We start from the raw sequence: 288358 nt of genomic DNA, 5'->3' as shown, positions 1-288358 counted from the left end.
GTGGACTGCACCCGCATGGCCTCTGTAGCCCCTAAATGTTTAGGCATTCTGTGATCACCAGGGCAGATTTTTGCAGTATATGGCCTCTACCACTGCTGACCACATGACTAGAGGGCTAAGAATGACTGCTGGGTCAGTAGTCTGAGTAATCATCAGGCAGGGTTCCTCAATTCTGACAGGTGTCACTCCTTCTATGCTAGGTGACCATGGATACCCCTCGTCCTTTATTTGCTGATATTGTATCCTGAGGATGACTCACCAGATCACTCAACCTACAACCAAGCCTACGGCTAGACACACATGGTCATAGAGTGGGCATTTGGCCAACTGAAGATGTTCTGTTGCCTTCAGCAGTTGGGAGTGCACTCCCTGGCATCGTAGGAAAGAGATGATTCATCAGCCATGGGATGGGTGGAACGCCGTTGTATTCATGGCATTCGTAAAGAATCTACTCCCATGGTGGCGAACCTTTGGCACTCCAGATGTTATGGACTACAATTCCCATCAGCCCCTGCCAGCATGGCCAATTGGCTGAAATTGTGGTCCATAACATCTGGAGTGCCAAAGGTTCGCCACCACTGATCTACTCCAACCCACAGCACCACAGCAGCACTGTCATGCCTGATCCCACACTGCACCCAGTACAAGTGCAGTCTGCAGACAGTTGCCATAAGCTCAGACAGCTGTTTTTGGAGACCCTCCTACATCAGTGTTCCTCAGCTTAGCACTCACACAGCCTTGCTGGTGCTGCCTGGCCAAGGTTGTGGGGGTGGGGGGAAGAAGCTGCAAAGCTGTGACACTGAGCCCTGCAGACATTTGCTGCTGTGCAGACATATGCAGTGATGTAGCGCCAAGGGGGAGGTGTGTGTGCAACACACCAGGCGTGTGCTGCTGCAGGGGTGTAGCGGGGGCATTCCAGAGTGTGGCATGGCGTTCCGGGGGTGTTCCAGGGCAGGGGTGTGGCAGGGGCGCAGGGTACGCATGTGCACCGGGCGCAGTTCCCCCTCACTCCAGCCCTGGGCATATGTTACCCTGAGCCAGTCAACCCGGATGAACAGAGGGGATGGCCATTGGGACCCCTGGTGGCAGAGAAAAGAAGTTTCAGAGACTCCCTCCATGGTTGGTATTCTGACTTTTATTGTTGTCTTGCATCCCTGCAAAGAGGGTTGTGTGACAATGACTTCAGAATTAAGAATTTCCATGTTCTTCTGGAGGCGGAGGGCATCTGGATGGTTCTCTTCCTGTTACTAGGAGGCAGGACTTCTCTGAACTTTTTACTTCACTTCCTCCTTGTGTGTCTAGTCAGAGTGCCTTAGGAACCAGGTTGTGAAATGACCGCACATACGTATGCATTACTGATCCTGGGCACCTACCTCATGAAGAGTGGGTGCTCCTAGCTCTGAGGGCATTGGGCCTTGATAAACAGAACTGTCCAAAATCTGGTACCCCCATCTCTTTCAACAGCATTTATCATGATGGTTGTTATTTCCCCTGGTTTATCATGGGAGTAAGTCTGAGAGTAGAGGAACAGCCATAAGCAGAAGCCAGTCTAAGAAAAGAGGAACAGCTGCAGGCAAAAGAGGTCTCACCATGTCTGCAGCTTTTCAGTTCAAGGGCTCCAGCTGTACCTGAAACCCAGCAATAATCGGCATCACCAGGGAGCTTGCCAAAGCCTCTGGAGCAAAGGCACAGACAGCATCAATGTGAAATCCAAGAAAGATGATGGAGTGCCCTGTGTAGATCACTCCCTGACAGCAGTAATGAGGCAGAGGAAGGCTGATGCATGCCACCTGGCTTGGAATGCTAGAACAGCCTAATTAACAACAGCTGGCTCTTTTATCCCAGAGAGATAAGGGTCTATTTAAGTAGTCAATTAAACATGGCTGTTGTGGGAGCAAACTTATTTCAACCACCCTGTGTATTAGATGTGTATCTCTGCTGTATTTCAGGCTCCTGGTATCCTTCCTGACCCTGACTCATGGCTTGGGCCCAATGAACCCCCTGAAATTTTGCTTCCAAGGCCAGAGGACCCTTGTGAATAGAATTGGGGGGGGGGGCAAAGAGGGGGGTCTGCAATAGGAGATGGGAATAGATTAAAAATGGTCCATTGTCTCTGCAGATGGAAAGGTATTTCCAATAGTGGTGCATTAAGATAGGGCACAAGCAAATGACATATAAATAATATTAACATTAACAACAGCAACAACAGTAATAAATGTATATGGGAAAGAAGTGAAAAAAAAAACTTCAGTACAGGTGTGCCAACTAGAGGAGCTATTCCTTGCCAACAAATTATATATTCATTCAAACCTGTTTTCAGGATCCACCTGCTATAGAACAAAGCATGATTGTTCACTTGAATCAATGTTGGCTTGCCAGTACTAAGGTAACTAATTAAGGTTTATCACTACTCTGCTGATCTAGCTGCGCATCCTGTGTAATGGATACCTCTCTAGTTTAAATTGACTGCTGCAATCAGAGGTAACAAATCAGACATTGTTTCAGTTTCCAAGTTAATTGTGGCAGCTTAAGTTAATAATTTTTCCCATATCTCTGAAACAGCGGTTGACCATTATTCAAAATATAGTGGCTAATGTGTATAAATGGACAATATATAAATAATATATGCAACTAGAAAACAACTTGAAAGCTGCAGAAATACATCTTTTTGCAAAAAAAGCACGTTAGAAAAGATGAGAATATGTTGTTGACAGGGGGATAATTTGATGTGAGAGAAATTAAGAGCAAACTTTTAAAAAATCCTGCCTTCTATATCTGTTAACTGCAGGTGACCTTAAGGTGTAACTGTGTCTAGAGTTACACTGTAGATGCCTCTTTCAAAACCTTTAATGCATAGAGGCATGAGACTAGTTATTTACTTCATTTATGCAATGCCATCTTCCATATTGGGGACCCAAAGTGGCTTACATTGTTCTCCTTACCTTCATTTTATCCTCACAACAACTCTGTAGTTTAAGCTGAGTGTGTGACCAACTGCACAGGAAAAAGAGAGTTTAACAGGTGCAGGTCCATCTGAGGAATACATTCCTGAGGAACAAGAGAAGCAACCTTATTGGACGTGCAGATCTAACACTCCGATTGGTGCAGCAACTGTTTGAAACAGGTGGATTCCAGACAAGATATGCATAACGGTTATAACGGTTATAACGATCATGATAAAGGAACCTTTTCCCCTTTTTTCCATTTGCATGTGCGCCCTTTACCCATTCAGATAGTGACTGGAGCCCATGAAAACAATCTGGGTTGCTTTCATGCCTTCACATGGAGACGCTTCTCTCTCTTTTTATTTCCCGAAACACATGCGTAGCTGTGAAAGCATACAGAAATGAACCCCCACAGCCTTGCTAGTTGTCCCACAATCCGATCGGCAGCACTTGTGCAGCTGTGCCTGTGCAACACACACAATTTCCGCACAAGGCAAATATAATGGGTGCAGAGCACAATACAGACTGTTTGGAGGGGGGACTTCGCACAGGGCCTGTCCCCCAAATGAGTTTGTCCCATTTTATTTTCCTCAACCTGGGGTTTTCGAATATCACTAAACCAGCGATTCTTTAGCAAAATTCCCGGTTGGGGACGCTCCTGAACCAATGGCCAGGCAGGGGGCACTTTATTTCCCTACTTTCCGCTGTGTCATCCACAGTCAGGGAGATCTGCCTGCCACAACAATACATTCATAATTGCCCTGCCATTGCAGGGAGGTCCCTTTTTCTTTTCTTTAAAATTTTTTTGGCATGTTGCACATGTGCAGCTATGCAGGTGCAGTCGATCGTTATTGTGGGATGATTGGCATGGCTGCGGGGGTTCATTTCCATATAGCTGCGCAGCTATGCGTGTGTTGCAGGAAATTTTTAAAAAGAGAAGCGTATCCTCGTGAAGGCACAAAAGCAACCTGGATTGTTCCCATGGGCTCCAATTGCTGCCTACATGGCACGCATGTGAATGGGGAAAAAGGGAAATGGGTTCCTTTATAACAACTGCAAACCATTATACATTGGCTGTGTGGGATCCACCTATGTCTCTCAGTTGCTAGTCTGACACTGTAACCGTCACACCATGTTGTCTGTCAGACTAGAACTCTGATCTACTGAAAATGGTACTGAAATACATGAAACTTCCAGTTAACTAGAACGTTCTGTTCACTCTGTAGGTGATATTGCAAGAAAGGCCCAGAGCTAATCTTGAAAGGGTGTGGTATGTACATGAAAAAGTATAGCTGACTCATCCTACTTCACCTTTACAACTGCATATTACTAATTATTGTATTTGAACTATGGTAATCACTGCTAGGAAACCAGGAAATTGATTTTGAGGTAGTAGAGGCCATTTGAAAACTTTTCTTTGAATATTTTTTCAAAGGAAGGAAATTATAAATCGATGCCTGGGGTTGCCAACTGCTTGGAGAAAAAAAATATCCTGTCACTTTAAAAGAGGCTTTATGGAATGTTATTTACTTCCATGCCATGAAAAGCTTCAGCTGTGCGTTTCTGCATTTTAAGCCTTTGTTAAAGGTACAGGATGTTTTTCTCCAAACTTGTTGGCAATCTTATCCTGTGCCGCATTAGGGTGTAGCAAAGTCCATCAGGCAATTATCATTTTGTGCATTGAAAACACTGAATGCCTGCATGCCCCATTTACCTTGGCTCACATGTGTCCTAGAAGATTCGCTCACCTCACCCTGTGCTCCGACATGTTCTCTTTTTTTAAATAATGTAAAACAAACTGTATTAAATCCAAACATACAGATACATAACAAAAACATATAAGCAAGAAAAGTTAAAAAGAGCAAAAATTAAACCCAGCCCACACTCTTCCAATATGATCTCTTGCATCAATCAATCTGTTTATTTGTTAAAGGAGCAGTCCTAAGTAGATCTACTCAGAAGCTCATGCTCTTTCATTTAGTTCATCTGTCTGTCTGGAAAGTGTTCCTAACATTACAATCACAGGCTACTTCTGAGGGGTCATCTCGCCCAAAGGAGGGTTACAAAAATGGGGAACAATTTAAGACAAGTCAACATCAGTTTGTCAAGTTAGAACAGCAAGGGCAGGCTGGGAAGTGCTTTGGTTGGTGCTTCTTTTTCCTGAAGTTTGACAATGGTGTATCTGTCAGAGGCACATATGGCTTGAATGGCCAGGTATAAATGTGGGTGTTTCCAAAAGTATATTTATTTAAATTGTGCTTTAATATGCTTGCCTCTTCAGTTCTTCATCAATTGGATGCACCTCCATATGATGTGTGCTACTTTTTATTTTGCTTGCACAGATGACTGAAGATCAGTTTTTGCCTGGGCATGATTGATAATGTAGAATACTTCCAAAATGGCTGTTCAAAAGAGCACAAAATGTCTGGCATTAAACAGTCAGGATGACAGGTCTGATAACTGAAATGCATTTCTCTCACACATCCTGCTTCTCAGTTTCAAGTTTAAATGATTCTATTCTAAATGCCATAGTGATGGCCTCTCTGTCCCTCCGTGTGCCCCATAATAAGCTGGCTAACTAGAAACAGAAATAATTGTTCTGTATCAATATTTTGTCAACACTGCTGGGTACTTCCCACATTGAAATAACCATGTATAACTTCAAATAATCTTTCCAATTATAGGTAGGAAGAATGTCAACAGCCCTGTCCATTCATTATAGACTCAAATGCTGAAGCAGTTGGTGGTTGTTTTCAGTGGCGCCTGGGAAACATGTTGTTGAATTAGGAATTTAAAAAAGAACAATAATGTTGCTCTGTATACAGCTTGCAAGCTGCTGCTTTCTCTCAGCCTGGCCTTTGAAATGTCAGCTTCATCCTACTGTTTTCAGAACAGGGTTGAGTTGGAGACTTTATACACCAGTCATGCTCTTGTTGGCTTCATTTTCTTCCCAACCTTTCTAGTAATGCTCAGCTCAGTAGGCTTTTCCTGGCAGTCTGTGATGAGCTTTCCTCGGGTAATTTTTGGGTGTTTACTCACTCACTGCTTGTGGCATGACTATGTGCATTTCCCCACAGTTTCCATTTAAAAGACTATCCTGCTGTGAAGCCACACTGATCTGATCTACTATTTTGTCCACTCATAGCTAACCTGTACCCTATCTCTATTTGTGCACGTGATATGTACCTCACATTTCTCCACGCCATATCACTAGATCTAATAATCATTCAAATAAATTGCTGGTCTGTTGGATTATTGGTAAACCAGCAGTGTGAAACCAAATATCATCACCATAGCTCAAATTATAATGGGTGAGCGGGGAGAAGTGGGGAGGAGTAAGAAAATCCAAAGATAGAGTATCACATGGCTCTTTACTTCGCTTTCCCTGAAAAGGCAGGGGAAAAGCTGCCCTTTACCCACTTTCAGAAACCATGGGGATTCTCTGATCTGTGCAACTGAGACTCGTCTGTCCCAAGGGAATGTACACCCACTGAGGAGCAAGTGCATAAATGACCTTTGTGCTAGTTTGTTAAAGGCAATAAAAAGGGCCAGTTTTTAAAAGTTTCAGTAGGCGTAATATTTATTTAGATTATTTATATACTTTTCCAGAGACCTGCTCAAGGTGGCTTAATTAAGGCTGCCAGGTCTCCTGTTATACTAGAAGACCTCCTGATAGTAGCACCTGATCCCCATTGTATTTCATTAGGGCAGTGGTTTGATGTAATGCTCTACGATTTCACAGGAAACTCTATGGTAAAATAATAGTTTCTGCTGAATCCTGGAATATTACAGTCATGATTTTGACCACCTGAAATATTGAGATTTCCTTTTGCACTTCTAAATACCATCCAACCCATCCTAGATATTTAGTTTGAATCCAATTTGAAAATTCCCAAGTTGTCTTTAGTTCCCAATTGCCCTCACCCCCCCCCAATCTATACAAAATTACTAGATCCCAGACAGGTGGCATGGCCAAAGGTTCCTTACAAAACCAGTTGCTTGTTAGTACCTGTCACAGTGCTAACAATACTGCCCAGGATGAAGAAATTCAGAATGATTCACAATGTTTCCCTTGCTCCCAGCTCATAATTGAGAAGGTGAACAAAGCAGATTCTGAAGACGTGGAAGCATGCAGTCACGCACCGCTTCCTTTTGACTTTGGTCCTTGGCCATGAGTCAAACTACAGTGCGTGTTTGGAATAGCTAAATTGTTTACCCTGTTAGGCGGGGCAGGGGGGGGGAGTGCATTCCAGGAAGCAGACATAGTTGACTATACAAACCTTGGAATAATGCATGTATATTCTGATGACTCTTCAGACTTATGCTCTAAGACTGCTTGATCTATGTAGTTCGTAAATGTAAAGGCAGTGTCAATTTAGAATTTTTATATTTGATTTAAAAATCTAAAAGAAAAAAAATATTTCTGCTTGCTATATTATATTTGCAAAGAAAAAGAATGCAGACTGAAAGGAGGGCTTTAAAAAAAAAACATTGGTTGTGAAAATGACCTGACTGCTTGGGTCCCAATGTTTCAATAGGTTTCAGTAGCATAGAAACAAGCAGTATCACTTTAAAGAAAGGGAACATCTGTATCAAACTGTCAAGAAACTAGTAAAGCCTTCTGTGTGGAGTTCATGCTGCTAAACGTACTTGATCCAAAGTAACTCTTATAGTATATTACTGTCATCATAGATATGGCCCTGAATTTGGGATGAAATTACAGATAGGTTAAGAGCTCGTGTATCTAATCTGGAGGAATCGGGTTTGATTCCCCGCTCTGCCGCCTGAGCTGTGGAGGCTTATCTGGGGAATTCAGATTAGCCTGTGCACTCCCAGCTGGGTGACCTTGGGCTAGTCACAGCTTCTCGGAGCTCTCTCAGGAGCCCCACCTACCTCACAGGGTGTTTGTTGTGAGGGGGGAAGGGCAAGGAGATTGTAAGCCCCTTTGAGTCTCCTGCAGGAGAGAAAGGGGGGATATAAATCCAAACTCTTCTTCTTCTTAACATTTGTAAAGTTCTTGATGACATCATGTCTTCACTGAAGAAACCAACATTGAGACCATTCTCAGTCAGCCACGACCCCTTATGCCAACAGCATCTTTTTGGGAGAAAGGAGTGGTAATTTTGCGACAGCCTTCCTGAACCTAGATGACACAGGCTTCCTGAACCTGTACCAAGTTCTGTTTTCAAAATAACTCCTGCCTATTCATGAGTTATTTTTCTCCAGATGTGTCGGGGGATTTCATCTTTTCCAGCAAATCTGATGATAAAGGCAGCTAGTGATGCTATGGCAACATCCTGCTATTACGATATCTTGCAGTCAGATATATGTGGAATTATTATGAGAACGTAGAAGTCTTAGTTTCGATATAGGTCCTGGAGCATAAGGAATATACATGCATAATTTGTACATAATATGAGCAACATTTTCAATCTTCACAAACATTACAGTTTAACTCCAGGTTAAGAGATCAGTAGGGCAGTGAGACGAAGCCATTTCTCATGGCTGTGTTCCTTTAAGCATACAGTACAAGTTAAAGGAATGAGGTCCCATCTTTCACTGTTCTTGTGACAGTGAATAAATGACTACTTTTTTTGTTTTCCTTCTCTGATGATCTGTGAAAATATCTTGTCTGTGGCAGGATATGGTATTAATAATGTAAACAACCAAAAAAAATCATCTGAAGGAGATTGTAACTGGATTTACTGGAAGCTGACAGAAAATGCAGGATTCTAAAGAAATGATCTGACTTCATTATGGGAAAGTTTGTACATAGCTGGAAAAGAAATTTACATTAATTGCAATCACGGAGAGAATTATGAATTGCAAGATCTGCAATGTTTTGCTTTTAGAGGTATAGCTGATGAACAATAATTGTGTATTTGTTACACTGCAAGCTGATCACTTGGACAGTCTCTGGCTATATTTTACACTAGTAGTCTTCAACCTTTCCCAGTGCTGGACCCCTTGACCTTGGGACTCACTGAGCTGCAAGCACGTCACAAGAAATCATGTGACCAGAAGAAGGGGAACCAAAGAGAAGACCTCACCAGTGTCAAGGCATTGGGCAGCAAACCAGCAAATAAAAAAGCTGGACATAGAAAACACAAATCAAGCATTAGGAAGTGTTCCGTAGTGCAAGCATGATTCAAATAGACTTCCTCACTCACACCGACCTCCTGGGTATGTCAGCTTGCTGCTCTCCCAATGTGGGACTGCACAGTGAACCCACAAAGTTGAAATACAGTGTTGCATTTACCTGTAACTGTAGGTAATTGAGTTGGTTCCTGTGCAGGCACACATCCCTCCCTCCAACCCTGTCATGGACTGCTATTTGAACTGCTTGCTACGGATGTCAAATTATATCAGCCATGGCAGTGATGGAAGCACTGAGGGAAATGCAGTCCACCTCCTCCCGTCATGTGACCCTGTTTGGAAGGATTTCCTGCCTTCGTTGGTGGGGAAGGGGGGGGGTGAGTGCCTTCTAGTCAGCAAGAGAATGTTCAAGAAAGATTTCTATTTGACCATGGCTGGCCTGCTGCATGCATGTGCAGAACCAGTGTGTGCCTGCACAGAAACCCACCTGATGAACTACAGTTACACATGTGTGCACTGCTGTATTTACAATCAGAAACCTAATCATAGTTTAGAACTGAAGGCATCTTGTTTCATTTCCAGGCCTCACTGACCACTTTCTGCTCTGGCACTTTATTGAGGTTTTACATTTTTATTCTTAACCCACTGCCTTGGAAGAATTGCATTCTTTTGAAAACACGATTAATGCTTCAGTTGACATGAGTTCTTGGCTGGCTGAAACTCAACTATGCACTCAGATCTGTATCTTAACTGTGTCAGCTGAGAAGCTTTCTTGATGTGCCAATTCCAGACTTTGCACAATAAAGTATTATTGGCTAATTAAAATGTATATCCCTGTCACAGTGTCATTTATGGAATTATTGATGTTGGCTTTATCTGTGCATCTCAGCTTAGAAAAAAATGTACATGAATATATATCTTAGACTTTCTGAAAATGATGTGCTGAGTATCTAAAATTCTGCATCCACAGACCTCATCCACAGATGATGAGGTCATTACTAGTGGAAACAAAAATATATTCTAGTTGCAAAATTTGGAAATTTTTGAAGAGGCCATAAAAAAATAGAATGCCCTAAGCACTGCAGGTAACATTTATGTCATTCTCATTTTAGCAGGTATCTTTCATCATTTAATTTTTGCTGTCATTAGTAATTCAATATAGACCTCTTAATGCTTTATGCTAGATGTTTAGAGGCTCTTGTTTAAAGACTCGAGACTCTTGTTTCTTTCCCTTTCCTTTTCAGAAAAGAATTAGCACTGTATGTATGGTTTGTGTGTATTCAATATAGTTAGCACACTTATAATATCTACTGTTATTTCTGAAAAAAATGTACCTTCCTTAGCTTTCTGCATCGTTCCAGAGTGATGCAATGAAAGCCATCCTATTTGTCTGAAAGCTAAAGTGTAACACAATGCCTAAACCAATATTATTGCTATTCATGGATGTATCTTGGTGGTGGGAGGAGGCTCACAACTCAGGCGTCACTTGCCTTGGTCATGTGGGGGGCAAATTTGGCCACCTGCCTCCCCCTGCCCTCCCGGTAGGTCAGGAAAAGCCAAGAATGTAGCTGTTGCTGCAGTTCCCAATGAAGAGCTTGGCTGGTGTCCCTGAGTTGGCCTCAATCTTTTGCCACCCCCTAAGGACATGGGGAGGGCTACCTTGACACCCTACTTGAAGGGGGGAGGCAAGCATGGTGCCTTCCTGTGGCGTCGGAGTAGGGGCCATGCAAAAGTTGCTGGGCCGTGTTGCCACGGCACCACTTACTTCTGGCAGCAGCTGCTTCTGGGGAGGTGCCACTGCCTGCCAATCCTTGTCCTAGCTTGGATATGGCCTCCCCCAGGTGCTGTGACTTTTGGAGCTGCCTGACTTCAAGCTGCTGAAGCGCCTGGCACATGACCAGTTGGTCTCCCTCCTGGAGAAGGTCAGGTGGTGATGGACTGGCTCCCTGTCCCCCTTGCCTGCCTGCCTGACCCAGCCTTTTGCCCTGCATGCCTCCCCTCACAGCTCCCCGTCAAGAAGGACCTCTCAACCTGATGAGCCCACTGGACTGCATCACCAACATCTCCCTCCTCAAGGTGGGCTGGGTGGGAGGCAGGCAGGGGTGATGGGAGATGGCAGACCCAGTCACTGCTCAATTGGCCACTGCTGCCTCCCACTCTTCCTCCCTTTCTCCTTCAGCAGCAGCACAAAGTGGACAAGTTCTACCATGTGGAGAACAAGGTGGCCCACAGATCCAGCAACCAGTGAGTCCTCCTATCTTCCAGCTGGAAGGGAGGGGCTGACAGGGAAGGAATCCCCTTTTCCAGCTGGCCACCCAGCCGGTAAGATTCATCCCTCCACTTCTGTTTCCCCCCAAAGTTGTGCTTCATAGTCCAGCCATACCTCAGGAGCATTAAGCATGTGACAGGTGAGTGGTGGGGAGGCTCCAGCAGAGCTCTGTGGTTGGGCAGGAGGGACCAGCTGGGTTATCCATGTGAGACTTCCCACAAAAGATTCTTGGATGGTTCTCCTTTGTGGAGCAGGCAGAGTGGAATAAGAGGCAGAAGTGACTTCTACTGACCCTCATCTGTCCAGGTCCCTGCGACTGGCGCTGATTTTGGGTCAAGACCTCACTCCTCACCCCCTGCCTGATCCCTTGAACTGGCAATGCCACCAGGGATGGAACCTGGGACCATCTGCATGCCACACTGCCACTGAGCTGCAGCCTCTCCTCTAAATCACCTCTACCATCGGTCCTAACCCTCCATTGTAGTCATTATCTAGTAAACTTTCCTTCCAATTTGGAGGTAGGGGAGTCTTTACAGCACGCAACATATGCTTTCATCGGCACCTGAGCTTCTCCTTGACAAGCACCTGGTGGAATGTTGGGTGGTGGGCATCCAGCGGGAGTGCTGGATGCTCATGGGTGTGTGCGTGCAAAACCAGTTATTGCCCTGGGCTCCAATTTCTGTAGATATGTCACTGTTGCTATTAACTGTCAAGTGAGCTGAAGTGACGTTAACATATACACTTTTATGTTGTGTAGTGCGTGAGATACATACACATATATACATGTGTGGTTGCAGAGGTGACCATGATACTAAATCAGAGGTGAATGCCAATGTCCACTTGTTATAAAAATTAACATTAAAATTGTTTATTATCTTTAGTAAAACACATGCTTATTATGCATTTTCCAATAACAAACATTTATAGTTTAGTATGATGTTGTTGTTGTTGTTGTTGTTGTTTAAATTTATTAGATTGCCCACCCCCAGAGGGCTCTGGGCAATGTACAGTATAGTATTTATTTGCTAACACTGAATCACAACATACATTGATTAGCATGGGGTCCCTATGCTTGTGGGGCCCCTAGGCAAGTGCTCAGCATGCCCATGCAGTAAGATGACACTGGATTACTGAAAATCTAAAGATGCTCCCTTCAGAGTTAGGTAAGAATTTCAGGATGAGGTCTTATGGGTAAAATTGGCAGATTTACCAAGAGCGGTAGCCCAACTTATTCTCTTTTTGTGCTAAAGTCAGTCCTGCATGTATTCATATTTAATGAACTCATTCATTTTAGCACCTTTCAAAAAGACAGCTCTGTTGGTCTAATGCAGTGGTTCTCAACCTTCCTAATGCCGCGACCCTTTAATACAGTTCCTCATTGTGGTGGTGACCCCCAACCCTAACATTTATCCATTTTACAGATGGAGAACACTGATGCAGAGAGTCTTAGGCGACCCCTGTGAATTGGGAATTGTAGTCCATCGACATCTGGAGTGCCATAGGTTCGCCATCAAAGAACTAGGATCTAGGAGAACCAGGTTTGGATCTCCACTATGCCAGGGGAGGTTTTTGATGACCTTGGGCTAGTTACACACATTCAGCTTAGCCTACCTCCCAGAGATGTAGTGAAGAGAAAATGGAGGAGAAAAGGACAATGTAAACTGGAGAGAAAGAAAGGGAATAAATTAGGTCAATAAAATAAATAAGAATGTTGCTTGTCTTAATAATTGGCTGTTTGGTTGTTGTCCTGCACTGTTGCTGTACAAACAGAAACTCCTTTTCTAGCCTAATGTTTACGTTTTTATAGCAAACGCATTTGTAGCCTGTTGTAGTAAGCGTTTTATGTTTTACTATCTGGCATTTTCTGTAAATGACACCAGCTGCTCTTGCTGGGATGATTACTGTACTGCCATTTAGATTTCTCCCTAAAGCGCATAGCACTTCACAAAATCCGGATTACAAAGCATCCAGAAAATGACTGTAAGTCATACTAAATCCGTGACACTTTACTACAGAAATGGCACAAAACAGCACTACCGAAGCTCCTAATAGAAGACTAAGGATTTGCACAAAAATAGAACGATGTTTACAATTAATCTTGTTCTGCTTCATATAGCCATGTGAATATTGACAGTGCACAGTAAAATACAGTGATCAAGTTTGCAGTATATTTTTAAACTGTGCACATTTCAAGGCTTGAAAGAAACTGGGGGCAGAACATGGATAAATTATCAACACAAATTTTATGTATTTGTTGTTTTCGCATATGGATTGCAATACATACGGGGAAGAGTTATGGCTCAATGGTGCAACATCTACACGGCACGCAGGAGGTCCTGTGTACAAAGCCTGGCAGGTCCAGTTGAAAGGATCTGGTTCTGTGAAAGAGCTTAGCTTAATATCCTGATGAGCTGCTGCCCGTCAGAGTAGATAATGCTGACCTCAATAGACAAATGGTCTGATTCACTATAAGGCAATTTCATACCTTTGTGGATACAAAGGAATTCTTTTAACGTACAATTATCAAAAGGCTGATAAGCAGGAGCTGCTTTAGACACTTTACAGAAGCCGGGACAAAGGAATGGTGACTTTGACACTTCTGACTGCCTTTTCTGTGCTCGAGCAAAGTGTGTAGACATGAGTGCTTCAACTGCTGGAGGACAATGCCCATCTCCTCACTGGGGAATAGAAAGAGCTTCTCTTTTCGTAGGAGATTTGGAGGTAGGAGAATGAGAGACTGGAGTTATTCACAGTTTCTCTACCACCATGAGAATAATCAAAAAGACACAGGCCCTTTCCGCACAAACCTTTGAAACCATTTTGAGGCAGGAAATATAACACTTCCTCCATGAAGTTCTGTGTTGTTTTTACCCCCCTTTTTTCCCCAACACGTTTTATTTGCAGCCTCAAAACGTTTTAAACAAATGGCTTTTTAAAAAGGTTCTTTAGCTGAAACATTTTCAAAGTGGCCTCGTTTGCCTGTGTGATCTCTTTCAGACGTTTCCCATGCCTCTCTGTTTTCCCTGAACTTTCTCATCGGCGCCATTTTCTGAGCTCACTCGCTATTCCTCCTCACTTGTTTGTGGAGTATTTTGAACTTTTCTGTGAGGTTTTTTTAAATTGGGGGGGGGTAATCTTTGCTGCATCAGGTGTTACAAGGACAGCACAAGGCATTTGAAGCACTAAAGCATCGATTCAGTCATGTACTAACGTACTAAAAAGGGGGGGGAGGGGGAATCACAAAATGGCAACCAGGAATCATTTCAAGGCAGTGGTGGGATTCAAATAATTTAACAACTAGTTGTTTACAGGCACCATTTTATCCACCAGTTCTGCCGAGGTGGTGCAAACCTGCTGAATCCCACCACTGTTTCAAGGGGATGAATGTAGACGTATATTATGAAAAAATATCATTGTATGTCTGCATACTGTAATGATTTTGATTGTTGTTGTGTCACAGTAAACTGACTTAGAAGTTACTGATGAAATTGCAGAGAACATCATCATTGTGCTGCCATGCTACTTGAAATGGATATGACTCCTGCGCTTTACCTATGCATGCTCTTGGGTATGCATAAATAGCCTCCCTGGGTTTCAGCAATGATGATTTCTAATCTATAAGTGGAGACTAGTGAAAATTCACAAGAAAGTGTGAATAATGGAGGTTTGTGAAACCAAAGCTGCATTTGAAAGTGTCTTAACATTTTCCTTTAGAAATCAGTCCACTCATCATTTCCACTTCCACATTTCTGCTTGTAATTCTTCTCACTGGGATGAACATTTCAGTCATTGCTCTCCTCACCCAAGGGATCCTGTCTTCCAGATTTCAAGTTGACAGCAAAACGCATATCAGGTTTTTCAGTTGCACAGCAAACATGGAGAGGCATGAACTGATCTGAGGACAAGCCTTCCATAATTCTCCAGTTTGGTACTTTTGTGCCTCTTTTAATGGAAATGGGAAAAGAGAGTGTACAGAGCTAAATTCTGCTCCTTGAGTGCTATACTTTCATGTTTTCTGCACCAAAGATTGTGCTAAGTCAGTGTTTTACACATCAAAACATTAAAGGTATAAATCTACTTAATTGGATTTATGATTGGTTTAATTTTTAAAACATCTCAACTGATTTTTCAGATGGTTTTTGAACTGTATGTTAAATCAGGTTTTCTGTATGAACATAATAGATTAATTTAAAAGATACTCCGGGCAATTTACCCTCCCCTTTCTATCTTAATTGTTTTTAAGCAGAATAACTAGCATACAGAAATGAAATAGGAACACAGTTTGTTGAAGGTTTTTCTCCAGTTGCAATTTCCTAACACTTAATATGCGGAAAGAGGACTAATCTTTCTGAGTATTCTGATGTAAGAATATATTTACTACAGTTTTTTTTAAGGTTAAGGCATATTTCTTACAAAATTGTCTATGCTCCCTTTGCCCCAGCTGTGGTTTATAGCTGGCCATCTGGTGCGCTTGTCTAGTCTGGAGTGAAAGGAGGCATATAATGATTGCCTAGTAAGCAGTTTGCAGGATAAAGTGTCAACATTTCCAAGACAGCACAGAAATGTAGAAGGGGATACACTGTGTGACTGATATGGTTTTAAGCCCCAATTCCTTCCTAGACCAAGGAGAATGACCAGGTGGCTAGAACTGGAGAGTAACAGCATTGTCCAAACTGCTAAAGCAACAACAGACATATGCAGATACAATCAGGGAAGAATATTTTTTCCACCTTGGCCTCCAGTGGGCTCAGGCTGGGGGGGGGGGGTGTTACTCCCATCAGATTTATGGTTTTATTGCTGTTTTTATAGGGTACTGATGTATGTTTTAATAATATTTCAAACTGTTGTATTTGTTATGACAAATTGTGTTGTTTGCTGCCCTGAGCCCTTTGGGGGACTGTGGCCTAAAAATCTGAAAAAATTAACAAACAAACTAGATTTAGACGACTTTAAATAACTAGGTAAGAATCAAATGCCAGGTATATTTAATATAAAAACCAAAACTTAGGCCCTTTCTGCACGGGAGCTGAGGGGTGTGTGTGTGCGTCGGCATAGTTTATGGACGATCCCACTGGAAGCGGCACCAGCAGCGCAGCATTCGCACAGGCTGCACCGCTCCCAAATGCTGCTTACCTCTCATTGCCTTCTGTTGCATTGTGGAGGCCAGGGAACACGCCCCCCCCCCCCGGCCAGAGCAACGACCCTGGAGAATGAGGCCAGGGGGGCGTGTCTCCAAGCCTGCACAACGCGACAGAAGGCAGCGTTTGGGAGGGCCGGGGGAGAAACGCCGGCTTCCACCCAGTACCGTTTGCATGGCACCAATGGAAGCCAGCGTTTGCAAAAAAAAAACCCTTGCTCCCTGAGCGAGGTTTGAAAACACCGTTTGGGCGGAAACTGAGCGCCGCTGCAGCGATTTGGCAGCGGTGGCTGTGCGAATGGTCCCCGCCAAAACGGTGTTTTACTGGCGCAATGCTGCCACTTTTGGCCCATGCGGAAAGGGCCTTAGCTTTGAATTTAGTTAAATATTCTGTAAATTAATTCATATCCCAATTGAATCAGGGCCAAAAATATCCAACTGAATAAACCAAAGGATTAAACTGAAACATAACCTTTAAAAGACCTCAAAAGCACATAGCAGGGCCCGGTATATAAGATTTTATCAATACCATGACACTTTCCATTGAAGTTCTCTGCAGTTTGCACTGATCTAATATAAATTATATGTATGATAGGGAATATTTCAAATGCTTGGGAAATATTATAGGTAAGAATATGCATGTATGTGTCAGTGCACACAAGGGCGGCTTGATACCTGAGACTAATCTGATAACTGGCAAAAATATCAAGGTTGAAAAGATCTGAACTACATCAATTTCAGAGGCAGACACTTTATTTATTTATATGCTTTAACTTTTATCAGAGGCAAAAGAATCCCAAACCATCCTGGATTCTGCTTTATGAGTCCCTTGCGGAAAAGCTAAATTTAGCATAAAATAGCTGTGGTACATTAAATCACCAAAATGGAAAATTGCATTAACAAATCCTGTTCAGACAGAATTAATGATTCCATGCTTAGATAGTTTATTACTCAGATCTTGATTTTTATTAATGCTATAAGTCATAAGTCATTAGACTATCCCTAAATGTACATTTTTGCCCATAGTCAGTAACTTTTTGTAGTTTCACTCTTCTCCCCACCCTCAGAAGGACTAGAATTGTAGTGTCCAATGGAGAATGATCTAAGGATACTTACATCTTAACATCTGGAAAGTCTCTTTTACAGATATGATTAAAATCAGTGGATTATCCGGAATAATTGTAATGAGACCACATAACATAAAAACTGACATGCTGAACCAGCTTTTAAAATTTTATTTATTTTTAAGCATAGAAACATTACAGTATATAAGCAGTCTCAGAGAACAAACTTAACTTAATTACCATTCTAAATATAAAAAAGAGACCCCACAGAGTTATACAAGAGATGTTCTATAAAAGCTTATGTTGATCAGCTGTTTTTCAGTTGTTATTGTTACCATTTTCCAAATTCCCCCCCCCAATTATAAAATTTGTCAAATTATAAACTTCTTCTATCTGCCAACCCAAATATCACAGCAATAACACCTGCACATAATAGTAGTTCTCTATAATAGGTTCTACAAATTCACCATGTACATTTTGTTTCATTATTTATTTAACACTTATGAAAAATATGAGAAGGCAGTCACCATCTATATTGGAATTCCTGATGAGCAGCCCCATCCAATAGGTTGGGCGCTCAGTTGTGGTGCCGCTGCTGCACTAGCCCACCACTCCCAAGGAGACTTCTGGGTGGCGAGGAGAGCGTACAAAGTCTCCCCACTACCAGAAAATCCCCATTGGACTTAATGGACTTACACCACCAAAAAAGTGGCACAAGTCCACAGAACTAGCTGCCGGAGCAATGGGGGCAAAGGCTAGGAGGAAGCTGACTAGTGTTGGGTCCTCCTCTGGTCACACCTCCAGAACAGCCCCACTATGGCAGCAGTGCAGGGATACTGGCATAACGTTCAGCATGGTGTCCCACTGCCAGGGAGGCTGCAGTGGCTGCGTGCAAGTGAATTTGCCCCTCCACCAGGGTAAATGCTCCAAGGAGGGCAAATCCACCAGAGCATTTTCATGCCACTCCCAACGACAATAAAATTTTGTCGATTCATTGTAGTAAGTGTTTCTGCAAAATTCCTTTTTCAGCTTCTATCAGTTCTCTTAATGTTCCTCCTGTTGAATTGATTTCTCTTCCTAATCTTAAAAACTAGCTGAAAGTATATTAGCCGTTGATTTTTTTTTAACCTTCATCCAGTATTCTTTGCCAGGATATAATTTTTCCACGATCATCTATAATATCTTGACATGTTGTAGCAAAAGTATCTTCCATCTCCTTATTGTCATAATATGCTTCAGAAGACATTCATGGAGTCATTGAGGGGCTGCTTCTCCTTGTTGTATTCCAAATTTTTAATAGCCTCTTGGGCAGTTTCCGCACGGCCATGGAGGCGCCTCCACGCTGGCAGAATTCTCGCCGGAGTGGAGGCGGAGGCCATTCGCATGCAAGCATGTGGGCGGCCTCCAGAGAGGGCGGCAGGCGGCAGGCGGCTCTGCACAGAGCCGCCTCTTCCCCCTTCCCCGTCCCACTCACCGTGTCCCCGTCGTCGGCCTGCTGGCCGTCGCAGCCCCGCTTCGACGCTGCCCTCCGGACCTCCAGGGGTCGGAGGACAACGTATGGCTGCGACGCTGTGCCAGCAACGGCTTTACCTACGGAAGACACGGTGAGTGGGACAGGGAAGGACTTTAGCGTTGTTCTCGGCAGTGCTGTTAGCGCATCGCCCGCCCGAGAAACACTTTCCCCTCAAAAACAACCCTTTAAAGGGTTGTTTTTTAGGGCGGCCTGACGCCGCCCTGGGGGAGAGGGAGCGCAGTCAGGTCAGAGCCGCCTGCCTGTGCGAACGGCGGCCTGGGGGCGGCGTTTTTACCGCCCCCAGGCCGTCGTTTTTGGCCCGTGCGGAAAGGGCCTTGATATGTGTTTATCCTTTGGATCATTGTTTCTTCTCTGAACCTGTTTTTCTATGCACAATTGATTACGCAGATTTACTTCAAGGCCTGTGGTTTCTAATTTTATGAACCTTTGATCCGGACTCAAGATCCAGTTGACAATCCAAGCTAAACCAGCTGCTTAATAATACAATTTAATGTTAGGAACTGCTAATCTTCCTCTTCTTTTCTCATCTCAAAGAACTTTAAATTTTATTCTGCCTTTTCAGATAAATTTATTTATCTTTTTTAACCATGCTTTCAATCTTTTTTCTTGTACTTAAATTGGTGGTACAGGGAGGGAAAAAAAGCACACACACACACACACACACACACACACACACACACACAAAAACCCCACACACCAGAAATTCCTCCATAGGGCTGCTGGAAAGTCTGGGGCGGAGGTGCAACTGCCTGCGAACATGCCAGAATGCTCTGCGCCCCCCAGTGCTAGCATCTGACTAGTTCTGGCTGCTGGCACCTTTGCCTCCCTCACCAGCGGGGGTGCCCCTTGTGCCAGCAAAGGGAGCAAGCATGTTAGTGTACCCTTATGTTGGTTCCACAACACGATTTGGTCTCCCCCATAGGATTTGGTCATAAGTATCCTTGGCAGTTTCCAGAAACATTTTTCTGAAATTGATCTTCAGTTTGGGTTATTTTTCTTTTTATGCTGGATCTTTGGAAAGAAAAATTGGCTATATATAGACATAACAAATGGTGATAACAAATTATTTTGTAAACCCCTGGTAAGGACACTGTCACTGTTTTTATTTCCTATGCGCATAAGGTGATCTTGTATTATAGATGCTTTAAAAATCTGTTGACATATTGTCTTGTACAAAAATAAATAGGAGTATTTAAAAGCAATTTCCAAGGTTTCACTAAAGCAAGTATTTTGGTTAGAAGATTGTATTATTTGGCAAAGCTCTTCAGTACTGGGTTGGATTATTTATTTTAGTTTCTGTTCGTTCACTGCAAGTACATGGCACTATTTTAAGTGAATGCATAGCTGCTGACCCCTACAGTAGAATCATAAAAGATATTTGGAGAAATGACAGTGTAAAAAAATCTAGAAATAATGTGAGAAAAAAATACAAAGCAGGTTGTCTTTGTTGTCTATCCTCTCTGCTTCTCCTCCTTTTTTTAAACCAGAAATAAAAGAAGGAAATTAGATATTTAGTAAAAGCCTTGTTTAAATTCCACTGAAATTAGTGATAATAAACCTATGTGCAACTAGGTTGTTTTACTTATTTTAATAATTTTGCTCAAGCTTGATATCGCTTACAGGAGAGGAAATACTGGTTGTAATAAATTCAAAGGGCAATATAGACAAGTTTAAATGTACATCTATCTTTCTATCTATCTATCTATCTATCTATCTATCTATCTATCTATCTATCTATCTATCTATCTATCTGTCTGTCTGTCTGTCTGTCTGTCTGTCTATATAACAACAGGCATAATTACTAAAGAAGATTCAATAATCCAAAAAATCACTCTTTTAAAGCCTCTTATTAATTCTATGAACAATTAATTATAATAGTAATGAAATAAATTTCAAATCAAATTTCACACTTATATTTGGGTCCTAATGCCAAAATTTTAATCATGAATGTGTGTGTGGGATGGGAGAAGGAATGTTCATTGTATTCGTAACTCTATAGACTCTATGGAATGGTAATATAAATGTTTAAACAGTGCTAGTAAAGGCAGCATTTCATGATATATTTAGCACATATTCTTCCTGGTAATTCATAAACAAATTCATCTAGTCAGGACTGCTGATTGTTCACACATTGAATGTTTTGTGGTTATCTGATCCAGTTAACCATAAATTAAACAAGAAATTCTAGGGGGCGTGTGCTGACATTCCCTATTTACTGTATTTGTCAATACTGTGAACTTTTATCAACCTGGTACAACAACTCAGCATTTCTTTCCATGAAACAAGCCCCCTGGATCTTGTTAATTAATTTTAATTGCTGATACTACTATTGAACTTAGTAAACCAGAGACTGAAGTGAATTCAGAAATGATTATCCCAGAAGAAATATGTGTCACTGGTGTCAGTGTTTGACTTTGTATATTTTGTGACCCCATACTAAATGCAGCTGTTAAGTTATTCAGAGGTACAGGAGTGATGAATGGCTCCATTGGAGCCTCCAGTTCCTATGTGAGAAGGCAGGGTTTGATTAAAACAGCAGTACATTACGTAAAAATGTTCTCTTCTCCAAATTCCTTATAGTGCTTTAAATATATATGTGTGAAAGGTCTTGCAGGCATTTATTTCATCATCCCAACCTGTGTTGACATATTTTTATGCTCTCAACATACCAAGTCAAATATTCTAAAGTTTTTGGTGCCATTTGCTGGGAAGAGAATTTGAATCTTGTTATAGTAATACGTGGCAATAATATAGTAATATGTGGCAATAAGCGTGCTGTGCTAAGCAGATGTACCCAGGGGCTTACTCCCAGGAAAGAGGATGATATTGGATATAGCTGCCTTGAACTGGGTATATATACAGTGTGGTATAATGGTTAGTAGCAGCGGGCTCTAATCTGGAGAACCAGGTTTGATTCCACCTCTCCTCCACATGAACAGCAGACTCTTATCTGGTGAACTGGATTTGTTTCTCCGCTCCTAAGCATGAAACCTGTTGGATGACCTTGTGCTAGACATAGTTCTTTCAGAACGCTCTCAGCCCCACCTACCTCACCTACCTGTTGCGGGGAAAGGAAGGGAGATGAAGTTTGTAAGCCATTTTGAGACTCCTTACAGGTATAAATCCAAACTCTTCTTCTTCTTCTAAGATAAATAAATAGAATTTTTTGTCAAATTGTCAAAGAAACCTTTGCCAACTTATTTTATGATCTAATAATTCAATATACATATATTGGCAGAAAACAATGGTTGTGAAGACATTTTTTGTTGTTGATTATACATGTACATGTCACAGAAGGCACCATCTTTGAAAAGACATCCTCTGTGGGAGAAGATGGCGCCTGATACCTACAGTTTTTGCAAATACTGGTATTTTTAAAAAATCAACCCTCTTTTTAAAAATGTAGTGCCTGATTAATTAAGAAGTTATCTTTTTAAAAGATTAATCTAAATGTAAATTGATTTGCTGTTTTGGCATGTTTCTGCAAAAAAAAAGGCAAGAATTTATTACAGAGGTTATGTTTTAGTGCTCTGGAGGCCATGAAAACCTTAATGATTTTAATTAAGAAAATATTGCCGTTCATAATAGAAAATTATACATTTTGTAACGAGTTTGGAACGAAATGGTCAACTACTCTTACTTGGTGCAATAAAGGTCAAACATTTATAAAAACGTTAATGGATAGACTCAATTTTCAGATAATATACGATAGCAGTATTGGTTGGGAAACCAGAAAGCATAATGTAATCTTATTAAAAGTCCTCCACAATTAACATGATTAGACAAATTTAGAGGTATTTAATTCTTTATTGATGACAACAGATTCCATTAAGTCATGTCAATTCTGTAGCTGGTTATCAAAATCCTGGTGGGAGGATTGAATTCAAATGCCGACAAACAGATGGATGTGTGTGTGTGTCTGTGTGTCTGTGTGTCTGTGTGTCTGTGTGAGTGAAGAATAGGACATTCAGTTAAAGGAAAATAAAGCAAACCATTTGAAAATATTGTTGAAAGGACAGTTTGATAGTTTTTTTTTTACAGTATTACAACTACCTGAGATGACTGAAGGCTTTCCAGGCATCTTGTGATGTCGAGAAGCATCTTACTGTGACATGCCTCTGAAAATGCCTACCATAGATGCAGGCGAAACATCAGGAGCAAAAACTACCAGACCATGGCCACACAGCCTGGAAAACCCACAGCAGCTATCTTGAGATGAATTTTTCTAACAGAATGATTGTTTTATAGTTGAGCCAAAGTGACTCATAATCCCTGGGAGCTTGATTGTCTTTTGTGGTGCTGAATCCTCCATATTGCCTGGTAGATATAGGGGCATGTTTACAAATTAGTTTAACGAAAACACTATTGTATATGGTTGAAATCATGTGCTGGAATTCTGGAAATATTAGTAAATGAAGACAAAATTTAAGATTACAATCAATACCAAAAGCACTGGTCTTGAGTCTCTTCTTCCTCTCTTCCTTTTGCCATTTCGTAAGGCAAAATGTGTGGAAATGTGTGCATTACAAGTTTCCACTTCACAACGTTTCATTGGGAGGTGATTAAATATCTGGGAAAGCACGGAATTCCCATATATCACACCATCCTTTTGGCTTACTGAACATTACAATAAGGGGTTGCTGGTTTGGACAGTGGCCATGCACTAACCACATTATGTGTAATTCTGGCATAATTCCAATATGTTTTCAAATCTGAGAGTAAATACTGTGTCTGATGACTTGTGAAACTAAGACTGGCTTAAATTACAAGAGTGGAAACACTGGAAGAAAGAACGAATGATCGGAACCATCCCATATTCGTCAAATTTCTATCTCAATTCATTTTGGTGGGCAACCATAATTAGGAGTACAGATATAAAATATCAAAATGAAACCAGCTTAAATGAGATGATAAAAGCCAGTATAAAACCCTACATCCCCACACCGGAGACTGAATAAACATTGGCCATGACTCTGATGCGGTATCTTCCACCACAGCTAACCAAGAGAGGCACAAGTTATCAGGGGAAGTTTTGTTGCTTAATTATCCTTTTCCTAAGTTGGACCATGGAATTTGGACGGGTTTTGTTACCAATGATACTATTTCTGCCATATTTATTTGCAGCACCATGCTGTGAACATTGCCTCAATGGAAGGCTGGCTTATAATACTACTGGGAATAACCGACAATGAATCTTGCAAGCGTTTGCAACGCTTGTGTTCTTTTCTTTCAGACAATGAGTTGGGGAAATGGCAGCGGCCTGAATCTTTACATTCCTGCTCCATCTCATCAAACTTCTACATAGGCACCTAGCGGCAGCATAGAGGAGCTCTAACTCTTTCATAAACCTGGTGCATTCAGTAGGTAATTTATAGTCATTACAGTCAATATGTGTGTTAAAAAAAAAGCGAGGAAAGAATAGGACTGGGGTTATTATTGGCCAGTGTTTGGAAAAGATGAAAAAGAACTAACAGGAAGATGTCTCATGGCTTTTTTAGAACCGCGACTCAAAGGAAATCATTACAAAGTGGAGAAGTAAAAGGCCAATGTCACCGCCTTGTACAGAAGGATCTGAAAAGTTTTTTTGTATTGTCGATCTCTGATTTCATTACTCCTAATAACTTGTTTCCTGATGGAAGGTAAAGAGCTACCTGAAACGTAGATCCATGTCCTTTTAGTTAAACCTTTATCTCTTTGTCATAGTGGGCTTTTTTCCCTTCTTCTGTACCTCCATTCATCTGCTCTACTGGAAGAGCCGCACGGTGTTAGGATATGGCTGTTCGAAGCTAATATGCATTAACTTTTTAAAAAACTGTTTTATACATAACCTATTGTATTAATATAAAACGCAAAGGCCATTTTTCCCATTTCCCAGGAATGGCCCATTACATTGTGAGCAATCTACACATGCTTTTTTAGAAAAAAGACTTTGAACTCAATACAAAAGGAAAATATAATCATGTACAACTATAAAGACCGCTTTCTTCCCCCCTTTTGTGCAGTCTAACTGAGGTGGATGAGTGGCATGGTAATGAAGAGATGGACCGTTTTTATTAACACGCTCAGTGAAAAGGGTTCTTTTCAGAACTTCAACTTTTCTTATCTTCTCAGTTTTCGTGGTATCTAAAATGGACACTTTCATTTCTTCACTTCCTTTTAAATGTGCCGAGCAGATTGGCAAAGCTAGGCCAGCTCACCCTTCTATCCAAAGGAGGCTAGAAGCATAGGTCATGTCACTTGGATGCTTCCATGTGAAAAGTTTTCATGTATTTAGACTTGTAATGCTACTAGGGTTTCATAATCTCAGCTAAAAGATATCTTACATCTCAACGCATTACTTTTGTAAGAAATGTCCATGAGAAGTTAGCAAGTCAATATTTTTTTCCCTGGAGCCAGAGTTAGAAAGTACTAATGATGTAGAATTTTTTTCTCTGACTACCGTAATAAGGACTAGTTATCCTACTTAACCTACTGCCCCCAAAATTGTTTAATACGGTAAGTTTTTCTAGACTGTTTGATGATCTCCAGCCCGCTTCTCTATTATTTTCCTAGAGCTCTTACTGATATTTCTCCATTCCACCTACCCAGTCTTTAGTGCTCCTCCCACTACATTTGCTGCTAGGTGCTTTGGAGTACTCTGAATTCACTTTAATCTTTCTCAATTAAAATAAAATATATTGGTCAAAGAAGGCAGCTGACGATTGTGAAGGCCTCTTATAGACAAAGGAGCAAAAAGAGAGTAGACATAGATGGTCTAGTCTCATAGAGTCTTTATCAAAAGATGCTTTGTTGTCAGTGGAGAATTCTACTTTCAGATCTTATTCTTAGCAATTACATTAAAGTACTTCTGTACAACCAAAATTCAGTCAATGAGCAACATAATCTTTATTAAATTATTATATGGAGGTATTACATGAACTTGCTATTTCTTTTCAGAATAGTTCTTCCAAATATGGTCCAGATTCAACTCTCTTTATCAACTCTTCACCATCCGCGTCTCAGGTTATTTTACTGGCACATCAGTATTCTCCTGGCTCCTTCTACTTGGTTCATTCTCTTCCTTGGATTTCTCCAATAAGATAGCCATATTTTATCTCTGAATTTTTAGAGGCTGTATCCTTAATCCATTACTATCAGTTAGCTTTGGTACTAAGATTAATTAACATGATCACATCAGGGTAAAGTTACCACGTCATTCTCTTAGCTCACTACATATCCTTTGTTGACAATTCTGTGGGATGTATTAAACATCCATTACTTTAGATTTGACGGTTTAGAACACAGGTGTCAAACTTATGGCCCTCCAGATGTTCAAGAACTACAATTCCCATCAGCACTTGCCAGTATAGCCAGTGCTCATGTTGGGAAGGACTGATGGGAATTGTAGTTCATGAACACCTGGAGGGCCGCGAGTTTGACATCCTTGGTTTAGAATATAGTACTTCAACTATACCCAGAAGCAAATTAGACTGTAACTGTGAACTCTACCACTGGCAAGCTTCTGCCTTTATATTCCATGCTGGTGATTTTATTTTTTTACCTTGCAGGGAAATAAGGGTCATGATACCTAAATTTATTTATTTATCTAATAAACTTATGCAGTGCTCTTCCTGCATTCAGAGGATATTATAACTAGTAATAAAATATCTGATTTTCAATCACAATAACAAATAGGATAAAAACATAGTATCAACTATCTCCAAATGCCCCATAAAACAAGACGGGTTTGCATGACCTATAAAAATCTAATAAAGTAATAGATTTCTGTACTGCTTTTGGTAGGCCATTCTGCCAAGCTGGACCACAAAGGAAAAAGTATATATCTTATATGATGGCATATAGATTAGTTCACCGGAGGCCAATGTCAGCAATGCCAAAGAGCTCCAGATCTCTGGAGAGGCAGTATATATTTTCTAAATTAATAAGCTGCCATTTGAACTCATAAAGAAAACAATGGTCTCTCGGGTATATTGGTTCCAAGTGAAGGACATCATAGGTAAGAACTACACCCTGAGTTGAAGCTGGGGAGTAAATGGGAAAAATCAGCATCAACTGGGTTTTGTATGGATTCTGTTTAATCTTGTTCTCTAATTTGATCTTATTAATTTGACCTATTTGATCACTGCATTTAAGAACACAAAAATGGCAAATTCTGGCTGATGCTAATAACAGTTGAGCACAAGAATGTGCTTTCTCCACAGTGAGATTACTCAGTATTGTTGGAACTACAGGCAGAAGATACCACTGTGTTGACCAGGTCTGGCCAATCCAGAGGCTTTGTAATCCTTGCCAATTGCTGATGTTTCTTGCTTTTGTTATCCTGGTACTATTTCAGCCACCCTGAAATGTCATTTTCATATTTAACATGGCACATTCTCATTTGCTGCCCTCTATGGGGTGAAACGGCCCCATCTGTTATCTCTATGGCCCCTTACGCACATGCAGAATAATGCACTTTCAATCCACTTTTGCAATTGTTTGTAAGTGGATTTTGCTGTTCCGCACAATAAAATCCAGCTGCAAAGTGCATTTGAAGTGGATTGAAAGTGCATTATTTTGCATGTACGGTAGGGACCTATATTCCCACTTCCACATAGTCTTTCTTTGATTCTCATGTCCTAAGTAAGCACACAGGAAGCTTAAAGCAATGTGTATCCTTGGAGGTATCTATGGATCAGTGATGCTGTCCAATCCTTTACATGTTTTCCCAGAAGTATATTGCAATAACTTCATAAAGGCTTACAGTTTATTGGCCAGGTCTTCATAAATATAGCAAATATAAACTGAAACATATTTTCAGGGGTGGGCTAGAAAGATAATATAGCCAGAAGCAAGCCTGGACAGTGGCCCCTGCAATACTGGTGACCTACACGGGCTTGGCTTTTTATGATCCTGACCCCCCATTACTGTGGCCCACAGGAATCTTCCCCTGTGAGTTAGATGGTAGCTATTTTCCAGCAATCAGCTGCTCTTGAATAAAGTACCAATGTTCTTGTAGGATTTGTTCCTTGTAAGCCACGACAAATGAAAATCTCCACAATTGTGGCACTCAGACAATTTGGTTTTCCTTTCAGCTGGGTTGAGTTCAGTGGTGGGATCCAAAACTTTTAATAACAGGTTCCGATGGTGGTGGGATTCAAACAGTGGCGCCGCCGCACACACGCACCTCCAGTCCCTATTGGGCAGGGAGGTTGCTTTAGTAACCCCTTCTCGGCACTCAGAAAAAATTAGTAACCACTTCTATGGAAGTGGTGAGAACCGGTTGGATCCCACCTCTGGTTGAGTTAGTAAATCAAAATATCCAACCCAACATTTGCAGTTGGTATGATCCTGCGAGCTCCATGGGCCTTGTTTTCTCTGCCTCCCCACTGGCCTCACACATCTGGCCTCTATGAGAAATTGGGCCTTTTAATTATTTTACTGTCTTTCCATTGATTTAATTTTTAAAAATTACGTTAAATACAAAACTTTAAAGGCAGCTTAACTAACACTGTCGTTCTCTTAATTGTATAGTGATGGCAAGAAATTTTGCTACTGTATTAGAACTGTGATGAAAGTGTAGCTGCAATTTCCTAATGTGTGTGTGATATTATATTTTATTACCAGTGTTATAACTAACTGCTATTCTTGGTAGGCTTATTATTTATTTATTTATTTTGTGGGGGGGTGGGGGGGTTGTACTCTTATTTTTTTACCTAACATTTCATAGTTTTTAAAAAGTATTGTTAGCTATCTTGAGGTTTTTATTTAACACTAGGTGGGATTTATTTTAAAAAAACCACATAAATACGTAATGTAAATATTTGTTGGGTTGATAACTGGATAACACATACAGCATATTCTTTTTAAATTTTGACTTGTCTCTTTATGGAAATATTGGGAACCAAGAAATATGTTGAATCACTTCTGCTCCTCCTCTGACAATAATCATTATCTAGCATGGTCACAAATTTCTAAGTCCTGTTGATTTAAATGGGAGCGACTTAAGTAGGTACCTGATATAAACTCGCAGAAATATTATTTTAAGATTTCTGCCTTAGCTGCATAGAATCATTCCTTCTTTTAAAGATTCCTTGTCACAGCACTTTGCAATCTCCCCCCACCCCTCCAATAATTATCCAATGAATCTCAAATTTGGTCGGCAGTAAATGAGGCAGTAGAATCCTAAGGTGGTTAACAGGATGATTCAATTTCAGACTGCAGTGAGGATACTGTTTTTAATGTTATGGCACATAAGAACTCCATGCAAATAAAACACTGGAAGCTAGCATGTCTGGCAGAAAGATTCTATCCCAACTCCCTCCTTCTGTATCAGCTGTCTATTTGCAAAGATTTTTGCACAAGAGAACATTTTAAAACATGTGTGTCCTACTTCAGTTTAAAATTATACAGTACATTCTGCTATCTTATTCTGCTGTATGAGCAGACCAGACCCCTGAGTCTGTATGAGACTCATCTTATTCTGCTGTATGAGCAGACCAGGCCCATGAGTCTGTATGAGACTGGCTCCAAGGCAGTTTCTTCATCCGGCTCTCCATACATCAACAAGGTACCACATTCGATATCCATGCAGTATCACTTTACACTGTAGAACTCAGGCTACTATGGCTCTCTCTGTGTCTCTTCCATTATGTGTAAATTTATAGATCTGATTGCTATAGATTCCTCCTTTCACCTCAGGCCATCTAAATAAACAGGGTTTGTTTGTTTTTACTCTATGGAATATTTCGCAAGGGAAAATATTTTAAAATAAAGTTCCTGCATCGATAGCATCGAGCAGAATCAAGACCAGAGAGAGAAAGGATAAAGGATTGTAGGGCAACTATAATGATTAGGTGAGATACAGGTAAATCCAGATCTGCAGGGTTTTATTGTATGTAAATATGTAGTCTTGGCTTGTCACATGATTCTCAGTGCTATCCTAAACAGAGTGAAACCTTTCTAAGTTCATAAAGTTTAGAGCTGGACTGTCAATATACTACTGCATATGCTTTGCTTCAGATGCAAAGAGTCTTAGGAGAAAGTCCCAGAAAAAGGACAACGGGGTATAAATAAAATTTCTACTCATTTCCACCTTAACACATTGTCCTGATCTTTCTATTGCAGCTGACAAGATGGTGCAGGCATGGGTGTGTGTGTGTGTGTGAGTAGAGTGTGTATGAGTAGAGCTTTAAATTCATTTATCTGAGAGATGTCCTCAAACTGAATGGCACATTTCAGAGGTCATTTCAAAAGTCACCTGACTTGGAAAAGAATTGCAGTTTCCTGTCACTAAGTATTATGGTTTGAATTTTGGGAAGATGAAATATTCTCAAGAACACTTCTCTGATCGAAGACATCTAGAGGTCCCAAATCAAAACTGCACATTTACAGTGCAGTCCTAAACAAACTTACGCATTCTAAATCCACTGTTAATGGCACTGTTATTGGGCCTTTCCCCACTCTCTTGGATCCACCCTATGCCGCGCGCTGCTCTCAGCTCGCGGCATCCCAGGGGCGCGCTCGGGCGTCCCCATGACCCCGCACTCTGTGTGGGGTCATCAAGAGGCGCCGTTAAGAAGAGTGCCTGGGATGCCGTGCGCTGAGGGGGCGCGACAGCGGCAGCGTCGGGGCGGCTGCTCTGTCGCCACCCCTGTCGTGGGGAGTGCCGGGGGACCCCGCGCTACTCTCCTCAAGTAGCGCGGGACTTAAGGTAAGTGGGGAAAGGCCCATTGAGGTAAACTGATTGTCTGGAATTACCCATAGCTGATAAAAACAACAACCTTGTTTCTTATTTTATGGAATCATAAGGTAAAATGGAAAATAAATGTTTTAAAAACTTATGTGCAGTCCTCCAGAAACACTGACACTTGATTTATGTATTGATTTTGCTAGTCTCTTCAGGGCTTTATTAATTCTTTTCATTTGGAATGCATTATCATGCATTTTATTTTATGCAAAAGAAGTTGCAGTTACTAAGATTTATTAAACTCTGACTGCTTCTGTTCTTTCCAATAAGGCTTTTGGTTTGAATCTTGTTACTATCAAACGGGATCATTTAAAAATATATATTTGTTAGTCTAATTTGTTTTTACTGTATTTAGTAAAAGAAGACCAGTTAAATTCAAGATTACATCATCTTTTAAAAATGAAAAACTAGCATTTGATCCATGGGCTGGAAGACATTTTATCCCATTTTGTAGCCAGTGGGTAGATTTTGTTTTTATCTGTTAACTGTTTTGTGGTTATTTGACACAGATTGTATAGTGTTATCCTAGGCAGAGTTATGCTCTTCTAAGTCTATTGAAGCCAATGGGCTTCAAAGGGTGTAACCCTACTTGTAGTTTGGCAACTGTTGTCCAGGGCTAATCTATAGCAGCCACCCATCACAGTACACTAGATATCCTCCATGTGGCACCCATGAGTGCCATGGGACCTACTAGTTTGTTTCCTGATGCTGCCTTCTTTGTTCCTCAAACATCTGTGGGTAGACGTGTAGCGGCAAAGGGGACATCCAGGGTGGTTTGTCCTGGGCACCATCATTACCATCAAGTGTCGGGACGGGGACGGGGATGGGGCAAGGGCATGTCGGGAGCGGAAGGGGGCGCACTGGCAGCTCATGCTCTGGGCACAGTCCCCCCCTTCGTCACTTTCCATAGGCTCAACAAGGTGGGGGACCCTCTCAGAAGACAACACTGTGTTTGATGGACCAATGATCTGGCTCAGTATAAGGCAGCTTCACGTGTCTCTAGGAGCTAGACCTGATGTTCAGACGAATCCTCTCCATAGCACAGTTGGACCTTTTACTTGAACAAGGCCTTAATGAACAAAGTCATTCCATGGAACATTGCAAAGTCATGAAAAGGCAGAAAATCTACTGACCACACCTCTATGGCTGGGTGCTTGTGGTTCTGTGAAAATCTTTTAACCAAATACTTATTGCTCACCCTCCACAGGAAGCCTTCCTGAAACATGAATTGCAGTCTGGTATGTGGTGTTACCAAAGCAGCTGCTGTAGCTGACTAAGTGATTATTGCAGGGAAAAGAAAGCTGTTTCAAGCAATGGTGGATTGCCATTCTTAGAATGACAAGAGGAAAGAGTGAAGGTACTGGAAAGGAATGGTAAGGCCCTACATTAACATCAAGCCTTGCAAAATATATTTACTTTGATAGAACTGATCTCCAAATATAAAAGGGTAATATAAAGTTTCTAAACGCCCTCACCATTCTGTACTGTGGTTCATTACTGCAGTTCTTGAATTCTAAATATATGTGAATTCTAAACATATACCTGTGAATTCTAAATATATACATTCTAAATAGAAGCAGCGTTGCCAGTAAGCCTGGAGAACAAAGTCCTATCCTTTTAATAGAGGTTTAATGGGCTGTTAATTCATCCATGCCATGAAAATCTTCAGTTACCCATTGCCATACAGTAAACTTCTTCAAAGGAACAGGACATTCTTTTCTAGGCAAGTTGGCAATCCTAAATAGGAGAGCCATGAGTGCATCAGAGCCCAGATAGACGCAGAGGTTCTGCATACACTAGGATCACAGAGCCTGTTCTCACATCTGTGGAGTCTACAGAAGAAGAAGAAGAGTTTGGATTTATACCCCACCTTTCTCTCCTGTAAGGAGACTCAAGGGGGCTTACATGCTCCTTTTCCTTCCTCTCCCCACAACAGACACCTTGTGAGGTAGGTTGGGCTGAGAGACTTCTGAAGAACTGTGACTAGTCTAAGGTCACCCAGCAGGAATGTAGGAGTGCGGAAACACATCTGGCTCACCAGAAAAGCCTCCTCCACTTAGGTGAAGGAGTGGGGAATCAGTTCTCCAGATTAGAATCCACCTGCTCTTAACCTCTACATATGATAGATCTCTCCAAATATAAAGTGGTAACTTTATAGTACCCTTTTATATTACTCATTATATTAATATAATATAATATAATATAATATAATATAATATAATATAATATAATATAATATAATAAACTTTGTATTACCTTTTGTATATTTGGAGATCAGCCTGGCTCTGAGTCCTCACCACGGTCAATTAATCGTGTGATACTCACGTGAAATATCAAGGATTCAAGGAGTCTGCCTGATCAATGAACAAGGATTCATCCCGGTTCTGGCGCTCATTCTCCCCCTTATCCCGCGCCTTTGCCGAACCTGCTTGAAAGTATTACTTTTTCAAAAAACACATATTCGATCCAGTTTGGAGGGAAGGATCAGGGGTCTAATCCTGGTTCAAATTTCTCGCCGTGGAGCGTGATGCAAATGCCTTACAACCAATCAGTGTGTACGGTGCTGTTCTCGCAAGAGCACGAGAGAACAGTAACCAACCAGAAACTTGGGCAGGGGGAGACGTGCTGACGTGCTGACATCATAACGTGAGCACTTTTTTGTGGGAGAAAAAAAAGGTCCCACCCCAACACAGCACAACAATCAATCAGGAGAGATCCGCCAAGCCGATTGCGTGGTATTGGGGATTGTTTCATTTCTTGAATCCGAGATAGGCCTAGATGTCTTCACTGGAAACATGCTGCAGTGGGAAGGTTGAAACCTCGATGAAAAGGTGCAGTTTATTTTCAAACTTGGTTTGATCTAGATTGAATTTCCCGGTGGGGATTCAGCCCTTGTGTCCAGTGTAGCACAGTCATACAAGTTCTTGATTCCTGTGCATGCAAGTGCTGGATAAGGATTAGGACTGCAGTGCACATGGACGAGGGACTTTTCCTAAAACAGTTTGTGGGAGGTATGAGGAAGAAGAGTTGGTTTTTATACCCCATTTTTCTCTACCATAAGGAGTCTCAAAGAGACTTTCCTCCCCCCACCCAACAAAAGGTAACTTTTTGAGGCAGGTAGGGCTGAAAAACTTCCGAGAGAACTGTGACTAGCCCAAGGTCACCCAGAAGACTGCATGTGGAGAAGTGAGTTCACAAATTTTGTTCACCAAATTAGAGTCTGCCACTCATGTGAACAGGGAATCAACCCCAGTTTTCCAAATTAAAGTCTGCCGTTTTAATCACTGCACCATGCTGGGTTTCATTGTGGGGCTTGTTGTGGGAATCCATCAGTGGTGGGATCCAAAAATTTTAGTAACAGGTTCCCATGGTGGTGGGATTCAAACTGTGGCATAGAGCCAATGGGGCTGGGCGGGGCATGACAGGGGCATGGCCGGGCATTCTGGGGGTGGGGCATTCCTGGGCAGGGCTGTGGCAAGGACGCAGCCACTGCGCCGGTCCTTGGGTGGGAAACGAATGCACACAGGCGCAGGCTGCCACGCACGGCGGTGCACCTCCTGCTAGACTGCTTCAAGTTCTGCGCGCTACTGCTGAAAGGAGGGGCGTAACTAAGGCAAAAATCACGTGGCAAAATCACCAATTAGTAACCTCCTCTTGGCACACACAAATAATTAGTAACCTACTCTCGGGAACCTGTGAGAACCTGCTGGATCCCATCTCTGGAATCCATGTGTATTCCTGGAAACCTGTGGGGTTCCCCAAATAGCCACCGCTGCCCAGGTCTGGGGAGAACTAGGTTTAAATCTCCTTTCACCAAAAAACTCACTAGATGACCGTAGGTCTGTTGCCATCCCTCTGCTTAATTTATTTCCAGGGTTCCAATAGCATATATGTTTATGAATCTCTATGTCGTACAGGAATATAGTTACAACTTTTCTATTTCTGTTATTATTCTTATTGCCTATTTTGGAGGAATAGGAAAATTAAACATTTAAATGAAGTAGTACAGCCGTTTTTTAATGTTATGGTGTGGATCTGATTTGCAAGGTGTTTTTCAGTGCACCTGGGCCTTTCAGAGTGAAAGATCAGGTGAATAAAGTTGACAGTGAGCTTATTGCAGCTAATCTCAGAATAGGTTACCGGACTAGGCGCAGTGCATGTCTGGTCTGGTCTGGAAATTCCAAGGTTCAAAGTTCCAGCATGCCTGTCTGACTCAACTTTACAGGGCTTGATCAGAGAGAAAAATGCGCTGTACAATATTCATTAATGGAAAAGCAGGGGGGTGGGGCTCTTACTTTGCCACAAAGGCAATGCCACTAATCAGCTTGGGTAAGTAGATTAAAGCTTGGCAGAAGGACTGCTATAGCATCATGTAATTGAAAACAAATGTCTTGCTTCAGTGCAAGAATGCTGAAAGATCAGGGAGAAAATTCTCCAGCAAACAATGGATATTTGAAGTGACTTGATTAAAAGGGGAAGTTATCTTGCCTTGCAATGGAAAGACAGAAAGAGGACACCAGAAAGTGTGCCAGAAAGTGTGAGACTTCTCTTGAGATACCCCAAAATGTGCTATTAGCATAATCTATAAGCACACCTTTAATTTGGGAAGGTTGGGAATCCCGCCATGCCCATTCTTCGAAAAAGCTTACTAGGACTGTGTCAGTTGCCACAGCAACTTCACGTGCTATCTGAACTGCCATCTACAGAAATTTGTTTGCTTGTTTTTTACAAGCGATATGAAAAAGGATCCTGAAGTCCCTCTATTTCTGGCCATTCTGAATGTTGTTTTTACAAAAAAAAGTACAAAAACTATTTTTTAAAAAATCAGATGAACATTCTTTTAACAGCTGACCCCAAACATTTTCCTGTTCCAGCCAGCTTTGATGAGCAGTCTGAAACTTTCACCAAAATATTCTCTGTTGCCACTACCATTTTTTCAAAAAATCCTGAGGAGCATCTCTCCCATCCTGCAGCACTTCACTGCAGAGACTTAGCAAGGGGGGAAAGCGCCCCACCCCGGAACTCCCTCGCCACACCCCTGAGATGCTCCCACCACACTCCGGAATGCCCTCGCCACACGCCCACAGGGGTGCACGCCCGATGCATCGTGTACCCCCCCGCCCCCTTGAAGCTATGCCTCTGCTTCACTGGTTTCCCTAACTCCCTGCAGTGATTTACATTACTTGTTCTGTCATATCAGCCCTATAAGTGTTCAGATTACAAGTGAACGAAATGCAAAAACAGATTGGCCCTGTATTCCTAAACAGTGACTTCAACAGACTTAGAAACGTGTTAACTGTGATTTGGATTACGTTGTCATGTCTGGAAACACGATGGATATCAGGTTTATTTGATGACTAAGACCCCTTCCAGACAGCACAGGGAGAGCGAGTTGCAGTCAGGATAAAGCAACCCGCTCTCCTGCTGTCCCATTCCCATGCCTCTGTGCAGGCAGCGAATAGAGCCTGTGGAAACAATGCGGGCTGCCGTTGCGCCTTCGCATGGAGGTGTGTCTTTTTTGTAAAATTTTACCTCACGTAGCTACGAGGGTGGGCAGGCATGGACCCCACAGCCATACTGACATCTCACAAAGCCATGAGACCTCCCTGTGTCCCCGCATGGCTATGCAGCTGCACGGGGAGGACTTTTAAAAACTGGAAAGCAAATGCTTCCCAGGGCAGCCATTCACTCGCGAGTGGCTGCAATCTGCATTACAACAAAAGAATTGCAGGTAGTGTGATTCTCAAATAACCCATTTTGGGGGGAAATGTGGGGCAGCCTCGCTTAAGGGGAGGGAGCCATGCAAACCCACCCCCCCCCCGAAATAGGGTTTTCCCCATCCCGATCCCGGGTTCATTAGCCCATGCGGAAGGGGCCTAAGAGAAGCCAGAATGGAGCAGGGATGACTAAAAAGGCAGCCTGTAAGAGGACATCCAAATATATTCTCCTGCCACTGGATCACATTTTAATCAGTATGGTGGTACAAAGGATTGCACATGACCCACTATGTCAGTGTCAATTACTACAAACACAACCGTACACATGCTCAGTCATTTCATAACATGAAACTAATAGGGTTGTGCCTGTTTGCATCCAATTTCATGTGAATTTTGGCTTCCTGCCCTATAGAGTTCTGGATCCTGGCCATTATATCCCGATGCTTGGGAATTAGCAGACTAATCCCATTTTCATGCTAGTGCAATCTTGTGTTTTGCCCATGTAGGTATTTATTTCATGGTGGATCACAAGCTATTTTGGATAGAAAGTATGCTTCATATTCAAGTCTATATACCGTGTTTGGGTAAAGTCCTAAGCACAGGGTTGACAACTAACCCAGAGGGGGGAAAAACTCTGTCCCTTTAATAAATGAGGCATTAGCTACTAGTTGATGTGATTTACGTCCATGCCATTGACCTCCATACCTCCACAACTGCCCATTTCCACACATTAAGCCTATATTAAAAGGGCAGGGCATTTTTCTCCAGACCAATTTGCAAACCTGCCTAAGACCAGTTCTGGAGATTTAGGACAATGGTTCTGATACATAATATTGCTCTTTGTATGGAGATATTGAATTAGATACTTTACGAACAATAGCCAAATGCAGACTCCCAATGTGGTGTAGTCTAAGAACAATGGTTGTCTAAGAACTGTGAGATCCAGGTCAAATCCCTACTTGCCATGAAACTCATAGGGTGACCTTGGGCCAGCCTAAGCAACTTCATAGGGTGTTGTGGAGTAGGAATACTCATGTATACCTCTTTGAGTTTTAGGTGGAAGAATGTGATGTGTTAGCTTGCTAGTGGTAAGTCATTTGCAGAGAAGAGTAGTCAAGTGTGTGTGTGTATGTATTATGTGCCATCAAATTTGCTTCTGACTTAGGACAAACTTAAGACTTTATGACTTTCAAAACATCCCAGTGTCAGCAACCTTGTTCAGATCTTGCAAACTACCCAGGGGCAAGTTGATGAGGGCTTAACCCTTTCCCTATCTGTTGACTGTCCTCTGTGACCGGCGCTTCAGTGAGATTTTCCCATTTTCTGTAGAAGTCTCTGAGATCAGAAATAAACACAGTGGGGGTTGGATAAAGATAGTCTGGAGGAAGAGTTGAAAATAAATTGCTGGTCAGGCGGTCATGTAAAATCACCTCCTTCTGAATTGGATCTGAACAACAGTTTCACTCAATCTGACCCAATTTCCCTGAGCATCCCATATGCTCAGTAGACCTTCTGAGAGTGTGTGATCAAAATGAACCTTTTCTGTTCATGAAAAAAAACACATGTATTACCACTAGCTGGTACACATATATTTGTTGTTACTGCAATATTCAGACCTTGGAATACCACCTGGTTATGGGCAAGATCCTATGTTCTCAATGCCTGCTTTTGAGCTTCCCAGGAGCATCTGCTTGACCACTGTAGGAGACGGGATCCTAAACTAGATGAACCCTTGATCTGATCTAGCAGCACTCCCCCGCCCTTGACAGACACAATCTAGAGACTATGGTTGCACTCCTAAGGACACTTTTCTTAGAGTAAGCCCCACTGAATGGCATAGGACTTACATCTGAATAGACCATAGGATGGCTCTCTAAGACACTAAAGAGGATGGCTTACCACTTTAAATAAGAAGTAAATGGAAACAAAAGCAACTTTTAACATTAATACTGTAGTCGAAAGCCCCACTTGGTCGAAACAAAGGAAACTGAGCGAGACAGCGGAGATAACATCTGGTGGAGATCGCCAGCAGCGGAGACGGAGGTCCGATGTTCCTAACCCGAGTCTCCCGATCTGCCGGTTCTAGCACCTTTTATTGTTATCCTATTGGGAGTGTAGGAGAGGGACCCGGGGGAGTTCAGCGAGAGTGGAGATCATCATGTGATGCATGAAGTCTCATCTGGCCTCACGTCTTGAGGAAGCGTGCGTCTGAGCCTAATCCTCACCTGGGGGCAAGACCATTGTCCCTGCGCCCGGTGATTGAGTCAGACAGTTCATGACCCGTGACTCATGGGGGGGATGAGGAGTGGGGGAGTGCGTCACGACCCGGCAAAGGCACCCAGGTCCGTTGGCGTCCCAACGTTCTACTCTGGCACTGCTGGGTGCGGCAGTGCACTACTACATCTCCTCCCTTTTTTACATTTTGAAAGCGGGGGGCAGCTGAGAAGCATTTAAAGGGGCGCTTGTCTCCTCCATACGTTTGGTCAAGTTGACCAAGCTGCTTGTGTAACATTAGAGCTTGGTTGCGGGGGGTAAAGAAATTAGGGAGCTTCTTACACCGTTACAGGCAATATTAGACCGCATTGAAGAAACAAGATCCGATAATAAGGCACAATTAAACCAATGCAGAGCTGTACAGCACTCAACCATCCTCGGCAGCCAGCTCCAGGAGCTGACCACCAATGAGGCAAAACATCATACTTCAGATTAGATACAACTTCTTGCAACTCCACGCACTTTCATGTGAATCAACTGGGAATTATCAGAAAGATTAAAACAACACATATGTACATTCTCACAACCTTGGTGGTGTAACAGCAACAAGTAATCAATGGCGGTACGATTGTCTAGGGTAAACGGCCGAGTTCCTGCTGCTCAGAGGAGCCAGGGCATCCAGGCGGTGGAGGCAGAGTTGATGGACCCCATAGGGGCACAGGCCAGCCGGTAATAGTCTTAGCATTGTAGAGGCGGAGTCGAGGAGCTCCCACTAGAGGGGATTCGCGAGGGAGGCGAACTCCGCTTGGAGGCTGACAGCGTCGCTCCGACAGGAGAGTCGAGCAGAAGCGGAGGCCCGGCGGCGGCGTCGGGCTCGGGTGGGAGCCTGGGGTAGGACAGAAGCTGACTGAGGCAGCAGAAGTTCCGGCAGGGAGTGGCGGGAATGTAGTTAAGCGTCCCTCTCCCGCGGGTCAGAACCAGCCCCTGGGGGGCAGGCAGGGCAACGAGGCTCCCGACTCAGGTACTGGCAGGCAGAAAAGATGAGAGGCGTTGGCAGCTGACAGCAAGCTTCTCCCAGATGTTGGTCTGGTGGCTTCGCCAGGGGTGGCCCATTCACTCCTTCGGCAGGAGGCAGCAAGAGCAGGCAAAGAGATGGTGGTAGCTGAGTTGGTGGTGATGATCGCAAAGGCGGCTAGAGGTTCGGGTGTCTCGGGGTGGTCTTGCGCTGGCAGCAGCTGAAGGCCTGGCTGGTGAGTGCCCAGCAGCGTCTCCCAGGTCATTGAGGTCTTTGGGGCGTTAGCGGCTGGCGTTCCTGTTAGGATCGCTGGGGCGGGATCCTCTAGAGATCACGTTCCATCTCCGGGATGGGGTTGGTTTCCTCCTGGCCATTCCATGGGTTGGCCTGTGGCCCGAATCCAGTCCACGGGGAACCTGTAGGAAGAGGAACTGAAACACACACCTTTCCAAGGTTGCGGGGGGGGGGCGAGGTCCCGCCAGGCTCAGTTCTAGAAGCGGATGGCGGAGAGATTGGGATCAGTTAGTGTTTAGATTTAAATATGGAAGGGAAGAAGAGCTTGTTGCAGCCTGTGAAGGTTACTTTAATGCAACCCTCCTGAGGCGCCTACACTCCTCTTTCTTTAGTTGTTGACAGGAGGGCAGGAGGTAGGCGACCTGGTGGGAATTGGCTAGGCGTCATCAGGGAGTGCGTCAAGGCGAGGGTCGAGCCTTGAGAGGAAGTGAAGCGGGTCCTGGGGGGATTGTGGGTATGCATGCTTAATCAGCAACACAAAGGGGGGGGGGGCTTTGGAAGCACCTTTTGGGGGGATAGGTGCATCGGGGATGAAGCAATCCGGCAATTAGAGGCAAATTCCTACATACACACAAAGGAAAAGGGGGGGGGTTTCTTTGCAAGGGAGTTGCACTTACCGTGACCTTGGTGGCTAATGCAGGAAATGGATGGTGCTAAATTTTGTGTCCGAATTATCCCGGGGGTTGCAGCCCCGCCCGAGACCGCTCATAAGAGGCGGCCCGACAGCGTGTAAACACCACCTACTAAATCTTGAGGAGGATCATGTTTGCAGCAACCTTGTGGGTATTAGGGGCATAATGGCGGCAGCCCTTTTTTTAAACTGGGGCCTGTCCACGGTGCTACGGTATCAGGAGCGGGCCCAGATTTTTTAATCCAGGGAGGAGCCAGTCAGCCAATTGGCCCTCCCGTAGCTACTAGTGAAAAACAGAAGGAAAAAAAGAGGAGGGAGAAAGGAAACCCCGATTTGCTTGCATGCGCCAATGTGAGTGTAGGCTCAGATGAATGAGAAAAGGAGTTCTCAAGGAGGTTTGAAGAAAAGTTTTGAAAGGTTTAAGCTAAGATGGAAGCGGCAGAAGCAGGTCCCATCCCGGTATCCTAGAGAACACTTGCCGCAGAGCTGTGTCCCGTTAAAGCGGATGCTGTAATGGTGAAGCTTAACTCAGAACATTAGCACACATAATCAGAAGGAGAAAAACTTTAATTGAAGCACAAGGCATAGCTTAGAAGCAATGGAAAAATCCCCTATGAGAGAGAAAACTTTAGGGGTCTCTTGAAGGGGCAAGACATACAGAACTGTCACATTAGGCATACAGAGCACATATAAAGTAGCGAGGAGGGATTGCAACTCTGATTTGAGACTGCTCTCTGAGGTGCTGGCGACTTTGCTGCCACTAGAACCTTGAGCTTGGGAGAAACTGCACGGGCTCAGGGCTATGGATGGTTTAGACCTTACAGCTGGAGAGGGGCCAAGGGGCTTCTTCTTCACAGAAGGACTTTGGCTTAAAGGCCATTGTGCGAGCATCTTCCCCTTTCCATGCCCCTCATTGTCCTGTAGATTGGCTATGGGGCATTCTGAGGAGGAAGAGCTCAAAGCGGCAGTCCTCTTCCGTCAGCATTCCTTTCTGCTGCAATTCAGTGACTGTGGACTCTGCAGAGATTTTGAAATCGTGCCAGTCTGGGGCACTGGCCCGGAGGCATGGTGACTTGGAAGTAGAAGGGCTAGCAGGCAGGAAGTATAGGCAGTAGAGGGGAGCGAGAACAGCGAGATTTAGATTAGCTGAACTAGATTAGACTCAAGTGAGAGCATAGGGGCAGAGGTGTTCCGGTGAACTTGGCGGTTTTCTGCAGGATGTTTGTCCATACTTGGATGTGGATGGCTCCCTGGTGCATGGGGTCGATGACCCCTGGGATGATGAACAACCCCTGTTCAGCGGCGGAAGCTTTTGGCAAGACCAGCCTAATGGTCTCAGTGGGGATGGGATCACTATACTGAGCTGGAGCAGCGAAGATCTCATGGGAACTCGGGGAAGGAGTTTGAGGAGGTCGCGGATCTTGGTTCGGGCTGGGGAGAGATGCCAGGCGGAGCCCCAGCGGGCGTGGGCGCCAGGCCCTGGGCTTTCCCTGGGGTCTCCGCCCTCTGGGGAGAACCCTCCTCACGTCCCAGGGTTGTAGCCCCGCCGGGCAGCCTACAATTCCTCGAATGTCCTGAAAGCACATAGTGGAAACACTTCGTCGGGGAGCTGCCTCATGGCAGCGGAGAGAAGCGGCGACTAGAGCTACAACTTGATAGGCGAAGACCCGATATCCTGGCAAGCTTTGAGCATGTCGGCCAGCCGGGGTTCCTTCCTAGGCCTGTGATGCATTTCGCGGCCTCAGCGGGCGTTCTCCTTGGCAAGCGGCAAGAGTTAGCCCTGGGCCTCCTCGTTGTCAACCTGCCTCTTGAGGGGCCTCCTGGAGCCTGTTCACAAACTCAGCATAGGGCTCTTGGGGTTTTGCGGATGGAGAAGCTCTGGGTTGGCTGGCGGCATTGGGGACTTTGATAAATGCCTTATAGAAGAGCACTCAGAAGCGACCGTAGGGTGGCCTCAGGCAGGACAATCTGATCGTTGGGATTGTAAAGCATCCCGAAACCATAAAGCTGGCGGTGTGGCGCCAGGAAGTGGCTGCTCTGTTGAAGCACTGCTGGCGGAACTCACTTTCCCCAGACTGCAAACTGTGCAGGGCTCCAGGAGCGCCGCGAAGACCAGTCATCTGGAACCATTAGGTGGTTCCTTCGCGATGGCCTCCAGCATGCCTCTCACGTAGGGGCTGAAGTGACTCCTGTCCCGCATTGCTGGGGCTTTCGGTAAAGGATATTATGAGCTCCAGAGTGATTTTCGACAACCCAGCCCGAACTATGCCATCCTCTCGGTTATCTGTGAAGTGGATGGGGCACAATCGAAGAACTCGGCATGCGTCTTCCGTCAGGTTTCTTTCTTCGTCGTGGCCTAATACGTTCCTGCGAGTTTTCTGAAACCAGCCATTAAATGGCGTAATGGAGGAGTCTGGTAACCGGAAAATGAAGCGGAGCAAGGGGAGGCGGCTGAGCAGCGGGGAGATTTGAAATGGGTGAAGGAAGCGAGGGGGGGGGGGGCAGAAGGAGGACGGAAAATTGAATTTAGTGGATAGAAATTCGAGGAGTCGAAATTGAAGGTGAAAGATCGAAAGGTGACCTACAGCAGGGAGCCGTGGGTCTGCAGGCTGATGGCGACAAAACATTGTCTCCACGTCAGTAGCTTAGCGACATGTCAGTAGCGAGGAGCTCTGTCGCGAAGAGTCGCCGATGTTTTCCCAGTCCTTAGATTCAATGTCCCCCCCTCTGGGTACCATGGACACTGAGCTTCAATCTCCTCAACCAATTGCGCAGCTCCCTTCTCTTCTGGGGGACCCTGCAGCATTTCGTTAAGCTTTCAGTTCGTCCAGCGTGCTTGTCATAAGCCCTGCTTTTGCAAGCTCCCATACTCTGGTGTTCCATTCGGTTGAGAGAGTGTCCTAGAGGCCCGGCGTGTCTCTGGATGCGCCGATCAGAGGTTGAAGCGATACCAGCGGTGGTCCCTGGATCGCGCCCGATCCAGCGGACTTGATCAGCGGCCCTTCCCAAGCGGCAATTGAGCAGGGTGGAGGTTAGGATTCCGGGTTTTCGGCACCAACGCTAATTCGACCCGGTCAGCGTAAGAAACGAGCGAAGGCGGAGATAACATCTGGTGGAGATGCGCCAGCAGCGGGAACCCGAGTCCGGTGTTCCTGCTTGATCTCCCGTCTGCGGTTCCTGGCACCTTTTATTGTTGTTATCCCATATTGGGGGGGGCGTGTAGGAGGGAGGACGGGGAGTTCGGAGGCCCGGAGAATCCGGAGATCATCGTGTGATGCATGATCTCATCTGGCTACGTCGCGAGGAGGCGTGCGGCGTCTGAGCCTAATCCTCACCTGGGGGGGCAAGACCATTGTCCCTGCGCCCGGTGATTGAGTCAGACAGTTCATGACCCGTGACTCATGGGGGGGATGAGGAGTGGGGGTGCGATGCGACCGGCAAGGCCGCAGGTCCGTTGGCGTCCCAACGTTCTACTACGGCACTGCTGGGTCGGCAGTGCACTACTACAAATACGGCAAAACAAAGTTTCATCTATTGGTCTGTCCATATATTTACTCTTCTGTTGGAACTCGTCCTTCTGTATTGCTGTCGCTTCTGCTGGATATTGTGCTAATGTAACGAAGCATTTAAAAAGCAATACATTTGCAAAGCAATACTGCATTTTTAAAGCTGTGCTTTTATGGTCTTTTGTAGCTGTAGATTGTGATCACACATAATCTTTTTCCCCTTTTCACAGGGCATAAAGTATCATATAATTAGCTGCCTTGCCAAAGGCATGTAACATGGATCCAGCATTAGTAGGCAAACACACCCTTTTGTGCCTCACAGGTGTGGGGAAACTTTGAACTCGTTCGACAGCACGAAGAGGGATCACTCTGTATGCATATACATGGGTTCAGGTATAGGATGGAAATTGCCCTTTCTCTTTTACACAATGTAGTAAACCATCAATCATTTCCATATGTATTTGAAGAGGAGTTACTGAATTATCTTCTAATGTTCTGTCTCCTTTTCAAAATGTAGGTCTTACAGTTCTAAAAAACCAGCAGCTGGAGACTCAGTCTAGGTGGCATGCTCAAGGCATGTTGCCAAGCAAGACACCTTCCTGGAATTGTGATGGGCTATTCCTGACTTCCCTTTTGTTGGCTACATGCAACAGCATTGTGGTTTATCCAACAGTGACACCATTGAAGGGATTCCTGGCTTTGAGCACAGAATGACATGGATAGCAGAAGTAGAATGAACAACTAGTTTAGAGGCAAGTTCCAGAGCAGTTGCAGCATTTCAGAGGCCCCTTCCGCACATGCAGAATAATGCCCTTTCAATCCACTTTCACAATGTTTTCCAAGTGGATTTTGCTATTTCACACAGAAAAATCCAGCTGCAAAGCACATTGAAAATGGATTGAAAGCGTATTATTCTGCTTTTACAGGCTTGGCCCCTGCCTGGTGGAACAGCCTCCCTCCATCTGTCCGGGCCCTGCGGGACCTTGGTGAGTTCCGCAGGGCCTGTAAGACTGAGCTGTTCTGCTGGGCTTTGGGGGAGGGGGCAGCTGCTGAGGGTGCCCCCTGCCCCCTGTGTTTTTGTCTTTTAATTACGTGGCCCATTCTAGTGAGGGGCCTTTTTAGGTTCCCTAGGAGGGTTTAGTTTTAGTTCTCGGATGCTGGGTTTGTATATTGTAATGTTGTCATGCTGTTTTAATGGTTTTAGTAATATTACAGAGCTTATATTATATTTGTATTAGTTCAACTTCTGCTCTGTCTGCTTATGTTCCTTCTGTACACTGCCCTGAGCCCTTCGGGGGAGGGCGGTATACTAATCCAACAATCAATCAATCAATCAATCAATCAATCAATCAATCAATCAATCAATCAATCAATCAATCAATCAATCAATCAATCAGTGGAAGGGGCCAGTGTGATGCATCAAAAACAACTGAATCTTGTGTCTTGGCTGAATGCTATGACTCCTTTCCACTAAGTCCAATCCTATGACTCCTTTCTGCCAAGTCTTCCTCCCAACATTGAAAGTCTTCCTTCAGCAGCAACAACAAAATGACTTCTCCATCAAAAGAAGTCCTTCTCCATCAGAAATTCATTCTCTGTTGGAGAATGTCTTTCTCCATTGAAGGGAGCTTCAGCAGATGAGACCCAGGAAGTGTCTAACCTAGTAGATAGGAAACACTGGAGCCAACTCTCTATTTGTATTGTGCGCAAGAACTAGACCTCATTTCATGAGATGTGTGAAGGATTGTCTAAAGGTAGCACAGACCCGTTACCCACTAGCGGCAGTGTTCTGCTTCTCTGCCAGTATCATCAGATTATATAGCACTGTATCCTACACTTTTGAAATCATATGACTGGACCTAGATTTTCCTAAATTCATTTGGAGTTGAGGTCTCATTGCATTCCAAAATCCATTGGTTTGTTGGGTGAATTTTGCCCATCTAGACTGTGTAGCCTTGAAATGGATTCAGATCATGACTCTGTGTTTTAGGATAGTGTTCAACAGAATTTATCATTGGATTCTAATTAAAATCTCTGTGTCTAAGAAGTCTTGACCAAAATTATCATCCTGGCATCCTACAATGAGCAATCTTGTTTTGGCCAGCTAGGGCATTTCAGCTCTGCTCAGTAACTTTTTTTCATGAAGAAATATGGATGTCTGTTGCCCGTAAAAAGATAATTACACAGGGCATAACTCCTGACTACAAGAACTTCTGGGTCAGAGTAGTATCTATCTAGTCTAGTTATCTGACTCTTAACACCAGCCACCTAGATGGCTTTGGAGGTTGACAAAAGGAATCTGATTCTTACAGGTATAATGCCTTTGAACAAGCAGGTTGGGCTCGTTATAGCTAATAGACTTTGGTGAACCTCTCCTCTAAATCATACCTGAGAATAGTGATGGTTGGGGAGTTTTTGGCCCCTTCCGCACACGCAAAATAATGTGTTTTCAAACCGCTTTCACAACTGTTTGCAAGTGGATTTTGCCATTCCGCACAGCTTCAAAGAGCACTGAAAGCAGTTTGAAAGTGCATTATTCTGCATGTGCGGAATGAGCCTTCGATTCAGTCTGCTTCTTAATATGGCACATGAAGCCAGGTAAATAAAAGCATGAAGGTACGGGCCAATAGGATCTAAATAACCTGTTGGGGGGGGGACTTCACACAGATCCCACCCCCACAACGAGTCTGTCCCATGTTATTTCCCCGCAACCCAGGTTTTTTGAAAATCACGAAACAAGCTATCCTTTTCAAAAATCCCAGGTTGGCAGCGGTTTATTTCCCTCCTTTCCACTCTGTCCTCCCTAGTCAAGAAGAAGCTACCTGCCATTGCCTGGCTGTTGTGGAGTGGTCCCCTTTCTGTTTTTTTTTTTTAAATTTTGCTGCTTTGCATTTGAGTAGTCCCTTTTCTTTTTAAAAATTTTGCTGCTTGCATCTGAATAGCTAAGTAGGCGCAGCCGATCATATTGTGGGGCATCAGCATGGGTGCGGGAGTTCATTTGTGCATGCCTGCATAGCCACACATGTGTGGGGAGTCATTAAAAAAAAGAGAAGCATCGAAGGTGCGACAGCAACCTGGATTGTTCCTGTGGGCTCCAATCGCTGCCTGCATGCACGCATGCGAATGCAAAAACAGGAAACAGGTTCCTTTATCATGACTGCAACCTGTTATGCATTTGCTGTGTGGAAGGGGCCGAACTGAATGGACAAGATTCTGGATAAGCCACATTTCCTGATCAACAAATGACTTTTTGAAAGGTGGTTTTATTTTTGTTTTGATTTCTTTGAGGTTGGTAGCAGGCATCTAATGCTTCAGTTTGCCCCAGTTTCTTGTATGGACCACTGTGATGCTATATTCATTTCCTTTTTATTTGTTGTAGCCATTTGTAGCCGCCCACACTCTTAGCCGACGCTTGATGCCGGAGGTTGTTCTGGTGTGTACTGCATGGTCTTGGCAAGGCCACAAAGACACAAATCAGAAGCAGCCGTGCGTTGCATGACCGGGCTCTGAAAATGACTTGCATACAAATTTTAACCTTAAACAATACTACAGCATTCCAATGCTTTAATAGCATTTGGGTCCCTTTAGGGCCAGACTATACCTGATGATGGTATTGCAACATGACACACATCATGTGAGACCCTATAAAGAAGTAGGTGCAATTTAGAGTCCAGTAAGGGTAGGCAGGAGGAAAGTGCTGAACAGGTTCTTTCTTTGCCCTCCCCCAAACTTTCTATTCTATTTTTAGCCCGTCGTGCTTTCAAAGAGCTTTTGGCAGCATGCACGTTTCTCCCTTTTCCATTTTATCCTCATAACAACCAGGTAAGACGAGTTTGGTTGAGTGAGAGAGTGAGAGCTCAGCCAGTTAGCTTTCATGGGATTGTGGAGATTTGAATGCTAGTCTCCTAGAATCCTAGTCCCAAACTCTACCCACCATGCCCAGTGACTTCTCTCCTGTCATATTTCTCCTAAACTGGTTTCCCCTGAAAGATCTAAGCACAATTGTCAATTCATCCGCCACTTCACCCAAGGCCTTATTTGTAGTAGAATGCTCTGTAGGGGGTACTAGTGCCTGTCCCTCCCCCCCTTCCCTTCAAATGAAAAAATTAAAATTAAAAGAATTGTCTTAGTACTTTGTAGGGTTAGGCCAGGGAGAGCCACACAAAGTTATGTTTCATTTTTCCCGCTGTCCCCCTGACATTAGATATCCTACTTCCTTTTTGTTGCACCCACCATTTTGTGTCAGCTTCAGAAGTTTCCTGCTGCTGCTGCCGCCTCTGCCGCCGCCGCCGCCGCCGCCGCCGCCGCCGCCGGCTGCCACTGCCATTTGGGAAATGTTCCCAGAAGTTTCCTTTGCTTGCTGCTCACCCGATGGCCATTTCAATGTAAAAAGTAGATGAATAAAGTTTGTTTTTCATGGTGATCCTGCACACATGTTGGGGTTTTTTTTAATCTTTTTTTGTCCTTTCTTTTAAATGAGAAATTGTCATAGTTTTTGACACATCATATGAGAATCACAGCCATTCAGAGGGCAGGTCTATCTCCCATTAAGCAGCAATGGGTTGATTTGGCTTCTGCAAACAATGCACAATCAATTGTGGATAGATCAGCCTTCTGGGGAGAAGGAAGAGGCCAGTGGCAGGGCCCGGTGGTGGGTGGCCCGGGCAGGCGCCGTGGCAGCAGGCCAGCCCCTGGAAGGCAGGAACCAGCCTGCCGCCGCTGCGCCCTGTGAGCCACCCACCTGAGCCACTACTTGCCAACCCCTGTCCCCCGTCCCCCGTCCTCCCTGCAGGGAGGCCGAAGGGGCATGGCTCGGCAGCGGACAGCTCGGGTGGGCAGCTTAGGCAGACGCCACTGCTGCCTCCCCCCACCTCCATCGGAGGTCGTGCCTGCCTCGCTTGCAAAGGTAAGTGGGGTGTGGGGGGGCACGGGCGGGGAGGGCGCCCGGAGCAGCTGTTGCCCTGGGCATCATTCCCCCCACACACACACACCTCTGAGAGAAGGTCTATTTGCAACGGATAGGCACTCATTGCTTTTTCATAAGAGGTGGATGTGCCCTCCAAATGCTAGATCTGCCTGCCGAATTGTATCTTCGGCAGGTATGAAGATTTCTCATTTTTTAAAAACAGACAAAAACCCCTCAAGTCATTTACTACAGAGTTCTCTTGTCCTAATGTGGAAGTGTAATAGGTCAAGACCCAAGGTTAACTTAATTTGTTTACAACTGAATTTTAAAGGGTTTGCTCCCAAGTAAGAGTGTGTTAAGTGTGTGGCACAAGATTTGAAAAGCCCGCTCTTGCTCTTTTGGCCATTTTTTCAACAGAAAGAAATGTCTCTGAAAAAGGCAAGTTTCAGTGATAATTGTTCAAGGCAGTATAAATGCTCTTTTATCAAACTACCATATTTAGTAGTGTACAGAATGATGGCTTTGGCAAAGGCTATGCTTAAAAATGATTACTTAATGCTCATAAACATTTGAAACCATTTTCACCTGCACTTAAATGATCCACCAGGATTACTTCTGCCACACTATGACTGACCATGCTTAGATCTTTGGAAAAGGGTATATCAAGGGATGCCTCCAGTCCTGGAATCACACTGCAGTTAAAAAGGCTAGAGAGATTCCTTCCTTCCTTCCTTCCTTCCTTCCTTCCTTCCTTCCTTCCTTCCTTCCTTCCTTCCTTCCTTCCTTCCTTCCTTCCTTCCTTCCTTCCTTCCTTCCTTCCTTCCTTCCTTCCTTCCTTCCTTCCTTCCTTCCTTCCTTCCTTCCTTCCTTCCTTCCTTCCTTCCTTCCTTCCTTCCTTCCTTCCTTCCTTCCTTCCTTCCTTCCAGAGGCGTAGCTGAGCCAAACTGCGCCCGGTGCACATTCTGTATTTTCCGACCCCCCATGGCCCCCCGCAGTGGCCCCCACGGTACCCCCCCTTCCCCCTTCCCACATTTACCTTAGTTCCTTTCCTTTTTCTTGAACTTTTTCAGGGTGCAAAAGGCCTGTTCACAGTAAAAACGGCCTGATGGGAACTATACTTCCCAAAAGACTTTGTGAGCCCCAAGGACTCCTGGGAACTGTAGTTCCTCAGGCCGTTTTTACTGTGCATGGCGCACCCCCCTGTCCCCTTGTAGCTCTGCCACTGCTTGCTTGCTTGCTTGCTTGCTTGCTTGCTTGCTTGCTTGCTTGCTTGCTTGCTTGCTTGCTTGCTTGCTTGCTTGCTTGCTTGCTTCCGACAGACAGACAGACAGACAGACAGACAGACAGACAGACAGACAGACAGACAGACAGACAGACAGACAGACAGACAGACAGACAGACAGACAGACCAAAAAGAAGAAGTCAACATTGGCTTCTTCCACTTTGTACTTTCCCTTATTTCTAGGTGGACTCAGAAACAGACCAAGTTTAAAATATACAGCGCAATCCTAAGAGAGGATTCACTGACTTCACCGGACTTAGAAACGTGTAATTCTGCTTAGGGCTGTGCTGCAAGTCTTCTCCCATTCCAGCTCGTTTGACCTGTCATGACTGATAAGCAATGCACTCATAGGAATGGTGGACAACCATTATGAGGCTATGAGTGGAAGGGAAAACCGAGCCCTTCTGATCTCTGTCTGGACTAGCCAGTTTCTCCAAGCAGTCAGCTCAGATAAGGAAATGCTTTGAAAGGCCATGTTCTTCCAGATGCAGTTCTGTTCAAATATTTGACCTCCTTTTTTGTGCACAAATAGATTTAAATTAGCACTGGATTGTGTGTTGAAATAGCACAGCTATAAATCTGAAACTTAAATGATCCACCAGGATTATAAATGATACACAACTTCAGACCAGAAATATTCTTACTGGGTGAAAGGGGAGGATGCCCTGCTGTCCAAAACATTAATGGTAAATATAGCCATATGTTTTCTTCGCTTTCAAATGGAGTATGGTTCCTTCCGAGAGGAGAATGCCAAGCTTCTCCTCGATTCTTCCACCCTGTTTTGTTGGGCTTGATTGAAGTGGAATGGGGGTGAGGCAAAATTGCAGCAGAACTCTCCGCTGGCTTCCACTGGACAGGGCTATTGAGAGAGAAGAATTGTCTTTGCAACTCTTGAAGTGATTCTAAAGTCCAGACTCCAAATGTACCGGTAAGTTTCAAAAATAAGAAGAATTTATTTGCACAGCTGCAAAGACAATTCATTTCTCTCAGTAGTACAGCCCAGAAGAAGCTAGCTGAGAGCTCTGTCTGCCCTCTATGCAGTGGTGGGATCCAAAAATTTTAGTAACAGGTTCCCCCGGTGATGGGATTCAAACTGTGGCGTAGCGCCAATGGGGCTGGGTGGGGCACGACGGGGGCATGGCCGGGCATTCCAGGGGGTGTGGCATTCCTGGGTGGGGCTGTGGCAAGGACGCAGCCGCTGCGCCGGTCCGTGGGCGGGAAACGAATGCACGCAGGCACAGGCTGCCACACACGGCGGTGCACCTCCTGCTAGACTGCTTCAAGTTCTGCACGCTACTGCTGAGAGGAGGGGCATAACTAAGGCAAAAATCACATGGCAAAATCACCAATTAGTAACCCCCTCTTGGCACACACAAATAATTAGTAACCTACTCTCGGGAACCTGTGAGAACCTGCTGGATCCCACCTCTGCCTCTATGTATTGCAAATCAGAGTTCATCAAGCATAATACAAAACTGTATTTTGACACATTTCAGCCCACCTTCTGAAAACACCTACAGAGTCCTTTGAAGTTCATCGCATGACTATATTATTTCCAATCTCTTTATAATTTCCAGTTGCTCTTGCTCAGGAAGAGCTAAGAAAGACTCCTTGAGATCTTTTTCCAGGGTCTGATTGTGTACTTCTCCTTTTTGCTCTATTTCATTTCCCAAGTTCTGTTGCTCCTGTTATGCATCACCTTTATCAATGTTCTTTGCAGGGTAAGATTTGGCACTGGATAGATGACTTCCATGATGGAGGTGTTTGACTCTGGAAACTAGGGTAGATATAATGTCGTTTTTAAACACATGGGTTGGAAAGATGAGGGCAAATCTGTTTGTCTCTCTTCCAACAACAATTTTTCTTGGCACTGAGGATTGTGCCATGAAAAGTCTACTAGAAGATACTAATCCTAATATTACCAGAGAGGTGGCAAAATTTAGTGCTTATGTTGTTAGAAGGCATGGACAAGTAGGGTAATAAGGATATGAAGTCTGGATCGCTAATTTTATCTTTTATTCAAATTTTATTCCAATTTTTAACTTGAACTTGAAGGGTTTGGACAAACAGTGTTTGGAAACAGGTTACCTCAATTTTATTTTGTATTTGGTCTAGAAATGTACAATGTGGATTTTATATTCTATATTTGATACCTTCTGGTCTTTGACTGAAATAAAAATATTGATTGATTGATTGATTATATTATTTAAACTGGCCTGTCACACATGCAAAGCAGCTGCGCATGCAGCATGAGCATCCCAATGCAAAATGGTTTGCTAACGCTGCAGATGCGGAAGCTTAGGGCCCAGATAGAACAGTGCTGGTACATGTGGGGTCCTCAAGGGTCGATTCTTTTTGCCTACTAATTCATGCTTAAATCAGGTTCAGGAGGAAGGATGATCATTCCAAAATTTGTTGGATTATGTTGAAGTGAGTGCAGGCAAAACATTAACTGGTAGTATGGGTCAGGTGGTAATAGGTATCATTTTGGAATGATCAGAACAGGATGAGACCTTCCTAATAGTCAGACTTGGCTGCTATTAGGCTGAGTTGGTTTGAGTTGTGAGCAATTGGAGCAGTGTTTTCCAACCGTTTCGACGTCACGGTACCCTTGACCTCACTCTTCATATCTCACGGTACCCCTGCCAGCCTCCCCCCACCTTCCCCTCCCAGGGTGAAGGGAAGCACGGGGGGTGGGGGTAGGTGGGAAGTGGCTGCTGACCTTGTGGCAGGCCCTGCCCCCTGGGCCAGCTCCATATCCTTGCTAGTGCCAGTGGGAGACACCGCAAAAGTGAGGGGGGCTGGTAGCATTGCTGCGGTACCCTCGGGACATGCTTATGGCATCCCAGGGTACCACGGAACCCTGGCTGGGAATCACTGAATTAGAGGAAGCAAAATGGGGGGAGGAGCCAGGAGGAGCAGCTTTTTGGTTTTTCATTTTGCTGACTGGCAAGATTGACCTTGAAGCATTGTGGGGTGGAGGTGTCAGAGCTTCACACCTGCTCTATTGGGATAAAGAGTTTTTTTCTTGTATGTATGGCTGTCCTCCCTCCCTTGTGGGCTTAATCCATCTGGATGAAGGGTCAAATGTTTTGTTTGGGGCTAAAACAACAGGAATAAAGGAGGTTCATTTTAAATGTGTTGGAGCAGAGTTTTGTAGATAAAAAGGACCACCCAAAAGACAAAAAAAAGTGGGTTCTAGATGAAATCAAGCCTGAACTCTCTCTAGTGGCTGAAATGGCCAGACTGAGGCTATCAAACTTTAGTCACATTATGAGAAGACACTGGAAAAGACAATAAATCTAGAAAAAGCTAAAGGCAGAATGAAAAGAGGAAGAAGACCCAACACGAGATGGACTGACTCAGTCAAACAAACCCTCGGTTTGGAAGGCTTGAACAATGCTGCCAACAGTAGGGTGTTTTGGAGATCATCATAGGGTCATCAGTTGCTGTCCGAGGGTGCGAGCCCCTTTACCAATTGTGCGAGCCCCTTTACCTTTTGTGCAAGCCCCTTTACCAATAATACACACTACTCAATTGCTGGGGTAATAAATTGGCCGTAGCCATTTTATTGAGCAAAAGCATGAGGCTAAGCATGGGTCTGGTCATATGGGTGACGTGCGACAGCTCAGCCGGGCGGATGCCCCATCCCGAGCTTTTTTCTATTGCGGGGCTCTGCCGGGCAGACACTCCTGGCCAGAGATGTTCCCCTTCGGCCCGGTTCGACAGGGGCGGTCGCCTCTTGTCACTGTTGCCGTTCCCAAGGGAAAGGTGTAGCTCCCTAGCTCCCTTCCCTTTCCCTTCCAGAGCCATACCCATGCACCAAACCGCCACTCATCAGGGCTATGACAAAATAAGCATGCATTAACAAAACAAAATTAGGGAGAGGTGGGTGGGCAAATCGTAAGCCGACGAGCACATGGCCCGGGACAAAGGCGGGCAAGCCGCTTTAAAGTCTCGTTCGCCCCTCCTTTCTTCCGGTGACGCTAGCCCTTCTCTAGCATGGCTCCTTCTCCCCTTCCTCCCCTCCCTTAATGGGGGCATCACTGGCCTCACTCCTCCCCACCCCGAGCAGCAACCGCGTCTCGTGGTGATTTCACAGGCGTCTTAAGTCAGAAGTGAATTGACAGCACTTAACGAACACACACAGACACAGACACACACACAATCAAAGTATATCCGTCACCTTCTTGGATCCTGGTGCCACAACCTGTTGAAATGCTATTATACCCCAAGGCACATACTCTCTAAATTTGGACCATGGATATGGTGAACATATCATATGTCCTAACATACTTTATTTATAACAGATACAGTTTTAGAAATGGGAAAGATATTTTCCCAACTCATCAGATAGGTTGGAGATTCAATTTGGGAAGGAGCATTCCCCTCCTTTCATTGTAAGGAAGGTAGTGCCTATAAGAGGGTGGCGTTTGAAGGCATGTGTCATAACATTCTCCACAACACTCCACAACTCCCCTCTTTCCATGGTAAAGGCCACAGAGAATAAAGGAATCCCTAGACTGTAACGGAGTGTGTGATGTTACTTTTGAGTGGAGATTTGTAGGATATGACCTTGCTTCTGGGTGGTGTACTAGAAGAAGAAGAAGAAGAAGAAGAAGAAGAAGAAGAAGAAGAAGAAGAAGAAGAAGAAGAAGAAGAAGAAGAAGAAGAAGAAGAAGAAGAAGAAGAAGAAGAAGAAGAAGAAGAAGAGTTGGATTTATATCCCCCCTTTCTCTCCTATAGGAGACTCAAAGGGGCTTACAAACTCCTTTCCCTTCCACCTTCACAACAAACACCCTGTGAGGTAGGTGGGGCTGAGAGAGTTCAGAAGAACTGTGACTAGCCCAAAGTCACCCAGCTGGCGTGTGTGGGAGTGTACAGGCTAATCTGAATTCCCCAGATAAGCCTCCACAGCTCAGATGGCAGAGCAGGGAATGAAACCTGGTTCCTCCAGATTAGCGTACACCTGTTCTTAACCACTACTCCACTGCTCTTAACTACGCCACTAGGAATCCCTACAATCTCTATGGTTTTACCACAGAGATTGGGGAAATGACTTAGACTAGAGCATCACCATCAACACTATTCCTTCTGATTCTCACCACCACCACCACACTCCTCAACTCATTAAGGGTGAGGATTGGGGCTAAAGGGGAGGGTTTGCCCACCATGGGTGGTGGTGGTAAATAGTAAGTCTGAAGGAAGTCTGTGATTTACGGCTCTGGAGCCAAATGTGGCTCAAAATAGAAACAAATAAGGCTCTTTAAAAAAGAAGTATTTAAGATAGATTGGAAGGATTGGTATATTGGAAGGACTAATGTTGTATATTTTCAGTTACACTGGCTCATATACTGAGAGGCAAATATTCTACTATTGAACTACAGCCCCACATATTAACTGAGTACATAGGTACTGAAAAGTGGTTTCCCTGTGGTCAAATTCTCAACAATAGTTAAAATGTATTTCCATGTCACATAATGTTTTGATTATTTTTCTTACATCTGTCTATTTTTGCTCTAGTTTTAATGATCTGTGGGGGTTTTTTGGAGGGGGTTTGGTTTTAAAACATAATTTTATTAAGTGTATTTTAATGTGATAGCTGCCTTGGTAGCCCTTGTGAGGGTAGAAAGGGAGAATATAAATTGTACAAAATAAAATAATTTTTTAATTTTTAATTTAATTTTATTTTAAATTATGCCGATGCACCCCACCCCCACCCCCAGGACCGTTTGCACAGACGGTTCCAGTAGGGGCGCAGGCAAAGGTACAACCTTCGCACAGGCTGCACCTTCCCCAGCCGGCTTACCTTCTCATGCTGGCTCCCGTTGCGTTGTGGAGGCCAGAGGACACCCCCTCCCCGGCCAGAGCAACGGCTGTGGAGACAGAGCCTCCACAAAGCAACGGAAGCCAGCAGGAGCAGGTAAGCCAGTTGGGGAAGGCGGGAGGGAAACGCCGCCTTCCATCCGCTGCCGGTGGAAGGTGCCACTTTTGAAAAACCTCTCTCGTGCAACGCAGCAGTGCTTGCTGTGCGAACGCCTCTCCAGGGACGGTGTTTTTGCCCCCCTTGGGCGCTGTTTACCGCCCGTGTGGAAACAGCCATAGTGACCTGTATGAACTATACTTTTACATGTCACTAGTGCGGTGTAGAAAACTGAGGTACTGAGTAGAAGGCGGTGCAGAAAACTGAGTACTAGGAAATAATTTTGTTTTGATGTCTGCCAAAATCTATGATGAGTAAGCTGGAACTTTCGCTTTCAAAATAACTTTCTTCCAGCTAAGCAGCCCAACACAGTTCAAGCCATATTAGTCTGCAGAAGCACAAAATCAATCTGAAGTCTTGTAAGAGACTTACTGAAGCATCAGTGTTTGCTGGGTCATGGTGTTTATCTTACATACTTCTGAGTTCTGCTTTGAAATGTCACAGACTGCACATCTTACATTTCATGGTCTTTTAACCCCCACTAGGCACATAAACACACATGGGTATATAGAGGGAAAATGTATCTGTCTGCTGAGATCAAGTTTCATGCATCTGACAAAAGTAGGCTTCAGTTCATGGAAGTTTATGCTCCAGTAACAGTGCTATGGAAGGAAGGCAGCATGGCATATAGCAGTGATGGTGAACCTTTTAGAGACCGCGTGCCAGGGGCGGTCCGAGGGGAAATTGCGCCCAGGACACACGTGCACCCTGCACCCCTGCCTCACCCTGGAATGCCCCAGAACACCTCGAGACACCCCCACCACACCCTAGGAATGCCCTCGCCACACCCCCACCCAGTGCGTTGCATACCCTATGTCATTGCCGAGTGCCCAAACTGGGGCAATGGCACACGTGCCCACAAAAAGGACTCTGAGTGCCACCTCTGGCACGCGTGCCATAGGTTCACCATCATGGGTATATTGCCTGATCTCATCAGATCTCAGAAGCTAAGCAGGGCCAGTACTTAGTAGGGAAACCACTGAGGAAGACTCTGCAGAGGAAGGCAGTGGCAAATCACCTCTGCTTCTTGCTTGCCTTGAAAGCCCCTTGCTTGGGTCACCATAACATATGCACACATAACAGTGCTATCCTAAGCAGTGTTACACCCTCATAAATCCATTGAATTCAACTGACTTGGACAGATATAACACTGCTTAGGATGGCACCATTCATTTGTTAGTCTTTAAGGCGCCACAGCATGCCATAAAGTTAGTCTCTAAGGTCCCTGTCTTTCAATAATTATGCTTAGAATCAACAGTGGGATTCAGCAGGTTCGCACCACTTCGGCAGGACCGGTTGTTAAAATGGTGCTTGCAAACAACCAGTTGTTAAATTATTTGAATCCCACCAAGAGTACCCATATCTCCATTGGAGATAAGAAAGAGATTTGAAACAGGACTGTCACCCAGTAAAGCTTGTTAATCTGAGGATACCCAGAAGACGTTGCAGTGGGAAATATGGGACCACAAAAGATAAGGGAAGTGTTTTGAAGGTAGGATTTATCCCAAAGTAAATGTTATGAATCTGTTTATCTTCTTCCTAACGCCAGTGGGAATTCTTGATGGACATATGTGTGTACCAATATGGAAACTCATTACCCAAATTTCTTTGGACAGACTGATTGCTAAAATGCATTTAAACTCACTTCAGTTGGTAGCACCTGAAAAGAGTGGCCTCGGTACTGAGCTTCTGCTGTGGTTTCAGTGCACTACAGTAGACTATTGCCTATTCACAGGCAACAAGTACCATCTGTTTTTCAGCAAGAAAAACACAGTTCTTACTCTGGGTAGATTTCTTTACCAATCAGCCTATCACCTTTGTTCTAAACGTGCTGGAATACTTGCCCACAGAAGCATCCCCTTCTAGAGTGAAGCTGTATAGCTTCCATTTGTGATACTCATGCCCTCTCTTGAAGCAATTTAATAGCAGAGTATGTGTGTAGAGACTGTAAATAGAAACTTGTAAATATTGGGTATAAAGTTACTTTTATGGCAAGTCCCATGGACAGTGTGTCAGCTAATGAGCTATAAATGGCTCTGCTTGTTCCTGAAATCCCATTTGCTCAGTTTCGGAATTTTTGTAAGCATGCGTTTTGGTGCCACCAACAGGAGCACTGAGAAACAAAAAGTTCCACAGAGAGAAAGTGTGTGTGTGTGTGTGTGTGTGTGTGTGTGTGTGTGTGTGTGTGTGTGTGTGTGTGAGAGAGAGAGAGAGAGAGAGAGAGAGAGAGAGAGAAGAATCACACTGGATTTATATGGAATTTCAGGTCAAAAGGATATTAAAAGAATATGAAATACTTAACTGTTAACAGTTCATGTAGACTGGTTAATAATTTTTATTTATTTATGTTTTATGTTTTATTTGCATTATTTATAGTTTTTGTCACAGACTCACTCAGACTACAGGATTACACTTTTAGCAAATCCATGTTCCTAATTATATGCAGCCTCTCCACAGTCCTGCTCAAACAAAACAAAACAAGCAATACAATCAAATCATCATGGATTATTAATATACAGTCTAAAACAAACAAATCAATAAACACTAGCCAAAGAAATTAAAAAACAGAATGCAATACTTCTAAAAAATAAATGTCAAACCAGAAAACTACTACCCCCCCACCCCCACTTAGTTAAAATGAAGTTGGGTCAGTTGCAATTTAAAATAGATGGGGGAGAGATTTTTTAAATGTTGCCTCTCATCCAATGTTTAAAAGGGAAATGTTCTTCCTTATGGTTATTTTCACCCCACAAAAGAAAAAACCCCCACAAATTTGGGTATTTTATTTCCCTTGTGAGACAAAAACAACTGGATGGAGAAGCAACACAATTTCTGTTCTGTCCTCAGAGAAGCAATTCATACATTACAAAGTCCTTGTGTCTGCTAAGGATTCTGTTACCTAGCTTGACAGTATGAATATTTTCTCAAAGTAGCAATGGGGAAATAACTCAGCTTGGCAGTGCGAGAGGCAGGCTAGGTGGGATCTTTTAGACAGCTATACCAGAATTGGCTTTTGAAACGTTCTACAGAGAATGCAAAAGAGACCAAATTGTAGTTTAAATATTTTTATACAAATTTTGTTTGCAAGCAATCATACAGTGAGACATTAAGGCACATACACACAGTTCCTAAGTATATAAACAGGGAGGAAAAGATAGGTTTTGGATGATAGAATAGGAGGGGAAGCGGGGATCATACGTTACCTAAATTCAGCTGAAGAGGACCTAGAAGAAGGCAAGAATTTCTATGCCAGCACAGAAACCCAAGCGAAGGACGATATATCGCGTCTCACACCAATGCGACCAAGAGAGGTTCAGGCTAGTATTGAGCACTGAGACTCTGGTGTGCAGTATTTTTATACCCCTTTGCGCAGGTAAAGTGGGAAATTCAAACTTAGGTTTCGTTTCTTTGCAACTGCTTGGGGCTTCCTTGCTGGACTTGTGGGGTTGAGCTAATCAGCAGCTCTATCTATTGTCTCTACTTCCCGGGACAATGGGGTCAATTGGTCCTAGATTATATCAGTGATACCTTGGATGGTTTATGCAGAGGTACTTCTTAAAGTCTCTGCCTAAAGTATTTAAATTTGGCTGAGGCTTGATTGAATCAGGAAGGGATTTGTTGTTTGGGAGATCGTATCGATAGGTTGAGGAAATGCATGGGAGAAGCAATTGTTTGAGGAAATGGTTTCTCAAAAGCACATCAGATATGTCTAGTACCGTGGTGGCGAACCTTTGGCACTCCAGATGTTATGGACTACCATTCCCATCAGCCCCTTGGCCATGCTGGCAGGGGCTAATGGGAATTGTAGTCCATAGCATCTGGAGTGCCAAAAGTTCGCCACCACTGGTCTAGTACCAGGGAGTTCTCTGGGATCCATTGTATCACAACAGCTTAGCGGGGTGTGGTAATCAAGTTATGCCCATGGTCAATGAGGCTTCCAGATTCTATTGCCTGGAGTAACTCATGCATTGATTTAGTTTTGCTAACACACCTTTTGCCTTTGGCCTGTTTTTAGATGGACCCTCTGCTACCTACACATACAAACATGGAAACTGGCATTTTATGGCACACAGTGTAAGAAATAATATGAAAATCCAATATTTCATAAGGCAGGGGATAAAGGCCATGCTAACAGTTCTGTCAACAAATGTGTTCTGTGAATTCCATACTTGGAACTTTATTCCTAGGCACACATGGGCCAAATCTGGATTGGGACCTGGCTAACTGGAATAAGGGGCCTTGTACCTTTCCCTGTGCCATTTTCATGTCCTGGCTTTTTGTCCTATGGGGCAAGGTTTTTATATCCCATCAATATATGAAAGTTGCCATCAATCAGTCCAGTCACACACACTCTGTCTAACTCATCTCATAGGGTTGTTGTGAGGATAAAATGGAGGAGAGAGAAATGATGTAAGCTGTAATGTATACAGACACTTAGGCACATTCAGGCAGTAGAGTGCTGAGAGCCTAAAGGGTTAACATGGAACTCCATGTGACTGGCTAGAGAGAACTGCAGAGCGTTTTTAGCCAGAGCATCGAGAGTTTTGAAGGAGAACTGATTTAATAGCCAGAATGAGCTGGCAGTTTTTCTGTTATAGTTCCATTCTCTGGAGTCTGAGGACCAGTTCTAAGTGAGCTGAGCTAGTCTACTTAAGTGCCAGGAAGGACAGATGTAAGTTAGGAAATCTGTGCCAAGGTCATGGAGTGAACCAAAACACAGTGACACTGATTAATCACACTGGTTACTTGTTGATTTTCTCCGAGGAGAACCACCAGATATGGGGCAGTGAAATTCCTGAAGGTGATTTGTTTGGTAAACAGAGATAGGATTGGGTTTCCTGGGGGAAAGCTGCATGTCCTTCTCTGATAAGCATTGTGTGAGATAGACACTCTAGAGGAGAGACTGTCTTAGAGTTAGTGTTTGAGGAACTAGGTTATAGGGGAGAAATTCAGATTCTGTTAGCACATTAACTAGAGAGACAAACAAAAAATTGAACACCTATCCTGGTGGGTCCTTAGTTTGTGGAGAATTTAAGTGACTGTAACAGCCACTGATTTGGAAACAACCGCTTCCATCTTAGGAGGATCTTTTGTTTGAGCTTCTGGGCATTTTGTGGAACCTCCTAGCATTTTGATTTGATCCAGCCCACATGGTAGTCATTTTGTGACAACATTCCCACCCACCCACCCATTGCTGCCATTTTGTTGTTGTCCCCACTGCCCTCAAAATTCTATAAATGTCCACAAGTTCAACAATGCTGAGGCTCTTACAGCAGAGACTGTGTGCAGGAAGCAGCAAGAGGAGGAACTGCTTCCTATGCTCTTCAGTAATGCACATGCCAGTCACCCGAGCCCAGTTGTTTTAGGAGCTAGAGCCTACTGAGTGGGTGGATTTTCACTGACTGGGCATTTGGCCTTGTAGCTAAATAAAGGCCTCTCCATGTTTATTTCTGTTTAGAAGCCAATAAAAACATATGATGATGTTTTTTAAAATGCCTGCCTCTAAGAGGCTTGTGTGTCTGCGTGTGTCACCCCTTAGTGCTAATGGCCAAGCCAGACGTGATGCTGAGAGCTCTAAGAGTACAATTCCTGGCAAGGTATTGTTTCTTTAGGCATGTGAGGTCCTTGTTCTGAGTGAGAGTGCTGCATAAAATAAAATAAGTTAAGCCCTCCACCTTGTGCCCTTTTTCCATCTTAAAACAGCACTGCAGAACTACTGCTTTCCTGGGAAAACATACAGGTTCCTACATGTTTGTCCAAACTGGACAATTGGCCGGGCTGTTTCAGCACAGGAAAATGGCACCAAAGGAAGAAGTTACACACCCCTCTCCTTGCCTTTTCATTGGAATTTTGCTCTTGGGCATTACTATTTTCTTATGGCAAACGCTGGTTGAGTTTTCAACATAAGAGACATTCGGAGGTGGTTTGGCATCGCCTGCCTCTCTGGCACTCCCCTGGTATTGAAGGCCTTTCATCCATGTACTAGCCAGAACTGGCCCTGCTTGGCTTCAGAGATGGCTGGGTGCGGGGTGTGTGTGTGTGTGTGTGTATCAGGCTAGCCTGAGGCTATCCAAGTCTAGGTGTTGCCATAGCGATGACAGTAAACAATCTTGCATTACAATACTTCTGTTGGGTCATCCTCACTGGCCATTTGGTCTGGTTAGGACTGGTCTTACTGTTCATTTGAGCTCATCATGGCTGGGTGTGGTTGGGGGGGTATCAGGCTAACCTGAGGCTATCCAAGTTTAGGCGTTACCATAACGATGACACTAAACAATCTTGAATCACAATACTTCTGTTGGGTCATCCTCACTGGCCATTCGGTCTGGTTAGGCTGGTCTTACTGTTCATTTGAGCTCATCATGGCAGGCAGGAAAGTCCTCAAATGGATATTAGCAGCAAAGACTCCAGCCACAGGCCCTCCTGCCACATCAGGGGGGAGGGGGGTGAACCACATTAGCCAAATCTGCTGTTGTGTGAAGTGTGGAGGTCAAGGGTGAGAGCACTCCCAGCTGCAAGGGATTCAGGCGGCTTGGTCTTTATTTGTCAGTTGAGTGTTGCTGAGGGTCCTTTGAAGGTTCACCACCTCAATGTCCCAAAACTGTTGGCTTTTTTGGCTTCCACGGTTGCCATTTCTGGTATTTTTACATGCATATAGGTGACACCATAAGAGAATTTCATTTTAGGTGTCCACGTCACCCTCCGGGGGTGTCCGGATTATTTTTCTTTCTTTCTGAGACAGAGCAAATGCACATCATTCCTGTGGCCTAAGTGCTGCATTTTTCTTAAGGTGCCCCTTTGAAATCTGAGCCTCCTTTTCGAAGCTGGTGCGATCTCAGATGCCTCCTCCGCTCTATGGTGGGACCTTGTTGTGTGCTGGTATCTCCCAGTGGCTTCTGGTCTTCTGTAAGTTAGTTTGTCATACCACTATGTGCATTAGATCTACCTGACTTTTCTATTTTAGTGCAAAAAATTCCACATGCTTGTGGCATCGGGCATAGTTATATTTTCTTCACAGCTTTAAAAAATTTTCTTTTGCTGTCAATTACATTTGACTTATGGCAAGCCATGGTTGAGTTTTCAACATAAGAGACATTCGGTGGTGGTTTGCCATCGCCTGCCTCTCTGGCACTCCCCTGGTGTTGAAGGCCTTTCATCCATGTACTAGCCAGGACTGGCCCTGCTTGGCTTCAGAGATGGCTGGGTGAGGGGGGGTGTTATCAGGCTAGCCTAAGGCTATCCAAGTCTAGGTGTTGCCATAGCGATGACAGTTAACAATCTTGCATCACAATACTTCTGTTGGGTCATCCTCACTGGCCATTTGGTCTGGTTAGGACTGGTCTTACTGTTCATTTGAGCTCATCATGGCAGGTAGGAAAGTCCTCAAATTGATATTAGCAGCAAGGGCTCGAGCATCAGGCCCTCCTGCCACATCATGGGGGGTGAACCACATTAGCCAAATCTGCTGTTGTGTGAAGTGTGGAGGGCAAGGGTGAGAGCTTTCACAGCTTCAGGAGATTCAGGCGGCTTGGTCTTTATCTGTCAGCTGAGTGTTGCTGAGGGTCCTTTGAATGTCCCATCCATCCATTTTCTTTTCTCTTTATAGATGTAGCACACATCTTTAAAGACAGGACATTCCAACTCGGACCACCCCTGACCCCTCCTCCGGGCTATCTAGGGTGGCGCAAAAGACTGTCAGCTGGCTTGGGAGGCTTGCACCCATTCCTCCTCGCAACTTCACAACTTCAGCACACTTGACATTGTCCATCCAAGTACTAGCTAGGACTGGTCCTGCTTGGCTCCAGAGATCAGAGGAGATTAGGCTAGCCCGGGGCTACTGAAGTCTGGGTGTTTCCATAGTAATTTTTATTTATTTATTTATTTATTAAACTTGTATACCGCCCCATCCTCTAGGGCAGTAAACAATCTTGCATCACAATGCCTCTATTGGGTCATTCTCACTGGCCATTTGGTCTGGTTAGGACTTTCCATACTGTTCATTTGAGCTCATCATGGCAGGTAGGAAAGTCCTCCAAGGAAAGGTTCATGGACTTCTCTGCCCTTCCTGCAGACAATCCCTCTGCCAATTGGGGGTGGAAACCTGAGACAGAAATCCAGTATTCCTCCTCGTATGGGATTATGCCTTGGCTTTCTTACAGAATGCAAAGCGATTAAAGAGGCCCATGTTTGCCTGCTCTGTTGTTTTCCTCTGCTTCCAGGCCAACCCTTTTTATACTGGATGGAGTTTTCCTTGGCCTTCTTGAGTGAGTCCTTATTTCTCAAAAATGTTAGCTTTTTTGGCTTCCACAGTTGTAAATTCTGGTATTTTTACATGCATATAGGTGACACCATAAGAGAATTTCATTTTAGGTGTCCACGTCACCCTTCGGGGGTGTCCAGATTATTTTTCTTTCTCCCTGAGACAGAGCAAATGCACATCATTCCTGTGGCCTAAGTGCTACATTTTTCTTAAGGTGCCCCTTTGAAATCTGAGCCTCCTTTTGGAAGCTGGTGCAATCTCAGATGCCTCCTCACCTCTACGGTAGGACCTTGTTGTGGGCTGGTATCTCCCAGTAGCTTCTGGTCTTCTGTAAATTAGTTTGTCATACCACTTTGTGCATTAGATCTACCTGACTTTTCTATTTTAGTGCAAAAAATTCCACATGCTTGTGGCATAAGGCATAATTATATTTTCTTCCCAGCTTAAAATTTTTTTCTTTTGCTGTCAATTACGTTTGACTTATGGCAAGCCATGGTTGAGTTTTCAACGTAAGAGACATTCGGTGGTGGTTTGCCATCGCCTGCCTCTCTGGCACTCCCCTGGTGTTAAAGGCCTTTCATCCATGTACTAGCCAGGACTGGCCCTGCTTGGCTTCAGAGATGGTTGGGTGCAGGGGGAGGGGGCGGGGTTAATCAGGCTACCCTAAGGCTATCCAAGTCTAGGTGTTGCCATAGCGATGACAGTTAACAATCTTGCATCACAATACTTCTGTTGGGTCATCCTCACTGGCCATTTGGTCTGTTAGGACTGGTCTTACTGTTCATTTGAGCTCATCATGGCAGGTAGGAAAGTCCTCAAATTGATATTAGCAGCAAGGGCTCCAGGCCCTCCTGCCACATCATGGGGGGTGAACCACATTAGCCAAATCTGCTGTTGTGTGAAGTGTGGAGGGCAAGGGTGAGAGCTTTCACAGCTTCAGGAGATTCAGGCGGCTTGGTCTTTATCTGTCAGCTGAGTGTTGCTGAGGGTCCTTTGAATGTCCCATCCATCCATTTTCTTTTCTCTTTATAGATGTAGCACATCTTAAAGACAGGACATTCAAGACCACCCCAGGAAGAGGGCCTGACCCCTCCTCTGGGCTATCTAGGGTGGCGCAAAAGACTGTCAGCTGGCTTGGGAGGCTTGCACCCATTCCTCCTCGCAACTTCACAACTTCAGCACACTTGACATTGCCCATCCAAGTACTAGCCAGGACTGGCCCTGCTTGGCTCCAGAGATCAGAGGAGATCAGGCTAGCCCGGGGCTACTGAAGTCTGGGCGTTTCCATAGCGATGTCAGTAAATATTTGGTCTGTAAACATTTGCCATTTTGTCTGGTTAGGACTTTCTATACTGTTCATTTGAGTTCATCATGGCAGGTAGGAAAGTCCTCCAAGGAAAGGTTCATGGATGTCTCTGCCCTTCCTGCAGAGAGTCCCTCTGCCATTGGGGGTGGAAGAGACAGAGACACAAATCCAGTATTTGTCCTCCTTTGTGATTATGCCTTGGGGTTTTTTTATAGAACACAAGGCAATTAGGGAAGCCCATGTTTGTCCGCTCAACCCCCCCCCCCCCCCGTTTTGTTTATAGCTGGTTGTTGATCCTTTCCTGGCTAATCCTTTTTATCCTCTTTTGCCTTCTTCAGCCCTGAGTCAGTCCTGATTTCTCAAAGTGTTGGTTTTTTGGGATTCCACCTCATCTTTATACATCAACATTTGTTTTGGTATTGTTTGAGAATGAATCGGTGTTGTTGGGATTCTTTAGGGGAAAGCCACACACAGTCCCATGGTTTGGACTTTAGAGTGACCCTGGCCGAGTGAACTGATGGAGAACAGCTGCCATAGAACTAGGCTTTTGTTGAATGGGCACACCAGGAAGGATGCCGGAGGGGTCACGGGGAAGGAAGGGGGAGTTTATAAATCGCAGACTTAAAGGACAGAAAGGCTTAGCTTGTGATAATATGAGGAAATGGATATTAGCAGCAATGGCTCCAGCCTCAGGCCCTCCTGCCACATCAAGGGGGGTGAACCACATTAGACAAATCTGCCATTGTATAGAGTATGAAGGTCAAGGGTGAGAGCCCTCCTGACTGCAAGGGATTCAGGCAGCTTGGTCTTTATCTGTCAGCTGAGTGTTGCTTAGGCTTCTTTGAAGGTTCACCACCTCAGTGTCCCAGCTATCCATTTTCTTTTCTCTCTACAGATGAAGCGTATCTTATGCAGAAGACTTCCAAAACCACCCCAGGAGGAGGTGCAGAAAAAAGTCTTGTGGCTAGGCAAAGTTGCACCCATTCCCCCATGCAATTTTAGAACCTTATGGCACTTGGCATTTTTACTAAGCCACGAGGCCCTCCCAGAGCTGACACCGTTTCAATATTCAGGCAGTGATGGAGAACAAACACCATCTCCTGAGCTTGTGGCCAGCACGGCTTCGGAACTTGATGAAGACATGTAGCCAAAAATCATCAAGCAAAGGTCCTGGCATGTCCTCCCCAAAATTGATATCATTACATCAGGTTCCGGCAGGGCCTCCAAAATTTAATTTCTCCAGATGGAGGAAACCTGGACCTTGCATAGTTCCAAAAAAACCAGCCCCACTGAAGGCAGCAACATCAGCGGCAGCTCATTGGAGCTGCCACTCAAGCCTCAGGTGGAAAGGCTCACCAAGGTCACCTTGGAGATACCAACATCTGGGGCTTCTGAGAGCAGGTGCCAACAGGGCCTGCGCCGACAACATTCCCAAGTAGTGGTTCCAGGACCACTTCCCCACGTGGCCAAATACACCCAGGATCTGGGCTCTCAGAAACTGCCACTGATCCAGGCCATCGCCTTGCCTGGGAAAGGCCCAAAAAGGGTGCCCAGCTGGAGCAAACTGGAAAGCCAGAAGGAAACAACAGAGTGCAGGGAGAGACCATCATGGAAGGTGGATAAGCCACGCACATTGGAGCCCCTCCCAATGCGCCATGTGCACTGGTTGTCCCCAGAGGACTTTCCATCATCAGGGCTAACAGCTTCCCTCCCAGGAAGTCAATTTCCACCTCTGTCAAGGCAGCTCCTCCAGCGCTGCCTTCCCCCTGTCACTCAAGACGCCACTGGCTTACTCTTTCCAGAAAGCAGCTTCTGGGCCAGAACCGCCGTCATCTTGGGCTGCGCCATCACTGCTCCCCACACTGTGGGGAAAACCAGCTGCCTGCATGAAAGACATCAGAAATAAAAAGCAAGAAACATCCACTGTAATGAGCCGTCCCCGGGGTACTTGCCAGGACTTCGAGGACTCGGATGCAGCACCTGCCAACACGGGAGCTCCAAGCAATAAAGATTGCTTTCAGGGTATGGTGACATCACCTCGAAGGTGCTCGCCACCCAGTCCAGGTCTGCACAGACTATAGAAACTTGGAACATCTCCAGTCCGCTAAATGCCTTACTCAAAGACAAACCAGGTGGGCCATGTTCTTTCCCCGGTTTCATTTCGTGATTGAGTACATTCCCCAGGCACAGAACAAATGGGCAGATGTCCTGTCCCGCAAGCCTAAATATCAAAGCACAAGTAACCTACCACAGAACCCGACAACCATTCTGCCACCACAGGCACTGGGTTGGATTACTATAACTTGCTCCACACATGCTCCTACCTTTGAGGCTGACTTGAAAATTAAGACTGATTGCAGACCAATGTAATTTTTTCTTTCTTTTTCTAAATCTTTTCATCTTACCGTTGTATTGTTTTGTGAAAAAAACAACAAATATTTTTTTAAATGCAGAGGTGAGGCAGAGCATATTGCACCTGTATTACGCCAGCTGCACTGGTTGCCAGTCGAGTTCTGGATCACGCTCAAAGTATTGTTAATATAAGGCCTTGAGTGGTCTGGGACCCTCATATCTTTGAAACTGCAACTGCATCTCCCCATATCGCCCTTGGAGGACACTCCAGTCTTCTGATAGCAATTGGCTGGCGGCTCCCATGATTTGTGTATTCCATCTGAAGTAGCCGGCCTCCCATATTCATATTTGTATATTCATATTTATATATTTGTATTATCGTTGCTAGTATCGTCTGCTCTCCCTCCCCACTCCCTTCTCATTCCCTCTTAGCCAGTGATGAAGGGAGGGGAAACTTGCACCTGGGGCATGAACTGCCCACATGCCCCTCCCGCCCCACCCTGCCCCCAGCATGCTCCCCATGTGACTGCATTGGCGGTGCCCAGGGTGAGCTGCCCCAGATGTCTCCACTGCAGCTACGCCTCTGCTTTTAGTAAATAAAGAACAGAAGGCAGAAAGATTGATATTTTAGCGCTTGGGATTTATTAATTGGTGACCATCTACATTTGAATCACTTAAGAATTAACATAGAACTGTTTTAGACTTGGATTTACTTGGCAGTGTTTTAACTGAGATCATATTCGATGTTGTGTTGGTTTAAGCTCTGATTGTAAACCACCCAGAGCTCAACTTCGGCAGGAGAGTGGGCAGGGCAGGGGGCAAATTTAACAAAATAATAATAATAACTTTAATTATGGTTTACTCAGGGATATGTTTTAGGAAATGAACCTCAGTGATGTTTAGATCAAGGTCTTATGAGGACCCCATCGGGGCGTAATGCTCATTGGGCAAGGTGGGCAGCTGCCCAGGGCACCACCTTGTGGGTGGCATCAAAATGCAGGGTTCATTTTTGGGTATTTTTAGTAATTTTCCATGTTTGGCCTGCAGGGGGTGCAGTTTTTAGGCTAGCGCAGGGGTAGGGAACCTTTAATACTCAAAGAGCCCTTTGGACCCGTTTTCCACGGGAAAAGAAAACACTTGGAGCCGCAAATAATTTTTGACATTTAAAATAAAGATAACACTATATATATAGGGTTTTTTTAAACCTTTTACTCTGCTCATTCTGAGAAGCACATGGATGTGTTCCGCTTCATGGCAGTGGATTTAGCCAGCGCTTGGCATTCTCTGCCAGCCACCGGGAACGCGCCCGCCCCGCTCCAACGGGGCGGGTGAGAGGGGAAGCCTGCAGCGCGGCCCAGCCGACTGTGGGCAATTGGTGCGCCCGCCCTGCTGCCTGCAGGGTGGGCAAGGATGGGGCCGGCGGCTCAGCTCGTGGAGCCACAGTGCAAGGGCAGAAGAGCCGCATGCGGCTCTCGAGCCGCAGGTTCCCTACCCCTGGGCTAGCGGCACCAGTGGGCCCTTCTAGCTGTGATCGTATCAGGAGACTGTCTCTTATGTTGGTTCTGTTTCCTCTCGAGATTTGGTTCAGGGTGTCCAAAGTTATGGACTCCCAAAGGGGGTGCCCCATCCCCCATTGTTTCCAATGGGAGCGAATAGGAGATGGGGGCTACAATTTTGAGGGTCCATAACTTTGGCCCCCCTGAACCAAACTGCACCAAACCTGGGGGGTATCATTAGGGCAGTCTCCTTATGAGACCCTGAAAGTTTTGAAACTGTGCCTTCAAAAATCATTGTTCTGCATTGAGTTTTCTGTATTGCTGTCAATGGGGGTTGCAGGCTGGGCGGGGGGGCACATTTCTGAAGGCACAGTCTCACGGGGGGGCATCCAACTCAAGTTTTGCCCAGGGCTCCAGTTTGCCTCCTTACGCCCCTGGGCCCCATTTAAAAACAAGGAAAAGGACTCCCTTGCTGCAAAGTCGCTCCACCTGCTCAGCCCGCGATCCGCAAGCCTTGCGCATGGGCAGCGAGCTGCAGCGCAATTTATTGCATAGGTCTTGGGAGTACAAAATCCCAAGAAGGCAGGCGATCTCGCCAGGGTGGCTGTGAATCCAGGCCTCAGACTGCAAACAGAACAGATGGGCATACTTGTGTTATTTATTTCTTAATAGGTGGCGCAGACCGTTCCAAGCCCGCCCTCCAAATGCCTGAAACCGCGTGTCTGCAGGCAACGCTTCCCCCACTTCAGTTCTTGGCCGGCGAGGGCTCCTTTTCCCGGGGCGCCCCTCTTGCTCCCGAGTAGACGCAGGCACGCCGAGCCCTGGTACAGGCGGGTTATATTTAGCCTATTGTGTCCAAGGGAAATTGCGGGGCTCAGGGCAGCCTGAGCCGGGACTGGCGACTCATTGGCGGAGATTGATGAGCCAGGTGCCTCGCTCGGCCTCTCGCACGGCTGGCTGAGGAAGGAGCCTCTGCTCTCTTGGGCGCAGGAGGACGCTGTAGGCAGCAGCGCCCCCAAAGCGGGGGGAGGGGGGACAGAGGGAAAGGGAAAGGCAGGCAGAGGAAGGAAGGGAGGGCGCAGAGAAGCGCAGCCAGCCAGGCAGGCAGACACCCACCCACTCGCCCACCGCAGCAGCAGCCGCCACCGCCCGGGCGAACAAGGCAAACATGGTCGCGGCGCACACGTCCCATTCTTCCTCCTCCAGCGAGTGGATCGCCTGCTTGGATAAAAGGTATGGCACCTGCCTGCAACGGGGGGGGGGGGGGAGAGAAGGAGGGAGCTGCCTTTCCGTCGTCGTCGCCGCCCTCGATCCTGCTTCGCCTTTCCCCGCACTCTGCGATGCCTTGTAAAATTGGGAGTAATAAACGCAAGCAAGAAAAGAGGTCGAAATGCCTGCCCGGGGGGGTGGGGGGGCAGGTGGAGCCGCAAGGGCGTGTCGGGGCTGGCGTGGGTGGGTCTGTAGGTCTGAGCGGTCTGCACGCGCATCCTAACGGACCCTTTCCCACAGGGCTCTGATGCTTGTGAAATACTGCACGTGCCTGAACGGCGGGGGTGGGGAGCTGCAGGGCCCTCTCTGACCCGTCCCTCCCCCCCCCCTTACAGGGCTGCTGCTGTGAGACTTGCAGGCACTTTACTGGTTGGGATCAATAATCTGTCTAGCAAGTCACCCTCCGCAGAAATGGGGGCTCACTGTGCTTTGCAGAAATAGGGTAGTCTGTAACGTTAAATCTTGCTGTGACAATCCAATAGATTCCCCTCCCCCCCCATCAAGCTACTGTAATGCAGGATTCGACAATATTATTCATTTAGCCTTCCCATTTTTTTCTCCCTAACTGGGACCCAAAGCACTTTACACCATGGTGCTTCTTTCTTTCATTTTATCTGCACAACAACCCTACGAGTTGGATTAGACTGGGAGAGAAACTCTGCTCACACCCGTTACAGGCAAACGCATCTGTTAGCAAGAAAGAGCTACTGCGTGTTCACTTTGCAAATTAAAGTGGGGACCAGCAGGGTTTAAGTTGCTTGTGCTAAACTGTACAAACATAGAACATAATATAAGTGTTCAATGCATGCATTTGTTTAAGGCAGAATTCTCTGTATCGAGTGAAGAGGGCTAGTGACTGGCCCAAAGTCACTCGGTGAGCTTCCATGTCAAAAATGGGAATTTGAACCGGGGTCTCCCAGATCCTAATCTGATACTATAATCAGTACACAGTCCTGAAGGTTATTTCTTGGGAGGTTGAGGCAACAATAATGTAAAGTTCTGTTCCATAGCATTAGTTTGTTGACATTCGTTCCTTGTTGCTGATGTAATCCAAAAGAGTGTGCTGCTGTGGAGCAGGGAAGGCGCACAAGGATATCCAACTTGTCCCGAAGCACAGGGATGGCTAGGGGGTGTTTGGCCTGACCAACTATTTGTTTCTGTGATTCTTTGAATCCACAGTGTGCACCAGTTCTGCCGGTGTAGCCCATGGGGGAAAGTGCCTTGCATTTGCAGCTGACTTGCATTGACCCTGCAGGGTTTTCAAGTCAAGAGATGTTGCCATTGCCTGCCTCTGTACAGAGCCGAATGGGGGGGAAATGGTGTCCGGGGACAAAACCTCCACCAGGCGCCCCCCCCCCCGTGGGTCATGGAGCCCCACCCCCTAAATTTGCTAAAAAAAAGAGGTCAGCGAGCGAGCAAACAAGCGGGGGCCTCACCTTCTTGTGCGCGCTGGCGCTGCTGGAGGCACTGGTCCACACGCGCACACTGAGCCTCCATGACTCACTGGTCACGTGGGGGGGGGATTTTGCGCCCCCACGTGACCAGATGGCATGTGCTCGGGGACATTGGGTTCCCCATGTCACCGGGCAGATATGCCTCTGTGTAGCAACCCTGGACTTCCTTAGTGATCACCCATGCAAGTTCTAACCAGGCCTAACCCATCTCTAACTTCTGAGGTTTGCTGAGATCAGGCTAGCCTGGGCCACCAAGACCAAGGCCCAATATAGCATACAGGCTGCGTATCTTGGTGGTACGTTGCAACATGATGATGGGATGACTTAGCCGATCGACACAAGCATGTTGGTTTTATTTATTTACTTCATTCTCCCCAGTAGGGACTCAAACAATCTTATATTGATTTCCCCTCATCCATTTTATCCATTGCCATTATATGTTACACACTACAGTCTCTTTGTACCTAACTGCTGACCACATAGATCCACCGGTCCTCGCCATAGGTTTTTGCACAACACTACAGTCCACCCCAAAATGATGTGGTGTTTTGAGATCAGCCAATCTGTGTAACTGAGTTCTGCACAGCAGGGCAACTGTGCTCAGGGCACACGTGCGCTCTGTGCCCCTGCCACACCATGACCGCTCCGGAACCCCACGCCATGATCCCGCCAAGCCCCCACACCGGCACGTGCCCAGTACGTCGCCCCCTGTCCCCTTGGCGCTATGCCACTGCTGCACAGAATGGGTTGGCCATGAAAGACAGCCTGAAGGTGATTTTGAGTAGACTCTATTGGCCTGCTTGTTCTTGTGAGGAAGGCCTTTGCACAGTGTATCAGCTGCCCAGTTCTAACATCTGTGTTAACTGTATTTCTTCCCCTTTTGGGGGGGAGGGAGGGGGAATAGGCAATAATTTGAATTTCCATGAAAAATTCCTTGGGATTGCTAAATAACTTCTTGTATAGGTTTATATTTGCTAGAGATCCATCTTACACCTTTCACACATCCTTAGGAGAATATATCCCTGCCTCAAGATCAGTATAAACTAATCCGCACTGACAGAGTTGTACTGGTTTCTACCTAGGTTCGCCTCAGTGAATCCGTACTGCAACTGAGCTCAACATTGTTTTGTCTCAGTTCCCCCCCCTCAGAACTGCGACATCCTTGTCGCAGTTATGAACTACACTTTTCTGCCAGAACAAGGTCGATACCGCTTCGAAGCTTCGAAGTGCGGACGCATCGAAACGACACCTCATCTGTTCAACCAATCAGGAGCCGCTTTTGTGGCATGCGCAGAACGGGAGAGTCGTGGCGGGCAGAAAGCGCATGTAACTGTAAACTGTAAAAACTGTAAAAAAAAAAAGAACGCTCCCGTTTCCCGTGGTAACACAAGCTCCAATCACGATCGAGGAGCGAGACAGGCACCAAGATGATCCTGCCCACTTAGCTCGGTTCCAGGGGGCGAACTCAGTTGCTGTGGGGACAGCCTGGAATCGCCCTCCACTGAAGGGAACTGAGTCAACCTTAGCTCCCTTCTGTAGTGCGGAAAGCCCCTAAGTTGGAGAGAGAAAATCTGCAGCTCTCACCTTAGGTTTGCTCCCACCCTGAAGGTCCTTTAACAACTTCATCACCAGGAACAGTAATTGTGATTGTTCTCGGATGCTATAACAGACGGGCTAATTTGGTGTTGGACTGGGTTGTAGGTTTAGCAGAAAACACCTCGCTGCTAGTCATTGTTTCTCATTAATGCTGATTGTAAGGGTGAAAAATAGGGTAGTAAAGTACCACTTTCTTTTTAAGCACCTGAATGTTTTTTTTCTTACAGATTTTTTTATAGATGGACCAAAAAGGCCAAAAGTATGATTTCGTTCTCCCAATAATATACCTGCGCGCTAGGTGCCTTGCAGAATATCACCTTAAGCTGATCCTGTGGGTGGTACAAGGGTATCTATATTGATAAATATATCTTGTTTGTTTTTCTGGGTTTCTTTCAAAGTGCTTGATTTATGCATGATGCACGCTGTATGTACTAGAAGTTCAAAGAAAGAGAAAGTGAGAGGAAGGAAGGCAGAAGATTACAGGCCTTGAAGATTCCGACCGTGCGAACCTGAGCCCAGTCACGCTTTTGTAAACCCATCGAAGTCACTGGGTGTAGAAGAGTGTAACTCTGCTTAGGATGGCACAGTAATGGTTTTATTAGATGGCACTGGTAGCAACTGGTAACATCCTTAAGCCAGATCTATAATCATCAACTCAAAGCATGAGTGCCACATACCCCAGGCCCGTGGTGGCGAACCTTTGGCACTCCATGCTGGCAGGGGCTGATGGGAATTGTAGTCCATAACATCTGGAGTGCCAAAGGTTCGCCACCACTTCCCCAGGTTCACAATCTAGGAAACTCTCCCAGAACATATATCAGGACTATATGCAAGTTAGGGGCATGATCAGACACCGCAGAAGGGCCTTCCCCATGATGCCGTCACCCACAATTGTGAGGGGTCAGAGGCAACATAGTGGAAAGGAACAATGCTAAATAAAGCAACTCCATAGTAACCTCTGGCTATCAGCCCACAAACCCAGTCTGCCATGAGCTGGATACCATAAGTATTGCCCCCCTTTCAACCCCTCTCTGTGGGGCCACAAGCAGGCATGTGGTTGAGAACCAGTGCAGTGTAGTGGTTGGAGTAGGATCTGGGAGACCCAGGTTCAAATCCCCACAGTGCCATGGAATTCACTGGGTGCTCTGGAGTTGGTCACACTCAGTCAGCCTAAATACCTCACAGGATGGAGGTTGTGAGGATAAAATGGAGGTCAGGAGGATGTTATAAGCGCTACTTTGGGTCACCACCTGGGAAGGAAACATTGGGTATAAATAACTAAGTCGGGTCTGTAACCTTCGGCTCTCCAGATGTTCATGGACTACAATTCCAATCAGCCCCTGCCACCATGGCTAATGCCATGGTGGCAGGGGCTGATGGGAATTGTAGTCTATGAACATCTGGAGAGTCGCAGGTTGCACACCCCTGAACTAAATAAAACTCTCTTGCTGTGGTTCAGTAGAGGCTGTGGCTCCATGAGAGAGCATTTGCTTTGTATTCATGTGGCCCCACTGTAGTTCAAGTGCTTGTCAGCTAAAAGGTCTCATGTTGGGAAAGACCCTTCTCTGTCTGACCTTGGAAAGCTGCTACCAGACTAGAATATACTGAACTAGAGCAGGGGTCTGCAACCTACGGCTCTCCAGATGTTCATGAACTACAATCCCATCCCAATTGGCCATGCTGGCAGGGGCTGATGGGAATTGTAGTTCATGAACATCTGGAGAGCCACAGGTTGCAGATCCCTGAACTAGAACAACCAGTGGTATCAGAAGAGAAAGTCCAAGGGGTAACGTGTGGTTAATTTTAAGAGAATGCTGGGTGGGAGGGGATGTGACGTACCACACTTGATTGTGGTTGCCGATCTTTTTTACGTAATAACAAAATGTTGACTGTATTTATGACGCTTTCACTTCTGTTGATGGGACATGCCATTGCAGAACATCACGATGCTTCTGCTACTTAGGAGTGTCAACAACAATACCAAGTGGGAGAAGGAAACAAAAGTGTGGTTCAGATTGGGATGTGCTGTGTTTGTGGTCCATTTTCCCTGCTCTGTGTAGCAGAAAAAAGATGGCTTTATCCCCTTTGAAAAGAAGCAGGATGGGTTTGGGTCCACCTGGGAAGAGGTGAGATGATATCCCAGCCTATTCTGTGAGCACTGCCAACACCTATTGTGACTGGTGATGTGGCAGCAAAGCCCCTCTAAATGACTGAAATAATACAGTCCATCTTTGGGAAAATATTAATGAGAAACAAGCACAGTCTCAACGGATGCCTGCAGATAGCTGATGCTGTCATAGCTCTTGGCACTGGCATGAGCTTGTGGGTGTGGTGAGTAAAAGCAAGTGATGCCGGACAGCTCATCTGTACTGCACTTTGGTTTGCTAAGTGTTTCATAGTGTTCATTATGGTGGTGCTTTATCCAGAATCGTTCTCTTCCATCATGTTGCATCTTCTCCCTTCCATTTATTGGTGACAGCATCAAGGGGCAGAGCCTTTGGCAGTATCTGACCATGCCACTGTGTTACACAGAGACACAGCATAGTCTTGATACATTTTCTGGGGAAATGATTTGGATTATGGACCTGCAACTTGTAGTGTGCATGGTTAGGGTTGATCAGTGTATTTTCTGGTAGCAGCGTTGCTGTTCCATAGTAGGGGATTAAATCTATCCATTCAGATAATGCTAACTAACCAAATTCAGACATGCCATCTAAAGTACATGAATTGTACCTCTCTACTCTGCATTGGTCAGACCTCACCTAGAGTACTGTGTTCAATTTTGGGCACTGCAATCTAAGATGAATATTGACAAGCTGGAACGTGTCCAGAGGAGGTCAACCAAAATGGTAAAAGGTCTGGAATCCATACCCTATGAAGAGAGACTGGGGATGTTTAGTCTGGAGAAGCGTAGGTTAACGGGTGACACGATAGCTGTGTTTAAGTATTTGAAGGGATGCCATGTTGAAGAGGGTACAAGCTTGTTTTCTGCTGCCTCCGAGACCAAGACACAAAGTAATGGATTCAAGGTGCAGGAAAAGAGATTCCACCTGAACATTAGGAAGAACTTTCTGACTGTCAGGGCTGTTCGACAGGGGAATTAGCTGCCTTGGAGAGTGGTGGAGTCTCCTTTGGAGGTTTTTAAACAGGCTGGGTGAACATATGTTGGGAGTGCTTTGATTATGTGTTCCTACATGGCAGGGGGTTGGACTTGATGGCCCTTGTGGTCTCTTCCAACTATGATTCTATACAAAACCAGACCATTGGTCCATCAGTGGCAGTGCTATCTGCTTAGACTGGCAGCAGCTCTCCAGAGTCTCAGCTGTAGTTCTTTTACATCACTTCTTACCTGATGTCCTGCGCCCGGGGCGGGGTCCCCTCCGGGACCCCTGTTGCCAACCCACCTTCCCCTGCCCGGTTGCTGGAATCACCGGCCTCACTCCTGTTCTCCGGGGAGTGGACTAACTGAGACAGCCGTCTCAGCCACAGGATGCCCCTGCCACCCACGGGTGGGCCAGGGTCCGCAGAACACTAGGCCAGGCGAGCAGGGAAGCCTCCCTGCCAACCCCAGCCTTGGCAGTCTCTTTCTCTCTCCAGGCTTTGGGCTGTTCTCTCTGCCCGCCCCTCCTCCTCTTTCCCCCGTCCTTTCCCTCTGGCCTCTGCTCCTCTTCCTCCTCTAGGGGGTTCTCCTCCAGGACTCTCCCATGTCTGTTCTCAACTCTTTCCAGCTCTCCCCCCACGCACACGCTCCCACTCCTTCCCTCCTTCCCGTTCTTCTCCCCTTGCACGCCGGATTTCCCCCTTCTTATTCCCTCGCTCCTTAACGCGGGGGTTGAAAACCCCGCCTCTCTGCCTCTGTGTTCCCTGCCGCCGCCCCTAATTAGCCCAAGAGGGCTCAGCTGGTCCTGCTTGCCTGGCGCGGTCCTTGCCTCGCAGCTGCGGCGGCAGGGCTCTTCGTCGGCCGGCTTCCTTGCCAGCCGACCAACGTGACGTTCCTTGCCAGCTGAGCCTCTGCATGCTCCGCCGGCCAGAAGAGGAGTGGGGCGATCCCCTGAGCCGTCGGCGTGGCGGTGCGGCGGCTCTTGCCCAGCAGCCTCCCGTGCCACCGGTGAGTCGTCTGCCGGTTGTGGTCACGGGGCGGGGGCCAAGGCCGGGGAGGGGGTCGGTGCTACCCCCGCACCCGGACACCTGATCCTCTTAACTAGAGGTTCTGGGAATTGAACCTGGGACCTTCTGCATGCGAAGAGGATACTCTGCCACCAGCCATTCCTTTCCAGCCTCTGCTTTTTTCCCCTGTCAAGTCTTATCTGTCTTATGGTGGTCTCGGGAGGTTTTCAAGGCAAGAGATGTTCAGAAGTGGCTTGCCATTACTTGCCCACCCTGGTATTCCTTGGAGGCCTCCCATCCAGGATCAACCTTGCTTAGCTTCTGAAGTCTGACACGATGAGCCGCCTGGGCTCTCCAGGTCTGGGTAAAGCTAAATGCTGTGGTACCAGATTTCTGAATCAATTCCCAGTCATGTGGGAAGAATGATTTACATTACTGAAAAGCAAGCAATTAATGGACTGGATCCTTTCTAGATGATAAATGGTAGTGGTGAAAAATGCCATCGAATTATAATCAACTTATAGCAACCCACTAGGGTTTTCAAGACAACAGACATTTAGAGGTGATTTGCCATTGCCTGCCTCTTAATAACAACCCTGGACTTCCTGGGTGGTATCCCATCCAAGTACTAACCAGGGCCAACCTTGCTGTACCCACATGGAAGATCCACACGTTGTTCCAAAATATTTTGGCCATGGAGGCGGGGAGTGCTGTACAAACCAGCCCCTTCTTTACTTCCACAGAAATTATAGGCAGGATCTAAGCTACCAAATCAAATCAAATTTATCTAGCCTCATTCTCAAGCGTGATAATCTGGTGAAAGTATGCCATTGCTTCTAACATGTGACACCAGGATAAAAAAATGTAAGCACAATAGAGCCACAGTTACCCCCTTTTATGACCTTGCAGTGCAAGAAAATTAAACATGTGCATGAATGAAATTGACTTGAAAGTCAGTGGAAGATGTGGTAATTTTTGTTGTGATTGCTGTTGACTTGTGTCCTTTTTAACTTGAAATGGTTTGCTGCATTTATCTCATTCAAATTTCTGAAACTGACGGTGTGAATCCCATTTCAATGTAAATTGTGATACTAGCTGGATGGGGGTAACTTTTTCATAGGTGTGAAACTATTTTTTTCAAATTATAGGATAGTCAGTGGGTAAGCTGATTTACCATCTGGAAGCCCCTAATGAATTACCTCTAGCACTAAGCTCGCAGCTATCTGATGAACAAAATAATTACTTCTTTGTGTAGCAACCATATATACACAAGCTCTGTGTGATTAACCTGCATGTAACCTGCATATACATGGGAGCTTCTGGATTTCTGTCCTCCAGGTCTTTTCTTTATTTATTACTATACAGGTGCAAACGATACATAGTCAAAATTCTAGTCTGAGTTTACAGGCCTTGACTTATTACTATATCCAATAACCCCACTCACCATGTACTAAGTACGTGCAAATATGCAACTCAACTGGATTATTAAATTAGATAAGCAGGACCACAGTATAACACAAAGCACTGAGACCCAGTGTAGTGTAGAGGTTTGACCATTGGACTATGACCTGGGAAACCCAGGGTCAAATCTTTGCTGTGCCATGGAAGCTTGCTAAGTGATCTTGGGTCAGACACCTAGTCTCAGCCTCATCTAACTTTCAGGGTTGCTGTGAGGATAAAATGGAAGAGAGCAATGTAAGCCATTGAAGAGAAAAGTGAGATATAAATGAAGTAATAAAAAGTAAGTCAAATAATATATATGATGAGCAAAGCAATGAAAACTACCCAAAACTTCACAGGCCTTAACTGTGACTCCTTTGTGAAAGGCCTCTTATTTTAGGAATGGGAAAACATTTTAATCTTCCAGGTTGTTGATCTAAGAGTGGCAGTCCTCAAACAGAGAAGCTTCTAGTGGAGATTACAATGGGAGATTGCTGAATTTGAGTTCATTCACAAGTTCAGGCCAATGAGCTCTCTGGGGATAAATAGAAACTGGTTTCTTATATCACTATAGATGTTAATTTTCTGCCCCCAGGAATTTCCTTTCTTCTCTAAGCAAGCTGATTATAATCTGCATTGTACCTTTGCATTGTGACTTGCTTCCTTGCAACATCCCTCCCACCTCTGGACTGAGGCATAAGAGAAGAAGAAGTTTGGGTTTATATCCCCCTTTGTCTCCTGCAAGGAGACTCAAAGGGGCTTCCTTTCCCTTCCTCTCCCTACAACAAACACCCTGTGAGGTGGGTGGGGCTGAGAGTCCCGAAGAACTGTGACTAGCCCAAGGCCACCCAGCAGGCATGTGTTGGCGTGCACAAGCTAATCTGGTTCACCAGATAAGCCTCCACAGCTCAACTGTGGAATCAAACCCGGTTCTCCAGTTTAGAGTGCACCTGCTCTTAACCACTACACCACACTGGCTCTCAGGACTCAGATCTGCATTCTGACTCATGTCTGACAAAGGGATCTTGGAAAACCCATATCCCGAAAATCTTGTTGGTCTCTAAGGTACTACTGAACTTGAATTTAGTTGCTTGTACAATAAGAACATAAGAAAGAGCCTGCTGGATCAGACCAGAGTCCATCTAGTGCAGCACTCTGCTACTCGCCGTGGCCCACCAGATGCCTTTGGGAGCTCACGTGCAGGATGTGAAAGCAATGGCCTTCTGCTGCTCCCGAGCACTTGGTCTGCTAAGGCATTTGCAATCTCAAATCAAGGAGGATCAAGATTGGTAGCCATAGATCGACTTCTGCTCCATAAATCTGTTCAAGCCCTTTTTAAAGCTATCCAGGTTAGTGGCCATCGCCACCTCCTGTGGCAGCATATTATAAGAACATAAGAAAGTATCTCATGGCTCCTTGCTTCATCCTAGCCCTCAAGCCATGGCCTACGGGACCAAGTAAAGACCGCAGCTGCTGCGTAGATATTCATTTAAACTGAATCATACCCAGTATTTATAAATATACAGTCTATAAAATATGCACACAATACACACAAATAGCTCAGGCTTTGAACATATGGACATCGTCCAAAGAATTTTTCTCTCTATATGTGTATCCTTCCCAAATCCTATTTAAAGCGCACAAAACATTAAGTACAACCAGGTATTAGTTTCACTGAATGAAATGCACCGAATCTCATAAATAAGAATTCAGGTTCACAATGGCATGCAACATTTCTTTCTGCCAGATATTATTACACTGACTGAGTTTGTTATATTCCAAGATTGCTTTAATGTGCTATTTAGCTTGTGGTGATTAAATATTTCCTGGAAAAGGACACTTAAAGGGATTTGTGTGATCCGTGAAGAGCAAACTCTTTTCAGAATAATTCACTGAGGTCATAAAAACAGATAAGCTGGTTTCAGCCAAAAAAATTACTTTCCAGAATAGTACTGACTTTTGCCAGTGTGACTGTTTCAGAGAAATCCAGTGGGAGGGAGTTGGCAGAGCAGATCTGTCCCCACCTTCTCCAAGCAGTTGGTCATTGGTCTCAAAAAATGCATCTCTTGAGGAAGTCGAGAAAGCCTCACAAACAGTATATGACCTGAGGCAGTGGAGGAAGGCCATTTTATCTGACTACTCATTATTGCCCATCATTACTGCCCATATTAGAGCAAGCATGGTGTAATGATTAAGAGCAGGCACACTCTAATCTGGAGAACTGGGTTTGATTTCCCGCTCTACCACTTGAGCTGTGGCGGCTTATCTGGTGAACCAGATTAGCTTGTGCATTCCAATACATTCCAGCTGGGTTCCCTTGGGCTAGTCACAGCTTTTTGGAGCTCTCTCAGCCCCACCTACCTCACAGGGTGTTTGTTGTGAGGGGGGGAGCCACTCACAATGGCAAATCGGCACTCCATTTTTGAGCCCTGTGGTAGAGGTTATTATTATTTTTGGATTTGATATGTCAAACTATTCACTACTCTATAGCCCTTTTCAGACTTAATCATGCATACTAGGATCCCTCCAACTGCATGTCATGTGAGCACAGGATAACTGTGGTCTTCCCAATACTTACCGATACTTTAATGATACAGCTCATGCATTCAATTTGGCTCTGAACGGTATCTTCCGATACATATTGTCACTGCATTGTGTGAAAACAGGAAACATGCATATTCACTATGCATGCAGCACAAAATGATCACTGGATTTTTCAGGGTTTGTGTTCTTATATATCAAGGCTGCACACACGCAGTGGCCCACCAAGTGCCTTTGGGAGCTCACATGCAGGATGTGAAAGCAATGGCCTTGTGCTGCTCCTGCTCCTGAGCACCTGGTCTGCTAAGGCATTTGCAATCTCAGATCAAGTAGGATCAAGATTCGTAGCCATAGATCGACTTCTCCTCCATAAATCTGTCCAAGCTCTTTTTAAAGCTATCCAGGCTAGTGGCCATCACCACCTCCTGTGGCAGCATATTCCAAATACCAATTACACGTTGCATGAAAAAATGTTTCCTTTTATTAGTCCTAATTCTTCCCCCCAGCATTTTCAATGTATGCCCCCTGGTTCTAGTATTGTGAGAAAGAGAGAAAATTTTCTCTCTGTCAACATTTTATACCCCATGGATAATTTTATAGACTTCAATCATATCCCCCCTCAGACGTCTCCTCTCCAAACTAAAGAGTCCCAAACGCTGCAGTTTCTCCTCATTAGAAAGGTGCTCCAATCCCTCAATCATCCTTGTTGCCCTTCTCTGCACTTCTGTCCTATATGCCATCAGTTGGCCTGCTTAAAACATTAACTTAAACAGAATAGCCTTGAGTCTGCAAAGGTTTGTGCTGCAATATGTGTCTTTAAGTGCTGTCAGGTTCTTGTTTGCTTTGACATAAACTTAACATGACTATCCCACTGGAACCCATTAGGTTAGGCACAGTTTGTGTGCTTTCAGCTGAAATCAAATGGTGTGGTTTTTATTATACGAAGCAGTCAGAGTGCATGATGCTTTACAGAACACAAAGCGGCAAGTTCTTCCCCCAAGGTGCTAACAATCTAAAATTTGAGATAAGGAAGATGACAAACAGTGTGAAGTGAAGATGAGGGTAGTGCAAAACTGGGGAAGAATGTTGTTTGCTTCAGTGACATGTATGTGGACTTAATCCCTGAGGAGAACTAAGAAGTGTGAAAATTTTCAAGATTTTGCTGAGCTGTGCTTTATTTGGAAAACATCTACACACGCACAAAACAATTTGTGTCCCTTTAGAAGGCAGATGAAGAAGCAACTCTGCACCTTATTTAGGAAGTCATTCAAGAGCCTTGGGCCAATGCGGTAAAGGCCCTGTTCTTCACAACTAACTGACATTATTATCCCTCAGAGTAGGGCCTGATCAATGAAATTGAAGCTTGCTGACTGAGGTGGAAAAATTGTCCTGCTAATTTTATTGAGGATAGATTTATGGAAATGGACCAATAAAGCTTTTTGTGCTGTGGAGATAACATCAACTGATTTAAGAATCCCAATTAATCCTTTGTTAAAAGGACAGGGCATTTTTCTTCAGGCTGTTTATAACTTAGAGCGGTGGTGGCGAACCTGTGGCGCTCCAGATGTTCATGGACTACAATTCCCATCAGCCCCTGCCAATTGGCCATGCTGGCAGGGGCTGATGGGAATTGTAGTCCATGAACATCTGGAGTGCCATAGGTTCGCCACCACGGACTTAGAGGGATCATTAATAGGGTTACCAGCTCTGAATTGAGAAATATCCAGAGATTGTGGGGGTAGGGTTGAGGAGTGGAGGGATCTCAGCAAGGTACAGTTCCATAGAGTCCACCCTCCAAAGCAGCCATTTTCTCCATGGAACTGACCTTGGTCTTCCGGAGATCAATTATAATAGCGTGAAATCTCCAGGTACCATCTGGGGGTTGGCAACATTAACAATTAAACTCGCTATGACAGGAAACATGTATTTGGTAAGGATTAGTCTGGGCTTCTTTTGGATTTTTACCAGAATTCTACCACCAACTTAAAAGTCTTTCTCTGTATATGTTAAGTATTTTGCAAGTCCAATCACTTAGTTTGACAAGTACTACATTTCTTTTACGTTCCTAAAAGCATGTAAAAATACAGAATGAGTATGAAAAAGGCCTATCACACTGTACCTGAGTTGCAGAAGTATCTGGATCACTCAAACAGATGTGACCTCAAAACATCCTGTGGTGGTTTAATAATTCATGGAGAGGCCGGCAAACATTCTTGGCACATCAGGAGAGCAGCATGACATGTTTTGCTCTGTGATCAGCTCCTTCACTCAAATACACCTGTCTGCTGAGGGCTCCGCAGGTTTGTTCTCCTGCAAGGGAAGCCTAAGGATTGTGTAATACTACGGTGTGTTCCTTTGCCTGGTCTCCACTGCCAATTAAAACCTGTTAAGAAATCCAGAACGGGAATCACTTTTGTGAAAATGAAAGGTTTCACTTGCCGCAGGCACACACTGAACACTGCATTGTGTTTTGAAGAGCAGGGGATTCGCCTCTCATTAGATATCACCATATTTTAATAATTTATCTCCTGGATTGTGTTGTCCAAAAAAGAACACAAGATAGATATTCGTCAAGTTCTCTCTAGGCACACATCACAATCCTAAGCAGAGTTACACCTTTCTAGGCTCATTTACTTTAGTGTATATAGAATACTTCAGTTAATTTTCTACTCCTTGGCCCAATCATCAACCAAAAGGAAGACATCAACTAAGAAATCAGAAGAAGGGTGAAACTGGGAAGAAGGAGAAGGAATAGGAGTATGGATTTATATCCCCCTTTCTCTCCTGTAGGAGACTCAAAGGGGCTTACAATCTCCTTGCCCTTCCCCCCCCTCACAACAAACACCCTGTGAGGTTGGGGCAGGGGGCTGAGAGAACTCCGAAAAGCTGTGACTAGCCCAAGGTCACCCAGATGGTGTGTGTGGGAGTGCACAGGCTAATCTGAATTCCCCCGATAAGCCTCCACAACTCAAGCGGCAGAGCGGGGAATCAAACCCGGTTCCTCCAGATTAGAAGGCAGCCATGAAGGAGCTAGAAAAGACTGTTAAGTGTAAGGATGTGTTACTGGTAACCAAGATAAAGTTAATTCATACCATAGTGTTCCCCATTACTGCATGTGGGTGTGAAAGTTGAACAAGAAGAAAACTGAGAGGGACAACTTTGAATCCTTTGAAATGTGGTATAGGAAGAGAATTTTACAGATACCACAGACTGTCACAAAGACAAATAAGAGGGTTCTATATAAAATCAAGCCTGAACTCTCTCTAGAAGCCAATATGACTGAACTTAGGCAATTATACTTTTGTCATATGAGGAGGCAAGATTCACTGGAGAGGATCGTAATGCTAGGAAAAGTTAAAGGCAGAGGGAAAAGAGGAAGATCCAACATAAAATCAATTGACTTAGTCAAGGAAGTCCTCAGTTTGTAAAACCTGAGCAAGGCTGTTAACAATAGGATGCTTTGGAGGTCATGAATTTATAGGGTTGCCATAAGTCGGGAATGACTTGACAGCACTTAACACACACATTATAGCTTCTGCATATTCCTTGTTAGGCAGATTGCAGTTTGAGAACAGAACGTTGTCTAATATTACAATTAGCTTGCTATAATTAATTGCATAAGGGAAATGATATTACTCAAAAAAGTATGTAGGTAAACATTGATAAAACTTGAATGTCTGGTCTGTCTTGGAATAATTGAGTGGCACTTTATTGTGGAAAGGCATATGAAGGAAACACCATTACACCTCACAGCCATTCTTCTGAAAGCTTGTTTCAGCAGTAGCTGTTCAAAACCAGTGAATGGAGAAGAGCTCCACTGGCTCAGAGAGAATCATTAGTGGGTCTTAGAGTGTTATATTAAGGCAGAAGGTGTCACTTTGTCACTTAGCCAGGAACTGAATATTCATTACGTAGCTCTCGTGGGGAATCATGGCAAGGCATGCAGTCATAATAACAAGATACTTCTTTCAGCCTGAATCACTTCCTGAATCCTTGAGGTGATGGTTAGGCAATAAAATAAAATAAATAATAAGGAAATAAAACTGCTGCTTGAGGTCTGTGTGTATATCAACTGGAACTGCGTTTCAAAACTGCTTGGTCTTGGCAGTATTCTGCCAATTCCCAAGTCTAGCATTGAAACTGCTATAACACAGTGGTTCTCTTCCTACCTTAAGCAATGTTGTGAGAAAGGGCCACGCAAATCCCTGTCGTTTTTTCACCTGAGTGATGGTGATGGTGACTCCCCTGCCCACCTGGCTCCTGTCAAGCTGCATGGGTACTTTCTCTGTGCTTGAGCAGACAACTTTCTTGTTTGGGGAGGGGGGGGCAAATTTAACCCTCCTTTAATTTTTTTTAAAGTTTTGATATGAACATATAGTTTATAATGTTTTTAGCCATATATTTAATCATATAAAGTATATTAGAGGTAATTTATAAAAGATCAGTAAGATGCTGTTAGTTAAACAAAGAACTGTAATTTTATTAGTAGAGAGGCTTTGCTTGGAAGAAGGGGAGCAATTTCTGCACTTTTCAGTAAAGTCTGATACACATGCTGTGGAATTTGGGTACGGCCTCTCACCGGAAAGATAAAGGAGACAAAGCATACAGAAAAACACAGATAAGGGCAAAGTAAAACTGGGTTGATATAGCAACCAAGATCTCTGAACGGGGCAAGATGACATAAAGAATACACGCCCAATTGTGGAAAGCAAGGTGGGCTTTGGAGAGGAGTGGAGATTCAAATGGCAATGTGTACGTATTTCAAATCTAGCCAATGGTCAGAAGACAAGGAGGGGTGTTTGTAAGAGGGTATAAATTATGTTACACAAGCAACAGCCCCTTGAACCTCCTCCCTGTTGCTAACAGAGGAGAGTTCCCTCTTCTGCGCAGAATTGAATGAAAACAATAAATCTCTGAACACTGAAGAAGCTTTTGGATGGTTATTTTTGTAACCGGTCAGAGCTTTTGCTATCAGTTTTAAGATTTTTCTGCAAAGTGGGGGATCTCCCAAGTTTGTCTCTGTGACCCAGTTCCATGGATTTAAGTATTCACAGATGAGGCTACAGTTGGCTGGGAAAATGTATGTGGCATTTACAAGTCCCACCCGAAATTCTATGCTCTACCTTTCTGTGCCTTCTTCTTCCCAAGTCCATGACCATTCACTCTTTTTCTGTGGAGTCTTGCAAGGCTAAATACATGGACTCTTCGATTTGTGTTGAGTGTTGTAATCTCTAGAGAAAAACTCAGGAGAAATATTCCTCTCCAAGCAATCACTGTTGGGAGATGAATCCCTGGCATACTTCTGCACAGCAACATTATGCAGACAACTCACAACGCAACTGGAACTGGTGATGGGAAGCATTTCCTTACTAAAGCCAGGCTGCTGTTCATTATATAATACTAGCATAGAAAGAATTCACTTGCTCAGTCTCAAGTGAGGAGAAGTGATTAATAGCATTACGGTATACGCACGGAATGCCACAGGTGTTTGTGTTGGCTTTCATGTGGAATTTGTAAAGTAGATCCAGCTGTGAGAGAAGGGGAGAAGGGTACTGACATTTTAGTAAATAAATACTTAAGCTTATTGAAGTGTAAGTGGCATATGGGTAGAGTCCTTTCAGTTCAAACTATGGATGATGGATTTCATATATGAATGCTTGTTCACATTATAAACTTCTTTCATGTAGAAATTTAGGGTTTATTTAGCATGTCACGGCTGAGCCGTGTGGGGGGATGTCAAACTTTCAGCCGCCGGTGTGGGAGGGGGCCTCATTGGCACCTACCCCTTCCGTTTGCAGCCTGGGGGTCCACCTGGATTCGTCTCTTTCAATGGAGACCCAGGTGGCCCATGTAACCCGGGTTGCGTTTTTCCATCTCCATCAGGCCCGGCGACTAGCCCCCTTCCTCTCCCAAGCGGATCTAGCCACTGTGATCCATGCAACGGTCACCTCCAGATTAGACTATTGCAACTTGCTCTACACGGGCCTTCCCTTGTGTCTGATTTGGAAATTGAAACTGGTCCAACATTCGGCGGCTCGTTTGCTCACAGGAGGTGCCATCAGAGATCATACTTTACCTGTGTTGCGCCACCTGCACTGACTCCCAGTTGAGTTCCGAATCATTTTCAAGGTGTTGGTATTAACCTTTAAGGCCTTGCGTGGTCTGGGAGCCTTGTGCCTACAGGACCATCTGGCCCCATATGTCCCAATTCGGCCTCTGCGTTCAGCAAAGGCCAATTTGCTGGTGGTCCCTGGCCCCTCCATGATGCAGCTGGCTTCCACTCGGGCCAGGGCTTTTACGGCCCTGGCCCCTGCCTGGTGGAATGCTCTCCCTCCAGCTGTCTGGGCCCTGTGGGACCTTAATGAGTTCCGCAGGGCCTGTAAGACTGAGCTGTTCCACTGGGCTTTTGGGGAGGCCAGCTGCTGATGTGCATGCCCCCCCTTGTTATAACAGCGGGAACCCTGCTGTCCCCCCCCCCTTTAGGGGAGTTTTAAGCTGTTGGATGCCATCTGTTGCTTTCTGTAATGAAATGTTATAATTAGAGCACTGTATTTTAATAGGGACCTGTACTAAAATGTATGGAGTTTACTTGTTTATTTAATTGTATTGTATATCTGTGTTTTGAACGGAATACAAGCCTAATAAATAAGTCAGTCAGTCAGAACCTGTATGGAGTAGTGGTTAGAAGGCTGGATTGGGACTGGGGAAGCCTAGGTCTTAATCCTCTTTAAGAACATAAGAAAGAGCCTGCTGGATCAGACCAGAGTCCATCTAGTCCAGAACTCTGCTACTCGCAGTGGCCCACCAGATACCTTTGGGAGCTCTTTCAACTATTAACCTTAACCAGATGGGGCCAGTCACTCTCTTTCAGCTACAGTGGTGGTATAAGAATAAAAATGAAAAAAGTAGAACCACATGAACCTCAATAACTTATTTAGAGGAAGGGTATGATTAAAAAAATGTTGTGGGGAGCTAGATGATGGAAGAAAGCTAAGTTAAAATCCCTTGTGTTCCATGAACAGGAATGGAACTTTTTAAAGTGAAGGAGATCACTCAAAAGCTTGGTCCCTCATGGGTAATGTGACATGATACAGCTCAGGAAGGACTGACTACTAGATATTATTTAATTATCTCAATACCATCCATTTAATGGGGTAATGCTCCAAATGCCAACATAATTTCAGCCGGGCTCTTTTAGAAATAGCTTTTAATCCTCCACTCTTTTAACTTTTATCTACTGATCTTCTTAAAAGAACCATGAACAGAAAATTAATATCTCACTTCAGAGTTTAAACTGTAAAAAGAAGAAAAGAAAAAGGTTACAGTTATTTATTTATTTATTTATTTATTAAACTTTTATACCGCCCCATCCTCTAAACTTTTATACCGCCCCATCATTTTCTTAAATGGCATGGAAACAAAAAATGATAGTAATCTGAAGTAAAATGATCTCAGTGTACAAACAAAGATCCATTCTTTATCGAGAAAAATAATTCAACACCAAAGTTTGGTTTTCCTCACCTGTGCTAATAAGCAAAGTATTTTAATCGTGTCTCTTTCCATATTCACCTGAGCCATCCAAGTTGAACTGAGACACCAGAGCACACCTCATTAATCCCTCAAACTGCATCAGAAGCTTTGTCAGTTCTTCTCCTCAGGTGCTCTCTTGTGCAATCTATGGCCTGGTTTTATTGCAACCCTAGTGAGCAAGAAGACCTTATCTGGTCATGTTGTACACAGGCACTGCTTCAATTTTGACTCATTTCATCTGGGTCTTATTGAAGACTGTGTTTCCATTAGGTCCTCAGCATTTAGCTTTTTAGATGTGTTGGGTTACTAGAAAACAATAGAAATGTTTAGAAAGTTAAATTTCAGTATTTTGTTTCAGTCAAAAGATAATTTATATACATCCACACCATTAAATATACCAAGTTGTTGGATCTTCACCTCCATTTAAGTTCTTGTTCTTGTGGCATTTTGTATTAGTCTGGATTATGGTAGATTGATATTATTGGCCATATATCATCTTTGGAAGGGTTACCTTCTTTTCCACCCATGATGCCTTCAGCCGCTAGGCATGCAATGTTCACTTGCTGGAGACTCATAGTCTGAGGGACATTGCAACAAAGAGTTCAAATAAATCAGAGCAGGAACTACATTTCAAATACAGAGATCCCCTGTCACATTAGATAGGGAAGGGGGGATAGAGGGAGAAATTGTAGTAATAACAATTTAATAAATATTATTTTGAGTAATGATTTAGTAATTCTGCTTTCCCCCCTACAGAGATCCCCTGTCACATTAGATAGGGAAGGGGGGATAGAGGGAAAAATTGTAGTAATAACAATTTAATAAATATTATTTTGAGTAATGATTTAGTAATTCTGCTTTCCCCCCTTTTTATTTATGTAATATATAAGTAAAATTAAATCTATGGGTTCTTTTGTAACAGGTTTGTGTTGAGTCTACATTGGATAAGAATAGGAGATGCTTTTCTAGGAAGTCAGATATATAGTTGAGATTATCCAGGTGTTTGCCTCTTCCTTGGGGGACACCACAAACTTTGTCCCAAAGACTGTTTTCATAGCCACCCACAAACTCCTCCAAAGGGCATTTTAATTGTCTGGAAATCTTGTCCAAGGTCTTGATTTCCCAGATTTCGTTGTGTTGAGACGCAAAGAGAATGGGCAGTTGGAGGCTGGAAAATGGTGCACTGCTTTGGAACATGGTGCTCAGAATGATTGATTCATGTAGCTTGATGGGTAAGGTGGGTTTTTCATTTTGAAGTTAGTTCCATGCCTACCCAATTTTCCTCATCCATTTTCATTATTTTGTTAGGAAGAAATGCCAACGTAATTGGAAGGCAGGTGGCTGAAATTTTCACACAATGTAAAGTATTTTTATGCAGAGTATTTTTATGCTGACTCTCCATTCTAGATAGAATTAGAAGGATAAATTAGGAATTATGGTTTAACAGTTTTACCAGCATGGCCAATTGGCCATGCTGGTAGGGGCTGATGGGAATTGTAGTTCCTGAACATCTGGAGAGCCGCAGGTTCCCTACCCCTGACCTAGATCAGGGACCTCAAAGCAGCAACAGGTAAAACATTGAAACATATTACATTGCAGATCTGTGCATATTTGTGAGTATGAGCAAAAACAGTTCAGCAAAACATCAACACGTAGACACATACATATAAACAGAAAGGAAGGTCAAACAAAACAGAAAAGTCTTTACCCACTGGTGGACAACAGTGGTAAAGGGGGGGGATTAATCTCGTTGGCGTGGGAATTCTACCATTCCAGTTCCTCAGTTGGGAAGGCTCATTCTTGGGTTGTTGCAAGCCTAACTTTAAGATGTGGGGGGCACCCAAAACAGGGCCACCGTGGTTGATTATATTAGAATGTGAATTGGCAGTCCTTAAGGCACAGGTGTCAAACTCGCGGCCCTTCAGATGTTAAGGACTACAGTTCCCATCATCCCCTGCCAGCATGATGCTGGCAGGGGATGATGGGAATTGTGGTCCATAACATCTGAAGGGCCGCGAGTTTGACACCTGTGCCTTAAGGTATGCTAGTTGCTTCTTTGGTGTTTTGGAATTTGGCAAACAGCACTAGAAGAATGCCACTCCTCTGGAAAAGATTTCAAATTACAGATGTTTACAAGGTAAGATTCAGCTCACAGATAAAAATGTAATTAAATAAAAATTAGGCTGGTAGTTTTGCTGCTATCAGGGTGAAGTTATTAGGTTTAAGATTTTAACATGGCTTGATGGGTACAATGACCTTTGATTTTTTAAAATTTGATTTCACATGTGACTTTTCCATTTGGGATAAGGTGAACCAAGCATTCAAAAACACCATATATGGCAATGCTGCTTTTGCTCAACAGGCATTCTCTCTCTTCTCTCACAGGCCTTTGGAGCGTTCCAGCGAAGATGTTGACATCATATTCACCAGGCTAAAAGAAGTGAAAGCTTTTGAGAAATTTCATCCAAACCTCCTTCAGCAAATATGTCTCTGTGGCTATTACGAGAACCTGGAAAAGGGAATTACATGTAAGATGTCCTTCTTCATGGATGAGTGAGAGTCTATACGAGTAAACCAGGCTTCAAATTAGAGTCTTCAGATTTTGAAACTTGGTAGCCTTGAGCATTCTTTTTTGAAGATCCGACACTGAGCAATAATCCTGTGGTTAGTTTAGCTTCCGAATGATTTGTCATGTGAGCCTTGTCTACTTAGTTCCACTGAGTGCTTCACTGACCCTCTTTTGATTATTAGGAAATCTCTCGGCCTTATGTAGGGTATATGTTACAGTGCATTGGATCCTATGATCCATCAACAGAAGGTGCTGGCAGCTGCTGCTATTCTTGGCTCCCCCTTCCATCCAGCAGCCATTTTCAACTCTGGAAAAAATTGTTGTTGCAGGAACCATGTGGAATAAGAGACATGTGGGTTTGGAGGTTGAGGGGGAAGGGACCTGTGTGTGTGTGTGTGTGTGTGTGTGTGTGTGTGTGTGTGTGTGTGTGTGTAAGTGCTCTCTCTGCTTCTGCTTCTGATGGGAGAGGAAGAAGGAAACACTTTCACCCCCTTTACTCCTTATAGCCTTCTGACCTGCATGTGTGTTATTCCACATGGGTCTGGCGGCCATGGGAATAAACTCCCAGGGTTATCAAAAGTGGCTGCTGTGGGGAGTGGGGGTGAGGAAAGCTGGTAATTTTGGGGATCCTTGCATGAGCTTTGCAGTGTCTTTTTGCTGGATCCAACCTGGTACAGTTAGAAACAGTCTTCAGCATTTTTGCACTGGGGTCTGGTAATATGTACGGAGGAGGTGTAGAGAAGCCGTGTGGTCTGGATAAGATGGTCTTCTAGCAGATTATGATCTGGCTGGCCTTGGCTAACCCTATCTCGTCAGATCTCAGAAGCTAAGCAGGGTGGTGCCTGGTTACTGTTTGGATGGGAGACAACCAAGGAATGCCAGGGTTGTTACACAGAAGCAGGCAATGGTGACCACCTCTTTCTTGCCTTGAAATCCCGTAAATGGCCCCCATAAATGGGCTGCACCTTCATAGCAAAAAAAACAAAACAAGACATGGAAAAGTGCGATGTCTGCCTGTGACATCAGCAGTTCCTATCTTCACTGTCTTATTTGCTTTCTAAATATTAACTTCCTTTCATCCTTTATACTCTGAGAAAATAAGAGAAAGCAGGACAGTTATAATTGTACAACTATAATATTAAGGCTGGACTCAGCATAAGGATCAGTTGAGTGCCAAGTGTAAAAAGTGCCAAGTGTAAAAGTGCCAATTGTAAAAAGTGCCAATTGTAAAAGTGCCAATTGTATGAGGAGACTGTATGTTCTCGGTTGCAACATAGAGAACCAGATTGTCTTTAACAGTCACAGCTGTGAATTATGAAGCTACCCCAGGACCTTTTGGCCGAGGTCTCCCCAATTTCTTTGATTGTCTTCCTTTCTAAGATGCTGAACAAGAATTGCTACATAGTAGATGGAAATAATAGTGGGCAACTGGTCTGTGAGCTCACAGTTGTAAGGTTGTTTTAAGAGTCAAAACAGGTCACCAGGTTGTGACTTAACAATTCTTTATTTTCATATAACCTGATATCTCCTTCAAAAATACCCTTCTGTGGAAATGCTTCTCTGGTTTAACTGCACATCGTTTACTTGGGGTCCTGAGATGATCAGGAGAAAGGCAAGCATATAAATACTTCAAACAAATAAGCGATGAATGACTTCTATTCAGCTTCAAACTGGGTGTGAGATCTTCATAGCATGGATATTCCTTTGCATCAAGTGACTTGATTTCCTTCCCTTCCCTCATGGGGTGTTTTTGTGGGGGCAGTTCATGGTCCTTTTACCATGCCTTTCAGGCCACTGGAGAGTCATCATGGAAGGTAAGAGGAAAGCCAAAAAGGCCGAGCAAAGGGTAGATGTTTTGATGTAGAGAGGAGGTTTATTTTTGGATTATTTAAGACCCAACAGTTTGTTTTTTCCAGTCAAATAAGCTCTCATATCATAGAAAAATACTAAGCATCCCAGGAAAAAATTAATCTCAAACCCACTATAGCACTGTTGAAATGGTAATTCTGCCTACCTAATTAAGCTCCATCACTTTTATTCCTGTTCAAAATTTGCCATATTGTGACACTTGTAGGTAGGTTGTCAAGATTTTTCTTAAAAGCAGGCTTTTACTCTCCAGAAGTTTTAATATCCTGTCTAAAAGTGTCAAGATCAGGCCACTTTTAAGCAGCAGTATATTCCTTCATTGTTGAAAACCAGGGAAGAGGAGGCACATACATCAGTGGTTTGTTACTAGTCTGCAGTGATGGGACTCGAAGGGTGCTTCTGTGAGCATCCCAAGCCTAGTAGTGTTTTAATGGTAAGAGCTAGTACCTTTAAACTGACCCTGATATTTATTGGTATATATTGCTCCTGCAATATTGATTGCTTATGTTCAGCTTACATATTGCTCCTGCAGTATTGATGTTCCTGGTGAGTACAACAACTCAAACTTCCAAATGGCCTTCATAGGCAGCCCAATGTATAATGGATTGCAGTAGTCCAACCCTGTGTATAATGCCCTATCTATAATGCATTACAGCAATCCAGTCAAATATGCTGTTCAAAATGAGTGCAGTGCTTCCTGAAATGTCTTTGTTTTCTCCTAGTGGCATCCACATAATATCAGATTTGTTTGTCACTGAAGCATCTGACTTAATTCTATAGTTTTTTTTTCTGAGTGTCTCTCAGGTTAAGATGGAACTTAGCTATGCAGAAAGCAACAGCACTATATCTACACTACAAAATCTTATCAGTTCTGGTTCAGTTTAACATCATTTCACCTTCCCAAATCATTCTGTGAATTGCTGTTTGGTGCTCAAAATTCTGCTAGTCAGCCCTATGGTCCAGGCAAGCCTGATATTGGAAGCTTAGCATGGTTGGTTGGCCCTGGTTAGTATTTGGATGGGAGACCATCAAGGGCTACCAGGATTGCTGTGCAGAAGCAAGCAATGGCAAACCACATCTGAATGTCCCTTGCTTGGAAAACCCTGCAGGATTGCCATGAGTTAGCTGTGACTTCATAGCATTTTATGCTATCCATTAACCCTGATGTTACCCCACCTTTACACAACTACTGATCCCACACTTTCTTGGAAAAGGAAAATAATTATTAAACCAGTTGATATCTGTGGTCTGGATATGCTTTGGTTGGATGTAAATCGTAATAGCAGGTCAATCTTACAGCATTGTAATTTGCTTTAACATCAGTGCTTTCTCTCTCTCTCTCTCTCTCTCTCTCTCTCTCTCTCTCTCTCTCTCTCTCTCTCTCTCTCTCTCTCTCTCTCTCTCTCTCTCTCTCTCTCTCTCTCTCTCTCTCTCTCTCTCTCTCTCTCTCTCTCTCTCTCTCTCTCTCTCTCTCTCTCTCTCTCTCTCTCTCTCTTTTAATGCAGTATTCCGTCAAGGTGATATTGGAACAAATTGGTATGCTGTGCTGGCAGGATCTTTGGATGTGAAAGTTTCTGATACAAGCAACCACCAGGTAAAATGACATCTCTAGAACAACTCTTCGGGGTTCTGTGAGCGTGGTCTGCCTTTCTACCCATAGAAGTTTGCAGTAGAACTGACTGGAATGATCAGTTCTCACACACCTGTGATACTACTGTCCATTTCTCTAAAAAATGAATACTTTGCTAGAAGTTTTTAGTAGGACCAGCTGTTTAGAAGGTCCAACTGCTGTTGTTCGTTAGTTATTTTTTGGAAAAATAAAGTTCCTCAGCCACATTACTTCTCCTAGCAGTGAATTTAGGCAGATCATGAGGGCAAGAAGGGATGAGTCAGTGCTCAGCTCTTAAGAGCCTTTCTTATATGCCCAGGGTAATGCTAATTAATACTAATTAACATTGGGGTCAGGGAGTGGCATACGGGGTCCAAATGGTGCCCGGAGACAAAAAAACCCCTCCGGGCACCCCCCCAGAGCCCCTCCGGCTTACTTTCATGAAATAAGCCTTGGCAGCTTTTCCAAGACAGCCGGGCATAAAGCGCCTCATCCCCCACCCCCTTACTCACTCACTCATTCTTTCCTTTCCCTGCAAGTGCTGAGGCTCGGCTTCTGGGAAGCTACCTCTCGGGCAGCCTGTCTCAATGACTTCCTTAAAAAGGCAATGCTCCAAAGATTGCCCTATGTCTCCATAGGCGGTACACCACTGGGATCAGAAAGGAATTTTCCTCCAGATCAGATTGGCCAGGGAACCTGGAGGTTTTTTGCTTTCCTCTGGGCATAGATCAGGAATCGCTGAGGAAGTGGGAAGTAGGTAGTTGTGAATTTCCTGCATTGTGCAGGGGATTAGACTGGTCCTGGAGGTGTCTCTCAGCAATTTGTTACTGCATCCTGGAGGAAAGGGGTTTGGGAAGTATCCAAGCCACTGTTCAAAAGGGAGAAGTCCTTGTCTGTAAATGCTGTGACCCCATGTAGGAATTAGCATAAACAATACTTAGCATATGCAATACCATGTACAAAGGTATTGTACAAATTTGCTACAGATACGAATTTGCCACAGATCAGACTGTATTCGTCTAGGAAAAATACAACTAATGAACAGCCTCAAAGCTGGGGTTGAGGATAACCAGAAAACATGAAGAATGTGTTCGTCTGATTCTTGTCCCTTTTTCATTGAATTAATAGTTGGAGGAAGCCTAAAGGCTATCCAGTCCCACTCCTGGCACTATGCAGGATGACCTGAAACAAATCTCACAAATAATCGCCCAGCCTCTGCTTATAGACCTCCCAGGAGGGAGAACCCAGATCATCCCTTGGCAACTGATTCTACCACGGAACCGCCCTTGTTAAAAAGTTTTTCCTGATATTCCACCAGTTATCTCCCCCGCTGTAATTTAAACCCATCGTTACAAGTCATATCCTCCACCACCAACTGTAACAGCTCCCTACCCATCTCTCGTGACAGCACTTCAAATACTGATAGATAGATATTTATTATTACGGCCTTTTGGCCAGCCAATAGTTTAAAATCAGAGTACATGTGAATACATAGCACTCCACTTATACAAAAAAAATATAATATAAATTAAAATCCATTATAAAAAAATCTATTAATAAATAACATTAGCTTCAGGCATTATTACAGTCCTCATCTACACAGTGCGGCTCTTTGTTTTAATAAGGAACTACGCTTTGTTGTGTACCCAGTATGCAAAATTTAGCTACCTTTCTGTGAGGATGGCAGTGAAACCACGATCTTCTAATAATACATTCTTACAGAGTCATTATCCTGGAAGCATTATCTAGTGAATGGATATACATGACGAGTTAACAATGGACTTATTGGATCAACAGCTTCCTTTCACTCCTTCTCATGTAAATCTCTGCAATGCAGTAAGATATGTGACGTGAGTCTACTTCCCTGAGCCGCACACACAGGTTCTCCTGTGCCTTGGAATGTTTTGGAATCGTCCCATCAGATTAGCTGACGGGAAGGCATCGGCGAGCCCTAGAAAAGCCCACATCGGCTTCTTGCTGATGTTATTACGGATAGATAAGGTGCAGCTGAAATACCTATCCATGATTTTAGTGGTTTATATAGGACAGGTAGCCGGGGGAAATCTGTTTGCAACTCAATGTCAGTAAGACGTTGGTGGACCATACCCATTGTTCTGCTACTTCCAATCTCCAAAAGTTGCATTGGATCAAGACCACTCTGTCTGAGTTTTGATGTAATCTTTTCTAGCCATCCAGGGTAGGGTGTTGCTGCCAATAATGAAGGCATTAATCCCTGGGGACAGGAAAGCACTTTAAGCCAGTATTTGATGGTTAATTTCCAAAAGATGGTCTCAACTTTGGCCATCCCTGCTTCTTGCCTTAATACCACATTGGCTGTACATTTCGGTGTATTAAACAAGTATCTCAGAAAAATCGATAGGACTCTCTCCAATGGCACAAAATCTGAAATCATTGCCAACGGAGCACCATAGGTCAATTGGGCTAAGGCTTTGGCCTCAAACAGTCTAACTGCACTTGGGATGAACTGCTCCCCTGTAGGAGCGAAAAAACCTCAAGATTGCCTGTGAACTTCTTTGAGCCGATTGAATAACTGATTGTACATGGGCTGTGGGCTTCCCATTGTATTGGTACACCACTCCTAGATATTTGAAACATTTTGTTTGCTCTATCTGTTGCCCTTTCAGCTGCCATTTAGATCTCTTGAGTTTAGTGTTGAAGTGCACTATCTTAGTCTTGGTATAATTGATGTTTAACAGTTCTTCTGTGCACTTTTGGTCAAAAATCCTCAGTGCTCTCTTCAGTCCCACCCTTGTAAGAGATAATACCACTGCATCATCTGCATACATAAGAATGGCTATTCTTTTATTGGGGGTAAGGGAAGGTGCGTGGGTATCTGCCCCATGAAATGCAGTTATAAGTGTATTAACATAGATGTTAAATAAATGAGGAGCTAGGAGACACCCTTGCCTCACCCCTTTCTGGGTAGGAATGGGTGCTGTTAGCCTGCCATCATTTGTAAACCTTATCTGTACAGTTGTATTTTCGTGTAACTTGATAATTAGATGGAGGAGACGCCTATCAGTATTAGTTTTCATTAGTTTTGTCCATAGCCGGCTACATGTGACATTATCAAATGCGGCTCTAAGGTCAATGAAGGCTGCAAATAGAGATCCTTTTTTAATATTTACATATTTTTCTATCAAATAGTTAAGTATTAGGCACTGGTCCATTGTCGACCGGCCTTTGCGGAAGCCCGCCTGTCCATCTGCCAATATATTTTCCCTATCCATCCATTCTAAAAGTTTTGTACTCAGATATTTAGTATAAAGCTTGCTCGTGACATTAAGTAGGCTAATTGGTCTATAATTAGCCGGTTCTGTGGACAAACCTTTTTTAAAAATGGGAACGATAATTGCGGCATTCCAGTCTGATGGAATATGACCGGTGCTATTAATATGGGAAAAAAGTTTGGCCAATACCGGTGCCCACCATTCTGCATTGGATTTCAGTAATTCTGGTGGCATGAGCACTTCAAATACTTAAAAAGAATAATCCTACCCCCTGCCCCTGCACAGACACCTCCTGTTCTCCAGGTTGACCATTCCAAATTCCTTCATCTTCTCTTTGTAAAGCTTAGTTTTCCTTCATGATGCTTGTCACTCTTCTCGACATCCACTCTAAATTGTCCCAGTCCTTCCAGGGCCCTTTCCCCACCTACCGTTTGCTGCGCGCTACTGCCCCCAAATAGCGCGTGGTCCAGCGGTGCTCCCCACCGCAACGCAATGGCGGGTAGCGACAACGCAGCCGCCCGGACTCTGCGCTCTAACGTCCCTTCAGCGCACGTCATTTCTGACGCTAAAGAAATGGCACCTTCTGACTGCCCCGTGCAGAGCACGTGGCAGTGGGGAACACGACCCCGGGGCGGAAATTGCTCGGGCTCAGAGTAGCACGCTGCAAAACGTAAGTGGGGAAAGGCCCCAGTTGTGTCCAGAACTGGACACAGTACTTCAAAGTGGGTCTGACTAGTGCAGTATAGAGTGTTCTATCACATCTCATATCCTAGACCACAGATGTCAAACTTGCGGCCCTCCAGATGTTATGGGCTGCAGTTCCCATCATCCCCTGCCAGCATCATGTTGGAAGGAGATGATGGGAACTGTGGTCCATAACATCTGGAGGACCATGAGTTTGACACCAATGTCCCTAGACACTATGTATTTGTCAATATAATCTAATATTATGTTTGTATTTTTGCAGCCACATCACACTGGCTACTCATACTCAATTCGCAGTCCACCAAAACTTCAAGATCTTGTTCACGTGCTGTTACACAAAAGAATATCCTTCATCTAACATGCGTACATAACGTTTTTACCACCCATGTGAAAAAATTACACATCTCTACTAAATTGTGTCTTGTTCACATGTTCCCCTTTTAAAATTGGGTCTACGTCTAAAATAGTATTTTATCCCCGTCTTTGAGCTTGTGCATTATCCCACACAATCTGGAATCATCTCTAAATTTTCCCGAGATGTTGCTGCATATTCATCACCTGAAGTGTTAGTGGATGTGCAAAGTCCCAACTGGATAAATTCCAGCATTTCTCTTCCTAATAAAGGATGGGTCATCGTCCTTTGGCTGTGAGGACCTTGTATAGCATACATTAGTTTCAAAATGATACACTACATGCATAAATGGTGTAGGCCTGGGTATTTTAGAAGTGGAAAATGTTAAATTCGGATAAAAGAAACATTTTATCAGAACAAAAGTTCTTGACTTTCAGAAGGAATGGACTAAATGTGTGACTTTTAAAATCACAGCAGGAATAACAACAGAGACATAATATACAAACATGTGGCAGTGTAGTGGTCACAGTGTTGGACTAGATCAGTGGTTCTCAATCTTCCTAATGCCACGACCCTTTAATACGATTCCTCATGTTGTGGTGACCCCCAACCCTAACATTTATCCATTTTACAGAGGGAGAACACTGATGCAGAGAGTCTTAGGCGACCCCTGTGAAAGGGTCGTTTGACCCCCAAAGGGCTCCCGACCCCCAGGTTGAGACACTGGACTAGATACAGGGGTGGCCAACCTATGGCACTCCAGATTGGCCATGCTGGCAGGGCCATGCTGGCAGGGGCTGATGGGAATTGCAGTCCATGAACATCTGGAGAGCCATAGGTTGGCCACTCCTAGACTAGAACCTCACAGACCCAAGTTCAAATCCACATTCAGCCGTAAGGCTTTCTGGGGGACCTTGGGCCAGACCCACACTCTCAGCCTAGCCTTCCTCTCAGGGTTGTAATGAGGTCAGAATGGAAGAAGGGAGGCTGAAGTCCACCATCATGAGCTCCTGGTAGGAAGGGTCAGATAAAATGTACTAAATTTTGAAAAAAACCTTATGTTTATATCACTATTCTTTATGCGAATTTGTCACTTGCATGTCTTTTTTTTTTGCAGAATTTGATTTTTTAAAATCTAGCAATTATCAAACTCTTTCTGTGTAGCCTTGCCCTGCTTCCTAGACTTTTATAAAGCTGCTAACTGTAGGTTCTTGTTCACTTAAGTTTATATATCGCTTTCAGTACTCTAGTGAAACAACCTGGTAATGAAGAACATGGGGCTCCATTAGGTAGATGGAAAACACATTCCCAATTTGTATTGTTGAAGGCTTTCATGGCCAGGATCAACTGGTTGCCGCAGGGTTTTTTGGCCTGTGTGGCTGTGGAGTAGTAGTTTTTGCCAACCTCCCAGACCATGGCCACATAGTCCGAAAAAAACCATACGGAAGAAGAAGAGGCAGAGGAGGAAGATTTGATTTATATCCCCCTTTCTCTCCTGCAAGGAGACTCAAAGGGGCTGACAATCTCTCCCCCCCCCCCACAAACACCCTGTGAGGTGATTGGGTCTGAGAGAGCTCCGAAGGACTGTGACTAGCCCAAGGTCACCCAGCTGGCATATGTTGGAGTGCACAAGCTAATCTGGTTCACCAGATAAGCCTCCCCAGCTCAAGTGGCAGAGTGGGGAATCAAACCCAGTTCTCCAGATTAGCGTACACCTGCTCTTAACCACTACACCACACTGGCTCTCAGCTAGCACATTTCCAATTACTGGAAAAATTTGAATTTAAGACACTATACCTTCTTAGATTTTTCAAAGAGCAGCCAATTACAGCCAAGGCTGTAATGGGTAAACTAGTGATATATGGGCTGAACTCTAGAAAAAACAGGGTCAGAACAGTCTAGACCAGGGGTCTGCAACCTGTGGCTCTCCAGATGTTCATGGACTACAAATCCCATCAGCCCCTGCCAGCAGGGCCAATAATAACAACAACAACAACAACAACAACAACAACAACTATTACTATTACTATTACTATTACTATTATTTTTGTAGATTTCACAGCTGCCAGTTCTTTAGCTGGTTGTTGGCCTTCATTACAATTCGAGCCTCACCCAGAAGTTGTAATGTATCGGCGTAGTATTCGTGCGGATATTATTATTATTATTATTATTATTATTATTATTATTATTATTATTATTATTATTATTATTATTATTAATGTTTGTTAAGTTGCCTTGGGTATTCTTATATACCTAGCAGAAAGGTGAGGTAGAAATACCCATGGGACATTTGCTAATGGGTGCAAGAACAAATAAGAGTGTTACTTATTTTTTTTTTTACATTTTATGCCCTTCGGGGATGGGGCGGTATAGAAATCTAAGAAATAAATAAATAAATAAATAAATATGTTCAGCTGGGTAATTGAATGTACTCTAGACTTCTTTTTTTTTTTTTTTAGCATTATCAATATGTAGACAGGTTTACAGGATAATATTTAAAAACCAGACCATTGTCTCAAGGACCTACAATTAAAATTTTGGCAGTGTGAGAGAATCTGTGACACAGGGTTTTGACTGAGAAGCCCGTGATCATGTTCTTGTTTGTTCTGAAAAATGCCAATTGCAAGTTTGTGTAGCCTCAGTTTGCGCTAGGACAACGAGTGGAAGAAAGAAGAATCCTTCAACCTCCACTTCCTGTTTCGAACCTTCTGTTCAAAATTGGGCTTCCTGCTTTGCTATTGGCATTTAAAAATATGCACCCTTTGAAAACACCCTCCCTTCAAATATGAATAATAAAGAAGGGGGCCAATTTCAGGGTTAATTTAGACATTAATATTGCCAGTAATAATATGAAGGAATACATGAAATATTTACACAGCAGGTTTAAAAGTTATTATCTTTAGCTGCCTGTGAGAAAACACTGGATAGAATTAGTATCTGCAATATGACGGCTGACCACGAGAGAGCAGTGCTAGAATGTGTAAGATTTTTCTCAGTTTTTCTCTCACTGTAGCAGGCACTGGCTTAAACATCCATTCAGATATCACCTTTCTTTCTTCATTTGAGAAGATTCTCTTTCTCTCCCCTTCCCCTCACCACACTGTAATGTTATGTAGAAAGGATAAGAAAAGGCTCGGCAGGCCAAGGGAGGTATCAGTGACTCTTATTTTATCTTTTTGAAAGCCACTTTGGGGTAGTAGTTAAAGTGTCATACTAGTCTGGGAGACCCAGTTTCAAATCACCACTCTGCCATGGGAGCTCATTGGGTGACTCTGGGCCAGCTAGTCTTTTTGTCACCCTAATCTACTGGGTTTTCCTTTCAGCCTTCCTGGCTCTGGCTCTGTTCTTCAGAGAAGCGGCCCCAACAGGATCCCATCCAGTCAGAGCAGGAAGTGGCAGAAATGGTATTCATAATAGGCTCAGGCTACCTAAAGATTTAAGGCTGGCTTTGGCCTACCGAGATATCAATATCTTGGCATCTCATTAAACTTTTTCCTTGTGTTAGGTTTTTCGTGTTTCACATTTTCCTTGTGGTGAGTTAACAGTAAACCATAGAAATTTTTAGAAAATTGAATGTCAGCTTATGGTCAAATCCCCACTACTGTCTTAGCCAGGTTTCAGAACACAAACTAACCAGGTTTGAGAGACGACCTCCCCGGTCGAATCCCCACTACCGTCTTAGCCAGGTTTCAGAACACAAACTAACCAGGTTTGAGGTCGTTTGTGTTCTGAAACCTGGCTAAGACGGTAGTGGGGATTCGACCGGGGAGGTCATCCCTCAAACCTGGTTAGTTTGTGTTCTGAAACCTGGCTAAGACGGTAGTGGGGATTCGACCTATGTGTCGTTTTATGTTAAATAAAGGGTAGACTGGCACGCACTCGTTTTTAAGTAGACAACAGAGTTAATGTGCTCCACACACATTTCTAGTTCTTGTTTTGGGCTTGTGTCACTCACTTCATATACTTACTTCGCTTATATGTGGATGAAGTATAAAAGCAACGGAGTAAGGTCCAGTAGAATAGTTGCAACAAATAGTACATTTCAGCTGGATCATGCTGCTAGAAAAGACTGAACTAAAGCCAGTGCGTCCAAGAAACAATGAAGGGGGGAGGGGGGGCTGTCAAAATTTTCACTGGCAAAATAACAGCCCTGTTCCCAGTTCACAAAGTGCTGTGTTGCATAAAACCGTCTGACCATTATGCTCGTTCGCATTATGGCTGAATGAAAATGGTGGTCTCATGTTATCCCTGGGGATGATTCTTCTTTGTGAGGTAAAATTCCACCCTAGGGAGAAGCAGAGGAAATCTGATTATCACCATAACCATGGTTTTCTATCACAGCCCCCTGCCTTATGTTATAGCTGTGGTGGCGAACCTTTGGCACTCCAGATGTTATGGACTACAATTCCCATCAGCCCCTGCCAGCATGGCCAATTGCTGATGGGAAGGTGTATGCTGGCAGGTGCTGATGGGAATTGTAGTCCATAACATCTGGAGTGCCAAAGGTTCGCCACCACTGTGTTATAGGGATATGATGTTATATCAGGTTAAGGATGGTTGCTGCTTGAATCTCAAACGCTGAAACGTCGCATTTCTGTTTTTCACACAGAGAAGTAGAAATCTTAAAGGGAGCTGAGGAGGCTATCGTTCTGAAGTCGCATTTTTCTTTTTCTGAAAGAAGAAATCTTTGTTCTCTATTTTTTAAAAAAGGCTTCCTTTCTTATAAAAATGTAACATTGCTTTGATGGGCTAGCTGAGGAACAATAGCCTGTTGGGAACAAAGAGGGGTAACGTTGAAGTAATTTTTCTTACTTGTGGAATATCTTTTTTTTAAAAGATCTTTTCTCCCTCCAATGCAAACTGTAAGGAATTTATGACCCTATGACCTAGAAAAGAAAACAGTAAATGAGTAGGGATAGGCCAGGCATTCATGATTATTGTGTAGCTCTCTTTTTTTAAAAAAAATGCAACTTCTTTGCCAGAGGTTATTAGTAAAAGGATTGAAAAATAAAACAGCCAGTGTCATAATGCCTCTATGTAACTCTGTGTCAACTGAAATATTTTGTATGGTTATGATTGCCCCACCTGGGAAATATTGTACAACCGGGGGGGGGGGGGGGTTAGCAGAAAACAGAATTAAAACGATAAAATGTAACTTCCAGCCTTATAAAAAGCTGAAAGGTGTTGGATTTTTTTAAAAAAAAATAGGACACGGTGCGGTCTGAAGTTGAATTATACCTTTTTAAGCCCATTGACCTCAATAACTTTGCTTCAATAGCTCTGCTCTGGATTACGCCATGAAGGAAAACATGAGAGAACCTTGTAAAATAAAACATGGCATACAGAAAGTGGGTAGCAAGAAAACGCAATGAAGTTGATGGGCAGTAAATTACAGATAGACAAAAATATTTCTTCACACAGGGCATAATTTGTTGAACTTTCAGCCTCATGGTGTAGTTTTTGGTTCTAGCCTAAAATGGCTTTACCAGACAATACAAATTTGTGGAGAATATGATGACTACATGTGGAGAAAATGAGGAATATGATGACATCATGATGACTACATGACATATCTGTGTTTAGAGGCAATCAGCATCTGAATATCTGCTGCTGGAAGGCGGCACTAGCAGGAAACTTGGTTCCTTCTGGGGAATGTTACAATCCCTGAAATGTTCCTCTCCGTTGGGTAGAAAACAAAATAAAACAAAAGACAGAAATGTTGGGTAGTTAAGGTAGATTGCTTAACATTATTAGGTTAGCTTGTTATTGCCACTTATAGTTGTTTTGGGCAGTCATTGTTATATATATTTGAGTTTTACATAGCAGGGTTGCAGACTATACATCTTTCTGGTTGTGGTGGGTTTTCCGGGCTGCGTGGCCGTGGTCTGGTAATGTTGTTCCTAATGTTCCACCTGCAACAAGATGTACCAGGCCACAGCGACACAGCCCAGAAAACCCACCACAACCAGTTGAATCCAGCCATGAAAGCCTTCGACAATACATTATACATCTTTCCTTTTTCATGGACTTTTAACCCACTTTTCACATTTTTCTTTCCCTCTCCTGTCCTTCTGCTGGTTGGGAATCCACTGATGCAGTGGCCGCGCAACCTTGTTGTAATGCAGCTGTCAGTCTTTGAGGTGCCACAGGGCTCCTTTTATTGTTTGTTGCTGTGGATTAACTCTGTAGGAATTTGCTGCTGGGAATGTATTTGCCCTTGAAACAAATGATTGTGCTATGGCATACATAAGGAAAATGAACATGTATACATTTAGAAAACATTTTTTTCAAGAACGAAATGAAGAAAAAGGAATAAAAAATTTAAAATCCTGCACATTTGTCATTGTTACCTGCTTATGACTGAACATCAAATTGCTGTAGCTATATGAAGAGTGACTTGTTGAAAAGTTGGCAATTTTAGTCATTCTAAGAGATTTGCTTTGAAAATAGTGTGTACCTGACAGGTATCGTATATACTCATGTATAATTTGACCTAATTTTACCACAAAAAACTGGGAAAACTTATTGACTCAAGTATAAGTTTAGGGTGGAAAATGCAGCAGCTACTGGTAAATTTAAAAATAAAAATAGATATGGTTGGGTGCTATTTGGGGGTCTCTGCCACTGACCCCCCATCTCACCAATCCCAAGGTCTCTGCCACCGACCTCTTCATCCCGCAGCTTGTCCAGCTCACCCAGGTCGACTGGCTGTCACCCGCCGGGATCCAGGGGGTGGCCGCTGCCGAGAAGAAGGCAGAGGCAGAGAAAGCAGTTGAAAGGGGGAAGGCAGAGAAGAAGGCAGAGAAGAGCAAAGCAGAGAAGGAGGCTGAGAAAGTGGCTGAAAGGGGGGGAGGCAGAGAAGAAGGCAGAGGAGAGCAAAGCAGAGAAGGAGGCTGAGAAAGCGGCTGAAAGGGGGGAGGCAGAGAAGAAGGCAGAGGAGAGTGAAGCAGAGGCAGAGAAAATGGCTGAAAGGGGGAAGGCAGAGAAGAAGGCAGGAGAGAGCGAAGACGGGAGAGGGGAACGCCACACAAGAATTAAGTGGGACCCTCACTTATGTATAAGTCGAGGGGGGCTTTTTCAGTGCAAAAATGTGCTGAAAAAGTAGACTTATATGCGAGTATATAAGGGTAGTTAGAAATCTGCATCTATCAAGTGTTCAAATACATTACACCAGCACAAATATGCTTATAAAATTAGCTTTGCACTGTTTGTCTTTGAATCTGCCATTTTCTTCTTCAGGGCTCTTTCCAAGCTCAGATTCAGCCAAACCCACAATGTTCTAGCACAGGGGTAGGGAACCTTTTAACACTCAAAGAGCCATTTGGAGAAAACACTTGGAGCCACAAATAATTTTTGACATTTAAAATAAAGATAACACTATATATATAGGGTTTTTTTTTAACCTTTTACTCTGCTCATTCTGAGAAGTGCACGGATGCGCCCGCCCTGCTGCCTTCAGGGCAGGCAAGGATGAAGCCGGTGGCTCAGCCTCACTGGCCGCCAGGAAAGCGCCCGCCCCGCTCCACCCGGGCGAGAGGGGAAGCCCGCGGCGCGGACCAGCCGACTGTGGACAGTTGGTGCACCCGCCCTGCTGCCTGCAGGGCGGGCAAGGATGGGGCCGGTGGCTCGGCTTGTGGAGCCACAGTGCAAGGGCAGAAGAGCCGCATGCGGCTCTCGAGCCGCAGGTTCCCTACCCCTGTTCTAGCAGAACTGCAGGCAATTAAATAAAACTACTCCTACACCAATAGCCACGTGAAATTAATCAGAAACAAAAACTGCATGGATTTCAAAACTCTGTGTACGTTGGGTGCCATCAAGTCGCTTCCAACTCATGGAATTAATGACATCCAAAACATCCTATTGTTATTAGCTTTGCTCAGGTCTTACAAACTGAAGGCCGCGGTTGCCTTTGTCGAGTCAATCCATCTCACGATGGGTCTTCCTTGTATCCTACCGCCTTCAACTTTTCATAGTGTTATTTCAAAATTAGCACCCCCAAGGGCTCATTTCCCCCTTCACATACAACATTATAGATATTATACTAGTTTTTGATTTAGAGACATCTGGACCTCTCCCTGAAAACTGATTCTTTAAATCATAACTTTTGCTTTTTCAATGCAGAATCCATTGGGGAGGGTTTATATTCACTTTTTCGGCAGTGTACTCTTTTCCCTTCCCTCTTTTTGAAACCCTGCAATCGTTCATTTTAGCAGCTATGAAAGCCCCCATGGGTTTTTTTGTGTTATGAACTCTGTACCCCTCTGATGGTTTGCACAGCGAGGCTTGGAAACAAATATCTCTTTCAAAGGTCCCCAAGCATTTTATTTTTAGAGCACTGTTTGGCTGACCGTTTGTTGGCACCCGAGATCCCCCGCTGCTTTCTGGGATTGGAGAGGGGAGAGCAGTGAGCAGGGCATCCAGATGATAGAATCCCTGAAGATAGCCCTTGGGAACAGCAGGAGTTCCTTGAAAGTTAGGGGGCCTAATTGGCAATGTGTGCTTGATTTCCGCAAGGTTGGTAGATATATAAACAGGGAACAGGAAGAAACCGGGGGTTTGAAGTCTAGGAATCCAAATGGTCTACCTGAACCGAGGGGGCAAAAACTCACTGTTAGAAGTATAGCTCTTTTTTTTTTTTTTTGTCTTGAGCTATCAATCCTCTTTCCGGAAATCTTAGACCCTTTGTATTATGGACCCATCCTCCCTTCTCTTTTTCTGTATATTTTTTTTTGTGCTTCATACTTTGTTTCCTCATTTGAACTTCTTGCTCCATGTCTCGTTAGGTGAATTAATAGGAATGGTTCTTTTAATGGTCTCAGGTCTTCTGCTTGGTTCTGTTGTTGGAATAGGTGTTTCTTAGTCTGAAGAGAGGAATACAATGAAATTTGTTTTTTTCTAGGGAGCCAGAATGTAAGGCTCAAGGCACATTGTTTAATGGTAAAGGCAGTCACTTTTCAATTGAAATCCATAAGATTTTAGCTATTGAATTCATGAGTGCAGAGTAGGGGCAAGGCCTTAGGAGGTGGAGAGTCCTAGTGTATTGGTTCATATAGGCCAGTGGTTCTCAACCTGGGGGTCGAATGACCCTTTCACAGGGGTCGCCTAAGACCATCAGAAAACTGTCTTTTTATATTTTATATATAACAATTTTATGGTTGGGGGTCACCACAACGTGAGGAACTGTATTAAAGGGTCGCGGCATTGATTATAGCCGATGGTTATCGGACAAAATTACTCCTCTCTGACTTTTCACCTTTGACCTTCAGGGCAGCAAGTTAGGAGTCAAATACAAGGCCTCTGGGAAGGCCTGCAAGATCTGACCAGTGAATCATCAGTCTTATCTATGAGCTAATTCATCATAGGAGAGGCAGCATAAAGTAGTGGTTAAACGCAGCAGGCTCTGCTATGGAGAACCAGGTTCAATTCCAGCAGGCTCTGCTATGGAGAACCAGGTTCAATTCCCCACTCCTGCTGGGTAACCTTGGGCCAGTCACAGTCCTCTCAGCCTGTATAGGAAATGGCAAACCACTTCTTGCCTCAGGATCCTAGTCTGTATTATCTGTTGACAGTATCTTAGAGTGTTTGCAGAAGGAAGGAGGTTAAGGCAGTGTTGTGATCCAGGGTTAACTCTGCGTGACCTTGGTTAAATTTATCTATCCACTGTTGGCTGCTGAGAGCCACAAATTTCTAAAGACACCTGTTAGCATATTTTCATACATACAATTTAATTGTGTACTTTCCTTTTTGTGGGGAAATGTATTAATTTTTTGTTGATACTTCTCTCCCAAATCATATTTTTGGTGGAAAAGAAATTTGCTTTCATTTACATAGAAAGTTGTGGACTTTAAAAAAAAGTAATGTAGGGATGTGTGACAGGAGAAAAATTTACAGGTTAAATTATTCCCATTATTATATGTTTCATGTGTACTGAGAATTGACTAGACCATAAAAGGCAAAGGAGGAAAATAGTTGGCCATCCTAGTGCAAAACTGTTGGCTGTGTTTTGCTGCAACAGCACTGCCACCATTCGTAACTGGTCATATTCTGATTGCAACATGCCCATGTAGTCAAGTGCTATCAACATAATGGTTTTTTTAAAAACATTCTCATTCATGCGTAGAAAAAAATGTGTGCCAGCGAGGCGTCACACCTTGTTTCTACCCGGAAAACATTTTGGAGCAGGGATGCTATACTATCTGGTGTTCTAAAGGACTCCAGAATTAGGCCTTTCATTTTCCTAATTATCTTGTTAAATTTTCTCCTCATATCCTTTTGTTCTATATACGTAAGGTGCATGTTGCGATGGCATCTTTCAGGGGTTGAGCAGTTTTAAGAAGTAGGTACTGAGGTTGGGATTGGCACTTCTTTCTCTGCCCTTGTCTTGTGATTTGAACAGTGATTGGACACACAGAAATGTCAATCATTTCCTCCCGTAAGTCATGTGCTGAAAACACCACAGGAAATGAGGGTTCCAGTGCCGCAAGCTAGTCCCTTTTATCTGAAATCTCTCTTCCCTAAATGCAGAGTAGTTAAGAGTGATACCTGTGCCAGAACAGTTCTCCCATAGGTAATGTATTTTTTTTATTTTACACAGTTCATATGGGCTGAAAATTCTGAGACTGAGGCCTTGGACCAGTTTAGAAATTACTGTACTAAAACCTACCGGGCCTTTTCTAGATAATAATTTGTCCTTTTCGTCACATAAATCTAATTGATCTATGACAGTGGTGGCGAACCTATGGCATGGGTGCCAGAGGTGGCACTCAGAGTTCTCTCTGTGGGCACACACAAACAGAGTTCATCATCTTGGCTGGCCTGGGCCACTGGGCTCGATTATTACCATTAAACCTAACACCGAGTTTTGGGGAAGCCGTGTAGGTAACCCTGTTAAATGCTGTTAAACCCCACTGATTTTCATGCAAAGAACTAAAGTGTGATTCTTTACCTGGGAGTAAGCTTGGTTGCTGGCAATGGGGCTTGCTTCTGAGTAAATCCTCCTAGGGTCGTGATTCACCCGTTTGAAGAGTTGCATGGTTGCTTCAAAGTAAAGCCACTGACTCCCACCACCGACCACCACCAAGCTTGCTCCCGAGTAACGCCCGCTTCTGAGCCAACCATTTTTTCTAAACTAAAACCTCAGTATTCAGGTTAAATTGCCTTGTTGGCACTTTGCGATAAATAAGTGGGTTTGGGGTTGCAATTTGGGCTCTCAGTCTCGAAAAGGTTACCTATCACTGATCTATGATGAGCAATCCACCTGCACTCAGTGTTTGAGTATGTCCCTCTTTTCCTCTGACTCACAGGATGCCGTGACCATATGCACCTTAGGAATAGGGACTGCTTTTGGAGAATCAATCTTGGATAACACCCCTCGCCATGCAACCATTGTTACAAGGGAGAATAGCGAACTGCTTCGAATTGAGCAAAAAGATTTCAAGGCGCTTTGGGAGGTAAGTTCAAACAAATTCGTGATTGGTGGACATGATCAGGATGAGGGAACAGAGGGCAGAGGGGCTGAGCCTACCATTATAATGGAATGAACTGAGAACATACACAGCAGAATTTGCATGAGTGGTGAAATTTCTTTGAGGCCTTTGACTCTCTAGGCTAGGACATTCTCTGTTTTAGGAAGTGACTTTTCTCTTTTGTTTCTGGCTTATTTCATTACAAACATTGTATATTACGCTGGATTTTCTGACCTCTATGTTTGCTTCCACCAAACTTGCTTTTCAAAATTATTTGCTACGGTGAAAAACGGGGTGTTTTTTTTTTTTTTTGAAGCATTGATGTTGTTTTGGATTATCTTATTGCTGCCTTTTATATGGCCTGCTTGTTGATCTTTTGTTCTGTTGCTTTAAAGATTTTTATGCTGCTGAATATTTTCTAACACTATGGGTGAAGCCCTCTGTCAGAGGTCTGGGCAAGTTAGAATTGTCGGAAGGGTGACTGACTTGGGGTGGGGGTGGGGGAGAAATCTGATTAGTTGGCACATAGATGACAAATGGTTGAAAACATCATTGCCTTTACTAATTACTTGTGTCTTCTTGCTTAATGAGCATCATTCATGTATTAGCATACTAATCTGATAAATACTTAGAAAATATTCTTGAAGTTTGGAAATATGACCTGAAAAAATATTATATGCACTGGGAAAGTTTGTTTCAGTCAGTCCATACTGCATGAGGGACCTTTGGGTTTCTCTGTGTCTTCAAGATGGATGGTTTCTTTATATGAGAGTCCATAGAAATTGCAGAGATTGCATTTATGTATCAGAATGCAAAGGATATCACCTTGAATTAGAAATCTGTTGTCAGCAGTAATAGTGACTGTAACTCGGCTTTTGGGAAATTATATACATGACCAAGATCTTGGTAGAAACCCGCAAATCAGCTGATGGCAAAAAAAATATTTGGCATTCCCATAAATACGATTGCCTGTTTTCCCCACCCATCTATGCCTGGAAACAGCTCTATGACAGGAAGATATTAGGCAGGTGAAGTGTTTCCCTTTTCCGGAACCCCGCCAAGCTGGGAGAAATTTCTCCTGTTACTTTTTTAAAAAATGGCTAAGGAGTTGTTAAAGGCACTGATCCTCTGCTAGAAACAAGTCACGAAGAAATTACACAACTTCAACTGACTTTTATTAGGCATATCAATAAGAAATAAAACAAAACGGAGGATAAAGCGGAAGTCTGCATGGGTCTTAAAACAAGACTTTAAGCCAGGACAAATTGCGTAAGGTCGGGAAAGAAGAGGCGATCAAGCTTCCATTACGTCCTTGACTCAAGCACTTCTAACAAAAATTCAGCAGGTTTTCCAGTTATCCCTCTGTCACTTTTATTCAACAGGTGAATAGTCTTTATATGCTTGGAACAACTTATTTTTCCCCCTAGAGCCGGGACAAGTAAGGAAAGCCTAAGTAATGCGGACCTCGAATAAGAAAACATAATATGCTCGAGGGTCTCAACAGTATCCTGACAGTATGCTCAGGTTCTATCTTGAAGTGGAATATACAGCTGTCGGCCCTTAAGAACGGCAGAGGGGAATACGTTACATCTAGCTCAAGTAATGATCCATCTCTGCCGGTCTCCAACAGTTGGGATAGATATTTAGCTGTGAGGCTAATTTCAGGATAGATTCCAAAGTGCAAAGGGAACAAGATGTCCTGGCTGCGCTCAACAGCAACTGGTATTCCTGGTCCAATAACCTCCTTTTCAGGGATAGCCAAATTTCATTTGCAGTTTGCATAAAGAAGGCTTCTAAGGAGAGACCCAGAGAGGTTGTTTTGACCTCTATAATTTTCCACCATTTGGAGGATTGCCGTTCAGAGAGAGCTAAATAGATGAGGCTTTCAACCTCAGTATTAAAGCAAAGATGAGACCAGATTTTTAATGTAATAATCCATGCTCTGGTTTCCAGCAAATGCTGTCCTGATTCAAGACAAAGGACAGCATATGGAACACAGTAGGGTACCACAAAAATCTTGTAAATAAATTTGGATTGGACTCTACAGATTTATTCCAAGCACCAATCCAAGGGGGAACTCTGTAAAGGAGTTGACAGGTCACCTGTGTGGAAAAAATTACACATGCTATGCGGGTGTGGGGTGGTGGGGGGTGAGGGTGTGGGGAGGTGTGGGACCCAGGACCTGGTGCAGGAAGTCAGTGTTGTTCAGCCGATAGGGAACAGCGACCACAATGCTGTCAGATTCAGTATCTCAGCATGCGAACAAGTGGCAACTACTAATGTAGTTACATTCGCCTTCAGAAAGGGAAATTTCTCAAAGATGAGGGGGATAGTGCGCAGGAAGCTGAAAGGGAAAATCAAGAGAGTCAAAACTGTCCATGATGCTTGGAGGTTATTTAAAAACACAGTAATAAAAGCTCAGCTGGAATGTGTTCCACAGGTTAGAAAAGGCAGCACCCAGTCCAAAAGAAAGCCACCATGGTTAACAAGAGAGGTTGAGGAAATTATCAGAAAAAAGAAAATGTCTTTTAGAAAATGGAAGTCCAGTTTGACTGATGAAGAATATGAGAGAGAACACAAATGGTGGCAAAAGAGAAGCAAGTTAGCTGTAAGGGAGGCAAAAAAGGATTATGAGGAACGCATGGCTGCGAACATCAAAACCAGCAACAAACAGTTCTTCAAAGTACATCAAAAGCAGGAAGCCAGCAAGGGAAGCGGTAGGCCCGTTAGATGACAAAGGAACAAAGGGTGTGCTAAAAGATGGCAGGGAGATTGCAGAGAAGCTGAATGAATTCTTTGCATCTGTCTTCACCCAAGAGGAGGTGAGGAACATTCCCGCACCTGAACCAAGCTTCTTAGGAGGCGAACGCGAGGAACTAGCGAAGATAGTGGTAGACAAGGAAGAAGTTCTGGCAGCCATTGATAAACTAAATGTTACCAAATCCCCTGGCCCAGATTGTATTCACCCAAGAGTTCTTAAAGAGCTCAAGCATGAAATTGCTGATCTTCTCACTTTAATATGCAACTTATCCCTGAAATCAGGCTCCATCCCTGAAGACTGGAAGATGGCCAATATCACACCAATCTTTAAGAAAGGATCTAGGGGGGACCCGGGAAATTACAGGCCAGTCAGTTTGACATCTGTTCCTGGTAAATTAGTAGAATCTATCATTAAAGATAAAATTATTAAACATGTAGAAAAGCAAGACCTGCTGAGAAAGAGTCAGCATGGCTTTGCAGAGGCAAATCCTGTCTTACAAACTTACTAGAGTTCTTTGAGGGTGTAAACAGGCATGTGGACAGGGGTGAACCGGTGGACATTGTCTACTTGGATTTCCAAAAGGCTTTTGACAAAGTTCCTCACCAGAGACTGTTGAGAAAACCCAGCAATGAAGGAATAAGAGGGGAAGTCCTCCTATGGATTAAAAACTGGTTGAGAAACAGGAAACAAAGAGTGGGTGTAAATGGGAAGTTCTCACAATGGAGAGATGTCGGGAGTGGTGTCCCCAAGCTGATCCGTTTTGGGACCAGTGCTCTTTAACCTATTCATAAATGACCTGGAGGTGGGGTTGGTAGCGTGGTGGCCAAGCTTTGCAGATGATACCAAATTATGTAGGGTGGTGAGAACCACAAAGGATTGCGAAGAGCTCCAAGCGGACCTTGATAAATTAGGTGAGTGGGCTCAGAAATGGCAAATGCAGTTCAATGTAGCAAAATGTAAAGTGATGCACATAGGGGCAAAAAATCCAAACTTCACATACACGCTACAGGGTCAGTGCTATCAGTCACAGACCAGGAAAGGGATTTAGGCGTCTTAGTTGATAGTTCCATGGGAATGTCAACTCAATGCATGGCAGCTGTAAAAAAGGCAAACTCTATGCTGGGGATAATTAGGAAAGGAATTGAGAATAAAACTGCAAAGATTGTCATGCCCTTATATAAAGCAGTGGTGCGACCGCCCTTGGAGTACTGTGTCCAGTTCTGGTCGCCGCATCTCAAAAAGGATATTGAGGAGATAGAAAAAGTGCAGAGAAGGGCAACAAGGATGATCGAGGGACTGGAGCACCTTCCCTATGAGGAGAGGCTGCAGCGTTTGGGACTCTTTAGTTTGGAGAGGAGGCGGCTGAGGGGAGATATGATTGAAGTCTACAAAATTATGCATGGGGTAGAAAATGTTGACAGAGAGAAATTTTTCTCTCTTTCTCACAATACTAGAACCAGGGGGCATTCATTGAAAATGCTGGAGGGAAGAATTAGGACTAATAAAAGGAAACACTTCTTCACGCAACGTGTGATTGGTGTTTGGAATATGCTGCCACAGGAGGTGGTGATGGCCACTAACCTGGATAGCTTTAAAAGGGGCTTGGACAGATTTATGGAGGAGAAGTCGATCTATGGCTACCAATCTTGATCCTCCTTGATCTGAGATTGCAAATGCCTTAACAGACCAGGTGATCGGGAACAACAGCCGCAGAAGGCCATTACGTTCACATCCTACATGTGAGCTCCCAAAGGCACCTGGTGGGCCACTGCGAGTAGCAGAGAGCTGGACTAGATGGACTTTGGTCTGATCCAGCTGGCTTGTTCTTATGTTCTTATGTTCTTATGAGGTTGTCCAGATAGTATCTTCAGAAATTTACCTTAATTTGAGGAAATTAACATGTTTTACTAGCCTTTTCATACAATATCCATTTTGAATGTTCAGTCAAAACAACTGATGCTACACTTATGTCATCACTTACCAGCAAAAATTGGCTAGGTTTATCCTCTGATTATTTCCATTTAAGTACCACTCTGTACATGAGCATCTGCCGATCCATAGAGCTTGTTTGTCCTCAGAGACGGTTAGTTTTACCCAGGCAGCTGTTGTGGCGGACTGGAAAAGATGAAACGTCTTGTTAAGAGTTGAGAAAGAAGTCTGATCCCCGAACCAGAACGCTCTAAATAGTGAGCCCTCAACTCCTTTGGGCTTTGAATTATTTTTTGAAATAACATTTCTGAGAATGCCTAGGTTAGCTCTCGAAACAACTGGGCAGTCTTTGAAACTGACTTCAAATAAAAACAAATGTCATTAAAAGCAGAGTCTGTGTGAGTGAGACATCTTAATAGTCAATGCACAGTTAACTAACATCTGATACACATCCAGGTTTTCTGGGCTTTTTATTGCTGTGGAGGGGATGGTGTTGAGTACTGGTACCTTGAGGGGTGCTCTTTCAAGTCCTGAGAGAAGAATTGCTGGAAATAGTTTTGCAGCAGGCATATATATGAGTGCCAGCAAGGCACAGAGTTCCTGTTTACCCTTGTACTTTGGGATTATTCCCCGAAAGCTCTGTGTTGCCCATTATCTGAACCAACTTCTTAATCATAAACTCAGATGGGCATTTTCAAGAGCAAGATGCAATTCTTTTCCATTGTCACTAATTCAAGGCCGGTTCTCAAACATCCCTCGGCATGGTCCACACTGTTCCAGTGGCATAGCGCCAACGGGGCGGGGGGGCGTGATGTCCCAGGCGCACGCCAGTGTGGGGGTGTTCCGGGAGCATGGCAGGGGCACAGGGCGCACACGTGCCCTGGGCTCAGTTCCCCCTCACTCCAGACCTGCACTGTTCTTTCTGCCCTTCTTATATTGACTCCCTTGAACACATCCTTCTGTTCTGCCTAAGTACAACAGCTTTAGGTCCGACTTCTCTGCCTTAACCACGGTTGGGTTCTCGGATCTTCCTATAAACGCAACAATGACTTTTTTGCTCAACAATCCCGAGGATGAAATAACTGAAACTGTAGCCAGATTTTTTGCTGCACGTTTTAAACTAGGTTTCCTTGGCTTCTGTTCACATCACTTACACTGTCCTTTACTGGATTTACTCTTTTTCTTTGTCCTGTGCTGTATATGCCTAATAAAGGTCTCTGAATCTGAATCTACGTGAGTGCCAATACCTTTTATTTTTTTAAAAAAGCATGGCAGGACACTAAATGTGTTGGTTTGTACACAATACAGTACAGTATGAAAGACCTCACTTTGTGTCTGTGCATTGTTCTTAGATTGGATAGGTCATACAAACTCAGACAGGAAGTGAATAAATTTGCTGCAAGATCACTTATTTTTAGAAATCTTGTCTTTTGAAGTGTGTGACTTGAACTTCCTTTGATGACAGCAGACCACCAAACAAACATCTTTTTTTACAGGAGAAAAAGTTTTGTATAATTAATATCATGGGTATGAGTCAGTATAGATGCGTAATGCCAGCAAGAGGAATTGTTTTTCTGGATTACACCGCGTAGAACCCTTTATTTCATCATTTGGAGAACTTCTGCAAAAATGTGACTTTTCTTCTTAACTAGGTATGGTAACAATGGATAAATTGTGATTTTTTAAAATCTTACTACTACCTGTATCTTCAGATTATGTGACTATCTGAAAATTAATTTCTAAGCCAGGATTTATAGAAATGTGGTTAAAAATGCAAAGTTAGTGAGGAAACTGTTATATAATCTTACTAAATGTCAGAATGACACTGAACTGAACTCTTGAAAGGATCAGGATGAGAGGATTCTTTTAAAAAAACCATCGAAACAAGATTACAAGCCTTAATTCAAATATAGTATCTACTGTCTGTGCCCTTACACCAACCCCTTTCTCAGATTCATAAATGCCTGCTTTGTCCTGTGATATTAATATTCACCAGAAAGAAGTCTGCTGATTAAAAACAGATTAAAAGCCTGTGCTTGCCTAAGCAGTAGCATGGTGCTAGGCGCTTTTATTGATTTGTCACAAAGTAGAGAGAAGCGGTTGTTTCTTTGCGCTTTCTTTTTTAAGAGATAAAAATTATGTTCCAGTGCTCAAGAGATGTTGCTTGAAACTGACTTAGAAGAGACTTTGGGCACAGTTAAAGCTTTAATTAAAAGTTGGATTTGATTTGTTGTCTAAGAACAGGCACAGTCTCTCTTATTGGGAAAAATGAGATTTTAATGTGCTTGGGTTTGACTGGAATGATCATGTGGCTTTGTTTTCTCATCGGCTGATGCAGCATGAGCTAAATAGATATTTTAAATATTAACAGTATTTACATCTGGTTGTGATGGGTTTTCCAAGCTGTGTGACTGTGGTCTGGTAGATCTTGTTCCTAACGTTTCGCCAGCCACAGATGCCAGCCACAGATGCAGGTGAAATGTTAGGAACAAGATCTACCAGACCACGGCCACACAGCCTGGAAAACCCACCACAACCAGTTGAATCCGGCCGTGAAAGCCTTTGTCAGTGTTTATATCCTTTCTAGGTCTACTCTAATGTAAGTCCTATTTTATTTAACGGTGCTTATGCCCAGAAAAAAGTTTTCAGGGTTGCAGCCAGTGCTGTATATTGTTTCGAGTGTTTTGTTAAGATTTGGGAGTTCCAGGTTTGAATCCACACTATGCCGTAGAAGTGACACTAGGTAACCTTGGCCCAGTCATGCAGTCCTAGCATAACCTACACAGGGTTGTTGTGAAGAGAAATGGAGGAAAGAGAATAATCCTTTTTGCCTTAAACGCTCAGAAGATCCTTGGGTTAATAATGTATAACTAGACAGATATTTTGCTATAACTCTTCAGGTTTGAGGGCGACAGTAACACGGTGTCATGCCACCAATGTTAACTATTACGATTATTTTGTCTTTGGGGGTAGGGCGGTTTACCAAATCGGATGGATGGATGGATGGATGGATGGATGGATGGATGGATGGATGGATGGATGGATGGATGGATGGATGGATGGATGGATGGATGGATGGATAGATGGATAGATGGATAGATGGATAGATGGATAGATGGATAGATGGATAGATGGATAGATGGATGGATGGATGGATGGATGGATGGATGGATGGATAGATGGATAGATGGATAGATGGATAGATGGATAGATGGATAATGTTGCAGGTCAAAAAATTTCCTCAGTTCATTTAAGAAGGAGATGAAACTTGATATAAAGCATGAAATATATGGTGAAGAATCGAGACGAACCTCAGATTCTTAATCCAGCCACTTAAGAACATAAGAACAAGCCAGCTGGATCAGACCAAAGTCCATCTAGTCCAGCTCTCTGCTACTCGCAGTGGCCCACCAGGTGCCTTTGGGAGCTCACATGTAGGATGTGAACGCAATGGCCTTCTGCGGCTGTTGCTCCCGATCACCTGGTCTGTTAAGGCATTTGCAATCTCAGATCAAGGAGGATCAAGATTGGTAGCCATAAATCGACTTCTCCTCCATAAATCTGTCCAAGCCCCTTTTAAAGCTATCCAGGTTAGTGGCCATCACCACCTCCTGTGGCAGCATATTCCAAACACCAATCACACGTTGCTTGAAGAAGTGTTTCCTTTTATTAGTCCTAATTCTTCCCCCCAGCACTTTCAATGAATGCCCCCTGGTTCTAGTATTGTGAGAAAGAGAGAAAAATTTCTCTCCATCAACATTTTCTACCCCATGCATAATTTTGTAGACCTCAATCATATCCCCCCTCAGCCGCCTCCTCTCCAAACTAAAGAGTCCCAAACGCTGCAGCCTCTCCTCATAGGGTAGGTGCTCCAGTCCCTCAATCATCCTTGTTGCCCTTCTCTGCACTTTTTCTATCTCCTCAATATCCTTTTTGAGATGCGGCGACCAGAACTGGACACAGTACTCCAAGTGCGGTCGCACCACAGCTTTATATAAGGGCATGTGAGACATGTTAAATTATTGGATTGATCTATAAAAATACTATTCTGTCATCCTATTGCTAAGTAATCTGCTCTGGAAATTTTGGGTATGATTTAGAGGTTTCTCACTAAACATGCTCTGCAAGGGAATAAAACCCGGGAGTTAATCAAGTGCAGAACATTTGGCTTTGTGAGATGATCATGTGATTTGAAATAGTAAAGTACTTTGAGACTCTCAAAAGTACTAAAGGCTTAGTCAGAGGACATGCAGGTGTCTGTAACTGCACACTCACATTCTGTTCATGTGACTTTATTTGTGAAATGTAGGGGGGAGAGATCTGGGAGTGAATCACAGGGATCTGATTGCAGCCTGCAAGATGTCAGCTGCTTTATTCTGCCTTGTGAGATGACAGCCATGTACAAGGAAAAGGAGGAAAATATGCAGATGCTCTTGTGTGATTCTGAAGAAATACCTCCACTAGCTGATGCCAAGCGAAAAGAAACAGTATTCTGTACCTAAGCATTCCTGTGAGACTGTCAGTTGATGTAAGAGGCACAGAAGCAGCGTGCTCAGAATCTGCACGCATTTTTATGCCTTGGGGGTGAGTTTTGAAAGCAGTCTCTCTGCAGGTTTCTGACACCGTTCAGGTAGAAACAGAAATACCGATTGCTCTTCTGTAAGAGAAATGACCTCTGTGTTGCAACCGTTCTGGTCACTGTCTGGCTAGCACCTGTGAAATCACCAAACCCCCCCCCCCCCCCCATCATCTTAACATGCAAGGCAGTTTTGCAATTAAGAGCTGCTTTCTTTGTATACCAGTGATAATCAATCCCTGGTACACATGTCAAAATTGCAGCTCACCAGACTGTTTTGCTCAATGTACAGACCTGGTTGCCTGTTCAGGAATCCCAGAAATGCTGGCAGTTCTGCTGAGGCTCAGTTTGCTAGTGCCATTACTTGGCCAAGTACATCATAGGCCTCTCTCTCACCTGCTTCTTTTGTTTGTCAGCATACTGTCATCTTCCCAGGTGAAAGAGCCACCATTTTGTAATCTACTTTATTTAAAACATTTTTATCTTGGTTTAGGATTAGGGCTGCCAAAACATCTGGCTTTACCATATGGTTTTTCCATAGTGTTTCCAGCGATTCTTTGAGCTACATTTTGTCCGTTCTGGTTAGCTCTAGGATTCACCCAGAATTGTAAGTAGACAAGGCCTTATTTTTCTTTTAAATTTTTCTTCCTGGATACTACCAACCATTCTGCCACAATTAGGGCAAAATTAGATCAGTTAGGTTCATATAGGAATAGATGATCTTGTTGTCATGCTGATTCCAAGCTTGGTGGCAATTTATTTATTTATTTATTTATTTATTTATTTATTTATTTATTTATCTATCCGTCTGTCTGTCTGTTTGTTTTATTTATTTATTTATTGGGTTTATAGACCGCCCTCCCCCGGAGGGCTCAGGGCGGTGAACACATATAGATAGAGCACAATAACAATTTAAAACCACAATTTCAATAAATACAGGCTCTAATAATTAAAATATAAACCCTATCTCGTCCTGAAGCAGCATTAAAATTAGCATTCAAACAAGAATGGCATCTGCTATCAGTTCCCTCTAACCCCAAAAGGGGAAGAGACGGTAGGATCCACTTGATGTTGTATATGGAGGGGGCCCCTATCAACGGCTAGCCTCCCCAAAGGCCCGGCGGAACAGCTCCGTCTTACAGGCCCTGCGGAATTCAGTAAGATCACGCAGGGCCCGGACTGCTGGTGGGAGGGCGTTCCACCAGGCCGGGGCCAGGGCTGTAAAGGCCCTGGCCCGGGTGGAGGCCAGCCGTATCATTGAGGGGCCAGGGATCACCAGTAAGTTGGTCTCTGCCGAACGCAGAGAACGATTTGGGACGTATGGGGTAAGACGGTCCCGCAGGTACGGAGGTCCCAGGCCGTGCAAGGCCTTAAAGGTTAACACCAACACCTTGAAAATGATTCGGTATTCAATTGGTAGCCAGTGCAAGCGGCGAAGCACAGGTGTAATATGTTCTCTAATGGCACCCCCCGTGAGCATCCGAGCCGCTGCATTCTGGACCATTTTCAGTCTCCGAATCAGACGCAAGGGAAGGCCCGCATAGAGCGAGTTGCAATAGTCTAGCCTGGAGGTGACCGTTGCATGGACCACAGTGGCCAGATCGGCTTGGGAGAGGAAGGGAGCCAGCCGAAGCAACTTATTAAAAACCTGCTCAGCCACACCTTGCTTCACCCACTTTCTAAAAACTCTTTGGGCACCAGGAAAGGTGTCCATAGCGCCTCGAGACCCATCAACACCCTGTTGAGGAGCCCTGCCAACATACTAATCACTGCACCACACTGGCTCCCAAGAAGAAGCAGAATTTGCAAAGAATATTTCTGTTAGGCTCATTCTGCACATGCAGAATAATGCACTTTCAAACTGCTTTCAGTGCTCTTTGAAACTGTGCGGAATAGCAAAATTCACTTGCAAACAGTTGTGAAAGTGGTGTGAAAACACATTATTTTGCATGTGCGGAAGGGGCCTTAGGCACCTATTTCCTTTATACCGAAGTAAATCAAAGAATGACCCACTGTTCACCATAGTCATAGAGACTTTTTCCACATGCACAGCTTACCACAAATTTCCCCAGCGGTCAAACCTTGTGTCTTGGAAATGCTGTCTGTGAAATTATTCCGTACACCTCCATTCTCCCTACAGTTTTTCCCCTTGTCATTTCAGTTGCATTTATTCCACATGCTACTGCTGAAAACGTATTATTCCTAATGATGGTGGGATGTCCTCTGTGATAGAGAAGAACAACCCTCCCCCTTTTTTCTTTTGCCCAGGTGTTCTAGCGTTACTGCACAGGGGAATTCAGATTAGCCTGTACACTCCCACACATGCCAGCTGGGTGACCTTGAGGGGCTAGTCACAGCTTCTCAGAGCTCTCTCAGCCCCACCTACGTCACAGGGTGTTTGTTGTGAGAGGGGAAGGGCAAGGAGATTGTAAGCCCCTTTGAGTCTCCTGCAGGAGAGAAAAGGGGGATAAAAATCCAAACTCTTCTTCTTCTTCATTGAAGCAGCAATTCAAAAATGTATCAGCCTCCATTTCTACCATTGGAAGCTACCCACCCAAACATATAAACTACTAGAGCAGGCACCATTACCTGAAGGAATGGAAGCATGTAGTCCCTTACATTTTTCCGCCAACTTAGAGCTCAGTAACACATGATTGTTATTGTGTCAGTCTCTTTTCAGCCTCCTGCAGGAGTTGGACTTGATGGCCCTTAGGGTCTCTTCCAACTCTATGATTCCATGATTTTATTATTCCTCCTCGAAAAGCAACTTCTCTTGCCAATTTCACTCGCTCTCAACTGCCAGCATACTGTATGTTCACTTTGAGGTTACATTGCTAATTCAAAATGAAATTGACAAAGCTGATACAATGGACCTTGCTTCCCTCTGTGCCCTGATGTTACATTGCTAATGTGCCATGACAAAAAGAGTTTTTTTAAAAAATTCCTTTTGAAAGGGAAGGACAAGGGGAGGAGAAAATGGGCGAAGTTGGATGACTGTACGGAAGCGTGAGTAAGGACCAGGTGTTTGGTGGGGCAGAGAAGTATGCTCAAGGGAAGCTGGCTTGGATATGGATTGGGGAAAAACATTGCTTTAAAAGTGTTCCGGAAAACAACAGAGATGAAGGGAAAAACATTTCTGGAACCAAACGGAGACAAAAATGTGCAGAATTAAAAGAAAAAAACGTAGCATTTGGTGGCAAGATGCGTTGTAAACAACTCATGCGGAAAAGGTCATAATAGAGTTTGGCCCACGTTCTTTGTCATTAAACATTTGATTATCTTTTAACCATATGTTTTATTTGTTTTTCTTGTTCGTCAGTCAAAATGTTTCTAGTTTTTAATAAGCAATGCTCTAGTTGGCACTACAGTTAGACAGTCATATGGAATAAAAATCTGGTGGACTGTGTAGGGAGACGCAGCAACACTAAAGGAACATAGTCAGAAGCATTACAGTGCAGTCCTAAGCAGAGTTACACCTTTCTACTGTTGTGTCCAAAATACTTGATAACCCCTAAAGTTTATTTACCGTATATACTCGTGTATAAGTCGACCTGCATATAAGTCGAGGCACCTAATTTTACCACAAAAAACTGGGAAAACTTATTGATTCGTGCATAAGTCTAGGGTGGGAAATGCAGCAGCTACTGGTAAATTTCAAAAATAAAAAATAGATATAAATAAAAATGTTTTTAAATATTTATTTCAAAGAAAAATGGTATGGTATCAATAATAATTTTAAAAGTTCTGAAGTGGAATATATAACTCTCACAGACAGTACCTCTTCAGAGTTTCATAGGGAAGATTCTCAACAAGATCCACCTTTTAAAAAGTCCCGACAGGTTCTCCTACAACACGGATAGCTTATCATTACACAGTGAAGATGCTTGCGTGGTGATGGCAGCTGCTGCCCCAAAACAAGTCTTTTTTGCAGGTCTGCAAGCTCAGCTGGATAGAAGTCCCACCTGCTTTCCAAAAACACTGGGTGGGGGCCAAGAAAGGTGCTGGCAGTTTCTGCACCCCAGGGCACCCTGTGTGTGTGTGTGTGTGTGGGGATTCCTGCCACCATGGGCTCCAATGGTGTGGATTTCCCAATGAGTATGGCCAGGGGCGTACCTAGGCAAACTAGCGCCCGGGGACAAAACCTGAGTTTGGCCCGGCCCGGTGTATGGGCGGCCACCCGCCCCCACCATGACCAAACAATGATTTTTGTACCAGCTCACAAATCACCTCCCACTCCCATCAGAACATACATGGCTCTCTACCCACCAACTCTTTTCCTAATTTCCTAATCACAACAACCCTATGAGGTAGGTTGTTAGCCTGAGAAACAACTCCAAGCCAGTGCAAGTGGGTATTAAGCATGTAAATCTCTCACAAATCACCCCCAGCAAAACATTTACCAAACAAATGTCAGCATCATCTCTCACAAAACACCTCCAGTGGAATCCACTTTCATTGGTGTTTAAACTAGGGAGCTCAGATTCTTCTTTTAAATCTACCTTAAAGGGAGAACCCCGGTTAAAACAAAATGGAAAGTGATGCTGTTTGGGGGTGGATTCTCTCCGACCCTGAAACAGCATCACTTTTGAGGGTTGGAGATTCAGATGAAACAAATAGCAGATTTGGCTGGAATCTGGGCAAATTTGGGCACATTCAGACAAAAATTGTCCGATTATGTCCTGCCCAAAAATTAACAAATGCGAATGCAAAGTATTTGGATTTTGGGGGGTATTTTTGGTGTTTTTTCAGCCTACAGGGAGCGCATTTTTAAAGCTAGCGGCACCATGATTTCAGGGCATCATCCAGAGACTGCCCTGATGATACCACCCGAGTTTGGCGATGTTTGGTTCAGGGGCAGCAAAGTTATGGACGCCCAAATGGAATGCCCCCATCCCCACTGTTTTCAATGGGAGCTAACCTGAGATGGGGGCTACCCATTTGAGGGACCATAACTTTGGTTCCTTTGAACATAATTGCACCAAACTTGGGTGGCATCATAAGAATAGTTAACACATGATACCCTGAAATTTTGGTGTCACTAGCTTTAAAAATACATCCCTTCCAGGCACCCCAAGGAATTTGCCCAAGATTCTTTGTTTTGCAGTGACTTTGCTCCATTGTGGAATTTCTGAGGCAGGCTGCACATTTTTGAAGATAGAAGCGCCAGACTTTCAAGGTGGCTCCAAGAGGCCTTGAGTAATAGCATCCAATCTTGGTGAGCTTTGCTTCTGGGTGAAGGGGGGGAGTTGAGAGAGTTCTGAGAGAACTCAGCCCACAGGCTTTCATGTGCAGGAGCGGGGAAACAAAATAAGCCTTTTGGGGGCCCATAAAATTGAACCCCCAGAAGCAAAGGTCTCCAAACCTGGATGCTATTACCAGGAGGCCCTCCTAGAGCCACCCTGAAAGTCTGGTGCCTCTATCTTCAAAAATGTGCAGCCTGCCTACACAGTCAGAAATTCCCCATTGGCTACAATGGAGTAAAGTCACTGCAAAACAAAGAATCTTGGGCAAATTTCTTGGGGTGCCTGGAAGGGGTGTATTTTTAAAGCTAGTGACGCCAAATTTTCAGGGTATCATCTGTTAACTATTCTTATGATGCCACCCAAGTTTGGTGAAGTTATGTTCAGGGGAACCAAAGTTATCGTCCCTCAAATGGGTAGCCCCCATCTCAGGTTAGCTTCCATTGAAAACAATGGGGATGGGGGCACCCCATTTGGGGGTCCATAACTTTGCTTCCCCTGAACCAAACATCACCAAACTTGGGTGGTATCATCAGGACAGTCTCTGGATGATACCCTGAAATTTTGGTGCCGATAGCCTTAAAAATGTGCCCCCTGCAGGCCGGAACGTGAAAAAACACTTTAAAATTTTAAAAACACACAAACGACCCTGAAATGTTGGTGCCCCCCCCACGTGACCAAATGGGGGGCGCCCGGGGACAAAGGGTACCCCCTGTCCCTAGGCAGGAACGCCACTGAGTATGGCTCCCTAGCATTCATGGAGCTTCCTGGCCTGAACAAAAATTCTGTAACATATAAATTTAATATTCACACCTATTCACTGAATATTCACTTTGAATGAAGTTACTGGCCACCTGTAGTGCAGCGAAGCAACAGCCCTAGGCTTACCTGAGAGCTGCCTTTGTGTCCACATAGCAGGGAGCAGGTGCAGAAAAACACCCTCAGCTCCCAGCCTTTTTTCGCTCGCCACCCATTCCCCCCACCTGCTCACCACCCGTTCACTTGCGTATCAGTCGAGGGGGGCTTTTTTCAGCACAAAAATGTGCTGAAAAAGTAGATTTATACGCAAGTATATAAGGCATTTATTTTTTAGATTTATTAATCGCCCCTCCCATGTCTGGGTGGGGGCGATGTACAACCAAATTGCATGACATAAAATCTATTTTGACAAAAAGACCCATAGTTTAAAAGATAATACAGTACCCAAAATAACAAATAAAACCACATTGTCCATAAAATCAGGAATTAATGCAGCCAACTGCACTAAAAACTATGGAACCAAGTGGGAGAAGTAAAACCCAACTAAGGGCTTGTAACATTATTACAGTCACCATCATGCAGTATGGCTCTCTGTCCTAACATAGATCTACGCTTATTATGTGCCAGCATATAAAATTTGGCTACCTGCTGAGATACAAAGGAAACTCGGTCTTCCAGTAAAACTCTTACAAGAACTGGATCAGTATTGATTATGGTTGAATTTGTATAATGAGTTAACAGTGGATGAATTAAAGACTTTCTTTCCCCACCTAAGGGCTAAGGTGACACATAGCCCCAGGGGAGACATATAGCTGTAAGGTGACACATAACCATGACACATAATCCCAGATTGTCAAGGATCAGCCTCAACGGAAGGCCTGGTGGAACAGCTCCATTTTTAATTCTAGGGTTGCCAGCTCTAGGTTGGAAAATACCTGAAGCCTGAGGAGGGCAGGGTTTGGAGAGAGGAAGGACTTCAATGGGGTATAATGCCATAGACTCCACCTTCCAAAGTGGGCATTTTCTCCAAGTGAACTGATCTTTGTTGCCTGGAGATCAGTTGTAATAGGAAGAGATTTCTAGCTACCACCTAGAGATTGGCAACCCTCCCAGGATGGCCCAATCTCATGAGATCGCAGAAGCTGCACAGGGGTCGGCCATAGTTCGTACTTATTTGGGAGACTACCAAGGAAGCCTAGGGTTGTTTTGCAGAAGGAGGCAATGGCAAAACACCTCTGAACAATTCTTGCATTGAAAACTGCACGGGGTCACCATAAATCAGTTGCGACTTGATGGGGTGGGGGTTGGAACACCTTTTCCCTCTTTTTAAAGAACAGGATGTTTGGGGAATAAATGCCCCTCTCCTGTCAGTCTATTACTCTCTGTCATTTTCTCTCTCTTTATGCCTCCTACCCTATCATTCTTTCCCTGTCTTCCCCTCCCATGCCACAACTCTCTTTCTGGCCCCAACCAATCTCCTGTCCATCCATTTGCTGATCCTGTGGCAGGTCTGCCTACTCCACCCCAACAACAACAGGGTTCCTGGCAGCCAGCAGGGCCCTCCAGAGCCACCACATTGGTGGTTCAGATAAGTAAACTGCCTGTGTGCAGATAAAATGTTGGTGCTTTGGAGGACTTTGGAGTTTCCCTAATATAATTTTTGCAACTTCTAGGGTTTTTCTGCAGACCTTCAAGTTTTGCGAGAAATCTCCTTTCTCTCAGAGTAGGCCCAATCAACAGGTTTAGATATCCATAGATCTGCCTGCACTTGAGAAATAAATATATAGGTTACATTCTACCCCAGTAACCCACTTTTAGAGACACTATTTCCAAAAGATCAAGGAGAGGGAAACAGAATCCTTCAATGAATTCCACAGCTTTCCTTGTCTGCTATTTGGTTTAATCAGATGGCAGTATTTAGGGTGCAATTCCACACAGAGCAACTGCACCTTAGGCTCATTGAAGTGAGTGGGTTTAGACCGGAGTTATTTAGCATTGGATTGCACTGTTAGTCTCTGACCAGTCATGCATAAGTCTTTGAGGTGTACCCCATGTTGAGCTTTTAATTAAAATGCAAAATTTAAGAGTAGGAATCAAGCAAGATATCCTAATGTGGGGCTCTCCTGGGATCCAAAAGAAATCTGGCTAGAAGTCAAGCATTATCTGGTAGGAAATTTATACATGTGAGCAAGTAGGTATATGTCAAATGAGAAAAGTTATAAGTATGTGTAAAAAAGTGTAATCTTTTGAAACAGAATATACGCTCTTCAGTGCTCTGATGATAACTTCAATTAGGCCTGGTCCACACATGCAGCAAAATCCAAAGATAATATGATGAATGGAGGAGGTGGGAATGCTTTTGATTTGGATTTCCTGCGCAGAGCAGGAAGTTGGACCAGATAGTCATGTATTTCCTTCCATCCCCAGAATTCTATGGAATACATACTGCTTTCCTGAAATACACAAAATTTTGACAACTGTTTTCTGAGCAGTAATGTAACTTCATTGTTAAATATATCAATTGCAGTCTAGGCTTTTTCAGTTCTGTGATGCCTAAAGTAGGGCTGCTGGGAAGATTTGTTTTGAATAACTTTGGAATTATTGGATCAGTTGTTATGATAGTGAAATGCTGGAACTGTATTAGAATTCTCTTTCCAGAATATGAAGTCTAGTACCTGTGCAGTTCCCTTCAGATGGAACTCAACAAAATCATGTTAAAATAGGACCCAGCAGCTAAAGCAGAAGTGGGATCCAGCAGGTTCTCACAGGTTCCCGAGAGTAGGTTACTAATTATTTGTGTGTGCCGAGAGAGGGTTACTAATTGGTGATTTTGCCACGTGATTTTTGCCTTAGTTACGCCCCTCCTCTCAGCAGTAGCGCACAGAACTTGAAGCATTCTAGCAGGAGGTGCACCGGCGTGCGTGGCAGCCTGCGCCTGCGTGCATTCATTTCCTGCCGAAGGACCGGCGCAGCGGCTGTGGCAAGGACGCAGCCGCTGCGCCGGTCCTTCGGCAGGAAACGCCCAGGAATGCCCCACCCCAGGAATGCCTGGCCACGCCCCCATTGTGCCACGCCCAGCCCCATTGGCGCTACGCCACAGTTTGAATCCCACCACCATGGGAACCTGTCACTAAAATTTTTGGATCCCACCACTGAGCTAAAGTAGTAGTTACTCAACAGGACCTTCTTCCATACCATATTCCCTTTTCTTTATTTCCTCGTCACTATTTTATAGAACGGCAATTTGGAACTTGTGTCTTTCATTTCCTGTGAAGAACTTTCACAGGAATTCTCCCTCGCCCCCATACAAATTTTGAAACCATCCTGACTAATTTTTAAAATATGCATTCAAGTGACCTTTAAATTACGTAACTATGTATTTGTGCTGCTGCTTCCCACCTTCAGCATTAATATACATGTTAGTAAAAATGATGCTAAGCTGCTTTGATTTTTTTTTTTTTAAAAAAATGTTTAGCTTATCAATGTCCATAAACAGCAATTTCCCCCATGTACGCTTTGGGCACTTTCGCACATGCAGAATAATGCACTTTCATTCCACTTTCACAATTGTTTGCAAGTGGATTTTGCTATTTCTCACAGTGAAATCCAGCTGCAAAGTGGATTGAAAGTGCATAATTCTGTATGCGTGAAATTTCTCCCAATTTGACAGTGTGACTCCTGAATATTTGTTCTTCATTACATATATATATATCCTTATTTTCTGGGGTAGCAAGGCTTGTCTGCAAAGGAGGATCAATTTCTTTCCTCGGTCATACTGCTTGCAACCAGATCTGGGGATACTCTATCATTAGAAAAAGTCAAAAGTTGAAATTATAAACCTGGAGAAAGTCTGCAGTTTGTATGTATGTAAAGTGCCATCAAGTTTCATTTGAATTATGGCAACCCCATAAGGTCTTCGAGGCAAGTGATTAAGCAGAGGTGGTTTGTGATTGCCTTCCTCTGCAAAGTCTTCCTTGGGGGTCTCTCATTCAAGTATCAACCCTGCTTAACTTCTGAAATTTCACAAGATTGGGCTGCACATACTATACTATTCCACATTCCACAATTCATATTTTGTATACCAATTTGTCATTTAGGGTCATTTCACCTCAGCAGAGGTAAGGAAGGCAAAGGGCTCTAGAACAATATTCTAAGGTGTTAGAAAAAGTATTCATCCTGAAAGCTTCTGAGCAGGGCAAAGGTGTAGCAATGGGGAAAAGCACTTGGTGCACCAGTGCGTCCTCCGCCCCCGCCCAACCCCAGAATGCCCCCGGAATGCCACGCCCCGACCCCAGAATGCCCTCACCCACACCCCCCACATGGGCTCATTGCCTCGGTGTGTCCTCCCCACCCCCTTGGAGCTATGGAGCAGGGCATAATTAAGCAGAGTATGTAGTAGATATGTTGACATTGAAACTAATACTTAATCAGTATATCCATTTCTCAATTAATTGATTTTCCTGATCCTAAAAGGTCCTTTTTGGCTGATTGGAGAAATGTATGAATGTACATATAGTTTTCTCCAGTTAACCCAAAGTGGTGTGAATAGGACACAGGAAAGCTGAAACCCTTTCTTCATGTGTAGCACTAACACAATCTGAACTGGCCACTGCATGCAGAGGAATTGAGTAGTGTTAGTAATTGAGGAGTGTTAGTAATTCTCTCTGGTAAGAGAGAATTTGCATTACAAGCAGAATGAGCTGAGGCAAAGCACAGCAGAGCTTCCCCAGGCGTGCGTATGTGTGCTGGCAATAAAGAAAACTCAGAGTCAATTCATAGTTTCTAACTAAAAATAGGAGGAGTCTATTGGTGAGCTCCACTCTGGATAGAAAAGTGAAGAGATAGGTTCTCTATTCTAATCTATCTTGCTGGATGGTGAGATATGCTGTCTGCATCCCTCTGTACACATGGTGCAAGATGGAAGGTGTGAGTAAGAATGGTGGAGAGAGGAGAAGAAACAGGAAGGAAGGAAGTTCTCTGAGAATAGCAATCTACACATCAAAGGGATAGTGTCAGAGTGGTAGAGAAAGGTGTCTGGAATCCTGACACCCTCTAGCTATCTGACTCACTGATAAGTCCTCCTCTGTCCCCGAGGCAGGAAACACCATAAAGTCCTTCACTTCCAACAAGGAGAACCTGCAAATCGTGTGTGAACAGATATGAGAGCATCTCCAGCGGACTCCAGTCCTGGTCTGCACCCTGTGGCTTGCTACCATGCTCACCTTCTCTGCTCAGCTCTCCACCTCCCCCTTCCAGCATTTAAAAAATTTAGTAATTAAGCAGGTGTGAGCCCAGGGCTAGGAGAATTTAACCCTTCCCCTGCTCCTGCTTTGCCTATCCAAAATGGACCCTGGAACCACTCTTTGAACTATTAGGGAAACATGCAGGCACTGATACAAGATTGAAAAAATGGCGTGGAATGTGTGGAAGCAGTGAAACTCCCCCTTTTCTTGTGGTCCTGTTCCAGTTTGGGTCCTGGAACTCTTCATATCATCTCTGCTTTGGCCCTAAGAGGTTAAATTGTAAACAAGTAAAATACTGTCTTTGTCAAGACCAAAGCCTTTCATTTCTCTTTGACATAATCCATAGAGAGAGTTGGCAGTAGGAACAATTTCTTAAAAGTTATTGAAAAGTTATTGAAAGTCCGGCATTACCTGACTCATTGTAAAAAAAAACAACAACCCTCAGCGGTTTGTAAAACTCTTCTCCTTCGTGTGGCAGATGCCATATTCCCAGTGGTTCTTCTCTGTTTCAAGTTGTAATCTGAGCTGAAAAGAACCCCCCTTTCTGCCTAGGAGCACTGCATTAGCATCACGCCCAGTGCAAGGGTCTCTGCAACATGTAACTTCCCCAAGGCATCTGAATCCTTAGAATGGTTATCAGGTACCCTGGGAAAACCATATGCCCAGGGTGCATTCTGAGCCTAACAGGGTGTACATTTCACAGCTGGTGCTACAATGAGCCACAATAGTTTTCAATTTTATTTAGACAATGCAGGCACGGCTACTGATTGTGCTGAGTCTCCTTGAACCAGGAAGAGTTCGCTTATCACAAACTGCAACTCTCTTGCTTTTGGAGGCGGTTATGCAGAGGTGTAGCAAGGGGGAAAGGCACCCGGTGCACTGGGGCATCCTCCACCCCATCCCGCCCTGGAACGCCTCGGACGTCCTCATACACACTCCCACAGGAGTGCATGCCCGATGCGCACTCCCTCAGCTCCCTTGGAGCTACATACTCTCATGGGTTATGAATGAGCTGTTAACAGGGCTTTCGAAAGCATGCGCTGCAGTTGTGGACTGGCTCATTGGGCATTATTTCACCTGGGCTGTTATGCATAGAAGAGATTGAAGCTGTCAATTCTGTGAGTCTCCATTTATTTTTATTTACTTCACTGACACTCACAAAGACCTAACGTTGCTAACATTATTTTCTTCTCCTCCATTCTATACTCACAGAAGCAACCCTGTGAGGGTAGAAATGATCGCGTGTGACTGGCCCAAATTCACCCAGCAAATTTCCGTGGCAGAGTGGGGATTCAAACCTGGGTCTCTCCATTCGTAGTCTATCCATTACACCACAGTGGTTGTCCATAGCCCTCCTGAAGTGGGAGTCATCAGTGTGAGGCCATCATCTAGTCAATTAGGAGTGCTCCTTTGCTTCTGGGGACGATAAGTGGAGGGAAAGTTGTTTTCAACAGCATTGCTATGGCAACGGCATTGCGTACTCCAGTTCCAAGTAGCGCTCTTCATCCCTCTGATTACATTGACTGGCCACAATTTGCTTCTGAAACTCCTTAACGAAGTTCATGAAATGGTTGCTTATGCAACAGCGAGCCATAGGATAAGTAGAAATTGTAATGTGGTGCTGTCGTCTTCAGCCTTGACTCACAGTGCCTTTGTGAGGCAATGAAAGGATGTTTACATAATGCCAGTATTGCTAATGGAATGCCAGCAGAGACAGCATCGCTTCAAAACAAGGAGTGTCGCCTCAGCTTTCATTATAGCATTCAAAGGACATGAACTCCTGAACCCACCTCGTACAGCGTCAGACCATTAGTCTATCATTGCCAGTACTGTCTACTCCAGGGGTCTGCAACCTGCAGCTCTCCAGATGTTCATGGACTACAGAGATGTTCAAGGGTCATGCTGGCAGGGGCTGATGGGATTTGTAGTCCATGAACATCTGGAGAGCCACAGGTTGCAGACCCCTGATCCACTCAGATTGGCAGCAGCTCTGCAGGATTTCAAGCAGAGATTTTTCTGCTCCCACTCAATTTAACTGGTTGTGTCAGGGATTGAACCTGGAACCTTCAGTATGCAAAGCAAAGACCCCTGAGCTTCTGCCCCTCCGTAGCATTTCTCAGTTGAGAGCGTTGGTCAATGGAAGGAAAAAATGAATACATTTTACCATTGATTTGTTTGCTGAAGGGTAGTAGAACCACACTACCTGTAGTAATTGATGTCCCAATTGTGTCTAAGCCCCCGAGCTTATAAAAGCAAAGGCCCCAGCACGGAGCCTTCCAGTTGTTTCTACCCTCCCCAGAAAGGGCAGAAAGGACTGCTGGCTGCCGACTCAGAGGCGGGGCTTGGGGGGGAGCCGGCAGCCGGGAGGGGGTGAGGCTTGGGGGGGGGGTCGATGATGACATGGGCAGGGCTAAGAGCTCCAGAACACGACAAGGCAGCAGGACTTCCTGCTGCTTTGCCATCTTCCTGGTCATGTGGGGGGCTAATTTTGTGCCCCCCATGTGACCAGATCAGTGGCGCCCAGGGACAGAGGGTACCCCCTGTCCCCAGGCAAATACGCCACCTGTCTCATATGGTGTCATAACTGGACATTGCAACAAAAGATTCAGCCCAGTGATCAAACCATATAGGAGGAGATGGGATAGTTAATGAGAACGGTGTTTTAACACTCAGTTCACCCAGCAAAGAGGTTAGTAGAGAACCTAGAATACTAATTCCATCAAGACTTCTTGTTTAATTTAGATGTATCTGTGTGTTAATGGCTAGCACACACATCAATGCATGTCTGGTCTGGCTACAGCTTTTTAGGAAAGCAGAGGATAGATGGAGTTCCTTGAATGCCCAAGATACATTTTCACATAAACGATTTGATTGGTGACAAAAGCTACTTCAAAGGATATGATTTTATTGCCAATATTAACAGTTTATTTTTTTTTGTTATTTACTATATATTTGCGGCTGTTGATTGGGTTTCATTTTTCCCCTCTTCAGCTGGGTAGTTATGCTTAATTAAAATATAGTTATTGTCGCCTGTTGATGATAACATGTTTGGCTTTACCACCCATTGCCTTGAGTAATTTCCTGCGCAAGTGTACATAATTTATTTGCATGTTTGAAGTAATAGTATGTCATTTGCATAACACATATGTAAACCCTTGAGCAAACAGGAGGCTTGAATGAAGATAGGGAGTCTTCCTTTCCTGGTTGCTGCTGAATGCATGTCGAAATGAGTTTGCATTTCCGGCTAGGTATCATGCTTATGGGGTTATATCTCACCAGCATATCAAAGCCCCCCCCCCCCACTCATTTTAATAATTAATTAGGAATTTAACGAGAGGCAGACTGAACGATTCTCATTACAAAATCTTTTAGCTGTTGTTATTACAGCTCGAATAACAGTGGCTGTGATTTACATAATAATTGTAAAATGGCGTGGGTTTTTTTGGAGGCATTATGTGGCATCTCACAGTTGGACTCTGGTTTTGTTTGTTTGTTTGTTTAATTGGATTTATTGGCCGCCCTCCCCCGAGGGGCTCAGGATGGGTTTTTCCTCAATTTGGGCCTATAAAAAGTAAGTAATTCTCTCAGTGGAGTTGTAGGCCTTCCTTCTATTGCAGGTCAGATCAACTGAGAAGGGTTACATAATTAACAACCCAATACACCCTTCCATTACATTGGGAATTCTAATATATTTTTATATGGATGAGTCTGAAAGCCATTTTGGTTTTGTTGTGGACTTGGATTAAGTGCACAGGTTCAAATGCTCAGATATGAATCTCTCTGGTGATTGTTGGCAAGCTACACTCTCTCATCCTAAACTCCCTGGCAGGATGGTTGTGAGCATAAAAGGTGATGCATAACCAACTATATTTCTTAGGGAAAGGCCAGGATAAAATGGTACAAATAAATAAGAACATCAGCTTTGTTTCCTGTGCATGGTTAGCACCTAGTATTAGTAAGTCAGGCAGCCCAATCTAGTGTGTGTGTGTGTGTGTGTGTGTGTGTGTGTGTGTGAGTGAGTGAGTGAGTGAGTGAGTGAGTGAGTGAGTGAGTGAGTGAGTGAGTGAGTGAGTGAGTGAGTGAGTGAGTGAGTGAGTGAGTGAGTGAGTGAGTGAGTGAATCTCCCTCTGGAGCTGGCGCACCCCTGCACCAACATGGGTGCCCACCCCACCAGTGCAAGGGGCAAATGCACTGGTGAGGGGGGTACTTACCCCGGCAGCTGGGCACCATACATCTCTGCAGCGCCTGATCCAGAAGCTGTTGCTCAGGTCTGCCAATGCAGAACACTGAGGGTGGGCTGGGGAATGGAGCAATCTTTGGAGCATTGCCCTTTTAAGAAAGTCATAGAGACGGGCTGCCCGAGCGGCAGCTTCCCTGAAGCTGAGCCTCAGAGCCTGCGGGGAAAGTAAAGAGTGAGTGACGGGGTTGGCTGGCTGACTAGCCAGCAGGTGGCAGCGGCGGTGGGGGGGTGGCCGAGGGAGGGGCAGGATCCTGCTGGGCGCCCCACAGGTGTGCGCCCGGCAACATGGGTGGTCTCTACGTCTCCATAGAGCTCTTCTCTATACAGAACTCAGCACGGCTTTCCAGATGTTCAGGGTCTGTTGTTTTCATTAAGCTCCCCTCCTGCATGGCCAATTGGCCATGCAGGAAGGGGCTGATGGGAATTGTAGTTCCTGAACATCTGGAGAGCCGCAGGTTCCCTACCCCTGTCCTATACCATGGGAAAGCCCTTTGGAGGGGGCAGTGTGGGACTGGAGCGGCACCATCCTTAGCCAAATGGTGTTATGTTTGGTGGTGGTGGTAGAATTTCAAATGAATTAAAGTGTTTAAAAAAGGTATGTCCTTTATGTGGTTAAATATATTTTAGGAGGTAGATGTTGAAGTTGCACATACCTTTTCTTCAGTGAGAACAAACCGGTTTTTCTGAGTTACATAAAAAAGGAATAATTATTAATGCAAATAAATTTAAATGGCCTAATCATAAAGCTTTTAGAACTTCAAAATGCATTGTCCAGCAAGCTTCTGTTTGAAGTGATAAACATTTACTGTTTGTTTGAAGAGTTAAGTAAGAAGAGCTGGATCACATCATTGACCCTTCTGGTCCAGCATCCTGTCTCACACAGTGGCCAGCCAGTTACTACGAGGGGCCAACAATTAGACATGGAAGCTAAGGCCATCTGCCAGTGTTGCCTCCTTAGTGCTGGTGTTCAGGGGTTATCTACTGTTGTGAGACGAACGGAGACGGAGACGAGATAATGCAGTTCGGTGAGAGAGGCTCTGATCTCTGGAGCTCCTGACACCCGTTTATTTAAGGGGTTTGTGGGGAAGCAAGACAATGGAAGAACAGGGTCTTCAGTCAAAGGTTGCAACATCGCTACCGGAGAGGTGCACATAGCCACAGCGAGCCAGGAGTGACTCAGAGTCACGAGTTGGTCCGGAATACACATTCGCCCAGGGGAGATGGGGGGGCCACGAGGACGTCTCATGCACTTGGCATGGCCGATCGGGATGCCAGCTCCAGGCTGGGAGTGTGCTCACCAGGGGGAAACTGCCTCCAGATGCCCATGTTTTCCCCACAATCTACCTCTGAATGTGGAGTGTCCCTTTAGTCACAATGACTAGTAGCCACTGATGGACATGTGCTCCATGAATTTGTCTAATCCCCTTTTTAAAGCTGTCCATGCTTATCACCATGACTACATTGCACTCCCTCCAATATGCATCATGGCTATTACTGACTGAAGAGGTTGACTGGTAGGGCATTTTGTGGTGTTGCCTATTATGATCCGAACAAAGCAAGCATTTGGTATGGGAAATAATGCTTGGCCAAGACTGTTGCCGGCAGGCCGCATATCTGAGCAAACATAATAGAGGTGCTTAGTTCTGCATGAAGCAGGTGTGCTTGCTATTGCTTATTAGTACAAACTGACACACAGTGGTTTGTTGACTTGTGGGCTCTTAGGTGGATTATGAGTATCGAATTCGAGCTGAAGCATCCCGATTGCTTTGTCATGGCCAATTCACGAGTAAGGTTTGTCCTTCCTGAGCACCACTATTGTGGGTGAGCGCTGTGCAAGAGCTCATTCATTTCAGTTGTGCTTATATAGGACATTTCCCCAATGGATCATGACCACATGTCTGGTTTTGTGGGTAACCAGATCATCCCTCTGCCTTTATGTGGAAATTTGATGTCCGGTTGCCTTTTGAACAACAAGCCACAATAAATCTTGTGACTCTTGTCACATGAGTCAGTCTTCATGTTGTGAGGAGCCTTACAGGCTATCTAATGTAACCTTCTATCCAGCACACGACATCACAAAAGTTAGATGATTCTCAACAGGTGGCAGTTCAACCTTTGCTTGAAGGTCTCCACAGTTGGAGCTTCTCCTGCCAAGCATTATGTTCTATTTTCAAACTGTTCTCATCACTGGAGTGTTTTCTCCTGTAAATTCCCACAGAAACCTGTTAGATCAGGGTCAGTTGAGAATGAGTCTTTGTCCTCGTCTATGTGACAGCCCTTCAGGAAGACCTGTTATCTGGTAGAGAGGAGGAGGAGGAGGAGAAGGAGAGGAGGAGGAGTTTGGATTTATATCCCCCCTTTCTCTCCTGTAGGAGACTCAAAGGGGCTTACAATTTCCTTGCCCTTCCCCCCTCACAACAAACACCCTGTGAGGTAGGTGGGGCTGAGAGAGTTCAGAAGAACTGTGACTAGCCCAAGGTCACAAAGCTGGTGTGTGTGGGAGTGCACAGGCTAATCTGAATTCCCCAGATAAGCCTCCACAGCTCAAACGGCAGAGCTGGGAATCAAACCCAGTTCCTCCAGATTAGAATAAACCTGCTCTTAACCACTACGCCACTGCTGCTCACTTGTACTGCCTGGCAGTGAGCTATGACTAGCTCACATGACTATGACTAGCTATACTATGACTAGCCACAAGCGTTTACTAAATAAGTGATTAGATTCCTGAGATTACAAATCTGACTTCACGAGGTTTAAAAAAGAAACCTGCTTGTCAACTCACTATTTTATCTTTGCACCATGAAAGACCAACAAAGCATCAATTATGCAGCTGCAGCTTCACGGCGTGTAGTGGTTCTGTTTTCCTTTCAGCTCATGTAGTTATTTAGAGTTGCTTGTTCCTTGAGTTCTCCCCATCTCTAATGTGCATTTTCGTTCCCCAACTGCATTCGGTCATCTTGGACGATGGCCAAATTCAGATTACCAAATTGACTTTAAGTAAGCCAGTGCAGGCTAGAGTGTGGAGCAAAGCTGATTTTGTTTACAACTCACAGCTCGCAAGTCAGCTTCTATGTTTTCATGCCATTGCTTAAAGTTTCCGGCTTCTCAAAAGTTGTGACGCTGCCACCTGGTCATCAGTTTGCCTCACTTGCTTTGTATGAGGCCTGACCCTGGTGCGGTTGTGCATGAGCAACGTGGGGTTGATTGCAAACTGGGTGAGTGTTTTGAGTGTTTAAAGTTAAAGCTGTGTGACCATTTCTTTGCCTGCCAAATTCAGGATCTGTTCGGTTTGCACGCTTGGAATGTTAATTTGATCATATGAGGAAATACGCTGCACTGTGGGATGTGTGGGCTGCTTGTTTGCCTGTCACTGTCCTAGATCAACGTTTTGAAAGGTTCTTTTTCTCTAAAACCTCTCACAGTTCCACTTAACAAAAAATGCAAATGGCACGGTCATGTGAAAAAACCAGGGTTTAGAACAAGGCCATGTGGCTGAGGAGATCCGGAGGAACTATCAGTTCTTTTTCCTGGTGACACCCCTCCCCCCCCCACGTGTGGCTGTTGTGGTGTCCACTTCTTGGAAATGTCTGACCTCCTTCTTTCGTGCTTTAGTAAATAGCACACAGTCTTGTAATGTGTGACGTTTGCAAACTCATACATATGACAAAAATGGTACGGGGAAATCTCTGGTTGGCAGTAGCATCTCGCCAATTGGTAAGCAGCAGTGGCGTAGGAGGTTAAGAGCTCGTGTATCTAATATGGAGGAACCGGGTTTGATTCCCGGCTCTGCCGCCTGAGCTGTGGAGGCTTATCTGGGGAATTCAGATTAGCCTGTACACTCCCACACACGCCAGCTGGGTGACCTTGGGCTAGTCACAGCTTCTCGGAGCTCTCTCAACCCCACCCACCTCACAGGGTGTTTGTTGTGAGGGGGGAAGGGCAAGGAGATTGAAAACCCCTTTGAGTCTCTTGCAGGAGAGAAAGGGGGGATATAAATCCAAACTCTTCTCTTCTTCTCCTTCTAAGCAGGCTATTCTGAGTCATAATAGTGTAACTGTGTGGTAAAATGTTTGCCTGATCCAACCTGTGCTGAACATGTGTGTATTAAGTGCTGTCAAGTCGCTTCCAACTCATAATGATCCTATACAGACCTGTTCCGGTCTAAGCTCATTGATTTCAGCGGACCTAAACTGGAAGTTACTCAGCGCAAGATTGTCCTTTATATTTCAAGCATGCTAATATCAGATGACTTCTGAACAGATAAGGCAGTTCAGGCTCACATTAGAGATGACTCCTGATGCATTTGTACATCAATTAGATACAGACAAAACCTATTTAAAAAATTGATTGTTTCTTATTTTTAGTAAGGAAGCCTTGGCCAAAACAAATTGGGCAGGGGAATTTCATATGAACCATTGGGCACCTGCTGGGCTGTTCCCACTATAATGGCTCATCTTTAAAGGGGTTATAAAACAGGGAGAAAGAAAGATCTTGCCATTTGCTTGTAGTCATTAGAGATCCTATGTGTCATGGCCAGCCCTCAGTCCTTCTTTGCTAACTATGCCCCGCCTCCTTGGCTTTCTTGGCAGCTCACCCGTGACGCTATGATACTTTATTTGCAAGAGCAGAAATAATAACAATAACAGCAACAACAATAATAATAATTGCAAGTGGCTAAACCTATTCTCTTTTTGAATAACAATGCTGTAACATCTACACTGCAGTAATAGCTGGTTACCTTTGACAAGTATGCAGCGTTGCTAGAATCTACAAATGAAGAAGATTCCTTCGTCCAGTGGTAAAGGAACAAGCGCAGGCTAGTCCAAGCCATCATCTTCCCCATAGCCATGTATGGGTGTGAAAGCTGGACTACAAAGAAAGCCCACAGAAGAAGAAGAATAGACACGTTCGAGTTGTGGTGTTGGCGAAAGCTACTATGCATACCACGGACAGCTAGGGTGACAAACGCAGTAGTCTTGAGCTGCATAAAACCAGACACATCACTAGAAGGGAAAATAACCGGGCTCAGACTTACATACTTTGGTCATGTGATGCAATCACATTCGCTAGAAAAATCTATGATGCTCGGACTTGTCAGTGGCGGGAGAAGACCTGGACGCCAAAGAATACGATGGCTGGATACCATAAAAGCTGATACAGGCATGGGCATCAACCAGCTGAAGGAAGCAGTACTTAATCGAAAAACGTGGAAAGAGCTTGAATATCGAGTCGCCAAGGGTCGAGAACGACTGAATGGATAATATCATCAAAGGAACAAGCCCTGCTAAATGTTCATGAAATGTCTTTCAACTCCAGTATCAAAGATGTTACTATTACTGTTTGAATGGGCTAAAGGGTTTACAAAAATTGTCGAAAGCGAAGGAACATTTGGAAAATAACTTCATTCAGGAATTCTGTGTGGAGTGTTTTATTTATTTCAGTATTTTGGGCACATATTTTCCATGTGATATTATTTATCCTCCTAATAATTATAGCTGCAACTTGATGGCACTTTATGCACAAAATAATTTTAGATCAAAGTAGCATCAATCTTGGTTTACTTCTGTATTCTTTGAAGTGAATCAATAAAAGTTTTCAACTGAAATCTTAAATATCTGCTACGTTTTCTATCATTCGAAGAGCAGGTTTCTTTCTTTAGGCTTGAGGCTAACAGCAAAAGTTTCCCTATACTCGGGGGGGGGGGCGTAGTGGGATGTGGGGGAACACACATCAAACTAGTGAACAGGTTGATGCAAATTGATTTTGGCAATGGGCAAACTTGTCAGCCTGTTCAGATTTTTAATGAATAAATGCTCCTGGGCATTTTCTGTTTCTTCAGAGCTTTCAAAAGTGCTTATGAAAATTTAAAACTGTTTTTATCTCATGGTGTCTTGGCTTGAAAATGCCATGAATAAAATATGGCTGCTTATTACTAAGACACTCCTTGATTACTAGAAAAAATTGCAGAGCAACATAACAGAAATCCGTTTAGTGTGTTCCTTGTTAATTGGCCAGCCGAGTTCTTGGCATCTCTCTGAGGCACAAGTGTTAAAATAGCCGGCCCAAGGAGTGACTTACAGAACGCTTCAAAAGTCGGATGCTCCAAAATGAGATGGAAGAGAAGGCAGGATCTGAGTGCGAGAGACCACATGACCCACCCATGCTGTGTAGTGTAATTAAATGCTTCTGAGCCACTAATGTAACTTGTTCATGGCCATTAATGGATGTTAAATGCGTTAATGCTTGTCCCATTTTTGCCTTCCATTCCCCAAACATTACTACTTTGAGCAAATAATAAACATTTGCGCGTTGCCCATTAACGGTGGGTTACAAACTATAAAATTCCCGATTCCCTGCCAGCAGTTTCTCTGACTGTGACCATCTGTTCAACAGATAAATACATCGAAGAAAAATAAATCACAAACAGACCTCTGAACGATGGCAGTCTTATTTACAGGAGGGCACCTGCTTTGGTTACTCTTCCCGGCAGGGAAATTGGACCGTAGACAGTCAATAACATTTAAGCAGAATGTTATTCTTGTATCTGTAGCTGCCTAGCGATTGTTTCTCTGGTGGTGGTTAGGAGCGGGGGGGGGTGTGTGTGTGTGTGTCTATGCTACATTAGCCATTTAATTCGGATTGCCAGTGATAATGCAGAGCCTTTCTGCTTGAGCAAAGGTAGGATGCAGAGGCAGAAACATTAACGGCACTCTGCTGCAGAACAGAGGAGATAAATCAGCAGGGCTCGCCTCTCATACATCACTAAGGGAGAACTGGAGTGCAACTTGACCATGTGCCTGAACAGTCACACCGCTAAGAGCAACGGAGGATGGAGAGCAAAACTAAAATGTATCCTTAGAGCAGTTTCCTGGGTTCGACTGATGAGGACACTACAGTGTGAGTGTTAAAGGTTTTCTTATGATGTGTTGGGAGGCCGAGGTGTTGTGTTTTTTTTAAATGTTAACTCTTAGCCTTTTCACATTTGGAAAAGGAATAGAAGGTAATGCAAAATAGATGACTGAGGCTGTATGACTCTTTGAGAGGGGATTCTTCACTTGGCACTCGTGTGTGTTTATCCTGCGTTCTAGTAGGAATTTGACTATTTTACATTTGCTTTCTTAGTTTTTTTTATCATATAATGAATGGTGGAGGAAAAATAATTGGAAAAATAAACAAAAAGGAAAGCTTCTCAATATATTTTGCCGTTTATTGTGCAAATATAATAATGTTATTCTAGATGTTAAACTGGCAATGAATATGCTTCCAGCAGATATTTTTAGTTTTCCATAATTCAGTATAGACAGTAATTTTCTTAAAGATTTAAAAAGTGAGCAATTGTTTAATTCAACATAATTTCAGCATCTGGAAAGGGGGGGGGATGATACAGGAATTGAATAAGTACTGATTGTCAGCATGAAAATTGCACTTAAGAAGTTTGTGCACAAATTTGATTTCATGGTGTATGTGGGGTGTTTTTGGTCAGAATAACCAAATTAGAGTATCATAAATCACTGAGTAGTGTGCAGCAGATACATGTGTGCATGTTTTTTTAACCTTTAAATACACCTATCTTGCACTAAGGTAGAAAATTGTAGTCAGAGGTAACAACAATCTTTAGCACAACATGTGTGGCTAAGTATGTGTAAGCGTAGAAAGAAACAAATGGAATTTTGCTGTACAAATGTGTGTTTTGTTCAGAATGCAAATTAAATTACAACATGTGATCAATGTATATATTTGATCACATATATTCTAACATATGTTAGAAAGAGGGTGGATGGCAGAAAAGCCACATGTGGGAAATGTTAAGATCTGCTTCTAAAGCCCAGCTGTCTGTGCTCCCGGGGATAAGGCAGGTGGTGATGTAGAGTTAGGGCCTTTTCAGTGGTGGTGCCTTGTCTTTAGAATGTCCTGCCCTTCAGGCTCTCCTAATAGCTACCATAGGGTCTTTTAGGTGCTAGGCAAAAACATTTCTTGTCCCCCAAGTTTTTAACTAAGGGATTTAAAAAATCTCTTTAGTTGTTTTATGGCGCATTTCTAGTGTGAAGCCTGTTTTATGGATTTTTTTAGGGTGCTCAATTGTTGTTTTATTCTGTGTATATGTTGTTGGCTTGTTTTTACTGGCTTGACTTTACAATGTATGATTTTTTTTGGTTCTGTTTTTATTTTTAAGCTATCATGAGCAGGCCTCTGGAGAGGCAGCACATAAGTTTCCTAACTGAATATATTTTTTTAAAAAAATAGTGTAATTGGTTAGAAAGAGCTGCTTGCATACAGAAATAGCTTCCAACTTTACCTCAGTCTTGAATGTACTGGGCATCTGTGAACATCCTTTACCTCTGCTTCAGTGGCTCAGTTTGAAAACTGAAAGTAATTATTGGTCATGAGATAAACCGTGGTCAAATGCTGTGCCTTCATTACTTCAGCACGATGCTTTGTACTGCTAGACAGGAATTATGTGTTTGTGCTTTCTAACGTGCGGTGCCCTAGTGGTTTTGACCCAGGGATTCTGGCCACTGAGGCAAGGAATCTTATTTCTTGCTGCAATGGGGCACCTTGCCGACAGAGGGAGCTACTGAGTTAATCTTCACTTGCTCTGCCGAGACCATCCTCTAAATGGCCAGGGAGTGCATCCCAGTGTGTTTGTAACCTGAGGAACAAATAAGACTCCATTTGGCTGAATCCTGTTTGGTGCTTAGTCAGAGCAATTTGTCAGTCAGAGCAGATTGGACTATCTGAAGACTGTGAGAACCAAAATGTGGTATAATGATTAGAAAGTTTCTGTTGGGATATAGGAGACACAGGTTCAAATCCAATTCTGTCGTGGAACTAACTGGGGGACCTCAGTCTGCTCACAATCCTCAAACTAACCCACTTCAGAGATTTCTTTGTGAAGATAAAATGAGGCAGGAAGAGCCATGTATTCCACTTCCAGCTCCTGACAGAAGGCTAGGATGAAAATTAGAACACTTACAAACCATAATCCTGCCTCTGCACATGAAAGTAACTCAACAGAAGACTTGTGTCTATTATTGTTTATATTCTGATTGACTTCTACCACCCCAACTCCTCCAAGAACTGGGGGTGGAACTCTGTGGGGTTGCCATGAGTTGGCGGTGACTCAGTGACGCTCTTTACCTTACAAGGAACATGGATTGATATATGGCAGCAAATATATATGGTAATAGAAGAATAAAGTCTTACTCAGAGTGGCACTAGCTTGTGAACTCCTAATGGTGGCCAGCATGTCTCAGTCAGGAGCACGAGTGGGTGATTGTTCAGGATAGCTGGAAAGAGGGTAAGTTTCCTCTGTTGTGCTGCTCTAGTTGATCCCGCTAGATGAAATTTACAGTGGGTTAGGTTGCATACTGCCCCTGCCATCCCCAGTGTGGTAACACTGCCTGTAACTGTAGTGTATGGAGGAGTGATTTTTCTTCCTATCATCTTCCTTATTTTGTTTGAGGCCTCTTCCACATGCAAAATAATGCAGTTTCAATCCACTTTCACAACTGTTTGAAAGTGGATTTTGCTATTTTGCACAGTAAAATCCAGCTCCAAAGTGCATTGAAAGTGGATTGAAAGTGCATGTGCAGAAGAGGCCAGAGAGAAGTTGAGGAAACCCTGTATAATTTTAACCTGTGCTAGGTGCAAGGAATAGTGGACATATCTGAAATTGCTGTCTATTGGCCCAAGGTAAGAAAAATAAATTACAGAGGAATATGGCTTCTGTGATCCTCCCAGACATCTTCCTGGGGTAAAATGGTTTATAAGGCTGCTATGAGAGGAGGAAGAGTCTAAACGTGGACCCCCCCCCCCCCCGGAAGAATTCTGAACAGAAGTTTTGAAATTTGAGGTTATAGAGCTTAAGAGTTCCAAACTAATAATATGGGAATACTGGCCTCTCTCCTAGTTTATGCTGTCCACATCTGAACAAGAGGCTGCTCAGATTCAACATCTGGTACCTCCAGGCTATTTTTTTAAGTTGCAAAAATTTACTTCAGTGCACGAAACAAGCATAGACATAAAACATAGATATTCATATTATGACAATTTGTATGGCTCTTACTATCTAAATTTACGTTTTAAAAAATCTTTCCTCTTCTGTTTTGGATTAAGTTATTTAACTTTATTTTAAAATTCTAAACTATATAATTAAAGGAGACATTCAATTTTCCCTGAAATTCTGAAATTGACCTATTATGTATTAGGGATGTAAGTTTTTCTAAATACTGCATATTGAGTTAATTTACTCATCCATTTGTTCAAATCTGGATATTTCTCTGCCTGGAGTTTTAATATATTTTGCATTTCATTATGTATCTCTATCAGTATTTTCCTGCTTTCTTACATGTTCAGCACATATGATAGAATGTCGCATCTATATTTTGACATTTCCAGCCCATTTCCATTACGATATTTGTTAGCTGTATCTATATCTTTAGGTGATATACCAACTAAAGGCCATTTTATATCAATTTTCTCTTAATATCTGATATTCTGTAAAATTATTTTAGTTCAAAGATTTTTCCATTGATTTATGTGTATGTTTTCTTCAAAATTTTGCATCCATTTTATCATGCAATATTTTACTTGTGCTGTTTTAGTATCATATTGCAATAACATTTTATATATTTTCCTAATACATGTCTTGCATCTCCAATGATTAATTGTGTATTAAATGTTATTGCAATATGATACCGAAACAGAGCAAATTTCCAGATTATTTTCTGAGTTCATTCATGTTATTTAGAGTGGAGAATGGTTCTCTGTTCTGACTGGTCTGGATTTTCCATTCATGCCAATTTCACTACTTTGAACAGGCAGGAATTGACATGACGATTGACTGGCATCAATTCAGCATGCTTGACTCTTGCAAAATTCTCCATCTGGAACACAGGTGTCAAACTCGAGGCCCTCCAGATGTTATGGACTACAGTTCCCATTGTCCCCTGCCAGCATCATGCTGGCAAGGGATGATGGGGACTGTAGTCCATAACATCTGGAGGGTCGTGAGTTTGACACCTATGATCTGGAAGCACCCATAACCACAGTAATTTTATAAAGTGACCAGGAGAGTATTTTTACCTCATCAGTTTCATGTGGAGATTTGTGTATGTGTGAATGAGCTCTGCATTGGTGACAGCTGGCATTTATCACATCAAGAAGCAGAGTTGTTCTCAAATCCTTGTGTTAAAATTGTGTTGACATGTACATTTATTGTATTTTTTTTCAATCAGAAGGTATTTAGACTTATTGTTGATATCACCCTATCCGAGCTCCTCTTCATTTTGGGTCCTTTGTTTCTGTCAGCATTGTCAGAAATTGGGCAGCATTAGATGTAGGACCCAGCACTGGAAAAGTTCAAGAGAGCACTGGTTAAATCTCATAAATCAGTCATACCATCAACAATGAAGTGGTTTAAACCAGATACAGTTAAGAGTTCAAGTCAAGGTTAATTGCCCAGACAGCCATTTGGTGGGGGGAGGTGGAATATTGAGAGCAGGACTGGAAAGATGGGTGGACTCAATAGCAGGAATGTTCTTTCAGGCAGACTGTTTGGGGAAGATGGGAGTCTAGAGACATCTAATTAGGAACAGCACTTTCCCTACTGCTCTGTCAAGGTTTTATGGCTCAACACTGTATTTTACAACATCTTCGGTGCCTTCAGGATAGAGAAACCACTTTAAAGAATATATTTGGTTTCCTAGTCAGAAAATGTTATGATTATGGCACTAGGTCCTAGGTTCAAGGCCCGCTAGTGCTGACAAACTTTTGTCTGTTAATTAACTATGGATCTGGCTCATAACTGTCTCAACTTTTGTTAAATAACATGAAATGTGCATTCGTTTGACAATTGTTTGTCCTGCCACTGCTTGACACCATCTCCCTAGGCAGCCGATTCAACTGCTGAACAACCCTTGCTGTTAAAAAAAATCTAAGATCCATACGAAACCTTTCCACCCATAATCTATACCAAATATTGTGAATCCTGTCCTCTACTGCCAACAGGAACAGCTCCCTACTCTCTTCTAAGTGACAGCCTTTCAAATACTTAGAAAGCAATCAAGTCTTCCCTCATCCTTCTCTTCTCCAGACTGACCGTTCCCAAGTCCCTTAACCTTTCCTTGTAGGGCTTGGTCTCTAAGCCCCTGATCAACCTCATTGCTCTCCTCTGCACTTCTCTGCTTTAAAGATCGTGTGTGGGGATGGGGGTGAGGATTCTTAGGTTCACCTGGGGGCGACTGGGGAGCATGGAGCCAAACTCCACTTCATAGGGACACTGCTGCCCAGCTACCAATCAGAGACATCCTGGTATGTGTCAAAATGGAAAAGAGCTGGGATTTGGCCTATGGCATTTCCAACTTTTCATCGGGGAGAATTCCTTGTTGGGGGTGACCAGGGGGCTTGTGTGGCTTGCCACACCAACTCAAAGGGGGTCAAGGAAGCAGGCCGAGGAAAACACACGTAGTTTCTCTCCTCTGATGGTGGTGAAAGCCAGGAAGGGAACTGAGAACACAGTGGCTGAAGGCCCCCTCCTCCCCTCTTCCTTGCAGGCTCTTTAAGGCCATATTAGGCTTGGTCAATGGAATATTGACCAACAGACACCACAGTGCCCTCCAGATAAACAAGCTTTTTCTCTCTAAGTAGATATTTGAATGCATTCTTTGGCCAAGAGAAAATGCCTGCTATGTTACACTTAATTGTGATGACGGTGAAACATGGTGTTTACCTTTAACATTTTGGTGAAATGAAATAGAACGTATGTTCTAAATATGTTTCAGCCCTCCATCCAGTACCCCAGCTTTTTAATCAGTTTATATACATATATCTCACCAATACCAAATCAGAACGTATCTGTTTCCGTAGGAGCCATCAAGATGTATAAATATAACATCTTATCTATAAAACATAACACCAGCTGCCAACTTGATTTTCCAACACTTAACTTGCCAACACTGTTTCAAACTGAGCAGGTACCTTGCAAAACAGATTGGCTGAAGAAGGGAAGTAATTAAGACAGTGAGACTGACTGGCTTAAACTGGTTTTTAAATGTGAGGCTTCATCCGTCATGTCCAAAGCAGGAGTTGGGGAGTGGGGTGTCCACCCACCCCTGCCCCCCACACACAGATTTTCACATGAAGTTCTTTTCCCCCTCATCAAACTGCAGTTCTGGAAACAAGCCTGCTTGAAAAATCTGCATAGTAAGTTGAGCCGATGTGGTCACACAAACAAACGAACAGTTACTGCTACAATTTATGTTCTCCATTTTCTGTAATATTATTTTTAATGTGGGAAAGAGGCCATAGTTCACTGCAGAACATTTCCTGAGGTCCCAGTATCAGTCAATGGCACTTGAAAAATGATTGCAGAACGTGGAGAGCCTTCTGTTACATCCCATAATAAGTCCTAGCTTTGCATTCATAAGCAAAGGTCCTAATAGCCCTAACAGGGCAAAGTATTATGGGACTGACAATTTAAAAGGATTTTACAATATCACATACTTTATGGATGGTTCAAAAATCAGGAATCTACTAACAGTATAAATCCTTAACAGCTTCTACCTGTGTGCTGGTTTCGACTATGGCAATAACTTCGGTTAAGAGGGCAAGAACTTGCTTTCTCTATGTGTAACTAGTGTGAAGCTGACTGCTAAACTAACTTCAACATGATTTCCATACATTTCGAATACCCAGTTAATTCCAGTGGGGAATCCTTTCCAAAGCAGTGTAGGGAAATAGCTGCAGAGCTCTTATGTAACAAATAAGTACTGATATTTAAATTCCTGAGCCAGTATGAAGGAGTTTAAAATGCAAGCTTATTGGTACTGCGGCCTTTTTTGGGAGGCAAAAAAAACCCTCCTGTGTAATCCCATTAATATAATATGATCCATTAGAGTGCATTCAATATCTTCCAGCCCAGTTCTGTTCATGTTTGCTCAGCAATAAGTCTAGCTGTATTCAGTGAGTATTCACTTATTCCCAGGTTAGTGTGCCTCTGTGGAAAACATCTAGTAATTTTAACCTGATTGTTGGGAAATCATCAAAGCACAGAATATGCTTGTAAATAAATGATGTAGAAATACACAAAAAAATGGCCATTTATTTCACTGCTTTGTGCATGGTTCTAAAGGCAGGGTAGGTCTGGAAGCCCACAAAGGGCACTTACAGAAAGATTTTGACCAGTAGTTGGATTAAGTTGCACATAGTAATGCAACTATTGTCCTTTTTTTCTTTTAGGAGCCAAAAAAATGTGTGCAGTAAACTTGTTTCAGTTTTTCATTCCAACTGTCACAAAGCATTTTCCATAGCCTAGGCACAATGAAATGCACATGGTTTTGAGAACTGCTTCGTAGAATGGCCAAAGATTCAGTATGATAGGAGGCAAAGGTCAATGAAAAAAGAAAAGGGATCATGTCAGTTCCCAAAGACCAGCTGTGAGGATGGAAATGCTAAATAGAAAGGAAACATAAATGTTGTTTATTTATTTATATCCCCCGTTTTCATTTCCTGTTTAAACCAATTAAATTACTACATTGTATCAACACTCTGATTTTAGTGTCTTATGATATGAAATCATAAACTGAACAGGGCAGAATTCTCTTGCTGGGGATAAAGTGTAGGTGACTGGGGACCACCCTATAAACATAGTCTGCCTAGTACAGTGATGGCGAGCCTATGGCATGGGTGCCAGAGGGGGCACTCAGAGCCCTCTCTGTAGGCACGCACAGAGTGTTCCCCCCCCCCCCGCCCCATCTAGGCTGGCCTGGGCCTCTGGGCTTGGTTATTAGCATTAAACCTAAGATCTAGTTTTGGGGAAGCAGTGTAGGTAACCCTGTTAAGTGCTGTTAAACCCCACTGATTTTCATGCGAAGAACTAAAGTGCGATCCTTTACCTGGGAGTAAGCTCGGTTGCTAGCAATGAGGCTTGCTTCTGAGTAAACCCTCCTAGAGTCGTGATTCACCTGTTGGAAGAGTTGCACAGTTGCTTCAAAGCAAAGCCACCGACTACCACCAAGCTTACTCCCGAGTAATGCATGCCTTGGAGCCAACCATTTTTCTAAACTAAAACCTCAGTATTCAGGTTAAATTGCTGTGTTGGCACTTTGCGATAAATAAGTGGGTTTTGGGTTGCAATTTGGGCACTCGGTCTCAAAAAGGTTCGCCATCACTGGCCTAGTAAATGTCATGATATGACATCACCGCATGACTCAGTAATGACCTGGTGCTTGCACAGGTCACTCTGTCTACGTTTACCTAAAACTCCTTTGCAAGGATTCTCATTTAAGTTACTAGAAGTGTGTCCCGAGGAGGGCAACCAAAATGGCAAAAGGTCTGGAATTCATGTCCAATGAAGGAGCCGGGTATGTTTAGTCTGGAGAACAGAAGGTTAAGGGGTGACATGATAGCTATATTTAAATATTTGAAGGGATGTCAGGTCAGGTCAAGCTTGTTTTGTGTTGCTCCAGAGCCTGGGACATAGAGTAATGGATTCTAACAATGAGAAAAGAGATTCTACCTAAACATTAGGAAGAACTTCCTGATGATGAGGTCTATTTGACAGCGGAATACACTGCCTCGGAGTGGAATGGTGGGTTTTAAACAGTCTGGATGTCCAGCTCTTGGAAGAGCTTTGATTGTGTTTTCCTGCATGGCGGGGGGTTGGACTGGATGGCCCTTGTGGTCTCTTCCAACTCTTACGATTCTATGAAATAACCGAGTGAGAATATATCAATGTAATTTATGTAACTAAAAAAATTGGTCTGAGTTCCAAACTGTTATTTTAGGATTATTAACCTGAGAGAATTGTCCCGAATGTTGTAAGCCACTTGAGGAGAGGGTCACCCTTGAGGAGAAAAATGGGTTGGAAATTAATTTTTAAAACGCATAATCATGGAAGCCTCAGTATTTTAGTCTTGCTGTTTCTGATGATGTCTAGATCACTTTATTTCTTTAAGGAACTGACAGCTGATGAAAGAGAAGTCATCTGAGACCCCCAGATTTTGCCAATGGTTCTTGGCCTGTTTTTCTGAGCATTAGTTTCTCACTAACTACAATCTGTAAAGACAGTGGAAGAGTAGTGGACTTTTATTCAGGGATAGTTGGTTGTTAACAGATTTGCAGTTATTATATTTGTCCATATCTGTACAAGATTCAGACGTTAATGGTCAGATGAAGGGAGAACTGTATATTTAACAGAGTTATGAAAAGGAGCCAATTTTCTCTGGCATTCTATTGTGTTTATCTTCCACAGTTTGCCTCAGGATCAAAATATTATAATTTCTGTGCTCAAACACTGTGGAATCTGTGCAATCGCTGTTTCAGGAGACCAGATTGAGACACATCCAGCAGACTGATCTTTTTACTTCCCTTTCATTATGTACTTAAAGGTCTGTTTAGTTGTTCATTCATTCCTGATATTTGATAACACTGTTGGCACTAATGTTACCGCCAGGAAAATAGGAAAAATATTTTCCTGAGCCTGCCACCGAACTACACTGGCTAAGGATCAGAGCAAAGAGACCAGTGTTGTCCAAAAGCCTCCACAAGTCCTGGAAAGAACGTGTATATACAAATGTGCTGATATTTAACATGGTTTCCTTCTTGCCTTTGTCCCTTTTAAGGTTTAATGTAAGCCCCTCAGTGTTGGATTTATTATTTGCCAAATGTTTAGGATTATACTTTAGCTAGGTTCTCCAGTTGATTTAAGGTTTTATTACTATTAATTTAGGATATTCTTGCTTATATGTTTATATGGACTTGTACTGTATTGGGGGTTCTTTGTTATAAGGTTAAGGGACTCTATTGAGTTACTTTAAGTGATAGGCAAGAAGATAAATGGATTAGAAATATTCTTCTTACTTTATTGTATTAATAGAAGAAGCCTCTTGGGATTTTAGTAGTTTTATTTTAGCTAGGTAACAAGGAAGTAGATCAGAAAATGCAAAGTAAGGACAACTCCTTACAATCTGATAAGTTTGTCAACACCAACAAAAGACCTTTTGGACTTACAAGGTGTGCCTTGGCTGTTTGGAGGACATCACCCTACTTCCCATTGGACTATTTGAATTTTCACTGAAGAGGATCTCAAGACCCATTGGACTATTGAATTTTCCACTTCTAGGATCTCAAGATTCATTGGTAGCCTTTTCTTCTGGGACTTAATCCCATCAGCAAAAACAAAAGACTGTCTTTCTCCTCTTTGTTTTAGATTGTCTGTATTATGTGGCAGGGGACTGCCCCCTTCCTCCTCTGATTGGGTGAAAAAGTGTATAAAAAGGACTGTGTTTCATTCTGTTCTGGGCAGTCTGGCCTGGAAAGAGCTTGAAATCACAATAAAGAACCTCTGCTCTGAAGGCAGCCTGCCTCTGCATCTGCTCACTGCCGCCAAAGCTGAAATCACTCTGAAATCACTTTCTAGTTACCCCTGGCAGTGGGTAACATTACCTAAAAGGCTCTTTCAGCAGCTTACAATAAAAGGCAGTTATTCAGTTTAGTAATGCATTCTTTAATTCAACTAATAATGGTTAATGTGACTGTCCAAATGTAGACCATGCCACTAATTATGAGTAGATTGAGTCCATGAAACCATTATTTGAAGCCTGGATCTGGAATTGATTTAACCAGTTAGTCTTAACTGTTGTTTTGACTATTGTGTGAATACAGATATCCTGCTTGTTCTCTGGCAGAGGCGGAGCACTCATGGGGACATGTGGGAGTCACATGTCCCCAAGCACATGCCAGCTGGTCATATGGGATGGAGAATAGCCCCCTACATCCACCTCTTGGTCCGCCAGGCTGCTCCTTCAGCTGCGTAGGCTCCGCCGGCCAAAGGAGCAGCTTGGCTGGGCCACTGCTAGGTGCCCCTCACCCTGCCAGGCTCTCCTTTGGAGCAGCCTGGCGGGGTGGGGTGGGGCCAAGGGGTGTCTGGCGGTGGCCCAGCCAAGTATGGTGCCCAGCAGCAGCCCAGCCTGGGGGAGCACCCAGAGCAGATTTTGCCCTGGGCGCCATTCCTCCCTCCCCCCCCCCCCATGCCTCTGTTCTCTGGTGATGCACTCCCAGATAAAAAAATCATCTATTGAGCCGCACAAGGATTTAAGTGGTACACTGAACTAATCATCTTTCTCTGGCTAAAAAAAGTTGAACTGTGGTTCCATTGAACTGAGCCAGCGAATAAATTGTAAAATGTTGGTTTAACCATGAAATATTTATTTAGTTTCATTGTTAAGAATAGAAGCATTGAAAAGAAATAGTGACCAAGGTACGATGAAACTTGCGCAGAGCCCAGGGCGCGTGCCTTCTCTTCATGTAATATTCTGCTTTTGGATTATGCTGCATGAAGTCTAATGCTTCCGAAGCAAAGTACTGCAAACTTTTGAAAATATTTTGGACTGCTTTGTTGATGTTAATGCATTGACTTTGATAGTAATGACACAGCACTGTATGATTGTTTTCTGAGCTGTATGATTCTGTTTTCTGAGCTGGCATTATTATAGTTTGTATGCAGAGTGGAATTTGTATGCAGAGTGCAGTATTTTACTGCAACACATCTTATTTTTTATAAACTGCATCACCTTGTGTTTAGCTGGGTTATAGTTTTTTTTCCTTTCAAAGCACTGCAGTTGCATAGTTTCTATAACCCATTGTATTGTTTTATTGTGTGAATGCTGACATCCCATTTGTTCTCTGGTGATGCACTCCTGTGTAACAAGGATAAAATCATTAAAGGCGCACCAGGATTTAAGTAACTGTGCACTAAACTAACCATCTTTCTCTGACTAAATGCCGTTGAACTGTGGTTTCATGTTATGATAGAACTGAGCCAGCGAATAAATAAACCACATGCTACGTTCCCTTTTACTCACTGAAGAAACTTCTGTGTACACAAGATTGCTGTGCCCTGAAGATATCTGTCTGTCAGTGAAGTGAAGAAGCCATTTGATGGCGAAAGCTGAGCATGGAAGCAATCCTCCACTGTTGGAAGATGCCTCAGTCAACAGGAGAAAACTTTAGGGTCCAACCTCAAGTAAATTAATTAACACTGATCGTTTAATAATTATGTGAATAAGACAGGTAGAATTTGTATTACTCACAGTACATTTCAGTGTGTAATTCAGGTCCTCTCTGTAATGACTTGTCAGTGCTATCCAAAGCAGACCTTTTAAGCCCATTGACTTTAATGGCACTGTGTCCCTGCATGCGACACTTTCTTGAGTTTGTGTGTTATCTTAAATATGAGGATTCTCACTTCTCCACCATGTGAAAGTATCTGATCCTTAGGTGAATCTCAAGTTCACACAAAAGTTTGCTGTATCTAGAGCCTCCTGATTTGCGCAATCTGAAACTGGGTATATCTGTTGCATGTTGATCCCAAGAAACAACTGTATTAACTCTTCTGCCTACTAGGTTGCGCCCATCTATGTAAGTATAGTTATGTAAATGAAATTTTTATTTTCATAGCAAAATGGTTCCTAGAGCATATTGTAGGATTAGTGACTGATTGGGAGGAATTCATGGCCTGAAATCTACCCAATATCATAGTAATTAATCCTTCCAAAAGTCAGAGGTCATTGCTGTGTTCAGAGTTGGAAATTGCAGCATTCAGAAAAAAATATGCTTGCAATTAAAAAAAAACCCTATATTGTTAAAATGATTTCATATATGTTTAAATATTTACCACTGTAGTGTCTGGTACAGTATTAGAGGCTATGTCCTGTCTATGCATAGTGTGTGTGTGTGCATAAGAACATTTGAAATTGTGTGTGGGCCATTTGAGCCAGACTCCCATGTGCACCGAACTGGGGGGGGGGGGGGGGTAATCCTACTGAATTCAGCAGGATTTATGTATGAGTAGCCCTGTGTAGTGCTTCACTGTTACTCTCAGAGTTCTAGTATATAGAATGGCGACAGGGTTTGCTGCCTTCATAGTTTCCAAAGCCACAGCTGCCATTTTTAGATTAGCATGCATGCACGATCATTTGTCAGAGTAGCTGCCATCCACAAAAAAACATGGTGGAACCCATCACCAAACCTGTGTGCTTAGCTATAATTATTCATTATTATATATTCATTGGGATTGATCAAATAACTGCTCAATTTGCTGATCCTTCAACAAATTTTGAAAAATATTTATTTTATGTTGGAAATACACAGGTTTTGCAGTAGTCTGTCAGATTGCAAGTATAAAAAAGTATAAAAAACTTTTTAACAAGGTATTTCAAGGAGTTCCAACTTGGATTCTGTGAGATCACTGGGGTAAACAATTGTCACCATATACGTTTCTACATTTATGGGGGCCTTAGTCAAAAAAGACTATGGACATCATGATGATCCTCTTGTCTATCAAGAAGAATGCATGTGGACCCTGTGACCAAATAGCAACTAAGGCCCCTTCTGCACATGCAAAATAACGCACTTTCAATTCACGTTCACAATTGTTTGCAAGTGGATTTTGCTATTCCGCACAGTAAAATCCAACTTCAAAGTAGATTGAAAGTGCATTGAAAGTGCATTATTCTGCATGTGTGGAAGGAGCCTAAAATGCATTTTCAATCCACTGATTAATCCTATCAGTTGTTTCACAATTTTTTTGGCTGTCCTTTGCATATGAGACTAGATGTTTAATCAATTCTGGTTGTTAAAGCTGTCATTTAGGTGGTCAGGGTAGACAATTGATACAGTGACTACTAACGATGCTGTGCCCAGGAGACCTGCCAATAAAAGCTGTGATAACAGAACTGTCCTGCCATCTGGTGAGGTGAAAGGTTTTGGACTATTCCCTCAGGAGGGTTGGGATTACCCTGCACTCAAACATCTGAGGTCAGAGGCATCGCAACCTCTTCCCTTCTTATCTCTGTTTGGTAACCATTAAGGAGTGGTGATATTAATTCCACTCTGGGATTACAGGAGCTGGAAATGCTCTGATTCCCTCCCCCTGCTCCTGCCCCAGAAATGGTGTGACGGAGATGGTGAGGTAAAATGCTTTCATCCTCTGTGTTGTGTGGTAAGTTCCCGATTTTATGGATGCATCGATCAGTCTCTTCCACCTCTCACCGAATTAGGGTTGAAATGATTCTTAGTAGAATTTGGAAAATGTTGCGAAGAAGAACAATTTGTAATCAAGTATAATTGTAAAAAACTGGTAGTTTTTAGTGAATGGTCTATTACATGTAACACTTTACGTCCAATCGTAAATAGATACACACCCTTCTGAATCCATAAAAATCAACTCTGTTTAGGATGGTGCTGTTGAATTCATGGGACCTGTATTTAATAAAGACCTTACCTGGGGTACGGGGAGAGCAAGTAGAAGCACATCTTCAATCAGTAGTAAGGCTACTCTGTAAGTGAGTCATACAAAGTAGCTAATGTGTTTGGATTATTTTTTTAAAAAGTTTTACACCTGTCGGGATGGGCCCCTTGGCTCATTCCCCCTCCCGCTTCTAGCCTTCCAGGAAACAAAAGCTAAAATGCAGCCACAGCTCTCCAAGGTGTGGCCAAGCCCTGTCTTTTGTAATGTTAACTTTGTATCTGAATGTTGGTATTCTTTCCTTGGTTAATTTATTGTAACTACTGCTCTTGGGCCCGGCTAGGGGGCGGGCCAAGGGCAGGAGGGATTTAAGGTTTTGTTCTTTCTATATTCCTCAGAATTCGTCTATCCCTCGCATGCTTCAGTTCTCAATAAAGTCTTACATTTTTTAAAGAAAAACTACAGGCCGCTTTATTTTGGGACTGCAGTCTCACAACACCATTACTTCGCTGTATGCTGTACATAGCAACTGCAGTTGATTATGGCTTGATTGCTATGGGTTGAATCCCCACTTGAAATTTGCACACAGTTCCAAACCTGTTTGTTGTGAAACCGTGTCCTCTTCATCGGAGTTTCTCCCTCCCCACTGCAGCGAGGACACAGCAGACACACCCAGTTGCAGAACTCTTAGCAATCCCCACTACCAGGGGAACTTGCTTCGCCAGTCTCCCCTATTGGCTGGCGTGCCTTGATGGGGCGGGACCTTTTCCCACTGCAGAAGCGTACATTGTAGGGGTGTGATCAAAAAAACCAATGTGTAAAAGTTTAACGTTTAACTTTGCAAACAGTTAATCGTTACCTGTATAAACCATTAGCGATTCAAAGTTACACGTTTGACTGTTTAACGTTTACGTCCCCTTCTGCTGGCCGATCGCAAAAGCGGAAACGAAACCAAGGAAAGGCTGCGTGCGCATTGCAGCGCTGATTGGTTGCCCAAATTCTGTGTCACACTCCAGGGCGGGAAACGAGTCAGGGTTTCAACGCCCATCCCTCCCCTCGGATCAGCTCTGAACCGTGTTAATGGGGTCTATGCCACTTGCAACCAGGTCCTGCCGGAACGCGGATTAACGGGGAGAATGAGCGCCAGAAACGGAATCTGCCACGCAAGCAATGGGGAGGTCGTCCCTCAAACCTGGTTAGTTTGTGTTCTGAAACCTGGCTAAGATGGTAGTGGGGATTCGACCATGAAAACAGAGGCTCTCGTAGCAGGTTATAAAAGAAATACAGCTGACCCTCAGACTCCCCATCTGTGCACTGTGTGTGAAATAAAGAATATGGTATGTTTCTAAATACAATACTAGCTATCTAGTACTGACAGTTTTCAGCAAATACAGGAATGTAGAGGTGGGCAAAGTAGCCCAGAGGCCAACATGGCCGTTTCAGTACTTGTAGGCAGCTAATGGGAATCCCTTAGTTAATTTTCGAAAATTGGCTTCTATCTCTTCATGTATAGGAATATATTAAAATGTGGTTCAAAAATGTCTAAGGATTAGAATCTCATTAGATTCTCTCACTAGAGAGCGAACTTCTTATGAAGAGATTCTAATTCTTCAGAAGTTCTTCTCATGAAATTCTAATTCTTCAGGTTTTTAATTCAAAAAAAGTAGATGGCTATGGAGTCCAGTTACAAAGGATTTATTGGCAGGCTGGAAAGGCTCGATGGTGTGGGATTTGACTTGAAGTTGTTGTAATTATTCCACCAAATTGCAGGCTTGTAAAGCAACTCACATTTTGCCATATGCCAGACTCTACAGAGGCCTACTGTAGACCTATTAATTCATATTCTGAACATACCATTAAAAAATCTTCCTATGTGATAATTCCATAGTCAGCTAGATTCGAGTCCAGTAGCAACTGAGAAAATAACAAGGCTTTTGGGATATCAGCTTTCAAGAGACAAACTCCCTTTCTCAGATATCTGATGCAAGGAGCTTTTCCTCTTGAAAGCTTATACCCCGAAGATCTTGTTCGTCTCTACTAGACCAACCGGACTCAAATCTAGCTGTTCTACTACAGACTAATACAGCTGTTCTTTGAAACTATCTTCCAGAAGTCAGTTTGGGTATACTCTGTTTCACATAAAGATGTTCATTCAGTCAGTTCAGGTGCAGCGGTTGAGAAAATCGTATACTTCTGCATTAGAGTATAGACCTGAACAAATATGAGAATTATCATTCATTTTTACCCACTGCCTTTCCCAAAACCATTCTTTTGTGCATTATTGAACATGGTACTTTAATTCGAGAGCCTTTATGCCAAAATGTATTTTTGCTTTCAAATGGATGGGGGGAGCAGGGCTCGGTAGGCACTAGGACCCAGGCGGAGCATTCTACAATAAAGAAGGTCTGGCGTGGTTTGTTCTGTGGTGGAGGAATATACAATCTACTGTCATCTTTATGTGAAACAAAGCATAGTCACAGACAGGGTATTATGATGATAGTTTCTAAGATTTGCAGCAGTGGCAAAGTTGCAGAAGTAGGCTGATCTTGAAAACAGCAGACCTGTGTTGTAGCTTGTCCCCTTTTTTTGTAACACTCTTGAAACACTCTTTTTGAAGCCCTTTTCGTAACTGCTCTTGAAAACAGCAGACTTAGCATACCATTTCCTTGCCCAGGCAGCCAATCATGTAGGTCAATGATAGGAAAATGCACTGATGTTATGATTTGGGTAACAATGTCTAAACACTAATGAGAGAGAGGGGCTACTACTAACCTCCATGCGATACTAAAGCAAACTTTGCTTAGATTTCACTCATTAATATATCATGATTATCCTTTAGTTTTTCATTGGCTTTCATTTTCTTTGAAGGATATGTTCCCAAATAAATATAGACACATACATATTTTTACAACTTCCTTCCTGGTGTTTGTTTTTTTCCAGATTCCAAAATTAGAACAAAACACAATTCCTCATGGGACTTCTTGTGCAAGGAGGCATTGAAATTTGGCAGCCCCTCGCCTGAAGGTGCTTGGGCCGGAGGATGGCCTGTGCTTTTATGTGCTGATTATCCCCAATTTGGACAATATTGTGTTTTGGTTTCCACTTGTGCATAAATTGTACCGTTTGTACATTGTTGGCTCCCCTTCAATATATGTGCATATGACTTGCTAAAGAGATGATTGAACCAAGTTTTGCTTGCTTAATTGTTTGTTTGTTATGACACCTGATTAAATCAACATTAGTATGAATGATGGATTTGTCACAGTTGTATCTATTTCCCAGGTAATTTTTGTGAGTTGGCTAGTGGTTGATTAAACATGGTGGCAACATTAAAAATGGGTACTATGTGTCATTTATATAAATTATTATTCCAGTACATTTATGATGATCTGATATTTCTTTTGCCATTGTCATTTTGAATTTTACTGAAGTTTCGAGTTTTACTGGAGTTTATATGTAAATATTATCTCTATCAGTACCCAACCCATTTAATTCTGGAGATATACTATACTAGGACAGCCAGATCTATTCTTTATAGTGCAATTCAGAGCCTTCTGTGCTGCCTCTAGAGGGCTTCCAGGTAGCATGAAAAGGCGACAAACTCCAGAAAATTCCCAGCCACCTGAAAGCCCTTCATAGGGCAAAATAGACTTAAGCCACCCTTTTGGGTGGCATCACCTGGAAGCCTGTGTTGGTGTGTTCCTGGCTCAAAAGCCCAGTGGAAGCCAATTAATGTTAGTGGGGTGGTTCTAGAAGCCACTTCAGCACCACTACCACCACCTTGGGATTGGGCTGCCCATTTGCTATGTAAGGTATTAACACTATCATTAAAACTCAGAGAGTGGAAAAATATTGGTGTACCTGGTTATTTGTGTCCCAAATATTGGTTTAGTATTCAAATCTGGGTGTTTTTGTTTGTGTGAATGTGGGGGGTGGGTGGGTGGGTCTAATATTGTTCACTTCCATTATTCCCTATGGGGAATTTTTCTGTGGGATTGGAGGGGCTGTTTTTTTTAAGCTAATGGCATCAAAATTCCAGTGGAGCTGCTTGTACCTGTCCACTAAATAACCACCGAACACTCAAGGGCAAGTAAGCAACCACTGGCAAAAAGGCTCCCAAAGCAATCAAGAAGCCCAAAGAATCAGTGCAGATCCAGGGAATTCCAGAAGAAGCACAGAACGGATGTGCCAAACTTGACACAACACATGTCGCATCAGAGAAGCTCTGCCAATCAAAGCCAATGTCAAACCAGAGAATCCTCTGTTCAAAACTATGTTTACCTAGGACTGCTGTTCGAAGCCCAGCAAACGTCAATTGGAGAATCCAGTCCAATGTTGAACCAATGTCAAGTCTGAGAATCCAGTGTGAAAAAAACCTTGATCAAAGAAAACAGTGTTGCAACTTGTAAGACCCATAGAACTAATGTCAAAGCACAGAATCTAAGCCAAACTAAACTGGCAAGCTGATGCCAAGCCCTGCCAAGAAGACACTGATAGAAACATGCAGCAACATTCCGGAAACAAAAGCAGTCCTGGAAGCCTTAAAATACTGGCTCCTGCTAAACCTAGTTACTGCCAAGTGTTTCCAGGATTTTGGAACCCATTTATTGGTACCCAGAAAGTCTAGAATACCACCCAGACACTCAAAATACACCTGAAAAACACCAATAAAGTATTTTTGGATATACATTTGGACCAAAAATGTCTGAATGCATATCACTAGTTTACATCTCCATTAATCCAGTGGAAGATACAGATGTAATATTTCTAAGAATTTTTGAAACCCTATTAAAAAACCCAGAAATTTTGGAAAGAACTGATACATATGCAAATACCTACAATGCAATCCTAACCAGTGTTACTTCTTTCTAAGTCCACTGAAGTCAGTGAGGATTAGACAAGTACAATTCTGCTACTACTATTTTATTAAAAAACCAGCATTTAATTTATTGCTTTAACAATGTAAAGTGCGTTATTTCTAATTTATATACAATTGTACTGTGTGATGTATTTATGAAATTGTAGCAATATAATTGCTTTAGGTTTCCACAAGCAAAATGTACAAATATGCCCAATATTAAATATTAAATGCAAACTGTTACACCCTGTGCAATGGTATCACATGTATCTCAGTTTTTGCTATCTAAAGGGTAGGAAAAAATAAAAGTTGAAAATAGAAAAAAAAGCATACATGAAAGAAAGTGAATGATTTGGGCAGATACAACCATGATAGGTCTAGTAGCATTTTTGGATATCAAACTTTTTAACACTGAAAGCATTGAACCCTTTAATAATAAATATACACTATAGTGTGTTGATGGAGGATAAAATTAATCTCACTTAGATAGTAAATACTACCTTGAAAATGTTGAATATGTTTGCAGTATACATAGAAATTATGATTATTTAATGCTGTAGGTTGTCACAGAAAATTTATCTGACTACACGTTCTGAATGGGTGGAACTTTTTTGAAGCAGTTCATTACTTTCAAAAGAGAAACTATTTCCTATTCAGTGTTGCCCCAAATTTCTCATTTGGGACAAGACTCTAAAAAAGCCTGACATTTTTCTATTATTTTTTCCCTTCTGTTCCTTGCATTTTTCATAGCAAATCTTCCACCACCAAATATACATGAAAGGGTGTGCAAATCCCCTTCCATTCTCCAATTTTCCTCCCTCCCTTTCCCTCTGAAAATGACAACACAATTGTAAGCCATCCCAGGAAGCCACACGTGACCATAACCCCGATACATGTCCAATGCTTGTTTGGACAGTCGTGGTCTCCCCTTCATATGGTATGAATATAACCAGCACTGCAAAGTGTTATGCAGCAAAAGCAGGAGGTTTACTGGGCTCCTAATAACATTCTGTATTTAAACAATGAGCAATGGGAAATCAACAGAATCTTGGGAAGAATACCTTGTAACTGCGTCTATATTTGGGCAACAATGCCATTGTACAATGCCTTGTAACTGCGTCTGATTTGGGCAACAATGCCATTTAGATTTCTCTAGCAGTAAGTCCCGTTGAACATAAAATGACAGAGATGCCATTTGAGTTGAGAAACTCCTGGAAGGTTGAGGGTGGAGCTTGGAGAGGATGTGGAGTTGAAGAAGGGAGTTCAGTAGGGTATAATGTCAGAGTCTCACCTTTCAGAGCAGCTTTTTCCCCCTAGGGGAACTATTCTCTGCTGTCTGGAGATTAGGTGTAATTCTGGGAGATCTCCGGGCCCCACCTGGAGGCTGGCAAGCCCGACAAAAGAGCTTATTCCTGAGCAAACAAGTGTAGGACTGTGCTAATAATGTTATAAAGGCAGACAGTCTTGTCTTCCTCATGGATTGATCACAGTCAAAGTGCCTCTGCTTGCGTTGTACATGAGAAGGGGTACATCTTTGAGGGTTCTGCCCATATCAGCGCCCTCTTCCTTGATTCACCTCTACCACAGCAGCTATTATTCTCTGTCTCATGTGCTTCTAAATGTCATTGACTCACTCTTTAAGGTGTCATGTTGCTGACATGTAACTGAGGGGTTGGGATTTCACTGTCCTCCCATCTGACGAAGGGGAATATTCTCAGCCAGTCTGGCTGCCATATGCCACCTGTCATAGAGTTGCTTGGGGCTCACAGGGCCTTGTAGAGAAGGGAGGGGGTGCCTTCACCTCATGCCTCTCCTCTTCCACAGGGTTCCCACTCAGATAGGTAGGCCTCTTGTGTTGTTTTTTGGCTAGCATTGTGGTCCCTTGTGAGGCCTAGGCAGTTTGCCAAACCTCATAGGTTTGCCAAGTCCCCCTCAGATGCTGACAGAAGATGCAGGATAGGGTTGCGAGATCCCGGTTGAGATATTCCTAGAGATTTGGAAGATGGAGCCAGGGAAGGATTAGGACGTCAGTGGGGTACAATTCCACAGAGTCCATTCTCCAAAGCAGCCATTTTCTCTAGGGATATGAAGTATAATTTCTGGGCATCCCCAGGTCCCACCTTGAGGCTAGCCTCTTATGAGAAAATGAAGACTAATTTTCTTAAAGGAGGAGATCTCCTTGGCAGCCAGGCCCTGCTTCTGTCCCACCCCATCCTAGGCTGCCTGTGGCTGTCCAGCTGAGTGAGGCATCATCCTCAAAGACACCAGGCTGCTGCTGCTGCTGCTGCTGCTGACTGGTAAGTTTCTACAGGTCCTCAAGTGCATTGGCCAATGGTTTCTATCAGGTTCATCCAGGATGGTGCAGAGGAGCCTATCTCTTCACTTGAGGCTTTGGCTAGCAAGGTAGGTCTGGGACCATGACTATAGCTCTAAATTGATATGTCCGTTACTGATTTTTTAAGCCAGAGAAAGCCCTCCAGTCATGGGGGGGAAGGGGAGGGTAGGAAAAGAGGGGAGTGGTAGTCACAGCATAGCTGAGGCAAAGCAAGTGTGGGCAAAACTGCCATCATGTGGACTCTCTTACTGCTGGGAACGCCTCTGCAATAAGAGTTGCACAGAATTGTTGCTGTGTGGAAGCAGCCGGTGTTTCTGTGAAATTGGCAACGGACAATGCGATCCTAAGAGCACTTTCCCATTGATTGGACCTGAGTAGACCTGCTTAACATGGCTTTCTCAGAACTGCAGTAGAACTATCCTGAACTGCGTTGCACTTCAAGACCAACAAGAGTTTCAGGATGTGAGCTCTTGAGAGTCAAGGCTCCCTTCATCAAACTTAGTAGTACTTCTTCAGACAGAAGTAGAGATCTGGAGAAAAAATTGTGTACTTTATATCTTAAACTGCACTCACCAACCTTTTTTTTGGAATTTTGAAAACAGTTTTGGGCACCATAACAAAATGTCTGCCATTGTTCATGTATGCGTGTCCAGTCACCAATTGCTAAGAAATTCCTTAATAGAAACAACTATTCCCCAAAACAGCTATTCCCAGAAACAGCTAGTGCTCCCTGCATACACAAGGAATGCCTCAGGTTCTTCTGAAGGACTTCTACTCCAGTAAAGTGGGGAAAGGTCAGGATTATTTCCTAGCTTTAAGGAAAAGATGCTTTGGAGAGGAAGCCATTGGGTACCCAGAAACACATCGGTGGGTGCCATGGCACCCTCAAGGACCATCTTAGAGGCTACTGTTTTGGATGGTTCATAAGCTCGTGTCTTGTTATCTCCCAATGTTAATTTTGTGATTTTCTTCTTCTTTAAGATAGATCATATAGATATATACTGTGCAACTGCTAAACAGTCATAATTGCACCATCCAGAACTTTATGTAGAATGCCACAATTCACGATGTTATGATTATTATTAACCAGTTACATTCCTTACTGAAACTCAGCTTTCTCTCGTTCTTGTCCTTTCCCTTTCTGCATCTTCTGCTCCTTTCTTTATTGCCTCTCTTACTGAGATAAAGCTGAAGTAATAATCTTTTGAAATGCAAAGACTTTTCTTGCTGCAAAGTGCTATGCTTATTCGTGGTACTATGTGGAATTTAGTGTGTGTGTTCTTTTTCTTTTTTCTGCCAGACTTCACTTATTTGTGCGTTGCTTGCATTCACTTGAAGGAGAAGTAAAATCTGTCAGTTGGTAGAACTGCTGATTGGGGGAGATGTTATAGCTGTGCAAGAATCTATTTCCTTAGATTGCAATATTCTCCTCCCAGAAATGTACTAAGAAATGTTGACTGTTCCGTAGAATTGATTGTTAGCCTTTCTCTGTTCAAAAAACTGAGGAAATCCAAAGTGCCTTTTTGAAGCAGCAAATGAACTATAGTCTAACTTAGGTGCCTTAGGGAAGGAGATAAATGGCCTATGCAATGTTTCCCCAGTGATTTTGTATAATAACCAAATTTTGCTGTAAGGCACCGAGTCTGGAGGGGTCCTGTATAGGTATGTTAGAGTGATATTCACAGAAAACATAAAACTATTCCTTGAATGAGTTATTGAATGCAAGACCTTAAGGCAAATTCAGATGTGACAGCAATACAGAGCATGTATTAACAGTCTACAGTTCTGCTTAAATCCTTTAAAAATAGTCAACTGAAAAGCTATTTGGGATATTCCTTTTATTATTTGGCAATGATCCCCATATTTCTGGAATTCAGATGATGTCTGTCTCTGAAGCTCATGTTTCAAGGGTTTGATGCGGTGTGGGTTTTAATTTACCTTGCAGGACTTAACTATGATGACCATGCTTGGCACCAGATTATACCTAAAATACCTTAAAAAGAAAAAAAAGATCTATTAGTGAAGCTTTCTTGATGGACCACCATAACATAGCACTTCAGTCTTTGCAAATATATCTTCTCACAGACAGGCCAATGTATTCCTTCTGTGCTTCATTACAGGGGCGATGTGTTTCCAGTATATTCACATTTGTGTTGCGCTCTTTCTCAGCCCCGCCTACCTCACAAGGTGTCTGTTGTGAGAAGGGGAGGGGAAGGGAAGGTGATTGTAAGCCAGTTTGAGACTCCTTAAAGGTAGAGAAAAGAAAGGTATTAAAAAACCAACTCTTCTTCACTGGTGGAACAGTAGTTTGGAATCTAAGTCAATGATGCAGTCTTCCAGAACATTTTGAAAGGGTGTGATAATTTGACTCAAGAAAAGACTTAGAGAATTGGGATTCTCTTGGCTACACAAAAGCTGATTTATGGTGCTGATAAAACCACATATTAAGTGGCCTGATAGACACGATATAATGTGAAAAAATGCATGAGAATATAAGAATGCCAGTGAGATTGTGTTCCAGGAAATAATAACCTAATTTTCCCTCTTCTTGTGGTAAAGCTTCTTAAATCATCTTTGATGAAAAATTAATTTCTCTATTTTTTCAGAAGATTTAAATGCTGCGTCACCAGAGACCTGCCGAGATCTTGATTTCCTCCAATTTTTCGTACTTTAACAACTAATTAGAAAGTTCCAACCCTACCTGTGGGCATTTGTTTCTTTTGAAATTGATTTCAGTATTACTTGATATTCCACCTATTTTCCATTTTAAAATGTAGGGCAATTTGTCAAGGGTGCTTTGATTGCGTATTCTACATGGCAGGGGGTTGGACTTGATGGCCCTTGTGGTCTCTTCCAACTCTACGATTCCATGCCCTTTTGTAATTCCAATGCTCAGAGGAACTTGAGAGTAATCCGACATCACTTATGTATATCTACTTGCGTGCCTGCACAGGAGCACATGGATGTTGATGAGAAAAGGCCTTTGAAACCTTGACTTGAACCAACTCTCTTCCTACCATTTTATTTCCGTGGTGGCGAACCTTTGGCACTTCAGATGTTATGGACTACAATTCCCATCAGCCCCTGCCAGCATGGCCAATTGGGATTTGTAGTCCATAACATCTGGAGTGCCAAAGGTTCGCCACCACGGAAATAAAATGGTAGGAAGAGAGTTGGCCATGCTGGCAGGGGCTGATGGGAATTGTAGTCCATAACATCTGGAGTGCCAAAGGTTCGCCACCACTGTTTTATTTGCAACATCCAGATGAGGAAGAGTTCAACCCCATCTTCTTGTGCTTCAGTAAAATTGGCTTGGATCTTGTGCTTTCTTTCTGCTTGGGTTCTTGATTGTCCAGTGATTAGCTAGAAAGTGCCTAGAGCCAGAAGAGCAGACTTGACAGTGGATTAAGAGCAGCACAAGCAGAAACAAGGCATAGGATCCAAACTGTTATATGTGGCTTTCACATACATCCTGTAGACATGGAATAGAATTCCTTTGTATGACATAAGTTCTCTACTGTGTTCTTATAGGCTCCCCAAATCCCTGGTGGCCATGGAATCGTTTAGTTCTGTCTTCCAAAGCTGTTTATGATATACTTACTTTTTCAGCAGTTTTCTATTTTAAAACATTTGTATTGATTTCTTTAAAGCATTTTTCAGCTTTCCTCATTGCTGTTGATCCACCTACTTGTCTCAAAAATATCATCGTTGTAGCTTCACAGATTGAACTGAGAAACAAGATTTATGACAAATCATGGGAAAGGTAACCCTTTGGAGGATTATATGAAAGACACGAAAGAACGCCAACACAATTTCCCATATTCTTTTTGTCATTACACAGGGCTGGTTCGTTGGGAAAGTTTCTGGAAACTTCATGTGGTACAAAGTGTGACAAAGGCGCATGGGAATTACCACGAGGCGGAGTTGCTGATCGGGGTGGGGGTGGAACGAGCCCAGCTGACACTGGCCAGACAAGGGCGGAAATGGAAAGGGAGCCCCTTTGGGAAGGGGCAGAGTCACCGAAAAAAAGGAGGAGTGAGCCAAGGGGAAGGGGGCTAGGAAGCTGCGCCTTCCCCTCGGGAACTGCAACAGCGACAAGAGGCGACCGCCCTGTTGAACCGGGCCGAGGGGGAACATCTCTGGCCAGGAGCGGCCGCCCGGCAAAGCCCCACAGTAGATTGAAGCTCGGGACTGGGCACCTGCCCTGCTGAGCTGTAGCATGTACCCACATGACCAGATCCAGACCCATGCTTAGCCTCACGCTTCTGCTCAATAAAATGGCTATGGCCAATTTATTACCCCAGCAATGATGTGATGTGTGTCATTGTAAAGGGCCTTGCACAAGAGGTGATCCACCCTCGGGCAGCAACAAGAGCCTTAATGGGTAGAGATATATCTCCAGCTGTTTTTCATTGTGTTTCTCGGTCCAAGTGAAAGTGCTGGTAATGACCTTTAAAGTCCTAAATTTTTTATGACAAGGTTATCTGAAATGTTTCCTCCTCCCATATAAAATCTGTTTGTGATCTCAGGCCTTCACCAGGAGTCCTCCTCGGAGCTAAAATAGGAACGTATGTGGGAGTCTGACTTTTTGACAATTCTACTTAGACTTTGGAACTCTGTCCTCCAATGAACTCTGTCCTCCAGTATTTGCCTTCTGTCATCTGGTGGAAGACCTTTTCATTTTAGAAGTTCATCCAGAACTGGATAAATTTTTTAAAAACTTATTTTCAGATACTACTGCTTTTTATTCTGCTTGGTTCTATTGTGATAGTTTTGTTATGTATTATTTTAATATATTTCATCCCTTCATTTTGGACTGTTTAGTTCAGAGGTCTGCAACCTGCGGCTCTCCAGATGTTCATGGACTACAGTTTCCATCAGCCCCTGCCAGCAATTTCCATCAGCCCCTGCCAATTGGCCATGCTGGCAGGGGCTGATGGGATTTGTAGTCCATGAACATCTGGAGAGCCACAGGTTGCAGACCCCTGGTTTGGTTCATTTTAGGTATTGTGGGTCCTAAATAGAAGATAACCCAAGTTGTCTATTTTGTCTTAGAGAACATAAAAACATAAGAACTAGCCTGCTGGATCAGACCAGAGTCCATCTAGTCAAGCGCTCTGCTACTCGCAGTGGCCCACCAGGTGCCTTTGGGAGCTCACATCCAGGATGTGAAAGCAATGGTCTTCTGCTGCTGCTGCTCCTGAGCACCTGGTCTGCTAAGGCATTTGCAATCTGAGATCGAGGGGGATCAAGATTGGTAGCCATAGAAATATGAATGTCTTAGAGATGAATGTCTTAGAGATGAAGGTAAGGGCCAGCGGGAAGATCACAGGTTCATGGCTCTGTGAACTGTACTTTGTTTGGAGTCTCTAAACTATGCAGTTGAAACAGTATCATAACGTCAACTGGAGAAAGTTGCAGAGGATGTCCTCCTTCCCTGCACTCTACCTGTGGTTGCACTTATGCACATAATAGGATTACTTTGGTAATGTTGCTTCCCCTGGATAATATTAAACATTAAGGCAACCAATGGCTGCCTGATCCTGTAGTAATTAACTAGGGGATGAAGTTAAATGTTTCCAAACACAGACAAGTCCCTCAAATTTATTACATCTTCATTTCTTAGAGATTACCTTTATTAGTGATGGTACTAGTCTAGCTAAAATTATCTTCTGTGTGTGTGCGTGATTCACAGTGTCAAATCACAACTAACGTACAGGGACCCCATACAGTTTTCAAGGCAAGAGATGCTTGGAGTTGGTTTGCCATTGCCTGCCTCCGCATGGGCTGTGAGAGTTCTGAGAAAACTGTGACAGGTCCAAGGACACCCAACAGGCTTCATGGGGAGGTGTGGGGAATTGAACCCAGATCTCCAGATTAGAGTCCCCCACTTTTAACCATTTTGCCACCATGGCTTCACTGGTACCTCTACAAAAGACTAAAAGGACTAAAAATGCCAGTAAACAAACATTTATTTTATTATATTGTCAAAGGCTTTCACGGCCAGATTCAACTGGTTGTTGGGGATTTTCTGGGCTGTGTGGCCATGGTCTGGTAGATCTTGTTCCTAATGTCTCGCCTGCATCTGTTACTGGCATCTTCAGAGGTGTATCACAGAGAGAAATCTGTTACACAGCCCGGAAAACCCACAACAACCATTTATTTTATCATCCCTTTTTATTTATTTCTCATGTTGCTAAAAGCCCACCAATGTCTCCTTTGATGCCTGAACATGTCCATTATGGAGACTGTTCTGCTCACATCTGTTTGTTCCAGGTTTTTCATACCAACCAGCTTCATGGTATTGTAAAATTTAAAAAAAAACTAGGTTAGTGTGGTGAAATCTTCAGTGGACGCCACAAGTTTCCACACTTGCTTCTTTTGTGGACAAAAGAGACGGACCTATCATACACAGATCTCATTTGATATTTCCTTTCCTTTTCTTTGCCCATTGCCAAAGAGTGAATCCTCTAAGATAATCTTTTCCTTTTCTTGGCTGGGTTTTTCTTCCATTATATCATTCAGCATTTCACATTGACAGCTACTTCTGAGGAGAGAAGGAGGTAGGAACCATCTTCTCCCTCTTTGTAGGGAGAACAAAGCATTTAAGAGAGACAGAGGGAGAGAGGAAGCCAACTGAGATACATACAGTCTCAAGCTGTTCAGCAGCAGTGGGAACCCCTACCTTTGAAAATTAGCTGGTAAGTTGAGCCGTTTGCCTTGCAGAATATATTAGAACTGAGATCAGAATCTTGAGGCCAGTATCTCAAGGGTAATAAATAATCCCTAGATGTGCAGCTGTAGCTCATAGCCATTTGTAGAATGTGGAGACGACAATGCAATAGTTTAAATAGTCATAATAATTTTTGGGGGGGTGATGAATTGATCCATACACGCAAGCTACTACTTGATGTTGCAGTCACCGGCATGCTGCTGGTGCCTTCCTCTGACTTAAGTGGCTCCTGTGCTACAAGTTGGAGACATGCTTCTTTCAGCTGGGGAAAGGTTTCCACTTTTGCTAAGTGGAGTGGCTGATTATGTACCACTGAGTCAGGAATGTGCATATGAGAAGCAGCCTGAAGTAGACAGCATGCAGAACTGTGAATCTGAATGCCTCATTGGAACCAATGGAACTTGTGAAGGTTGGCCTTCCTCCCTGCTGCTGAGAACAGTTAGGTAGGTCTGGAGAGGACTGTGGGTTCCTGTTGTCCTGGCAGTAGTGAGATAGGGTAAAGAGGGAGGTTAACTTGTAGACTTGGGTGCACCTGGTGGAGCTTGGGAAAATGGAACAGCGAAAGAGGGAGGGCATACGCAGGGCTAATTGGCTTTGGGAAGGGCTGACAATATAATCTAACGATATCATAATTATGTGACCCCACAGATTGTCTGTGCCTCCAGCTGCAGGGGTGGACCAGTAGATAACATGAAGGCATCAGAAGGGTGGAAGTGGCAGAGGAATTGAGTAGGAAGATGAAATTGAGTAGATGAGGAAGAAGGGAAGAAAAAGGAAAAGGCCAGTCTAAAAAGGAGGAGAGGCTGGAAGATTGGATTCCCTTGGCCCTTAGAGTAAGGGCATTGGATCTTGTAGAAGCTGATTGTAACCCACAGATCATCTTCTTGAGGCTTACTTAGTTCATGTCCCAAGTCTAGGGACTCAGCAATCTGTGTGTAACAGACTTCCCTCTGTGATATACCTCTGAAGATGCCAGCCACAGATGCAGGCGAAACTTTAGGACAAGATCCACCAGACCATGGCCACACAGCCTGGAAAACCCACCACAACCACCTGTGGAAGGCCTTCTTTGCTTGTAAGAAACATTGCAAAAGAAAGAACATACACTCGTAACTGTATTCCCTGGTATATTTATTAAAATATAATGGAAGGAAAAGCTCCCCAAGCCTTTTACAAACTCTTTGAGCTACTGGCCAAATATTTACCAGTTTCAAAATCTGTGATTTCTATAGAAAGCTACCTTGCTGATGCTGGGCTAGTTGCTGATGACCTCTTCAGATTAATGTTTCAGTTAAATATATAAAGATTAAAGGCCTTGTTTGATAGGAAATTAACTGAAGAAAAGGCTTTCTCTTGGATTTAATCATAACGGAAACTGGCTCCTCTTTGTGGGATTAGCAATCAAAAAGACTGATTGAATATTAAAAAGGCATCCAGGGTTGTTTGGCAAAGACTGTTGTGAGAAGTATCGTGTAAGGACAGCTCCAGCCCTGCTGAATTCAGAACATGTCATGTGGGTCAGAGGGAAGCAGGTCTGATCATTTAATTCTTCACAATACAGTGATGAATTTAAGAGGAAGGTGGGGTGCTTTGTTTTGTTTTGCATCTTAGAACTATCGTAGTTCCAAGGATTCTGTACCACAAGCTATTAGGTAAAGAAGAAGAGTAATCTGTGGATTTCTTGTGAAACTTAACAGGTTCTGAGAACCAATGAACAGAACTCGGTTGGGGATTTCAGCGAGCCATAGAATAGTCTTAAACGCAGTCCCCCCTTATAAACCTATTGCCTTCAGTGGCTTTAGAATTGTGTAGCTGCTCAAAATGTGGCATTGCACGGTCAGGGAGATAAGAAACGGCACCCTCTTGAGAGAATGATGAATCTTCATTGTCTGTCTTTACGGTTCTTTATAAATCACAGATTTCATCTTGGTCTGTAGGATGATAGGAAGAAGAGCAGATTAGGGACCTGAGCAGAAAGCTTCATTTGGGGATAATAACTACATGAGAGGGGGGAAAGGACCATACGTGGAATGGCTCTTCTGCATAGACCCAGGGGTCTGCAACCTGCAGCTCTCCAGATGTTCATGGACTACATTTCCCATCAGCCCCTGCCAGCATGGCCAATTGGGAATTGTAGTCCATGAACATCTGGAGAGCTGCAGGTAGGCACATACAAGCTGCAGGCCACATGGACTTTGTGGTACAAAGAGCCATCAAGTCACAGCTGATTTATGGCAAACCCATCAGGTTTTCAAGTTAAGAGACAAACAGAGGTGGTTTGCCACTGCCTTCCCCAGTGTACCAACCCTAGATTTCATTGGTGGCCTCCCATCCAAGCCAGGGCACATGCCCTGGAAAGGAACAAGCAGTATAAACCTGGAGCTTTTCAGACCGAGTGTTCAGTTTGATGTTGGGCTCAGCCTGGCTGGGTCAAGCTTTAAACGACAGGCTTACCCATCCAAGCCAAGCCCAGTGTTGGAACAGTTGCGAGCCATAATGCTTGTCCTTGGCGCCATTTTGGAAAGATTCACCCCTGCTGACGAGAGAAGAGTTGGACCCTTGTTCTTAGCAATGGCTTGGGATGTTAGTTGTACAGACGTTCCAGACTCAAGTAAAAACATTAATATTCTTTACCAAGGCACGGGAGTATAAGACATGTTTTCACTCTCAGATTCCATTAGAAGAACAATTGTGCAGAAAGACAGGAATTGGGAAGGGACCAGGGCTCAGTAGTAGAGCATCAGCTTTGTGAACAGATTAAGCAGTAGCTGATGTGAAAGACTTCTGCTGAGTTCCTGCTGACACTTTCAGTAGGAAATACTGGCTGTGATAGACCAATGGCCTGACCCAGTATAAGGTAGCTTTATATGTTCCTGGGGTGTTGTGGGTTTTCCGGGTTGTACGGCCATGCTCCAGTAGCATTTTCTCCCGACGTGGTGCCTGCATCTGTGGCTGGCATCTTCAGATCACAGATGCAGGTGAAACGTCAGGAGAAAATGCTACTGGAACACGGCCACACAACCCGGAAAACCCACAACAAACTAGCGATTCTGGCCATGAAAGCCTTCGACAATATATTTATATGTTCCGTTGGTTCGGCTAAAAAAATGTTTCAGAAATAACTCCCCTTATTAAAAAAAATGCTCTCGTTGTGGGCAAGACGTAGTGATGTTCTACTGAGAAAGTAATGCCCCAAACAACTTAAGAAAAGAAATTCTTATGCAAAGCAGAACATGGCCTGATTCAATCGTTTGGCTCTCTGTGTGCTTTTGTTGACTTCATCATGGCAAATAAGTGCTTGCCGTTGTTAGAGCCTGAAGAGGGATATTCTCATGCAGCCGGCATCATCTCCTAAACGTCCTGCTATGTTCTGATTGCGGAATAGCTACTACAGAGATAATGGGGGAGCCAGAAAGGACCCAGCGTGATTTCTTCAATTCCAAGTTGTGTTTTCAGCATAGGTACTTAGACAATTCAACATCTGATTTGTAAAGGGAATTTATTTAGTGAGGAGTTTCTGCAGATAAATAGAAATGACTGCACCTCTTAATGTTATTTTTTATAATCATTTTTGTGACTTCAGCAGCATGTAATGATCCTAGGGCTTGTGAAATGTGCAGGTATCTCGTAAATCACTTCCAATACTGCCTTAAGCAGAGTAATACCCTTCTAAGCCCTTTGAAGTCAATGTGTTTAGAAAGCTGTAGCTCTGCTTAGGACAGTGCTGATTGTTGTGTATTTTCAGCTTTATAGTGAAAATGAATAAACAGTACAAATGGTTCTTTCTCCCCCATCACGCTATGTGTATTTTCCCCTGTGCTCCCCCGGGTGTTATCTCTGCCCAACCCTCAGTGGGTTCCTCTAGGAGATGGAATTAGAATCTTTCTGAATTTTGACCCAGACAACATGATGTAATTTTTGCCCATAAATTAACCAAAGCAGAATAGGACTAAGCAAATTTGTTGTTTGGTTATTGTTCTTACATTAGTTTCCTTGGAGATGTGTTCTGAAACCCTGCTGTCTTCTCTTGGCATACGTGTCTGCTAGCTCAGCTGCCAATTATTTGGCATGGTTTCAGGGAGTTAGGCACTTTTTTGCCTTTAGATTGAAACCCGTGGAACTGGTGTGCTCTTTCCACACAACAATGCAAAATTAATTGAGAGAAAAGGAGGCCTCAAGAAAAGTAGAAAAAGCCAGACAGTGCCAACGCCAGTTTCCTTGGGTTTGGTGCACCCATTGGCTACTGTGAGAATTAATAATCTGATAGCATTTTGAATTTGTCTATGGTCTATAGGAAAATTTCTTTGCCTTTTGGCCAACTGTGAGGGCTGCCTCAAATGGGCAGCAAGCAAGCTTTTGAGTTTCCAGAAGCCTTTCAACTCTTTTGAGTCCAGGTGGTACTTAGTCAAGCTGGTGGTACTTACACATAAAGCCCTTCACAACCTGAAGCTCACATCTCTGAAGGGTCACCTATCCTGATTCAACCCAAGAAGCAACATTCCTTTGTTGTAGAGTGCATTCCTTAATGCGTGGTTTTGTCTTTCTGTGAGTTTAAGGACACCTGGAGCCAGAAAAGCATACTATGTAGGACTGTCCCACAATGGAACACAACTGGACGCAAGGCTTAGGATCCAAGCCTTAGGGCATGAGATGAGCACACTTATACTTTAATCAATCAAAAGGGAGGTTGCAACCAAAAAAATCAGAAGCAGAATGAACATGGAAGGGCAACAATGAAGGAACTAGAAAAGATCAGTAAATGTAAGGAAGAGTCATGGGGGAACCAAGATTAAGGTAATTCATACTATGGTCTAAATCAGTGGTTTTCAGCCTTCCTAATGCTGTGACCCTTTAATACAGTTCCTCATGTTGTGGTGACCCCCAACCCTAACCTTTATCCATTTTATAGATGGAGAACACTGATGCAGAGAGTCTTAGGCGACCCCTGTGAAAGGGTCGTTCGACCCACAAAGGGGTCGCGACCCACAGGTTGAGAACCACTGGTCTAAATTAAAAATCTCACGCCGAGGGAGAATTTCTATAATAAAAATAAATATATTACCGAAACTATTTTTTTAAATTTCAAATGTTACTAATTTGTATGCAAAAAAAACCTTGGAAAGAAACATTAGTAAGTTTATATGGAATGGCAAAAAAAACCATGAATCAGATTTAAAGTTATACATGATGGGAAAAAGAGAGGAGGACTAACCATTGCTAAACTATACTGTCAAGCCGCCAGCCTGGTTTGGATTGTGGATTGGATTGAAAACCCCTATCAAAGAATAATAAAATTAGAAATGGCAGATCTGGAAGAAGGCTTACATAATAGTTTATGGATTAAAAATCAGTTAAAAGGACAGCCAAAAAAGTACAATGGTTATTAATATTCACATAGCAAGGGATGTGGTAAGGGGTTTGACTGAATTTGAAAATGTGACAAAACAGCAAAAAGACACTTGCTAGGTTGGATTTATGAGCTATCACTTCAATTTGAGACAGAAGTAGAACAAATTAAAATATGTATGGTCAGATGGATACAAAACTTCAAGAAAGAGATATCGCTCCAAAAATAGAAAACTTTATGGACAAAAGGAAAAAAATTTACAACAAGCCAAACATTCAGAGAAAATTGGCATAGGATATGTTGTTGATGGTGTATTACTCCAAAGGATGTTGAGAAGATGAATAAGAATTGAGGACTCGTGGGCTGGAAGCCACACAGGGCTGCTCGTGTGTTCTTTGCAGAGAGAAACATCACTAATCGCAAAGGGGTTAGGATCATTCTAACCCCAGAAAAAATCTTCCTGGATAAAATTTTAATGTAACATGCTGGAAATGTGAAGAGGTGCATGGTATCTTCTATCATAAGTGATAGATGTGAAAAGACAAAAAAAGGGGAAAGAAATGCATGCTGAAATCAAAATTGTAAAAATTAATTTTGCTATAGAAACCGAGTGTGCTGTTGGGCATTTTGTCCAAAACCATTCCAAAAATCTCAGAATAATTATTTAGATATTTGATACTACTGGCCAGATTTATATAGAAAGCAGAAAAATGTCCACAATTGGACGATTGGGACAGTAAATTAAGTAAATATTTATAATGGCAAAATAATCAATTATATGAATAGTACACCAACCAAAGAGTTTCAAGACAAATGGAAGGCATACTAATATTATTGCTAAAAATGGGAAGTAGAGGAAGATGTAGTTGATATATAAATTACTAACATGTTGTAAGTTATGCTATATTGAAAAGGTGTTAAAGGAAAAACATTTAAATATATAATAGATGATAATATATTAACTGAAATTTTAATATTCTTAAAATATTCTTAAAATTCTGTTTAGAATTAAAATATTAATCACTATTTCAAGTTTTTTTATTTTCATCGCCATTTATTGTACGATTTTTAACATTATTTGTGATTATCAAGTATTGTATAGTATGTGATCTATGTCTTTATTTTATATACTTCTTTTTCTTCTAATAATTAAAAAATGTAATATTTCCCATTGTTATGTATAGATCCTGGTTGGCTGCCAGGATCTTCTGATTATAGTGTATTCTTTTTAAAATATTAATTATTGCTGTACTACAGGGGAAAAAAACAAATTGTTGATTTAAATATATAATTTTAGCATAGATTTACATATTCCACGTTTCATATTTCCATCGTTGTAGCAAGTACTTCCATACTAGGTTCTGGAATTAATTTTGTTCCCAGGTGCTGTTACGGAGTATTGAAAAACTAGACCTGCTGCCTTTCCAGAAACCTTTCCTTAATGTGTATAGGTTTTTTAGTTTCTTAATTCTGCTCTCTTTAGATTTGATGGTAGCAGTAATGTCAGTAATAGTAGCAGTAACTACAGTGTTATTACTGCAAAAGCTGGCCTAAGATTTACTGACCAATGAAAAAGAACCAGAAGGCAGGTCCATTTTATGAAATTCAATTAAATGGGATTGATCTGCAATGCAATGCATTTTTCCCTATTCAAGCCTGCCTTGGAGGAATGCTTGCTAATTACTCTCATGTATTGAACAGGCAATGTCTTAAATTAGAATCATGCCGGTGAGTCTTTGTAAATGTCGGAAGATAATAGTTTATTAATGCAAATATACTGTGTCATTTTGTTTGTTTGTTTGTTTTGACTTCTCAACCTGCATTAGGAAATAAAAATACAGCAGATTTTTGGTGGGGAAAATGTAGTGGATTTGCACAACTGACCTGGACAGATCTATAGACAAGATTTGCAATGGAATGGGAGGTGGTGGGATCTCATCTCATCTTATATTGATTGGAGGGAGTGTGGATATGTCTTTTTGTTTCTTGCAGTGAGCGTTTTTGGTAGACCCATTTTCACTATTTGAATGGACATAAAACCATTCTGCTTCGCTATTCAGAGCAAAGTACCATTTGAAACCAGACTATCTCGCATCTAGTTTTTGTTTTGCTGCTGCTTTTGAACAATGTTTATCAGATCAGTTTGGATATAACTGCCTGATCTCCTAACTATAGTTAGTACTGTGGTGGCAAACCTATGGCACTCCAGATGTTCATGGACTACAATTCCCATCAGCCCCTGCCAGCATGGCCAATTGGCCATGGTGGCAGGGGCTGATGGGAATTGTAGTCCATGAACATCTGGAGTGCCATAGGTTCGCCACCACTGAGTTAGGACATTGGGAGCATCCCACACAAGCACTCTCTCCTTCCTCAATTCCACTCACTTCACAAAATTCTCTTCGTGGTCATTGGGGCGGGGGGTAATATGGATTAATGTTTTTAACCATGTTTGCAATCCGCATCATGGAGATGGTTGCATAGAACTGAATTATAGTCTGTCGTTAATACTTAACCAAGCTATAATTTATCTTACAAATTGGATTGTAGACCTGCATGAAGCCCTTGGCGATCTCCCAAAACTGCAACTAAGGTTGATTCCCCACGGTCAATTTATCGTGTGTTACTCATGTGAAAAAACATGGTTTAAGCAAGAACTCCCCACCGCTTAAGTGCCAAACATGGATTCATCCCAGTTCTGGCATGCGCTCGCCCCCCCCCCCCATATCCCACGTGTTTTCAGAACCTGCATTGAAGTGCACCTTTTTTCCCAATCACGCTCCAAAGCCAGATCAGTGGGGAGAAACACGGGATAGACGTGGCTTATTCTTCCCGCCCTTCGAACCTTCCAGCCAATCAGAACACAGTGGGCTGTGCACAGAGCGTGCAGAGCCTTTTTTTGTGCCGCGCTAGGTGTGGCTATGAAGGCACGTAAATAGGAAGCTGTGGGATAATGATTTTGATAAATTGTTAATTCGTGGCTACGTTCGAACGTAAAAACGATAAGAAGAATAACATGAATTTTCAATCAGGGACGGAGTAGTGTTCCTGTTCCAGCACAATAGCCAATCAGAAGGCGGGGAAATTCTGCCTACACATCTACGGAAGAATGTAGCTTTTAAAAAAAAGTTTTTTAAAAAAGTTCCCAACACAGCACAACTGCCAATCAGGACGATCTGCCGAGCAGATCGCATGTTCATGGGGAGTGTTATATTGCTTGAATCCGCGATAGACATCGAGGTCTTTGCTAGACACACGCTGCAGTGGGGAGGGAGAAACCGCGATGAAAAGGTGCTGTTTCTTTTGAAACTTGGTTGTATCCAGCTTTAATTTCTCAGTGGGGAAATTGCCTAAGCTTCAGACTTCAGAGATCAGTTCCCCTGGGGAAATGTCTCCTTTGGAGGGTGGACTCAATTACATTATTTTCTGCGGAGGCCTCTCCTCTCCCCACCCCAGGTCCACCCCAAATCTCCAGGAATTTCCCAATACAAATTTGACAGCTGTGGAACAAATCCCCTTCATTGCCAGAATTAGCAAAATAAATTACTCCTCCCGATAACATTGTGTGGCTGAAATGCCATGTGATTCCTTAATAAGATGCTGGTTGCTGACCTTCAAAGATAATCAAGGAGAAAGGGATCATTCAGTAACTGCTAAAACTCCTTTTTTAAACTGCCGCATATGGATTCCTCTAATTATAGGTCAAATGAGGGATAAAGGAACTCCTGTTTGGAAAATAGCATTACATAAAAACATAAGAAGAGCCCTGCTGGATCTGACCATTGGTCCCTTTAGTCCAGCGTCCCTTCTCACACAGTTGTCAACCAGTTTCTCTGAAGAAGCAACAACAGGGCATAAAGGCCGAGTCCTTCCCCTGTCATTGCCTCCCGGCAGCGGCGAAGCTCCCAGGAGGTGGGGGGAGTGCGCAACGCACCAGGTGCATGAATTTGGGTCATGTGGGGGGCACAAAATCCCCCCAGCCCCTCCCGCTTTGCCCCGCCCCCCTGCGGCGCCCCCCCCCCCACACTTACTTTAGAAAATCGAGCAGGCTGGAGAACAAGCCTTCCTGTTCTGGTGGGAACTACATTTCCCAGGGTCTCCTACTATTAAAAGTGACATAAAAACTTTCACATTTCATTCATTTTAAACAAGACTGGAACCTTCACTTCATTAATTCCGTGATATTTTGTACTTGCTCCAGATGCAAAGCCTGATCTTTAAGTAATTGCATCCTGACATATGAAGTAGAATTGGTGTTTGCATCTTGCAGATTACAAGCGATAGACTTTAAATTTCAAACACCATGTTTGCATGTATTTTCTTGGCAGTCCAAACATTTAGGGTTTACATGTATGTAATATATAGATCTATATCTTCAAGAATGAAAATGATTTTCTTAGCTGTGCATGTAGTCGAATTGGCTAAGATGGGTGCCGGAAATTTATATAGAGCTTGGGCTATGGTCTGATCCAGTTTCCGAGCAGGACCAATAAAAAGCCTTCTTCAGTGTGACAGGATTTTAGAATAGACTCCAGTATGTGGATTTTACGATTTCCAAGTAGGCCCTTCAGGAGAACCCTCAGGTTTCACACAGTGGTGTAGTTCCAAGGGGGCGTGGGGGGACACACCAGGTGTGCCCCCCTGGGGGGCATGGTAAGGGTGTGGTGGAGGTAGGGTGGGGGCAGACAGGGCAGGGCGGGGGCGGACAGGTGTATGGCAGGGGCGTGGGGCACACACATGCCCTGGGCGAAGTTCCCCCTTACTCCGCCCCTGGTTTCACAAAAGATATATCTAAAATCTTGAAGTGCTTTCATTAATCAGTAGGAGTACAGTCCATTGACCACAGGAATATGTGTGACATTCCCGCAAAAACCTTCACCTTTGACTTGGTGTGGATAATACTTCGCAACTCTTTTTTTACAGACGTCACCAAGTTTGAACAGCCTCCTGAAGCCCTTCTTCAGAGATAGTAAAAACCACATCATTTGCATACAAAAGAATGGACATTTTCTTTCACTGAAGCAAAGAGGGTTAAACTCTGATCTTTGCAATCTCTAGAAGACACAATTGACAACCAATTAAAAAGTTAGGGGGCTAAGAATTGAATTCTTCTGCTTATTCCTTTGGATGCCAGACCAGCAATGATCGAATCAGCAGTGGGAAAAAGTGGGTGAGACAGGATTTAAATCCATCCACATCTTTAAGGCCCCTTCCTACATGCAGAATAATGCACTTTCAATGTGCGAAATAGCAAAATCCACTTGCAAACAATTGTAAAAGTGCATTGAAAGTGCTATATTCTGCATGTAAGAAGGGGCATAAGAGTCATCTGAGAAGGAAATTTGAGATTAAGAATAGTATATTACAGCGATGGCGAACCTTTTCGAGACCGAGTGCCCAAATTGCAACCCAAAACCCACTTATTCATCGCAAAGTGCCAACACGGCAATTTAACCTGAATACTGACGTTTTAGTCCTGCGTGTACCCACTGCTCTGCCCTGCACTGCTCCAGCGCCTCCACCTCACCCCTCTGCCTCCTCCCCACCCGCTCAAGCAGGGGCCAGCCTGCTCTAGCCTCCAGCAAGTCCCGCACGCACTGCTCTGCACCTCTCTAGCATCTCCGCCTCCGCTGCCCCCCCTCCTTGGGCAACAGCCACCCAGAGCACAGGCACCAGACTCGCCAGCCGAGTCCTCCCTGCTTGCTGTGGGGCATTGTCCCAGCGGCCCAGGCCAGCCTAGATGTGTGTGTGTGTGGTGATGAACTCTGTGTGTGCGTGCCGACAGAAAGGGCTCCAGGTGCCCCCTCTGGCACTCGTGCCATAGGTTCACCACCACTGGTATATTGGAAGTTACCAACAGGAAGATGTGGTGGCTGTGGGGTGAGAGAGAGGAAGCAGGAAAGCCTCACATGTAAATACAGCCTTGGATCTTGGATAAGAGATGTTTAGGGAATACATTGCTTACATGCTACCAATCCTTTATTCAAAGCTCCCTTTTTATTGTTTTGTTGCCGTTTAAAGAACCTATTTGCTTGTTGAGTTTTAACAAACCTATAGAAGAGGCCAGAGTAGGAGATTGGTCATCCCAGTAGGCGGTTACCTCAGAGACTGACCCTCCTCTCCCTCACCCCATAGTTGCCACAGAAGCCATCTTAATTTAATCAACTTATTATTAAACTGCATTCTGCCAGAATATAAAAACTAGCTACTGTGATGTGTGGGATAAAGATCTGAGGTACCTATTTGGAAATATATGTGGGAAGTTGGGTTGAAGACGTCTGCTAACGTTAATTTAGCTGAGAATAATTATAAAATGTGTTTGACACATTACTTGGCCCTTGGAGACTGAAATAATCTTCCAGAATACATTACATAATTATTGAAAAAGGGGAACAAAGAGGACTGATTTGTTGCAAATAAGGTGGGCCCTTCTACATGTGAATATTGGTCCGGAAAAGAAATTTAGAGATAACGGGTCAGACGTACAATCCTAAGCAAAGCTACATCCTTCTGGGTGCATTGAACTCAGCTTAGGAATGCACTGAGGAATGCTTACAGACTGTGGTAATTTTAGAATTCATCAAAGAATTAAGAATTATGCAGAAAGTGAAGGTCATAATTAATTTACAAACAGCTGCAAGAACTTAGGTTTCTTCGTGCTTGAAAGATGGATCAAAATAAATGCTGCAACAGATATAAGTTCTTTTAAATTACCTTGTTTGCTACGATTCAGAGAAAGAATGTGAAGCATTGTGGTCATGACATTTTTTAACTTATTGGCCAGAGAATTTATGTATCCTCCAGCCGGGCCTTATTTATTTAGGTGCTTATATGCAACTTTTCTCCTCAGTGAGGTCCCAAAGTTAGCTTCCAAATACAGGGACATATCTATGGAAAACAGTGCCTAGGCAAGCACTGAAAACCTCTCTCCTCCCTCCCTCCTCTGCAGCTGGTCCAGGCCCAGTGTTAAACTGTGTATGTGAACTTTGGAGGTAGAGTCCACAGTATAACACAGAACCCAGCTAGGCTAAGTCGAGCATTGAACTGCAGACTTGACCTGACCGGGTCCAGCTTTATACTGCTGGCTCTGCCTTCAAAGTCCACCTGACTTTGGAGGTAGAGCTTCAGGGGTGGAGTCAGCCGTATAAAACTGGACCCAGCCAGGCCAAGCCTGATTTTGATACTGGGCTGGGTTTGGTTTTAACTGTGAGCTCTGCCTCAAAAGTCCATATGGAGTTCAGAGGCAGAGCCTGCAATTTAAAGCTGGGTCTGGTTTTAACTGTGACCCTGGCTGGGTCTGGTTTTAACTATGAGCTCTGCCTCTAAAGTCCATATGGACTTCAGAGGCAGAGCCTGCAGTTTAAAGTGAACCCATCTAGGATGGAGCGGAGTCCTTGGTGGGGAGGGGACTGGGTGGCTGAGGGCTTCCCCTTTCAAAAGGTACCCTGGCTATTCCACTTGATACTCCTCTGTCCAAAGGTTCTCCTCTTTTCCATTTTATCCTTACAACCACCACCACCATGTGAGGTAGATGGGGTAGCTTTCCTGTTCATGGCAAGACAAATCTAAAACACGGTAGTGACAAAAGTAGCCACCAGAGATTATGTTGTGTGGAACCCTGAGAAGGAAGGCTTAACTCAATGAGATGTAATACAGGTTTATTATATACTTGAGGTCTGCCCTGCAGTGAGTGTACATTCCTTTTGAGTCAGATTTTCTGTTGTACCCATGTTCCCCCCTCTCAAACTCATTTGCACTACAGATCCAATAATCCCTGCGTTTTCTGAAAGCAGGCAAAATGCGATGTTTCTTCTGCCTGCAAAGGAACAACGAATCAGACCAGTGTCTGTTTCCCTTGGGTCTGTTTTCTGCTCCTCACCACCTTCCCCCGCTCACGCAGGAGCTGTTCTGCCCACTCCTTGGCAGGCATTCCCCGGGAATCAGTTTACCTTTAAAAAACGACACACACAGTATATTGCAGGAGTAATAGCACAGTAAAGCACGCCCCCCCCCCCCAGGTGGCAAAAAGGCGGCATTCTACTGACCTGGGAACAACACAGAAGCAGGGACAGGCAAAATGGCAGCTTGGCTTTGAGCTATCAGTGGGGCACTTTCTTGTGTGTAAACGTCAAGAGACCCCACTGCAGAGCAAACTGCCTTGGTGCTAAGCACGGCATGTGTCATAGGTCACAATATGTTGAAAATGATGGGTAAACATTTAGTGGGACAGGAGGGGACACTTTGAGAGTAGAGGGAAGGGTTGAGGACTCAGCCCTGCCAACATGAGTAGGATTAAACCTGTGGCCAGGGTGTGACCCAGAGGTGCAGCTGGATAGTTGGATTGGCATCTGTCCCAGCACTGGATTGGAGATAGGGTTGCCAGCCTTCAAGTGGCGGCTGGAGATTCCCTGATATTTCAGCTGATCTCCAGGCATCAGAAAATAGTTTATGTTAAAAAAATGGCCATTTTGGAAGATGGACTCTATGATATTATACCCCACCGAAGTCTCTCCTCCACCTAGAACTCCACCTAAAACTCCATTCATTTCCCAACCCTGAGCTGGAAACCGCAGCTGGAGAGGACGCAGGATGTGGAGATGTGTGCTGCCACCTCTCAAGTCCACATGGACTTCTGAGGGTGAGGCAGAGGCCCAGAGTCTAATGCTGGGTCTATCCATCCGGCAGGTAAGTTAGGGGGAGAGGGTGGAAGGGGGAGAGGGGTTCCCAGTCTTTTTGTAAAATAGCAGCAGGGCTGAAGCCAAATGCTAAAAAAAATTCAATATTTTGGGGAAAAGGCTTTTCAGCTTCCTTAAATCACTGCCATTTTTTTTCGAGAGAATCCCCCCCTCAAAAAAATACCAAAAAGGTATTTTCCAGGGGTTTGGGGTTCAGGTTTACTGCATGCACACCCCTACTTCTGGGCCAGGTTCAGACTCATCTATGTAAACTGGACTGCCATTTTATTGGGGGCCTGTAGTATTTTCAAGGCAAGGCATACTCACTGGCAGTTTACCATTTCCCACTTCTGTGTAGTAACCCTGGAACTAGGGTGTTGTGGGTTTTCCAGATTATAGGGCAGTGTTCCAGTAGCATTTTCTCCTGACGTTTCGCCTGCATCTGTGGCTGGCATCTTCAGAGGATGGAATTTCTTGATAGTCTCCCGCTGAGGTACTGACCAGGGCTGATCCTGATTAGCTTCCAAGATCTCCTGAGATCAGGCTAGCCTGGGTTGTCCAGGTCAGGGCTAAACTAGGTTGGTGAATGTTGTGATGAGATGCCTCTAGAAATTTGTTTTATTTCTGGATCACGGCTTATGTGAATACATCCTGCTGCAAATTCAGAATATGATGTTCTTCATTCCAACTGCATTGTGAGTGAGGTTTTATGGTTAAATGATTTTTCTTGCATAGAGGAAATCATCAGCAAGGTTTTTAAAAACTTTTTTTGTAATCTCCAATTACTGAAATATATATGCTCATATTCGAATAGAATCGAATACCTTTAATGGCATATAAATAATTCAACATCAACATGAACATCAACACCACAAGGTAACAACAGCCTTTACAACTTTGGGCGAGTTAAAGTAACGGCATAAAATTTTTTAGCCACGGCTACCAACAACTCGTAGCTGTGGCTATTTAAAAGATATATAACCTTCTGGTTATCTGTAATACCTTCATTCCCTTGCAAGAAAGGAATTATGTGCTTCTTCCTCTCTATCTCATAGAAGGGACAATTCAGCAGCATATGAGATACTGTTTCCACAGAGCCCACACGACACGGGCATTTCCTGTCTTTATGTGGAATTCCAAGGTGGTGTCCAAGACTAAGGGAAGAAGGCAGGGCATTACACCTAGCTAAGGTGATTGCTCTACGCCACCGGGCCTCAACCAGGAGATAAAGATACCGGGCTACAGTTAACCTATCCAAGGGTATTCCCAGGGAGATCGGGGAACAGGTTTTATTAGCTTCCTCTAGCATCTGTCGAAACTCTCTTTGACAACCCCATAAACCTCCTGCTCAACATTAGCAGGTCCTCCAAGGGGATGCCCAGCTCATTGAGTTTGGCTTCGATTCTAACCCACCACTGAGTTGTGTGGAGAATGGTGAGTCCCTGGGATGTATAGTCCAGTTCATCCTGATTAAAACAAATCCTGGCCCAAAACTTGAATGTACAGCACCAGGCCAGAGTTTCCAGCCAGTGCTGGCCTGTTTCTAAGCACAGGGTTGCATAGGGGACAGAATGGGGCACGGCGAGGATTTTATACAGAAAGTGCGACTGGACCCCAATTACTGAAATATTAGAAAAGAGTTGAGTAAAATCAAAGCTTTGATTGGTTATGTTCTATTTTGCACAAACATATTAAAATGAAAAAAGGTAAATTTATATGTTCATTAATATAACAATCGTATCATATGATTTATCAGCACCTTAGGAGATGTGTATAGATGTATATGAAATTAGAAGAATGTTGCCTTTGTTTTGTTGTATTCTTTCTTTCCCAGTTACTGGGATATGACTGAAACACTTGATGGAAAGTTACATGAACTAGGGGCTATATTGATTATGTCTGCACTGCACAAGCACTCACTGATGAGATCTATCAAGGAGATGATACCATTTACAATTATGATGATTTACTGTACATCACATCAATACATAGGTTCAGAGAAGTTCTTCCACAAACAGTGTGCCATTATCTACTGGTAGTAATTGAGCTGTGACAAATCTCTGTCTATATCTTTCACTAAAATAAAAAACCCATCCATAAACTGAGATAATGTGTCCTATCTAGGGATATGAAACAAGACCAGTGTATTATTACGGGCACTAAAATAATTCAGTACTATTTAATGTCTTTGCAACAGAAAATGGCATTTGCTTTCTGTTTCATTCCATGTACACTTTGCAAGTGTTGTACCTCTATGTACTTCTGTTTTCCCCCCTAGAGTATAAATATCCCATTGGGTTGAATCCTGACTCTTTTCAATTACGTTGGGTCTTTAGATTCCCTCCTCCAACAGAGAAAGACTTCTTTCAACAACAACAATAACAACAACAAGCCTTTATTGGCATACAACTTCTTTCAACAAAGATAAACTATCAGAGGAAGGCTTTTCCATCTGAAAAAGTCATTCTCCATTGGTGGACAGCCTTAGCAGGCTGAGCCAAAGAGATTCATAGGATCCTATCTAGTAGAAAGAAATTCATAGAATCCAACCTGCTGTTCTCATAGGGGAATATAGATGGACTGTGGCAGGAGTATGTAAAAAATAATGATATTGTGGTAGGTTTTGAGAACATTGAGACTGGAGAGAACTTTTGCAAAAATAGTAGTGTATTGGGAAATCGTAGAAGGCTCCAAAGTATTTTTAAAGTATTTAAATTTAAAGTATTTTAATAACTCTGTGATGTCTGTCCTTTTCTCTTTTCCCTCCAGAAATATCGTCAGTATATGTCAGGACTTCTGGCTCCTCCTTATGGTGTTATGGAAACGGGCTCCAACAATGACAGTAAGTAGAACTAAGGTTTGAAAGTCTATGGGTTGGAGTTTTTCTGGCTTTCTGTTTGGGGAGCATGACTTCATTGACTTCACATTAACTTCACTAGCTTCTCTTCATCCCATCCAAATACCACAAGAGCAGCCTGACCACCACTAGCTGGTTCTGTGGATGAAATGTTAGATCTAGGAACAAAAGCTACCCACAACAGGGATGAAACACCACTTTTTTTGTGACTGTTGTTTTAAAGGAAGTCATGTCAAGGCCAGATTTGCATTGGAAATGGGGTGCAGATTTTTAATCAGCCCAAAGTGCGGCACATTTGGTCAGAGGTGTCACCTGTTGCCTTCCTGCTGAGAAAGACAGAAAGCCAAGTCTGAGCTTCAAACTGCTAATAAGAGGGAAATCCATGATCTTCCCCCTCATACAGTTTCCCTGATGCAAATAATCTCCTGCAGACTGCTGTTTGCTGTCTAAGGAGAAATGTACAGTTGAGTCTATTTTGCACTGGGAAAATAACCAAGAGGACAAAGAGTTTCAGAATTTCTCCAGTTCCCATATCTGAGTCCAGAGAAGCTTCTAGCAAGATCATGGATCTTCCATGATTGTCTAAGTTTGGCCCTTAGACTTCATATCATTCTTAGTGATGAAGGCAATTATGCCATGTAGCACAAGTAAACGACAATTGTTTTGGGATTGCGAACCAATATTTAATTATTTTACTGAATGGCTGCTTAATTGGTAGGTATTTCTATTTTCACCTATAGAGAGCCTAAGATTTAACATTATATAATGCTGAGAAATCCTTGGGGAAAGTTAAAGCAAAACTGAAAGGACTCCTTTGAAAAAAATTTTTTAGAAAGGTCTCCTTGGAATAGCAGGAATACTTACGTAGTCCTGTTCTATGAATGAATAATCTTTGATAGCAAATTTTATCCTCAAGCAGTCTTATTCTGACACATTCCATATTTCCTTGTAGGGATGCCTGACAAGGATAATATGTCTAGTAGCAGTTTGTGTTCAATCTCAAAACACTGCAACAAGGTAAATCACATTTTCTTTTGCTACTCTTGGGAATGGGAAGAAGTGTGAAATGCGTCTGTTTATGGAAACATTAGTTGCCTTTTTCACTGACAGAAGGGTAGTGGCGTAACGGTAATGGGACAGGGGGGAATGATGCCCCGGACGGCGCTGCAGTGGGGGCGAGGTGGGGGCATTCCGGGGCGGGAGGCGCTGTGGCAGGGGCGCAGGGTACGTGCATGCCCTGGGCGCAGTTCCCCCTTGCTCCACCCCTGCAGAACTGTTATGGGGGCTGTTTTGCTGATTCTCTCCTCCAGTGACAAACCTCTGACTTCAGGTTTTCTTGATGTTGTATTAGTGATAACATCCCCTTATTCAATGGAGGCTGCAGCATCAGTTTTTTTTTAAAAAAACCTTCAGCAAACAAATAAGACAGTTGGTACAGTGAGAGAATAAATATTACTTAAAGATTCCTACATGTTTTGCATAAGCTTGCTCTGGGGAATCTGTAAAATATTATAGTCTGGACACTTCCCACAGCAACAGCTTTTGCGTAAAAACTTCAACCATGTAGAATGGAGTATAGGTAGCACAGTATAAGACCATTTGCATGATGTAGCCACAAGCAGTCATCCCATTCATATTTACATTGGTTCTAAGTGACAGACATGGGAAGATGCTAGCAAAATATCCAGCACATTAAATGCTTGTCCAACAAATCCAAAGTTTTAAATAAGAAAGCGTGTTTTGCAGTGATCCCATTAAAGCATTAGGTGGCATAATTCCTTAGAATATTTTCTTCTATTTTAAATTCAGGAGTCATTTATTCAGGATCATTTATTTTCTTCCACACCAAAAACACTTTAAACATAATAATGCATTTTTTCTCAGTAACTTATTTAGTAGGGATATGAATATTTCTGGGTTAATCTGTGTAGCTTGGGTTTTTATTGTATTTTAACATTTTAGAGAGGGGCGACTCTTGATTGGTGTATTGGTTTCCTGTTTCTGAGGGTCAGAGAATCAGTATGCTTGCAAATTGAGAGCCCAGAGTTGGATAATAAGAAGTAATGCCTTGGCATATTCCGTTCACATTAAAGACAAATTAGGTATGATGCTGGGTTTCCCTGTATTATCTTATGGAAATAGCTACAGTATGGTGCTCTAATCGGGGCGGGGGGAGGTTTTACCCTCCCTTCTACACAGTTTAGCTTATCACCCACCCACCCACAGTGATCAGTCCTGGAAGAAAAGAAATGCAGGAACCATACGTTTCTCTTACAAGCCCAATATTGAGCATTAAAATAGCTGTTGCATAAGAAAACAGTTTGTTCTTTCTTATTTATGTCTGCCGCTTCCCGTCTGTCTGCTCTTCATCCTTTGAGAAGCTGATCTTTTTAGTGCATCTTTTTAACCTTTACTGTCCTTGCAGACATAGGTTTGTTTTTATTCTTTTTTTGTTAAGACTATGGTCCTTCTTGCTTCATCCTTCTCTGGCATGAAAATAAACACTTGGGGGGTGGAGGTTAATAGCAGTATATTACACGCTGAAAGTTTTCCACTGTGACAAATAACGCTGGAGAAAAGATTCCAGCCCCAAAACATGTGTTGTACACAGCACACATATTTCTGGATTTGTTAAAAAAAATAAGCTAAATTTGATCTGTTCAGAATAAATGAACAGTATAGAAGTCACTCAGAATGCCAATAAAAACAGATAGGTCTGTCTGACTAACAAATGTTCCCTAAAAATAAAGACCCACACCGAACTTTATTCCTTTCTCAGCCATGAATTCAATAGGGTTCATTAGGTAAATTGTCGCTACTCAGTGCTCAAGGGTCCGCTGAAATCAATGGAACTTTTTAATGAACATCTTTAAGATTTCTAACGGTCAACTGGACATCTCTTACCTTTGTTGATCCTCCTGCATCTTCTAATGTTCCATGTGATGGCGGCTGGCATATGTGTTCTCTCTGAATGGCGGTGGATGAGAGACACAAACTGTATTTTCTGCTCTAGGAGCTAATGTCAGAGGTGTTTGGATGCTTCAAAATTAGACTTGCAACAGTATTTTGGAAATCACAGCCCCTTTTGTCTGTTGTTTTGGAGCTTTCTTTATAAAATACATGGGCAGTTCATTATTCATGGACTGGCTTGTTCATCAGTGATAGGATATTTTGGAATGGTCCTTAGCAGACTGGCGAACCAAGTGCAACCGTCTGAATCCTTTCCGGAACTAAGGACCTAATCCAGATAGGGAAGCCTTGTGGGAGGTTCCAAACCCAGAAGAGGCTGCCATTAGACACTACACGGGTGTGGCAGAACATGTAGGTGCAGCAGGGGGTGGGCCCCAGGTGTTCCTGCGGGTGAAGCTGACTTTAGTAGGCTTCCACCAGGCTTCTAGCTCGGGAACACCCCGCTCTGCAGCCACGGATTTATGCCAATGGAAATTGTAGCATAAACCTGTTTAATCTATGAGGCTATTCAGTAGGCTGACCAGACGTCCTGCTTTTGGTGGGACAGTCCCGCCTTCAAACAATTTGTCCCGCGTTCCGCGGGTTATTTCAATTGTCCCGATTTTTGGGAGGCTGCCGCACTGCCTTCTGGGGCGCAAGGCAGTGCGGCAGCCTCCCGCGCGCGGCCGCAGGAGCATGGCCTTTGGGGACGCTGCTGTTTCCCGCCTGCTCACTGCCCCAGAAGGCAGTGCGCTCCTGCAGCTGCGCGCACGGCCGCCTACCCCCCCGTCTTGGTTCACAAAGGTGACCATCTGGTCACCTTACTATTCAGGCATGCCTCCCGTTCCTCCCGTTCCACCCCTTTGGAGGCACCACAGTGCTGCCTTTGCCATGCCATCCCCAACTGCCACAGAGCCCCCACACACCCCACCACGATCTGGACTGGCCTGTAAAAATCCCTTTTTGTTTTCCATTTTGAACAAACTGGTATTGGAAAACATTCCATCCACCTGGTATCAAGATATTTAATTTGCAAGAGCTAGAGATACGCAACTTAAAAAAAAATCTCTGATGCACAATCAAAAAAATTTCCCCTTTCGTCTAGGAACTCTGTCAAGATGAACTGAGTAGGCTTCGGGTAGTGTGCAGAACTGGGGAGGGAGCAAGTTAGTTAACCACAACTCTAGAAAATAATGGTGGAACTCATGGAGAAAAAAAATAATCCAAAAAAGAGACCCAACAAGCATATTTCAGTGTTAAATTCCGTATATCTAATTCTGAACAGATAGAAGACCCCTAATGAAGGAAAGGGGAAAGCAATGGAAGACCACTTCTTCTCACTTGCCTTGAAAGCCCCTTGCTGGGGTGCCATAAGTAGGCTGCAACTTGACGCAACATACACACGCAATTCTCAATAGAATGTAGGTCAAAAGAACTGTATAATGGGGCCATGTACTGATTGGGGAAGGACTGCAAATCCGAGAAAAACCCCAGGTTTGAACAAAAATTATAGAACAAGAGAATGTGAACTTGTATTTTCATAAACCAGCTGATATTGTCAGACTACCGTATTGTTCCCTGACAAGGGACAATACCCTGTCCAAACACTATCTCTGGAACTTCTGATCACTTGTGGAATTGGAAAAGCATTCATGTGGTAGACTAAAAACCATTTTTTGAGGAAGGTAATTTGTCTCCCGAAAAGTAATTAAAGCAATTAATTTCATTTTGTATCCTGCTCGGTCCCAGAAGACCAGACGGCATAACCTTGCAAAATTAAAAATAACGTGACAAATTAAAATAAAAACTCCCCCTTTTTGCTTAATCCTTCACCAAATGGTAATCTGAAATTAAAATTTGCTCTTGATATTAGTCTGAAGACCATTCACATGAATGGGAAAAAAAGATTATCATCTAGGTAGTCTTGCCTGGGATATTGATATTGGTAACCAAACTCCCACCTAAATGCTCCTTGAGCTGTGTAGTGTAGTGGTTAAGAACATCAGACTAGTATCTGGGTCATCTGTGTTCAATCAATCAATCAATCAATCAATCAATCAATCAATCAATCAATCAATCAATCAATCAATCAGTTTTATTATATGGTGAAAGACTAGCATACTCAGTTAAAACACTACTTAAAATTGTTGATCAGAATGATAAAATAGGTATAAGTTAAATTTAATAAAGTACAATAAAATGTAATTTACAAATATTAAAACCAAGAGAATTCTTAAATTCAATAAATACTATTTGACATCTGTGTGCCAGTGCATTTGACAGATTTTTCCAGTGATTGCAGAATTTAGCAATTGTAATTAATGGTTGGGGTGCTGTATTCCAGAAAAAAATCTGGCCTGAGCTGAATACATATTCTTTAGATTACTATTAAGATGGGGATTCATTAGATTGGTTCAAATATCCCCCCAAAAGGGCAGCAAAGCAAGACATTTTCAATATTCTCAATCTCCCCTATTCCACATAAGCAAACTCCCTCTAAAATAGGGACTTTTTCATATTGACCATCTGAAACAGCAGATGGGAGTGTTGCACCTTGCAAGTGTAAAAGCTCCCTGATGACTGTAACTCCAAGGAAGACCTGGATTTGCGTTCCCAATTGTGCCATTGAAGTCACTGGGTGACCTTGGGCCAATCACATGTCCTCAACCTAATCTACCTCACAGGTTTGTCATATGGATAAAATGGAGGAAGGGAGAATAATGTAAGCCAGTTTGGTCCTCCATTGGGGAGAACAGTGGAATATAAATGAATTAAATATTTTGTTTAAATAAAAAATCATAAATTTTAGAGAATGAGCTGAGATATAAGCCTATATAGGTAAGCACTGATTTTCAGTGCTGGTTCTGAAGCACTGATTAAATGGACTGGGTTGATCTGTGGTGATCTGGTATGGCTTTGTTCATGGTATCAGTACAGGGGAGAACAATTACTGGTAGTGTTTTGTATATTCCGTCTCTAGAGCAGTGATTCCCAACCAGGGTTCCATGGTACCCTGGGGTACCATGAGCACGTCCCAGGGGTACCATGACAATGCTACCGCCTGCCCCCCCCCCAATGGAATCAAATGGATTTTGAAGGGGGGGGGGGTTGGAAGCCTCATGGACTCTCTTTAAACAACATTGAAAAACAGCATTTGTTTTATTTGCCTAAATTCGGCGTGGATTAGGGGGGTAGATTTAAAGGGACCTCTCCCTTTAAATCCCCCCAATCCATGCCGAATTTAGACAAACAATATGACTGTCAACGCTGCTTTCCCTCCCCTCCCCTCCTCCTGCTTGCCACTCCCCCCACCTACAGGCCAAAAACGGAAAAAACCCTAAAAAATGCAAAAAAAAAATCAAACAAACCTGAAGGGTACCCTGAGATATGAAGAGCGAGGTCAAGGGTACCGTGATGTTGAAAAGGTTGGGAAACACTGCTCTAGAGGTTTCCATCAGATACAAAACAGGATTTTTGCATCTCTCCTTGTGCGGGCATGTAGAAGATCTGCATGTCAGAACAGTGATCATGTATAGCGTTATCAAAGGCTTATGTCAAACATCCCAGACACAACCATGGAGACAGAAAAGATGACTTACCCATTCTGTTGTATCTATATCATTTCCAAAGCTAGTTTCAGCAGGTGAGTTACTGTATGCCTTACCGGCTTCATCTTCCCAGCATTCTTGAATTGCAACCACAAAAAAGGCATTTGCAGGAATCCTCAATGTTATAAAAGTGTGAATAGAATTGTGGGCTTGAGACAAAGGATGCAAGTGGCAAGAAAGGGAGCCAGAATTAAGGTCCTACCAGTGTCAAGGTCAGGGCCATGGGCACCTGCACAAAACAACTGGGGACAAGAATTGCAAGGCGAGCACCACAAGATATGCAATAGAGAGGAACAAACTAAGGATGAAGCTATGAGGAATTTTCTGTGTCAATAAGGCCCCTTCCGCACATACAGAATAATACCTTTAAAGTATTACCAGTATTACCTTTAAAGGTTTTTTTAAAACGTAAACTATCCCTTGCTCTTGCTTTTGGAGGAAAGGAGGGAACTTCCACAGCAAGAAAAAAACGTCGCAACCTCCCTACTCATGCAAACTGCATGGCATCAGGGATCTCCAGCGACACAAATTTAATGGCATTAGTACAAGAATATCAACCCTCAAGAAACATACGCTTGCTGCGGGGGCAGGCTGCCGGTGTATAATCAGCCTGAGTATCTTGTCTGCGCATTTGTCTGTTTTATATCTTTCAGCTTTTAGGGAAAGGTTTAAAGTAGACTATATTCCATCCCTCCATGAATGATCAAGTTGGAGAAGTGATCTTTTCAGAGCAACCCTTATGACTCCTGTAAAACTACTCCCAAGAATGGTTAACAACCTTTTGGTGGAGGCCTGGAGTTCTTCCAGAAATACAACTGATCTACAAAAGATCAAGATCAATTCCTCTGCTGAAAATGTCGGTTTGGGGGTGGGGAGTGGGTGGGACTCTATGACATCACACTCATATCCACGGCTGAGCTTATCCTCAGACTGTGCCCTGAAATCGCCAGGAATTTTGCAACCTGAAGCTGGCAGCCATTCTCCCAAAAACCAGGTGACCCTCAGGAATAGAGCTGAATACATGGGGTTTTTAGAAGGAAATCGGAATCAGAATAAATAGGCTCCTCTGCTCTTGCATGAGCTTCTGCACTGTATGTTGCTTGTTCCATTTGCACAAGAATCTGGGGGGATTTCAGCAATTCTCGCTGTAGCCCTTAACCCATATCCCATGATATTCCTGAGATTCCCTTGGAGGAAGTCAGGGAAGTACACATGAAAGTAGAATGTTCTTTTCCATTTACGGAAGGTTAGATCCCACCTTACGATGTCCTACAACAGGAAAAGTTGGGCTCTGAGAATTGTTGACACATCTTCAAACTCCAGTTGTTATTAATATGTTCATTTACTTTTATTTTAAACCACCTGCTTCCACATCTATTTTGTTCTTTTTGTTATGTTACTTTTTTCCCTTAAATTTTATTTTTCAGACTCCTTTCATTGAGCATCACATCCCATTTCGACCAACTAGAATCATTACAGAGGTAATGGGTGGTAGATAAACTACTGACCCAGACTGCTAGTTAAATGGGAATAATTAACAAAGGGAATATTGAGATGTTATTAGTATGCTATCACGGTAATTATGCCATGTGATTCCCTCCCTTGTTATGATCCCATTACAAATGATGTGCATGAATCAAATACTCTGGTGTATGAGTTGGATGGATAGTGAAGAAAGCTGATAGGAAGAAAGTAAACTCTTCTAAAGAGTGGTGTCGGAGGAGAGTGTTACGGATACTGTAGACTGCCAAAAAACCCCAAATAAGTGGGTTCTAGATCACATCAAGCCTGAACTGACCCTAGAAGCTAAAGTGACTAAACTGAAACTATCATACTTTGATCACATCATGAGAATACAAAGATCACTGAAAAAGACAATAACGCTAGGAAAAGTTGAAGGCAGCAGAAAAAGAAGAAGACCCAACATGAGATGAATTGACTCAATCAAGGAAGCCATAACTCTCAGTTTGCAAGACTTGAACAAGGACAGGATGTTTTGGAACTTAATTCAAAGGGTTGCCATGAGAGAGAAGCGACTTGACGCCCCTTAACACACACAAGTTGGAGCCTATGATGTCAAACAACTTCCATCACCCACTCCCTCAATAGCCCATGTAGCCCTGTTCAGAAGAGCCAAAGCCCGAGCATGATGTGGGGAATCTATAGAGCTGTGGGGTGAACCCATGGCACTTCAGATGTTCATGGACTACAATTCCCATAAGCCCCTGCCAGCATGGCCAATTGACCATGCTGGCAGGAGCTAATGGGGATTGTAGTCCATGAACATCTGGAGTGCCATAGGTTCACCACCACTGCTATAGAGGGAAGAGGAATAGGTAAAAATTCCTCCATGGTTCCTCTGCAGCACCAGCCTAAATAGACTATAGAATCCTATTCTGTTTTGTTTGCTTGAGGTGATTTAGCTCAGTTCAGTTCAGATTTGAGTGCATGTGTGATAGCAATGCACATTTGACAAGTAAATCTGTAGTAAACATCGGAGAATAGTGGCCATCGCACTGGACGTGCACGTGAAGCTGCCTTATACTTTATCCGACTGTTTAGGATAAAAACTTTATCCATCTAGGTCAGCAGACTGGTCTTTCACATCACCTACTGCTTGGACCTTTTTAAATGGAGATACTGGGGATTGAACCTGCAAGACTTTCTGCATACAAAACAAAGGCTCTTCCACTGAGCCACAGTGTATTCAAAGATGTCTAGTGATGGTTCACCTGGGGTGGTTGACTGCCCAAGGGGTACAATTGGCTCCTTTTGTTGCTATGATGAAGGGGGAAGCAATTTCTCCTGTCTGGTCCCTGGTTTCTTGGCCATCCATTCTGTCCTTTGCTCGTCAGGCAACTGGACATCCTCCTTTCATCTAGCTGGTTTGCAAAACCTTTCCTGGAAACCAATTTTGTTCAAGTCTCCTCTTCACCCTGGAGAAAGACATGGCTGTTGTCAGAAAACTCTGCCCCATCCTTATTGTTACAGGCTGGGTGGCATTTTTGGAAGACAGATGAGTCTCTTATCCACTTGCAGAACGTTGGAATTGAACACCAATCTGAAGTTCAGTGCACTGGCATGTAAATTTGTAGAATGGGTTGCCTTGATCCCTGTGCAACATTACAAACCAGGGCACTGTTTTGGCATTATATTGGGTGGTATGCATGGTATAGTGGTTAAAAGCAGTGTATTCTCATCTGGAGAACTAGGTTTGATACCCTACTCCTCCACGTGAAGTCTGCTGGGTGACTTTGGACTAGTCACAGTTCTCTCTGGACTCTCTCAGCCCCATCTACCTGACAAGGTGTCTGTTGTGGGAAGGGGAAAGGAAGGTGTTGCAAGCCACTTTGAGACTTCTTGTGGAAAAGAAAAGTGGGGTATAAATCCAACTCTTCTTCTTATATCAACATCGCAGGAAGTTATATAGGTACATATAAGTAGCGCAAAACTTACAAGATCCATTGTAGAATGGAAATCTTATCTTAATAATTCCATCCAGCATTGTGGAAGAATATTTATTCAAAGAGCACTGTCATAACCAAGGCTGGTGTCCTATTTCGACTTTTAAGAAATGATAGCAATTGAACATGTGTTCACTGTTTCCTTTTTTGCTTCTTCATTGCCCTCTAAGGTTCCATCAGAGAAAATCCTGAGAGCTGGAAAGGTATTACGGAACGCAATCCTCTCCCGAGCGCCTCACATGATAAGAGACCGCAAATATCATTTAAAGACATACAGGTATGCCTGAAACATTAGCACCGAAAAATTTAAAGACCAGACACTGCATGTACGTCTTTCTGCGAGTTTTAGTTCAGTCTTGCCATCTCTGGAAGTCTCCAGAGACCAGATTTATTGGGTAATGCTATAATCACAATCAAGACAGATGCAAGCCAATGGAACTCTTATCATCTTAAGTCAGTTTGAGGAAATGTAGTGGTTAAAGTGTTGGACCCAGGTTCAAATCCCAACTCTGCCATGGAAGCTTGCTGGGTGATACTGGGCCAGTCACACACTGTCAGCCTAACCTCCCTCACAGGGCTGTTGTAAGAATAAAATGGAAGAGAGGGAGAACAATGTTAGCGGCTTCTGGTCACCAATGGGGGAAAAGACCATATGTAAATGAAACAAACAAAATAAACAAATAAAGCTCTGGCCTGATTTCAACATGGTGCCAGGCATGTAATATGAACTGACTCATGTGTGGGGGTGGGGATCCTATATACTTCCTTTCCACTTGTGTTCCTCTGCTTCAATTGTGGAATGGTCTTCTACCACAGAGGATGGTCTTCATGTGCTGGGCACTCTTTGGCTCTTCAAAAGGCCATTGTTCTTGCAGGACCAAAAGTGCCTGGTGCCCAATGAACCCATGCTGTACAGCAAAGGACTGCTGTGCAGTGGAAAGGATGTGCGATGGAACGTGCATTATGCAATGGAAAAAATGTCCTTATTGTACCAGGATAATGTTTAGATTGGGTCTTTGGAAACTACATGTGCTGCATTGTGCATTCTGGCTCCAAATAATGGGCCCGCCAATGACCACACGCCTAGGTCAGGCAACCTGGGTTAAGTGTGACAACGTACTACATGGGATACCTCCAGTGGTGGGATTCAGCAGGTTCCTACTAGCAGAATCAGTTGTTAAAATGGTGCTTGTAAACAACCAGTTGTTAAATTACTTGAATCCCACCACTGGTCAGGAACCTGCTGAATCCCACCACTGGAGGTATCCCATGTAGTACGTTGTCACACTTAACTCAGGTTGCCTGACCTAGGCGTGTGATCATTGGCAGGCCCATTATTTGGAGCCAGAATGCACAATGGGCAGTGGTGGGATTCGGCAGGTTCACACCACTTCGGCAGAACCGGTTGTTAAAATGGTGCTTGTAAACAACCAGTTGTTAAATTACTTGAATCCCACCACCGGAACCGGTTGTTACATTATTTGAATCCCACCACTAGATACCTCTCACGTCAGGGTTTCTTAAAGTGTCCAGTGATAGATTTTATGTGGGGTTCTGTCTTGAATTGTAGCCTGAATATCTAAATGTAACAGGTTTGGCAAATTTATTTACAATAAATTTCTGTTTATTGTTCATATTTCTGAACATCCTGGTGGTGGCAGCAGTGCCTTGTTGAAATGAATTTTCTGGATGGTTCTGATAGGATAGGAGTTTTAAAGGCAGAGGAATTTTATATCTATTTCTTTCTTTTTGTGATAGATTTTAATATATAACAGCAATTGATCACATTGTTTTTAGGAAGGAGAAGAACTGAACTAAATAACCTATGAATGATTTTTTTTGTTCTTGATTGAGGAAGTAGGAGTTGATTTTTAAATTACTTAGAAACAAGGTAGATTACAGGATATATTTTATTCTGCTGCAGTCTTTTGTGTTATACGGAGCTCCTCCTGAGAATTATAGGAGCTAGCTGCTTTTTTTATATAAAGCTGCGAATACTCTTTTTCTAATTTTTAAAAATCCTGTGAGTTTCACTGTGCACCAAACATACCCAAAATCTATAAAACCCTCATTATAAACAAATCATTCAAAATGAAGAAGAGGAAGAAGAGTTTGGATTTATATTCCCCCTTTCTCTCCTGTAAGGAGGCTCAAAGGGGCTTACAATCTCCTTGCCCTTCCCCCCTCACAACAAACACCCTGTGAGGTAGGTGGGGCTGAGAGAGCTCCAAAAAGCTGTGACTAGCCCAAGGTCACCCAGCTGGCGTGTGTGGGAGTGCACAGGCTAATCTGAATTCCCCAGATAAGCCTCCACAGCTCAGGCGGCAGAGCTGGGAATCAAACCCGGTTCCTCCAGATTAGATACACGAGCTCTTAACCTCCTACGCCACTGCTGCTCCTAAATGCTAAGCAAAAGTCCATTAAAACAAGGTTTATACGGTCAAGGATTATCTCACCATCATAGATCAACAGAATTCTGTAAGATAAGTGGCTTTTCCACAACACTGAACTGTTTTGCGGTTTTTTTTCTTTTTAAATCTTCATTTGGCAATGAAACAACATCAGTGAACTGGCCAGGCAGACTTCCTCCAGGAAGTTCTACTTGGAGGGACACTCCCCCCCCCCGCCACACCCCATTGTTTTATTGTCATTTAAGTTTCAAGTGCCAGGTATTATTTTTAACAAGTTCAGTGGAGATACATTCTTGCACTATTCTAAAAACAACCCTTTTTAGAAGTTTTAAGACGGGTGAAACAAATGTATGGAGGAGACCGGGATTTTGGCAATGAACTCGAAACGCAGTTTTCCTTGAAATGTGTGTGGGTATGTGTATATATGTGTGTGTGACGTTTAGACCAGCCAGCATAATATTGTTGTTAAGAGTGGCAGACTCTAATCTGGAGAGCCGGAGTTGATTCCCCACTCCACAAAAAGTCTGCTGGGTGACCTTGGGCCAGTCACAGTTCTCTCAGAACTTTCTCAGCCCCACCTATCTCACAAGATTCCTGTTGGGGGAAGGGAAGGCTATTGTAAGCCACTGAAAGGAAGAGAAAAGCAACTCCTCCTCCTCCTCCTCCTCCTCCTCCTCCTCCTCCTCCTCTTCTTCTTCTTCTTCTTCTTCTTCTTCTTCTTCTTCTTCTTCTTCTTCTTCTTCTTCTTCTTCTTCTTCTTCCTCTGCTTCTAAGAGCTGCTCAAGGCAGCTTATAAATGTACAATAAGATAAAAGCATAATGATATAAAGTTATACAGCAGCCAGTAAAAAGCAAGAAGTATAAAGACCCATTAAAACCTCGAGAATAAAGCATTTGGTGCCTGACTGGTCCACATAACAGTCCTCAGGCTAGCAGCTGATTGTAAAAAAGCAATTGGAAAGATCACCCCATTCATTAATTGCCTGGATAAAAAGAAATGCTTTGGCCTTGCGCCAAGCATATATTAGGCACCAAGCAAGTTTCAAGGGAAGGGCATTCCTTGGGTGAGGTGCCAATAGTGGGGAAAAAACCCTGCTTAGGATCTTATAGATAAGGACCAGCACTTTGAATTGTGCCAGGAATCATGTGGGCAGCTAGTGCAGATTCTTCAGGAGGGGATGTGATATAGTTCATAGTCCCACCCCTGATAATAGCCAGGTTGCCACCTTTTGCACCACCTGAAATTCCTAGCCTGCTCAAAGGCACCCCATATTACAGTAATCTAACCTGGAGGTGATCTGTGCATGAATCATGCTGAATCATTACTGATCTATCAGCCAAAGATGATAAAAAGTGCTGTGTATCCCAGAGGAGACCTTAGCCTTGAGAAGGAGCCTGGAGCACTCCCAATCTATGAATCTGCTCCTTTGAGTTGAAGGAGAGGCTGATTCCTCAAGACACCCAAGTAGTTTTGTCATTTACCATCACTACCTCAGCCTCGTCTGGGTTGAGATCTAGTTCATTGGCCTTCATTCATCCTCCTAAGTGGTGCCCAATTATGCCCCTACACTAACTTTGCTCCCTTAGAAAAAATACAATCAGGCTTTCTTTCAGCCTTCTTTTGCATTGTTCCAAAATGTGTCCCAAATGTGGTGCTCTGACAGGAAGCTGGGCTGTTAAAAGTAGAGGCCAGGACTTAGTTGGTAATCATCAATTACTGGCTGAAAATCTGTCTTCAACCTGTTGGTCTTATATATTACTTTCTGTCAACCAACCCTCAGTCTTCTTGGAGCATGGAAATAATTTACAAACTTCTCTCTATAGGTCTAATTTATTAGAAATGGGTTTGAGTAGACCAAAAACATGGTTAGTCAGAGACTAACAGATATTGGCCCATTATGATTGGGCACTTTTCAGCCCAGAGGCATAACAAAAGAAGAAAGCGCCCAGTGCACTGGTGCGTCCTTTGCCTCTGTCCCGCCCCCGCCCTGCAACGCCCTTGCCACACCCCCACAGGTCCCCTTGGAGCTACACCTCTGCTTTCTGCGACACTCCTAGCCCCACAGTGCCTTTGCAGCAGGTCTCCTTGCATTTCCTTGTTTGAACATGAGGTTCCCCACTGCCTGCTGTCTGGCTTGTGCGCTTGCTTGTGCCCACTTGCGGGTCATTTCTCCATCAAAACCCAAGATTTAAGGTTGCCTTTTTTTACACCCTTTAAACGTTATATTGATATTTCTTACATCGAAATGGTGAAGGCTGCTTTCTTTCCTTTCTCATTTTTAGGGAAATGCCAGCCACTGATCCCTGCAAGGAGTAGGTGGGGGGGGGGGAGGTCCCCCCCCACATCTTGCAGGGAGCCATGTCTGGCACATCTTGTGTAGCCTCAAATTTGTTAACTGTAATCTATATTTTATTATTATGGAATGATAGAAGGTTTGTGACCAGACTACTGCCTTAATAATTCTACTATGCCACCTGCAGATGTGTTTCTTGCTGCCCACTTCCTTCTTGGGGATAAAAATCCTAGGGTCTTGAAGGGAATAAAGCAGGGAGCTTCAATTTTTTTCCTTACCAGTTGAGCACCCAACTAAGGGTCCAGCTCCTCTCTCAGGCCCCTTCTGCACATGCAGAATAATGCACTTTCAATCCACTTTCAATGCACTTTGCAAGTGGATTTTACTGTGCGGAATAGCAAAATCCACTTGCAAACAATTGTGAAAGTGGATTGAAAATGCATTATTCTGCATGTGCGGAAGGGGCTTAATAGATGCTTGATTTGGTTTGGGAACCTCTCCCTGTCGAAATGTAGAGATCAAGCAGAGACATTTCCCAGTCCTGTTTTCTTTAACCCCCAGAAAGCTGAAATGGTTTGACAAGAGTTTGTTTCTTTTCTTTTTTCTGTCAGTTCATTTTTGAAGGATAAACTCAGAAATTTAATTAAGTGCTATGAACCCAGGGATGGAAGGCTCCATGAAACCTTTCTCATAAATACAGCTAGATTCATTATAAATTACTGCTGCATAACCTATTTTTATATGCCAAATAAAGGTTGTTGTTGTTGTTGTTGTTGTAATTACTGCTGCAATTAGTTCTGCTATATCGCTTGAGTAAAAAAATCTCCTTGTCCTGTGCCAAATTATAGGGATGCTCTTGCCATGTGAGCAGTTGTATGTAACAAGATAATATTTTGGTTGTGTTGTGCTCACTGTGGAAATCAAACTTACAGCTTGAAGCAGTCTAGCAGGAGGTGCACCGGTGTGTGTGGCAGCCTGCGCCTGCGTGTATTCGTTTCCCGCCCAAGGACCGGCGCAGCAGCTGCGTCCTTGCCACAGCCCCGGCCAGGAATGCCCCGTCCCCGGAATGCCCGGCCACGCCCCCGTTGTGCCCCGCCCAGCTCCATTGGTGCTACGCCACAGTTGAATCCCACCACCATGGGAACCTGTTACTAAAATTTTTGGATCCCACCACTGCTCTTGCTGCTTCTGTGTGTCCCCGTAACATGGTATGAAGTTAGCAGTTCATTTATTCTACCCATGCTCTGAATATATGCAAAAGCAGCAAAGATTTTTCCCCTTTGTTTCTAAATGTTTGCAAAAGCTGATGAGAAGGATAGGCTGACCTCTCCCTTGGTGGTGGAAAGTGCTGTCAAGTTACAGCTGACCTACAGTGACCCTGTAGGGTTTTCTAGGCAAGCAATGAACAGAGGTGGTTTTCCATGGTCTGCCACTGCGTAGCAACCCTGGACTTCTGTGGTGGTCTCACATCCAAGTGCTAACCAGGGCCAACCATACTTAGCTTCTGAGACCTGACCACATTGGGCTAGCCTAGGTCACCCAGATCAAGTTGAAGTGTCCCTTACCCTTTCAAAATTTTGGGAAGTGGGGGTTATTTGCTCACTTATGGTCCTCCTACATATACTTGCGTCCTGATATGGATAATCCTAGGCTAGCCAGAATTTGTCAGATCTCAGATGCTAAGGAGAGTCGACCTGGCTGAGTGTGCAGATGGGAGACCTCCAAAGAATACCAGGGTCATGATGCAGAGGCAGGCAAGGGCAAACGACGTCAGATCATCTCATGCCTTCAAAACTAAATAGGTTCTCCATAAGTCAGCTCTGACTTGATGGCAAAAAACCCACCTTTGTATAATTTCTAGCAACAGCCAATGGATGTGTATCAACTAGGGTTGCCGATAGGCCTGGAAGAAAAATGAACCATCCCTTTAATGAAGACTTCATGTGTGGAAATGGGCTGTTGAAACTTTTTATGGCATGGAGGTAAATAACATCACCTGGTAAATGACTTTTCATTAAATCTTTGTTAAAGTGCTAGACTGCACAGGTGTCAAACTCGCGGCCTCCAGATGTTATGGACTACAGTTCCCATTATCCCCTGCCAGCATGATGCTGGCAGGGGATGATGGGAACTATAGACCATAACATCTGGAGGGGCACGAGTTTGACACCTATGTTCTATCTAGAGCAGTGGTGGTGGCACTCCAGATGTTATGGACTACAATTCCCACCAGCCCCTGCCAGCATGGCTAATTGCAGGGGCTGATGGGAATAGTAGTTCATAACATCTGGAGTGCCAAAGGTTCGCCATCACTGATCTAGAGCATCCTCAATTCTCCCTCTCACTGTAGTCCAGAATGTCCCTAAAATTCTGCTCTTGGGGAGTCATTTGTCCCTGCCCCCAATGGACAGGACCTCATCTGGGCTGCAGTAGGAAGAGGGAACCAGGAAGTCATGCTCCAAGGGTGGAAATCCTTATTCCTGTAGAAATGCTCCAGTGGCTCCAAGCCACTGAGTAGTTCAGCCCTGGTGAGATGAGGATATTGCATCAAATAAATCAGCTTCATGTTTCCTGTGACTAAAACAGCTGAGGCGGAGTTCCTTGGTGCCATTATTCCTCATAATTGCTTCAGGTAGATTCCTTCTCCTGAGCTGCATGAGCTTACTCGTGAATTATTATGACTTATGAAATTCCTGTAACCATTAGGTGCGTTGTAAGCATTAAAAATGAAACCTATTTTTTTCCTCCCTCAGACAATGCTGTGTGGGAACAGAGCTGGTAGACTGGATGATGCAGCAGAGTTCGTGCGTTCATTTACGGACACAGGCAGTTGGCATGTGGCAAGTGTTATTGGAAGAAGGCGTTCTCAACCATGGTAAGAGGAACCCTTGCTTCACAGGAAATTCATCCCATCAAAGCTTCTGCATACATTATTTAGCTGTTCTAAAAGGATCATAATTCTGTTAGAAATACAACATATTAAAATGTTATCTGTGCATACATGAATGCACATCTACATATAGGCACCCACAAACATACACTACCACAATGTATTTAAAAGAAGAAGAGTTTGTATTTGTACCCCACCTTTCTCTCCTGCAAGGAGACTCAAGGTGGCTTTCAAACTCCTTTCCCATCCTCTCCCCACAACAGACACCTAGGTGGGGCTGAGAGAGTTCTGAGAGAGCTGTGACTAGCTCAAGGTCACCCAGCAGGAATATAGGACTGTGGAAACAGATCTGGTTCACCAGATAAGCCTCTGCCACTCAGGTGGATGAGTGGGGTATGAAACCTGGTTCTCCAGATTAGAATCCACCTGCTCTTAACCACTACACCACACTGGCTCTATTTAATAATAACAGTATTTGTATCAAGGCAGGACCTGTTTGTTGCCTGGTTCCCTGGTGAGATACTGATATATCTATGCACAGTGCCTTGTTGTGCCTGTGACTGGATTGTTGTGCCTCTAACTGGGAACGGATGGGTCTCTATCATCAAGGGCTGGGGACATTTGCAATACCTTTCAGTGGCGTCCTTAAGTTCAGCTCTTGCCTTTTATCAATAAACATGAAGGGATACATTGGTAAATCTGATTATTACCTGGGGTGAGGTACAAGTTTTACCTCCATGAGGAATTTTCTGTGTTTCTAAGGCCCCTTCCGTTCATGCAGAACAATGCACTTTCAATGCACTTTCAATCCACTTTCCAGCTGGATTTTACTGTGCAAAAGAGGAAAATCCACTTGCAAACAATTGCGAAAGTGGATTTAAAGTGCATTATTCTGCACGTATGAAAGTGCCCTAAATGTTGCATAGTCTTAACCCTTCATTCTTGAATTCCATATCCTGCCAGATTAGAGGTGGGTGCTGACGTACAGCAATCTCTATGAAGAGACTTTTGTAGAAACTACCTTGAGTCCCTGCAATATATAATTTTTTAATGAATTGTTTGCTGAGGGAAGTGTCTTAACTGTGGAAGACACACATCAGGGAATAAATCAGAGAGCTGCATTTTCAGTTAACATTCTCCTCTAGCGATGGTCTAACACAGTGGTTCTCAACCTTCCTAATGTTGCGACCCTTTAATACAGTTCCTCATGTTGTGGTGACCCCCAACCATAAAATTGGTATATATAAATATTAAAAGACTGTTTTCCGATGGTCTTAGGCAACCCCTGTGAAAGGATCGTTCGACCCCCAAAGGGGTCGTGCCCCCCAGGTTGAGAACCACTGGTCTAACACATTGTTGCTAACCGTTTTTAAAGGTGTAGCCATCATACTTTGAAAATGTCATACCTCTCCATTCAAACTTTGGCATGATGATGCCATTTCCTCTTCACTGTGTTCTTCAGGGCCATGTCAACTCTTGGCGTGTGTTGATATAGGTCAAAGATAGAAAAGGAACTTTCTAGTTAATTTGTTGTGGCATTTGACAGCTGTGAAATGTTACCCATTCAACCATTCTCTCGCGATACTATACCTTCATCCTATGCAAAAGATATATTCAGAACGAAGAGTATTGTCATAGTGGCCTAATCAAAGGCAAAAGCATGCAATCTGTTGAATATAAGCCATAACATAAAATGGATAATTCACCTGTTTTTTCCCATGTTTGCAATAGTTGGGGGGTTGTGCAACCAGCATACTACTGAAAGGAAATATGCACAGCTGTTGACTGGCAGTCATAAGATTGAATACTTTCAAAGTCTAATTTAAACAAATTTATTACTATATACACAGAAGGTTTCTCTCAAACTTTAAATCAATAACTGAACATAAATCAATAACTGAACTGAGCATGTGGGATTTTCCCTCAGTCTCCAATTTCCAAACATAAAGTGTTCAATCAAAATGTGAACCCTAGGAATAATTTCCTCTTACATCATCCACACATATAGACTATTTTTCAACAGCATAAACTCTACAACACGTCTTTTTAGGGTGCTGCAAAATCTTTAGTCTGAAATACACTAGATTCGAGCTGGGCGGCTCCCAGGTTGGTGCCTGACCTCACCATGTCTTCGAAGACTCTAAATATCTACAATACAAATAACAACTCTCATAAATGCCATTTCTAAAATGCATACTGTAAATGATTGGACCTTCCACATTACTCACTTTCAGTGTTTACTGAGCCTCAAACATGTTCATGCCATCAACTGTGTTATATTGTTGTCTCATTTGATATTCTTTTTACAGCTGTTGTGGTTCCCATAGGATCCCTAGACCAGGGGTAGGGAACCTGCAGCTCTCCAGATGTTCAGGAACTACAATTCCCATCAGCCTCTGTCAGCATGGCCAATTGGCCATGCTGGTAGAGAACTGATGGGAATTGTAGCGATTCCTGAATTTATCTGGAGACGCTATAGGATTCCTTACCCCGCCCCCCAGACCATTATCATTTGATTTTTTATGTTGTTTCACCTATGAAACTGTTGAAGTTTTGGTTGAATATGGATCGAGCCCTTTCTATATGTGTGCAGTAAAGAAAGTTCTTTCATTTGTAAAAAAGATAAAACTTACTTTTAATTCAGACAACTTCGTGTCACAAACATTGTTCCAAGGAAACCAATAGGAATGTAGAAACTCTATACAAGTAAGTTGGTTTGCTCAGGAACAGTCAACTACACCATGTGCTCAGTACCAAGTCAGGAGAGAGAAGATGGCTGTACAGAAGAAGAAAAAGGAAGTTGGTAGGTGCAGTCAAACATAGGCCCTTTCCGCAGACGTGGCTATATATTAAGCGCCCCAGGAGACGCAAGGGCCCGTCCCTGGGAGACCGTTCGCACAGGACGCATTGCTGCTTTGCAGCAGCACTGTCCTGGCTTTCCCCGGGCGGTGTGAAGCCGCCCCTGAAAACCATATGGAGCCACCTCTTTGGCTGAGGGGGAAGTGGCGGCCGCTCGCACGCTAGCGTGCGAATGGCCCCCAAGCCTCTGCCAGCATAAATTATGCCGGTGGAGGCTTGGCTCCACGTGTGTGCGGAAAGGGCCTTAGAGAGCAAATAACACAACAGGACAGTTCAAAGACATATACTGCCCTCCCTCTATGGTTCAGGCATGCAATAGTCCCCCATTCCAACAGAAACAACCCATATGAATTGGTTAACTTCAGATAAACTTTGTATTTGGCTTCCAGTGGATCAAGAACAACACTTCCAAGATAAATACTTATTTTATCGATTTTTGGATGATGAACATGACGACGCCTCTATGCCAACTGAAGAGGAGAAGAAAGAATGTGATGAAGAGCTGCAAGACACCATGCTTCTGCTCTCTCAGATTGGACCAGATGCCCACATGAGGATGATCCTTAGAAAACCGTAAGCTAACTAATATGGTGATATTTGGGGGATTTGGTGTGGTGTCTAAAAATATCTCCTGAGTTAAATAGTGCAATCTTATGCAGAGTTACTTCATATTTAATTCCTTGAGCTTAGACTGGGTTCCATATTGGACTTTACCTCCAAAACCTCCTTGGCCACCCTCCAATGTTCGTCCCTTATTATGGGTGAGACAGTTGTTGAGGAGCAATTTTGAGTGGACAGACAGCAAGAGCAGAAAATGTTTAGTAGCACCCATCCTCCCTCTGTTTCTCTTGTTCTCTTAGCCGCAGCTCACACAGCTTTATTATATGGCCAACGGTCAGTCATTCAATACCAGCATTAAAGCAAATTTTGATCTAGAATGTTCTGATATCAAGAAAAAAGTTCAGGAAATGTTCTACTTCTGTGAGGAGAATAATCTTCAAGGTTTATTTTCAGTTTAAGAAATAGTATGAACAGTTATCAATGAGCAAGGAATGCCAGGAATCATTTTGAGGGGGTTACATATAGCATGGTAAGGGGAGGGGGTTGAAATTTTTTTAGAAATGTTTGTATAGAAAGTGCCATAATTTTGGCATAAAGAGCTTTAAGGAGCAAGTCAAGCTCTATAGCTGCCAATAGTTGCAGTCTGAAGAAAATGACTTCAAAACAGGGATAATTCTTGCCTCCGTGTCTTCTGCCTTCACTATTACCTTACTGGAGTTTCATTGATACCACCCACTGGGCCTAGGTGTCAACATAAAAAGGATCCCAAGCTCAGCTTTTTAATATGTGAAGAACTCTCTGAAATATTACTGGACCTTGGAGTATCTTTATTAAAACTGGCACAGCTTTTGAGCCCGCGTGATGAGGGGTGATCAACATGTGCCTCATTTGTATCACTTGAGAGCCGAGGCGTATTGGGGGAAATGGTGCCTGGAGACAGCTTCTTCTCCTGGCTCACTGCGCCGCCCTGCCGTGCTTCGGGGCGAGGAAGGATTTGAGGGTGTGTGCCCCGTCCCTGAAGTCTCATTCCCCCGGCCTCTGTGCCAGCTGGCTTTTGAAAGCTAGAATTTTGAAAGCACGGAGGCGGATGGGGAATGGGGCTACACCCCTGACCTCCATGCAGGTCAAGGGGTGGGCTCAGAAGTGGGGGTGGGGCCATGCCCCACACAGGGGGTGGGGCTCGGGGCCATACTCCCAAGCTCCAGCCTTAGCCTCCATGCTTTTAAAAGCTGGCCTGCAGGGAGGCAGGGCTTTGTGACATGTCTCTGGGTCGCATGCGATTTGGCCCCTCACATGACCGAAAGGCATGCGCCTGGGGACATGGGTGTCCTCATGTCCCTAGGGCAGTACGCCCCTGCTGGAGAAACAGCTCTGCCGGAAAGAGCATAAGAAAGCAAAGTGTTGGGGAGAGGGCCTTCCCTCTGGAGTGCCAGTTTTCTATCTACTGGAATGTGTGCATGGGAGGGATGGAATTTCTTCAGGCTAATGACCACTCTCTGCAGTCCAGAATAAATGCTCTAATACAGAATTGCCTTAACACTCCATCTGCCAGTCTCATTTTTAATAGATTATTATTAAAACATAAAAGAGGTTTAGAGTTCTGGTTGCAAGCTTGACTTGAAAAAGATGCCCAGTTTGCAAATCGGCACAGCTGCTGCCTTTGAGTTGTGACTTTCCCAGAGGATACAAAACTCACATAATTATCGTGAAAGAAATAATGCAATTTCCACCACCACCCCCCAAAAAAAAAATTGCTGAAAAGATTACTTTGAACATTTGATTATATAATGAAGCTGTTGCTTTAAAAGGTGCTTTGTATTGTTTCGAATCTGCAACTCACTTGTAAAATGTGTCACTTGTTTTGACAGGCAACTTAAAAAATTCTCTATTTATTACATTAACTACAGCATTTTAACTGTCAGATGATGAAAGAATGTCTGTGGGTTCTAAAAAAAAACAGAATAAAGCTGCAAGAGGGAAAACTGGCAGTCTCTTGTTACTATTGGGAAGGGATTTTTGTTTTAAAAGAGCCCCACACGTTGCGATAAATGTTAAATTAGCCTCTTTTCTTCAATATGGCAAACAAGGCAGCCAGCTTCTAATGATTCATGCAGTAAGACACACACGTCTGTGTAATGCGACTCGAAAAATATTACTTGGACCATTTTTTAAAAACCAGTTTATAATGACAATACCAATTTCATTTTTTATTTTTAATTTCAATGTAGTTGATTTAGTTGTTAGCATGAATGCTATTTAGCTTCCTTGAAACATAGATGTAAACATTAAAAAAAACTATGAATCCAATACACTGAGAAGTGTTGTTATAATTAGTACTTGTTGCATGATAAGGATATGGTCACTTTCTCGTTTGCCGTATTTCTTGATGATTTGAGGATTCTGAGAAGAATCCCAAGATCCACGTTCTACAAAAACCATAGAATGCTGGTCTGGGTGACTTCCAGATGGGGATTTTGCCTTGTGTGGCTGGCAGAACGCCCCTCCTTTGGCACGAGCCATCTCATGACACTGCATACATTCACGTCATGTTGTATGGAGCTGTTGTGGCTTTCCATCTTTTGCTCTTCCTTTGAGGGGAAATAATATAATGGCTGCCTCTCATCTAGGTAGGTGGGTGGCATTGAAAGCACTTTCAAAATACCAGAGCTAAGCTCCATTTTTCTATCTCCCCCTTTCAGCCATTTCAACTAAAACATTTCCCCATATAGCCCCGTTAGGCCCCTCCGCTCCTCAGAGGAGGACCTACTGGTGATCCCTGCCCCAAAAGCGATCAGGCTGGCCAGTGGTGGGATCCAAAAGTTTTAGTAACAGGTTCCCTCGCCAGCCCCCCCCTCTATTAAGATTGTTGTTCACTGCCCTGAGCCCTAGGGGGAGGGTGGTTAATAAGTCCAATAAAATAAAATAAAATTGGCTTCTTTGTGTAAGTTTAATTCTTAGTTCACAACTGATCCACAAAATCACTTTGGTTGTGACTTGGCTGTCAAGTGGGAAAGAGTGGCTGCTTAGTGGGAGATGAAAAGATTCTAGCCTCAGGACTTATGCACCAAAATGGCCAGTCATGGCGGAAGGCAGAAGGAACTGCAGTGACCAGGTTGTAGAGGGGTATCCCTTGCTACCTCCCTCTCATTTTCTGCTACTTCCACATCATGGGCACCATTTTGTGTCCCCTGTGTAGAATGCACCCTCATTTGGATGCAAGATATCAAAAAACCTTGGTTCACCCTCATGAAGAAATAAAGACAGCATTGTATGACTTGGGGGAGAGGTACAGTCTCTGAGCCAGAACTTGATTTTAACCGTTAACCTGAAACAAGGTAGACTTGGTTTGAAAGCTTATGTTATGCCTTTTCAAGAGCAGCTATGGTAAAATCCATTAGTGGATCCAGCCTCCCATTAGAATCCAGGGCAGCTCAATCCTTCTCAAGGGATTTGAGTATTACTAAACATAGGCCCTTTCCACACAAGTCACCAAAAAAGATATTTGCAAAACGTTTTCAATCCCCCGCCCCATTTGTCTGCACTCACCCCCTCGAAATGTTTCCTAGCCACCATTTTGTGATTTTTCTGTGTTTTTAATGTTTGTCATGGATTGAATGCTTCAGTGCTTTGTGCTTTTTGCAGTTGTTTGGAGAGAGCTGTAGCATTGGAATGGGCATGTTTTAGTTGAAAGCAGCAACTAAAGTCCTCTTATTTATTCATTTAGTTTAAAAAAATTATACCTCACTTTTTTCTCGTGGGCTGCCAAGACAGCAAAATCTGCAAGAACACAGAAACATTATAATCCTCCAACAAAAGGTTAAAAACATAATGACACTCCTCACCCAGAATTCTACACATGCAGAAAATGTTCCTCCTTTAAGAACATAAGAAAGAGCCTGCTGGATCAGACCAGAGTCCATCTAGTCCAGCACTCTGCTACTTGCAGTGGCCCACCAGGTGCCTTTGGGAGCTCACATGCAGGATGTGAAAGCAATGGCCTTCTGCTCTTGCTGCTGCTCCCGAGCACCTGGTATGCCAGGGGTCCCCAAACTACGCCCCGGGGGCCAAATGTGGCCCCCTGAAGGCATTTATCCGGCCCGCCAGGCATGGCGGCGATGGCTCCATTCATGTGCAGTGTGGGCTCGAGGGAGAGGAGGAACCGGCCCCAACCGCTGTTGATTGCAATTACATGATGGCATCCCCAAATCTCCATGAATTTTCTGACCCAGAGTTGGAAACCTTACGCGTGGCAACTCCTACTCCTCCCTTCCCTCTTGACTACTCCATGTGTTGCTCTCAGGCTTTCTGTTCCACCTCACTCCCATTGGCATCAGCCAGGCTGGTGAATCGCTCGCTGGCTGCTAGGGAAGAAGAACCCAGGAAGACACCTAATCCTGGGTTAGATGGAATGCTTCATTGGGAAAGTTCTGCTTTTTTTTTTTTTACAGGGGAAGGTATTCCACAGCCTCCCCAACAATATTTGGAGCCCACCCTGTACTTGACATACTTTGGTCACTGTTCTAAAAATAGACCATGACAGAAAGGCTGAAAGGTGAAATCAAACATTTTACAATCATTTGTGCATAGGAATTTGTTCATAGTTTTTTTTAGTCCGGCCCTCCAACAGTCTGAGGGACAGTGAACTGGCCCCCTGTTTAAAAAGTTTGGGGACCTCTGTGGTATGCTAAGGTCTTACCCTGTCAAACCCTGTCTTCCTACTCAATGCCTGTGGCTTTTCTACACCTCTTAGATGACCTGGAACATCACTGCAGAGCGCAGAGCCCTGGCCTAGCACATGTTTGGAATTTCATAAAGCATATACAGCAGTAGCTCTCTCTCTGTGTGTAGGCATAGGTCGTACTGTCTTGCCTTGGAACAGTTTTTGAGACATTTTGCTGTCTCATTCTGAAAATATTTTCCTTCATGAAGAGGCGTTAATCCATGTTTATTGTTTGAGCAGAAAAGAACAGGCCTCCGAAGAGAAAGCGCAACACGGTTGCTTGATTCTGTGCAGCAATTCCTTATTCTAGTCGCTGTTGTAGGAATGGAGAAACTTGAGTGTCTGTGACCTTGATGGACTACTCAAACAGTTGACGGTGTTTATTGATCATATAATTTCTCCTGAACTCTCTCTTCTTCCACTAATGCGCAGCCTGGCTCTCCATCTACCTCCCATTTATTATCCCTGGTTGTAACAGGCCATTGCTCACCCGATGAGTTTGCTGTAGAAAGTAGGTCTTCACACAGCAGGCCTCCTCGAAATCTACATCAGTGGGCACCGCACAGGCTGGTGAAAATTGCGAGGGCTAATATTATACCTCGTGACGCTCGGAGAAGCAGAAGAAGGAAACTCCTCCACAACTTGCAGCCACTTCTGACATGTGATATTTTTCACTTGTGCTACAGGAAAACTCAAAGAGTGCATAAACAGAATACCTACCTATTCGAAAAGATATTGTCTGCTTTCTTGACTAATTCCTTACCAATTGCAAATAAAAAAAAGTAAAAACCCAGCATAAATTATTTAGAGTAAACTTGCTTTGGTGAAATGCTGTTTGTTAAAATTACAGGAAAGGTAGACACACAAATATAGATTCATGAAAGCTAAGCTGTCACTCAAAAGGTACAGGGGAATGTTTTTGACCTATAGACTGTTATTCCCCAGGTACACAAATGTAGCAGTTGCTTTTGCTATTACAATCAGCGATGAAAAAGAGATCTTGCATTCTTAGGAAGTAGGGTGTCATTGCTAGACTTACAAACTCCATTCTTGAAAGATAGTTTTAAAAAGGCAACATGCCCAGTCAAGCGATTGCAAGAGGTGTTTTGCAATAATTTCCTCCTTCCCAAGGGCCCAGTGTTGTATAGGTGTTAGAATGGTAGGAACTGGGACCAGAGTCATATGGGTTAGAATCACTGCTTTGTCAGTAAGACCTGTGCAAAGGGCTGACCTTGAAGGCAACTTTGAAGGACCTACATATCTTCGAGACCGCCTTTCCCCATATTGCCCTCAAAGGCTCCTCCGTTCATCAGGGATTTTGATGATCCCAGACCTGAGAGACATTCACAGCAGCCAGATTTTACAGCCCTGTTTCCAGCCTGGGGGAACAAGCTACCAGGTGAAGTCAGGGCCCTGCTGGAGCTATTGCAATTCCACAAGGCCTGAAAGACTTGGCTGTTCCACCAGGCCTTCTCCATCTAGCCAGCTAGATTGAATGATTCAACACCATCTCCTTTCAGCCTCCGAGGGTGGGGAGGGACTGGGAGACATGCTGACGGGGATCTATATTATCTACAGTCATCTGCTGTTATTTATTAGGTGTTGAATTTTTACTGTTTTAAAATTTCTATTGCCATTTTAATTAGTTTTATTGATTGTATATTTTTATGTTGTGACCCACCCTGAGTCTTGTGGGGGTAGGAAGAGATATAAGTTTGATAAATAAACTTGGAAGCTTCATTTGATACCAAAATGCAACACGTAGAAAACACTCAAAGACATCTTCTGGTTTTCCTTATACCAATTTATTCCAACCTATTTGAAAGGAGCAAAATCCGTTGGTTTTTTCACCCAAAACTAGCCACTAACTTACAGGTAATCACAATAATGTATGGTTGTGAAAGCTGGACAATGTAGAACGCTAGCAGGAATTGTGTTGGATGAGAGTTTTATGGACACCATAATGTGGGAGGGGGGCACCCGGCCAAAAGGTGTATGCCTGGAGACATGGGTGACCCCATGTCCCTATAGGTCATACACCTCTGATTAAATACAATAGAAAACTTCAGGGTTGTCATCTCCCCCCTACAAAGAAACCAACACCCCTGTGTGTGTCTTTGTTTTTACTATTACTAGGGACTAATCTCAGTGAGATTAGCATTCCCCTCAGAGTACAGAGATGCTCTTTCTACCTCTGCCTCCAAAGCTAAACTTCCCTAACCATTCCCCCGCTGCCCCGCAATCAGGTTAATATTTGCTTCCTTCTATAGCAAACTTCTTACAGTCATGTTGGCTCTTGTTGGTTACACTTTGACCTTGGAGTCCTGTAATCCATCACAGCAACCCTTTAAAAACATTGTCTTCAGCACTACCCCAGAATACTAGCAGCCCCCTCCCTGTGACTCCATTTTCGTACAAAGCCAGAAGATCTAATCACCAGTCTCCTATATAATGTGCAGTTTGGCCCTGCGGTTATTTTTAAAAAGGCAATACAAGTTATTACTCCCCTATTGTGAAAACAATTGCTGTACATTTTGAGTATTTTATTATTTTTATTTTATCTTTAATAAAGCTGATTTGTTGTTTTAATTTTTAACCTGTAGTAGTCAAAAGACAATATCAATATTAATTACACACACAGAGCAGTTGCACAGAGCTGCGAATACAATAATTCCACAGCAGAGCCTATATAGAATAAAATATAATCTGTTCAATATACGTACACACCAAAATTCTTATTTTTTAAAATGACAACAGTTAGTTTTAAATTACTTAAGTATCTTGAGTTCATAAGCCAGACAGTTTTAGACATTCATTCTGCAGCATTATTTTCTGATTGTTCAATGTGTACGTGTCTGTTTTGCGCTTAACAGGCCAGGCCAGAGAACTGTTGATGACCTAGAAATTATATATGAAGAACTTCTTCACATTAAGGCTTTATCTCATCTTTCCACCACAGTGAGTCTCTTACATTTATTACCCTCTTGGTGGTAAATTAAGAAAGTTGAGACTGATTTACATAAGTTCCCTGTGGATGCAAAAGTGGGAGGTAATAATGATGTACACCAGGCTTTCCCCGTCCACTCACTACCTTACTCAGCAGTACCTTCTACTAACCACAGGGAGTCCTTTGTCCACAGCTGGGGGTCACTGGTACTCTGTGTTTGTCCCATTGATAAAATGGTGTCCTCGGTAGCCTTCAATTTATGCAAAGTAGCCAATCAGAAGAACCTGATACAGATGGAGGAGTCTTTTAGCTGAAATCTGTTTATTTTGCCTCCTCTTTCAATTAATAATTAATGTAACAGTGAATACACTGTTTTCTCTTTGGAACATATGATACTGACTTACATCAAGTCAGACCACCTAGCTCAGAATTATGACTGGCTGCATCTCTCTGAGACCTTTTTCAACACTTCCTTCTTGATGCTCTTGACCTGAAGATGCCAGGAACTGATTTTTGGAGCTTTGACAGACAGAGGTATAGCAAGGGGGGAAAGTGCCCGGTTCACTAGTGCATCCTCCACCCCTGCTATGCCCCCAGAACGCCCCACCCCACCCTGGAATGCCACCACCACGCTCCCCCTTGGAGTTACGCCTCTGTTGACAGGCAAAATATGTTCTCTGCTAGACTCCTCTGATCATCTGGAGGGAATCTGCTGGAGGTCCCTGGTCCTAGACAGGTCCGGCTGGCTTTCTCGGCCCTGGCCCCCACCTGGTGGAATGAGCTCCCATCCAAGATCAGGGCCCTGCGGGACATTGGGGAGTTCTACAGGGCTCTTCCGCCAGACTTTTAGATCTTGCCAGCCGGTCTGATTGGAACATCGTGATCTCCCATGGGTGTCTTTTAAGGGTTTTATCGCCATCTGTTTATCTTATTGCTTTTATTGTTATAAGTTTTAACTGCTGCGGTTGAATGTTTACATTGTTTTATTGCACTGTTTTATCTGATTTATGTTGTTCACCGCCCTGAGCCCTATTGGGAAGGGCGGGATATAAATGTAAAAACACACAAACAAACAAACAAACAAAACAAAACAAACCATGGCCCCTCCTTCAAGGCTGGTTTCAGTGCAAGCTGGAATGCCTCTAACCTAAATTTGTCTCTCTTCTTGGAATTGTATTTCTGACGCTCCCTTAGTTTTTTACTCAGATGACATTAACACAAGTCTAAAGTTGTGATTTCTTTTTTAAAATTTTGCTTTAAGGTAAAGCGGGAACTCTCAGGTGTTCTAGTATTTGAATCACATCCTAAAGCAGGAACTGTCTGTAAGTGAAATGAATTTTATGATTTTTACACTTGGGTGTTGTGTTGAGCAAATTCAGTGTTGTGTTGAGCTGAAAATTCAGAACCTGGTTGCAGAAAATACAGGAATGCAGCTAGGTTGTTTTGTGTTACATAGAAATGGATTATGATACAAGATTTCATTTTTTTGGGTAACCACAGTTTTCTTTATTTATAGATACGCTTTAAAATGTCAGAATAAAATATTTTCCCTTAAATTGTTTATTTAAAAGCCAGCAGGGGAAAAAAAAACTTATTGCAAAGTTAATACAATAATAGGCAATGAAAATCAATTTTCAGATTATTCCTTGTCAGTGAAACTGAAGCACCAAACATCTTTCTTTCCCTGCTCTCTTTTAGTATTTAATCAAGGAGAAGAAGGAACTTCTTGGTACATTATTCTCAAGGGATCAGTAAATGTGGTAATTTATGGCAAGGTATTGTCTTTTAAAAAATTCTTCATGTTTTATTTTTAAAGTTTACAAAATGACATAGGAATAATATTTTAATTCAAAATGAGGATATATGTATTTGTATCGATTCATTTCGTTTATTTAATTCATTTACACCTTGCCTGTCTTCCCAGTGGAAACCCAAAGTGACTTTCATTGTTCCGTTCTCCTCCATTTTACTTTCATTTTTATTGTTTTACATCATTCCCTTCTCCTCCTTATTTGACAGTGTTAAATGATCATTTCAGTAAGATCAGAAATTATTTCATTTTAATAATGTATTGTTCATTTCAGCTGATGGAAAACTTTCACGATTGTCTCTGTGTATACCCCCACCACCGTGTAATACGATAATTTTTTTCATGAGCAACATGTTTTAAGTTTTTTTAGCGAGTCAGCTCCTTTAACCAATCATTGATCACATTAATTGCAGGAGTAATTCATATACAACAGATCTGACATGGAAATTTTGTTAAGTAAAGCTCCTTCTTTGGACATCTGATAGCTTCTTCCCACTATTCAACATTTGGCACTTATTACTTTTTGAGACTGAAGTCTTGACAGGTGACTTGGCATGTGAGCCGTCATTTTAACTTCTGTTCACCCTTTGATATGTCATAGTCCTCATACATCAGGATCCCCAACCTTTTTGAGCCTGTGAGCACATGTGGAATTCTGACATGGCATGGTAGGTGCAGTAATAAACTGGGTGCCACAAAATGGCTGCCTCAGGAGACACAGTCAGCCACAAAATGGTTGCCACATTCAGTAACACAGTGATATGGTAGTAGCTGCTACCAAAGCAATGTTTTTAAAAAATCTGCACAGCCAATCAAATCTTTAGTAGTCAGTCAGAAGCCTTGCTATGCAAAAGCCCTACCTGGCCCTGCCCACTTTCTAAAAACACTTGGCAGGCCCCAGAAAAGGTGTTCGGGGGTGCCATGGTGCCCACAGACACATTGGGGACCCCTGTCATACATTAAACCTTGAAATACCATAACTCTTGTCATACTGGCTGCACAAATGCAAGCTTATTTCAGGACTGAGCCTAGAATAACCAGTGGCTTCATGATGAAGGTACAAAGTATTCACAGACTTTCATCAGTATGGTTGCATCACTGTGGAGGCAGTTTTAAAATTATCAGCAACACCAAAACATAGGAGAGAGACATGTACAACATTCATCGTATTACCGTATGAACCATTGCTGGTACATATGCTGGCACAATTGACTCAGGGTAACTACAATCCTTAACACAGTTATGCCCTTCTAAGTGCGTTGACTTCAATATACTTCAAAGGTGTAACTCTTTTTAGGATTACACTGCTGCCTCCCATGGGAAAATATATAGTTGTTCTGTCTGGAACTGCCATTTTCAGATCTGGGCATAACATATTTTTGTATAGCTACAGTGAGAGAAAGTTAGTAGTTTCTAAGTCCTGTCATTTAAATTAGCCACAAGTTGGGGCACTGTCAGACGTATACCTTGCATGTAGATGCACTTGATGTAGCATGCGGAAATGGGTCATCATACATAGAACCTTTAATGTTAACAGGAACTCACACATACAGATAGCTTTGGCTCATTCCGCGCATGCAGAATAATGCACTTTCAAACTGCTTTCAATGCTCCTTGAAGCTGTGCGGAATGGCAAAATCCACTTGCAAACAGTTGTGAAAGTGGTTTGAAAACGCATTATTTTGCATGTGCGGAAGGGGCCTATGAGAACTGACCGTGCTCATGCAATCCACTCTAATTTTATCTCATTCATTTTATAAGGATTTAAGCATAAATAGCTTTTTGCAGATTGTAAGTTGCAATATTTTATCTTTAATTTTTTTTTAAATTGGTATAATTGGACCAGATTCTTACAAACATGTTACACAGTTTACATTTTGTCCAAATTGTACCATTTCCCCCTCCCTCCCTAGGGATTTTCTTTCTTCATTTCTTAAGTAAGCAGCAGCAAGTTCATCCTTTGTAGCCTCTTCTCCCATCTGTCTTCTGTGACTCCAATTTCTGTCTTTAAAAATGTGATCTTTAAAAAATGTATTGTAGCAAATGGTATAAATAAATAGATGTATAGATGTTCACTGTATGTTATATTGCCTGTAAATTGTAAGCCGCTCTGATTTCATATTTAAAGAGATAGGATGGAGGAATTCTAAATAAAATATATAAAAATATTCTCATTTGATGCTGAGAAAAAAACTAGAGCTTATAAACCCTTCTATCACCATGAGCTATGTTGTCAGTAATAATATTTGGCTCATGAGGATGATCTGTATATCAGGCTGACAATCCTTGCTGAACAAAGTCTGTTGTTCAAAGAACTTGACTGAAAAGCATCGATTTAAAAAACAAAACAAAATACAAAATTGGCATCTCCCTCAATAAAATTTCGAACAATAAATCCCATTCTTTTATTGTCCCTTGCCTTTCTCTCGTATTAATAACCAGCTGCTGTGTATTGTTATCTTGTCACTATTTGGGCTGTTGAATCCCCGCGGGATGTATTTGTTGTTGTATTTGGCTTGGAAAGCCAGTGTTTGTGCATGGAGTATCATTGGAGCCCACTTTAAATTATGGTTTCTTTGTATAAATGTTTTGTTGTTTTTAGGGTGTGGTATGTACCCTCCATGAAGGCGATGATTTTGGCAAGTTAGCATTAGTAAATGATGCCCCAAGAGCAGCTTCCATTGTTCTTCGAGAAGATAACTGCCACTTCTTGAGAGTAGACAAGGAAGATTTTAACAGAATTCTCAGGGTAAGTGTTGACTAAAGAAGGCGCCAATTCATTAGCTCCTTAATAGCTTAACCTTAAATATTATCAAACAATTGTATACCTCTTAGTTCTTTGAATATCTGGGATTCCTTCAGTTGTATGAGAACGAGTAGAAGTTGTGGCATTCAGAAAGTACTTCATTGCTGATGTAAACAAGATGGAAAATTGGTGCCAGCTCTTTGGAACAAAAACCTAAGGTTTGAGCCAGACTAAATTGGCAATTTCTCATTTGTTTATGTATTTGATTTACATCTGCATCTTTCCTGGCAAAGCTGGGCCGAGGGCGGTTTCCAATCATCAACAAATATAGTGAAGTCAAACCAATTTTCATCCATCCAATAAAAAGAATAAACATTTTAGTAAAACATTTTAGATCAACTTTACCTACCAAGGTGCCCCACTATTTCTCCCTTCTTATAAGTCTGGACATTATATGTTAGTTCAAAGAGGAAGCCATAGCATTGCTGGTTTGTGTTTTTCCCTGGCTAGATAGAACCTTTAAATCATTGCCATTCAATATTTATTTTAGAGGATAGTTATCTCTTCCACATTGCAACTTTCTCCATCGTGGTATTGATATATTGCGAGGTGGCATAAGAAATTAAATGGGAATTTTTTGGAAGTTTGGTGGAAGCTGCAAATGACATGCAGAGTCCAGCAGATGACACAGAAAAAGTTTAGAAACTCAGAAGTATGTAAATTATATGTATAGTATTATCTAATATCTACATATTTTCTCTAACACCATAAATATACACAATTTCTTTTTAAAAGTTAAAATAATAGCACGAATGGAGGGCCAAAATTTTTAATGCAGATTTCCAGATCACAGGAGGCACCATGCCCCTTACCCCACTGATGTGGACGGGATGACTCTACATGAAAGCTAGTCTTCTTTCTTTCTTCCTCTTCTTTTTAAAGCTATATCTAGAGAATTATTATTAATATTGTCTTTCAGGACGTTGAGGCGAACACTGTAAGACTGAAGGAGCACGACCAAGATGTCTTGGTCCTAGAGAAGGTCTCACCTGGAAACAGGGCTTCAAATCAGGGCAGCTCACAGCCTCTTCAACTCAAGTAGGTTGTCATTCCTTAGCGTCAATGCTAGGTTGCAATTAAGCATGTCCAATGATAATGTGAATTAAACAATAGAATGTTCTTTCTGCCTGTGGAAGAATCCAGTGTGTCAAATTGGGGAAAAAACGATCAGCTAATCACTTGCCCAGCAGTGCACGATACATTATCTTCCAAATCTCCCCATCTGGAATCCTTCAGCGTCCCCCAATAAATTATATATAGTTTTCACTGTATATATTCATTGTGCATAACAGGAATATTGTAATTATAGTATTATAATTAAGCAGGGTAATTACTGGGAAGAGTTAAAAAAACGCACAGTGTAATTATTAGGGGAATATATTTTAATTTTTGGATTTTCCAATTCTCATAATGCATAACTATCCATTATTCATTCTGCATCGCATTGCTGGGTCCAGCTCTTACAGACTGTGATGAATTTAGGAAGAATAAGTATATATTGGCGTTCATCTTAGGAACAAATTTGCAGTCTCTTTTTGTGTGTAGAAAAATGATTAGAAGTCTCAGCTGAAAATATCCAAGCTGATGCAACTTAAAATAAATGAAACTGCTTAGGTAGAATTGCGTTAGATGTCTTCTCTATTGAAATAAACTTTAAAGAGCTACCCACATTTGAAAAGTAACTTATTTGTATTTATAACCATTGATCAAAGTTACGATCCCTCAAGGACTCCTTTAATGTTAAGGAACACCTGTTTATCCAGTCTGCCATGTGCTTGACAGTTTCCTGCCTGTGGACAGTGTGACCATTTATTTGTATTGATGCTTAAGGCCCATTTACTCTAACCTGGATGCCCCAAGTTAGCCCAGTCTTGTCAGATCTTGGAAGCTAAACATGGTTGGCCCTGGTTACTATTTGGATGGGAACCACCACGGAAATCCCGGGTTGTTACGCAGAGGCATGTGTGTGAGGTGCTGTCAATTTGCAACTGACTTATTTTATTTTATTTATTTTATTTATTTTTTCGATTTCTATACCGCCCGATCCCCAAAGGGCTCCGTAGGTTGCCCTTATGACAACCCCATAGGATTTTCAAGGCAAGAGATGTTTGGAGGTGGTTTGCCATTTCCTGCTTCTGCTTGGCTGAGAGAGTTCTGAGAGAACTGTGACTGGCCCAAGGTCACCCAGCAGGTTTCAGGTTGGAGGAACAGTGCATCAAACTGGTTCTCCAGATTAAAGTCCTACCACTCTTAACCACTATACCATGTTGCTCTTCCACCTAAAAGCTATGAATCAAGACTTAGGAACACACCAGCCATGGTTATCTCACAGGCCTAAGTCACATATATGTAGAGGCCGGCAATGGCAAACCAGCTGTAATTGTCTCTTGCTTTGACAACCTTGACAAATTGCCGTAGTATAAAATTTATAACTCTTTCCACCACTGAGGCCTGTTCGCTGTCTGACAGATTTCTGGTCACTTTGGCCTGGATCCCTGAACCTGGCCATACTAATCTGTGCCTGTATCATGTCCCTCCTGAGAAATGGCTGGGTATCCACTCTTCAAGTATTTTGTCATCTACCCTGTTCATTTTTCCTAGCCATTTTAGTTACTGCCAGATAAGACTGTTCTCCATCACATGTTCTTGTATCTCTTTTCTGCTTCATCCTCTTTGGGCCACTTACTTGACTTCATATTCCTGGGCCTCACACTGGGAATGAACACACAGAAGTAGAGTATTTTATGACTTCGTATGCCCTTCCTTCACAGAATCCAGTTTGAATTATGCTCAGAGATAGAATGCTAGGCTATTGGATTGACAAGTAGACATCCACATCTGGTTGCTGTGCATCCAAATAACCCAATGCACTTCTGCTGGCATCAGCTCTCCAAAAACGCCAAATAGAAATCCTTCTCTTGGTGATGACAGGGATAGATCCTGTAGCTTCCTACAACCATCGTCTTGCTAAGCTGTGGAGCAGCAGTGGCGTAGGAGGTTAAGAGCTCATGTATCTAATCTGGAGGAACCGGGTTTGATTCCCAGCTCTGCCGCCTGAGCTGTGGAGGCTTATCTGGGGAATTCAGATTAGCCTGTACACTCCCACACACACCAGCTGGGTGACCTTGGGCTAGTCACGGCTCTTCTGAACTCTCTCAGCCCCACCCACCTCACAGGGTGTTTGTTGTGAGGGGGGAAGGGCAAGGAGATTGTAAGCCCCTTTGAGTCTCCTGCAGGAGAGAAAGGGGAGATATAAATCCAAACTCTTCTTCTCTTCTTCTTCTTTCATCTTTGAGATGTGACTACTATAGATGTGGTAGATTTCACATGCAGACTTAAACATTACCATAAAACTTTATATGGATTATCTTTCTCCATCCCTGTGTTTTCATTCTATCTTGAGGTTCCTTCTATAGACATGGAATGACTATTGCTATTTTTTTGAATACTTTAATATGATGTTTTATTATCTACAAAGGCATACCAGGCCTAAATGGTGCCTAGGGCATGACCGGCTCCCCGCGCGCCCCCGCTTGGCTCCCTGCACCTTGCATGCCCCACTTACAGCAGCCAGCAGGGAGGCCGGGGAGTGGGGCTTGACAGCAGGCAGCCCAGGTGGGCGGCTTGGGCAGGTGCCACTGCAGCACCTGCCTGGGCCACACCTTCCAAGCCTGGCCTCCCCCCGGCCTCCCTGCAGGCCAGCTCCTGGGGAGGGCAGGAACCGGCCTACAGGGAGCCGCAAGGCACCAGCCAGGTTGTCATGCCGCAGGAAAGGCCAGGCGCAGGGACCCAGCCGGAGTCTGGTACCCGGCCGGAGTCCAGCACCCTCCATGTAATGAAATGGCATGCGCCCAGGTACATGGGACACTCCATGTCCCCATGGGCGGTACGCCCCTGATTATCTATCATATGGATTATCTATCATATGGTAGAACTTTTTAATAATACAATTTCCCATAGACTCTTTTTTACACTTCAAGCAAACTTAAAGTCTATAAGGGCAAAAAAGGCTTTAATAGAGCTCATCAAGTAAATTCTTGGGATCCAAATTTTGGGAAACCTCCCCCCCCCCTTTTTTCCCCAGTTATCCTGACTCAGTGCAACTGAACCTATTTAAACTGGCATTAGCCAGTTTTGTATCCTGCAACTTGTACACAAATGTATACCTAATCATTCAAAATCTAAAGTGATTTTGTTCTGTGTGTTTGTCTCTCCCTCGTACATATTTATTAAAGTTAGGATTGGGTTGAAACTGCTTGTTACATTTTCTTTTCAATTTCATATCAAAACACGGTTGCCATTTTCTGCAATTTTTGACATGTTGGCAACACATTTGCCTACTACTTATTTCTTAGAGCTATTTATTTCCTTCTTCTTGACTTCTTTCTTGCTGCTGTTGGGCCTGTTTTCACACACTTTCATTTTATTGTACCCGTTTTGGCAACCTTCATGATTTTATCCAAGTATGAATTTTTCATAAAGATTTTCAGATATTTAAGGACCAACTTTAGATCTTGGTTATTGACTGTCAATTATAAGTGAACTTGTAGAATTTATCTTATGGTCTTCCAGAAATCCCCATGTGGAGTCATTGCCATATCTGTTGAGTCAAACTGAAGAATGAAAAAATATTATGTCCCTGCTCTATCTCAAAAATGAACATTGTCTTCCATTATAGATCTTTTCTAAATCTGGGGCCAGGGATAAAGACCAGAGGCGTAGCAAGGGGGGAAAGCGCCCAGTGCACTGGTGCGCCCTCCTGCTCGGGATCCACGCCCTCAGGAATGCCCCCACCACGCCATACATCCCTACACAGGAGTAGCCACGCCCGGTGCTTCGCGGGGCCCCTGCCCCCTTGGAGTTACGCCTCTGGCCCCTCCCCCCAAGCTGTATGAAATAGAATGCTGGACTAGATGGACTGCTACTCTGGTTTAATATGTCTCTCTCTTGTGTTTCTTCTGTAATGTTTTAGTCCCAGATTATCTTCATCCAATGTGAAATGAAGTCAATAAGTCAAAGACTACAATCTTGTGCTTACTTACCTGGGAGTAAATCTCATCAAGCAAAGTGAGATTTACTACTGAGTAAACATACATAGACTTGCGCTGTATGTGATGTGATAAAACTGCCAGATGTAATAGAATGTAGAATCATTTGTATATGCTAAAAATCAAAACATTAAAAATGTCTGTAAAGGTTGTCTAGCTAATGCTAAATACTTTTACCTACATTAAGTGTCATTTATTTGGTACAGTTGTATCCTGTCCCTCCCCTCCAAAAGGCTCAGACCAGTTCTTCACTGATTGTTTCCCTTTTCCCCACTTAGGTATACTGTGATGTCAGGAACTCCAGAGAAAATTTTAGAACATTTCCTAGAAACGTTGCGTCTTGAATCAAGTGAAGGAACAGGTAGGCGGACAAAAACCCTTTCTGTAATGGTACATTAATATAGGAAGTGAGGGCTGCAGTTCTTCATACTGGCTACTTATATTTTGCTTAATAGGCATGTAGGGAACTTAAATCTGTGCAATATTGAAGCCAAAACTTCCCTTTGGATTGTGCTTAGCTGGTGCATCCCATGAGCACTAGAAATAGCCGTATACTAACTAAAATATGATCCCCGACACTTAATTTTGTCGAGGTTGTTTGCCATTTTGTCGAGAGCCAGTACAGTGTAGGGGCTAAAGGGTCAGACTAGGATCAGGGAAACCCAGGCTCAAATTCCCACTCATGAAAATTTGCTGGGTGACCTTGGACCAGCAAAGACTCTCAACCTTAACCCTGGCAAATATTTGGATGGGAGACTTCCAAGAAATACCAGGGGTGTGACAGAGAGGCAGGCAATGGCAAACCATCTCTGAACGTCTCTTGCCTTGAAAACCCTATGGGATCACCCTAAGTCAGATGTGTCTTCAAGTAACAAAAAAATGCCACTTTGGATTCCATTATTTGGAGGAGGGGCCATGGCTCATTGGTGCTACTCCTGGTTTCCATGAAGATCGTTCCAGGTTCAATCTCTAGCATCTTCAGGAGGAAAGACATGTGGTAGCAGATGCTGGGAAAGACCCTTCTGTGTCTGAAAAGTCAGAAAAGATAGCATAGAGCTATGTGAACACCAGACGTTTGACTTTAGTACAAGGGCAGTCTCCATGAGTTTATAAACAACCTTGTTTCAGTGACTTAGAAGCTTGGTCCCAAGTTTTTAATGTTGGGTTGGGTACATTTTGCAAAAACGAAGCAAAACTCCCTCTTTTGAAAGTATTTTCCACAGTATCTTGGGGCTATGTTCCATTTGTCAACACAGAACTTTGCAGTTTCAACCACCAAATCAAAATATTAGGTCCACCCGTTCCTGTGCATACTTGCAAATAGCTTTCAGCTGATTTTGCAATCAGTCCAAAGGATCTCAGCCATCAGATTGCTCCCCCCACCCCCGTTTATCTCTTCAGTTGCAGGAGGAGCAAATGTCTGCAATCATTAAATGTTTATGTTTACAGTCCAATAACAAAAGAATGATCTAAAAAAGTTTTGTCGTGCACAGAAATCATTGCCTTGAATAAGACTGTTTGGATTTTGTGCACATTCAACTTAAAGCTGTTGTTAAGTATCCGACAGTATGGGTGAGCATAATGCTTTGATCTGAGGCAGTTGATTTCCTCAAGGACAGCACTACGCTTATAGATTTTTCCGTTAATGATTTATTAAATGTTCGCAACCAAACATTTGTCCAGCTGGTTAAAGAAAATGTGAAACGTGGTCCTCAACAATATCCCTTTTGTCAGGCCTGCACCATTCTGGGCCTGGCAGTTCGCACGTCCACACCTCCGCTGCAGATGGCCCAGCCATTATCATCGCTCAAGGCTACAGAGGCCTCCCCCTGCTCACATGTAACTAGTCAATAGAGCTTAACCGTTCACCTTTATCTGCTTTCCTGAAGGAGTGAACTGCCTGTCCTAAACAATGCCTCTGTTCCCACCATCCTTTCACATGCTGATATTATGGGAATGCGAGGTGGGAGGATTATGGGTTGAACCTTTCTGTAATTTACAGGTATATACCGAGGCCAGAGAGCCAAACTTTACTTTTGGCTGTCTGAGCCTTGGACTGACACGGTTCCAGTAAAGCTCTTGAAATCTTCTTGAGTCTCGTTTGATGACCCTAACACCTTTGGCCCTTTAGCTCAATCTGGCCCAAACACTCAAAATTCCAGTGCTCTTATTCCTGTCCACTGCTTTGTTTCCAACAACACCCAGCCCCCGCTTTTCTTGCCAAATGCATATATCTCATCTTCCTGAGTCCCGATAGACATCTTTTTTGGCCACTATCACTATTTTCTTATTTTCCTCCCATTCTCTCAAGCTTTTGGTTCTCAGTGCCTCCCTTTTGTTTACCTACCTGGTCTTTATATCCTTTAAGGTGGTATAGTGATTAAGAGCAGGTGGATTTTAATCTGGAGAACTGGGTTTGATTCCCCTCTCCTCCACCTGAGTGGCAGAGGCTTATCTGGTGCACCAGATGTGTTTCTGCACTTCTTCACTCCTGATGGGTGATCTTGTGCTAGTCACAGTTCTTTGGAACTCTCTCAGCCCCACCTTCCTCACAAGGTGTCTGTTGTGGGGAGAGAAAGGAAAAGGAGTTTGTAAGCTACCTTGAGTCTTCTTACAGGAGAGAAAGGTGGGGTATGAATAAATTCTTCTTCTTCTAATGCCTGTGTCTTTTCTTTGCATCTCAGTTCTTAATGAATGGCACTTTCAGGAAGAGCTGTTTAAATATTTGCAAAGCATTCCATGGCATAGAGCTGTCAGAAACTGACAGTCATCTTCTTGGGGCATGGGTCTTCTTTAGAAATTATGCTCCCCATCAGAAATAGAGCATCTGTATAAACAGTAAAACAGAGTCCTACAGCACGCTGCCAGAGAGCTCAGTGAGAGTTGTTCAATCTCTACTTATTCCTGCAATAGCACATTGCCCTAATCTGTAATAGTTTTAAAATAAATTATGATCTCCCAGGGAACCCCTAGTGACTTCTCATGGATCCCTGGTTGAAAAACTAGGGTTCCGGTGTTGGACTAGGAGCTGGAAAGCCTAGGTTCAGATCCCCATTTGCACCATGGAAACTTGCTGGGCAGGGTGATCCTGGCTACTATTTGGATAGAAGACTCCCAAGCAGAGGCATAGCAAGGGGGGAAAGTGCCCGGTGCACTGGTGCATCCTCCGCCCTGCCCTGGAACGCCCCCACCATGCCCCTGGAATGCCCTCGCCACACACCCCACAGGGGTGCACGCCCAGTGCATCACACACACATCCCGCCGCCGCCCCCTTGGAGCTACGCCTCTGCTCCCAAGGAATACCCCAGGGCGTGATGTGGAGGCAGTCAATGGCAAATCACCTCCAAGTGTCTCGTTTGTCATATTTAGTAAACAAACCTGAAGTCGGCACAACATTCTGGTGCAAAACACACATGGCGCTTGCATAATTTGCTAATGTGTGCAGAAATTCACATAATTCATATCGATTCTGAAAAACTCAATGTGCTGGATACTGCATAGGTGGGGCTCCTGAAATTCTCCCAGTTGTTTCTTTTGTTTTTGCTTTGCAAATTCATAGGTGAGCACCAAACTGTACAAGATACTGGGGGTTCTGTGAATAAGCATTTAAGATTTTCATTTTCACACAGGGCTCCAAGCTTAAGTCAGGGTGCGGAGGGGAGGCCTGCGTGTCTGCTTTTAAAAAGGAAACAAAAAAGAGCTTGTTCATGGAAATTCCACAGTCATTTGGCCTTTTGTGTCTCATTGCATTGGAGGGCTCCCCAATAAATTATGTAAATTTAATCAATATAAAATATATCTGACCCAAATGAATCATGAGTGTTACTTTGGGAACCAACAAAGCCTTCCACTGAAATAGAAAGTTGTCACAGTATGTCATGTTTTTGGAACATAATGGTTGCTTTTGGTCTTTTTTTTTCTCCCACAGATCCTGGCTTTCATGATTTTGTTATGATGCACTGTGTGTTCATGCCAAATAATCAGCTTTGTCCAGCGTTGATGGCTCAATATCCTTTTTGTTTGATGAAAAAAAATGAAATGGAAAAAAAATCCACCTTGCTTTGCTTTACAAAGATGCAGTCCTCAATGCACTCTCCGGGAAGCAAACCCCACTGAATAAAATAGGACTTACTTCTGGGCAGATCTGCTTATGATTTCTCCCTCACTGTGATTGGTTCAGCTATCCTGCCTGGAGCTGATTTCAGCTTGTGACCAATGTAAAATATGTTTAGACACCCCCACACCTCTCCCAGCAGTGTCTTCAAACATGCCTTGATAGGCTTCGTTCCTAGGCATTCTCTCCTCCCAGGTTTGACAGCCCTTTTTGGAGCGTCCCCCCCCCCCAAGAATTGAATTTGAATCTTTGTACCTGTGCTGCTCACACCTGCGCTGTACATGCCCCAATGCACAGTGTGCATCCAAAAATGGAGAGGGAAGAATGGAGATGGGAACAAGATAGCAGCTTGGTTCCAAGAAAGCAAAGTGTCCGGGTTTAATTTCTCCCTTACATATGTACATAACATTAATACACATATGTGTACACACATACATAATACACATATTACATAATAATGTAATAATTATTATTATTATTATTATTATTATTATTATTATTATTATTATTATTATTATTATTATTATTATTTTCTGAAATAAGTTACAGCAATACAAGGCCAACAAGTATAAAGATCTCTCTCTACTTGTATGTATAAATATTAATGTAAAGATTGGTGTTTTGCATGCCTCTGCACCCATGTATATATATCCATCATGATGGCAAACACTGAACTGGGGGTTCCTGCACATAATTGGAATTAGCCACCTGATTTATTGAAGGAGGCATCGCTTGCTTCAGTTTTTCGGCAACAAAATTTGCCGAAATCAGTATTCAGTCACAACATCATTGTTGATTAGTACTTTAGAAATTACAGCCTCTCTGGCATTTATTTATATATAAAGCTATTATTCTGATAGATATGAAGCTTGAACATTTCAGAGAGGGTTTTTTCCCCTCCCTGAGTTTTCCTGTGATAGCATTTGCATGGAAGAAATTATTAGCAGAATTAAAAATAAGTAGACGAGCAATGTAAATTGGGGAAAAATTACTAATACCTGCGGTGAGTCACTTAATAAGCAGGTTAAAGGATATTAAATAATTACAGTGCTTTGCACAGTGGAAACGACATGAGGAGATTGACTCGGTGAAACGTTTCTAGATTGCCGAGATATTATAGAGACTGAAGCTTAAACGTAACTATGTTCCTCCTTCGTAAAATAACCTGTGCAGCCTTCCTTTTTCTTAACTAAATATTTTCTAGACTAAATTAAAATATGGGTTGCTATTAATATTCACAAATCCCAGCAACAAAATTGCTGTAGTGAGAGTCCTGACAGAATATCTAATTTCCTAGCAGGTCTTTATTGTGACTTCATATAAAATTATTAAGCCCACTTTCCCCACCTTAAATTACCAATTCAGTTGCATTGTACATGTTACTGTATCTTCTGGAGCTCAGAGATATATATTTTTTTTTCCTAGGTTCTTGTCATTTTGGGGTTTCTCTCTCTCTTTCCCCTTTTGATCTGTTGAAAATCTCTGGACTCTTACCAGAGATTGCATGTCAAACCTCTCGTGCTTTGATTTGAAGGAAGCACTTTATTTTAAGAATTATTGTCAAATTGGACCCTCTGCTTGTCAGAAATGTCACATGTGGAAAATATTCTGAGCCATTAATTCTACCTGGGAAGCCCAGGATACCACTGCATTCCATTTTCTTTTGATTCATGAGCATCTCCGTCTCTGGATCCAGCAACCAGTCAAAGAACCTGCTTCGAATTCCATTCTGAGCGTAGCAGGGCTAGAAGTCAAACCCACGTTTGTAGGTCCATGTTTAGTGACCGTGATATTGGAGTTTAAGATAGATGTTATAATGTACTATAAACCTAAGGCTTGGCCTCAAGGCCAGGAGTGTCTAATTTTCCTGTCAAAAATTGCCTTTTCAAAAATGATAAAATTTTGCACCTGAATGAGTTGGCTATTTTTAAAAACACTGTTTTTAAAAACACTGTTCCACTATCTGTGAAAACCCTCGAGGGTGGAGACAGCAGTGGCCTCAGGAAAGCACTAATAACCCAAACCATTGTGGGGAGTAGAATACATGGTGTGTGTTATCCCATAATCGTTTTAAAGAACATTTCCCCTTTTCAGATTGCTCCTGATTTCTGCATGGAGAAATGAAGGGGGAAGATCTTTTTAACATTCCCCTTGTGTCATTTTTCTCCCAGAAGTGGCTAACTCTAAGGTATTTTTATCTCCACTGGAGAAAAAATTGTGAGGCCCCTCCCTCTCTCTCTCTGGAAATTACAGTTCCAACAGCTAAAATCTGTAAATGGAGGGAGGGAGAGCCATCCTTTAAATGGCTGTAGGCCTACATATAATAAACTATACCGAATCCAGTAAATTATAGTAACCTGTCATAACATCTGTTTCCCTTGGCCCTCTGTTGTTCAAGAATGCCCTCCTGATCTTTGAAGTACTGACTTTGATTTAATTAGTTAATTAAATTTATTGTATTTTGGGCTCAGGGTAGATCACAACATTTTGGGCTCAGGGTCGATCACGACATTTCAAAACGCAATATAACAAGCGGTATAAACATTCAAACATTCCTACAAATTCACAATTATAACTAATCAAGAGATTGGTAATACACTTAATGCACAGCAAAGAAGGGAGAGGGACTGATGTAAATGAACAATCAATGGAAGAGCCAATTTAAATCTGACTATTAGTCAAATTCTTCTACAGAAGCTAAACTCTGTATACCTTTGCCTTTGGAGGTAAGGTAGGTGGCAACAAGAGGTAGGATCTTTCCTGCGGTGGCACCAGGAGTCTGCATTCTGTCCCTTCTGTGGTTTACCAGGCTTTGTGCAACAGGTGAAAATATTGTTTCTCCAGGGTTTTTTGTGGGGGGTGGGGGGTTCTTTTCTCTCTGCCCATCTCTTCCATTATTCGCCCTAGTGGTATTCATTTTTTGTCCTCAGCGACTGCTCTGCTTTTATTATTTGAGATGCTGGTTTTATCTGCCACTGCTGTTGAAAGGAATCTTTTATTGCTACGTAGTAGTTAAAATTCTTCAGCTACTTTTGAGTCATTTTTAGTTGTGTGGATTTTAAATTGCTTATTCATTATAATTTTAATTTATTGATGTTTCACTTAATTTACATCTCGACAAGGAGTCCTGTGGCGCAGAGTGGTAAGCTGCAGTACTGCGTTGATAGCTTTGCTCACGACATGAGTTTGATCTCAACAGAAGTTGGGTTCAGGTAGCTGGCTCAAAGCTGACTCAGATTTCCAACCTTCCGATGTCAGCAAAATGAGTTCCCAGCTTGTTGGGGGGCAAATGTAGATGTCTGGGGAAGGCAAACCACTCTATGAACATTGTCTGCCTAGTAAATGTCATGATGTGATGTCACCCCATAGGTCAGTAATGATCCAGTGCTTGCACAGAGGACTACCTTTACCTTTCTCCCCAGCCAGGACCCAACATGGCTTCTTTGCTCTCTCTGTTTTATCACAGGTTAGACCAGTGATGGCGAACCTATGGCACGGGTGCCAGAGGTGGCACTCAGAGCCCTCTCTGTGGGCACGCGCACACAGAGTTCCTCATGTGGGGTGGAATCACCCCAACAACACACACACACATCTAGGCTGGCCTGGGTCACTGAGCATGACATTCACACACCGCAGTGAGCAGGGAGGACTCGGCTGGCGGGCCTGGTGCCTGTGCTCCGGGTGGCTGCTGCCTGAGGGGGGAGGCTCACAGAGGAGTCAGAGATGCTAGAGAGGCACAGAGTGGGGGACTTGCTGGAGGCTAGAGCAGGCTGGCCCCTGCTCGAGCCAAGGTTGGGGGGTGGTGGTACAGGGAGCCAACCTCTGCTTTTTTTTCTAAACTAAAACCTCAAAGCATTCAGTGGGTTAAAATTGCCGGGTTGGCACTTTGCAATAAATAAGTGGGGTTTGGGTTTCAATTTGGGCACTCGGTCTCAAAAAGGTTCACCATCACTGGGTTAGACTGTGAGTGTGTGACTGACCCAAGGTCACTCAGCAAGCTTCCAGGGCAGAGTTGAGATTCCAAAGTAGGTCTTCCAGATCCTAGCCCAACACTCTTAACCACTGCACCTTACTAGCTGTCATTATTTGGTAAGCCAGCTCTGGTATTTTTTTAAATGGAAAATGATGCTTAGGGATTTTAAATGTACAATTGGTATCTGTGCAGAGAGAACAGGAGGCTTTTATGGAAGGACGGTGGAAGACCCATTCACCCTGATGGCATTCCAAAGGGACTGCCTACCCCAACTCTTCAAGAGAACTTTTAGTTTTTAATTCATTGTTCATTTTGTTGTTGTTTTATCTGTAACTGATTTTCAGTGCCTTGACCTTAATTGCTCACTTGGGTTTTATGATTTTAATAAATAAATAAATGTTCAATAATAAATAAATAAGAATGGAAAATAAATGAATAAATAAATAAGAATGGAAAACCCAATGGAAAGCTCTTTGGTTCAGTTGTTCATTGATTACACTACTAATCTGCTTAATGCCTCTTGTCATGTTGTTCTGGAAACTAGTAGATACCTGGAGTATAATATTAGGGGAAGCTTATAGATACTGAACCCATGAGCATTGTTCAGGGACCTGTGAGCCTCCAGATGCTCTATGGGATTAACACTTCCCATTCTCTGCCAGCATGGCCAATTGGCCATGCTGGCAGGGGCTGATGGGAATTGTAGTTCATGAACATCTGGAGAGCCGCAGGTTGCAGACCCTTGCAGAAGCAGCCAGCTGCTCATGTTACAAAGGCAAACATCTCAGATTGAAGCTGAAGAACACAAATCTCTTTGTTGGTTGAAACCCTTAGCACAAAAATGGGATTGTGTCATAGATTCTGAAATTATAATAATACAGTTATAGGACCAACATATGTGCATTGCCTCTTATTTTATTTTTGCCACCCATGTTAAATTGTTAATTGTATCTTTTTTCCTGTTGGATAAGACCATAAGTCTAGTTCATACACCTGCCAAGAATCATTTTCCTCCTTTTTTGACAGCAAGGTGAGAATCAGGAAATTAGTCTATAGCTATACATCCCTATCTTTGAATCAGACATCGCCTCAAAACACCTGGTATGGGGAGAGTTCTGTGCTTCCCAATGACTCCCAAAGGATCGACACCCTAGATAAATTACGAACTCCACCCATGTCTCATTATATGAACAATTGGTCAGTTGTTATTTAAGTTGAATTGTCATTAGGTTTACCTTTCCCCCTTCTCACCAGGCATCTGAAGATACAAAAACCCTTAAACCGGGGAATGTGAAAATCTCTTTGACTGTGAATTCCTCCTAGGCAGTTCTATTTCCTAATGACTGAGCGCTAATTTACTGAAAGTGTGTCGTGAGCAAAGTATGGGAAATTCTGGGAAGGATGATAAAAGGTAGTTGAGTTGGATGTTTTCCTTGACGTCTTGGCACTTACCATGCTCAGCCTTCCCAAGGCACTGAGCAAGAAAAAATAGATTATGCACTAAACAATAAACGACGAGTCATCCGCCTCGTTCTGCAATGGGCAGCTTTGTACGGAGATCTCCTGCAAGAAGACGAAGCTGCCATGGCCTTCCTGGAGGTAGGAATTGCCATTTGTTTTCAGAATGAATATTTATTTATTTAAAACATTTATTAGCTATCTTTCTCCTTTACGGAATTCAAGACGGCTTACAGTAGAAATTGAACATTATAAAAACACAATAAAAACAACCATTATAAAACCCACAAAAGTCACACTTGAAAGTATTGACCATGGGAGAGGCAAATGAAGTATGTCAAGACTGATTCTCCAGTTTACCTTCTGAGGAGATTATTTTAATCTGCAAAATGATACTTCTATCTGCCGTGAATTTTGCAGCAATCAATATTTTGGCTGCAGTTGCAGGGAAAGCAAGATAGCAGCTCAAGAAGCAGCAGTGGCGTAGTGGTTAAGAGCAGGTGTGCTCTAATCTGGAGGAGCCGGGTTTGATTCTCTGCTCTGCCGCCTGAGCTGTGGAGGCTTATCTGGGGAATTCAGATTAGCCTGTGCACTCCCACACATGCCAGCTCGGGGACCTTGGGCTAGTCACAGTTCTTCTGAACTCTCTCAGCCCCATCTACCTCACAGGTTGTCTGTTGTGAGGGGGGAAGGGAAAGGAGTTTGTAAGCCCCTTTGAATCTCCTACAGAAGAGAAAAGAGGGATATAAGTCCAACTCTTCTTCATTGGAAAGCAGTGTCTTATTTTGTAATACAAAGGGTGTTGCAGTCAAATCATTGTAGAAATATGGGCATGAGGAAGACATGTGGCCTATACATTTAACTCACACATTAGCTGGCTGGAGCAATGTTGTGCAAACCTTCATAGAGAAGCTGTGCTTAACAACTGCTAGTACCACATATTTCAGAAAAATAATAAAAATATTAAATGTACCGTATAATTTTAAAAATCTCTGACTAAGCTGAGGAAGTATATTAAACTTCCCTTTCCATGATAATCAAAATTTTATTGAGGAATTTGCAAGTCAACAAACAGTGACACATTCATATTGTTTGGTTATGTTTGCAAAGTCACACTACATGTAGTATTGGAATTTCATAACTGGAACTCCTTATTTTCTTTTATGCTCTTAAAAACCTGTGTGTGTGTGTGTGTGGGGGGGGTGATATGCATTGTGAGAATTTTGTCTCTTTTTTTCTCTCCCTATGCCATTTTCCCAACTGAAATGCCTTCCTTCTCAGGAGTCTTATTAACTCTAGTACAGATAAAAAGACAGCCGTGGTGGGGGTACCAGTCTTTTTCACTACTAAAAGCTCAGCATGGAGGGTCATTTTTGATTGGGAAAATGGTACTGGAAACATCCACTTTCCTCAGCACCATGGTCTCCATGATACGATACCTTGACGCATCAGCAGTTTCTTTGAATTATTGTTTGAAGAGTGTTCTTTATCATTTACCAGGAGTTTTATGTATCTGTATCAGATGATACGAGGATGACTACAGCACTCAAAGAGCAACTCCCAGAGATAGAAAAAACTATGAAACAACTGTGAGTATAATCTTTGGTTCATTTATGCTTCTCAGATATTGTAACACTAGCCAAAAACCTTGTTTTCAGAATAACCCCCTATGAAAAATTTAGCTAGAACAGTTTTAGGAGTATATGTGTGTATGTGGCATTAATTGGGTAAAGTTGTCTCTTCCACACCATGACTTTCCACATTGTGGTTTTGGCTTATTGTGGGTCGGCACTGGACGCCCTCCCCCCCAACACCCCTCAAAGCAGGTTCTGGTACCATAAGGGGGCTGCCAATGAAAAGCCCCCCATGCCCACCTCTATCAAGGGGCCACCACTGTAAATGCCACAAAATAGCTGCCGCTACACCCAGGCCGCCAGAAAAACCCGTGGTCTTGCCACTCACTTCCACCCAGAGACAGCCACCTCGTCAAAAGAAATTTTAGGCACTTTTCTAGATTTGCAGGGGATGCCGCACCCCTGATCCCAGCGATGTGGAAGGGACAACTGTGATATTAGATGTTATCAGAGAGAGAGGCCTTTATATAAAGCCAAGGCAGTGGAACGATGGGGTAGTAAAGTGGACCTTGGAGCCCATGGGGAGACATGTCGGTCATTTTGTATTACCAGACAGTAGGGTAGAGAAGGTGACACAGAGTTTCTGAAAAAACCTCTGAGCTTTGTAGTGCTAAAAGCTATGGAGGTTGTGACGATTTCAAGGAGAGAAAGAGAGCAGAGGAAGGGTACGCGCCTTTTCTCCTCTGCTGCTTCCAAACAGTCTCTGTAGATTAAACTGGAGACTTTCTTCATGCAAAGCAGGTGCTGTACTGCTAAGCCATACCCACCCACCCCCACCCCCACCCCCATCATTTACTCTAAATTTCTATGTCCCAAAGAAGGCTTTTGTTTTTACTGGTGCGCTTTTAGATGTGTTTCCATGTCACGTGGTTAGAGCCTTCAAGTTGGAACCTCTCCCAGTTGCTGTTGTGGGAGTATCTCAAAGAAAAGAAAGGTTGGTTCTGCCTTCGCTGATGTGACAGCTTGTGGCAGTGAGCTGCAGAACAGCAGCAAAGGAGCAGAGTTCCCATGTGACTTGTGGCCATCAGCCTCTAACAATTGGCCATGCTGGCAGGGGCTGATGGGATTTGTAGTCCATGAACGTCTGGAGAGCCACTGGTTGCAGACCTTTGCGTCTGACACCTCTGTCTGGAAGTATCCTCAAGTGTCATTCAGACATAATTATAAGCCCAGTTAGTTGTGACACCAGAATGCAGATGGTATGTGACTGCTACCCAAGAAGGTCTTGTAAAGCATGCATAGTCATTAAACTGATAAACCGTTGATCAAATCTTCCACAAGAATTTCAGCGAATGCTATGTTTGCTTTTGATAGATCAGAAGAAGCTAAAGCACCTCAGAAAAAGGTAAATGTTTTGTTATACGTGATTATAAGAATAAAAATATTTGATTTTTTAAATTTTTTTATCATCCTGTCCGTTCTCAACCAGGGTTGGGCGTACAAAGATTAAAACATTGTAATACAATAAAATGCAAAAGATTAATATGGCTAAAACCTAATACAATACAAACCCTAAAACCTACCCATGTAGAGACTGTTGTCCACCCATATAGACACTGTTGTTTTATCAACCAGTGCACACATTCCTTGTGTGGTTTAAGTCTAGAACGGGAAGACCCTGGCTCAGATCCCCAATTAGGTGTTATATTCATTGGGTAAATTTCCTTTCTTTCTCAGCAGCGAGATCTACTTTATACTGTTGAGAACAGTAGGGGATTATTTAAGTCACCTTGAGCTCCTTGGAGGAAAGATGGGATATTACATAAATAAAATATCACCTCTTCATAGTAGGTATTCTCAGGTCAGCTATGTTTGTACCACACACTGATGTGGGAACCAATCCTGTCATACATGTCCATATTACATATATATATTTTAAAACATGTTTGACATAGAGACATATTTATGTGTACATAAATATGGCCTTTTGACCCGTGCCCTTCCTGGTTGGTGAAAGCCGGCAGGGAGGAGCTTCGGAGCCACCTGTTGGATATAGTCAACTGCTCCCTTGAGCAAGGAGTTTTCCCTGGTCGGCTTAAAGAGGCAGTGGTCCGCCCGCTCCTAAAAAGACCGCGAGACTTAGATCCCTGGAGATCCGGCCACCATTAATGCCGTAGTTTCTAATTTCCAGCTACATTCTTGGGCAAGGTAATTGAGCTTGAAGCGGTGGGCGGCTCAGCTCCAGCGATTCCTGGATGACACAAACGTACTCGGATCCCTTCCAGTCCTGGCTTCCGCAGCTGGGTCATGGGACCGAGACGGGTGCTGGTCACTGTTGTGGACGACCTCCGACTACACTTGGACAGAGTAGCGCGGTTTGGCCTCTGTTTGGTGTTGTTAGATCTCACCGCAGCCGCTCGGGATATGGTAGATCACGACCTTTTGGTCCACCGCCTGCGGCTGGTATCGGGGTCTCGAGATTCAGCCTTAAATTGGCATTGGATCTCGTTCCTCCGAGATCGAGGGGACAGCAGGTGGCATCGAGTGAGATCTCCAAGCGTCGCCCCATTATGTGTGGGGTGCCGCACAGGAGCCATACTCTCCCTCGATGCTTTTAATATCTACATGCACCTCTGGCGAAGTCTAGTTCGGAGTTTGGGCTGCGTGTGTCACCAATATGCTGATGACACCCAGCTCTTGTTCACAATGGAGTGGCAGCCCGACTCCTCGGCCCCTGATGCTCTCCACGCTGTCTCTGATGCTGTGGCTGGTTGGTTGAGTGCAAGTCGGCTGAAGTTGAATCCCACCAAGACGGGAGGTCCTGTGGCTGGGCTGGGGGGAGTGTCCGGTGGCCTTTGGTCTGCACCTTACCCTTCTTTGGCTAGACGCTAAAATTAACTTCGTCTCGCCAAGAGCCTGGGGGTGACTCTGGATCCATCTCTATCATTGGTGGTCCAGGTCACCCAGATACAGCCCAGGCAGCTTTTTTACTCATCTGCGGCATGGGCACGGCAACTGGCCCCGTGATTCTCTCCCGCTTCCTGATCTGGGCCACTCGTGATCCAATGCCACGGTCACCTTCTAGATTAGACTCACTGTAACTTCGCTTCCACGCTGGCTTCTTACCTTTGGCCATGATCCGGAAACTGAGAGAACTTCGTTACAGAATCGGCGCGCAGCCAGGACTCCTTCCAGACGGCAACAGCAAGGGATCGGATTACTCTCGGTCCTATACCAACTGTGCACTGGCTGCCGATCGAGTACCGGGTCATGTTTAAAGTTCTGGTTTTGACCTTTAAAGCCGATTCGCGTCCTTGGCCCTGCATATTCATAAGGGACCGCCTCTCCCTTTATTATCGCCAGCTCTCTTTCTAGGCCTCCCTCCGCTCATCGGAGGCGGACCTGCCTTGGTGATCTGGCCCCTCTAAGGCGATCCGGCTGGCTACTCTACAAGGAGCCAGGGCTTTTACTGCTCTGGCCCCTACCTGGTGGAACAGGGCTTCCAGGTGAGATCAGGGCCCTGCGGGATTTACAAAGTTTCCGCAGGGCCTGTAAAACGGACCTGTTCCGCCAGGCGTTTGGCCAGCCGGGATGATATCAACCGCAATAATAAGTAAACATCTGGCCTCCCGTGGGTTCATAAAAGGGGGAATAGAATAGCTGAAGCCATCTCTAGTTTAAAATTTTATGTATTTTAACTAATTTATATTTATATTTATGATGTTTTAAATTTTTATGTTGTTGGAAACCGCCCTGAGCCTTCGGGGAGGGCGGTATACAAATATAATAAATAAATAAATAAATAAATAAATAAATAAATAAATAAATAAATAAATAAATACATGGAAGCCATTTGATTCAAACATAAGGTGACCAGATTTTCACCTTTTTGATGTGGGACGCGCACGGCCGCAGGAGCGCACTGCCTTTTGGGGTGCTCCCCGGAAACGGGAGCGCCCTAGAAGGCAGAGCAGCAGCGTGGGAGGCTGCCGCACTGCCTTCGGGGGCGCTCCTCTGTTTCAAACCAGGGAGCGCCCAAAAAGGCAGTGCACTCCTGTGACAGGGCGGGAAAAGGGGAGCGCCCCAGAAGGCAGTGTGGCAGCCTTCCAAAAATCAGGAGAATAAAAAAAACCCCCGGGACAGGACAGAATGCTCAAAAGCGGGACTGTCCCGCTTTTGGCAGGTCACCTTGTTCAAACACATCTGGACACCTTGTTCAAACACATTAAAAGGGTAATAGTTTAACTTGCCCCTCAGTATCCAGAACAAGCAGAGAGTCAACAGCATGAATATCATTTATTTTTATGCATTTATTCACTTTATACCCTGCCCTTTCCTGACAAATCAGGCTCAGACCAGCTTGCAACATTTAAAATTACATATAACAATGTCCCTGTGAATATCAGTATTACGTGCAATAAATCTCAAACTTTCCTCTCTCTTACGGGGACGGTGCTTTGTTTTTCCAGCACAAAGTTCTTCTGCAGCACTTTAACACAAGTGATGAAAGGACTCAAAAACGGCAGCCTATCAGGGGAAGTGATGAAAGTAAGTGAATGTGTGGGATTATTAGACTGTGGTGCTAGAAGGGAATGGATCTCAAGTGGTTAGTCCACTAAAGCTTGGGAAATGCCTTAAGTCCTGAACCAAATTCACTCCCATAATGAATTTCACTATAGATCAGGAGTTTCAAACATGTGGCCTGGGGGCTGGATCCGGCCCCTTGAGAGGACTTATCAAGCCTGCAAGCCAACTTATTTTCAGGGGATGCCTTATTTTTCCGCTCCACAGCTTCATGTTCTGGTGTTCTGTTCGACGGGCATGCTTCCAAACAAAAACTTTGCTACATCTTACTTTCAGGGGATGTTTTATATTTAGCACTTCAGCAAAACCTCTACTACGTCTTATTCTCAGGGGATTTCTTATTTTAGGAGAAACAGAGTAGGTCCAAAACTGTGTTTTTCAGAACAGACTACATTTCTCTCCTGTAAGCTTAAGGTGACTTACAAACTCCTTTCCCTTCCTCTCCCCACCACAGATAACTTGTGAGGTAAGTGGGGCTAAGAGAGTTCTGAGAGAACTGTGACTAGCCCAAGGTCACCCAGCAGGTTTCATACAGAAGAGTGGGGAAACAAATCCAGTTCACCAGTTGAGAGTCCACTGTTCACGTGGAGGAGCGGGGAATCAAACCCAGTTGAGAGTCCACTGTTCACGTGGAGGAGCGGGGAATCAAACCCAGTTCTCCAGATTAGAGTCCACCGCTCTTAACCACGACGCCACTCTGGTGAAGTAGGATGCAAGTAGTCAGATCATAACTGATGCTTCTTCTCTTTCCTTAGTTTATTAGTGTAGTCCTAAACAGAGTTACATACTCCTATGCCCATTGAAGTTGAAGCATATAAATCTGGTCAGGACTGTACCATGAGTTAGGTGCAATAGTGAGGTGTAGCTTAGGACTTCCAGTATGTTCTGAAGGTCATTGTATATCTAGAGACTGAAGTAAGGTCCTGGTGTTCTAGCACCATTTATAATCTGGTCTCTCCTTTCTGTCTGAAGTTTTGTTTAAGGTATACTGCATAGATCACACCTATACCACTATCCGAATTCCCGTGGCGTCTTCCGTTAAAGAAGTCATCAGTGCAGTGGGTGACAAACTGGGCTCTGGAGATGGCTTGATATTAGTAAAGATGAGCTCTGGAGGAGGTAAGGCATTTGCATAATCTTTAACACTCCTAATTTACCTTGAAGCAGCAGACCATGACGGAATGGAAAGGCTCATAGTGATTTTTTAAAAGACTTTTTTCAAATTGGTTTTAATATCTGACCAACTGGGCTCATTTTTTTACTCTCTCTGTGTCTCTCTTAGGAAGAGCTCGTGAGCAGAGAGAGCTGTCGTTTCATCATGCTTCTCCCCACCCCCTCAATTTGTAATCTGAAATCTAAAATTTCAGATAGAAACATACCCTGTTGATTACGTGCATGACGTAATTGCGTTATTGGATAGGGTGTAAACATAAGCTTTAATTGTTTTAATCATTACATTAATCTTCGCTGATTTTTGTGGATGCCAGTTTTAATTGGTACACCTGTTAATTATGGATATACTTTTTAATTTTTTGAGGGTGTTTTGGTTCTGATATGTTACAGCCATAGAGTATGCCAAAGGGAGCATTAAAATGGTCTTTTCCGTTTTCCCTGAAGGTTGATGCTTGTTTATTAAAATTGCAGGTTATCCTGCCTTACCTTCAGTGCCTCAGGAAGACCACCTAATAATAATAATAATAATAATAATAATAATAATAATAATAATAATAATAATAATAATAATAATAATAATAATAATAATAATAATAATAATAATAATAATAATAATAATAATAATATATTTACAGTCTTCGACCAAAGCATTTACAATACAATTTAAAATAAACCAGCTTAGAACCTTCTTAACTAATATAAGATACAATTAAAATAATACTCCTGCATATTTCAATAGCCAAGATGACCAAAACTTCTAATGGTGTTTCTCAGTTATCTATTTAAAAAGTCACTTCACCCTATTTTTCATTGTTCTTCAAAATTCTTAAATTTACACAAGTAAACACAAAATCTTGCAACTGATGATGTAATATTAGGGTCTGTTCCCTGAAGTAACCTTCTTAATATATATTTGTTATTATTACCAGCAAATCTCTTTAATATCGGACCCAACATATCTTTACGAGGCTCTTCCAGCAAAGGAAACCTGAAAACCTATGTTCCATCGTATAGATTTATTTTACTGGACAATCACATAGCCTTTTTTCAAAGGGAATTTTCCTGTATCTTCCCTCCAAAACCCTAGAGGGGAGTGAGTCGCTTCTAGCTAAAGTGAGGGAAGGCCACCTACACTGAGGCTTCTTGAATATGCAAATATATTTAAATTTAATTAACTAATTAACTGATGAAAAAGGGTACATGGCTAATCAACTTAAATTATTTAATTGGTAGGCAACCAATCAAATTTGATATAATAATTTGACTTCGTCCTTCCCAGATCATTAAAAAAAAGAATTCATATTTGATAGCGTATCATGGTATCTTTGTGCTGATAGTTGTCTCCATCCTTCTATAAAAGTGTGTGTGCGGGGGGGGGGGGGGGGAGTATTCTTGCAGCAGTGAAAGGGTTATGCTGTTTGTTTGTTTTTAAATGAGCCTGGCTAATGGATAGCTCTGATTTTGCACAATCAGTGAGAACATGTTCAGTAAGGAAGCTGATTTAGATAAATTTGCAATGTAATCTGGGGCGGGGTGGGTGGTGGGGGCAAAGCCGCATTGGAAGGGCTTTGCACCAGCAGCATTTGCACCTTTGCACCAGCAGCATTGCCACTTGCGCTGCTCAACTGCAGGGGCGTATCCATCAAAAGTGGCACCCAGAACAAGCTCTCAAATGGCACCTCCCAGTCAAACTCCCATCCCCGCCAAAATTCTGAGAGTCGCTACTGGGTTGCAGTGGCGGCTGGCTGCTTCCCCACCTGCTCTGGCTTACAGGAGAGGCAGCATGAGAAGCAGCAAATGGGAGAGGCTAGTTTGTTGGCGGTGGACTTCCTCACCACCGTTTCTTCACCCAAGTCAAGTAAGAGTAGATCCACAGTACATAACTGGAAATCCAGCCAGCTTCCCTAGAAGGTCTTCATGGTAGGTGGTACCAAAACCTGTTAAAGAAGTCCAGGAGCAGTGCCTTCCAGCCTTTCTTCTCACTGCAATACAAATCATACATGCATTCCTTCAAACAGGAAAATGACAATTGCATTCCTTCAAACAGGAAAATGTCACTGCAATACAAATCATATATGCATTCCTTCAAACAGGAAAATAACAATTGTAGGATTTGGTCAAACTGGTGCGAAATTCCCATGGACATGTGCTGTTTCCATAATACGATGGATTGTGCCTGAACGTTCTTCTGGAGAAGGGCCTATCTCCATTTTCTATTTTTTGATTACAAGAGTAATATATGACCTTTTAGGTTGAAAATTATGCCAAGATAAGTATTTGGAAAGGGAGAACTACTTTGAGATCCTGCTGGGTTCGCTGCTGGGTCTGACAATTCATTAAAACTACATTAAAATGCAAAAGGAACTCTTGTCCACGACTGTTGTTTTGTAAATAAATTGGTGCCTGTGTTTTCACTGTTTTGCAATTTCAACAGGATTTCCTTCTTTGGAGTCTCTGGCAGTCTCATAGGTACATGCTAGGGCAGAGTTATTTATAAGCCAGTTAATAAGCCCTTCTGCACCTGTCAGGGATGCACATTTTTTCTAAAGGGCTAAATAGAGATGAGTTTTAATTCTTGCAAGTTGCTGGACTTGCAAGGAATTATTGCCAATCAATGGCTTGGATCCAGGGTCACATTTCTGTGGTTGTGAGAACATCTGGCCCTGAAGTGTGATTTTTCTGACTCCTCCTACCCAGGATGGGGTGTGTGCAGGGGACAGATGTTGGCGTGGCAGGGATGGAGGATGCACCAGTGCACTAGGCGCTTTCCCCCCTTGCTACGCCTCTGCTAGAGAGAGCAAAATATGTGTGGAAAAGAAAGACTCCCCAGCCCTCAGAAACAGGAACTTAAATGTGAGGAAAATGGGGATGCGGAGAAGCCTTGTCTCTCTCGGCCTAAGGAATGTAGTGAAAGAAATGGAAGAAAACATGGAAGCTGCCGTAGTATCCTGGAAAAGGAAAGATGTGGACAGTCTGGACAATAAATAAACAAACAGGCATGTGAAGGGGATGATCAGGCTGCCTGAGTGGGTGGAGCTACAAAGAAACCTGGGGGAGTCATAGAGTAGCTGGTTTTCAGCCTCTCTCCTCAGTGTCACATAGCTTGCTGTAAGGCGCAGTCGAACACATTTTAGCAGGGTCCTTTCTGAAGTGCAGATGCATTACATGCCCTTAGGGATATCCCAGACTATAAATATGACTATAAACATGACAACATAATTCTTCCTGGGATGTTCTGCTGAGGTAGCAGGGTTTCATCTGATTAACTGTTCACATTTTCTTATAATCTGGTTGCCAAAAAAAATATATTGGATAGTTCTGGTTGTCGAAGGCTTTCACAGCCGGATTCAACTGGTTGTGGTGGGTTTTCCGAGCTGTGTGGCCATGGTCTGGTGGATCTTGTTCCTGACGTTTTGCCTGCATCTGTGGCTGGCATCTTCAGAGGTGTATCACAGTGGGAAGTCTGTGTGTAACAGTGTATGTAACAGTGTGTGTAACTGTGTGTAACAGTTACACAGTGTGTAACAGACTTCCGTCTGTGATACACCTCTGAAGATGCCAGCCACAGATGCAGGCGAAACGTCAGGAATAAAATCCACCAGACCATGGCCACACAGCCCGGAAAACCCACCACAACCAGTTCTGGTTGGGTTTCTGATCCTGGTGAGCCACTGAATAAAGAACCAATTGGAAGCTTTTCTTTGGAAGAAAGGCCGAATACAAATGAAATGCGTTTTAAGAAATAGAAAACTGGGAGACTGGTGTGACTTAAAAAAAAGTTGCTGAGAACATGTAGTTGCATTCACACACGGTGATAAATCAGAGTTGGCTTGAACCATGGTTTATGCAACAATTTGTTGTTAATCTGCCTGGTGTAAGTAACAAATCCAAGGTTGTGTGGAAGCTCCAGTTCGTCTATTACCCTCTCTTTATTTTTCCTGTATTTCAATCCCAGACAATTACAAGAGCTAGTTCTAGTTGACAAAATATGGTGGATGCAGACATAGCAATTTAAGAGCACCCTTGCTGAATTAGATCATGATCCATTAAGTTCAACATTTTGCAACATATCTCTCATGCTTTTATGTTTACAGAAAAAGTGGTGTTCAAACCTAATGATGTTTCAGTGTTTACAACTCTCAGCGTTAATGGACGTCTCTTTGCATGCCCCCGAGACCAGTTTGACTCACTGGTATGTAAGTATGTTAATCTCTGACAAACATTCCCAATTCAGAGGGTTTCTTAAAAAAAAAAAGAACTGGATTCTTGATACAAGTCTTTCTTAGCCTGCATTTTTCTTCTTTTCAGCTTTCTAGCAAAATGTCCTCTCTAGATTTTCAAAGCCTATGGGAAATAGAAATGTTGTAAAAGACCACTGCAAAGAGTAAAGATAATAAAATAATTTTTATAAAGCAGGGTGTTTATTATTTTCCCATTTATAGTACATATCACATCCCTCTGTGAACATACAAGAGTAATATTGCTCAAGTTTCCAATGTGAAAGTGATTACATACCACTATCCTATATTTTCTCTTCATTAATGATAAAAAGAAGTTGCATGCAATAAGATGAAATATTATTTAGATTCAGGTATGATGCAGTCATAATTATTTTAAAATAGCATCCCAGATCTCTGTAACTAAGACCACAAAAGAGGTTCACGTTTTTTAAAAAGTCTGGTTTTCCATAAGCACAGAAAAGATGCTTACAAATACTTACCAGAAGTAATTCCACCACTCTCTAAGGAGGTCTACTTTTATTGACTTGAATGATTTTTTTAAAAAACTGTGTTTTCCATTCCTTTTAACTTACTTAAAAACAGTTTTCATAGCCAAGTGGTGTCCACATGGGTACTGCTTTTATTGCTCTAATCCTTGACTCAGCCTTGTGGTCTGCTTCTAATAAGCTATTTTATAGGTGAGTGCCCCCACCAAACTTGGGGGGGGGGGGCTGCTGTTCCGATGCAGTGCTGCCTTGCTGCCTCCAAAGGCTTTTCAGTGGCGTGGAAAGGAGGGAAACCCTGAAACCTGTCTGCTCCCGAAAAGCCCCTTAGAGATGACAGGACATATGCCACCGAAAAACAGGTGTAAATCCAAGGGCTGGTGTGCCAGACTACCAGCCCTCAACTTTAGTTGGCCCCATCCCCAGGAAAGCCCCAGCCTGCCCCCTTCTAGGCTGGCATCTGATTGGGATGCCAACACAGCACCACCCCAGTCCAGACTTCCGGGTTCTGCAATAGCGGAGCTGTGTGATGGCCAGCCATTGGCATGTCTTCTCCTCCTCTACCGGGGTCACTGCCCTGGGGAGGGAAAATGTGCCAATGCGAGGGTGCACTGCTCCCCCCCTTCTTTGGATGGGGTTTTTAATTTCTTTCTGAAGTACTACAGAAAAGAAAATTTTACCATTGCTTCAGGTGCAAAGAATTTTTTAGAACTATGTCTATTGTTAGATACCAAAATAAAAGTGCAGGCTGCCAATACATTAAAAAGCTTTGTTAACCAGGATTCAGTTAAGAGGGCAGGTCAGTTAACCAGGTTAGTTAAACAGTGATGCGGACAAGTGCCATCTGATGCCTGCAGCCACATGCTAGCCAAAAAACTCAGGCAGTAGCCGATCATTTATCTTTGTATACCTTCTGCCACTGTGGATTCTATGCAACTAAATCGGGGACAGACCTGCAAGTCAGATCTATATAAATACATTTTTCTTCAACTCAAACCTTCCATGGTACAGAAAAATGCAAAAAAAATTATATAGCAAACACTTAGGTATAACAGTGAATACAAACCTGGAGCAGATAGTTTTTCTGGTGATTTTAGTTGAAGAACATGTTCTTGTTTGTCTTCAAGTCCATGAAGATTCTTCTGATTTAACTGTTCTTTCAAGAGGAATTCAGTTCCATCAAATTGGACAGAAGAGTAACTGGACTATGATCTGCACCTTATATAGGGTGATAAGAATTCAGAAGTTCATACCAGTAAACAGACTATCCCTTTCTGCTACTTTCCATATACAATATGCCCCCTTCCCTGTACTTGAAGGCTCCGGGTGCCATCTTTCCAACTTTGGGCTTTCTGAGTGCCTTCTGGGGTTTACTCAGTCCTTCCAGCCAAAATTTTTGTCTTGCCAAAATTGCATAATTTTAATGAGAGGATTCAGCACCTGCTGTTAAAATGAATGTGATTTTAAATACTTTAACTTTACCTAACTTATACTGACATTTTTAATACTTGCGCTGACCTTCCCTTTGGAAAACCATATAATATGTCTGGCAAAAGCTTTAGAACGTATGTTATTCTAATTTGAATCTGGAAAGTGTAATGGTCTGATTAGACAAGTTTCTCCCAATCCAGCTCATCTTTAATTCGTGGCCAATGCTCATCATTTTAAAAAAGGGTGTGTTGGGGAGAAATTGGCTCCTGTGCATGGCAACATGAAAGGCTTCACCATTCCCTCCCACCCTGCGCTATTTTGTAAGCAGAAAAGAGACCAGTGGGGGGCTGTTTGGTGTACCCCAGATTCCATTTGTCTCCTGGGGTTAGACATTAAATGGGAGTTGTGGTGGGTTTTTCAGAAAACCAGTCAGACCCTAGAAAATGGACAAGCCAAGCTGGCAGCTGCAAGCCAATACCACAGGGGACGCTCACCTCAGAGCCTTCTGTTGCAGCCATGAACCGGTTTGTCTCCTCCTGCCCAGCTGCCAGCTTGTATAGGAAGAAGTAACTAGTGAGCTGACACCAGTCATAGTTTTACTAAAGGGTCTGTGCTCAGTGACTGCTGGAACCCTTGTCAAGATGCTGTGACTTGGCAGGGGCGTACCGCCCAGGGGGACATATGGGGTCAAATGTCTCCAGTCACGTGGGGGGCCCCCCGGAAAATTACCCCCACACTCCTACTCCCCCCCCCCCCGGTCCATACACTGACTTCAAGACCTGGTGCAAAAAAGTTGTTTGGTCATGGTGGGGGAGGGTGGCCGCACATATTTGGGGTGGAAAACTCGGATTTTGCACCGGCTTACATTTTCCCTAGATATGCCTCTGGACTTGGCTCTGCTTCTTCCTGGCCACCGGCAGCTCACTGGGAACTTTCCCTGAAAGTCAAACGGCCAGTCCTCCTCTAGCATGCCGAGTTTTTAAAATTCTGATGCCTTCATTGCCAGAACAAAAAGTATTTAGGATTGTTTACAAAAACTAATCTCCCATTCACGGTTGTTGCTTTCACATGAGAAGAGAGAAGCCCTTGCATAAGTTGACTGGTGATAACCCATTTGCAAAGCTGTGCAGTTGGTCATGGCAGTTAGCCCTTATACTTACCCACAAACTACTTACGGAAGAGTCACATTGAAAAATCTGTTTGAAATCTTTGTGGCTTTATAGTTTGTATTATTTTAGATCTACGATCTGAACAGCTTTAGTGCAGGGAGGAGAGAATGGAGCAGAGCTGGAACTATTCTGTTCTCTTTTTTTGACAGCAGCTGGCCATCAAGCTGAACCGATAAGTCTGCTTTTAGGAAAGAAACCGCTTTTCCCTTCCACTGACTGCCATAAAGCTTTTAAAAGCACATTATCTGCTTACCCCCCACCTGTGCAAAGTCTTTTGAGGATTCTGCCTTAGGAAACAGAGTACCAAGATTAGCCAGAATAAAACTACTTTAAATTTGCAGCCTGGCCATAAGCCAGTTAAACTGTGCTTGAATGTCAGTTGACTCGGTCCCAGTGGTCCCTAGATAACACTTTGTCCCCAGACGTCTCCCTGTGGCTGTGTGTGTGTGATATCAGTATCATACCAGACATGTATTTCCCACCAGATACTGATGTGTGGGAATAATCATGTAATAAGCATGTAAAATCCCTTGATACTTAGGCTTCGAAAGCACAAGGAAGGTTTCTCAGGTAGTCTGAAAACTGACTCCCCAGTCCAGACCTCAGACAGTGTGTTTTTCTTTTCTTTTTTATGTCCAATTCAAATTTTATGCCAATATATAGGTGTGTCTGAGGACAAAAATACCCAGAGTGGAAAGAGTGCGATCTCATTGGCCAATGAGAAAATAAGGAAGTCTGGGTCATCTAATTTGCTTCCTTCTCAATATGTTGAGCATTAAGACAGAATTGACCTACTGAGCCAATGTCACATATTTCTGGTTATGTGGGTACTTATTTAGGATCTAATAGTATGGAAATTCAGAGGAGGGGGTGAATTGTCAATGAACTGCACTGCCCTCTTCTGGAATAACAAGTAACTGAAAGTGTAACTTGATTCATGGTTGGGGCGCTAACTGAAATTACTGATCCCAAAACTAAAAAGTCCTCATTTTTGCAAGGACAGACATTGAATGTATTTTCTGTTTCATATGTAGAGCCACCTTTGAAAATGCATGTACTCTGATGTGGCAGTTGCACAAAAAAAGTGTGCTTTTTCATTTTTAAATGCCATATAAGAAAATCTTCAGGTCAGGTTTTATCTGTGGTCAGAAATCAATTTGTGAACATTAAACCAAGTTTGGACGAAAGTTAACAAAGGGTTATGTTTGCTTCATTCTTTTGATAATGTAGGTGTTGTATCTCTGTACACCCTGTAAAATACATATACAAACCACACAATATACTATTTGTTTCAGCTTACTAAAGTTCTTCTGTACACGTACATCACATTTAATTTGTAGAAGTTGTAAATAAAATACAGTTCTCTATAGTAGAAAAAACGTGTGGTAATGTAACAGGTATGTTTATTTTTGTTTTGTATTTATTTTAAATATGTACTATTGTGTGACTCGCAGTTACTGTTTTTATTGCTGTATTTCCTGGGTGGCATAATGAGCATCTGCTCAAAGTTTCTTTTTGAAAATAGGGTAGTGCTGTTGTTAAGAAGCATTTCCACAACAAAGGAGAAAATTGTATATAACTCTTGTTAAACATTTCCGGTTTTGGTACTCATACTTTGCCCCAATCCTGGTCAATGTGCACAGCCACCATTTTGTCTCAAAGGGGAATGTGTGCATTTTCAGCATGGGTACACTTGTGCCAGATTCAGGCTCATGTGTGCCAAAGCCCAGAAGGGCACTGCTGGGAAGCGCTAGGCCGCCTCCAGAATAATTGACCATGTGGCACAGGAAGTTGAAGCATGAACTAACTGAAAGTGCTGCAAGAGGTTTTATCCTGTTCATGTAGCTTGTTCTTCTTGTGCAAGAGTGAGTGACAGGTGTGACTTAATATGATGTTCTATGGCTTTACTTGCCTCAGATGGTATTTTGGTCTTGAGTTTCCTCCTGTCCTCAACAGCACTTTTATGGGAAGCGTTGGGGGAAGAGAGATAGGTGGGAAAGATCCACTTGTGCCCTCTGTTCATGGGAGCTTGGATCCAACCCACTGTAGATGGTACGTTTTTTCTTATTCCACAGAATATATCACGAATGTGCTTTTCCACAAGGAATGCCATATATTTCCATGCATGCTCAGTTGCAGCAATCACGTATAGGATCCAGGTCTGGGTCTGGAAACCATGTCGCATGAGTTGCTATTACTTGGTATTGTTGACCTAACCTAGTTAACTACATAGCTCTTCAGCTTATTGGTTTACAAACAGCCTTGCTGAAGCATAAAAGTAGAAGGTCACTTTAACAGAAATTATGTGTGGACAAGCAGCCTTCCCCCTAGGCTATACAAAAAAGTACATAGCTCAGTGGTGCTTAAAGTACAGTGTAGATTACAAGATCTGGCTGCAGATCAGTATCACACCAATGTTCCTCTCTGGGCCCTGTCAAAATGTCACCGAAGACAGAAGTTAGGGAAAGTAAGCTGATTAGAACTTTGAGCCTTAGAGCAGAGGTGAATGGCATAATGCATTATTCTATAAATACCATGTAGGAACAAGCAGGGGCGTAACGAAGCAGTCTTGGGCAAACTGTAGCCCTGGGCAAAACCTGAGTTGGATGCCCCCCCCCCCCCCGCCCCCATGGGCGGCCACTCCACCACAACCAAATTTCTTTTTGCACCAGGACATTGGTGCCTGCAGGGGGTGCATTTTTAGACATATCAGCACCAATATTTCAGAGTATCATCAGGAGACTGTCCTTATGCTACTCCCCAAGTTTGGTGAGGTTTGGTTCAAGGAGTCCAAAGTTATGGACTCATTGCAAGTTTTTTGAGGCACTATTTGGTCAGGCGCAATCATTGTCTACATAGTAGTAATGGTTAATTAATTTATATGTGTGCGGTTTACAAGGCGTGGTTGTGAACGTTTAACATTGTTTTAATGTATTTAATGTATTTAATGTTTTAATGCATTTTAATGTTTTAATGTCTCAGTTAGTAGATAAATGCCTCTTTTCTACTTTTCTACTAACTCTGTAGTTTATAATGCCAATAAAGGCTTTGGAATTGGAATTGGAGTTATGGACTCCCAAAGGGGGTGCCCCATCCCCCATTGTTTCCAATGGGAGCTAATAGGAGATGGGGGCTACAGTTTTGAGGGTCCATAACTTTGGCCCCCCTGAACCAAACTGCACCAAACCTGGGGGGTATCATCAGGGCAGTCTCTTGATGAGACCATGAAAGTTTAGAGACTGTGCCTTCAGAAATGCCCCCCCCCTCCTGCAAACCCCATGGACAGCAATACAGAAAACTCAATGCAGAACAAAGATTCTTGGGCAAATTTCTGGGATGTTCCTGCAGGGGGCACATTTTTGGATGTATCGGCACCAGAATTTCAGGGTATCATCTGGGAAACTGTCTCATATGGTACCCCCAAGAAGTTTGGTGCAGTTTGGTTTAGGAGGTCCAAAGTTATGGACCCTCAAAACTGTAGCCCCTATCTCCTATTAGCTCCCATTGGAAACAATGGGGGATAGGGGCACCCCCTTTGGGAATCCATAACTTTGGACTCCCTGAACCAAAGCTCACCAAACTTGGGGGGGGGTAGCATAAGGACAGTCTCCTGATGATATGCTGAAATTTTGGTGCCGCTAGCCTAAAAACTGCGCCCCCTGCAGGCCAAAAATGGAAAACCACTAAAATACCCAAAAACGAACCCAGCATTTTGATGCCCCCCACAAGGTGATGCCCTGGGCAGCTGCCCACCTTACCCAATGGGCATTACGCCAGTGGGAACAAGAGGTTTCAAAGATATCAATTAACTAACCTTTGCTGATTGTCAAGTGATTTAAGGGTACCATCTAAGAAGCGTTATGCCTTTTTAAGTCCTTTGGAATCCAAGGACTTGGAAGGCTGTGTCTCTGCATAGGATAGCACTGTTAAATTGTGTTTTTACAAATGTTAGGGAGTGTTACATAGGGCAAAATGTGAGGGTTGTATAGGCATCATCATAGGTGCTTATTACACATGTATCTGCTTCACAACATGTTTACATGTTGTGAGGTAGACATTGTGTTGTATGTGTGTGATTATCTCACATGACACTGCACTTGTAATGTTTGGGGGGCAGACCTTATACCAGCATTATCTCTAGAAATCCATGATGTTGGAAGAAGACATGTTTCTCATTCTTACTGTATTTTAAGAAAAGAGACAAGAAAGAGATCAGATTAATCAAGGTCTCAATGTATCACCATTCTTGTCCACAGACACCACTACAGGAACAGGAAGGTCCCTCAGCAGGAACTATGGGAACGTTTGAGCTCATGAGCTCCAAAGACTTAGCGTACCAGATGACAGTGTATGAGTGGGAGCTCTTCAACTGTGTGCATGAGGTAATAAGAAATCATGACTCTTGTCTATTCTGTTTCAAGCTTTTCCATTTAAGGATGTGGCCTAGCTTATACAAGGAGGAGAACTAGGTAACAGGACTCAGAGGTGAACTGTACCCTTCAGATGGTTGTGAGGGGGAATACTATTTATTTCAGCTTTTAACAAGCTACTCCTTTACTGTGCTGTTTTCTGCTTATAAGGGAGCATTCAAAACTGCAATCTAATGTGGTATATTTTATTCTACCTCATTAGTAGAGATGCCAGATTCCAGGTAGTGTTCCTGGGATTACAGCTGCTCTCCAGGCAAGAGAGATCAAGTCATCTGGAGAAAATGGCTGCTTTGGAATGTGAACTCTATACCTTATTGAAGTCCCTCAATAAGGGCCCACCAGGCTGTTTTGTCCCCAAAACTGTTTTAAGAATATAGATAATCTCTGTACCTCCAATTCTTCCCTATGTCCTTTTTTCTTTTCTAGTTGGAACTAATCTACCACACATTTGGAAGGCACAATTTTAAAAAGGCGACGGCAAATTTGGACCTATTTCTACGACGGTTTAATGAAATCCAGTTCTGGGTAGTCACCGAGATTTGTTTCTGTTCCCAGCTGAGCAAACGTGTTCAACTCCTGAAGAAGTTTATTAAGATAGCTGCCCAGTAAGTATAGTCAGTGGTATCAACTGAGGTGAAAACATCCACAGCGCTGTCCAGTGTGCACTTGGCCGTGATTGCAGAAGTTATTACCTTACCTCAGCCAAAATCTGGTAACTGTTTCTTTCAGATGAAAGCTATTTGCATTCACACAATCCATCTGGGTTTCTGAAAGGACTTGTAACGGCTAATTTGTGTGAATCTGTAATCCCACATCTGCTTCCAATGCTCTCAGGATGTCTGTGAGGCTAAGTAATTAATTACTCAAGACCTACGTGTCCCCTTTGTGTTTTAGGATAGGAGGATGAGGGAATCCCAGGGTCTAATAACTACACTGCCCTGCCCGGGCAACATCACAAAACATGGTGGTGACGTGTAGATAGGAATATTGAAGCGTGATGTGAAATTTCTTTTAAAAAACTGAGTAAATAGAGATTTTTTAAAAAAAAATCTGGGGCGATTTGTATAGGTTCAAATTCTCTCTGACAGCAGCATCTTCAGTGGAAGCAGAAAATGAGTTGCTGAATGTTCTCAGTCTTGCCCATGTCTATAGATCCGTGGTGGCGAACCTTTGGCACTCCAGATGTTATGGACTACAATTCCCATCAGCCCCTTCCAGCATGGCCAGCGAGAATACCTGACTATTTTTATTTATTTATTTATTTATTTTATTTAACTTAATATACCGCCCCATCCCCGAAGGGTTCTGGGCGGTGTACAACATAAAACCATACATAAAATCATCATACAGAGCTTCCATAAATATAATAAAAACAGCAGTTATCCTAAGATGGCATCCCACCTAAACCTAATCCTCCTAAAAGGAGGAGAGAGAGGCCGTGGGTCCTGATGGTATTAGGACCTATAGGTCTCAATAATGGGTCCCGATGATATTAGGGACCCATGAACATCGGGGGGGGGGGAGGGGGGCACAACTCAGCGGCTGGTATCTCCAAAGGCCCGGTGGAACAACTCAGTCTTACAGGCCCTGCGGAAATCACCAAGGTCCTATTGAGGGCTATTGTAATAATGGCAGTGAGCCCATAGTGGTTTGAGTGTCGGACTAAGATCAGCTTTGGATCCCTACTCTGCCATGGATGCTCACTGGGATCAGTCATTCTCTTTCAGACTAACTTTCCCAGTGACGTAGCGCCCAGGGGGCCGGGTGGGACACGATGTCCCGAATGCACGCCTTGCGGGGGGCGTGGCTATGTGGCCCACCAGGGGTGAATGGGAGCATTCTGGGGGTGCAGGATGGATGTCCGCCCCAGGCACAGTTCCCTCTCGCTCTGCCTCTGAACTTACCTCAAAGGGTGCTCATTGTGAAGCTAAAATAGAAGAGGGGAGAACAGAATCATAAGCCACTTTGGGTTCCCATCGGGGTGAAAAGTAAGATATACATAGAGAAACAAATCAATAAAATAATGACAAGCAAACATCTTCAGGTTCAAATCAGAAAGGGTCTTCCATTGGAACCGATTTTGGAGAATTCTCGTGGAGGGGGGGCTTTTCCTGAGAGTTCTACTGGCATGGAATTTTCCAGGGCCTCCCTGTGAGTCTAAAAACCAAGTACCACAACCAGCCACAACAGTCTCTTCTATTCATGTGTTTTCGCACTCCTGCATTCCTCCTAGGTGACCTTGGGCTAGTCACAGTTCTCTCAGAGCTCTCTCAGCCCCGCCTACCTCACAAGGTGTCTGTTGTGGGGAGAGAAAGGGAAAGGAGTTTGTAAGCCACCTTGAGTCTCCTTACAGGAGAGAAAGGTGAGGTATAAATCCAAACCACTGTAACTGTGGGATCAGCATAGACTGCAAGTTTGACAGTAAAGTTGGAGTATAGCCTAGGAAGAGCCCTTTTTTATCTTTATTCCCTTCTGCTGTGTTTCCATTAAGACCTAAGCATAAAGTAATAGAGTCCCCATAAAGTCCCCACATAACACCTGAACTGCAATTCCAGCTGGAGATCTGAGTTTCAGAACACATAATTCTGTATAGAAAATCAGTATTATGAAGCATTTGGACTACTATTCCAAGCCTAGAGGATATAGACGTCAATAGCATCAAAAGTTAACATACTTGCAAAGGGGATGTTGTCTTCTTTTTTGCCTGCATGAAAAAGCCATGCTTCAGGTAGCTCGGACAAAGCAGGTGTTTCACATTCTGATCAGGAGAGGGCAGTAGCATATATGCAAAAGAATGAAAATGGGATTTTTCCCCCCTAATTGGTGCTCGCACAAAAATAGGAAGGGGGAGTGTTACTAAATAAATGATTTGAAGAATTCCCATACTTTCTCTCTTTTTACAACATCAAGCAATCATTATGCATGAGGGAAAAGGAAATAGTAGGGGGGAAATTCAGAAAATTCAGGAGTTGAGCAGCTAGACAGATTTCCAGTATCAGAATAAGATGAATCTCATACAGCCCCGCTTGACAGTCCCCTGTCGTTTTCCTGGTTGGTCGGACCATTGTTTTGGTATACTGAATCGCAAAAGATAGGCTTTTACTTATTACTCAGCCTACTTGGGAGGGTCTGAAAATTTTCCAAATATTAACTGCAATGTTGTATTTCTTTCTGTTACATCAGTTGTTTCTCCCAATAAAGATAGCTACTATAGCAACAGGGTTGTTTTTTTTTTTTTTGGGGGGGGGGGGTGATAAAAGCAATAAATGTAAAGGGAATGCAAGTTAGGAAAAGGAAAATAGGCCTTAGTGTCAGAATAAGTGAGGGCAAAGATGTTTGTTCATTAAAAGCCTTGGTTGAGCCCACATGTTGACATCTTCTGCCAGAGGCGTAGTAAGAGAAAATAGTTCCTGGGGCAACACTTGCTCTGGGTGCTCCCCGTGCCCACTCCCGCACCCCACGTACCTTCGGCAGTGGTGTCAGGCAGCCGGGGGGGGCGGGGGGAAGGAGCAGGGGTGTGGGGGCCATCCCCGGGTATATGTCCCCATATGTTCCCATGGAAGCTCCGCCTCTGCCTTCTGTTGAAGACATGGAATTCCAGGTCTAGCAGAAGACTGTAGTCTGGCTGCTGGACCCACAAACTCCCACCTGCTATCTGGAGATCTGCTAAAATTGCATGCCTGCAAACAAGTCTTTCAGCAACCATTATTCCCAGATGCCTGCTGTAAGAAGGGAGGAATATTCAGCGGGTTAACTCTGCCTCCTAAAGTGGTTTGACATGTTCTGTGATTACCATCTCTTTTCCTTTTTAGATGGCAACTGCAGGATCAGGTAGTGCCCTTGACTTAAGAAGGCAGTTTTCGTCCGGGAACTTATAGGCATTAGCTCTTCATGCAAGTGCTTCTGCATCCTGGGTTCTGCTGTTAGATATAGGCACTTTCATGCACACTAAATAATGTACTTTCAGTCCACTTCCAATGCACTTTAGTGGCTGTTTGCAAGTGGATTTTGCCATCTCGCACAGTAAAATCCAGTTGCAAAGTGCATTGACAGTGCAATCCTAAGAACTCTTTCCTGGGAGCAAGTCCCATTGAATAGATCGGAGTAGGATTCTGAGTTGATGTGCTCAGCATTGCACTATAAAAAGTGCATTACTCACTGTGCCATAATCTCTTATTCCATGTGCTGGATGCTTTGGAACTATGTTCCTTGTCAAGACTGTCTGTCTGTTATTCTCCATCTACGTAGAAGCCACAATTTTCTCATGTATTTTTTGTATGCTCTACTTTTTAAAACTTTTATGAGCGTGCGCAAGTCTAGGGTTTTTTTGCCAAATAAATTCCTTCTGTTATTTTTCTTCTTTCTCGATTTCTTTCTCCTTTCCGCTAACTGCCCATCTCTTCTGTTTCAGCTGCAAGGAATACAAAAACTTGAATTCTTTTTTTGCTATAATCATGGGGCTGAGCAACGTTGCCGTGAGCCGCCTCGCCCTGACATGGGAGGTAAGTGCCCGCTAGTTAGTAGCAGTGCAATCAAATGCAGCACTGCTCAAGTCTAAGCATATCAGCTTCATCAGATTTGGGCCGGATTAACACTGCATAGGATCACACTAGAAGCTTACGGTTATTGAATTGGATTTGGTCCATTACCTCAGTTGCTGTTTTGTTTGGAGAATTTATAGATCTAGCTGGAATTTATGCTCCTGTGAGGGGTTTACTTGAACTCTCTGGAACACTTGACATTTTCTCCTTTGGTTGGCTGATACACATTTACCACCTAGCACAACACAGACTGGTTTTGAAATTCCTCTCAGTTTCAGAGCAGTGGCAAAGCTACAAGGGGATGGGGGTGCGCCGTGCACTGGGTGCACGCCTGGGGGAAGCAGAAAATCGCCCCAGGCCCCTCCCCTTTCCCCCGCCCCCTCCGTGGCACCCCCCCCGCAGCACCCCTCCTGCGGCGCCCCCTTCCCACACTTACTTCAGTTCCTTTCCTTTTTGAGAACTTTTTCAGGCTGCAAAAGGCCTGTTCACAATAAAAACTGCCTGAGGAACTACAGTTCCCAGGAGACCTTGGGGCTCACAATGTCTCCTGGGAAGTATAGTTTCCATCAGGCTGTTTTTACTGAGAACAGGCCTTTTGCAGCCTGAAAAAGTTCTCGGAAAGGAAAGGAACTAAGGTAAGTGTGGGAAGGGGGCGCAGCGGAGGGGAGTGCGGGGTGTGTGCAGAAAATATGCGCACCGGGCACAGTTTGGGCCAGCTACGCCTCTGTTTCAGAAGCAGTCTGACATTATGGGATGGCACTGGAGAAGAACACATCTAACAGTGGAATCCTGAGCAAAGCTATATTTTTCTGTCCACTGAAATCAGTGGCTTGGCCTGCCTTGACTTGCATGGTCCTGGATGTTCCGAGCTTGTCAGCTCTCAGAAGCTAATCAGGGTCAGCCTTGGTTATCACTTGGATGGGAGACCACCAAGGAAGTTTGGGTCACTGTGCCGAGGCAGGCAATGGCATGCCACTCCTGTTTGTCTCTTGCCTTGAAAACTCTAGAGAGTCACTAAATGTTGGCAGCAATTTGGCAGCACTTTCCACTCCCATCTCAGCTTAGGACTGCACTGTAAAAACCTTTGGATGATTAGAGGTTTATTGGCTACCAGCATAAATATTCCAGTAATTCTAACCCAGGCCAGAGGGCTAGTGGGCCAGCAGAGGCCAGCTGCTCAAGCAGCACATTCAGATCTGAAAGACCCAAGTTCAGGCTCTTGTTGTTCCGTAAAGCTCGCAGAGGTGTCCGTGAACCAGTCACTCTCATCCTGTCCCTTGTTGGAAAGACCAACTTTAAAAAAGAAGAGTTTGGATGTATACCCTTCTTTTCTCAATCGTAAGGAGTCTCAAAGCAAGTTACAAACTCTTCTCCCTTCCTCTCTGAAGACGGGGTTGAGAGAGTTCTGAGAGAACTGAGACTATCCCAAGATCATGCAGCAGGGTTTTTCTGAAGGAGCAGGGAAACAAATCCCATTCACCAGATATTGTGGAAGAGTGGGGAATCAAACCCTGTTCTCCAGATAAGAGTCCACTGGTCATGTGGAAGAGTGGGGAATCAAACCCTGTTCTCCAGATTAGAGTCCACTGGTCATGTGGAAGAGTGGGGAATCAAACCCTGTTCTCCAGATAAGAGTCCACTGGTCATGTGGAAGAGTGGGGAATCAAACCCTGTTCTCCAGATTAGAGTCCACTGGTCATGTGGAAGAGTGGGGAATCAAACCCTGTTCTCCAGATTAGAGTCCACTGGTCATGTGGAAGAGTGGGGAATCAAACCCTGTTCTCCAGATTAGAGTCCACTACTCTTAACCACTACACTTAACCACGCTGGGATAGTATTTGTGCTGCCTTGAACTGCTTGGAGAGAGACTGGAATAAAAATGCACGATTCAGTTAGGATTCATGGTTGCAAAACAAGTCCAGAATGTGTGCAGTGATTTTCTATAAACAAATGCAGCCAGCTTGCTCAGACTTCAAGGTTACTTATTTATTTTATTAAATAAAAACGCATCGAAAAATAGAACACACCAGAAAACAGTTTGGAGAACCCAGATTGTAAAATAGGTTCCTTTGCCATACAACTTTCTGAGGACCAAGAGGAAAATATCCACACTGGGTAGGTTTTTTCCCCCAGGTTTGGATCCAAATCTGTTTCAAGCGTTGTGGCTCTCTATTTATAATCTGGTTGCTAGGAGACTTACTGTATTTTTCTTTGCTGCATTATTATAAACAGGGTAGAAAAGAGAACAGTCTCTTCCATCTCAAGGCTGTATTTTAAAAAAGTGTGGTGACAATTAAGTCTACCCTTGTGTATGGCCATGCATGTGCAGCACTCCACGAACACGGCTGATACAAAGAGAGAATCATGCACTTGGGGCAGTGCATATTGGGGGGCGGGGGGTGGGGACAGGGGCAGGGGCAAATCAACTTGGACCTGACATGAGATTTCTAATTATTATTTTTTTATTGGCAGAAACTCCCAAGTAAATTCAAGAAGATCTATGCCGAGTTTGAAAGCTTAATGGTAAATGTCAACAGTCTTGTGGATCCCTTCTGTTTCTGACTACCTGATCTGAATTCCTCTGTTTTCAACATTTTATATGTCCTTGTTTGACTTTAAGGAGTTTATGATCCTATTATAGTGCTGATAGAACAGGCATGTATGACTAATAAATTATGCTCTCAGGGAGCCTATTCTGAGAAAATGTGTGTCCCACTTAAAGTCACTCTGGGAAATTTAGAAAACTATATCGTCCCTTTATATCTCTGCTTGATTGTCCCTGGCTTTAGATTTTATCATGCATTATTGTTACAGTGGTCTGGTTTTACAGCTTTACAGGAGATGATTCAGCAGAAACCCAGAAGAAAAAAAACTGAGAGAATTCTGTTCAGACATGCTCGTTGTTTGACACCACACCTGTGGCTTTTCCCTGTGAGAGAAGACAGAAATAATGACATTGTAATTAGAGAACCTGTAACTTAGGCCGAACAGGCAGGCTAATTATGAAGTCAGTTGTGGCTGTCTTTATTTTTAAGGAAATCTTTTCTGAAAGTCAGACCTAGGTAACATTGCAATGTAACATAACAATTATTGGTTGTGGTGGGTTTTCTGGGCTGTGTGGCCGTGGTCCGGTAGATCTTGTTCCTAACATTTTGCCTGCATCTGTGGCTGGCATCTTCAGAGGTGTATCACAGAGAAAAGTCTGCTACACACTGTGTCTAGTGAGAAGAGACACTACACACCCTTCTCACTAGACACAGTGTGACAGACTTTTCTCTGTGATACACCTCTGAAGATGCCAGCTACAGATGCAGGCGAAACGTTGGGAACAAGATCTACCAGACCACGGCCACACAGCCCGGAAAACCCACCAAAACCAGTTGAATCCAGCCGTGAAAGCCTTCGACAATAACAATTATTGTTTGTAAATACAAGCATCTGAGCATGTCTTCTTTTCTCAGGATCCTTCAAGAAACCATCGGTCCTACAGACTTACCGTGGCTAAGCTGGAGCCTCCCGTCATTCCATTTATGCCTTTGCTTATAAAAGGTAACCTGCGCAGCAAGTTCAGTGCAGTGAGCTCAATTTGTCACCCTTCTCATGAAACATGACAAATAGGATGTTCACAGTGTAATCCTGAGCAGAATTATAGTTTTTGAGTCCATGAAAATCAATGGACCCAGAAGGATATAACTCCGTTTCGGATTACACTGATGATTTCCTTTTAACAAACCACGGAAGCAGAAAGGGACAAGGGTATTTCATCAGTCTAAGTATCTGTGATGAATACAGGTGGGGAAAACTCTTTTAATTTTTATATCTCTATAAACATAATTAAATTCTACTGATTTTTATGTGCGAGTGGAGTCTAACCGGGTACCGGAACTGAGAAACGGTGAGCGTGTTCTAAGTGTCTTTCATTTAATGCCACTGCTTTATTACTGACAGTTATACTGGCTCTGCTTTTATTTATGTTGTAGACATGACATTTACTCATGACGGGAACAAGACATTCATCGACAGTCTAGTAAACTTTGAAAAAATGGTAGGTATCATATATTCCAAAGGAAAATGTTGTGATGTACTTGTGAAGACTCAGCTCTGTGAGGTATCCACAACCTGTTGAATTTTTAGGTTGGTTTTGGATATGTTTTTTTTAAAGTATTACCTACACTGTAAAACATAGGAAGCATTGGAATGTCAACCTTACATGGCTACCCATCATTCAGAAACCTGAAACTTTGAAAAGTGCCATTCTTTTCACACAAACAACAGATAAGAGGCTGAAGGGCATGTGTGAATTCAGTCTACATACACGGTCATGGAGGTTGGGTGCCACAGAACAGGCCGGGAGCTTTCAGAATGGCAATCGGTTCAAAGTTGCAAAGGGCTTCGGATTCCAATGCACTTGTAACTCTGAGATCAGAAATGAGCTCATAATTTAATTTTATCAGTCCAGGAAAACCTGTTTGTAGTCCTGTTAGTTTTGTGTCACATTGACAAGTGAAGCTGTACCAGAATCTCTCATAAAACTATTATTTATCTCTCTGTTATTATTTTTTTTCTCAGTCACCAATTTTGCTGGCAGGTATCTCTTTTGTTTCCAGTGGTTAGGCAATTATTGATCTCCCCACTTCCTTAGAAAACAGGTTTTCTCGATACCCATCAGTTAAGAGGATGTATATTTCGATTTCTTCTTTTTCCCCCCTTCGAACTGTTGATTTAAGTGAAAATTATTCCCCAGTCAGCCTCTAGAGGGCAACATCCTACATGCCAAGCGAGCGTGATCTAATGTCAAAACTAGTGGCAGCTCATGCCGCTGTAAGACTCATTTAAAAGCTATTTTAATTTGGCAAATGGGTTTGATATGGAATGTTGATCAGGCAGCAGCATTTTTTAATCTTGAAAGGATTGTCTACATTTGATGACAGATTCGGCAATCTTTGGTTTTTTTACTTACTGGTGATAAAGATCTTCTGCGTGATGCCCATTTCTCACCAGGCACAGGTGAGATGGTAAACCTGTACCTCATGTGGATACTGACATGATTTCAATACTCTCCATTTAGAAAGAATTTTTGAAGACAAAAAACTAAATGACAGGAGGAAAGGATTCTAGCCTGATCTTGATTCTGAACTATGTTCCCTCTAATTTTTCCCACCACTGAGCAGAACTTCCCATCCGCTGAGTGGAACTTGTGATGGTTTTGGGCAGAAATATTTTTAATTCAAAGCGACTGCGTGGAAATCAACCTTTCATTACTAACATACCTCCTGTGATCCTTCCTGCAGCAGTAGTGTAGTGGTTAAGAGCAGGTATACTCTAATCTGGAGGAACCGAGTTTGATTCCCCGCTCTGCCACCTGAGCTGTCGACGTTTATCTGGGAAATTCATATTAGCCTGTACACTCCAACACACGCCAGCTGGGTGACCTTGGGCTAGTCACAGTTCTTCTGAGCTCTCTCAGCCCCACTTACCTCACAGGGTGTTTGTTGTGAGGAGGGAAGGGAAAGGAGTTTGTAAGCCCCTTTGAGTCTCCTATAGGAGAAAAAGAGGGGATATAAATCCAACTCTTCTTCTTTTTCCTCCCTATAAGCACTGGATCCTCTCACAACTCAGAGAAGTAAAGGACACATAAAAATATGAACCTAAATTTTGGGGTTTCCCTTACATTTACCGTATACATTATTTATTGAGTCACCAAGGCGAGTCTGATGTATGAATTAATTGATGGACTGAAAAGGTGACATAATTTCCAGAATTCTATAAAACCTGCCAGTTTAGTGTAGAGGCTAGAACAGTGGTGGCGAACCTATGGCACGTGTGCCAGAGGTGGCACTCAGAGCCCTCTCTGTGGGCACGCACACACAGAGTTCATCATGTGGGGGAGGCAGAAAATCACCCCCACCCACCCACACACACACATCTAGGCTGGCCTGGGCCGCTGGGCACGACATGTGTGCACCACGGCAAGCAGGGAGGACTCGGCTGGCAGGCCTGGTGCCTGTGCTCCGGGTGGCTGCTGCCCGGGGGGGGGGGGGGCAGAGGAGGCGGAGATGCTACAGAGGTGCAGAGTGGTGTGCGCAGGACTTGTTGGAGGCTAGAGCAGGCTGGCCCCTGCTCGAGCGGGTGGGGCGGAGGCAGAGGGGTGGGGCGGAGGTGCTGGAGCAGTGCAGGGCAGAGCGGCGGGTGCACGCAGGATCTGCTGGAGACTGGAGCAGGCTGGCTGCTGCTGCTTGAGGGGTTGCACAAACAAAACATGTGCCTTTCCAAACACCAGGGAAATGCTCAGACCCTGGGCAGATCAAGCCTAGGGTGGAGGAACCGAGATGCATTTAGGATTTTTTTAAAAGCACACCAAGGTCTTTGCTAGAACTGCTTTTATTTTTCTGTTCCTGTTGCATTTTTGTGGGAAGTCAAGTGCTGTGATGACATGTGAAAGAAAAATGCAGATCTGATGGCTGCTCCACCAATTTAGCTTTCCTGAAGTTATCCCACCCCTTGCACTGCATTGTTGCTTAGGATTCCTTCCTTGACTGCCTTTTTACTTCTATTTTGTGGTGGGGGGGGTTATTGGGTTTCAGAAAGCGAAAGTTTTACTTCCCTCTCCCCCCACACCCCCTCTCCTGCCAGGCCCCCAGTGTGATAATAGTGTAATTATTTCAGGGAGATTATTAGCATTAAACCTAAGATCTAGCGTTGGGGAATCAGTGTTGGTAACCCTGTTAAGCGCTGTTAAACCCCACTGATTTTCACGGGAAGAACTAAAGCGTGATCCTTTACCTGGTTGCTGGCAATGGGAGTTGCTTCTGAGTAAACCCTTCTAGAGTCGTGATTCACCCATTTGAAGTGTTGCACGGTTGCTTCACAAGCTTACTCCTGAGTAATGCGCTCCTCAGAGCCAACTGTTTTTTCTAAACTAAAACCTCAGTATTCAGGTTAAACTGCTGTGTTGGTACTTTGCGATAAATAAGTGGGTTTTGGGTTGCAATTTGGGCACTCGGTCTCGAAAAGGTTCGCCATCACTGGACTAGAAGGTCACACTAGAATCTGAGGGACCTAGATTCAAATTCTCTCTCTATCGTGTTGCTCACTGGGTGATTCTGAGCTCCTCGTACACTCTAATCCACAGGTGTCAAACTTGCGGCCCTCCAGATGTTATGTACTACAGTTTCCATCACCCCCTGCCAGCATCATGCTGGCAGGGGGTGATGGGAACTGTAGTCCATGACATCTGGAGGGCCGCGAGTTTGACACCTATGCAGTCTAATCTATTTCATAGGGTGGTTTCTGAGAGAAGAGTGGAAGAGAGGAAAACCACACACACCACCCTGAACTCCTTGGAGGAAGGGAGGGATAAAAATTCACTAGAGGGGAAACCAAAATCCGAAGGAGCTGATGTAGAAAACACAATCCAAAATAATGGACACTTGCTCTTCTCTACTGTCTACTCAGACCGGCAGCAACTCTTTTGGGTCTCAGGGAGAGATCTTTACCTAATCCTTTAATTAGAGATGCTAGGACTTGAACATGGGGCTTCGGCATGCCAAAACAAATGCTATACCGTTGAGCCACAGCCCCGCCTCCTCTAACACTAATTTCCTACATACACTCTGTCATTTAGACCTCGGCCACAGCCTGCTGCTGCTGCTATGGGAAGAGCACGCTCTGTTCAGACGCCTTCCTTCCACAGTAATACAGTGCTTCAGAAGCCTTGAAGCACTGCTGGAACTCTGTCTTGCCTCTGGTGTAGAGACTAGGATGCTCAAGAGCCAGAGACTAGGATGCTCAAGAGCATTGAGCCAGCCACTGGATGAGCTGCTTCCAGGCCTGGGAAGAGTTCAACAAATTGGGCCAGGCTGAGAGTGGTGCACTTGCATTGCACTTATTTATTTAAATAAATAAATAAAGGAGCCAAGAGCCAGCGAAGGAGAGCAATTTAGAAAGAGAGCTGGACACAGACAGCAAGTGAAAGAGGAAGGCAGGCGAGGGTGTGTGTGTGAGCACGGAAACCTGGATAAGTGTGGGGTTTTAAATCATGAAAATTACTTGATGCACGTGCAAGGAGCAATCGAGTGTACCTTGCAAACGGACTGCATGTGAGTTCATTGTAACTTGTAAACAGGGCTTGCATCAGACAGGTGCCAGGGGAAGAACACCTACAGCATCTCCTTCCCCCAGCCTCTCACAAGTCCTCTCCCCACCTGTACTCACAGATGCCTGCACCACCCAGATACCCATTCCCTGACAATACTGGGCAATGCATACACTAGGAGGCATGGATGGCAGAGTGCTTGCAACTTGCAAGCAAGCTGGTGGGGAAAGAGCAGGCAGACAGGCAGGCAGCAGATGAGGCAGGCAGTGAATTGCAGTTGACCCTGCCCAAGCCCACATTCATTCATTCATTCATTCATTCATTCATTCATTCATTCATTCATTCATTCATTCATTCATTCATTTGATACCCCAGCCAGTGTTGGGCTCAGGGAGACTAACGTGCATACATTATGGACAGGATATGCTGATGCCAGTCCTTCCTGCCACTAATGGTTAGGGGGCACTCAACCTGGCACCCAAGCAGCACATAGGGCTGATAACCCCACCTTCTGATGCCCCAGTAGTCCTCGAAAGGGCAGCAGTGGGGAAAAGAAGGTCTGTTTTGTGTGTGTGTGTGTGTGTGTGTGTGTGTGTGTGTGTGTGTGTGTGTGTGTGTGTGTGTGTGTGTGTGTGTGTGTACCCTGCTGTGATTGTCTGTTCCTGCTTTTATGTTGTGGCAAGGCACTCACTCATAAACACCCAGCACAATCTGCTGAATTCCTTTCTACCGCCCCCCCCCATTCCCCTGCAGTTGTTTCCAAAGTGGGTGGCATGTTGTATTTCTCTCCCCCCACCCCGCCATTGATCACTTTCCCACTACAACCCCCATATATTTGAAGAATCACTGTGTCCGGGGTCAGGAGAGTTAGTCTTGGCTGTGTTTGACCCTCAAATGACAGTTTTATGACCTGGTCTGATGTTTAACCATTGGTCAGCTTGACCACCTCTGCCTACGCACTCAGGAACACATAGATCTAAAGTTATAAAGTTACCCTATCTTCTTTGTTCTGGGGGAGAAGCCATTAGCCATGAGGCAGTGGCGTATTTGCCTAGGGACAGGGGGTACTCTCCATCTCTACCCATACTATCCCCTCCACTGCTCTGGATGCCCCCCCCCCCCAAATAAAACTCTTAATGAAATGAAATGAATGGAAGTTCTTCTATGGCACCTGAAAAATAATAACTAAAAAAAGAAAAGGCTGCAGTTGGTCACAAAGCCCTTTGTATGCAATTGATGTGAAACTAATATTCCAAATTGCCTTCATGTAGCAGGAAACATTCAGCCCAAGGGAAAAAGAAATTGACATGAAAGTATTCACAGCCTTACAGGTTCAGTTTGCAACTGGGAGAAGCAAAATCAAAACAAGGATTTGCCTTGAAGCCAGGCAGTGAGGCACACCCCAACCAGAGTCGCTCTTCACTGGCCAGGGAAGACCACGTAGGCTCCCTCCCTTGTCCCTCCCCCTAGTCCAGTGGTTCTCAACCTGTGGGTCGCGACCCCTTTGGGGGGTCAAACAACCCTTTCACAGGGGTCACCTAAGACTCTCTGCATCAGTGTTCTCCATCTGTAAAATGGATAAATGCTAGGGTTGGGGGTCACCACAACATGAGGAACTGTATTAAAGGGTCACGGCATTAGGAAGGTTGAGAACCACTGCCCTAGTCCTTAGCTAGCTGCCTGGAATCCACTCAGAATTGCACCAGAACAGTCATCAGTCGCCTGGGAGAACTCCCTCTGCTGGGTTGCCCCTCTCACTGGCCCGAGATCAATAAGCAGCAAACATTTTCATCTGTGTGGCACTAATAAGGTTCCTGGGTGGCTACGTGTGTGTTCAGCATACAGAGAACACCGATTCAGATGATAGCTGTATTGGCCTGCAGCAGAACACCTTGATTTGCGTCCAGTAGCATCTTACAGACCAACAAGATTGGGGGGTGGGGGGTGGGTGAGCTTTAGAGAATCAAAGCATCCCTCATCAGACAAAAGGATTTTTGAATCTTGAAAGCTTGCAACCAAAAACACTTGTTGGTCTCTAAGGTGCTACTAAACTTAAATCTAGCTTAATCTTTCTCTCTTACATACACTTTTATGACCAGGGGGATATCATCTGATCCACCTGCAGGCCTGCTGTCTGAAGTGGTCTTCTCTACATATAAATTGAACACCTCTTCTGCTCCTTGGGAGGACTTGCCTTTGGCCTCTGGCCAACCCAGCTTTGCTTTCCTTTTTTTGCTTTCCCTCAGCATTTTTGTAAACTTGTTTGCGTTGCCCTATTTACATACTCACCCATAAGGCCTGTGGGCCTTGCAGGAAGTTCTAAGCACTCAAGTAGTATTTGGCACATCTACTATTAGGGAGACAGGCTGGCTACAGTAAGAAGGCAGAGCTCTTCTAAGAAGAAGGGGAGGTGCATATTTGCATGCAAGCGTGAGAAAACCTATTGAAATGCTTTTGTTTATTCAGCACCTTTATATGCCACATTCTTGATCCTGTGGTGGAGCTGTCCAAAAATACAAAAATACTGGTCCTTAATACATCAAGAAATAGGGAAAATAATGAATTTAAAATTCAGTAAATCACTCTTAACTTACCTTCTAGGCCCATGCATGGCAGAGAACAGTTCAAACAATCACAAGCACACTTATTGTTTCATTTAATTATAGCAGAACGGCTGAACCTGGCAAAGTTGTGGAAGACAGATATAATACCTTCCCTTGAAGGCTGGAAAGCTAAAGTCCAGCAATTTTTCATTCTAGATAAAGGAAAACACCAAACAAGATTACTACCGGCAGAAGTGTATATAGAAAACTGGCAGTCATGGATTGCTTACTTAAAAGGAAATATGGACACAGATTTCTCTCCAATTAATTGAAAAGATTGATATTGATAAGATATTACTTTCTAAGATAACAACATTTTGTGAATGGAAGTCATTCTATGGATTACTAGCGTACCCTGCCACGCGTTGCTGTGGCTCAGTCTGTTGAAGTGGAAAAGAAAGAAAAGAGATAGTGAATGGTTCTAACATGTGTCATTGCACAATGCTTGCAAGGGAGGGGAGGGGCAAGGGGCCCCTCACTCCCCTCCCTCTCTCCCACTCCCTTGCATGGCACCCCACCCCTCCCTCCCTCACGTTCCCCTTCCTCTGCTAGGGTGGGTGGCCCATGTCCAAATGGTGGACACCGTCCCTTTCACTCCCTTCCCTTTCAGGCGAAGTGTGTTGCTGTTGACGTCCACCAGATGGTGCTGTTGCGGGACAAACCCATGGTTCCAACTGTCACAGGCGTGGCATGTACACAATACCTCTCACAGTTAGGCTGAAATGCACCCCTAAGAGATGTGTGTATGGAAGGGTATCCGTTTCTACTTGACTTTTGGTTCCCCTGTGTTGGGGGGAGAACTGGGCGGAATGTAGCTTGTTATCATGGTTTACCTGGGACAGGTGTGGTACATGAGCTAAGTCAGTAGCTTAAAACATGCTGGGAGGCATGAGCTACGTTGTGTTCAAATTTTAGAGTGTTTGGTCCAGCAAACCCCCGGGCCCTCCCTCACTTTCCCCTTCCTCCGCTAGGGTGGGTGGGCCATGTCCAGATGGCAGACCCTGTCCCTTTCACTCCAGGTGGCAAGGGTTTTCAAAGGCAGCATGGTTGTTTCCCTTTTATCAGAGGGTGTTGCTTTGACGGCCAGCAGATGGCGCTGTTGCGGAACAGAACTGTGGTTCCAACTGTCATAGGTGTGGCATGTACACAATAACTGGCACAGTTGTGACATGTACACAACAGGAGGTGTGGAAACAGTATGAGCCGCACGAGAATGCGATGTTGTGTGAAAATTTCAAAGCAATCGGTCCAGGCGTTTTGGCGTTAGAGCATCAGTAACAAATACACTGTTAGCTTAATATATATATAGATAAGTATTTCTGAAATTACTGTACCGATGTGTTCAGGGCATATATTCAGTTAGGATTGCCTATATCGTAAGCCTTTTCCTTTTGATAATTTGTATATTTATTGTTTTACATGCGTTTATTGTATTTTAATCAATAAAATAAATGACTTTGGGGGGGGGAGAAATGATACAAATACAGTCAAAAGCATCCCTAAAATTAGCATCTGAATGAATTTTTTTAAGTGTTCTGTCAAACTGAAACATGCAAGGCTGTGGCTCAGTGGAAAAGCCAGTGCAGAACACCCTAGGTTCAATCCCCAGCATCTCCAGTTGAAAAGGCCCAGGTACTATGTGATATGAAATCCTGGAGAGCCAAAGCCAGTCTGGATAGACCAGTGATGGCGAACCTATGGCACGGGTGCCAGAGGTGGCACTCAGAGCCCTCTTTGTGGGCACGCACACACAGAGTTCGTCATGTGGGGGTGGAAAATCACACACCCCATACACACACACACACATCTAAGCTGGCCTGGGTCACTGAGCACAATGTGCATGCATTGCAGTGAGCAGGGAGGACTTGGCTGGTGGGCCGGGTCCTGTGCTCCGGGTGGCTGCTGCCCAAGAGGGGGGCACAGGGGAGGCAGAGATGCTAGAGAGGTACAGAGTTGTGTGTGGGACTTGCTAGAGGCTACAGCAAGCTGGCCCCTGCTCAAGCGGGTGGGGCAGAGGAAGAGGGAGCCAACCGGTTTTTTTCTAAACTAAAACCTCAGTATTCAGATTAAATTTCTGTGTTGGCACTTTGTGATAAATAAGTGGGGTTTGGGTTTCAATTTGGGCACTCGGTCTCAAAAAGGTTCACCATCACTAGGATAGACAATATGACCTTGATGGGCTGATTCAGTATAATTCAGCTTAATGCAGAAGTACTGCTTTTCCCACTTGGCCATACCTTATTCGATGCCATGGTGTATTCACACAGCGGCTTCCCTGCCCAGCCATAGACTATCCCTTCTGCTTGGTCTGAGACACGGGTGCAATCCTGTTACAGTTGGTACCTCCAACTCGGCCAAGAATTCAGAGCTGGGGGGGGGGGGTACTTGGGAGGCGTCACTGGAACCTGTCCAAAGCAATGCTACATCCACAGGTAATGCCAACAGCCTCCTGTCAAAAGGGGTGTGACGCACATGTACATAGATGAGCATTGTTTAGCAGACCTTTGCATCGAAGGAAAAGCAGCCAATCTTGTCATATGCTATGCTTCCCTGAGTATCACTGCCATGGTCCCTGCCGAAAGCATCTGTGGGCTATTCTGAGAAGGCTCTGCCACACAAACTCCTCCATCCGTGGCCCGTTAGAATGGCGCCATCAACCACTGGTTCTTTTGACTGAGGCTCTTCACCCTTGAGGTGTGAAATGAGGATTAGAGGAATTTGTGCATATTGGTTTTCAGGTTTTACGGATCCAGACAAAGGAAGTTCACACACTGATCCTGATGAAGGGGGAGAAAAGAGGGGGCAAGCATTATTTCGGTTTTGGAACATAACGATTATGCAAAAAGGATGTGACTTTAAATCTTTAGTAGGTTTTTTTTTGGTGTGGCATATATGAATATTGATAACGTTTTGAAGCCTAGTCTAGGAGCGGATTAGGAGATAATGGGCTGGCTTGCTGCCACAGTTCTGGGCTGTGTGCAGTCTGAATTTGGATAGCTGCGTATGTATGTGAGCGTGCTCATAGCAGGCTCAGCGCAGCAATAAGCAAAGTGTTAAGCTCATTGACTTTGGCCGGTTCAGAGTTCTAAGTCCACTGACTTCAAAGGGTTTTCATTCTGTTTAGGGTGGCATAGCCGGAGCAAACCATTGTCTTATATGCTCAGTTCTGTTTTGGATTGATTGTGATTTAGGATCATACTGCTTTCCAAGTAGCAGAGTTTGAAGGCACTCACGAAAGCTAAATTTGGGGATCTGTTATTGCAACAGGTTGCTTCCTGGTACTTTAATGCCATCTGTTGTTTATATTTTCTCAGAATCTAGTAATATTTTTGCCCCTTTTTTCTTACAGCAAAGAGTTGTAGTAATAGAATATTGTTTATAATGTCCTTAATAAAACTATGATACGATCAACTCTAAAGCCACAAATCTGTTTCTCATCCAGATTTTAAGTGGAATTGCTAAAGAGAGGCACTTGCTGATTAGTATCCCAAGGCTTATCCGCACCTGGTTTTTCTCCAGCTCAGCTTCTTAATATAATGAAATTTAGTTGGATTTATATCCCGCCTTTATATCCCTTGACCAAGGTCAAGCTCAGGGCGTCCTAAATACATAGTATGCACAACTTATAAAACGTATATAAAACGACTCATTAATATCAATTGACTTCAAGTGACAAACACAGTCTAACCCTATGAAAGGTATCCTAGCACTAATTGCATTAATTAATTGCATTGGGGTTTCCCCTCTCTTGCACAAAGAATCATTCAATGGTCCTGCCCCCGCACATTTCCCCATGTTTCTTCAGACCACCAGAATGGAAAAAAATTAAAACTGGGAAAGCGATAACCAGCAAACGGTACTGTGTGCAATGCAGGGAAAAACGGACTGAATCTAAAAAAACCGAGCAGGGGCAAAAGCCCCAAAGAAGGCATCGGCTATGTAAAGATCACGTGACTTGACATCCTTATGAGATTATAAACTAGACTTCTTTTTACTAATATTGGGAATTCTCCTCTGTAGAATATCTTTTGGCAGGTGTTTATTTATTTGCACATACATACACACATAGAAGAAAAAGAGTTTGGATTTATATCCCCCCTTTCTCTCCTGCAGGAGACTCAAAGGGGCTGACAATCTCCTTGCCCTTCCCCCCTCACAACAAACACCCTGTGAGGTGGGTGGGGCTGAGAGAGCTCCGAAAAGCTGTGACTAGCCCAAGGTCACTCAGCTGGAATGTGTGGGAGTGCACAGGCTAATCTGAATTCCCCAGATAAGCCTCCACAGCTCAGGTGGCAGAGCGGGGAATCAAACCCGGTTCCTCCAGATTAGATACATGAGCTCTTAACCTCCTACGCCACTGCTGCTCCACTTACATAACTATATACACACATGTGTGCACCCTAAGGGTTTTCAAACAAGTGATGTTCAGAGGTGACTTCCCATTGCCTGCCTCTGCATAGCAACCCTGGACTTCCCTGATTGCCTCCCCTCTAAGTACTGACTAGGCCCAAGCCTTCTTAGCTTTCAAGGTCTGTCAGGTCAGGGCAATTGGATATATTTAATTATTATTTTCCCCCTTTTTAGCGCATGATTTCCAACACTATCAAAACAGTGAAATTCTGCCGGAGCCAGCCTTTCAGTGAGTATTGTAATGTCTGCATTATCCTGACAAAAAAAAATTCCATTTTCTTCTAATGCCCAGAGTTACTGATAGGGCTACACCCCTCGGCATCAGCTTTTGACTTTATAGTGCCCTGGGGTCCTTCTACAAGGCAACTGCTATATAGTTTTGAGACATTGTAAATGTTATCTGCTCAGTCCCAATAACGTGTGAAAATTCTCTAGTATCATGAAGTGTGACTGTCAATATTGCAGTTACGTTAAAGAGGACTCAATTGCCATTTCATTAATTTATTTACTTTAGCATGTTTCTACATTATATTATTTTATATCACTATTATGTATTTTGAAATCCAGTTTTATTAATGGTTGGCTCCAGAGGTGGGATCCAGCAGGTTCTCACAGGTTCCCGAGAGTAGCTTACTAATTCTTTGTGTGTGCCGAGAGGGGGTTACGAATTGGTGATTTTGCCATGTGATTTTTGCCTTAGTTACGCCCTCCTCTCAGCAGTAGCGCGCAGAACTTGAAGCAGTCTAGCAGGAGGTGCACCGGCATGCATGGCAGCCTGCGCCTGCGTGCATTCGTTTCCCGCCCAAGGACCGGCACAGCGGTTGCGTCCTTGCCACAGCCCCGCCCAGGAATGCCCCGCCCCCGGAATGCCCCGCCACGCCAGTGCCATGCCCAGCCCCATTGGCACTACGCCACAGTTTGAATCCCACCACCATGGGAACCTGTTACTAAAATGTTTGGATCCCACCACTGGTTGGCTCTCTATTTGGAGACATTCACGTTGCTTTATTTTTACTGCTTTGATCTGCCTTGGGTCCAAATGAGAAAGGCCGACTGTGAATGAAATGTGTGAATGAATAAAAAGAGATGATTTTGCTAGTGGCAAATAGTCCAGTATATAGCCTGTGCAGATTTCTGTTTGACTAAGAATGCCAACAGCACGTCACTTCTGTTTCATTAGGCCCTGATGCATCTCTGGCAAACAAGAACCATCAGGATGTCCGAAGTTACGTACGGCAATTAAGTGTGATTGACAACCAGAGGACTTTATCGCAGATGTCGCATCGCCTAGAGCCACGCCATGCTTAAACATTTCCAGTGACAGCCCCTCCCCTTTTCTCCACTCCAAGGTCATTTGTTAAGAATGCCCACCTTTTGTTGCTACTGCATTGCCATTCCTAATGTAAGCAACACAGATTCCTAATGCCCTAGGTAACTGACGCACAATGTACCTGCCGTTGGAGAAACAACAGAGGAGATGAATGAGGTCACTGGGCACCATAACTGTGAGGATCCTCACGTTTGTATGCACTTGGTCAATTTTGAAACATACTAAAAAGTCTTGTACATAACAGAAATCTTTAAAGAGGTGGAGGGTAGGGTGGGTAGAAGACAACTCTGGAAAGAAACAATACAATTGTTGGTAAACTAAAACTTCTGCCATTTCCGAGGAATGTATTAAGAGGGGTTCTCTAAACTAACAAAAGAAATTGCAGTATTTTCTCCTCCATTATAAAATTCAGGGCCATATTTTGCCATCGTTTTGCATGTTTAGTCCCCATGAGCACCAATGAAAAAAAAAGGCATAAAGTAGGTATTGTAACATATTGCCACGGCTTTAGTATTCAGGGAATCGTTAACAGCCTTTCCCTGCAACGGAAGTATATTTTTAAAGTCATCTCTAAAGTGCATTTGCCTTATTACAGTAAAGCATCAAGACCATTTAAAGAAACCCTAAGATTTATGAGGGTTTCTTCTACTTAGGTGCCTATGGTTTACATTTCACTTCTTTTAGGGTTTTTTTAAAAAACTGCCAATCAGTACTATATAAAATAACAGTACAAAAATGAAAGGTTTTCAGAAAACAGCATCAGAAAAAAGAAGAAAAAAGAAGAAGAAACCTACACAAACACTTGTCAACGAGAGCACAATCTGCACAAATAATTTCAGGGTAATATTTTTCTGGACAATGGAACTTTCAATACCAACGATTTCTTGTAACTCCTGACTAGGTCTAATTTTGGAAAACGTTTTGCACTTTGACGTAGGCGGCCTACAGAAACGTTAATGTTCATCCTGTGTTATAGAGTTGTTTTATGTATTCGTTGTCGTGCCATGATTAATTTTTATCTATTTTTTAATTTGGCATGTAATTGAAGTACTATTTGGTGTACATTTCGCTGATAGGAGAAAAGTGTGTTATATGTTTTATGTAAATAAAATGCACTATTAAATGTTACAGCCAAGGGAAGTGTGTTCACCATCCTTTATTAAAAATGAGAGCCATCTGTTATTTTGTACTTTGCCCTCTGTTAATCTATTACTACAGATACTCCATTTTCTTAATGGAGACTGCAGCTGAACTCTGGTTAAGTGCTCATAGTTTTCCTCTCTTCTCTTAGTAGCTTAATTAATGCGTGTGGGCTCAGAAGTGTTTAACTGAAGAAGAAGGCAGCTCTACTGATATGATGAGCAGGTATCCAGGATATAATTCGTTTCCTGCCAAGGAAATGAACCCTCCAAAATTATCCAAAGAACATTGCATAATAGTTAAATAAAAATGGCTTCCTCAGTCAAAACAAAGCTTGCTGAGCGCAGTGCAAAAGACACAGGTCTTCTCAGTGTCAAATGGGCATAAATAAGGAAGAATTCTGAGGATGGACATGGGAAAAATGCTCCTTCAGAACTGGTGAGAGATACTATCTCTTCCCAACCTGGTTTATATTGCCACCGTTTAAAAATGGTTTTAACACACTAGGCTGTAATCTAGTCCACAGCTTGAACTGATACTAACCCTAAAACTAGAGTAGAATAAGTATTGTTGGACCAGAATTTCTTGACAGTTTGTGAGGGGGGGGGGGCGGGGTTGAGGAGATTACCTCAAAATTTGCAAGAATTATGAAGTAGCCTTTTCAGGATGGTGATAATGGGTATTGGGCAGGAGTCTCCTTTAAAACAGGATATGAGTTGCACCCGTTGGTCTGATCCCCCCCCCCCCCGCCGGCCACATTTTAGTATGGAAGAGACTCTGTTGCAAAAGGAACCTCAGGTTATGTTTGGCACCAAAAAACAGACCGATGTTAAGAAAAAATGTTATCTAACACTGTTCAGTGATAATCTCCGAGGATGTCTGCATTCCCTTCCTAATGGTATTAATTGTGGTGGCATGAATAATCGAACGCAGCTGGTGTGCAGGAATTTATAAGTGATCCAACTAATGCTGCTTTTGAAACAACAATATTCTGCTCTGTGCCACTCAAGGCACCCCCCATGGTCTCGAAGGAGCTAGATGTTGATGATAAAATAAACAGCTTAAATTAACACTTATGACAATTGATATCCTTCTCATTAGGTGTCATATCAACATCCACCTTCAAGGATGGGACAATTTACATCACTTAAGGCTAGTGTGTGTGCGTGTGTGTGCGTGTGTGTGTTTAAAAAAGCACTGAGAGCTTTCTGGAACTTTTTGTGTCGCTGCCGTTGCTACAAGTGAGAACTTCAGAGAAAAATATCAACGAGAAACAACCATGCTTTGAGGTGTGAAGCAACCACGCTTTGAAGAGGGCTTCATGCTCTTTATATTGTTGTAATCAATGCTAAGTCATGGTTCAGACATCGCATGAAGCCTAGGTTCAGTGAACAATGATCGGCTGAATTCAGGCCACCCTATTAACTATGTTGAGTCAGGCACCTCAGATCAGGATCTGAAGCTGATTGGTCAACCAAAGGTAGACTTAACAATAGTTTCCTGTGATGTGTGGATGTGGACATCACTTCTGGCCTATTTCTTGCTGCTCCTTAAGCTATAGAGATGACTGGCAAGAATGGCTCAAAATCAAAGCCTCTTTGCCCTTCCCTAGCAGTCTCTGTGTCCATGCTTTTGACTGCTGGTCTGCCCGGCAGCAGTCTCATCTCTACGCTCTTGCCTGCCCTTTTAAAAACTGAGACATGCTGGCCCTTGTCTTCCTTATATATATAGGGAAAATGAAGTCTATACAGTTGCCCAATTGCATGGAGGTGGGGGGTGGGGCCAATATGCCTGCTCTGCCTCCCTACACTGGCATTTTCCCCACAGACAAAATATCCTGGGATAGACCTGGGAGCATATTTCCCAGGGTGTTTTTATCCCGGTTTCTCCCTTCGCACGGCTGCCCATCAGCACGTTTAGGCCGGGAGGAAGAATTCCAGTGAATGATGCATGAGCCTCCGGTTTATTTTTATTTTCCACACGAACATTTACGTAGTTTGCGCACATTTACGTAGTTTATGTGGATTCCGTTTTTCCCACATTCTGATTGGCTGCAGTGAAGGGGTGGGGAGAACAGGCGGTGACGCTGGAAAAATAAACTGGCCAGTTTCCCGCGGTGTTTGCATGGGCGCAGGATCGGCACGCACTTTTTCAAAAGAACCGCCAATGTTATCGGTTTTTTAAAGCCGCGAGATAAGGCAAATCTCACGGGGCGGGCCCAATTTAGGCACGGAAGCCTTGCGGAATTCATGCCCAAACTGGGACTTCACTTCCTTATCCCAGGATATATTGGCTGCGGGGAAAATGTCACTGTGAGGCTGAGCTCTGAGAAGTCATCTGTACCAGGCTTATATAAGACAGCTGCATGCATTCATGAGGCAACAACTACAATATCAATTATTTCAATATTTGTCTTGAGGCACACAATAGTTTTAGTGTCTGGAAGAAATACCAGTTAATATGGCGTTGGACCACTTTTCATTCATTCTAGTGTACACAATACAATTAACCAAAAGGCTAAGATAAATTTTATTCAGTCCCAGAATTTTCTTTTTAAATCATGAAAAAAAAAAATCCTGCATTGATTATTCCAAGATGGGGTCTCTTGCCAGGTTTTTGCAATGAAATGGAGATTCGAAAAAGTCAAAACAATCCAATTCTTTCGGCTGAAAGGGAATAGCAGCAGACAATTCCCAGCAAGTAAAATAATTTTTTCACATAATTTTTAATACCATTTAAAAACCTTAACAAAACAAGTTAGAAGAAAATCGAAGGGTTTAACCTGCAGGGGTACCCTGAAGGGATAATGAGTTTTGCTATCAAAAATAAAATGGAAGGGGGGAAAAAAAGAAAGAAAAATGTTTTAACAAAATGTAACTGGAGAAAATTATAAGTCTAGATTGTTAACATAGCTTCTTAGTAAGGTCAACTGCATAATATACGGTACCTTCACCTCTTCCAGCAATTTTTAAACACCATGCAGCTTAAATAGCCTTCTTCTGAATTCAGAGGTATTTCTTCTGGGAGACCTGAATGCAAATCAAGAGGTAATAGTGGAAGGAAATTAAAAGAGATGCTATTCTCATTTGATTTTTTTCCCCTGCAGATAATAAGAAAAGCGGCATAGAGTGTGCTATGGCAAAGTGAACCTCTACCACCTTGAATAGCTTTTCTTTTCACCGTTAATCTGAAATGCATTACACCCTGCCTTTTCAAATAACCATAGTGTTCTTTACGCTGATCAGCATTAAAGTTCAGCAAGCTGAAGCAGCGTGTGTCACTAAAGGTCAACATATTAGCAATCAAAGGAAATAATAGCCAGATTTAAAAGTTTTCCCTTAAAAAAACACACAAGAGATAGAAAAACTTCAGTGGCGCCCTGACTCTCCTTGGAGTGTAAACATTCTGTCTGCGGGCATGCTGTTTCGGGGAGGGAAGCTGGAAGGGATTGAAATCAAAATGGAAATTAAAATCTAGGGGAGCTCAGCTTGCTTGTGGAGGAGGGGGAAGCGTTAACAAGTGTTAACAGCATACCTGTTTAACTAGGAGACTAGATAAATGGCAGGTTTACCACTTGGGAAGGGTTGCTTCCAAAGGGTTCGATCCAAAGTTTTCCGTCAGTGGAATGGAAATTTCTTTCTGCAAAATGCTGCCCCCTGATGGATGGGGGACTTGAAGAATGACAAGGGGGGGGGGTCTGTGTCAGGAAGGTGGACTTGGTGGAAAGTGACAATTTAGTCTGGATCCAACTCAAAAGATTCTATCCATATGTGATTACTCATCAGGAATGTCTAAACTTCTATTCAAATCTAACTTTACACACTGAGTTATTATTATTAGCAATTGTAACAATAGTTTGCCTATCTCGGGTAAGGATTTGGGTTTCAGACACCTTGGCTTCAATAACTACTATGACTTCTCTTTGAAGAGGCCTTGAATCATGTTTCAAGAGCTTCATTAAATGTAACATGTTATGATTCTCCCCTTGGTAGGCCATAGGAAGAATATCACACATTAGCAGAGTTGCTTTCATACAATTACTAGTGAATACCTTGGAAGCCCTACAGAGATCAGGGTGTGGGGTCTGTGTATGTACCTCCCTAAGATCTATTTAGTGTCCTGCAGGGTGTAAACATGGCTCCCACAACCATCCCCATGGTGGTTTTCACAGTGTTAATGTGTCTACCATTTGAAGCATGCTGGTTTAATCTTTGCCAGTTGTGAGACAGCTATACCCTGTCTCAGGGAAAGATGATAACAGTGTGTGTTCTCTGATGTAAGTCACAGTAGTGTGTTTTTGCTTTTGAAAGGAGTCCAGATTTGTTTTACAATTAAAGAATCTTACTTAAACACCACCTTCATCAAAACCATTATCTTCTGCACTGTTAAACGTAACACTTTGATAAAAGAACATTTATATTGCCTCAGCCAGCTATCAGCAATACTTTCGTTTTTCTGCAACTGAGCCTGCCATTTTGTTTCCTGTTGCTGCCAAGGGAAACAAAATGGTAGGCGCAACTGTAGAAAATGGAAGTGTTGCTGATAGCTGTCCGTAGCAATATATATGCTCTTTTATCAAAGTGCTATGTTTAACAGTGCAGAAGATAATGGTTTTGACGAAGGTGGTACTTAAGTAAGATTCTTTAACTGTAAATGACACATCAAAGAGAGGGAGCGAGTGAGGGAGACAGAAGGTGCAAAGAGTCTTCTCCTCTCCAGACCTGGGAGGATATCTCTCTGTGTCCTTATTATCTTGCCCTTCATGGAAGGAGTTCAGGGTTCTCTTTTCACCCTCATAATAACCTAGTGAGGTAGGGTAGGCTGAGTGAAACTGTCACCCAAAGTCACCCATTGGAGTTCATAGCTGAGGAGATATTTGAATACGAGTCTCCCAGATCCTAGATCTACGCTATAACCACTACACCATCCAGCTCTCATTACAGTACTGATGTCTCGCATTTTACTTTGTTTACAAAATATATACCCCTTCTTTCAACACAACGGTTTTCAAAGTGTGGTACAACAATCAAACCAACAGCAAATAGCTACTAGGTAGGTAATCCATCAATTGCACATACTAAGCCAGTGCCACACATGGTGGTATTTGGGGTTGCCAGGTCTGAACTGGGAAATTCCAAGATATTTTTGAGGTAGAGCTTGGGAAAGCTGAGTTTTAGGGAGGGGAGAGACTTCAGCAGGGTATAATGCCATATAGTCCACCTTCCAAAGCAGCAATTTTCTCCAAGGGAACTGATCTCCGTAGCCTGGAGATCAGATGTAATTCCAGAAGTTTTTCTGTCACCACTTGGAGGCTAGTAAGCCTAGTGGTGCCTGGGACGGAAAATCAAAAAAGTGCCCCTGATGGTGCTACTATTCCAAAAATTAGCTTCAGATGAGGCATTGTGTGCTAGATTACCTCACGGTTCCCGGGGATTGGGGAGGCTCTGAACACAAGTTAGGACTAATAACAATAACGGCAAATCCCATGAAGGATTCTCTGTGCAGACATGCTTACCAATTAGATTAGGAAACTCAGATGGATAAAACCATGAGACACTCAGTGTAGATTCAAAAACAAGCAGAAAGGATGTTTAAAAGCACATTATGCCACGCTGAAAAACAGCTCTGAAATTAGAACAGCAATTTAACTCTATTGGACCACAAAGTTTAATACAAGAACTAGCATGAGGGCTATATATAAGATTAGGATTATGTTTGGAAATATTTACAGTGTAGGAGTAACTGCCAGTTTACAGCTGAGTAAAGCCATCAGTGACAAACTGTGATTTGAGTAGTAATATTAAGAGATAAAAATGGTTTAATTTCAGCTCTTGCCTGTAAGTAAGGAAAGGTAGGGGAGGAAGACAGTCAGACTTCTTTTAATAATAGATAAACATACTTCTGAAACATAAAATACATAAAATGTCTACATTTTTGGTACCTACAAAGGATGACTTTTGTTTGTGAGGGAAAGTAAAAGTCATTCAGAAGCACCCCCTTATTGTGAATATTACCATAATAACCATGTGAACATGTTTCAAAAGGTAACAGTAAAACATTTTGCCTACATTGTATGCCTCTCAAAATACCATAATCTTCCAAAATGTTTTCATCGTTTGCTAAAACATTCCGTAATCTCTTCAGCCACTGTGTGCAACTATGTAATGCACATGAAACCGAATTTTTTTATGAAACAAAAAGCAAAGAGTTTTAGAAGATATCTGTTTGTTGATAGAGCAATAAAAACATTTGGTGGGTATTGCTTTGTTCTCTGTTCGGTTATCAGAAGGCGTACCGCCCAGGGTCAAATGTCCCTGGGCTGAACCCATTTAGTCATTTCATTTCATTTCATTTTAACCTTTAATGGCATACAAATTATTTCCATTTAAAAGAGAAAAGAGAAAACTTTTAAAACATTTAAAAGAGAAAACTTTTAAAACATTTAAATATGGGTATTTAAAATGCTTTCCAAGAATTTAGCCACTGCCAAGGTGATCGATGGATTACAGTCACTTAGCAGAAAGCGAGTGGCCTGGAACTTGGAGTGCTCAAGTCTTGGAAGCAGCAGAGGGTGAATTAAAATCATGCGCAGGTTACTGTGAAGACAGCATTCCAGAAGAATATGGGTTATGGTTTCTATAGATCCACATCCGCCACGGCATCGTCTCTTATGTTTAGGGATCTGGAGGTATCTCCCTGAGGTTTCCGCTGATGGGAAAATATTGAGGCGTGCTAGCATGAATGCACGACGTTGGTTGATGGATAACAGAGATGAGAGATATTTAGCTCTTGCTCTGTAACTTGGTTGTATTCCGAGGAAGCGGGGAGAGCATACAGCCGCCTTTGTTGGATAGAAACAATGATGTTCCAGATCCCTCAGTCTTTCGCGGATCTGATTGAAAATATGCAGTTCACTATCAGTCCCGACATTGTCCAAATCAAATCCTATGGTTCTGATTTTGTTCTCAATGACTTTGAACCAATAGAATTGAAAATTGTCTTTAAAAAGGTTTGAGTTTATATCACCTGCAAGTGATCTAAAATGTATTTTGAGCCAATACTTTATGGTGGCAATCCAAGCTTCTGTTTCCACATATGAGAGGCCAACTTCGAGACATAAAGTTGGATAGGTGACACTATTCGGGACTCCCAAAATCCTTCTCAGAAAATATGCTTGGATTTGTTCAACATCACGTTGGAAATCGCTTATCCAAATTGGGATGTCGTAGAGGATTTTAGGCAACAACTTTGCTTGAAAAATTTTTAATACGGCTTTTACTGATTGGTTTCCTTTTCCGTAGTAAAATTGGATTATGCCAGACATGGTACGTCTGGTTGATGAGATTAAGCAGGATCTATGAAGGGACCATTTTAGATTGTATTGAAAAGTGATCCCTAAATATTTAAAGGATTGTACCTGCTTGATCTCAATATTGTTGATTTTCCAGGAAAGAGGACGCCAGTTTTTGGAAAATACGATTATTTTTGACTTCTCACTGTTTAGTTTTAGTTTGTTGAGATCACAGTAGTCAAAAAAGCTCTTAGATATCTTTTGAGTCCAATGGATGTTTGGGATAAAATAACAGCATCATCAGCATAGAGAAGGAGTGGAACGGGACATTGTCCAATTTTAGGAGGATGGCCATTGACTTTGCTAAGGTGGTTTTGAAGATCGTTTATGTAGATGTTAAAGAGATGAGGTGCCAATACGCATCCCTGTCTGACCCCTCTGGTGATTGGAATTTTTCCAGATAATGTACCAGTTTGATCTAATTTGACCTGACAAGTGGTGTTGCTATATAGTTTACGAATAAGCATAAGTAATCGTGGCTCCATTTGGAGATAAGTTAATTTTGACCATAGGATACTTCTAGAAATTGTATCAAATGCACTACTCAGATCTAAACCCATTTAGTCACGTAGGGGGTAGAAAATCCCCCACACATGCTTCCCACTTCCCCCTGGATCCATACACTGACCTGGTGCAAAAAAAAAGTTGTTTGGTCGTGGTGGGGAGGGCGGCCGCCCATATGGGGAGGGGGGACTGAGATTTTGCACCAGGCTATATTTTCCCTAAATACGCCTCTGGTTGTCAGCCTCCAAGCGGGGCATGGAATTCTCCCAGAATCGTAATTGATCTCTAGATGGCCGAGATGAATTCCCCTTGAGAAAACAGCAGCTTTGGAAATTGGACTATACAGCATAGCGTCCCCGCTGCGCTCTCAAACTTTACTGTCTCCAGGCTTTGCCCCAAATCTCCAGGAATTTCTCAACCAGGAGTTGACAGCCCTAGTTTCTCTGCAAATGATATTATTTATTTATTTATTTATTTATTTATTTATTTCTTAGACTTTTATACCGCCCCATCCCCGAAGGGCTCTCATTCATGATCTCTTGCAAGTAGTGCCACATATAATAGGCCCAGTGGTGATTAGTGAGTTTCCATGAAAGCTGAATTTCTCACTGTAACTTGCCCTGCCCAATTGGTAAAAAGTGTAAATGCTGAGTACAGAAACAGCAGCAAGAACCTTCACGTTGGGGGTTAATTACTTCATTTGGTTGGTATATTTGCTGATTCTGAGTGATTCTCTGCAACTCCTGATGCCTGGGTAACAAACCAGAAAGCGAGGTGCTGGATTAACCATCAAATCAGAAAATTTCTCACCACTCTTGACTGTTAGGAATAATTTTGTTTGGATTCAGAGCATGTCCAGTATTTACAATCAGACATTACTTGGGTAGGATCTTGATATTTTATCTTATATTGTATTTAATTTATTGAGAGGGCTCCTTTTGTTTATTTAGGTTATATTGAAATGTTGTACTCCGCCCAGAGCCCTCCGGGGGTGGGTGGTATAAAAGTCAAATATAATAATAATAATAATAATAATAATATACAAAATCCAGCATATTGATCTTGTTTGCTGTGTATAACTGTTTTTGTATCAATATAATAATAATAATAATAATAATAATAATAATAATAATAATAATAATAATAATAATTGGATACTTCTAACTAGAATTTCACATAGAAGTGTTACAGATTCTATAGTTTCATTTCTCACGGCATTTGAGATCCATGTTTTCCCCTGTATGTCCATGGATATGTATGTACACACACTTGTATGCACATATACTGAGGATAGTGCTTTTGATGAAACGGGCTATGTCTCCAAATAGTTATGCTGTGATAAAACTATCAGTTGCTACAAGACTGGGTGTTTTTTTTAGCCACAACTAACATGGCCACCAGTCAGAAAGGTGCCTCGTTAAAATAATCTGATCCATACTAATAATTTTTCCACAGGCTGCTCTGTCAGAAGTCCTAAACAGAGTTGCACTCTTCAGATGTCAATGGGCTTGAAAAGGTATAACTCTTTTTAGGATTGCTCCATCCGTGTGCCTGGAGTTTGAGGCAACAGTTAGTGACTCAAACAGTGTTCTATTTAAATCCCTTAAGAAGTGATTTGAATAATTCACGGTTGCCTCAGACAAAAAAAGAAGAGGCAAGAACAGACAAAGCCTGTATTACTCATCACATCTAAGGCAAGTGTCATTTAGCGTATTGTATGTGCCATGATGTGAATACCAGGAGAGGTATTGTGGGTGTCACTCAGTTTGAATCACTGAGATAAAGGAAGAGTTAACATCAATAAATAAACAGTCATGATTAAGCGCTGGTAGTATTGCGCTAGCGAAACAGAGAAGCAGCTCTTGAATGTTGTACCGGTATTCCCAAGGTCCTGGAATTTTCCACTCAGCAGGAATGCAGATACTTATATTCAAGGGTTGGAAGGAAGGTGTTCAGGACGAAAGGAAGGTATGGGGATTTACCTATCCTGATATGGCAACTCCTCTAAGCAAGCAACCATTGGGGTAAAGGAGGCATTGAAGCCATGCTGTCTCCTTGGCTGGGCGGTGACTTCTGGACTGTCAGGGTAATTGTCCGGGCTCGGCTGCAGCGCCCAGACTTACCCCACTGAGTCCCGCACCAGCTGGCACTGCGGGAGATAGGAAGGCGGCAGAGGAGCCTCTGCAGGGAGGGTGAAGGCCTTAGAGGCCTCATTCAAAAGGGAAGGCAGGGAAGAGAGGAGGCTTAGGCCCAGCAAGCCCACAGCTGAGGCAGCTGTAGAAGATGGGCTAAAGAAGCCGCTCAGACCAGGCAGGGCCCACCCACCCACAGCTGAAGCGGCTATAGAAGATGGGCTGTAGAAGCAGCTGGGACGAGGGAGAGGAATGAGAGGGCAGAAGGTATTTAAGGAAGTGGGAAAAGGTGAGTCTGGAGCTGCCGCAGCAGCAGGGAATGTGGGTGGTGGTGTGAAGAGACAAGAGAAAGGGACAGGTCAATGGTGGGAAGGAGGGAAGAGGACCCTAAAGCCCAGACCCCCTTTCATAACCTAGACCCCGGTTCAAGCTGGTCCCCACCCTGTGCAGTAACAGGGTGGGAGTCATTCACGCAAGCTGTAAACACCTCTCCCTGTGAGGCCACAGGGGAGAGACAAAGCCCTGGAAACTCCTCTCCCTGTGAAACAACAAGGGAGAGAGGGAGGGAGGGTGTGAACTCTCCAAGCCAGACAGGGGAAGGGAGGCAAGGAGACCTACTAGGAGGAGGGTGGCGTGAGCAAGGGCTGCCCCATACATCCAGTGCTTTGTGGATGCAGTGGTTTCTTGGCCCTTGGGCCAATTGGGAAAGTCATCGTCTGGGGAGACCAACCCCCAGGTTAGGGAGGAGAGAAGGATACACCGCCCAAAGGGCCCGGGCAAGGGGCGGGGGGAGAACACCACAATAATATCTAGACCACGTTAGGACAAGACACCAACTCTTCCTGAGGGAGAAAACTCTTGTCAGGAGCCCTAATGAGTCCTATGTAAACTGTGGTCTCCTTGTTATAAATCAGGGAGAATGGCCAAGGATTCTGCTTCATTTCTCACTCATTGGAGCATAGTCTGG

General features: G+C 43.4%; 1 protein-coding gene across 4 annotated transcripts; it reads left to right on the top strand.

Moving 5' to 3' along the window:
* Positions 1–70482: 70482 nt before the first annotated feature.
* On the top strand, positions 70483–277453 carry RAPGEF4 (Rap guanine nucleotide exchange factor 4). 4 transcript variants are annotated; one of them, XM_048484158.1, is made up of 31 exons: positions 70483–70968; positions 92058–92200; positions 95613–95701; positions 111328–111474; positions 188202–188274; positions 189242–189306; positions 196274–196327; positions 198481–198587; positions 205769–205890; positions 209154–209337; positions 216919–217003; positions 218254–218314; positions 218691–218767; positions 221405–221551; positions 222528–222646; positions 226935–227017; positions 230585–230663; positions 236192–236342; positions 237702–237790; positions 239150–239180; positions 242245–242323; positions 243332–243478; positions 247627–247724; positions 255112–255237; positions 255712–255890; positions 259697–259787; positions 262299–262349; positions 263288–263375; positions 263807–263871; positions 275109–275163; positions 276115–277453. In XM_048484158.1, the coding sequence occupies exons 1-31, from the start codon at positions 70904–70906 to the stop codon at positions 276240–276242; spliced, it is 3078 nt and encodes a 1025-aa protein (XP_048340115.1). In that variant the 5' UTR covers positions 70483–70903; the 3' UTR covers positions 276243–277453. The 4 variants fall into 4 exon arrangements, with proteins under 4 accessions (XP_048340115.1, XP_048340116.1, XP_048340118.1 ...); XM_048484159.1 differs by lacking the exon at positions 196274–196327 and having other exon boundaries at positions 70484–70968; XM_048484160.1 differs by lacking the exons at positions 70483–70968; positions 92058–92200; positions 95613–95701; positions 111328–111474 and adding an exon at positions 142736–143134.
* The last annotated feature ends 10905 nt before the right edge of the window (positions 277454–288358 follow it).

Source organism: Sphaerodactylus townsendi, linkage group LG02 (genome assembly GCF_021028975.2).
Source record: "Sphaerodactylus townsendi isolate TG3544 linkage group LG02, MPM_Stown_v2.3, whole genome shotgun sequence".
Taxonomy (NCBI): domain Eukaryota; kingdom Metazoa; phylum Chordata; class Lepidosauria; order Squamata; family Sphaerodactylidae; genus Sphaerodactylus; species Sphaerodactylus townsendi.
Note: the sequence above shows the minus strand (reverse complement) of the source record. Positions and strands in the feature narration are given on the sequence as shown.

What these genes read in the sequence shown, in the direction of transcription:
- RAPGEF4 (XM_048484158.1), top strand. Translation starts at nt 70,904, where the DNA reads ATGGTCGCGGCGCACACGTCCCATTCTTCCTCCTCCAGCGAGTGGATC. An exon ending in AGAAGGCGTTCTCAACCATG is followed by an intron (nt 205,891 to 209,153) that starts GTAAGAGGAACC and finishes TTTGGCTTCCAG; the next exon opens with TGGATCAAGAACAACACTTC. An exon ending in CTAAAGCACCTCAGAAAAAG is followed by an intron (nt 239,181 to 242,244) that starts GTAAATGTTTTG and finishes TTGTTTTTCCAG; the next exon opens with CACAAAGTTCTTCTGCAGCA.